General features: G+C 37.4%; 8 protein-coding genes across 18 annotated transcripts; 3 read left to right on the forward strand and 5 right to left on the reverse strand.

Moving 5' to 3' along the window:
- The first annotated feature begins 304 nt into the window (after positions 1–304).
- On the forward strand, positions 305–6903 carry LOC139964264 (N-glycosylase/DNA lyase-like). Its single transcript, XM_071965723.1, has 4 exons — positions 305–565; positions 3741–4425; positions 4936–5130; positions 6557–6903. The coding sequence occupies exons 1-4, from the start codon at positions 414–416 to the stop codon at positions 6674–6676; spliced, it is 1152 nt and encodes a 383-aa protein (XP_071821824.1). The 5' UTR covers positions 305–413; the 3' UTR covers positions 6677–6903.
- Positions 6904–6905: 2 nt separating this feature from the next.
- Positions 6906–32396, reverse strand: LOC139964262 (hamartin-like). The gene is made up of 19 exons (XM_071965721.1): positions 32296–32396; positions 29976–30150; positions 29051–29154; positions 28172–28321; positions 26624–26768; positions 25751–25899; positions 24873–24946; positions 23347–23540; positions 22045–22773; positions 20355–21168; positions 20003–20049; positions 19098–19231; positions 18053–18216; positions 17132–17228; positions 16075–16170; positions 15690–15831; positions 14097–14185; positions 12965–13033; positions 6906–12579 (listed from the first exon to the last, which is right to left on the reverse strand). The coding sequence occupies exons 2-19, from the start codon at positions 30085–30087 to the stop codon at positions 11809–11811; spliced, it is 4080 nt and encodes a 1359-aa protein (XP_071821822.1). The 5' UTR covers positions 30088–30150; positions 32296–32396; the 3' UTR covers positions 6906–11808.
- Positions 32397–33659: 1263 nt separating this feature from the next.
- LOC139963541 (uncharacterized) lies at positions 33660–73684 on the reverse strand. Its single transcript, XM_071964391.1, has 14 exons — positions 73462–73684; positions 55288–55390; positions 52887–54434; positions 51890–52016; positions 50953–51210; positions 50456–50610; positions 49002–49068; positions 47901–47962; positions 45310–45469; positions 44892–45079; positions 44025–44230; positions 41967–43653; positions 40719–40776; positions 33660–39924 (listed from the first exon to the last, which is right to left on the reverse strand). Exons 3-14 carry the CDS (start codon positions 54398–54400, stop codon positions 39775–39777), a joined length of 4632 nt encoding a protein of 1543 aa, XP_071820492.1. The 5' UTR covers positions 54401–54434; positions 55288–55390; positions 73462–73684; the 3' UTR covers positions 33660–39774.
- A 3895-nt stretch (positions 73685–77579) lies between these two features.
- On the reverse strand, positions 77580–88682 carry LOC139963460 (uncharacterized). Of its 2 annotated transcripts, none has more exons than XM_071964241.1 (3): positions 88560–88682; positions 84003–87514; positions 77580–83000 (listed from the first exon to the last, which is right to left on the reverse strand). In XM_071964241.1, exon 2 carries the CDS (start codon positions 87500–87502, stop codon positions 84017–84019), a length of 3486 nt encoding a protein of 1161 aa, XP_071820342.1. In that variant the 5' UTR covers positions 87503–87514; positions 88560–88682; the 3' UTR covers positions 77580–83000; positions 84003–84016. The 2 variants fall into 2 exon arrangements, with proteins under 2 accessions (XP_071820342.1, XP_071820341.1); XM_071964240.1 differs by having other exon boundaries at positions 88535–88676.
- A 2643-nt stretch (positions 88683–91325) lies between these two features.
- LOC139963464 (NF-kappa-B inhibitor-like protein 1) lies at positions 91326–97315 on the reverse strand. The gene is made up of 4 exons (XM_071964257.1): positions 96924–97315; positions 95322–95455; positions 94451–94547; positions 91326–93682 (listed from the first exon to the last, which is right to left on the reverse strand). Exons 1-4 carry the CDS (start codon positions 97207–97209, stop codon positions 93132–93134), a joined length of 1068 nt encoding a protein of 355 aa, XP_071820358.1. The 5' UTR covers positions 97210–97315; the 3' UTR covers positions 91326–93131.
- Positions 97316–100478: 3163 nt separating this feature from the next.
- Positions 100479–118160, forward strand: LOC139963465 (uncharacterized). Its single transcript, XM_071964258.1, has 9 exons — positions 100479–100673; positions 102535–102598; positions 103475–103576; positions 104548–104658; positions 105470–105511; positions 106801–106928; positions 107342–107442; positions 108075–108216; positions 109043–118160. Exons 1-9 carry the CDS (start codon positions 100578–100580, stop codon positions 109262–109264), a joined length of 1008 nt encoding a protein of 335 aa, XP_071820359.1. The 5' UTR covers positions 100479–100577; the 3' UTR covers positions 109265–118160.
- On the reverse strand, positions 113408–201881 carry LOC139963461 (formin-binding protein 1 homolog). 10 transcript variants are annotated; one of them, XM_071964243.1, is made up of 18 exons: positions 201708–201881; positions 170418–170533; positions 169183–169233; positions 165848–166061; positions 162094–162198; positions 161680–161808; positions 157040–157189; positions 156303–156530; positions 150656–150670; positions 144791–144817; positions 138807–138913; positions 137008–137140; positions 133285–133326; positions 129221–129262; positions 127959–128003; positions 121979–122142; positions 121291–121400; positions 113408–120035 (listed from the first exon to the last, which is right to left on the reverse strand). In XM_071964243.1, exons 1-18 carry the CDS (start codon positions 201735–201737, stop codon positions 119896–119898), a joined length of 1848 nt encoding a protein of 615 aa, XP_071820344.1. In that variant the 5' UTR covers positions 201738–201881; the 3' UTR covers positions 113408–119895. The 10 variants fall into 10 exon arrangements, with proteins under 10 accessions (XP_071820344.1, XP_071820345.1, XP_071820346.1 ...); XM_071964244.1 differs by lacking the exon at positions 201708–201881 and adding an exon at positions 176854–177101; XM_071964245.1 differs by lacking the exon at positions 144791–144817.
- Positions 201882–208772: 6891 nt separating this feature from the next.
- LOC139963463 (putative methyltransferase C9orf114) lies at positions 208773–242512 on the forward strand. The gene is made up of 13 exons (XM_071964256.1): positions 208773–208984; positions 209675–209705; positions 210245–210370; positions 211107–211195; positions 211646–211716; positions 212505–212597; positions 215873–215922; positions 216563–216693; positions 217719–217797; positions 220233–220434; positions 223740–223887; positions 224388–224483; positions 236168–242512. Exons 1-12 carry the CDS (start codon positions 208922–208924, stop codon positions 224460–224462), a joined length of 1158 nt encoding a protein of 385 aa, XP_071820357.1. The 5' UTR covers positions 208773–208921; the 3' UTR covers positions 224463–224483; positions 236168–242512.
- The last annotated feature ends 1743 nt before the right edge of the window (positions 242513–244255 follow it).

Consider the following 244255-nt stretch of genomic DNA (forward strand, 5'->3'; position numbering starts at 1 on the left):
TAGAGAGGTATTAGCATAAATACATTTCCTCAACTGGCTGTATCAATTAAACGATCATCGCGTCTTTCGTTAGTGCCTAATTCGTACGGGAAAACTCAGAAGAGACAAACATTAATTTCAGAGATTATCATCAGTATTTGCTCCAACTCCGATACATTGAACATCACTAAAACTTTTCAGAATTATTATCTTCCTCTGTCCTTACCTAAAGCGTCAGAGTACAGTAAAAGCAAAACAATATTTTCCTTTTAAATTCATAAACTGCATGTTGGTTCTGCGTCATTACTGTGATTTATTATATTCCCTTTTAGACACACGTTTAGAAACTTATGTACCGCTGAAATATTTTTCCAAACTGGATACTTGAAATACAATTGAGATTGCTTGTTTGCTAACCTCAAGTACAAGTAACTATGCTGCTAACTTCAAACTGTTGTTTATGCCTATCAACCTCAGTCAGAAAGTTAAGCCAGGCACAGATTATGATGGCCAAGTGGTCATCGGTTCCGTGTGCCAAAAGAGAACTTTCGTTAGCAGTGACCTTATCATGCGGACAAAGTTTCAGGTAATTTTGATAACATTAACTTACAGCCCTGCAGGGATCCCATTCGTGCATCGCTCATGCGAAACCATGCTACCTGCGAAGAATTTCGCAGAACTAGCCTGGGATTAGGTTTTTGTAAGCAAACGACTACAGTAGGCCGAATGGCTACTGAACATGTTCTAACTAACAGCACTGCAAATTGCCATACCTGATTTATTAGCTAAGCATACGTCAGTGACGATTATTACTCTATTGAAGCCTTTGTCAAGCAGTAAAAGTATATTAATTACACCACTATATCATGACTAAATGTAATTGTCAGTTGTAATGTTATGTAATCACATTCTTATCTTTTCTTTGTCCAAGTATTTTTTCTTCGTACAAGAGTTTCATTCTTTCATATATCAGTTTCCTTGCAAGAAAGAAGTGACTTCATTTGGTTTCATTAAAATTATGTTTCCAGTATGTTGTACTTGTTGACACAACATTAATTTTTCAATTTTCTCTGTCTTCTTAAGTCAACCATTGCCAACCCCCCAACCTATCTCTCATAGGGAACACATTAATGATGATCGGGTACCGTTATCCTCCGCACACAGTACTTACTGCTGACACAAAACAGTAATTTCCGCACACCAAATTTGTGAGCAGAAAACAACGGTTTTGTCAGCGGAAAATACCAGCTTCTTTTTGAAGCAGCAGAATGGCTTACTGAACTGATTAGGCACATTGAAATGATTGAGGATAGAGAAGATATAATTTGACTGTTGACTGTTGAATTTGAAAATCACCTCTAACAACCACAACATTCTCCTCACTTCAGATAGACTCCAACGAGCCGTCCCTGAAAAACCCATCATCGCCTACAGACGACCACGCAACCTACGAGACCTTCTTGTACGTGCTGCTGTTCCACCTCTTACTTCTAACCCCACACCCATTCAGCATGGTACCTTCAAATGTGATCGTACTTCGAGATGCATCGTCTGCAGCCACCACATTGTTGAATCCAATTCCATCACCAGCCACAGCATGCAACTCACACACAAGACTAAGGGTCACATCACTTGCACTACCACCAATGTCATCTATCTGATCTCTTGTAGAGTTTGCGGCATCCAGTATGTTGGCGAAACCAAAACCACCCTCAAGAAGCGTTTCTATGGTCACAGATCCACAGTCAACACCATGAAGACTGAGACCCCAGTTGGAGAACATTTTAACCTTCCCAACCATACCATTAACGACATGTCCCTACAGGGGATTGAATCCTTAGGTAGCCGTCCTGACCTAGTACGTATCAGCAGAGAGAGGCTCTGGATGCAACGCCTTCGTACCATTCAACCTCATGGGCTGAACATTCAGGAAGGACATGACTAACTTTCCTCTGTTCCCTACTCCTTCTCCCCTTTCTCCCTTCCCCCCCCCCCTTTCACTCTTCCTCTCACAGCTCTCTTCCCCTCCATTTTTCTTCACACCTTTCTGTCTTTGTCCCTCTCCAGTTTATTCCTCACCCTGTGCCTTTAATCCTCTCTTTGTCCCTCCACAGTTTATCTCCTTCCTCTCCTCTTCTCCTGTTGCTTTCTACTTATAATCCCCTCTCATCCATCTCATTGTGTTCACCGTGCTCATTAACCTGTCTGTATTCTGTGCGTGTTTTTGTCCCCTCTGTTACTGTAACTTGTCATTTAGCCTCTGAAGAAGATCCTGCTAGGATCGAAACGTCAGGCCAACTTACTTTTACACATTCTATTACACAGGCTCTCTAGTGGATAAGCAGTTTGCTAACAGTTTTATTTCATTTTATAATTTGACTGTAGCAGGATAGAATTTAGCTCCGAGACTAGATCATTATTAGGATAGGTTAGGTTCAGAAGAGGAATGATGATGTAGTACAAGTGGCAGTGATAATTAATTTTAAACATCACAACCTTATGTGGTTGTAGTTTTCGACATATGGCGTGAAGGTGAAAAAGGTGAGCTGCCGTAACAATTACTTTTCAAAATTTCATCCTTTAGGGAGTATCTTTTGTGATATTCTCTCATTAACCAAAAAGGTGAGCTGCCGTAACAATTACTTTTCAAAATTTCATCCTTTAGGGAGTATCTTTTGTGATATTTTCTCATTAACCTGTTGTATTCTAATTCTTTGATGATTTTTTTTTACCCCGACGGCGACCACCTTGTACTTCTTTACGTAATCCCTAATTACATACACCCATGCCTCCAGTAAATTATAAGCAGCTTAACATTCCTAACATGAACTCAGTCTAACCATCTTTATCGACTTTCTCATGTTATTTTCATCATCCTGAATTTGGTATCCTAAAACTGAAGAAAATTATAGTGTACATGTAAGTGTTTTTCATACAAGAAATTTTTTAACGGAAAGTAATCAGTGGAAAATACCATATTCAAAGAATAACTGAAACCATGATCTACATACAGCACTTTTTTCAAACCCAAACTAGTGGCATTGACATGAATAGCTGTAGAAAGCTGCTGAATCAACTTTGAATTTAACCATAAATAGATTACTTGTTTGTCAACGTCAGTTACAATGTATATCACAGATATTTAATTTGATTTGTAGCCTAAGATAGGTGAAGTCACAGTTCAATGATTAAGTATAGAGAAGTAGCTAATTCCATACTCATTGGTGTAAATCCTTGTCAAGTTAAAAAAAAAAATGCGGAATGATTTGTTTGAAGAATTTTTTAATCACCTAGTGTAATTGACTAACAAAATATGTGAAAAAATTTGCATAAAATTTGTCAAAAACACTAATTCAGTTACTCAAAAACTATTTAGTAAGAAAGGAAAGAAAGAAAGCAAAAGGAAATGAAAAGAAGGGGAAAATACTTACATGAATTTTTGGTATTCAATTTTCTCAAGAATCGTCCATAATCGGTCGGTACTGAGCATTCCGTATTAAGAATGAATCACATTTTGAACCAATAACAACCGAGTGTCAGGCTCAAGGCACTCCACAGGCTCCACCTGCTACATTACGCTTTATAACTGTGCGGGCGACACTGCATCAAACGCAAGCTACATGTTCATTACGAAATACATTACGACAATTTAAAAAACCAGTATAATTCAAAATAATATAAAGATTTTTTACAATTGGGCTTACTCCAGTTGCAAAATCTGTTTTACTCTATAATTTTCAAATGTTTTTTGTTTCTGGCAGATGGAAGGAAGTAGAGGCAGGTGTTTGGAGAAGTGTTCTATCTGGAAGAATCTGGACCTTGAAGCAGTCAGAGGAAGAACTACTTTATCAAGTTCATGATTTATCTGGAGAAAAACTTACAGGGGATGACACTAAATTGTCAAAATCTGACAAACTTAGGAGAAATCAACTTCCTGAAATGAGTGTAGCAAGTGATAAGTCAGAGAAATACAGCCCAGAAGCAGTGTTGAGGGATTATTTCCAGTTACACATCTCTTTAAGTCAATTGTATGATAAATGGCAATCTGTTGATAACAATTTTGCTGTAAGAGGAAGCAAATTTCCTGGTGTGAGAATCGTTAGACAAGACCCAGTAGAAAATTTGTTTTCATTCATATGTTCCTCAAACAACAACATTTCCAGGATTGCGGGAATGGTCGACAAACTCTGCGTCCGATATGGAAAACTTGTAGGTACGGTCGGTGGAGAGAAGTGGTACAGCTTTCCAGATCCATCTGCCCTCGCGAAGCAACACACAGAGTCTGAACTGAGAAAATTAGGATTTGGTTATAGGGCAAAGTTCATTCACGAGACCGCAAAGATCCTGACGAACGAACGTAAGAGTGATTGGCTGTTTAAATTAAGGGAAGTGTCGTACGATGAGGCTCATTCTCAGCTACGACAATTGTCTGGTGTCGGGGCTAAGGTAAAAGTACTATTCTAAATTTCTATGTTCTACTTCTTTGCACTGAATTCCTCTGGAAATAACTAGTACACTATCACGCTGGTACCATGTGGTATAGCCACAAGACCTTATTGGGGCAAAGGGAGCAAGTTGGGATTGGAATGAGTCATATTCATGCAATGATTAAGTGGCACACTAGCAGAAAAAGTAGTATCCTAGAGGGTCCTCAAACACTTAATCCCCACCCACCCCCCCCACCCTCCATTAATGTGAGAGCAATTTTTTGTCTCTACCATTTGGTATTATTGACCTGCTTGGCCAAATTTATTATTGACAATGACACATCTTGATGACAATACATAAGGTCAAAGGTCAAATTATATTCTGAAACTATATCAGTTCCAAATGTATTTCTTTTTGTTTCAACTGCATGCTCATCTTGCTGTCTGTAAAATTCTTATATTTGGTCCTGTATCAAAATCTATTTAAACGATGTTGATGGTTTGTTTAAGTATGTTTTCTGTCTGTTAGGTTGCAGATTGTGTCTGCTTATTCTCACTGGACAAAACTGGTGCCATACCTGTGGACACACATGTGTGGCAGATAGCAAGTCGTGACTACATGCCGGAGCTTAAGACCAAGAAGAGCCTCACTGACAAGATCTACAAAGAAATTGGCGATTACTTTCGCGAACTGTTTGGCGAATATGCTGGCTGGGCACATTCTGTAAGTTTTAAAGGGATTGTGCCAATTCATTCACTTTTAGTTTACATGAAAAGGACTTGATAATGGTTTAAACGGTGTGGATTATGAATGTTAACTTAAAACCGGTTGCCTTCTTACATGTAAGTTTGGCTGTTAAGAGTTAAGAGGAATGAAGGATTTTCCAGGCTTAATATTGCTAGTCAATGCAGTCATCATTCTTCAGAATGGAGCTTGAGACAGAATGAGGATGCGGTCAGTCCAGTTCGCAGCCTGGATGTATCACTCACAACCTGGGAGAGGGATCTGGGGGGGAAACTTTTGACTGCATTTAGTGTGCAAATGGTGGCATATATCAATTTTTCAAGAAGACCAAAAAGTAGCTTTTGCCAGGCATGAGACTCTTTCGCGGAAACACGGATTTCAGATTTTTTTTTTTTTTTCATTTTCGCGTTTTTTCTCGTAATTCGCGTTTTTTATTATTTTTTATTATTATTTTTTTTTATTTTTTTTATTTTTTATTTTTTTTGCCGAACATGCTGGACTGTGAAGGGAAGGAACACCGAATTTGACCAGTGGTGGAATCAAGTAGCACAAAGCAAGCAAAAAAGCCTTTTTTTGGTTCAAAAAAGCTAATGGATAAATTATACAAGCAGAAATTCCACACTTTTTTGGCGAGTTACGTGATGTGATAGATTCCATCTAGAGTCCACCATTTTGCATTTAAGCCCTCCTTACCTGACAAAAAAATTCTAAAGGGGAGGGGGACACCCCCTCCTCTAAAACCCCTCCCCCAGGACGGCGATCGATAAATTTCAGATTTTTTTCCCCCGGCTCAGTCTCATCCCTGTTTTGCAGTAGCATGATTCCCCATGTGCTGTACAACAGCTTTTTAAAAAGTTATATTGGGGGTCTTAAACAATGTTGGGACTGAATCACTGGCAAGTATTAAATTCCCCCCCCCCCCTTTTTAACATAATAGTTACTTATTGTGTTTGACAAATGGTCTGACCATCCACTGGATGGTTGGATATAGTTCTCTGGCTAAGTCTGACTTCAGAAGATGTAGACTAGTAACTCCAAATCACCTTGCCAGGTAGCAGCCTAACAAGTTGTACATTCCTGTACTTAATTTATTCAATATGTCTTTGGAAAACAATTGTGCAGTCCAAATAGCTATTTTCCAGTTTCATAAAGGACTTTATACTCACAAAGGAAATATATCTGAATAGCGGACATAAAGCTTGATCTGTCAAGATCAGAATTTAGGGTACTCATTTGTTGTAGTCTAAACTTATACTTCCATAGTCCAGTTCCTTCGGAGATACAACTTACTGTAACAAAACTGTGATTATTCAGAAATATATTTAAAAAAAAAACCCAACATTTGATGATCACTGTTTCCACTTAATGAAGTTCTCATCTCATTTGAATATTTTCATTCCTGAAGGTTCTTTTTTCTGCCGATCTGAAGAAATTTCAAAGTGCCCCAGAAGAAACAAAAGGTGCGTCCCAAGAAGGAGAAATCCCATCACAACCAAAGAAAAAAAAGCGTAAGGGTAAACGTTGACTTGTGAAAATTGAGAGATTGTTTCAACAAAATTATTGATTTTACCAAAAATCTGAAATGGTGTTCAGAGGATATTTAGCTAAACGATCAGCGAGTTCAGAACTTACGGGTTTTAATTGGCATTGAACCCTGTTTATACCATATGTTCACCGAAAGTATACATTTTGCTCAAAGCTGAAAGAAAGTACTAAGGTCAAATTAAAGTCAATCATCAGAGGGTTCAGAACTATAATTGGCATTATTTTAAAGTATTTTAAGTGCCATCCTTAGCATCACAAGGGTAATTTTGCAAAACGTTTTGAGAAACTTTTTTATTGTATCAGATCATATCAATGGATTCTCGGTGAGAAAGAAATTGGCATGTACGGAGAATCAGTAATTTTATAATTGTGCAGAATCAGGGATTTGATCTTACAAAATATTTAACTCGACTGACCGAAGATGTCTATTTTATTATGTAGTCTTTATTTGTATCTTGTATAAACTCCCTCTCGCATACTCCCTCCCCCCAACCCTCCGCCCATGTCCCCCAGTTTTAGCCTCTTGAAGTGAATATTACTGTTAATATTGAAGTTTACTATTATCACAGGGATTTTATAACATATTTGCAAAGGGATTTAATAAATATGCAAATACCCGTAAATTTTAACAATGAATGAAGTGCATTTGGCTGTTATTTCTCCACAGTCTGCATTAGCTTGCTCATTGTCAATTGTTTTAATATTTTTGATTGGGATACCAATATTTTATCAAAAGAGGCTACATCATTTAGCCTGAAACTGGCAATGAGGCCATCGCATTATTGGTCACACCCAACCCTGCAACGACATGCAAAGCACAGTACGGGGAGGGGGGGGGGAGGGTGCAGGAAACCATCATGCATATAGCTCTAGTCATGTATATACAATAAAATTAGAATATAATATTCGACATATTTGTTTTACTTTTTTATTTCGTGCTTTGATTATTTTTTATATAACAGTAGGCATGTTAGACATGGGTATATACGATAGGCAGAAATCAAGGTATAAGCTTTCATGCTTACAAAACATTGCACATTTTAAGTCACAATCATATCCATTTTATGTAAGTGACAGCGAATATATAATTTTTTGTGGATTATAACTTTACGACATTGCAATCCCATCACCGTAGTGCATACCCCCCCCCCCCCAGACATTGTAGTGAAAGAGGCACAATGTTATCATGAGAAAGTTCAAAGTCTAGCCTTACAGTAAGTTTAAGCCCACAAGGGTTTCCTGATCACTTCCTTTCACATTCCATAACTCTCTGTATTCGCTACATTTGTTGTATATATGTTGTGAAAAAAACCAAATCAAATAAACGAATACTGTAGTATGAATCTAACCGATAGATAGATCATGAACAAGGATCCCACGAGAAGTGTGTACAAGTAAACATCTACATTATAGCAATGGAAAACTTTCAAACTTTCCATGCACTGTTCACCCATACTCTATTAAGAGTGACTTGGGGGGGGGGGGGGGTACTGAGACAGTCTTACTATAACTATCTGGTGTTAAACTAATCAGTGACTTGTCACCATATCGAACTGTTTACCCAGAAGTAGATTGTACAATAGTATCCAAACATATTGGGCATGTTACATTTGTAGATATGGAAACCAGCAATTAACTTAAATATCTAAAAAAAAATAATCAATTCAAACACTATCAGGGAATAATTCAGCATTCAGATTTTGATAGCAGCTTTGAAGGCTATTAACGTTCCTTTACAAAATACTATTGGTACCTGTGTAAAAAGCGTGCTGTGTACAAAGATACATCTTTGAATTTATATAGCAATTCACCCATTTCGCATAGCATTTTGCAAAATTATGCCAGAAAAATTATTCAAGATTGATGATATACTCCATCCTAAGATGTAATTTTTTTTATGTTTGCAAAAGACAGTATTAATTGCTGCAGTAAAATATTCATTATGTACATGTGCCCTTAAACAGTAGGCAACATTGGACAAAATTTCAAGTTTATAATATAAGTTTTCAACAGTATTTTCCTAGAGGCTCTGATCATCCATTCTTATTAATTCCATAAATAGAGGGGTTTGGTTCAATTAGACATTTAAATGTCTCAATAATGCCAACAGCTTTGAGGGTTGACAATAATGTAGATGTTTGAATCTGAACATCATGATTATTATTTGATCAGCGACACAACGACTATTTGCTGTAAACGGACGGAGTTCATTGAGGTCGCATGCAAATGTATTACCCTGTGATTGGTTACAGTTGCTTAAACTGCAGTTTTAGTCGTGAGCCACTGCCAATGCCAGTTGGGGGAGGCTACGTGTTCAGTTTTCCCAACTGACGCCGACGTGACTTAAGACCATAGCCATCAAATTTTAAATTAACTATTCAAACATAAATTGGACAGTCAGTTGCATAATTTGTTTCAGGAGCTAAATAAAAAAAATCACCACAGTAAGGGAGATTGGGTATAATAGTTTGAATGGGGACTTCCTAGAAAAACATTTAACTTCAATCTACTTTAAAAAGCCATCCATACTGTGTCAATGATATTTCACTGCTAACTTTAACATCAACCTCATTATGAAGATGAAATGTGGCCCACTGAAGAATATTTGCAAGTAAAGTGCAAATTCTACCAATGATTCAAGTCATTCCAAAACTTGACCAGTGAAAACTTGCATTTCACTGCACATCCAGAAATAACATTAAATTTCATCCAATCGAAAGGAACAAAAAAAGATAGCAATTTTCCTAGTAAGCCTGTAATGCCACTCTACCATTCATGCAGCTTTTGCTCCTCTTTTTGATTATGTAAAAATTTAAATGCGGGTATTATCAATTTTCCACAAGTAGATTTACTCGATTAACTCTTACATGATTCCATCAGTACAGGCTGTACTACAGCATTAATGGAACAGACTATAGAGACCAGCCACTGTGAAACACTTAATATTCTCCTGAAAGTCCATCTATTTCATATGGTGCTGTCAAATGTTGCTGCAATTTTTTGTTTGAAAACACCAAGTGTACCAAATTGGCTATGGGCCACATTGCTTTTAGTACTGTTCTCTAGCAAGTTTTGACAGAATCTATAGATTTGTTTTTCTCAGGGTGACGGGAGTGGGGGGGGGGATGAGGGGAGTAGAACTGGTACTTTTAGTTAGAATAAACTTTAGACTTTGAATAGTATGAACACTTTTAACCATCAGTGGGATTGCTATCAAATTCTTTAAAATGCATGATCTCAATGGTGAGCAAGATTATATTAATGTAGGCACAAGACCAACCATCAGTATTGTTCTATGTGATAAAGATAACTAGCATGAATAAATTCCCTAAATAGCTAAGACAAATGTTATTCACTTTGGGAAATATCACAGATTTAATGTTTATTCACACAAGTGGCTGATGACTTGATCAAGTGTAAATATCACATCATTGAGCCAGCCACATGTGCTTCGATTTAGGGTTTTCTTAATTTATTACGTTTACTTTCTGTAATGGATTTTGCAAATGCTGAATCTAAAATAGTGAACCATTATTAACATGATGGCTTTGGTTTCAGGGTCAACAAGTGTTGTTAACATTCCAAGCTGAACATACGACAAGAAAGAGAAAGTAAAAGGTAACCTTGTTAGAGAGATGGCACTAACAGTTGAAAACAAAACCTGAAATAGAATATATAATATGCCCTATATACATCATAACATGTACATGCAAAAAAATAGCCTAATGTTTACCCCCAACAGTAACAGTTGAACTCATAAAAACTTCCTTGCCTAACATGATGCTTAGTATTTTGTTTCCGAAAATCAATTCATTGCTTTTATAACAGACTTGTTCCATTTTCTAAAGTTATCCTCTATGTTTAACGTAGGGTACGATAATCTCAGCAGCCTAACCTTTGTTATAATGTTAGGCTTACAAAAACAGTCAGTAGTAGGCTAGAAGTAGTAGCAGTAGTACCTCCACAAATAGAATAGTACTAGCCTAGGCGATATATTGTAGGCCTAGGTTATACCTGGCAGATTTCCTTTTCATATGACGTTTTCTTCACTCTTTTTTTTATATCGCCATTTCTGTTTATTCTGACAGTATAAAAGACTGAATTCTGCAACGCGATGTGTGCAAGATTCCATAATGTGTAATGTGCGTGCAGTACATACACAGAGTAATTGCCACGGAGGTTATAATATTTATTTCTTGCTAGTTGTGTACACGTACTGCCGGCCAAGATCAGTGGTTGCACGAAGCTTTGCAAGTTTGGCATTAGGTTTAATTCCAGCCGTTCTTTGAAGTGATCAATTGAGATCTACAAGACTGAACCATTGGATATTAGTCTTATTGCGTTAAAACGGCTGGTTAAAAGAGACTTATGTACTCTGTGATGAATGTGACTTAACTTTTCTTTATGCTGCTTTGCTTTGTATGCGAGAAAAGGTTACTGGAGTTCGTCATTAATTTCGGCGAAAATCGGGAAAGTGACATATCTGGCCAGCAGGGTTCCAGATCATAGTGACATTATGACATCACTGACTTATAAACAATGACAGCTCCTAGACACAACCTGAGACTAGGATATATCTATCAAACAGAGAGTTTTTTTTATAATCTGTTTGGGGTAGTTGTTGATTACAACGATCTGTGTCATATAAGCTAAAATAGATGGTTGGGATTGCGTCCCCTTTAAATGAAATGAAAGCTGTACTTCATTTAGCTGGGAATGGCATGGTCTCCTGCTGTGCTTTCAATTTGTCATATCTCCATCTTTTAGTTAATATCAGACGTGATGCATTCAGTAAGCTATACCCATCAAAATATCAACATAAATGTGCACTAATTTACATTACGTGGATACGTTTTGACTATTAATAACATCTCGGAAAACCAGCATGATTACTTGCTTCTAAACATCATAAGGTAGTTCATGTAACCACCTAAAAATATAATCCTCGTTCTTGCTTTGCAGACAAAACAATTTACACTTATTACCCTGGACAAAAACCAAAAAAGCCCCCCCCCCCCAAAAAAAAAAAGGTTTCAACAAATTTCCTCATGCAAATATATATACTACAGGACAAAATTGACTCCAAAAAATATCATCCGGTCGCAAAATAACTTAGCTCTCTTTTTCATGTCGAACTTCAAAGCTGGCATCCATCTCTAAAATTGATGCCAGGCTTTCATCGCCGACATGCGAAGTTTCGTCCTCTACTAGCGCCCTCTTTCCCTCGCTTATGTCAATCACCACCGGGGTGGACCCATCACAGTTTTGCTTTTGTTGAAGATGGGTGGGCTCGATCGAGTGCGGCCAAGATTTACTTCTGCCCACCTCTGAATTTGTGATCTGGTTTCGTGACGACTCGCTATACGATGACCGAACCCTCTGAAACGGTGACGACTGACTGAAGTTGATCTTACCCACGGGGGGTGGTATGTCCGATTGAAACCCGTCCGAATGATCGTGCGAACCACTCGCAGACTGACCTCTACCGTCACCAGGAAGTGACGTGGCACGCAGTCTCTCAACGGGACTCTTTGCAGAGCTCGTCTTCTGATGAGGTTCTGGAGACCTCGACTGGCACTCTTTCTTGTCCTCAACGGGACTAATGCTGCTCGGTGAGGGCATTCGACCCTTCACTGGGGTTGATTCCCTTGGTTGCCAGTCCTGGCAATGCCAGCTGGCTCTCCTATCGTGCGTGTGGTCTGAGTGACGAGCCTCGTTTCCTTTCAGACTCTCCGCAATCTGTTCAGAGTTGGTTCTTGAATATGGACGGTGTTTTACGCTGTCTTTAGCCCTAAGCTCCATCAGTTCCTTGGTCAATTTCAGGATGGTGGACTCTTGTTTCTGATTTATCTTTTTCTGCACATTGTATTTACTCTCTATGGCCTGTTAATAAATATTTCAAAAAGACATTAAAACAATAAATATATAAAAAAATGACAATCTTGAACAATATTTAAACTTAATAATTCATGTAATATAAGTAAGTATATTAGTATAATATAAGTGTCATATTTGGCTTTCATAAACCGATCTGAAACTTCCTCACAAACCCGAAGAAAAGCCTTATCATAACAGAAACATTCATGGTTTCTAAAGAACTAATATTTCAACTGTCATTCATAAAATACTTACAGTTACAGTGTTTACAAGCAAAAGCCACAAGCACACATACACGCAGGTACACATACATACATACATACATGAACATGCCACTGTTGCCTTCAGCATAGAATCGAAAACAGACCAAGAGTGCAACAATAACGCTTACCTCTATTTTACCGTTCGACAGACTCTTCACTGTCTCCAGAAATCTCTTTTGTTCTGTGATGGCAACATCCTAGAAAACAGAAACAGAAATGGTCAGTTTATACTCAAAACTACTTTACCTCTCACCCTCCCCTCTCCTCTCTCCCCCCCCCCTCCATTCCACCATCACTTCTGGCAACTAAACACTATGCTATATGCTGTATATTGAATATAATGTGTTATTTCCAGACTTCCTTTCTGTGAACAGTGCTTGTCCCAGAGAGACAGTTAAATGCTCAACAACAACAAAAATGTTATGCCCCAAGCCTGGCAGAAACATCAGATAACATTACTACTTTGTTGGTCTTGGCTAAGCTTGTAAAGCTGCTTGCCCTAACCACCTAGATAATTTGATACATCAATACAGTTATTTTGCCAGGAATCACCTCCACTGTCTGAGCTGTAATGCTATTCGTACGAGTGACTTCAGTTCACATTAAAGAATATGCTATAAGGAGACACTCTGCTGTCCAACCCACTCTAAACCACAATCCACTCTATAATCTTGCTTAACATTCACACTGTTTTCACACTCACTATCCCATTCACTTTCACTATCCCATTCACTATCCCATTCATATTCACTTCCCATTCACTTTCCTATTCACATTCACTATCCCATTCACTTTCCCATTGATATTCACTATCCCATTCACTTCCCTATTCACATTCACTATCCCATCCACTTTCCCATTCATATTCACTATCCCATTCACTTCCCTATTCACATTCACTATCCCATTCATATTCACTTCCCTATTCACATTCACTATCCCATTCACTTTCCCATTGATATTCACTATCCCATTCACCTCCCTATTCACATTCACTGTCCCATTCACTTTCCCATTCATATTCACTTCCCATTCACTTTCCTATTCACATTCACTTTCCCATTCATATTCACTTCCCATTCACTTTCCTATTCACATTCACTATCCCATTCACTTTCCCATTGACATTCACTATCCCATTCACTTCACTATTCACATTCACTATCCCATTCACTTTCCCATTCATATTCACTTTCCCATCCACTATCACATTCACTATCCCATTCGCATTCAATTTCCCATTCACTTTCAGTGACAAACCTTGTTGGTTAGACTAGCCTCCAACTCGGTGATTCTCGTCTTAGCTGCATTCAACTGCACCATCTTTTCAGATAACGTTTCCTTCATGGCTGCAGAATGACACAATGAGACTTCTATTAAATACACTGCGATCCTCGCCACTTAGAATCTGAGTGGCATAAAACATCCTCACATTCCAACCTCCGTATAAAACCACTTGCCTCGAGCAGTTTTTTTTTACTATCCACATAGGGTACACATCCTCTTTCATCTATCTTTAGGCGAGTGTGTCGGAGCTTCAAAAGTGTTAAAACAATGTACAGATTTGTGGTAGTTCCGACAAAGATGTAATATATACTGTGGGAAAACCTCTTTGACTGTCAGTTTGGCCACTTAGATAAGCCAACTTTGAGTGTACAACGGTAAATTGTTGGCAACAAACAGTCGTACATCTGTTGTGATCTAACAAGGCATAATACATTTTAATCTTCAAATCTGACACCATTTTCATGCTGGTACCCATCAAGATCATTTTTTTGCCCTCAAATGGGAAGTGGGACCCTTAAACCTAGACACATTCTCACAGTCTATGACAAATTGTCTTCCTTTCTTCAGATAAAAAATATGTCCAAATTTCATGCTTAAGCTGGCCATTTTAGTATACTTGGTACCATTATTAGGTGAAAATAGACTCAAAGTCAACATATTCTTTAACATTTATCAGCTTTGGGACACTACAGTAGCACATTATCCAGTACTCCACAGAATATCTTGATAGTCATGTATTGATACGTAGGCATCCCTAACTTCGCATAAACAGCAGTGGGTGTAATTCTAATTGTGTCAGAGATCTTGGTAGTTGATGAGGGGGAAAATGTGGTTCGGTGGGAATATGTGACCCTTTCCCTATAGACTTTAGCATTCAATCTACAGTACTAATACTAGTACTACCCTACTACTGACACTGTTGTTGTATGCCTAACATAAGGGCCTAATGTTATAATTTACAGTTAGGCTGCTGAGATTACCGTACATTACTTTTTGACATAGATGATAACGATACAGCAACGGAAGCAAGTCTGTCAATATGAAAGTAATGAATCACTTTTGGAATAAAGCCAAAGAAGCAGATGGGCCTACACTGCTACTATAAATGTAGCTTGTTAGGGAAAAGAGGATGTGTCTATGCATTTCAAGTGTTACTGTTAGGGGATAAGGTTAGGCTAATAAGTCTTGTGTGCATATGTATGTGTAAACTAGGCATATTCTATCTCTTCTTAAAGGCATTGAAGACTCGCCCCAAACCGCCTGCCACGCTCTGAAAAAGTTAACTTTCCGTTGCTTTCAAATGACATTTTCTTCTTGTCGCTACAAAATGCAGACAGTAATGAAACATGATACTTTGTTATCTTTTATCTAGACCTGAGATGTCCACGCTGCTATGTACACTGTGTTGTGGGCCTGAGACGCTTCTTTGTGCGCGAGTCTTCACACCCTTTAATAGATATTAAAGGTAATACCACCAAAAGCAAAAGACACGGACAGGATGGAAGATGCAGATCTCGTCTCTCTAACAAAAAGAACAATTTCTTGTTTTCTAGCGCATGAGCTTACCCACTAGCTCCTTCTTCAGTGTTAGTTCAGCTAGCAAATGCTCCTTCGATGACTGGACACCTAGCTGATGCTCAGATGTTTTCTCTCTCAATTTCTGGTTGACTTCACCCAATAGGAGGAGTTCTTTGTTTAACCAAGTGATCTAAGAAGTTTTTTTAAAAACAAAAAAAAACATCTTGTGAGATAAAAATGAGAAATTACAGAGTATTTGCAAATACCTGAAGTACCTCTGAGAAGATTGGCAAGCAAATAATGAAGAATATATTAAAGTCTTTTCTTCCAGTTCATCTTATTAAGTAATAAACTTGTCCAACATTTAATTTTCAAGTGTAGTTTTGGAATGATGAAGGAAAAAAGGCGATATAAAAGGATTCTATTCACATACCTCGTCTTTCAGCCTTTTGGTGGTACCAAGTTCCGCTTGTGCATTCTCCAACTCATTTTGAACACTGAAGAGCTCTGATGAAGTGGTCTGTAACTTCTGTTGGGAATAAAAGTCAAAACGATATGTTAGGATACTAACTACATAGAGAGCTACTGTACTGCTTTAAAAAAAGTGTGATAACCCAGAGACAGGTAAACTACTAGCCACCAGGGGAATAGGAGATGCGGGGGGACTGGGGGGACGTGCCACCGCCCCACTTTTTCCAAAATAGCAAATGTGCCCTACTGGCAAATAAAATGTGCCCCTTTGATGAAGAACTGTCTTTTGGATATCTTCAGCCGTTGTTAATTTTAAATAGAGTCACGTGCACCATAATAGTATTGATAGCACACTAACACATCATATATATTAAAGTGATATGGCCCGGTGTGTATCAGTTCAAAGCATAATGAGTGGTGGTTGTGGAATGAAAAAGTGCCCCTCTGATGTTGTGCCCCCCCCCCCCACTTTGTGGAAGCTTCCTATCCCCCTGCTAGCGATGATATCACTTGACTAGATATCAGAGGATTGATGATGGCCTACATATATGACTTGACAGATATGACAGGATTTATTATAATTATGAGGAAGGGAAGGGGGGGGGGTCAGAGGGGTAATAGGGTGGTCCCATTAGAACGTAGTATGCATCATTCACGCTGTTGGAACAAAGGTTAGTTTCTATATCGGCCTCTCACACTGCTGTATCACTGTGACATTCTTTAATTCAAGAGTAAATGATAAATTCTTGGTTGGCAATCTTCATTTAAAGTCTCTCGTTTTCACTGGCCTAAACTAGTTCATCATTTTTTCACAAGTTACCAAACGTTATTATTTACTTCTCTTTGCCTCACACTGATTATTCGATGACCGTGAAATAACATCATCGGCCTAGATTACAATATGCAAAACGGGTTTGACCTGGGTACATTATACCACAAGAGTGCTGCAGGTTGAGTCTGGCTTTAACTTTTAAAATAAAATTTGTCTGTGTCTGATCGATGCAAACGGTGAGATTTACCTGTCTGACCAGATCGACCTCTCTTTTGTGCTCCACCAACAGTTTCTGTAATTCCTGGTTACTTTCTTGGAGTTGCGTTTTCTCGTACTTCCATTTTCTACGAGAGAAATACAAAATTGACAAAGTTTTTAATCTGCACACATTACAGAATTTCCGCCCCCCCCCTCATCCCCCATTAGTATTGACTCCCTCTCAACATCTTTTCAATCAGAGTAAAAGATCCTTTTTTTTTTCAAACACCTAATACCTGCATTCAAAGTGGAGTATGGTACCCAACAGATTCTGCAACATCACACATGAACAAAAGTGCTCAAAATTCTTGCTGGATGAGCAAGAATGTCCTTGAAGTTGCACGATGATGGACAAGGAGTTCTGTTATGCAAAAAACCAATAAGTATTACCCCTCCATTTCACATTAATCATGTGACATGAAATGAAATTTATTATAAATGAAATTGAATAACATTAAAAAAAACAACTGCTGCTCAGACAACAAGAAAAGCTAGCCTAGGTCACGCGAGGGATAGCCAGCAAGCCTTCGAAAACATCAGCCCTGCAAAATGTGCCATTGTTTTTACAATTTGAGTGTTATAGTAGTAATGACAAATGATGAGGTGAGGTTAATGGTGATAAAACACTATGGTACGTTTTGGGATCCAAATTAGCATACAAAATTACTGAGCATATTTAAAAAATTGCCAGATGCCTAAGTTAAATAATAAAGAGAATGTTTCCTTCCTAACATTGTCATATTAGGTTCGATAAAATCAATGTTCCAATTTTACTGAAAAGCATTTTGTTTTTGTATTGAAATGAAAACCTGGAATGCAAAGTCCAAATTTCTTTGCAATAACATAGTGTCGACTTAAAGAGGCCCAGTTCCGTAAGCCATGTAACCTGAAAAATATAAGAATAACTTACTTGACAGTGTCATTATAATGTCGGTCTTTCTTGCCTAGTTCTTCCTGCAAGCGGCCCCTCTCGACAGCTGCCAGCTCGAACCTACTCTGAATTTCTTGTATCTTATGCTCCTGCAGTTTGACCTGGTCTTTCATGGCACTGTTCAGTTCCTGGCAAGCCTTGGCCTGAAATTGAAAATATCACTCATTTCTTACTTTTCTTGTTTTGTTTCTAAGTAATTACTTATATTGTAACTTAAATGAGAACAACTACTATTTGGATATTGGTTGGGAAGATGAAGTTAAAGAATATGGAACTTGATGACATGGTAGCTAACTTCCATAATAATAATAATAATAATAATAATAATAATAATAATAATAATAATAATAATAATAATAATAATAATAATAACAATAATTACAATTAAAACAAAAATCAGGATTCTATGGCAGGGGGCGGGGGAGAAAATTTTGGAAGGGCATCAACATGATTTAAATAGGCCAGGCTTCATCACACCATTTTCTCAAGAACAGAGTAAACCAATTGAATAGTTGGGATTGAAGTGCATTGAACAACCTAAGACTTAAGGTCTCTTTAGCTTAAAGGGTGTTAAGACTCGCGCAAAAAAAAAACCGTCTAATGCCGGTTATCTGACCTAGTTTTGAATGAGGTGTAACAGAAGTGTTAGACACCATCATCGATCCCAGAAAATACACACACAGCTTGCTACCATCGGTTATTAGACACTAGTGTACAGTCAGTACATACAGCTACGGTCAATACCCACAGCAAAGTGTACAAACGATACAGCGATGGACATCTCAGGTCCAGCTAAAGATAACAAGGTATCACGTTTCATAACTGTCTGCATTTTGTAGCGACAAGAACAAAAGTTCACTTGCAAGCAAAGGATAGTTAACTTTTTCACAGGGCGGCATGTGGTTTGGGGCAAGTCTGCAATGCCTTTAAGCCCCCCCCCCCCCCCCTGTTCTACTGCTTTAATAGTCATTAATGTGTAGGAATTCCCAATCTGTAACCCTCCTCTCATACTCAGAGTAAATACCTTGTGCGTCTTGCCAAGGAGTCTTCTGTTCCTCTCTGTGTGGACGTCTCTTTTGTGTCGTTCGTAGAGAACTTGATTGTGGAGGAAGATGACTTGATTCTTGAGGATATTCACTTCGTCTGCTGGAGCAGCGCCTGAATGTCAACAAAAATAAAGAAGAAAGAAATCAGAGCAATGAAACTCCACCCAATAATAAATCAATAAGTAAGAGAGAAAAACAGGTCATATATGTAACAATATTATATATTATTCTATACATAATATATCTCTATATATATATCTTTATATATATATCTTTATATATATATATCTTTATATATATATATCTTTATATATATATATATATATATATATATATACACACATATATATATATATACACACATACATATATATATATATATATACACACACATATATATATAAACACATTTATATATATACACACATATATATGTTAATTTATACATATTTGATGTACATTGGTATATACATTCTAAATATATGCAATTTATTACTTAATTAGTATTATTACAAATATGAGAAAAGAAATGATTTATTCCTAAAGTAAAATTCATCTGGTGGAAAATTTCTACGAGGATGTCTGAAAAATTAAAAATATTGATTGAATATTGCAAACTTTGTGAACATTTTGTAAATATCTTTCTTTTCCCATTTTATTTTGTATCTGATTGTGAAAGAACTTGTCTGGACAAGTAACATTTTCAGGACTATATAACAATCAAATGAAATTGCGTTCTTATTATTAAAAATATTATGTAGCATATGTGGGTCCAGCAATTTTCCCTGAATTTAATGGCCAAACTCGAAAAGCTGCTTAAGAGGCCATAACTAGTCTGATACTGTTTGTACCATAGTAAACACAGTAATATGAAATGACATACCCCCAAAATGAGTCCAGTTGATCGAAGTTTGACTTGTAAGAGGTAACCTGCAGGGTAAAAATTAAAATAAAAACGGGTTACCCAAAAACCGAGACAAAGAATTGAGTTGGAAAGTTGACTGAATAAAGTATGAATATTATTGCATGTTTGAAGTTTCTGACACTTAATATTCATGATAACATGTTAACCTGATTCCATTGAAGTGCATCTGGTCACCTATCAAGATCTAGACTTCCAGTCGCCACCAGAATCTGAATATGGGACGAATGCTAGGGGGTTAAAAGGGGGGAAGGGGAAGGTGAGAGGGTAATGGGAAGGTGAGAGGGGAAAAAGATCAGTTATGGTAACTCACATGCTGAGCTCCTTCGTGTGGACACTATCGCCTAGTTGAATATGACGATCCAGTAACTCATGGGGAGAGAAAGTGGCCATTAATGAACTCTGACCTCCCATGACAGAACTACCCCTACTGGTGGACTGAGTGTTCATGAATGACAGAGACAAGTCCAAACTACCCTCCAACCCGGCTCCGTCCTTCAGGAGAGGCCACGACTGCGTCGGCGCAAACGGGAAGAGATTGACGGCGGGTGCCTCGTCAGCTACCACGTGCGATCCACAAGCGGCGTGACCGGGATCGTGGGTCGACTCGTGGGTGGGCTTAAAGTGGTCCATCGGTTGATCCCTTATCGGCGTGAACCCGCCCTCCAGAGTGTTACTCAAGGGTGTATTGCCACCCGTGACCTGGGTCACCTCGATTGATTTCCCCGAACTGCTGCAGACTTCGCAGTGGGTCTTCGTCTGCGATTGAGGGACGGGTATCGGCGTGGACTTGTCGGTGCACTCGGAATCTGCAGTCTGCGTATCACGCAACAATTGTCTGCAGTAACTCCGTAGTTTTACGGTGATGTCATCCTCCAAACACTCGGAGCTCACCGTCTCTGATAACAGCTGGTCTTTCCTTCTCTGTAATTTTGCTTTCAATGTTTCACAAGGTATATCCGAAAGCATAAAGTCAACGTCAAACGGCAAGGGGGGTGAAGGTGGTGGGTCCTCTTCTGGGGTTCTCCTGTGACAGCTCAACTGACCTTTCTCTTGCCGCTCGAGATCTCGTAATTTCGTGGAGGTGTCGGTAATCGCAGACAACTCGTTGCTGACTTCCATGTCATCTGTGGCAAGTATAATATATAGAGAGAGTTGTGTGTTCAGATGGCATCATCTTACAAACTAACATGAACTCATTATTATTATCTGGTCTTTTGTTTTCATACCTGAGGATATAGGATCACAACATGGTTAAAATGTTGCAACCCTCTCTTAGTGACATAAAAAAAGCTACAAGAATGTAGTCAGAAGAAGCTGAAAATTATTATGCTACTTAAATTCATCGAGAAATGCTGTTAATCGGCAAGTGATTAATTATTCTATTTCGATGACAATAATCTGCAAGGATTTCTGTTCATGTCATTCGATATTATAAATTGTATGAAAGAGAAATTCTGGACTCTTTATCATGGAAAAAAATTACGAAAAAATTTAGTCCAACAGAGCATCCTAGATTAAATAATTGAATAACAAAAGGCTAAAAAATGGTCTTGTCCATCCATGTTTGACATCACACATTATTTTGCACAATGTACTTATCTGAATATATTAAATAAAATTCAACTTTTTTTTCATGTCTCAGCAAGGGAACGAGATATCAATATTGAAGTTAGACCCATGTGTTTCTTAACCCTTGCTCTGTGATACTTTCTTTTTTTATTTGTGGAAATATTGGATTTCATTATCCATTCACACATCACATTATCCACTTTTATGCACAATTTCCAATTTTGCAAATATGGCATTATATGGCACCTTAAAGTAAATAAAAAGTCAGAGGTCTGAGTTCAGATGTCAATGTAACAAATGCATCCAAATTTTCCCTTCAAATGATGTAGGCACACGATAAAAAAACAACGATGCAAATTACTAATATACGCATATGAATGGCAGTGACTAGTTTTATCGTCCATACATTTTTATATTTCATCGACATTTACCTTCTCTATTAGTGGTTAAAATATTTCCTGGCAACCCGTTGATGACGTGCAGCAGATCTTTCACGGACACCATGGAGCCCTCCCGGTTTTCTCTTCCAGCTGACCTCTGACCCTCGGAGCTGTCCCCGGACGGTTCCCGCGAACGTTGCGCGCTACCGGCAGGCGACCTGACACCTCTGCTGGTTTCGTCTTCAAAATTGAAGCATTTGGCCACGCCTGCGACGCTGTGCTTCCTGGTGGGTGAAGACGGGACGCTCCTCTTCTCGGCGTACCCCGGGGTGGACGGTGCCGACACGGTCCTGTGAGCGAGGGGCAAATTCCGCAAGTTGGATGGCACTTTCCCCTTCAGCCTCACGGCAGAGCTGCTCTTCCCTACCGGGACGAGAGAGGCACCATCCGTACCCCCGTAACCTGCGGCTTTGACGTCATCCGTCAGGTTTGCGAGTCTGGGGGAGTCTCGGGGTGTGTTGAGCGGGGTAGGGGTGGTGGTGGCGGACATCAGTTGAAGGGAAGAGTTGAAGCTTGAGTCGAGGATACTTCCAGGGGATCCCGGTCTGGAGCTGGCGGGAGTGCTGAGACCACAGAATACAGACGGACTCCATATCATGGCGGTTGAGTCCACCAGACCGACCAAGTTCTCCGAAGCGGCTCCTGCTGGTGGTGCTGCTCCTCGAGGATGTAGTCTCTGCTGGGATACCTGTTTCTGCCGCTGATCTGTCGAATTAGTGCCTGTCCAGGAAAGTAAAGACGAGTTAGGGGTTTCAATTCAGTCCAATTTTATATTCATTTTTCTACACCAGCTAACAAATAGTTGAGGTAGGAACACTGAACAGAAATGTTCTTGAAACCCTTTGAGGTTTGGCATGAAATAAAAAAAAATATATCCTTCCCCCACCACCCCCCCCCACCCCCCACCAAACCCTGACCAGGAACTAAATTTTGTGTAGCAGTTTTCAAGGTTCTGAACTTTGACTCTTATAAAATACTATGGTTGCTGTCTACAAAGCTACTATATATCTTACACTGGTATAGCGACTCGACAAATTTATATTTTTATTATTATTATTTATGATTTTATTATAAAAGACTTCTTTAGACAGGAATACAGCTACTTTTGGAGAGAAAAAAAAGTTAACAAATTTAATAAAGGTTTGTTTATCAAAGAGTCAACATGGACACAGGTTTGTCTCTAAACACCTGCGAGTCTGTTACAAGCTGGTGAGGGTGCAATTTTTAAGTGGGTGCAATTTTCGTTTGTTTATAAACAGATAGCGTAACAGGGCAATAACAACTAAAACTCACGGGATGAGTCCAGGGGAGAGGACGTTCTCCTAGCTTGGTTGACCACTGAAGACAAGCTGGAGCTAGCTCTACCAGACTCTGACCCCGCAGCGGATACATTGTAGAGTGACCACTCATCTCGGGCCGATTCGGCCGAGTCCAAGGAAATACGAGAACATTCCGTTAAGATGTCGTGTACCTCCATCTTCCGCCATCTGTAACCGAGGAAACAATAGACAAGAAACTTTCAGAGCGTTTCTCATAGAATTCAGGAATACGTAAGTATTCATTTAACCATTACTTAAGTAGTATATATTTTATATGTATTGATAGGTAAAAACATGCGTCTTTAGTTTTTGACTAAACCACATTGAAAACTTTGTCTATTAACGACTAGCCATATTACAGATTTGCGCCTTAAATCAACATGGTCATTAAAGTAGGTCCTCGATAGAGGGCGGAAACGTTCTCAGATTTGATCGTTGATTTAGGTACATAGAATACAAATAGATATAATAATGTGATATCATTAGTGTACATATGTTCGGTGAACATAACGATAAGACTACCATACTTAAAAGAATTTTCTGGAGGGTAAAGTTGATTGCTTAGCAAAAAATTGCTGGAACCTCTTGCCATTTTGTATTGCAAAGACATAAATTATTCAAATTTTGTGATATTTTTGTAATTTATGTATCTGGCAACAACAGGAGGAATGATGTCATCAGGGCACTTCACCTGAAATTGTCTTTGCTTCTCTATATGATTGATCAATCATTTATCTACTAAACTAAATATTTCTAAAATAACATGATGAAATTTTTAGTACAGAGAACTTTGAGAGCTAAGTAAATATTTCAAATGATCAGGTTTCAAGGAAAAATCAACCCAAACACATTCTAATAGCCAAAGGAACATTTTTTTGGGGAGATTTGCCAAGATGAAATCATAGAACCCCATCCCACCCCCACACTGTGATCCAACTTCCTGGAGTAGTTGAAGGTTCAGCCAGTCAAAATAGGTTACATTGAATATCAACCATAGTTTGAATAAATGGGCAAGATATCAATTCACATCGTTAATTTATCTCTTGACATATTTAGCAAAAACAATAGCATTCCTAAATACCTTACCATTGCAACTGACCATGCTAAGAAACTGGCTTACAACTGTTCATCTGTGAAAACTTAATCAATTTTAACTCAATCCTCAACAATCCTTCACATTTCAGGGATCAAACAATTTTCATTGCAGTATACATGACATGTAAGAGTAGGAACTGAAAACTATTAAACTGTGCATCTTGCAAACCGATCAAACTTGACCAAGTCAAGATATGGACAGTTAGTTGATGGGCAGTTTAAGGATCGGATAGCAACAAAAAGTTGACCAGAATCGATTCAAAATGTTTCTCTATGGCATTTGGCACCTTCACCACAATCACATGCACTTGTATGAGGCCTTCTGTCATTTCTCCAGGTGAAATCTAATCGCTGTTAGAACTATGTTTATTACATTTCAGAGAATCGAATCACAGTTTGACATACCTTGCTGCCTCTGTTTCAATCTTCCCTGACCCCAAGATCAACTGTGGATGCAGTCTCACACGTACCAACATTGGCTGTGAATGGCAAAGTAGAAAACTGGGTAAAGAATCATACTAGTTCTATGACTACATTTATACTGAATACATAATAATCAAAGTCTGCAAATGAATATTACAAGATTATGTATCATGAATATATTTGTGATATTTCAAGAAGAATTATTCTGACGCCAATTCCTGGATAACTTCAGAAGCAAAGGCAAAAGGAACAAAAATACATGAGAGACTTTATACTAAAACTCACACAACAGATTTATGGACCTTAACTCCCAATCCCCCCCATCCAAATTCCCCCTCCCCTGCCATTCTTCTCCTCTCGAGATTCAACAGGTCTATTTCTTTTACATTTTTGAAAGTTTAAGACACTTCATACATGGTTACGATATGAATCTGGAATGCATGGCTCATCACGTCTTGAACAGCATGAGGTAATGCTTCACAATGGCAAGTCATTAAGAGGAAATATTAAAACAATAGAGACACAATTAGATGTAATTTCTAAAGTAGTGGAGAGATAATCGCAGAGCACGGTTCATAAGTGAAAGATGACGACAAGTAACCATCAACAAAAGAACGATACAAAGAGGTAAAAGAAAAGCAACAAAACGACAATATCAGAGGAAACATTTCACACCATAGCTGAAACGAGAAATTGCCCACGCCAGTGTCTTACAATAGAGCGATGGTCGGAGGTTACATATAACAATGTAATAGGTGACATTAACAATTAAGTTCTGACATTAGAGGAACATAAACCCGTAACGCTGCGACCATTTCAAATTTTGGCGATGACAGGGTGTACTACAAAGATATACCAACCATGATTGTCTCGTTGACATCCTGTTGTCTCTTTGCGTAGTTGTCACGAAGGAATTGGAGAAAATTCCACGGAAACATTCCGTAGAGACGGTGAAAGAGGGTGTAGACGGCCGTCTGTATGTGGAGATGGTAGACTTCTGGAACGTTGCCTAGCAACCGAATGTAAAAGAAATGCACAATGAAAGGGAGTAGTAAGTATATCATTAGTCATTCATTATCAAACACAATGTCATATTCTTTCAACTAGTTTCAAACTGTCAGTAGGAGTTATATCCAAAACATGTTTTGAATTTCAGCTCATTCGGATGATTTTTACAATCTGTTTCAAACAGTTTTCTTGGGATCTTCTATTTATAATAACAGGGATCATTTCACTAGGAGGGACCCAAAGCTTAGCTTAGGAGGAGGAGCTTGGCTATATCTGCAAGCACACACTTTCTTGTACTCAATGTGGTACTTCTACACACTATATATAAAGTCTGCCCATGCTTACCATCTTAAAATATTGTGTTAACAAGATTTTCACAATTTGACCCCTGGTGACCCCAAATGACCTTTGACACACAAACACACACGCACACACATACGCCATCATGAGTGCAAAGGTAACGAACACCATCGAAACCAAAAAGTCACTAGATCACCCACAGCTTTTCTTGGTTCTAAAACTTTTACAACACTAGCAATCAGTCACAGGCAACAACCTGAAGTAGTCCAAAAATAGAATTTTTCAGGCTTCAACTTCAAGGGCAATAAAACAAATTCCACAAATCACAATTGAAATTGTATTTTTTCTATGGAACGGAAAAAAATGTCGTTGGTCGAAATTTACACCTTTTTTTTTTAATCCCTGTAGTCCTGTTTGACACTCACCAGGTCTTTGAATGTTCCAATCCACGAATCGAGAGAATATTTCAAAGATATCGTGCAGTGACGGTCCTATGAGGCTAGGAATCATGGGTAATAAGGTAGTGATGGTGAGCAGACCGCACATGATGACGGAACAATCGCAGGATGTCTGCAGCAGGAGGAGAACCACATGTAATATATGCAGTAATTTCAATGAATCTGAGGTGGAAGTTACTTGCTCTTGGCATCCATTTTGTTGCAGAGAAAGATGTACCGAGAGTCAAATTTAAACCCAGCATTTACAGATATAAAAAAAAACAAATAATCCCACTGGTTGTCAGCAATGTTATTTCAGTTGGGTTTAACAACATGATATATGTAATTATATATTTTATATGCACATTTGAACCAAATATAACCAGAATGCAAAAATGACATGTGGTTTTGATGATGTTACATGAGCATTTTTCTTCATGAATCTGACATAATGTATAGTGACGATGTACAACATACTTGATACTCATAATTTGACCCCTAGAGACCCCAAATGACCTTTTACCTCCACAATAAAACTAAAGGCTTCTAGTACTTAATGTTATACACCTTCATACCAAGTATGAGATCTTTCCCGAAACTTCCAATATTGAGATATCATGTTTACAAGGTATTAACATTGACCCCAAATGACTTTTGACTTTCTAAAAAAACAATAGGCTTCCTGTACTCAATGTGGTACTTCTACACACTAAATATCTGACCTTCCCTTATTCAGATATCGTGTTTACAAGCTGGGAGTCACAAACGTACACACAAACACACACACACATGTTCGCCATCATAAAAGCAAAGGTTACGATTATCATCGAAACCAAAAGCTATTCACCTTAATATTAAGTCAAACAGGCATATTAGGCTAGATGAAATCATAAAAAAAACACTTGTGCAACCTTGTGCACTGACCACCTTGTTATTAATAGGTCTGTTATTTGCTCTTTCACATTTAGCAAACTGCAAATTTCACAAGAAGTACCAATGGCAAAGTTCATGGCCATACAAAATGAGATATAAAAAAAATAAGAAATGGATATTTTCAAGACCTATCTCACAAACGGATCCTAAGACCTTTACACATACAGGCAGACAGAGAAGAACAAAAAGGGATATTAGATGCAACGGTCACTAGTCTCTTGCGCAATCAATGAATGTTGTCATGTCACAAGCTCTCGCTTGTTGACTTTTTAAGCTTAAATAACAGCTGTTCACCGATTTTGAAAATCTTTGATCTGCTTCATCGATTACTGAAGTCCCATGACGATGTGATTCGTGTGACTACTCAATTAATAAAGAAAATTGGACACTTTCGATTTTTGCTTTTGTGCATGTTGTGTTATAATAAAATGAAAGTATCTGAGTGACAAACTTTTAACTAGAATCTACAGAATCATTACTTTATACTTATAGTTAAAAGTACATTTGGCGACAAATTTGACTACATAACTTTGATTAAATTGGCAACCAAAACAAAACAGGGCGCTTTAATGCCCAAAAAAAAACAAAGAAACAAAGTTTTACCTTCAGGCATTGAATGAGCGAAGCATAGAGGTTGGTTTGAACGATCTTGTAAAGCCAGGAGGGCTGTCGTGTCACAATGTGGAGGAGAAGTGTTAGGCTCTGCAACTTAGCTCCAGCTTTCATCGTGTCATTAAGCTTATCAAGCAATGGCTGCAAAAAATATGGACAAAACCTTTCAAAAGTCTTCTCTTTTGGGGTGGGGTGAGGGGTGGAGTGGTGGGGGTGGGAGGGAGGGGGAGAATATCATTAAAGCAGCATGTGAGACTTAACATGTTTTCAATCAATGATAAAAGAAAGAAAAGAGTTTTAAGTTGATTAATAAGAAAGTACAGCAGTACTCAGCACTAAATACAGATACATTGAGTGCATTATTTATTGCTATTTGAAACCATCATGTTCATACATGACTGAAGAAATGTAGATTTGCTAGGATAAAACATCTACAATATTAGTAGCCTTGTAGAGAGGAGTTTTGACATTGAGTATCAGCAAATTATGCTTCTGCAAATTACAAGGCAACCTCTTCCAAAATCAGAAGAGGGCACTTCAACCTCACCCCTTCAGTCACACCAGATAACCCTGTCAACGTTGTGAGGTAACCCTGCTGACATCATGAGATAATCCTATCAACTTCACCCCACCCCAACCCACAGTGGATAACCTCACAAAACTCCTAAAAACTCCTAAGGTATGCCCAAATTCTCACTAGGTAACTCAAAACTTCACAATATACCCACACCCATCTTACAAAGTAACCCCTCCCTTCCTCCCCCATTCTCTCCCCCACCGGCAAAAAATCTCACAAACTGACATCCAACAATTCCTTTAACCTTTGCATTTCCATTTATTGGTGTCATTAAAAAAACCCATGGAACTAACCTTATCCCATGGCTCTCGAACCTTACAGAGTATATCCATTGCATGCTGGGAATTGGTCCTGATGTAAAAGTCCACCAAGCCATTCTGGAATGAGTAGTCACGAGCTGGAAAGTTAGAAAGAGGTTGGCAAAGTTTAACATTTTCTGCATCTTTAGGTCAAACCGGCTGTGCCATAGTACTTTGTATCGGATATGAATTTTTTGTTACAATTTGTGGTATTTTTGTGAAATGCATTGCAGGGGCGGGCAATTACAGGCAAGAAAAGGCATTACAAATGCACTCTTGAAGTTTAATGTGTGGGAACTTCACAGGCACACAGTAGGGTCTCACTGTGCAATGAGACTTTAAAGCAAAGCATTTCATTGGTTGAAAAGTGGGACACCTCATGGGAAGGGGTATAAGAAGAAACTTTTGGGTTTCAAAGAGGGCTACATACCAATGGGTGGCATATTTATACTTTAATATACAAGTTTAGTTATAGTACAGCATAAATCTTCCTAAAATATTTATTTTTACCAGAATTTTTCTAGGCAAAAGGAGATTAGTTTGTTTAGCAAAATCATTAGATTGATCTCACCCTGCTTCTATAGCCTGATGTTTTTTTTTTTTTTTTTGGTAGGGGGGTGCCTTTTGTTTAGCTTGGGTATCCCAAAAACAGTGATATTGTTGAACACCAAAATAACTTAAAAAATCAGGACAATTTAGTCAACTGGCATGACAATGCATTTTCATTGCTAAAGCAATGTTTGCGATGTATGATAAACCCTATGTAAAAGTAAGCCTACATAAGAATTTTGACGCATTTCTTTGAAGGTACTACAGTACAAGTTCAAAGTACTTTCTATGCTATCTTATCAAGGAGGTGAAGAAGTGTCCATTAAATGCATATATACACAAAATCTCAGGCATGTTGGGAAATGTTTACCTCCAGAGTAGAGATGATCTTGAATGAGAGCCTTGACCTCATGTACCACCTGGAGGTCTCTGTGCTCCAGATGAGGGAACAATTCCGTTGGTTCAGTTATATGGTGAGCCATTCTGGCTCAGAGCATTTGTACTGGTTATTTTAGTTTGCATTCATTAAATAATTTCATGACCATCTGTAAGTAATGTCGGTCACAAGGAAAGGAAAGAAAAGGAGAAAGACATTTCATGTTAAAGGGCAAAGTCTTTTCTTTAATGGTGTATCATAACATGGAAAGGAATGAACATATACATCGACTGGTTAATCATTGTAGTATTGACTGAATTTAAAACAACAGGAAGGATGGATATTGGTCACTTCCTACATAGAATTGTGAACGACCATGGGTGCAATGACAAAGAAATACGCTAACAATAACTATTTGACCTACAGTATGTACTGTACATGTACAGCGTTGTTCAACTTCTGATGTAACCTTAGTGCAGTGGAAGGCAATCAGCACTTAGCGGCTCAAGTGCGGGCAATTCACAAGAATTACAATCAGGGCATTTTCCATTCATAAACTGCACAATAGAAGTATACGAATCGATGACACCATTTATACATACTGGATGTATGAACTTTCTTGGCATCTTGCCTAGATTTTTCAACACAGATTGTTATTGATCCTGTTAACTTTTGGTAATGTCATTTGACTCAAATCTGCTGGAAAAATACTTGCCATTTCTAAATAGGCAAATGTCATTCTTAAATTTTTCCCAAACATATTTCTTTCTGGTTCATGACAGATCATATGAAATGCACAGTTACTAGAATGTTCAAACATTTAGAAATATTTTCTGTTCCCAAAGTATCAGGAGATCGGGGAACATTATGGAGAAGTGGGCAAAATCCAAATCATACAAGAAGAGCAATATAAAGAAGGGACATAAAAATGTTACATATTTGGAGTTTACACATCACCTCTTTCATAATACAGTTTACAGTACATAAAAGTGATTGTCACGCTAAAGTTAGCACTGCAGAACATGGCAAAAGTACAGAATTATTCAATCATTTCCCACAAAAGGAAATGGAGTTTGTATTGCCAGGAGGTGAGCATATAAGATCAGGAGAGCATGAGATTGCATGGCAAACTTGGAGACGCCTGGTAAAACCGAGCAATTTGACAGATCCATGTCAGTGTGAACATTACACTGTACAGTTTGAAGATTATCATGCCAGGTTTCCCTATTTCAAACACATGGTCAATGAACCTTGTAGTACTATACTCCAAATTATAACTGAAACTATGCCAGATGTATCATAAAATCATGAATCATGGATGCCTGGACTGAAAATAAGGAATGATATTTCATGAAGAAAGAACAATTCTGTTGATGTCTACAAAACCACGATCATAGACATTTGGTAGAAAATTGTAGAAAATCATTGACCTTTGTCTATGTTCTTCTACAAGAGTTAAAGGGTTAAAGAGTACCATAGTTGTGTTTTTTGTAAACACACAGTAATGCAAATGTAATGACATGCAAGTTCTGTGGAGATTTGGCGAGGGTTACAAGGTCAGACGACCAACTATAAAGTTGCTGAGGGCATAAAGGTATATTTGAAGGGCAGCTGTCATGTAGATATCTCTTATTTTGCTCTGTGATTTAGTTCTGTCTTTCATCTGCTTGAGTTGATGGATTGTTTGATCAAATTCAGTAAGAATGCAAATGAATTCTCCAACTTCAAATATGTGTTGAAATTCACTGTATAATTCAAGTCAATGGTTGAAATAGTTCATAAAAATACCTGAAAATACCTAATTTACCATTTCTTCTTTCAGTGTAGCAATTTTAAGCGTTTTTTTCAAGACACTGTGGAATAACGTTGCATTGGAAAAGTGTTTACAATTACAAACCGCAACTACGCTGCCTGTCTGTGCAGTAATTTATGGTATAGGACCACCCCATATATAGTGTCTATAAAATATCAATCTGCATGAGTGTTCACCCTCAGGAAAAGGGATAAAAAGCATCAGGAGAACATCTTTTTATTTGTTATCAAACAAAATCTGGTTTTTTGTTGCTTGGATGTTAGAGTACACAAATGGAAGTAAAGCTGTGTGGTTGCTGTGCACAATCACATTTCTAATGTTAATTGTTATATTCAACGTTAACGTAAGTTAGGCTAATAGTACTGTAGTAGAACGGTCCAAGAAATAAATTTTCACGATACTAACCCACAAATGATAATAATTACTGACATTAGAGCAAAATTTCGCGCCATTAAGCTTATTTACATTTAATTTATTCTACATTGAAAGGAATATACTTACCCTGCTTCACTTCTTTCACGTTCTTGAAATTTGGCAATAGTGGTCACTCCTGGATCTTTACAAGGAGGCTGCCATTTTTAGTCACGTGTTACCCTGTGCAGGGTTGCCAGTTTTTTATTGAGACAACCGGCCAAATTAGCGGCCAAACCGGGAGAGAATAACAACAAATACGAATGTCTGTCCAATTGGGAAGGGAGGATGAGGGGGGGGGGGTGGCTCTTTAAGATGAACGTTATGGAGTGAATCGTGGTAGAAAAATGTTTTCGACGAACCGTAGGTCCAGAGTCGGACTGAACAACATGACATGAATTCAATGTTCTTTTGGCGGAATTTAACCATTTTCAGCTACTATTTGACTAAAATGTCAACAAGAAAAACAAAAACAAAGTGCCCAAACCAGATCGTCATCTTTGGTTTACACATCAGAGATCTTTGTGAAGAACAACTAACCAAACGTTAAGAAAGTTTTGCTCAGTTTGCGAAATACCCTACTTTCAAGTTTTCGTGGAGCTGTCATTTTGTAAATCTGTGATTGTTCTAGTCCCACTAGAATCTGAAACCTATCTCTTTCGGTCAGTCGTTTTTCTGTTCAAATTTTCAAGGTAGAATAATAATAACCTTAACACTGAAACCAATGCCATCATTAGAACATGTTAAAAGGTTCAATATTTTTGAGTCAATATTTGCAAAACCCCACTTCATTAACAGAGAGAATAAAAATTGTAATAAATAATGAAGAAAAGCATTTATAACAAATTTAAGCACTTGCAGGGCTTTATGTTATACAAAGATTTGATCAAGTCTCCAGCCTTTGTGTGAATGAACATTAAAACAGTGATATCTCCCAAATGGAAGTAAAGAGTTTCCTTTAATAGTTGTCAAATTGATCAATAATTGAGGTTGGGGTTATGTCACCTTTTAAGTTTGTCAAATTATTTGTAAATTGTCCTCTTCCAATAAATTAGGCCCTGTTATCCATAAGTGTCAAGACAGGAAGATGGTTCAGAGGTTAGTTTCAACATGAATGGCCATTGTTTGACTTCCCCTCACAAGAAAGCTAACCCCCTTCTCTCACTCCCATCTCCCCAATCACAATGCTCCACCCCCTCCCCCCTCAATTAAAAAAGGGCAAGAAACCAACTCTGGATTTACTTGATACACATTTTGTAAATGTTGAGAATTTAGAGGTAAGAATCACCAAATTCTGTGAGAAGAGGACAGTGGAAACCCATCTGATAGAATGGAATTCTCATATTATTATTATTATTACTTTTGTTGTTGTTATTTTGTTATTATAATATAAGTTATTAGGTGATAAAATCAACAAATGCACCAGACAATGAAGAAAATAAAAAGTCAAAAAGTTTTATTTTCTACTTTTTCCATGTTTTTCTTCTCAAACTGCTTAAAAAAAAATTAAAAATCTCAAATAGGTATCATCCTAGCATTTCCAAAAGAATTTAAAAAATATCTACAAAACAGCAGCAGGCTCTTTAGATAATCTTGCAAAAATATAAACACTGTACAGTTATTAATTACAAATCCCTTTCAAACAATCATGGAAAACTATATGATATCATACAAGTAGACATATATTTACATGACATTTACATGCAAAAGTATATAGAAATACATGACAGTAATCACCACGGTGATCATTAACAAAATCACAGTGTTTAAAATATGCATGCTGACAAATTGAGTTTTACTCAGTACAAGTTAAAATCATGTTAATGGTTACTTTACTTTTATTGCTTCGGTGATAATATGTCTCATTTTGTTTACAATATATATGCAAAAATATACCGCAACTTTTGCCAGATATGTTTAAGATCACGAGTGACGATAAAAAATCAACAGAATTCTGACAGTTGTGCACTTGTAGTATTATTCTGGACACATCATGGAGAAAACAACCATTTTATATTTAATACGTGGGAAAAAATTATATGCATTGAAGCATTCAACTGTCTCAAAGTAACAAGATACTTTCATTCACCTGATCAAAATCAAAACTGGTCCCTAACTACCAAGTAGTTGTACGTAAGCCTTAAGCCTTTTCCCCTTCAAGGTAACCTGGAAACTTTGCAATTTTGACATTTATAACACAAATTCAGCTAGGCTATTTTGACTAGGACAACACAGCTTCATGCAATAGTCCAATTTGGAAAAGTCATGCACTTAAATTTACACATAATTCCTAATTTCCTGCCCATCCCCTCCCAACCTTTCTTCCTAGTTCCCCCACCCCATATCCTCCCCTACATACTAGCTTATCAAATTAAATACCATAGTGCTCAAAAGCAGCTCTTTATATGCATCAACAACTTTTGTTTAGTTTGATGGGGTTTGATACTTTTAATAAAAAGAGTTTTACATAGTGCAATTGTTGTGCTTAGACAGGTAAGATAAAATGGTACGTAAAAAAAACTTAAACATAAAACATCAACAAAAACCTAACAATGTTTCAACCAAGGTGAAATGTCTGCCTGTAATGAAAAAGAAAACTCAAATAAAAAATGGAAAAAGTAATAAGAAGAGGGATAACTTTGTGCATCAAAAATTCAAGAATAACTAAGGTGAAGATGGCCGCATACTAAAAAAATAATAAAAGTTAGCACTTCATTTACAAATTTCGGTTTAGATCTATTTCAATTCAATTTGATTTACAAGGTCATTCCAGTGACCCTTTGTAATGTTTACTGGGTGGTTGGTAATAATTTTAGGAGTCAATCAAGTACGATGATTTCACAAAGATATTCACATCAAGTTTTAAATGTTTTACAATTTGACTAACTTTTGCATAATATTTTTGTCTGGGTAAAATATTACGATTTTTTAAAAAGGTGAACACATCAAAAAAAAAAGTTGCCTATGACAATCGAACTGATACAAAAATTTATAACTGAATAACTCAAGATGGTGGAGCAACAATATAAAAGACTCAAATTCTAACTTTTATCACAAATATGAAAATGTTTAATGAAATATTAACACCAAGTGAAAAATGTATCACAACAATTCAAATAAATCAAAACTGAGAGCGAAAAGCGAGGACAAATCTACACATGGGTATAAATTTCTAGGTGAGAGGTATACCTCTTACCTAATGAGAGGTATACCTCTTGCTATAGGAAAGGTATAAATCTTGATAGGTGAGAGATATACCTTTAATGTGGTGAGAGACATACCTCTTACTAAATGAGAAGTATACCTCTTACTAAATGAGAGGTATGCCTCTCGCTAGGTGAGAAGTATACCTCTTACATAATAAGAGGTACTCCTCTGCTAAATGGGAGGTATGCCTCTTTCTAATGATAGGTATGCCTCTCTCTAGGTGAGAAGTATACCTCTTGCTAATGAGAGGTATGCCTCTTGCTAGGTGAGAGGTATGCCTCTTACTAATGAGCGGTATGCCTCTCGCTAGGTGAGAAGTATACCTCTTACATAATGAGAAGTATACCTCTTGCTAATGTGAGGTATGCCTCTCACTTAATGAGAGGTATACCTCATACGATATGAAAAACTACAACCAAACAAAGCTAAAGAATATGAAATGAATAGTACAAGGTTCTAATGAGAATACAAAATGACTATGAGAGCAAGAATACCAACAGCTATATATTTGGCTACAAGAAAATAAATCTTACAAAAGACTAAATAGAAATCAGATAAAGAATAAATGTGTCTGGCTTCCAATCCTTGACTACGGGTATAAGGGCATGGATGTATCAGCTCATGGAACTGCAAAACACACTGCCTTATTAAAACAAACGAACAAAAATCACCTGCTATGCCTATCATCAGATGCAATAGCTCCAGAAAAGGGAGAAAAAAAAAACACTTAGAAAACTGAAACCATATGAAAACATAATTGTGCTGTGTAAGGGGAAAAATAAAATATTGAAATAACAGAATGAAAAATTTCATGAATAGTCAAGGTCTCAAGGAAGTGACCTGAATACAGGAAATATGTAATTGCACCAATAACAAATTCTTTGAGAAATATAACAAAAATATTTCATTAAAATGCTAAAACAAAGGCGGAAAGCATAGTGAAAGCTTACCGTATTCTATACACGTTTTGAAGTCGGGTAATCGAAACAACGATAAATGTAACGTTGGAAGGGACTCTGCTTCATGTAATCATCCAACTGACCTAACTTTTGAAAATCAACATGTATGGCAAAATTTACTTTAATAAGTAAAAAATACATAAAAAAAACATCACAGAATGCTCTGAAAATATTTTTTTCTTTCTCTTACTGTCACTACTGTTTCTTACTGACACTACTTAAAGTAGTGAGTAGGTACTTGGATATGTTGCTAAAGAGTATATGACTGGCTCAATGAAATAAAGAGGCAATACTAACTAGGCCTGACAAGATGGGAGGAAAGGTCAAAGGCTATAGCCCCAGGGGTCAATTTAGGAGCTTTGGAATATATGACGTGAAAAATAGTGTATTTAATTATATAATAAAAAAGAGTGTAAACAAGGTACCTGGCAACAATTATGTTACCAGGGCCCAGCCTAGCTCTCAACATCTCTGATGTTACCTATAGTCCCATTGATTTATGATTATTATTTCCAAGATTTATCCTGCTATGTGAGATTGTAGACATTGAACATTTTTGACATGAATATATTTGTGTCAAAAAGTAAGGTTTCAAATGTAAACTTGAAAAAAACATAACTTTTTGAAGATGAGCTGATACAGAGGGTACACATTGGAAATAATTTTTCAAGAAGAAGAAACTTTTTGAATCAAACTTTATCTGTCTGTGATCAAGCTATGTGGAAGACTAACAAGAATAAACAAATCATTCGTGCAGGGAGGTGGAATAAGACTGGAAGACTAGAATTCTTTACTCTAATTAGAAGATGAAATGGTTTCACTGGCTTGATTTGGAAGAACCTCTTTAAGAAACAAATTCTAACTTATACCCAATTAAATGAAACATTTATTCCAAGAAACATGACTAATCACTCCTAAAATGTAAAGTTAATGAACAGAACTTACACCACACCTGACAACCTTTTAAAGGTCCTTTATAAAGTGGTGTGAAACAAACAGGTAAGTAAAACTTGTAATGAGAATCTATTTCCCCCATTGTCTCTTACCCCCCCCCCCCCCTCCCATAAAACGTAAGGCTTGAGCAAAGGTGATGAACAGAACTAACACCACATTTGGCAAACTTTTAAGGTTCTTCAAGTGGTGTGCAAAAAACACAGGTAAACTAAAACTTGTCATAAGAGTCTATTTCCCCATTGCCTGCCCCCCCCCCCACCACCCCTAAAAGTTAAGGCTTTAGCCAAGGTAATAAACAGAACTAACACCACATTTGGCAAACTTTTAAGGTTCTTTAAGTGGTTGTGAAAAAAACACAGGTAAAGTAAAACTTGTCATAAGAGACAAAAGAAAGTTTAAGAATCTAAATTAGTTCTTTTGACAAAATTTTGCGTCACGCACATCTGGACGTAAGATTTTACGCGCTCGGTCTGCAAATCTCTCCAATTTATGATTAAATTTCACTGTTTTTGGTAAGGTCCCACAGACTTATAGTAACGGATGATAATTTCAGGAATCTTCTCTTTCCTCTGCCATGTAAGCGAGGTAATATCCATTTTAATCCAACATAGCAAAGTTCAGCTTTACGCATCTGAGGTAATGGCTTAATCGCTCTATATGCAGATCTCTGAATCTATGTATGATTTCACGGTTTCTGGTGAGCTTTCTCTGGCTTAAAATAACAGATCATTTTATCTTTGGACAGTTGCATGTGGTACCACTTTGTTATGGAAAATGCAACAATGTTGCAATTTTTAAATGGTGGCTTAAGAATGTTCATTTTACTGATTAAAATATTGAAAAATATTCCCCGACACAATAAATAAGAAATATTTAAAGGATGTTAAAAACAAAAGTTCGGGCATTTGAGCGAAGAATTTTCAGGATCCACTTCAGGCCTTAAACGGCTCGGTGGGGATTTATCATGTATGAGGTAACTTAATCTGCTATAGATAAACTTTCATTTCATCTTACTGAAACGAAAAAAAAGTTGAGGTAATCTTACTACAGTGTTTAACTTCTAGGAAGATCAAGTGCAGAACTGTTTTAGTTAATCTACTTTGCATAAACTTTGGTGGAACAATACTAAGAAGTTAATAAAGATTGCAAAATTTGTAATTTGGTTAAAAGGTTTTATGTTAAAAGGTGTTGTAGGGGAGATCATGCATAACGTCACTAACCATTCAAATTTGATAACTAATCACACAAATGACTGAAAGATACTATCCTCCCCCCCCCCCTTCCTCCTCCTCCCCACACCCAATTTCTACCCCATAGTTTATGATAAAATGCAGGTACCAACATATGAAACACTTTAACCAGATTTTTCAAGTTTAAAGAAAGAATTGATCATTTTGATGAAAGATAGATTACCTTTTTCCTGGAAAAGCATTATGGAATGAATGAATTTCAGCAATAAAAAGTACTTAAAATATTCAACAATACTCTACACATCTTTCCACTATCTTTCAGAAACAAAATTAAAAAACTTGGAAAAATAAAGTTACTTTACCACTGCAAATTTTATGTACACATAAACCTCAAATGCCAGACGGCAATTTTAAATTATAAAACGAGTAGTTGGTTTCTTTCTTCCTCTGAAGAATTAAAGTTCCTCTGAAGAATAAAAGTTGATAAATTACATAGGAAAAAGCAATACCTTCGTAATACTGTTAGATTGATATTACCGCAGGAAAAGTTACAAAAAGATGAGCCCAAATATAAAAAATAATAGTTTTTAAGCTGGATGAAACTTCAAACCAGTATTCGCTATCCAACCATAAGTTGATAAAACGTTCTTTGTATAAAGTCAGGAAGCCGAATGTCAACTTTATTGTGCATAGGTTGTCCTAAAAAAAAACTTTCAAATTGTTTGAGCTAGAAAATGAAGCTCTATCTTCTTTTGCTTGTACATCTACACAGATCATTTTTGTTATAAAGAAACCTAAAGATTTAAGGCAAGAATTGGGATTTGTAAGGACGACGAGGTCCGTTAAAGAAATGCAATAATAAAGGACTGCATACCTCAAAGCAGCAATTATTAATCTGAACTTTCTAAGTCAGTCAGAAAAAAACCTGGAATGTTTATCTGTAGTTTTCAAAACAGGAGAAATCCACGCTTGTTTACCTAAAATGTATTTTACAAAAATTGTCATAACTTTGAGACTGGGAGATTCATATTTCTTATATTTTTCTTTCGTACTTTGCCTGACAAACAGCAATTTATATTGGTTAATTAATTATAGGAGGAAAAACAAAAGAAATTCCAAAATAGATTTCTAAAATAATTCAGACCACTTTATATAAAGCAGGTTGACATCTTTCTAAGCCTTTTGCCTTCCTCTACCTGATACCGGAACACCGATCAAGACCACAAAACTTTGCGCTAACGAGGTGGTCGCTGCTCTCCTTAATATTCCAACTGCCTCCTCAGCCCAGATTTCTGTAAGTTGCTCTGGACAGATTCGAGTACCTTCTCGCTGGATTGCTTTAACCTCTGTGCCAACTGACAGGCCGCAAAGAGACTGTCATCTAGCTCTCTTTCGTCCTCAACTTCGACCTGATTACAAAACGATAGAAAAGCAATAAAATTGATCAAAGATCCATTGCATCATTAAAAAACTATAATAATAATATTTGCTTTTTATATAGCGCTTTATACCAGCGATAGGTCTCAAAGCGCTTTACAGACGTTATATTACCCCTGGTCAATGATAACCTGTCCCAGAGACAATACCTCCAGTCGGCAGCGGTTATATACTGCGCCCAATGACAAGTTACCTCACAGGTACCCATTTAACCCCTGGGTGGAGAGAAAATGTCCTAAAATTCTTTCAACAAATGTCATAGTGCAATAATTGTGAGAAGACAGGTAAGTGTGAGAGCAAACATTAATTCCACTCTGGGCCTGCATCTGTGTCTTGCAAACTTTCCTCAGTGTGTAGGTCAGTTTTTTTCTGAGGCCAAGCAGGCAAATAAAGCCTTCGGGGAAAATAGGCTTAGAACTTTACACTTCACGTTGGCTGGCTATCCAATTTACAGGTTTAGCTTACTTTGGAAGTCTTTCAGTTTGGAAGACCATTTCATATGGGGAAACCATGGATTGCTTCTGGATGCAGTACCAACTTAACTTTGGCTGGTTCAAACTCCTAGCTATGGCAGATGATCATTTCTATTGCTTCTAACGCCGCATCTTTTATCCATTTGACCAGACAACAGGTCCTCCTGATATATATATATAACTATCATACTAAGAGTCAGAAAGGTTTTCATTCACTGAATAAACAAAGTCACTAGATGTTAAAAAATAAATAGAATATGAACGATAAGTTAGCATCTTTGTCAACCACATACCTGAGAATGAATTTCAACCTTTCTGGCCTTTCGACTTCCAGATCTTCTCACAGGTGTCCTACAATAACATACAAAATGGGAAAAGTTTTACTTTAGATATTGCAAGTATAGGGAAAATGTTTTGTACCATACCTACATGAACCGCAATGATGCTGCATCGACATATGTTTTATGACTGAGTTGATTACATAATTTCAGCAGGCTTGCTTTTATCCTGCATAACAGATGGATTGAGAACAGAGGTAAGCCAGAAAGCTAAAAGGCTAAGTGATTCCTAGCCATGTTTTACAGTGTATGATAGAGTTGTAATGTAAACTGTTTACAGGCAGTTTTTACACTGAATGGATCCACATCCCATGTGTGAAGCTCACCTAAGTATCAAGTTTTTAGTTAACATGTTAGCAAGGTAATCTGATATTGACCTTTGTTGACCTCATATGACCTTTGACCTCAGTATTTCACAATAGGATTCTCGTACTAGATAAATTGGATCCATATACCATGTATGAAGTTCATTCCAAGCTTTATTTTTAGAGTTACCGTGTTTGCATGGTTTCAGAATGTGACCTGTTGACCTCACATGACCTTTCACCTCTATGCAAAACAAAAGGGTTCTTGAACTCAATAAGGTGCATCCACATACCAAATATGAGGTTCACCAACTATATAGTTTGTGAGTTAAAAGGAGTCACACAAACTCTCACAATCAATTCCTACTACCTCCTGCAAGGCATTAAAAAACACATATTGAGGGAGCTATCCATAAATAGCTAAGTGGGTCATAACATTTTGAATGCAAACCATGAGCCAGTATGTTTCATCCCAAATCACAATTTCTTTGGACACTTAACAACTATCCTAACAATGAGGCATTACATTTTCTGCTTCTGTCAACTCTGGTAGTCGCATGAGATCATTGTTGTAAATTCTGAACATATTCTGTAAGGCAATCTTTGAAAAGTCAGAAGCAACTGTAATTTGAATATGACCCAGAGGTCACAACAAACACCACGTCAAGCTTTCATACCGGAAAAGCCAGGGAAATGTGACACAACACTGGCACAGGCAAATAACAAATAAAGTAGGAAGGCAACAAAATTTTATTTTAAAGTAACACATCTTTCTTAACAAGGGAAGTGTTTTTCCATATGTGGTCTTCATGCAGTCATTTTGTAATTTCTTCAAAACAAAATATATACAACCAAAGTGAGAACCAAGTAAGGGTAATAATTCAAAGTGATGACTCGCCTTCTATAAATGATTTCTTCGACATCTGATTCTTCCACCTCTGGTGGTTCATCTCTGATGTAGTAACGGCCTTTGGAAGAAGGTAAGAGGTAGACTGGTCGAGCACCATCGATGGTAGCACCATTAGAAGAGGAGAGAGTTTGCGGTGGTGACACGGTGACAGTCTGGGGGAGTGTATGCACCTGGGGACTGGAAGACAGGACTGTGACAGGTACTAAGGATGGATGGTGGCCGTAAGTGACATTTCCCTGGGGTGGTGGTGTCACGGTAGTAGTGTTACCGATGACGGTTCCCAGGGTAGCATGCTGATGAGGTAAGCTACCCCCTGCTGCAACTTGCGCTAAAACAGGTGCCTGCATTACATTAGGAGTACCTGGTGCATGTTGCATGACTGCTGGTGTGGAATGATAGATAGGAGAGCCAGCCGGTACGTAAACGGTCTGATTGGGTGACGTCTGAACATAAGCCATGGGGGCCTGTTGCAGAGGAGGTTGTTGTAGTTGGTGGGTAAAGTCAGGCCCTATTTGAGCATGGTGGTGCACCCCACTCCCATTGCAATGTCCACATGGCGTTGACGTTTCTCTTGGGGCCGTGCTTATTCTCTGAGGTCGTTGCTCCATGGATGAAAGCGGCCGGTAGTTCTCACGACTCTGTTCATACTCTACCTCTCCACCACCACCACCATGGGAGTAACGCTCCCTCAGATGCCTCTGGTCATCGTCCTTGCTCCTATAAGTAGTTCTTGTCCTCGGATTTCTTCTACCAACGGAATACTCTAACTGCGGCGAATTATCATCTTCATAATATTCTTCCGACGGTTCGACTTGAACACGAGAACTCGACGTAGGTATAAATTTCTTCCTTAAGGTTTCCCTTAGAGAGTCCCGAACACCGGACGATGCCTTTAATCGGTCTACTGGATCATCGCTCCGATACTTTTCCTTCTGCGGTAGATCTGTTCGGTATGTCCTACGTGGGTGAGGTGTAGATGTCGCCGACGGGGTAGACCTGACACCCGATCGGTTTGCAGCTTCCGAATCCCGGAGATCTTTCCTCAGTAGGGCGACCTCGGCCTTCAGCTCCGCTAATCTTTCGCTCTTTGCGCTCCTGTCGCTCTTTAGCGAGCTTCTTCTTTCGTACCCGACTGGAGTCGTGCCCCCCGTGTAGCCCTCGTCCGCAGACATGTATTCCCTCTCTCCGGCACTGGAGTAGTTACAACCTCCCTCTGACGCCGGAGATTTCCTCCTCGTCCTCTGTCGATTCTTTGGCGATGACAATTCCTGTCTCAGCATGGCTAGTTCCTCTTTGAGAGCCTGTAATTCCTCGCTCTTCACACTCTTACTCACGGAAGATGGGACGTCGCTGTTTCTCCGATTACGTAACCTCTCTAACCGTGGGTCGACCAATCCGGCACCAGACTTTTGCGATTTAGGCTCTGTCATTCTCTTGGAGATAATTTCCGATCGGATCTTGTCTCTCTCTGACGTCTTGGGAGTTACTCTGGATGAGATGCTCTCTGTTTTTCTGGATGATGGTGGCTTTTTGACTCTAGGCTGTTCAGATCGCCTTTGAAAGTCCTGCAACTTTGGTTTAGATGGGAGCGGAGACACAATGTGATGTTGCGACGATTGGTGACGAGATGGGGTGGCCGATCTCCGGGACATTCTTACTGGTCTCTCAAACGATCCTTGGGAGAAACGAAATATGATTGATTGATTGAATGATTGATTAATGGGTTGACGTAGAACAGCAGCAAAAGTTAGCAGAATTAAATTAATTACATCTAGTACATCTTTGGATTCTCCCTTGTACTGATTGTGTCCAAAATCTAAAGTTCCTTTGTTACCTTTGTCAACATAATGCTGTATTGAAAATATAACCACTACTTTTCAGTCCATGGAAAGAAAAATAAATTCATTTAAGAATCAATGAAAAAAAAAGAGATTTGCATCACTTTGAGATCAAAACCATTTTGGACATCTTAAACTATTCACCTAACATTTTACTAATGAACACTTACTAAAGCAATTAGATTTAGTAAATTTTTGCAAATCTCACCATTTTTGCCTTCTACTTCTTCCTCTTCAGAGGTGGCCACGGTGACGGGTTCCAACTTCCTTGAGGGCAGGCTTCTCCTCTTGCCCTCACTCTGTGATGATGAATGCTGCCCTCTTTCGGACAGTTCTTGTATCGGGGTGTGATGATGCTGTGCTCGCTTTAGTCTGGACTCTTCAATCCTGGTGACGCCTGATTCTGGCCGCAACCTTGAAACACATAATGAGACGGAACTTTACGCTTTACAAGGCAAAATAATAAATATAAACTCTGTATTTTGCTTCAACTTAGAATACTGGTTATGTATTTGAGCCTTACTTAACAATACATTTGAGACTTAAAATAGAAGGATAGATACTGTCAAAACTTTATACAAAACATATGCCAAAACCAAACTCTTTTTTCCAAACATCCCTCTCTCCCACCCATCACCACCCACCCCCTTCCCTTCCCTTCCCCACTCCTTCACAAAGAGAGCTGCTAACTCTAAAATGGCTCAAATATTTCCCTGTAACTAAAAAAAATGAAGAGCACCTTATGAGGAAATGTAATTCTCAACTATAATTTAATTACACTCTAATTTATATTCTGTACTCATCAACTAATTTCACACAACTGTGAACTGCAATGAACACATAACCTATTAATTGCAGTCATTGTTTATGTACATGTTACTGCTATTGTCTTACTTCACCTCAGTTGTATTGTTTTTACACATTTTATCTTTTGCTGAGTCTCTTCATGTACTTCTTCCTCTTCATTCAAATGTTTCTCTGTCAGTTTCCCCCCCCCCCCCCAGAGGACTTTCCAGAAGATTATCAACAACCCAATGTCCCCCACCCCCCTACTCCCCCATGGGGGATGACATACCTGTGGGATCCACCGGTCGTCTTACTTCTTGGAATGTTATTTTGTTTCGACTTCTGCGACTGTCTGCTGCCCTCAGATCCCACAAATCCACTGTCCACTTCGTGTTCTGGAGATCTAGGGTGGCTGCTACCACTGTCTATAGCCGTGTCTGACGCTTTCCTTGGGAATGCCGGTAAAGGTTTTACAATCTATATCAAAGAGAAAACAAAACTCATCACATTACTGGTTCTGCTTCCTATGAAACTTGTTTGTTTGCAATATTCTACACTGCCTGAGAGAGTGAATAGTTGTTAAAGATGAAATGTATATGTTTAAGAGAGGAGAAGAGGAAAGAGGGATGGGTGAAGAGGGAAATGAGCATCCATCTTAGCTTTGTACCCACATTCTCAGTACTACGTAAATATCCATCCAACCTTACCTTTCTTGGGTTTCTGGTCTGTTTCTCTTCGGTAATGGTTGCTTTCCTCTCCTCCAGAGAGTGAGCAGAGGATGGGGTATCTCTCCCACTGCTGTACCCCTTCTCTTTCCTCTGCTTCAATGACTGTCTTCTTTTGGATGGCGTGTCTGACCAATCGGATCTAAATTAGGCAGATAAGAGAACACTTCAAGTCCATATTAGAACCAGAATGCCCAACAGGCTTGGTGATTCCTTGCCACAATCTAGTGTAACACTACACACATTCTGGTATAACACTAAACACATCCTAGTATAACACACATTGCAGTATTGCACTGTAAAAATTCTAGTACAAGACTACACACATTTTAGTCTAACACTACACACATTCTAGTTTAAGACTACACACGTTTTAGTATAACACTACACACATTCTAGTGTAACACTGTACACATTCTAGTAGAACACTACACACATTTAGTAGAACACTACACACATTCTAGTATAACACACATTACAGTATAGCACTGTACACAGTCTAGTATAAGACTACACAAATTCTTGCATAACAGGACACACATGATAGTATAACACTGTACACATTCTGGTACACGACTACACACATTCTAATATAGCACTGCACACATTCTAATATAACACTGTACACAAGACTGCACCATTGTGGACACCAAGGTTCTTGCACTTATGTTGGCCGAGTATGTAGTTCATTCAAGGTTTACACTTGGAACTATTGCATTTCAAAGCTTTCACACTGTGACGTGTTTTGACCTCAAATGGAATTCAACATTAACAAAAAAACAAACGCTTCCTTCATTCACTAATGCAGACCCATATACAAAGTATGATGTTCAAACACCATGTACTTTTTTATTTATTCTGAATATAAGGCAAAGCATCACACACACCCACACATGCCTCATCATGAATACATACATTCCATTTGCCATTGACAAGGAACTAACAGCAAAATAAAATCAAACAATATTGTACACCTTTTCTGTTATATGTTCAAGTTAATCCAGGTGCTATGTATTACCTATATAAAACCAGGTGCTATATATTCCCTATAAAAACCAGGTGCTATGTGTTCCCTATTTAAAACCCAGGAGCTATGTATTCCTTATATACAGGGATGTAAGTGCAGCCACAAAAAAAAACCGGAAAACTATTCGGAGACCCCGGGTGAATGCCGTCCTTACACATCCTACTCCTAGCTCTGACTACTTACACACTATCGTTATGTTAGGCTAGCTCAGAAGTATTAGCGCTAACACATCTTACCCCTAGTTCTTACTACTTACACACTATCGTTATGTTAGGCTAGCTCAAAGTTACGAATACGTCGCAGCGAACTACGGAATAAAAAACAGTCTCACATTCGAATGCGATCACAAATATCGACTTTCATATGCGTATCCCGTAGATTTCCGCCGCTCACAAATATCACAAGCGTTAATTCCGAAAGTTATGTCGAGCACCAGCAGTTACGAAGATATTAATTAGCAGTCCAATCAACGTGAATTAGGCAAGGTTTTTCAACGACAGAAATGAGCTATGGCGATTTGAAGTTTGCACGTATGCAACGATATTCACATGGCACAATGTTGTACAGTGCAATGCGATGATGCGAAACAGGAATGGTATTTTGATTGATCGATGAGTGAAAGTTGAAGTTAGCTTGCTGCAACGGGCCAGGCATTTTTGCCGCGTTGTGTCTTTGATATTCGAACAATTTTGTGGAACTTTATTGGAATTAAAAAAAAACGGATTTCCGTAAAAATACGGAAGACTTACATCCCTGAAAAAAAAAACCGGATTTCCATAAAAATACGGAAGACTTACATCCCTGTATATAAAACCAGGTGCTATGTGTTCCCTACAGATAACCAGGTGCTATGTATTCCCTATATAAAACCAGGTGCTATGTATTCCCTATACAAAACCAGGTGCTATGTATTCCCTATATTAAACCAGGTGCTATATATTTCCTATAAAAACCAGGTGCTATGTGTTCCCTATTTAAAACCAGGTGCTATGTATTCCCTATATAATACCAATTGCTATATATTCCCTATAGATAACCAGGTGCTATGTATTCCCTATATAAAACCAGGTGCTATGTATTCCCTATATAAAACCAGGTGCTACGTATTCCCTATATAAAACCAGGTGCTTTGTTTTCCCTATCTATAACCAGGTGCTATATATTCCCTATAGATAACCAGGTGCTACGTATTCCCTATATAAAACCAGGTGCTATGTATTCCCTATATAATACCAATTGCTATATATTCCCTATAGATAACCAGGTGCTATGTATTCCCTATATAAAACCAGGTGCTATGTATTCCCTATATAAAACCAGGTGCTACGTATTCCCTATATAAAACCAGGTGCTTTGTTTTCCCTATCTATAACCAGGTGCTATATATTCCCTATCTATAACCAGGTGCTATGTATTCCCTATCCAAAATTCCCTTCAAAATGCAAACTCATGTGCAGTGGGAATTGGTTCTCTTAAACTGCACACACTTAAGATACATAGGGGGATGTTAATCTGCTAATTTTGAGAAGGGATGTCCAATAAATACCTTTCTGATATGTACCCATGTTCACCACCATCTTTGGAAGTCATTTCCAAGTTGTCTATTTCCTGAGAATATAAAAGAAATACGAAATGTTACATAAAGTAGGACAAAATAACAAGAGTGCAGAAGGTTTCAATTATTACAAACTATGTATATCGATGTTGTGATGGAGACTTTCATATACCTCTATACTAGGATCTATTTATTGTCACAAATGAAGTCTTTCCTGTCAAAAATGGTCTCTATGGTAACTTGAATAACAATACATCCAGGGCACATCAACGAAAGGGTTGCAGGGAAGTGGAAAGTCCACAATACATAGACTTTGTGTAATGTGATGCTTTCACAACAACAGGGTAGTTTAGAATGTTGCATACAAAAATAGGAAAATGTTCACCTGAGTTATACCAAAAGTTAGGAGGAAATACATATCAGCATATCTTAGGGAAGCATTCTATGAAAAACAGATGAAATAATTGTAACTGCAGTTTTCTAGTATAGCAATGACAAATTATAAAAGTTTATACACTTATGGATAAACCTCACTATACTAATGTGTTGCTTGTGAATTAAAACATCAACAAACACATTGTAAATTCTTGAAAAAAATAAAAAATGAAAGATGTTTTCTGTTATTTCATGACATGAGACTCTCCACTTCAGTTAAACTTGGAAAGAGCAATATTTTGTTATTTTCCCCGCTCTTTTTGAATTCATGACCTCCTCCCAAACCTACTGTTGACACATCCTTCTATCTACAGCTATTGTAGTGTTGCTTCAATTCTTTCCATTTCCTTATAAAAACAGCAAAGAACTGAAACAATACACACAATCATCCAGTGAAAATGAGAAGGGACTTTTTACGGAAACTTCCTTTGTTTCTTTAAGAATGTATAATTAATATATAATTATAATAATAATAGTATATAATAATTCAAATTTATTATGTTTAATCCAAATTGCAACAGACCCCTTTAAATACATGAACTGAATAAGGAAACATGGAAGAAGAACATTGAATATCTTTGCCAGCAAATTCCAATATCAAACACCACACACAATGAAACCTGCATAAAGACTAATTCAGTTTCCATTACTAGTCACCTTGACAAGCCTTTGTATTTCCTTGTCTCGCTTCGGTGTTCCTGGAAGCTGCTTAAGGGCTTCATACCTGTCAAGAAAAATGTTTGAACTTTACATCTTTTGTTACTTATTCTTTAGGGTGAAGAAAGGTAGAGGGGAGATGGTGGGGAGGGGGAGGGGAGGAAAATGGATTACTTGGAAGTTCACCAAAATTTCATGTTTCAAATTTCAATCAAGAGCATCATTTTTTGTTCAGACTGAAAGTCATGATTTTGACAAAACAAATGATCATTTTTGTTATTTAGATCTATTTTGCCACCAACAAAAAAAGTTAACAAATTGAAACTCAAGTGGATGGTGATCAATAAGAATCAATTTTTAAGAAAATTTGATAGCCATGTAAGTTTGTTTTAATATAATAGATAATATTACATTTGCTTTGTTCTTCTTGTTTGGTAAAAGGGGACTGCTTGTTATTCCACTATAACTTCCTCTGTACTCCAATATTACCCAGTCTGTAATATATATATACATACATACACACACCCATACATGCACACATTCATGCATACACACATATATTACTTCATACTGTATTAATGTTTACTTGGAAACATACTGAATATTCAATACCGATTAACTTTCTTTCACACATCAAAAAACAGTTTACATAATAGCACCAACAACAATTGACATCTCCATCATCAAATATGCATTGAGCTCCCTGACCACTACCTTCACTAGCATTGTTCATTCTGAGCATTGTTGAAAAGCAAAACCATATTTCTCAGAACCAGAAAGTGGATATCATATAATGGATAACACTTACATCTGGCAACTTTCCAATAACTTGATTCAATTATCTCCATATTCAAGTAGATGGTAACTTGGCCAATGTGAAAACACTTCACTCACACTACAACTACCTATCGTGGACTCCCAGTGTCTTTCTGTAAAACATCGCTCATACTCTGAAATCTCCTACAGTTTCGTTTTGAACGATAGCATCAATTACATAGAACTTCAATTGAAAGTTTTGTTAAAAGACATAGAATATAACATGATAAATATAAAATGAATATCTTTCACTTTTTATCAAGGACTGTTCATTAGTCTTTGCTTAAACTCGACTGTCGTCCTCAAAGACGACCAGATTTCACTTTCTGTTCAGAGGATAGACTAAACTAACTTTTATTCATCACAAACTGGCACATTAGCAATATCAACCCAGCCATGAAAGAGAACTTCAACGTCTAAAAGGTGAATTCAGATATGTATGTGAGTCCCTGGTGAGATGTAAAGCAAAAGTCCTTGACTTATAATTGGTTTTTCATGTTTGGTGTTAACTAAATTAATGAACTTAGTTTATGAGTCTGTTGTTTCAACACTGAACAGAAGATCTGTGTATAGTTAGTCTGCAGTATAGTGGCAATGAATGCATCCATGTTATTCTCGACAAGAGATATCAAACTCACTGTTGAAGCATCTGACTGTACTCCGGGTCGCCCTGAGGGCCACCCTGCGGGCCACCCTGTGCCTTCTTTGGAATGTCTTCATCGACACTCTTTTGTCGAATACTGGAATGTCTACTTCGTGTTGCCATTGTTGGCGGGTTGTTCCGAACATTTTCCTGGATGCAAAGAAATATGGCAGATGGGATCGAAAATCAGATTTTAAAAAGACAGTGATGACGGAATGATACCATCTGAATTGTAAGCTGTAAAGGTTTATCTACAAAATGGAGAATACTAATGGGATAAAAATTATGGGGGTGGGGGGGGGCAATACTTTTGAAACTTTTAAATAAAACCAGTGTGTAATAATATTGACTATAAGTACATGAAACGGTAAGGCGTTTCAGTCACACCACCAAGACTTGATCGAAGGCTTCTTTCGGTACGTCAAAGGCTATTTTCCGGAACATACATCTATCTGTCTAATAAACTTTCATCAACAGCTCAATGAAACCAACCTCCACTTTTTCCTGCAAATCTTCCAACTGTATCCCAACTTGAAAGATCTGTCCCTCTAAGGACCTTTCGGGGTCAAATTGATTATCTTCTGAATCGAGAAGGACCGAGTTCCATCTCTGCTGCTCTCTGGCCTCTTCCCGTCTCTGCATGTAGTCCTCCTCCAGCTCACCGTGCGCCTTCTTTAAATGGTCAAAGAGGGATTCTTGCTCCTCTACCGGTACTTGTTTGGTATCAATGGCCCTCTCTAGGAGGGGTACCTAGGTGGGGGAAGGTAGAATGTTGTAATATCTTATTTTCCATTAGTCCTGTATGGTAATGTATGTAACATAAGTCTCGGGCTTCAAAGAATACAAAGGAACGCAATATTACAAAAACAACACAAAAAAGACTGAAAAATTGAATAATAAATTTACAGGGCTCCACTGTACTGAACAGATTTGAGCTGCCATTCTGGCAAGTTTGTTATTATAAATTATTTGAAATGTTCTTTCAACTTGACATATTGTATAGACTACTGGCAGAGGAAACAGTTTCTTCAACGGCATAAACTGGTGATAAAATATGGATTTAATATTAAAGTTGGTCAACTACTTTGGGTCTCCCTATTGACTGTTCTGAAACCAGAAACCTTGAAACATTTATTTCAACTTCAGTTGCAATGCTGCAAGAGGATTTTTGAGATTCAAGAGCAATGACCATATTCTGGCATCTTCTGTGGACTTTAATATTTACATGAAACAAGAAACTTTCTTTTTCAAGCAACATATATATCTATATATATATATAATTGAAATATTGTAGTGAGTTGGAAAGTCCACAACAGTGAAAAAACTTCCAGCCTCCACCGGGATTCGAACCCGGGCCTCCCGCTTTATATGTTTACAAATGTAGTAAAACTGTGAATTTGTTATGACAACAATTTTATTCCAAAAGTACCTGTTGGGCAAGATGGGCTACAGAATATTTCATTTCCTGAATGACCGTCTGTGTGTGATGTTCTTGGATGGGTTGACGGTCGTTCCCTCCAAAGGTTGCATTCTGTGGTGAGGAATCTGACTGTTTCCTGCAAATCAAAGATATTCATTATACCTGTTAATTATTCATATCAAATCAACTTTGTTAATTAATATTTTACATCAAACATCCTCACTATGCATGTTAATGTAAATTCTTGAGGTTCACAGTCTTGTATTAAGGCAAGGGCTTCTCACGTGACTTTTAACTGTACAACATTTTACAACTGGTCATTGGTGACTTGTAACTTGTAGAAGAGAGAACATCGCCAATAACTACAGCATAAGAGAAATACTTGGTTTAAATGTTATTTCTATTTTGGGGTATCTTGTAACATCTTGGTCTCTTGGTGATCAATTTGAAAAAAAAAATTGAAGCTATAGATAACAATTTGCAGATATGCTGTCCTTTATTTACATAGTAATGATGTAACACCTAACTTGATGAACTAATAGTGCTCACTAAAGGTTTTTTTGGATTAGCTTTCATGAATGCCTTAATAATGCAATTGCAATATGAGAAGCCATATTCTCATTAACAGCACCAAAAAACTGTTTTACTGAAGAGTGTGTCTACGTTATGGGTACTTCTATGGGTACTGTCAGGGTACTGCGTATGTTATGGGTACTGTCTATGTTATGGGTACTGTCTATGGGTACTGCCAGGGTACTTCCTGTGGGTACTGTCTATGGCTACTATCAGGGTACTGTCTATGTTGAAATGATCAACGATGGACATTAATATCCTAACCGTGTTCAACTTGAGTGTGCTAAGAGTACTGAGATATCCTTGTTTGATAAATAATGAAAGCCTTCCAAACTAAGGCACCAGGTCTTGGTTGGTTACTTTTCACAAAACACTGACTTTGTTGTCTATAATGTGACCAGATTACATTAGCCCTCAATTGCTGGAATCTCACCTTGATGATTCTCCCATAGAATACCTTCCACGTTGAGGCACACCTATATCAAACGCCATGGGTCGTTTCGCCGGGGTCAACTGCCCTCTTGATATCTGACCGTTTGGTGGAGGATCAGACCGAATGTTGACCACTGCTCCAAGCCTCAGATGGTCGATTGTGTTCTCAGCTTCAGCATACTTGGCCAGTAACTCATCGTACTCTATCTGAAGCTGATGGTTCACATTGGTCGCTTGCCTCCTGGTCTTCCTCTCTTCCGTTAGCCTGGAGCTTAGCTCCTCCTTGGAGCGAGGAGTATCAGACTCCGCCTCCGTGTCAGTCATGTGCGCCAGATTTAAGGCCGGAATTCTGGAAGACGTTCTGGCTCGAAACGCTACGGCCTCGCCTTTGGTTTGTGCATCGTCGCCCTCGGAATTCATGGAAGTATCTCCGTAGGGAACGAAAGCTGATTCAACCGTTCTCTCTCCGGATGGAGAGGAAACTCTCCCTTTCATTGCGGTGTCTCTCGAGCTCCTCCTCGAGGGAGGTTTCTTGAACTTTCTGCCATTCACTGCGACAGGTTTGAACCGTCCGAGACTCACGCTGCTCTCGCTATGCCTTCTGTCGCCTGCGTCACTTCCAAATTCCTGTACATTGAGGGCAGCCTCTTGGATAGCTTCCTTCAGACCGGCGGGTATCACCGTCTCGCCGAATTCGCTCTGTTCGTCCGTGGCGTCGTCGTCGTCATCAAATGCTCGCTCTAGATGTGAGGGCGGTTGCTCCTGACTCAGAGACACCATATTTTCGGACTTTATGGAATCGTCCATGATGTCCTCGTAACGATCTCTCCTACCAGGGGAGTTCTTGATATTATTGTTAGAGTTTGTGTTACTTCCGACGGATCGGTCGGAGAGGCAAGATTTTTCGTGCATCCCTGACGAACCCGCCCTAGGAGTCTCCTCCATGTATTTCATCATGATGATTTCCGATGATGGATCTTGGTCCTCGTCTGGCGGGGCACCGTCCGACAGAGATATGCCCCTTACTTCCTCTGCATCCTCCTCCTCCCGTAAATCGTCCCCAGAAACGATCCCATTATGTCCTCGGTACTCGTACTCTGATCCACTCTGTTCTTCCATCGAACTACGAAACGAGTTATCACGTAAATTGTCTGACTCATTTCCGCTCCTATTTGACTTTCCTCTCCTGCCGGCAGAACCCCCGGAGGAGGATTCGGTCCTTCCCTGGCTGTCCACCGATCTGGTTCTGCAAATTTCCGATTTGTAACTCACGTCAGGGTCAAATTCGTCGTCGTCGGCAAATCCGTTTTGAGAGTGCAAGATTTTCTCCATCCGCTCAAACTCTTGTAACGATTTCCTCGGCCTTTGGAGATGCTTTCTACGTCGTCCATTTTCCAGCTTTGGCGTCTTCGAGGAGGAGCTTTCCGATCGGTCTAGGAAGTCGTTTTCTTCTTCATCCTCGTCGACGCCCTCGGTCATGAAGAACGATCCGTTCTGATCCATGTCACTGTGCATGATCTTGTGGAGTTTAATCGTTTATACGAGTAACCTGCAAGATACAAGAGAGCACAACTGTCCAAATTAAAGCAACTTTTTGTGATGAAGTTGATCACTTGGAGTTCCCCAAGCAGATAAAATATGTGAGTTGTGTTGTTCAATATTTAAAGATATGAGAAGCAAGCTGAAATATCCGAATATGATGGAAAACAATAAAGTTTTGCAATTTTCACAAATACTTGCTTCTTTTTTTCTTCTTTTTTTATACAATGCAGCATCAAGCTTCAGTTTGAAACTAGTTTGGGATTTATACTTGAAATTTGCCATGGGTAAAAAATATAAACACAGAATAAAAAATGTTGCATACAGTAAGATGAATACTTAACCACTTGAGCAAACATGACCACACTCAAGTAAGGGAAAAGTAGTTTTCAGAACTTTTCAGAAGTATGAATAACAATGAGACAACATTGTTATTATGGTGATAACCTATAAAAACATTCTTACTAAATACTGTACTACCACAATAGCTGCTACAAGAATTCAAAAGCTTTTTATTCATGATATATTATACCTAATATTAGAACATCTTCCATTGTGCTTGAATTGTATTTTTATTTTTTTTCATTGCTACAGCCTACATCTGTGCACTTAAAGACCTGAATTAAAGTCCAATAACTCTGATGAAAGGAATACAAAACACAACTCTGTGAATTAATGAACCTGTAGTTACTTTGGAAAAGTAGGTACAAGTACAAAACACTTTCTATTATACTTTGAGATTGCATATATAATACAACTGTTACATGTAGTTACGAACCACAGGTGTATATGAGGGGCAAAATTAAACCAAAAATTTGTTAGACTTTGCACGAAGAAATCACATTTTTCCTTTTCGGGCTTACCTGTTCCATGAAGAGATGAAGATGCTGTACTGCCGAGACAGATTCCTGAACAGTTTCATCGTTCACCTAACGATGAGTTTTGACATCACACGAATTTGTTCATCTGCAATATTAAGAAAAGCAAAAACCAACTCAAAACCTTCATCAAAGAAATCTTTATGTGTACAAGGGGATCAACAGATTTCAGTATTTTACTGGTGGAGGGAACGAATGGATAGAGGTACGGTGCTCCTAACTTAAACACATGTGCTTTCACATGGAAGAATATTCAAGACGATGGTACCTATCACACATCCAAAGACAAAAAGGTGATAAAATTCACAAAACTTAAACTGGTTTGGGAATTTTTTTTTTCCATGAGCAATAATACTCAGTACTTACCTGTCTCCCGTCTATTTATGCACTCTCCTCATTTACCTTCAACCAACTGACATATATATATACATGTCAGTTGGTTGAAGGTAAATGAGGAGAGTGCATATATATATATATATATATATATATATATATATATATATATATATATATATATATATATATATATATATATATATATATATATATATATATATATATATATATATATATATATATATATATATATTAGTGTTTGCACGGGTTATCCGGGTACCCGCCCGACGTGATACTACCCGGTTCCTAATTTATTACCCGAATCCTATACGCAAAGTGTGATTTAAAAAAAAAAAAAAAAAAAAAAATTGACAAACCGACGGTTAGGCAGATTTCCCACTGACTTAGTGTGGTGTTAGGCTAAAATGTGTTCGAAGATAACAGCAATTACGAAAATACCCGCCCGACGTGATACTACCCGGTTCCTAATTTATTACCCGAATCCTACGCAAAGTGTGATTTAAAAAAAAAAAAAAAAAAATTGCAAACCGATGGTTAGGCAGATTTCCCATTGACTTAGTGTGTTGTAAGGCTACCATGTGGTCGAAGATAACAGCAATAACGAAAATTTTCCATGGATATCTTATAACTGTGTCACAATTTCAGCTAATAAACAGATAGCTAGGCTAGATTACCCCCATTGACTTAGTGTGATGTTAGGCAACCATGTGGTCGAACGTAACAGCAATAACGAAAGTATTCCATGGATGTCTTATAACTGCGTCACAACTTCAGCAAATAAACAGATGGTTAGGCTAAGCTAGATTTCTCAATGACTTAGTGTGGTGTTAGGCTACCATGTGGAAGAAATAATTATTTACTCATTCGTTTATTTCATAGAAGGAAAGGCTGACAAGGAATTTTACGAGATTTTTATGGATTATAGACGGGATAACTAAAAAATAGAAATCGCAAGTGGCTTTTTACTAATCGTTCATTCCAAATGCGATCACTTTGCGCGAATCGCGCAATATCGCGGCAAATGCGAACCCTGGGCCTGCATAATAGATAGTATAGTAGTAGTAACAACTAAATTGGATATTTATATGGTTTGATCCAATAGACGTGCACGAGCAAGCATAATCAGCGGCGGCAGTGCGATGTTAGTAGTAATGCTAATTATAATTAAATAATTAATTTATTAACAAGTTAATGAAAGAAACAAAAGCAAATAAATATTATTGAGGAGGGTTTTATACCTTATCTTACACCTACGTATTTGAACATGAAAACATTGTCAGTAGAGAATATATTGCATTTATTACAGCATCCAATATGTAATTTCTTGAAAATCGTAATACACGAGGGTAAACAATTTTTTTCGGGTACCCGGATACCCGACGGGTAACGGCCCTCGGGTACCCGGTTCCCGATTTTTGGACCCGTGTAAACACTAATATATATATATATATATATATATATATATATATATATATATATATATATATACATTTAAGCACGCCCCCCCCAATGCCACATTCCGTAGGGGCATTGAGTGGGCAGAGTCTCAGATGCGGGATTGGAGACACGGTGCTAAAATTAACAGGTAAATAAGAAAACTGCATTTAATCCACTGGAAACAGGTAAGAGGGAGGGAAATAAAATTTTAACTTTGCATCATGCTAACCAACTAGTGTTATGATCCGATTTAATTGGCTACTGCTCTTTGTTTACATTTAATAATAATAATGAACTTTTGTAATGCGCCGTATCTGACAAAAAGACGCTCATGGCGGCATTTAAACAACAGTAGTAAATGGCAAAGCAAATGACAGACAAAGAATAAGATGACAAAAGGTAAAAGTCAATTAACAGTCATTGAGTAACTAGAAACAGATGAGTTTTCAGAGTAGATTTGAAGGGCACGAGAGAAGGAGAGAGTTAAGTTGGATTCCGGGAAGTTGCTCTAAAGATGTGGGGCAAAAGAAGAGTTTCCCCGAGATCTGTTAGAAGGTGAGAAGAGGTTTATTCCGAGGGCGCAATTCACAAGTGCACTTAGAGATCTAAACATTTCTGTTTCAACCCTAAGCAAGGTTTTGAGAGTTAAATTAAACACTGTGTTTACACATTTAAGTCGAATCCCGAGTGCAGGATCTATCCCCCGCTCAGGGCTTTACGAGCAGTCAAGAAAACTAAATACCGTAAGCAATTAGTCCGCTTGTTCTGGAAAACAGTCTAAGTTCCAAGCTAAAACACTGCATCGAGTTGAACCTGATTTTCCCGAGGTAATTTAATAGCGAGAACAAAATATGTGACTTCTTGGAACCGGTTCAAGTGCATCATCCTCTTCCTAAACCTTCAAAGATCCTTCATACTTTACAAAGCAGAATAATAGTTGACTCATCTAGATCTACCTGCAAACTGCTATCAAATATTAAAACCATATATGAGTTTGCTGGTATCTTCAAAATATTTCAACTGTTGTTCAAATAATATCAAACAAATATTCGCTAGTACCTGTATAAGCAAACAGGAAACTTCACAGTAATATTGAAAGCTCTTGTTTACTAAATCACAGTACAGAAACGGATTAGTACGTTCTGCATACAGTACTACTTTATTCATTTTTTTTTTAACTTTTTTTTTAAAATTTATATTTTAGGAACTTAAAACAACTGGTGCAATATTTGCAAATAACATAGATCCAAAACCTTTGCCAATGTTATGGATGGAATTCACAGAGATAAAGTCCCATCAAAAATAGTGTGAGAGTTAGTATTTGGTGAGGTATGCATGATTGATTTAAGTTGGGATACCGCTACCATATAACCGAAAAAAAATAATTGGGTGGTGCAATATTAGTCTGAATATGCAAATTAGGTGTTCGTTATGGACGGAATCAGAAAAATGATCAATTCCCACCAATCTTCATAGTGGGTCAAAACTCTGTGAAGTGTTCAGGATTTCAAAGTTTAAGGTACTTTACATCACAGGCCTGGTACCTAAGCTTTATCATACTCCCACTCATAATCTTCAATGTACCTCCATTAACCCACTACCCCAAACCAAAATTCTGTGTTATGGACGGAATGTACAACGTTATGGACGGAAGGTTTCGTCCTGATTTAGGATCAACTCTTGAATTGTGAAGTGTGTGTTATAAGTTAATACTTATGGCCAATATGTGTAATAATATCAAATAAAATTGAATTTATTACAAGAAGGGAAAGAGCTAGACCTGAAATAGGAATTGTTATGGACGGAAGGTTATGGATGGAAAGTATTGAATTAGCCTAAAATGAATTGCTATAGCACATGAAAAGTTTCACTCTTGCTGAAGGTACTCATCAGGTGGCTTTCAGCACTATAAGCAGAGGCTGTCAGTACTTTTCCCATTTGTTTTTTCCACTTTTGTGGCTTCACCTCCTTCAAACAATGCCAATGAAATCAAAAATTCACCAGTCTGCAAAACTTGTATGAAAGAAAACAACACATGCTAATATTTTTTATTTTTTAATTCAAAACACTTTCAGCTGTTACAAGATGAACCTTATTGTTCATAAAAAAAATTAAACCTTGGACCTGTACATGGACAGCAATAGCCCTCTTTAAAACATTTTATAAAGGTCATGAACGAGAACATCAGTAAACTTTCAACACTTTAACATTACCACAAAAACTGTGGACATGGGAGACCTGTGTGGTTGAACAGTCATGAAAATTTGAAATAGACTTTCAATCTTAACAAAATACATCGATTCATGTTTGTCAAAATTGTCACCATCACGGCTCACAATCTCTTTGAAACTTGTCCCTAATATATTCAACCACCTTTGTTGCAATTCCCACTTTGCTACTTGAAATTGGGAGGACAGGCTGTTCTAGTTTCCCCATGATCATTCCTAGTGGTATCCAAGATTTGTCTTCAGGTGATGGCCAGAAGAAAGTATTGGTAGGGCCCTTAGGGTGTAGGAAGGATACATAGACATCATTATTGTCAACTGATATTTGGTCCACCTTTTCCAACCACCAGTCTCCTTCATACACAAAAACCACATTGCATGAGGATGACAACTTGTATTAGGGTCATTCCGAGTCAAATCACGGATGGATGTTGCTGCACCCTCTCCAAAAATTCCCAAATGTTTTGTATGATTAGACCATCATGAAATAAGCATATTCTGAAAATTTCAGTTGCATTGCTTTACAATTGGCTGATTTATCATACTTTGAAATTCCGCAATTTGTCGCCACCATGGCATTTTGGCATTTTCTTGACTTTTGAGGTCTCATTTCTCAGCAATTAAACATTCTACTACCTTTCTATTACAGATGCCTATAGAGTCTATCCCATAGAATAGGAAAATAAAAAATTAGGCTACAAAAATATTGTCTTGTGGAGTTAGGTCAACTTAAAAGTGTCAAAATATTCGATTTTTGTACTTTTCACTAAAAAATGTGCTACTTTTAGTGATGAATTGCTCCTAAACCATTGCTTCAGGGTACTTGATTCTTTCAGAGGTTATTATGTCTGGTACAACCATTATAAAATAATGATTACAATGCTTTCCTATGATATGTTTGCAAGTTGTGCAACTCTAAAGTTGCTATTTCATGCTGCGATTCAGCATGATTCAGCATGAGGCATGAGTTTTGATGCCAAATTTTTACCAAAGCAACCATGTTAGAGCTGTCAGGGATTTATACTTAAATTTTAAGTATCAAGTTCTTACACCTAAACAAATTTCAGGGTTCTAGCTGTTCTCAATAATAATTTATGAAGTTGTTAAGCTGCTCCAATGTACAAAAGAGGTCATCTTTGACGGCCAATAACTCAAAACGCGTCATGGTGAAAAAATCTGTTAATTTTTTCTGGAAGAGATATAGTACCACCCTGTTTGTACAAAAAAAATTTCAGGAGGGTGTTTGCCTTATTTTGAAATGAAATATCCTCAAGGTTTTTGATTTTTACAATAATTTCTTCTATTCTTTTTTTTTTAATTTAGGGAAAACATCACCTGAAAGCCTAGAAAAATACTGTAATGTACATGTAAAAAAAGGTTTTCCATCCTAAATAACATTCATTCACATTTGATGTCTTTGATTTAACTTATTAAAAAACATTCCGCATAGTTTCTCCAAAGATAGTAATTTCCATCCATAACATTCACATTCCGTCCATAACGTTTTCCTAATTCCATCCATAACACAGATGTTTCACTGAACCCCAGTTTATCTATGTGCAAGAATCTGGTAATTTTTCACTTCATCCTTAATGGCATTGATAACCTTCAGAAGATTACATGCAAATTTTATCACTGAAGTAAACTTTAAAATTGCCAGGAGATTAATGAGATCAGGTAGCGTTATGGACGGAAATAATGATTTTCTTCTCGATTAGCATCTTAATTAGGGATGCCCTACTTAATTTTTCCAAACACTATTTTGGAGAGATCAGTACCATACACAATTATTCAGGTGCAGATTCCTGTGAATTCCATCATTCCTTGCAGTTCAGTGGCACAAATTGCTGTTTCCGTCCATAACGCTGGCTTAAGTGCATTGTCGATATAATTAAGCAGTACTCGTTAACAAAGAAACATACAAATTTAATTTTTTTGCCAAGCAAGCTTAAATTATTCTTCTTTTGGACAAAAGTATCAAAATTGATAACTATGATCATCTAAATTTTAGCCCTGAGGTTGACAGGTTTTGGATCTGACCCCACTATCACATTTCGTTAGTTGTTATTCAATGTTAACGGGGGTTCAGTGCACTTTTGAGTATGCTTGCTGAAACATAACAATTTTATTTTGAAATCTTTCAAACTTAAGTGTGCCATTATGTTTTACAGAACAATACAATTGGAAAAATACTGCTATTAAGAAATTTCCAGCCACGACTGTCTTCTTTAGCATACATGCCATTGCATGTACAGTAAGGCTTGTCAAACCTTGTAGTACTTAAAACCAGTCAACCCTTTCGTGACATGAAAACAACCAAAATGTGTATTCAATACAGTCCGCAGCACTGTTCCGTGTGTCTTAAACAAGCCTTCAACTACCAAACGAAAGCAAAAATACAGCTCCAGGAACTCCATAAATGTTGCAATGAGGTTGTCAGTCTCGCTACAACAACGATCCATCACATGTGTGTTAATGAGGGTTTACTACTGTACGTTAGGTATTGTATGCTGAGGTGCAGTCTATTACATTGGGGAGAAGAATAAAGCTCTCTATCTATCTAGGTTAGTAGGATGAACATTATTATGATACAGTCAAGGCACTACTGCCTTATGGGCTTCATGGTTGGTTAATAAAGGGAGATGAAATCCCTTGGTTAATAAAGGGAGATGAAATCCCTTGGTTAATGAAGGGAGGTAAAACCCAAAAAAAGCTACATGTAGGACTGTATGTACAGCATTAATAGTACGGACATCTGTTGTATGATATAATGTATAAATAATACAGTGGTTGTTTCAGTCAGTTTCAGAAAAGCAAGTTATTGTTTTTCGTCTGATATTTGCAATACTATGGTGACATACAGTAATGATATTGTCAACATTTACTGGGTAATTTGAAAAATAAGTAAATTCTTGGTTCGGTGAGATGTGTAGTTTTGGAAATTGTTATAACAGAGACACAGGTAAGAGAGGGAGGGGGGGGAGATGAAATTCTAAATTTCTAACACACAGAGAGGAAGCACAAAGGCATGCCGCACGGTTCCAACTTTCAAAACAATGCCCTTGAACATCTGATGACAACTAATTTGTTTGTGTATTTCATTGATAATTTTACATGCAACTTAGGGTCTTGCCTACTGCACAGTAGGCTCAGTTGATCTACTGTTAGGGTATTTTCGGCCGCTGAATAATCTCGTGTTGAGGTTGTCCTTGAAAAGACACATTTAAATATGGATAAAATAAACTGAATTTAGTGAGTTATTACACATGGACCACAAAACCCAAACAAACTAATGAGATCTTTTCTTGGTTGAAAAAATTGATTTTCAAGATTACTTAAAAATTAAAATACATTATTTAAAGTGCTAATGCACTGCAGAGAATCTGTAGTGTAGTGCAACACACACTACACACGTGTCCCCAATATTGCAACATGTACATCAAAACTAATTACACACAATCTGGGACCTCTAACACGTGGGTACAGACTAAGACTGTACAATAAGGCATATATCAATTTCCCACAAGCCAAAAAATTTCTACCTACAGTGGGACAAGCGAAGACACCTAGACGAATGCATCCGATCTCGCACACAATAATTATAGGTGACTCAATGCACATCTGGGTGCTATCATGCTCAAATGAACAAGTATAATGAATTTGCCCCAATGGGTAAATAATGCCTTTGACACCCTCCAAAAGTAAGATTTTTTTCTATAAGTGGTGACAAAACTTGTTGTAAAAATAGAGTGATCTTTTCATAAGTTTGGGATCATTGAGAATGCATGTACATTGAAAGTATATATTTATAAACTACATAGTTCTCCATCCATCCCCCTCCCCAAACCCACCCAAACCTCATTGGTTGTGTATGTCAGTCTTGCAAGATATTCTCTAGTGAATGCATTAGTTATTGCAACCATCAATTTTCCTGTCAAAGAGAAAAGGTTGCATTAAAACATGCTGGTAGGAGATTTCTATTCTATAGTTACTTTCATGTCAAGCCATTTCAGAAACTTTAGAAAGGATACATATCAATATTTTAATTTTCTCCAAAATGACTTCACTTTCAAAGTTCAAAGACAAATGAATGTGCATTGCAGAGATATATAAGTACTAGAAACTAGTTAAATAAATAGAATAAATTTAAAAAAAAAGATATAATATTTTTTTAAATATTTAAAAATAAATCAATAAAATAAATATTCTGTCAAAATAATCACCTAGGTGATTAACAATTAAAATCAATCAATTAAGTCATTTAGACAACAAAAAGTTAACAACTAGAGTATTAATCTCCAGTTTTCTACTTTCCTTCTTACCAGCTTTTTGGAAGGCATAATGTTTGTAAATATTTAAAGTACTCTTTACTGTATTTTCATCTTTGTCCAACCTTTGAGTAAGAAAGAGGCAAGTCACAATAGGAGGGAAACTCCATTTCACTTTCACTGTGTGTTTTAAGATACTTAGGCCACTTCCTGCATTACATCTACACTAAAATCAAATTACATACAACATACATATCTGTATAGAGTTACATTCTATTCTTCCTGGGATTGACAGATAGTTGACCTCCAGCCTCTGCTGCTTTGACCTTACAGATTACAAGGTCAGTGTTTGACCCTGATTTTGTTGAGGTTTTGTCTAGCTAGGGGAGGCAGTTGCATGACAGGACCCCGTACTAAATGTCTAGCTCACAATGAGATACTAACTTTCTGAACTGTCTGTACTCTGTTGTGAAGTCAAACTATAAAGCTTGAGTTACAGTACAACGCAGTAGTAAATAGTTACACTATGAAACATCAAACAAACACCAGTTACCAAGGCAACATAATCCTTCTAATAACCAATTCTTGGTGGGGGAGATGATGATGATGCCATAGTACAATGATAGCAATGCAGATTGTCTTACAGACCTGCCTGATAACATGCAGTTAATAGTTGCACATAAAACAGTTAACACAGAAAAATGTTTTCAAAACAGAAACTAATCCAGATACTTGACTGCATGTGGTATTCTGTTCTACCAACAGTATGGCTTACACTGCACACATTGTTACCTGAAGATCAATTTCTTTACTTGTTCCTTTGATTGCAATTAACTTGTTTTGTTTTGCGCCTACAGCAGCTACTCTCTTTTTATCTGATTTGGTGCTATATAAATCCACTGTATTATTATTAATAGTTTTATTATCGTTTTTGTTATCATTATCGTTATATCATTATTATTATGTGATCCTTTCCTCTTACAGTAATGTGCAATAAGCCTACCAGCATACAATGTGTACGGGTATACACATAATCGGCAGACTGAAAAAACATTCTTTATCGCTACATTAGAGTGACCTTTTGTTCAGAACCCTGCTAATACAATGCTATCACAATGTCTTACTTTTTGATCAATAACTGCAAACATGTGATTTTTGATCTTACACTATACAGTTTGGATAACATTCCTGCAAGTCAGCGATGCAATGCACAACACTTCATTTTAACGTTCTTGCATTGAAAGAAAACAATTTATCCAATGTTCCTCACTTTATAATGGTGCCTAGTAAACCCCACTGGAGAGAGCCCCACTGGAGAGAGTTTTTGTCCAACTGAGATCATGGAATTATATCCCTAGCATCTTTACGCAGCAGCGTCCGGCCGGTTGTACCGATCGAAAGAGAAACTTGTATGGAGACAGTTGCTATGTACAGCATACAGTACTGTCAAGCTACAGCATGCATCGGGTGATTATCTTGTGTTACCTTGACCAATACATGTAATATTTGCACATAATCTCATGCACCTCTCATTCAAAGAGATAGATCTATGTAGGGTTTGCCCGGTTTGGTCTCAATCATCCAGATGCTATGACATTTTTTTTTAAACTTTTAATCCAATATGGAAGATTATGCGTCACACATCATGTTGCTTCATTCGCAAACCTTTTACAATTTTCAATGAAATCATCCATGTCGTGATTTTTGGGAGACTAAAAATAGTAGATCGTTTTTTCCTTTTCCTTTTTTTTTTGTCAGATTAAGATTTGAATTCTTTCCTGTAAAGGGTCATTTATTTATAATATCACCTGACTAGCAAATTGAACATAAAAGGCAACCATCCGTTAACCACTGTACTCCACATCCTACTATGCTACACAGACGTTTCATGCAACATTAATACCCTTTTCGCAGCCTACCACAGTGATATGTAATAAAGGATTGACAGAAAAGATTTGGAAGACCAGAATATTGATCGCAATCCCCACCAGTCTGGTTCCCAGCTTTTATTAAAGGAGGCTATTGCATTGTTCTGATAAAAAGCTTTCATAAGAGGGGGGATCTATCAGGAATATTAACTGAGAGTAACTACTCTTATTGTGTTGAACAAACAATGAGTGTAAATACACACCTGCTGTGGGTACTAAATGACATTATAAGGCATAATACACTCACTACCAGTAAAAGCTGGACAGAGAATCCAGGTGAAACAAACACAGTTAAATGCTAATTGAACATCCTCAATTGAAAGAACCTAATTACTGAATACCATGACAACGGTATTTTCATGGTTTAGTGTGGATGTCAAGCATCCCATGTTTTGTATTTTGAATAAAAAAAATAAAATGGTGTACATTTTACAGTGTGTCATAACTAAATCTTGGTAATTCCTTCTTTCTGTTTTCTTTATATGTGGGTACATGGTGGGGGGGGGGGTGGGAATGGTTATGAATGACACTTACAGTAGAGCAGGGCATTAATACAAAGCTACTGTTATACCTAAGAAACATCAAGAACTGACAAAGAAGACATGTCTCAACACATTACCTACACATCTTTAAAAGATCTTTAAATCAAAGATAGAAAGATAAGCACTGATTTGAAGTGTAAGCTCTAGGTAGATATATGTCCTCCTGTCGTCTGACGACACCCTCGCCAAATTGGAAAATATATTAAACAAGTTGTCCTGTAGTAATAATAATAATAATAATAAATGAGACTTATATAGCGCCAATCAGTAAAGTCACTGCTCAAAGCGCTTTACAAAGAAAGCAGATTAATTTACAAGAGAACAAGTGAAAAGATGGGTCTTAAGTAGACTTTTGAATGTAGAAATTTTAGAGCAAGTTCGAATGTGATCTGATAACTTGTTCCAGAGATAAGAGCCAGAGTATTTGAAGCTTCTGTACAGTTGATATGGTATGAAAACCAGTTGGTGAGCAACAAACAAAGCCCTAATCGTTATATTTAAAATTGCAGATATGAAAAAATAACAAATCCACAAGGAAAAAAGGTGCTTAATAGACACTTTGAGCAGTAGAATGGAGATGCTGTCATTAATCGGTAGTGCCCAGTCATAGAGGGGAGTAGTCTTAAAAGGCTACCAGTTCACTCCAGGCACGTTACAGCGAGCGTGCTGAGGTTGTGAGGAGACAGGTAAGCCAGGAAGCAAAGTAAACTGCCGAGTTATCCGATTATTTTGTCAGATTTTCAGGCCAAACACACTTCACCGGAGTCTAAATGCCTTCCCAAGATCAAATTTGCAGATTGGGACTATGTTATATGAGCAAATTAATTTACTACTCTTGAGGGGGAAGAGCAATTCAAGGCCAAAATTAAAGACAGTATATTTAGTCGCTTTAAAACATCAACAAACAGAATCTAGATGGATATTTGATTATATCATAGAGCTCATAAACAGTAAACATTGATCACCTAAAAACATAAATCCTGTGGTAATAAATTCAATTTAAAAGTGACAGGAAATGGCCAACTTAATTACAACCCAAAAAGGAAGTTCCTTAATGCAGCAATGCCAGCCAAACGAGCTGTTTAAAGAAGCTTTCTGTGTTGAGTTAAAATGGTACTGTATATTTATATCCATTGGTCACTTAGTGATTGACACTTGGAATGCATTTACAACAATGTACTTCAGTAGCTAATGAATAAAGTTTCCATTTATATGAACCACCAAAAAAGCCAGAAATAGTTAATATTTACCAGTTTCAACATTTGCACAAGATCTTTATTGATCTACAGGAAGTTCAGGAACATATGAGAGTCAATATTTTCAAAATCAAATTTCAGCATTTAACACTTCCTTAATTATTGTTTATTCAGCAAAAAATTATCTATGGAACTGTTTTAGTTGGACTATTTACAAATTTCTATGGAAAAAAAACTTAGTCAAATTGTTATGTACAGTCAACCAAATTAATTCAATAAGCTGCTTTAAAAGCTAGATGTGTTTTTCAGCACATAATACAGTGATAACCTTTGTAAGCAATGAATCCAGGGTATCAAACAATGCATTCTTGTTTTTCTAACAGTAGGCAGGATGCAGAAGCTACAACATCTTAGGCAATGACTGATATGGCAGCACATTAGTTCTAGATTATCAATCACATGTATTCATTTATCAAACAACATTTTAAACATTCAAACCTAACCCTGTACTATCCCGACACATCAGGATCATACGTTGTCCAGAAATATTTGGAAAAATCTGGAAATAAGTTCCAGATAATAAATTTTCAATGCACATGTAGTATTTCTATTTCATACTGTACATGTATAGTATTTTACATTGAGAAGTACAGTGAAGTTAAGTTAAGGTCACACTGTAGCTTTTTGGCTGTTGGATACTAAACAATGGGTGCTTTGTTGATTTCTGATTACAAAACCATATTGATCTTTTCATGGAATTTTAAGTACCAGATTGCAATGGTAATACAATACATGCTGTTATATAGTTATGTGTAGTGCTTATACAATTCTGAATAGTTAAATTTCTGGCTCAGTTTTTTCCAGAATCCAGATACAACGGTCTGACATCAGGATAAATTTCCAGGTTTTACAGCACGGTACAATTTAATGAGGTGTGACACATTTCTTTACGATCAAAAGTTTTCTAAAATTGTATTGATTAAAATAATTGGGCAGTTGACAGCCCATCCTCACTACTCAACTGACATCGACAAACACTAGAGGAAAAACAATGTTTATAGTATAGTACATGTGAAGCTTTTTTTCAATTTGCTACACTTTTTCAATCAAAACGTTAGAAGATTCTGTGAAACCTGTGACAACTTCTATTTTACGGCATCGATACAAAGCTGGTTACCATAACAGAGAATCGTCGTTATCCACTTCATTTGCTCTCAAAATTTGCTCTCAAAAGTGTGTAGGACCCGGGGTGGGGCTGGGGGGCCAGCCCCCAGTGAAAAATATGGGGGGGGGCGGAAGTATCATTCCGCCCCCCCACTTCGCAAGTCAGAAAACCCCTTTTTCATTCTTAATAAATGATAACAACATTTTGGCAGAAAGGAGCACCAAATTGCATCTAAGGCCAGGTGAAAATGCAAAATTATTTACAAAATGGAGTGGGTGTTGAAGTGTGCTATATTGCACCAAACTGCATCTGAGGCCACCTGGAAATGCAAAAAATTCACAGAGGGGGACACCCCCTCCCCTTAGACCCCTCCCCCAGGCCAGCCATCAGTCTGAAGCCCCCCACTCAAAAGTACCTTCCTATGCCACTGACTAATTGAAAGAAAACGCAAAATTTTAAAAAATGTGAAATTTTTCCACTTCAACCAACTGGAGATTTGAAACAGTCTCTTATATTCTTGTAATTCATGGACCAATGTTAATGGAGTACACAGTAATTCTCATTTACCTCTACAGAATAGTCGATATTGACAAAATTTTACAATTCGTCCAGTCTCAATTTCATCGAAATTGAAAACTAACAAATGCCTCCACACACTTCCATATTTGCAAGTGCATCAGGAAAATACAAGCTTGTGTCTAGATAAAACTGAAGAGAAAGAGTAGGTAAAATCTACTGCAGAGTAGAATCCCGTTAAAGAAAAAAAGCTTACTGTTATGAACACCGAGAACTTACAAATTTCATGATTGACATTTCATGGTGGAACTCATTAAATTCAAAACTGTTCTTATATCATAGACAAAAGGACGTGAACCGAAATTAATGAAAAATATGTGTCTGCTCTAATTCCTGTACGTTTCATTTTACAAATTATGATACCCATGATCGCTATTATCCACGTGTTGTGGAAAATTCTCTTCCTGGGATCCCTATGTGAGGCAAATACTACTTCCTTGTTTTAATAGGGATCAGCATTTTGCTGCCAGTAAATTTTTCAATATGCATGTAGTACTGTATGTATGCATAGCGGTATCGGGAGGCATAGATGTAATTAAGTCTGCAGTGCGGCAATTTTTGTCATTGACCACTTTGCTAGTTTTGATTGGCTACAAGGTCTACCAGCCTCATGTGGGTCTGCTCTTGGTGAGGTCCTAGGAACATCGTCTCAAAGGGGACTAGAATGGCTACTTGTTAAACCATTCTTCATGGCTTTAAATGAAGCTATACGTTTTGTATATTATACGGCAACTGCCAACTATCCTCTTAAGCTAATTCTATACCTAATACTGTTAATTAAGTACTATATAAGTGACTGTTGGTATATACAGTACTAGCAACAATTTTAGTTAATTGATCATTTATTTGATGATATTTGAATTGGCAAAGCCCATAACAATGTAACTTGTGCAAACTACTAGTCACAATTTTTAAATTCAAATAATGAAGTACAGTACATACTACATAGTACATTCATATTTTTATTTCTTAAATTATTTTGTTTTTGAAATATGTCTGGTCAATTAAACATTGAGAATGAATCAAAAACATTATTTACTTGGATATGAAGATTCACATTAATGAAAAAGACAGAAGAGTGTTTTAGTACAATTGTTAAATTTGCAGTCTTATGTTGAATACAGTAATGCTCTGTAGGTTTGTTAAAATTGCAGCAAAAAAACAGAAAGTTGCTTTAGGTAAATTTAGTGTGTCTTAAATTGTCAGTTTTTAATTTATACTAAAAGGAACAAAGAAAGTTCTGTACAGTATATATTTGCTTTTGGACTTCCTTGCCCATCACTTTAAAACTTCCTCACAAAATCATAAAACCTGATTTAGACTTTGGGAGAAACATACAAGAATCAAAAGAATATGGTGCATTATCTACACATTTCTTTAGTTTCAAGGTTAGCAATGTTTAAATTCCATTTCATATTGGGAATGTCATTTTTCTCTGCTAACAACGATATTTAGAAAGTGAGAGACATTAAATGGTCATTTTTTCCTCAAGTACAACATAGGATATGAGATCTGGTTCAATTTTGTTTGTTCTTGTGTATCATGCATTCACACCAAGCATAGTTTATAGTGTCTATGCTTACTAAATGTTTACTTTAGATAGAGTAAATGTGGATCTGGACCTTTAAAGGGATACTGTATCTCTTTAACTATGCATTGTAGTCACAAGTTGTAATACAATACCAAATCTACCGGTAAAGATTTAGCAGTGCATTCTATACATACAGTATGACAAACAAAGTCTGTATACATGTGTTTGTACAGTCACAGTGGTGTACGCACTGTACGGTAACTTCACACACTGTAGCATATATATGTAACTGCACTGATGGACATTGTAGTTGCCGTGTTTGAAAATCAAATTGTCACCACTTTTTTTTAAATGCAATTTCAATCCATACAGTCTTCATGACACCAGCTCTGATCTTCATATGCCAGAAGGAAACATCAAGGTGGTAATCTGAGGCACTTTCTTAAATTATTTCATGAATGTACCAGAATGACACTGTAAAATACATGCACAAAGTAAGGGAACTTTTTTTCTTTGATTTTGACTGTCTTGATTCAACATATATCATTTTGGTAGAATCTGATCAAAGAAATGGTGAAATCACATAATTGTAGGCTGAAACTAAGCCACAGGGCAAATCAAAGACCACATCATTACCTTTGACCTTTCAAAGAACAATTGTAGCATTAGCATCACAAAGTTAACGTATACCATCTGGTCATACTCACAAATATATAGCTAGGACAGAAAGACACCTGAAGTGCTTCAAACATGCATGCACTTCATGTTCATTATATGTACAAAACATTTTAAGAGTACTTTAATGAGCATTTTAAAATTTCCCGTAGGTACAGCATACATCTAATAGGAATAGACTTTATGGGGCTCTCCTCTCTTGGAATGTGGAACAAGATATAATGTATTAAATATTGCATTAAATATACAGGTACTGTAGTATCTGTACCTGTACCTGTAAAAGATCTCAGCAGTTCTTTAATAATATGCAATACACTGCCTCTTCATATGCTAAATCAATGTCAAGAACAAAAATAAACAATAATGTTGTTTGCTAACATTTTTTAGATCAACAGGTGCTTGTTGAATCAGTATAATATTATAGCTTCTGATACCAGTCAAATATTTACATGTTGATCTAAAGACAGATTAGAACTGTCAAGCTATATTTTAATCAGGTACACGGATCAGTCGACTCTTAATAGAACTTGTGCTGAGAAGATTGCATAGAAAGAGCACATGTCGAAGAGTACAAGCGAAGAGGGATATTGCAAGAGCTTTTGGCAAAGAGCAAATCTGGGGTTAATAAAATTTGTATAGCAACAAATGTGCTTCTTCTGCTACTATTAGGCCTACGTTAATTAATTCACTCACTGAAGGATGTAAGATACCATGGAAGGCTACGTCTCAATCTCACCATCCTAAAAGCTAAAAGGGTTACGATGAGATTTAATTCAGGTTTACAAAATTTTCTATGGTTTTGGCAACATGTAATTTAGCCTTGTGACTTATTCAGTATTTCCAATGGTAGGAGTACTAGCCTAAACATGGTCATTGTTTCAAATTGCATAAAGTTTGATTAAGCATTCATAACTATACATAACAATGGGTTGTGAAGGAATGGAATTATTTACTTGAGTGGTATGTGTCAATAGACTTAGCAATGTAACTTTTAGGCAAGTATTTTGAGAACAGCAACTGGGCATCATGTTACTATGTTTCCTTCTCTTCATACAGCTATAGACTGCAAAGCCACCAGAGAGATGTAGCGTAGCATTTGGATGGGCTTATGCACAATCGACTATTATCTCCACTCCGCATCCGAGCATCCACGTTCTCACCTTAACGTCTTGGACTTAGCTTTCTGCACTCCTTATATGAGCATCCGTGCATCCACTTCAGAATATTAGACTTAGATTCTTTTAATATATGCATGAACAAGCAATTCCAACATCACAATACTGGGTCATTCTCGAATTAAAGTTTCCTGTATACTCAGATTTCCCACTCTGCATCCAAGCATCCACTCCAGCATCATAGTCTTGGACTTTGCCTAGATTCATATAATTTTGATAACTTGGAATGTGATGGCAACAGGGGTGTATACAGTGAGCACAATAATATTAACTGGGCATTCGCGCATCCGGATGTTAGCATAGGCCATGTGGCCCTGCATTCTATAGTTACTCCCCTTTTTCTGCCATTTTATTGATGGGGGCTGTTTGTCCCACTTGATTATTTTCTTCCCTACTAGTGTAATTATTAACCTCATCACAGGTGACAGAAATCTGACATGTCACATACATGAAATATATTCTTTTAGGGGCCAAAGTTGGGCTGTTACTGTTACTGTCAAAGACTGGCACTAGTATCAGTGATGGCCACACAGTAATATGCGAATATACATATTATTACTGTGTGGCCATCATCGAAATCGGGAGCGCCTTCGGTGTAAAAAAGCCTTGCCAAGGTTTTAAAATCTAACTGTTACTAATTTAGTCCTATTGTGTTTGACGTTACTCGTTACCTGGCCTAACTAGTATAACTGGAGACTGGCTCTAACCCAGTCAGTAGTATGCTAATATTACTTTTAAGTACTACTTATACTAGTGTAATATGTTTGTTAAGTGTTACTACTGTTAGTGTTACTGTGAGTTTGACTAGGACTGGGTACGAGAAAAGGTGTTCATATATTTTCGTGCACTTTGGAAGTACACACAAAATTAGCATAAGTAACCTTGCAATCGTAACCACTTCATTAATAAAACTTAAAGTTAGATGCGACCGCTTAAAGAAACTTGAAAAAGGTTTGATTGGCTACTGGACGTGATCGATATCTAATGACAATCTAAAGTAGGCCTAGGCCTCAAGTTACGTCTTCACCATAGCAGAAGGAATGGGAACTTGAAGTCGAAGACATCAATGTTGTAGAAGACTTACCGATTTACGAACAATCTTATATCAATGTAAATCCAAGCGCTTATATGGAATAGATACGATTTTCAAGGCAAAATATGTAAAGTAAATAGTCCAATCAGAATATCTGAGTGACTTCTTCAGTGCTTGCTGTACAATTCGTTACTCTTACTACTCTGATCACAATGTTTGTTTCACTGCACTGTACACTGTTTACCGTATATTGCAACATGCGCAAACACACCGTACACCAACACAGTAGAAACAACATGTAGATGCGAATGCAGTTATTGTGCTGGGGCACTTCAAAATTGTTGCTACGATGGAGCGCCATTGTAGACATGCGCCAACGTCATCGCATCTGCGTTGTTCGAAGTCGAATGCGTGGGAGATCTTGAGGAGTTTAAAGTGAATCACTGCTAGAGTTTATAAGATGTCATATCATCTCGAGCATTGGCGTAGGAAGATACTTTTGAGTGGGGGGGCTGAAGACTGAGGGCCGGCCTGGGGGAGGGGTCTAAGGGGAGGGGTGTCCCCCTCCCCTTTGGAATTTTTTTGCATTTCCAGGTGGCCTCAGATGCAATTTGGTGCAATATAGCACACTTCAACTCCCACTCCATTTTGTAAAGAATTTTGCATTTTCACCTGGCCTTAAATGCAATTTGGTGCTCCAAATGAGATTTTTTTCTCATTTGGAAATGAAAAAGGGGTTTTCTGACATGCGGAGCGGGGGGGCGGAATGATACTTCCGCCCCCCATATTTTTCACTGGGGGGGCTGGCGCCCCCCCCCAGCCCCCCGGTTCCTACGCCCTTGATCTCGAGTGTATAACCTAGGCATGGCGTGGAAGTAAACCGGCAGAATGACTCCGGGTGACACATCTTGCTCCAGTCCGGAACGTATAAACAAAGTTGGGTCAATGATGTACGCAAATGTGGAGGGCGCTAGGGTGGGGCATCATGGGCATGGCTCCGCCTCCCATCGTCATTCTGGGGGAAACGGTTCAGAAAGAGGGGTTGTTACTCTTCAGTCGGGAGAGAATTAGACCTCTGCTATAGAGGTGTACCAAACATAAATATCAAATGTATTGACTGACACAGCCATGGGCGCAGATCCTGGTGGGGACAGCGGGGCGCATCCCCACAAACTTTTTCAGTGGTGGGGACATGATATACTGTGTCCCCACTAATTTGTCTTGACCAAACGTTGCATTTCAAGTTCCCCTGTATTGAACTTTGGCGCAGTTTGACCCAGCATTGTGCAAATGACATGCAGCAGTTCTCATTTTATTATATTTATCACCGTTGTTAAATCTTGGACGGAAATCGCATTTGCAGCAGTCTATAATTATTTTCTGGGAGAGGACCCCAGACCCATCGTATACGAAAGTCTACTTGGATTATTTGTCCCCTGATTTTTTGCACGGCAGACGCCCATGTATAAACTAAATTTCTAAGCCATGAGATCTAAATTTAAGGAGGTTTGGGAGCATCATTGGGTCTGGGAAGTGTTATTTCCGGCGATCTGGGAGGTATATTTGCCAAAAAAATTATTGTACGCTACGCGCGAACCCATGGTAGCGCTCCACTTAGATAGTATCTGAGAACAGACACGTGTCCCCAACATTACCCAAGACTGATCAGTGCCCATGGACACAACCTTGCATTGGAGTTAATTATAGACCCAATCTATTCTCTACATGCCTCAGAATCCACCATTTGGCGTCTAAATTTTCTATTCTTTTACAGGGAAGACCCAGATTCCTTACATGAGAATAATTTCAAGGCAGGACCAACCCTCCTTTACAGCATCCTTCACTTGCATGTGACCTTTCCGTGTAGGGTCAGCCCCTACCCTAGTAAATCAGTCAGGCAATTTTAGAAACCCTGCCAGCATGAATCCTGCACATGCATGCCACTGAACCATAACACTCGAGGAGAGGAGAGGAGAGGAGAAGAGTGCTACACACTTGCATTATCGGATAATCACCGGGACTGGTCGGAGCTCTAGGTGGGTGAGGAAGGTACTCAAATATTTGGGGGAAATTTACGTGCATCTTTCTCATGAACGTAAGACATAAACATATTATAATAATAATAAGTAGAGGTTTGATATATCCTTTATCAGCGTGAAAGAAGACTTGAAGAAGCATAAAACTAACACAATGTACAAAGTCAGCTTTCATTGAGTGCTTGGAGTTACACTTTTGTATCTGTTCGTTGATTTATATTCATTGCGAAAGAGACGTTCTTTTCAAATGTCATTCGCTGAAATGTGAAAGTATTTAGCTAATAGCTTGCATATTATTGATCAAATAAACACTGCACTTTTGCTTTCAACGTGAAGGTACAAAAGGAACTCCAGCAAAGGAAAAATCAAACAAATTTAATGGCACTATGCAACCTCATGACAAATTTGTCGTACGACGTGGGCATTTCTCTATTTCATTTTTGTTAGTTTTGCTACATGAGCGATATCAGAATGACTTTTGGGACTATTTCTCTCCTACTCCCCACCCAGAGTCTATCCGTCCTGCTTTCAGATAAGAAGCTGGAAATAATGTTCACCAATGACATAGCTCCACCCCTCCACTTCTTAATTCGTATGAAATACGATGGGTTTTTAGAGTCCGTTAGACGTCTGTGTTCTGCATTTTTCAAAGCATTGGTTTTCTCGAAGTTTGATAGAATCATGCCATAGCCCACGGGTGCAACACTCTTTCCAGGAAAGCTCTTTCCTTGTCAATGAAATATCCATTCGTTCGTTTTCTTGGATGGGCTTACTAGTATTACAAGTGTATTTCCTTGATTTCGCAACAACAGTTTGCGGGCATGAAAGCACAGCGTACATACGAGTCTGGCGCAGAGCCACATAAAAGAGGGGGCTATATCAGATTATACGTATAAATAATGTGCACACGACGGTTCTTGTCGTAGTGTGTACGTCTTGACAGGTTTTTTTAAATGATCTTCACTTGATCATTTGGTGACTTTTCATGAACAGTTAATTAAATAAGTAATTAAATATGCCTTACGTATGTTTCTCTGAACGTTTAATAGGCTGTACGTTAATCGTTAGTGTTTGCTCTGAGGAGAAATAAAACCAAATTATTTTGCCTTTACTGTGACATTTAAATGTCTAATTCAGCCCTTGTCTATGTCGGGGGGGGGGGGGGGGAGGGGAGGAGGATCCAAGCTTCTTGGAAAGTAGGCTACTTTTGAAAACTTTTAGCAATTTTAGTGTGTTAAAATCTGGAGCCAAATAGGTTTAGCATTTTTCGTCTAAGCTGTTGTAAAGGATTTGAATGTTTGGAATATTTATAGGCATGCCATCCATAATTTTGTAGCAATCCTTGTCTTCACATATTTTCTTGAAGAAATATTACCGACCACAGCTGGTTTTCGAACTTTGCCCTGTTGACATTATGAACTATGTATTCTGTTAGTCGCCAGTGCGAACCCACGAACTAGTTATTGACGTCGATCAGAGCTTTACATAAAGTTTTCAGGTATTGAACTCTGGAGACCTTTAGCCTCCATGAAGGCCAAAAAAAGCCTTGCAGTAAGATGGAGTCACATACCAAGTATGAAATGAATCCAAAATGTATTTTTCATGTTTAATTTTTTCATGCCAAGACATGCACACAAACAGCCTAGTATACTTTCACAAAAACTGGCCTGATGAGAGGAAGGGGGGGGGGGGGGAGAATCGGGTTGAAGGGAAGCTATTGATTTGGAGCCTGGGGTCAATTAGTGGGGGGCACATGGGGAGCAAGGGATAAAGAAAGAATGAATTTGAATCTTCCTAATATATTTTAAGGTAGTCAGTATTGTCCCCCAATTATGATTAGAAATTCAGATAAAGGTCACTAATGCTCGGATTATTTCAACAGGCAATCAATTATCTCCATCATTGAGACATGTGTAATTGTCTAATTGAACCCTGCTCTGTGTCTGGATATTATTCAAAGCATCAGAGCTTCTAGGAACTGAGTACTTTTGAAAACTTAATTGTAGTGATTCTCAACATGCTAAACTTTCGGGGGCCAATACTGACAAGCTTTAAAGGAAATATGATGCCCCTTGACATAGATTCAAAAAATCAAAGATTATGACTTAAATAAAGGTGTACAAGACAGTTAGATAAATTTTCAACTCCCTTTATTGAAATGTTTTTCCTTACATACAACTCCTTTTACATGGGGAGTTTATATGTCAAGTAACTTGCAAACAAAGTCAATTTTTTAATACAAACAAGGAAAATTAAGTATGAGGTGTGTTTCTCTGTTTGGGGGGGGGAGGGGGAGGGGGGGAGGTGGGGGGAGTTTCTCCACCATCATTTTCTTCACTGTAATTTTTTCATTTTTTGGTAATAAGATTACTGCATACAATGAAGGCCTACTTAAACAAAACCCTTTTTCCCCCCTCTTTTTGCAATGAAAGTGCTACGTGATACTTTTTATTTCTTACAAATATTTTGACAGGTGCAAACAAATTTAAACAGATTCATTTTCAAATTCAATACCGCATACACTGTTATATAAAGATAAATAATGACACCAGCAGAATCTATCTGGATTTCTTCCTTGACGCAAAAAAGTACTTTTTTTTCGTTACAAAAAATGATTACAACTGAAGATAACATATGGCAAAACAAGACTTATAATGACATTCTTGTAAACCCAAACAGGAAACTTTAAATTAAACAGAAATAGAGTAGAAGATGATAAAAAATATATATATAAATACAAACAGAATAGCTAATGTAGTTATGAATTTCCAGATATTCAATATGATGGTTTTTTTACAAGAAACTATGTAAGTTAGCTTAAACCTCAACCTTTGTTGCAAAGTCCTCTCACCCCCTCCCAAGGCCACCCTTCCCACCCTAGGACCTCCTTTCTGTCCCCTAAATATGTTATATGATACAGAAGTGTAGGTCTATTAATATTCCCCCTCCCCACCCCTGCCCCTTCATCTCACTTAGCTCAGTATACAGCGATTTGCTACGGTTCGTATATCATACACCTCCCCAAATATAATGGTTCTATTTACACACAACTTATAACAACGACCAGATCATGTTTCTTAAACAAACAACTAATGTAAACAAATTTATAAAATAGACAGAAGATAAAGGAATATTATTTAAACCTTTCTTAATTTAATATCAAATAAAATTGAAAACTTTTGCATTTTCATTTCAAGTTATCGAACAAAACAAAAAAAACAAAAAAAAACTTCCTCAAAGTAAATGAATGGGAAAATAGAATCTAACGCTACACATATCGTGATAAAGAGACAACCGGGGCGCTCCAGCCACGCCCGAAAAATTAATAGAGGGCACCGTCACATCGGTCCTATCCTGGTTCCACCAAACATGACAAGCACAAATTCGTCAGGCTTGCAGCTTGTGAGCACCTTGACGTGATTTTTCGCGATGTAATTCTTATTCAGAGATCATTAAGCAGTACAGACATTAGGACCGATATTACAGCGCAGTCTTTTGACCTGCTGGAGCGTCTCGTTCTTTAACCAATATATCTGTACTGGTCAATATTCAAACTTTTACTGACTCAAGTCACGTGGTTGACTTGAGGCACTGTATGATTCTCTATGGAGCAAAACATAAGCCTCCATAAATCATGAACATGAGAGGAAACAAAAAGACTTGTGAACTTGTTTAAGTCATTTCACTTTTCCAACTTCTTGAATCACGTCTTGAATCGCTACAACGATGGTAATTTGCTGATAATGGACCCAATTTCTACATCAGCGTTTAATCTTGGTGGAAACCCACTGACAATTCTTAGGTCATCAGCACTGGTCTTAAAGGTGCTGACTCTCCACATCACCTTGACCTTCATGCAAGTTCAGATTAGAGAAAACAAATAAATATTGCCTCAGTGAGGAAAAAATGTCTCACTTCTCACCTTGGTATCTTTCCTTCAATAACCATTTTTAAGGCTTATAATTATACTAAATCGGTTTGACTTTCTTTACACACAAGGCACAGGTAGATTAGAAAATGCATTCTTAAAATAAATTTGAAATTATGTTGCTATTACAGGGAATTGGCAAATTTCAACATAGGTACAAGTTATTGACTCGATTGATAGACTGATCAACGGAATGATTGAATTCCACTTTAGTCTTTGATCTGTACACGAAGATGGACAACCATCAAAGGGCAGAAATTCTTTAGAAATCTGGCCGCATATTCACCCTTAAGTTATTAGCCTTCTACGAATGCTTTTGATAGTTAACTGTGCTTGGCTTTTATCATTCATTTCAATTTGGAATTCTGTACAAGAAGGAATACCTTAGTTTATGTAGAAAGGCAAAACCTGCATTAGCAGATTCTTATCCATAGAATATGGTCACTGACATTCTTTCCTCTTCTTAATATACCATTATTTACAATTTGTAGTTAACTGCTACTTAGGTAAGCTATATGATAGATACACTGTGATAATTTTTGCAAAATATTTTTTTTTAATCTATGCTAAATCAGTTCATGAAAAAAAAAACACATTTCTTACATTTCATCTACCAATTTTTGCTAATTTATTTAGCAAAACGATAACATAAATTACGATACAGAACAATTAACAGTTGCACAGTGAAATTACAACCATCCAAGGATGAATCAGGAGAGTGTGGACTAAAGATGGCTGCACAATGTACAATTGAACATGACCTGACTCAACTAGAACTTGGTATCGTGAAAAAAAAGATATTTGTGTTCAGGATTCCCACATTTAGCCAGTATAAAGTCATTAAAGGCTTCAGTGGTGAAATCTTGACAAGTAATGTTTTCCTAACTGGCAAGCAGCGACGGTCTTGTAGCTTGCGTCAGCTCATGACTGTAGCTGTCCAGTTTCATCGAACGTCACCGATCACTAAGACATTATTTTGCATATACCCTATCGGTACTTAATTGTGTGCTTTATCAGCCTTGCAGTGTACCTAGGTTCAGTTATACAACTATGGGTCTTGAACTCATTTTATGACTTTTGAAAACTCGTAAAAACAGTCGAGGTAAGTTTTTTTATCAGTTTTTGATTGGCCAATGTGCAGCTGGATCTGAGTGTTGTGAGAATGGGGTTTGTTTGACATATTTACCAACACATTAAAATTAATTAATGTAACAACTCCAGTTGTAATTATGCAAATTAGCAAGCCATAACATAAAACACAAATTAACTGGTGTGGTTACAACATCCATTGAGATGTAGCAGGGAAAGTGCTGATTTAAGATAGACTATAGTACTATGTGAGTGAAAGTTGTAAGCATATTACCAACACAAAGTAAATGTTATTAATAAATGCAATTCATTAAAAGAGCAATTATCTAATAACAACGCCATAACATAAATGATTGTCAATTAAAAAATGCATCAATTAACCGGTGTGATTACTCATATCCACCGATAAAGCAGTAAAGTGCTGTCTAACATAGATTGTGGCTGCTAAATGAATGAGGTGTTTCTTCGTATTTCCAACACATAGTTACATTACCTAAAGTATATAATTACAAATTGCAATGGTATGATGCAAGAACCTCTGCTAAAAAACATGAAATTCAATATTTCTCAAATTTTTGGCATTGAAATTCATCACGGTATGTAAAAATGTTAATGTCACTGTGAGGGCTTACATGGCCAATTCCTACTTGTACACTTGTGAAATCGTAAACTGGTGTTAGCTCCATATACAAATAAACATAGCAACTTACAAGCATTTTTTTTCCCCCAATCAATTTACATCTACAAAACATTTTATATTTGGAATGTCTGCTTTGGCCATACATCATAACAGCCTCCAGTTCCAGATGACAACAATCGTTCAAAAATATGTAGATTTGTAGAAACTTATTATAGACTTATTTTCCATAGTACTTGCTAATGATGAAACAGAGATTCTTAAATGCTGTGAGATGTGATCATTACATAGACTTGACTTTCCAGTTGTTCTTTTCATCTAAAAAGCCAAGTTTTTCATTAATGTTGTTGACAAAGCACATCACTTCAGAGCATTGTTTATGCAAAGTAATCGTACCTGATAAAGCGGCCTGTAAATCACATGACTTGGAAGATGAAAAGCATTTAACTGAATCTCAAGTATGTCATGGGAGGATATTACATCCGGAGAGAGAGAGGGCGATGTTTCTCAATCTCCATCTGTAACACCTCCATGCACCTGGTGGCGCAACCACCATTTTGGAGTGAGTGGCTTAAATGTTATGTCACCCATGGAGGTGTTTCTCATCACTCCTCTGAGAAATTTTGGTAAAACGGAGCAGGTTTAGATGCAAAATGGTACCATATTGTGCAACTTTTGAAAAGTATTTTAGGTTGCACCATACATGATACATGTTATAATATTTACATGCTTTACACTAGCAATTTTGTGCTTTAGTCTGTCATTCAGTGGATGAAATGAGAGGAGGGAGGGGAGGGGGGGGGGGAGAGAGGGGCAAGGGATCAACAATGGTTGAAATCCAATGCCACTTGTCCTTGACAAATTTGTAATACATGGTAACGAGACATGTAGTATGGGGCCATATATATTGAGCTTTTCATGTCTTCCGGGGGGCTGACCGAACGATCTTTTTGATAGTCAAGACACTGTGATTTGTAATCCCCTCATCTCACACTCCTCAAACCATGAATGAAGTATGAAATATAGAAACAAACCTGGCCTGCTAGAAGTGGCATTTTAATGGTTTACTGGATTATGATCATATGTTTGTGCAAGCTTACAGTCACACATTAAGTAGTATTATTGATGTGAATCGAAATGTTAGATTGGGAACTTTCTTTAAATTTAACAAGAGAGAGAGAGTAAATCAGTGTACGGGCATTGGAGGAATGAAATTTGAATAGTTTAAAATATTTCCAAAAAACCCAAATAGATTGATGAATTTAATTTAATCAATGTAATATTTCTCTTGCAAAATGATGGATAACTCATAAATGAACTATTTCAACAGGTATTAATATAAGATATTGTAACTTAGAGAGCCCTGCATTATCAATTCCTCTATTTATTTCAAATTATTAATAACTTGATGTAAAAAAAAAAATCATAATTTTTTTGAGAATTATTGATTTTCTGAAATTTTGATTAGTAATTCATTTTTGTAGATAATCCAGAAATTACTCTGATATTATAATATCAAAAAAAAAAACATGGCGTTGCAAATGGCGAATATATCTTCAGACAGATCTTGAAGTTGTACTGGTACGCGGTACATTACTGAGACCAATTCCATGACAGAAGTAACAATAATCTCTCCAACCGAATCAAAATAATCTTCATATTATTACTATTACCAGACTAATGCTATATTGATAATTGGAACATAATCAACAAATGCACCTGTTGACTTCTACTATCCTATCATCTTTGTACAAGATGTTCCAGCCCATACCAAACAGATATTCCATTCTTCCCGAAAATTCTCACTCACGATCCGCGATATAACTTCCATTCAGTCTTCACCTGTTGATGGAATGGCCATCTGTCTTCAATTTCTCTTGTTCCCAAAACCAATTTCTGCCTGTAAAAGCAAAAAAAAAAAAAAAACATATCTTCATTAGGAAACATGATCGTTGCATAAATTAAACGGATATTGTAACTCATTACACTGACTTGAAAAATTGCTTCTTATATTCCTTTAAACAAAGTTGACTTTCAATTGAAGCCCGGGTCTTGAAATACGAGAGGGGCACAGCAACACTTTGATGCTAAAACTTGTGTTGGTTTTTCGTTGAATACAAGGCATTTTTGAGAAAAAACCTATACAAATAATAGAAAACAGGAACCATCCATGAAAAACTTTGTAAATCCGTTTGTCTAGAATTTTATGTATCTGGCAGCTGCTTAATAGCTGTGCTCTGGCACAAATATCTCTGGATTTTCTTTTTTGGGGGGACTATTTCTGAGATGCTGATTCAGTAATTGTCAACGGTGCCGTCGGCAAATTCCGAAACCTGATTTAAGCTGTCGAACAAGGATGTTTACTGAATCACAGAAGACATGACTGAGTGCTTTTTGGTGAAAAGAGCAACACAAAGCCACCAAAACCACAGAGCAGCCCATAGAGACATGCCAGACTTATCACCACATAGATAAGAACATTCAAAACATTTAGCCACTTTTGGAAAGATACCCTGAATGAACAAAAATGTTTACTAAGTTGTGAAATTAAAGTCTTGATTCAAGGATGACTTACATGCCATCAATTCCATATAAAAGAGATTGTGTGATGCTACTGGTTTTGTAAAATTCTGAAAAGTAAAATTGTAATTTTTTTCAAGTTTTATAGCTAATAAGGGCATAACCAATCACCATTACAATGCAGTAATACTTCTATCACTCAAAGTTTGCTAAACAAATTGAAAAACCAATGTGAGTTACATCTGATTTCATCTGCCAAACTCCAATTTTAAACCACAACCATTGGGGCTACAGTACCTCCAGGTCCTCTTGTGACATGTTAGCTTTCATAAATTGTGTCGAATCTAAGAGAAGCAGTTAAGAATAAAAACAATTTACTCACCATAAATCACTGGCTTATGTTTCACTGGATGCATTTTGTGAAACATTGGACTCTGTTATGTTGGTTTCTTCCTCTGATGGAGCTAATATTTCTCCTATTTCGTCTTGACCCACTACTGTTTCCTGTGATACTTCCATGGTCATGGCTTCATCTGGCTTGGGTTGATTTTCTGCTTGGGTTACACTATCCCCTTCTTTAACAATGTCTGCAGGAGGGTCCTTGGGTTGATTTTCTGCTTGGGTTACACTATCCCCTTCTATAACAATGTCTGCAGGAGGGTCAGGGATGGAACCTGCAGTGCTCTCGTTAATCTCCTCCACTACGACGTCACCCTGCATGAGTGGAACGTTTCCGGGTCCATCGAATCCAGCGCTTTCACTGGATTCGGCGATGATGGTACCTTGTTTGGGGTCGTCAATAACGACAGCTCCTTCAATGACTTCCACCACTGTGGACTCACCCATTTCAATTGGCATTTGGTCTACCTCAGAAACAGAGATGGCTTCTGGTGTTGACAAGTCTTGGTTGGAGGCAACGTCAATTTCAGAACTTAGAGCCTGAGGTATCGTGGTTACCTGAATGTTCTCGGGACTTACATCCTTAGCCTGGCTTCCATCCTCAGAGGTGAGAGTTACTTTGTAAGTGAAGTGTTCCGGTTCATCCCCAGGGACTGTCGCCTCTGATGTGCTGTTGTTCGCCTCCTTTTCGCTTGCAGCTTCGGCGGGTGCATGTTCTTGCTGTTGACCGTCCTGGTGGCCCTGTGCTTGCTCCACGGTCCCTGTTGTTACAGTTACATCTTCTATCGGCGGCTTGTTGTCTCCCTGGCTTACCTCCGTGACTTGGATCTGTTGCATTACCTGCTCGGCTGAGATGTCGTGATAAACCGGACCGTCCACCTCCACCACATCGGTCACCTCCACTATTTCTTCCTTGGCGTCCTTGGCAGGTACGACGGAGACCTCACCTGTGTCAGAGATGTGAATCAGAGGCAATATCTCTTCCCTGCCATCGTTACTCGTGTGTTTCTCGGCGCCGGCCATGGTCAACTGCTCGAGCACCCCGGAGGCAGGTGTCGACTTGCTGAGAGAGACCGGGGTCTGATGTACTGCGATGTTAGACTGCGATACGTCCCGCTTCTCCCCCGGCGTGACACGTATCACGTTGACGACTGTGGGTTGCCTGGTGTTCTTCGATACTGGGACAACGTTCACTATCGTCGTCTTCTGGTTGAAACCCGGAGCAGAGGTCGACGTTACAGTAGTGTCAAAGGTCGAGGGGAAGCTGTTGCAGGCCACAGGATATTGCCGACTCTGGCCGACTTCTGAAGCAGAGACAATCTCCACCGTGGTCGCCACCTCTCCCCCGTCATGTACCTGAGCTGTCGTAAGCGTGTCCAGTCCTCCCGCAGTCGGGAGCTCAGACGACGTCACCACCACAGTGTTCTCTGTCCCTGTCACGGGGATGCTGGTGCCGACCGGATTCGCAGTCTCGGTCCTGTAAGTAGCGATGTCGGTAGCCATAGTGAGAGCCACGTTGATGACGTCTCTCGGGACTGACGAAAGGTCACCGGAGAAGACTACTTCCGAGGGATCAAACTCATCCTTGACCTCCACCGTCACCATCTCCCCGTCGTGGGTGACCTCTGTCTCGATGATCTCCGACTGGTCCACCACGTGCTCTACGTAGCTGACCGTCACCTCCTCCTCGGCCACGGGGACGTCCTGTACGGGAATGATCTTCCCATAAACCTCCTCGTACAGCTGCTTCCACTCTCGGAATTCGTCCGTCTCCTCCCCACTCTCTTTGGCCAAAAGCTGACGGTGAAACTGTTCCTTCCTGTCCTTCTCCAGTCGGCTCTCAAACAACTCCAGGCTGATGATCGACTGGGCGGGTCTGAGGGCAGCGATCCGGTTGGCTTCCTCCAGTTCCCTTTCCTTTCGGAGTTTGTCCAGTAGGAGGTCCTCGATCACGTCCTTGCTGACTGGGTAGATTCCGACCTTCCTGAAATTCCTGATGATGACCTCAGGCTGGTCGAGCTGCGGCCAGGCTTTACCCACGATCCGTGCGGCGTTCTTGGCGGAGACCGGGACCAACGGGTGCGATTTGTTCCACATTGCGGCCTCCCGGTCCCACGCTACTCTCAGCATGTCCTCGGGAATCGGACAGACAATGTCTGCAATCGACGGGAGTATTCTGAACATGTGCACGTCGTTCTGCTGGGCGGTTACGAAGACGTCGACGTCTATGTGCCCCTCCGGGCAATCCAGGAGAAGCGCCACCGGTCTCTCTGGACCGACGTTGGGTAGGAAATGATTCTCCAACCAATCGCTGTACATCGTCTTGGACGCACTGCCCATCTGAGTGAAGAGTTGGCCGGATGAGAGAGGTGAACCCACCAGAGGATCCCACGTCGACGGAACACAATGACCCCTGAACACAAAGAACGGCGGAATGACGTGGCCGGCCGCATTTCCACTCACAATACAGGTGCAAACTTTATCTCGGACCACAGAAGCGATGTCCACGGTGCCATTGGAGGACGCAGAGTGGCTGCTACTGGTGGACAGATCGATGGCCACAAAGTGCCAAATCTTTTCTGGTCTGTCGATGATGTCGAGACATCTGAGAAAAGTGTCTAACTCCCCATACCAGCCTTTGAGTACTGACTCGGTGTATTTTTGACTTCTCGTCATCATCATACTCGACACGGTCTTGACCTTGGGGTTTCTACGGACAAAGGCTTTATACCAACTCATCGAGGGCTTGTCGTCCGTGAAGGGATTGTCACGTTTATCCTGCTTCAAAAAGTTTTGCACCGTGTTTCGTAGACTTCCAGATGAAACTGGGAAGCCTCTCTCTGACATTGTATTTATCCATGTGGTAAGTTTATCTTCCTCTGCTCTGGACAGGACGGGTGGTGGACCGTTTCTGCCATCAATTCTGACGGTCCCCTTCAGCCTTCTGTACAGTTTGTCGGCGTGGATGCGCCACTTGAAGGCTGCCTTCTGAACTGAGGTAACTTCGCCCGACCTGACTTCCTCTATTGCAAATTTGATACGGTCGATCTCGTCGATTCCTCTGGTTGGCGAATCGGGTCTGCTCTCTCGGTCCATACCCTTCCTTTTGAAGGAAGCCGACGTACTTCGCAGATCTTCCTCAATACGCCTCGACTTTTTGGACGATTTCCTACTTTTGCCCTTTTTACCAGAGATACTGACATCACGACCCTTCCTCGCAAATACTATGGTCAGACCCTTGCCACTGGTTTCAGGAGGCTCCTGCTTGATCTTTTGACGTGTTCTCTTTCTCGGGGGGGACACGCTACGTTCGGGACTTGGATCAGGTGATGCCAAAGGGATGGTGCTTTTTCTTCTGGGACTTAACTGCCTTGTCGGCTTCCTTGGTTTCTTTTTCTTTCCAACTTTCTTTGGAATCTCAATGCCGACATAGTCTGTTTCAAAGAGCTTATTTGGCTTTTTGGTCGTCCTAGTTTTAACCATGATGAACAGATTCTGGAAAAAGAACAAAGATGGGATTAGTTTTAGTTATGTGTTCAATTTTCAAATTTCTTTAGCTAATGGGAAGTGGCAAAGAAATATAAAACAGAAAAAGTAAACATAATGTTAGTTGAAACTGTACTGTACAGCCCTTTGCATATATTGCAAAAGAACATTTGTCATAAAGTTGCTCATGAGCAAGTAGGTAAAACTTTAAAAATCAATCCTATTGTTGACTACAGTAGATACAGTCTTCTGCAGCTGAAAAAGCTTATGTTTCCATGTTGATGGGTTCTCTGGAATTTAGATGTATATGTTCTATGAAGAGTGGACTATATCAAAATGATTCTTGTCAGTCTTCACTGTCATACATTCACCGTTTATATCTTCTGCATGCAATGTCAATGTGTCATAGATAGCTATACAATTTCAGAGTTGGAAAAATAAGCCCACGTTATTCATTTATAATACCTACACATACAGACTTACCAAGATGCATGGAGCATGTGTCAGCTAAACATGTAAGTCATCAAACCAGCATCTCTATTGTCACGCCGAATTAGGGTAAGCATAATAATAACAATGTAACATATACGCTAAGACTGCATAGCTGTACACAATACTATGCTACACACAATGCAAGTAATAATACTATCAACTTAGGCCTGCTTTTAACTTGGTCAAGGATTGCTCAAATTACGACGTTAATACAGTGAAAGACTGTTAACATAATATTAATCATTTACAATAGAAACCCCTTAAGGAATTCGTTACCAAATTGTCTAGTTTTGTCTTGTGTATTGTAATAAGAAAGGACACTCTTGTGTTACAGAATGCTGGACTTCATACCGGAACTTTCGCATAACTCGGCCATATTGTATATACATGCGCTGTAAACAGTACGACACGACAGTGTTGTCAGATATCCCTGTAAAATAGGCCTTGGCCTAGGCCTGTTGCGTAGGGGGAGAATTACTAGTGTTTTTCTGTCCTTAATATCACATTTAAGGCATCAGACATTACGGTCAAACATACCTGAATTCACATTCATAGAGATTACCTCGGATCTCGAGATTTTACATCCAAGGATTTTGAAAGCGTAGCAGTTGAGCGAAATTCTTACTCCGGATCACGCAAGTCGTATAGTGCTGTTGCTGTTGATTGTATAGTGTTTGGCGTTTCATGGCGCGAATAAAATTGAGGGCGCTCTGCAAAATTATGCTTAAACCAAGCTTTCTTGGGGGCCCAGCAGAGGGAAATTGCTGAGGATTATTGCTGCATGGGTTGTAGTTTTAACTATAACAATAGATTTACAACCAAGTGAACAAAGCTAAACGTGCCCTTTACAATCTATTGAGTAAATCTTGTAACCCACAGCTACTTTTGGATGAACAAGTTCAGCTGTTTCATCAACTGGTTCTGCATGTTCTACTCTATTTGTTATATATTTGGGGCTTCGATAATTTTAGCCAAGTTGAAGTTTTTCATAAAATTCTGTCAACAAATTCTAAAACTTCATAAGTATCAGTGAGGCAAGAATAATTATATTTTCAGTATAAATTGTCGCATATGATGAGCAAGTGCCTTGGGGTTCTCCACGATCACACTATTTATTCCTTTCCTTGGTTAATTAAATTTAGTAAAGGTATTTTTTGAAAAAACCGATATGTCGTATGCTTGGAATCTGTCTAACAAAGATCATTACTCTTCTGACCTTATATTGTCCCAAACACGGTTAATTTAAGTAAAGCAATTAATTTAAGACTAAGTGATATTTATGAAACAGATTGTCTCGCCGATGTAAATAGTAATCCACATTGTAAAGTTTATATCATTTAAGAACAACCTGAATTCGAAAAGTATCTGCGGAATCCCTCGATTTACAGAACCGTAACTATATTTAAGCAAATATCGCTGCGGAAATACTAATATTGCGATCGTGTCGACACGATCACGTGGAAGATATCAGGATATTGTATTTCATGATCGAGTATGTAATTTATGTCAACTAGACGATCCAGCATCAGCGTTTTTTGGTCGGTTGAAGTCTTACCTTACTGGGAGAAGCGGTCAGACTCAAAGAGTCATTTAAATCAGCAATTCAGGATTATCTATGCTTCGAACCTTTGCTTATCCTTCAATGCTCACCTACCACAACACTAAATGACACGAAAGTGAAACGAGAAAATGTTTTTAACAGTGGCGTGCACAGGGTTTCAAATGTGTGTTGCCATGAATTTCCCCCTGTTGAAGGTAGGGGTATGAAAACTTATAGAAATGGTTGCGAAACTAGGAATTTATAAGGCAGAGGGTGTGTAAATGGGGTCGTAAAAGCTGACTCTCACGAAGGTCTGGGGTTCCTTAAGACTTTTTCCTTTTTAAAGAATATGCCTCAAATGGTGCATTCTGAAGCAAAGTTGGACTAATAAAGTCTATATATAGTCTACCTATATAGTCTATATCTAAGACAGGGGTGGGCAACCTTTTGATTGAATGGGCCAGATATAAGGGGTGAACAATTGACTGGGCCGCACCTAACCAACGACCTGCTGTTGATTTCAAACCTTTGATTCCGAGGACTTTGAAGCAATAGATGTGTGTACTAAATCTGTATTTTAAAAAACAATGTCAATGGGATAATAAGCCTGCCTGACAGCATCATTAGAGGCGATACATTCTTAGCAGTTAGCTCGTTTTTTGTGATGATGCAAAATAGACTAATTTTTTTCCTTTTTCTTGAGACATCTCACGGGCCGCAGAAAAAATCACTGGAGGGCCGCATGTGGCCCGCGGGTCATAGGTTGCCCACCCTTGCCCTATAGGCTCTAAACGCAAAGTTGTAGTAATAAAAATTTCGCGTCCATCCCTTAATTTATGGCAAGCCCTATACACATAGGCATAGGAGCCCAATTTCATTTGGGGGGGGGGGCTGTAACGACTTGCCCGAAAAATGGAACCAAAATTTTTCTTTCAGTAGGTGCCCGAAAATTCTCAGCATATCGCCCGAATTTTCACAAATAAATTTGGTTGGGGGGGGGATGGGGCTGCAGCCACACGCCTCCTATGCCTATACAGTTCATACTTTTCTAACGGTGTGTTGTGGGGAGGGGAATTTAGAATCAGTGACCAGAAGCATAGAGGTGTCTATTGACCCTGACCTTGTTATCCTATCCTTGTCACTGTAACATGTAAACAATGTATGAGGTGTACTTACATACTTCAGGACACTGATTTTAAATCTGAGCCTATTGCTTCTTTTATTTTATTAGAAACATGGCATTTCCTCTGTATATGTTCATGACTAGTTCACACAATGCACAAACCACAGACACTCTCAATTCCTTTTGTCTTGTTGCTGTTAAGATATTTATAACTGAACTTCACTAAACCTGAACAGTTGTATCTTTTTCACGGAACAGCTGCCTACGTCTGCCCCTGACGACCCACATTGATTGCTAAATTTCAGCTAAAATCAGCTTGTGCCATTGGAGAATAATAACGTATAATTTTCTTTGTCATTACACATTCATGAACTTTTTACATTTCATTGTATATAACATATATGAGAGGGGAAGACAGTGGGGAGGGGGGGGGTGGCAGGAGAAGACAAGATTGAAATATCAACAGCATACGGTTCAACATTGAAAATAAAGATTTGCTACAAACAACAGTTCCTACAATTAACAGATCAGTTCATTATTAAAATGAAATCAACATTGCAGTTTCTATCAATTAGCCAAATGAACATTTTTGTTCAACTTCAAAATAACCAAATTAGAAAGCAGTAGAAGAAAAATGAAAACAAGAAAAATAAGAAGAAAGAACATGAAGTTTAATCCAATTGTCTTTATTTTACTCTCTTGTTCTGTTAGCTGTTTTAATAATATATTCAGCTCACAGTAGTTAACTGCTAGTCCATACACAAGATGATATTAATGTCATCAATAATATACTAAAATTTCTTCCAAGATTTACATTCCTTTAAAATGTTCCATTAGTTTTGATAAACAACTTTAAAATCCTTGGCTTCACTGTAAAAGTTGATCTGTCTGGTGTACAAGGGTTGATAGGATAGTTTGCAGACTATCTGACCTATTAAACAAATTGTTCATATGTTGTCTCCTATGCAACCGACCTATACCTCCAAAGAAAACCGGTGGAACGTATTTTACCAGCAGCAGATTGACAGACTTGAGTAATACTGTTCTATGTAAATATTGCAGAGGTTAAACCATACTCGAAAGTTGTAAACATGCAACAATGAAGGGAAGACTTCTTCTCAAACTCACATTACATTTACATGTCCTCTTGTCTTAACGCAATAATATGCTACAAATTAAACTCTTGACTTCATCCGTGGGGAGCAGAGATGCCATCATAAGGAGAATCAACTATTACAGGGACTTCTCAGTTATTTTTAAGTTGAAGTAAACGGCCAGAGAGCACCAAAATCATACCTAGATTGAGGGATCTGCCAGGAAGGACCTGCAGGGTAGGCTGTATGAACCTAATAAATCCAAAATTTATAGGGTTCACTGTTTGTCCACGTAGTTTACCACAGGACATCCATTCTTAAAGATTTACTGCTACAGTATGTAAGTCTGTTATATCCAATGTCAATTAATTTGTTACATTATGTAAGTCTGATATATCCAATGTCTATTCACTGTTACAGTATGTAAGTCTGTTATATCCAATGTCTATTTACTGTTACAGTATGTAAGTCTGTTAAATTCAATACCTTTTTACTGTAACAGTATGCAAGTCTGTTATATCTAATGTCTATTCACTGTTACAGTATATAAGTCTGTTAAATTCAATACCTATTTACTGTTACAGTATGTAAGTCTGTTATATCCAATGTCTATTTACTGTTACATTATGTAAGTTTGTTATATCCAATGTCTTTTTACTGTTACAGTATGTAAGTCTGTTATATCCAATGTCTATTTACTGTAACAGTATGTAAGTCTGTAATATCCAATATCTATCAACTGTTACAGTTTGTAAGTCTGTTATATCCAATGTCTATTCACTGTAACAGTATGTAAGTCTGTAATATCCAATGTCTATTCACTGTTACAGTATGTAAGTCTGTTATATCCAATGTCTTTTTACTGATACAGTATGTAAGTCTGTTATATCCAATGTCTATTTATTTGTTACAGTATGTAAGTCTGTTATATCCAATGTCTATTTATTTGTTACAGTATGTAAGTCTGTTATAACTGATGTCTATTCATTGTTAACGTATGTACGTCTGTCATATCCAATGTCTATTTACGACCTTAAACTCCACCGTTTGCATAATCTAATCAGGCACAGGGATATCAAAATGAAAACCTGTCTTTTGAGAACTTAAAAGAGCATCAATATTGTCACCACATTCAGCATGCTAAAAACTGCTGGGAGTTTTCAATCTCCAAATAATTGCCAGTGATAGAGGATGGTTCTCGTGGACAAATTAAAAGTCTGACGCTCTGAGGCTGGCAGTAACAAATTTTCCTCTCTTTTCCACTCCTCCTCCTCCGCGTCATATCTTTGGATGATGCCGGAAGACCTACTTCCTGAATGGCTCCCCTCTGAATCCACCCTTCTTCATTTGGGCCAGTTTGCTCTAAAAATTCTTCACTCAGTAATCCCACTCGTCCTTCTTCTCGCCCTCCTCGCCGGCCTTGTTCAGTGCCTGAGAGAGTTCTTTGACCTTATCCAATATCCTCTCTCGATCGCTCTCCTTCAGTCTCTTACCGAACTTCTGCATGAACTTATCCGGATGCCAGGTCCGTTGGTGAGTCCTCAGGTATTTCTTTAAGTCCTCTGCACTCATTTTAGCTTTGTCGCTGACCAAGATGGTGACCATGTGATCGGTATTGTCCGTGCTGCCCGGCCAAGGGATGTCGTCGAATCCCACGTCTTCTCCATCCTCCGCCTCGAAGGCTGCCATCCTCTTTTCGTATCTCAATCTCATCAACAGTGTGTGGTTATGCCTATCGGGTCCTCGTTTCTGTTTCTTCTTTTGTTTGGCGTTCCGGCTATTCTCATTCTCAGTTTTCCTCTTCTTCTGCTCTCTGGATTCAGTCTCTTGCTCTGGGAGCCTGCCTCCCTTTCTCTTCGCTCTGTATTCTGATGTTAACCTGTCCGCCCAATCATCAAACGACTCCTGTGGCTTCTCGTCGCCAAAACCTGAAAAGACAGAGAGAAATGCATTTTATAACCCTGCTCAACATTACCGGGTCTCCACAGATTGGTAGCAAGTAGTGACAGGTAGAGGCTGGCACTTATTTTGTTTCAAACAGTTGGTAAACATGAACGTACGATTGTCAAAAAAAAGTAAATTCCCTTTTCCCAATCCTCGAAAATATTCTTATGACATGAAAACTTAAAACTAATAATATTCAATTGTAACAGGCTTCTATTCGACTCCCACTCACAACTACCTCCCCACCCCACCCCTTTTCTGTAGTTTTCCCTTACTGTTTTCACTCAGTCAAATTTGTCCTCTCTGAGTACACTACATTTCACATTCATCATTCTCTGACCAAATGAGTCATTCAACAAGTACTTAGTCCTCAAACTCATACAAAATTATGCTTTTTGTTTATCAATATCTTTCTACATTAACCCTTTATGCAGGATTCTGGTATAGTATACACCTAATACCCCAATGCTCCTTGCTTGAAGGTGCTCAGCGACTAGTACAAGATATGCTACAGTCAGAGGCTCCTGTTAAATCAGTTTTTTCAATATATTTTTAAAGTGAGTGCTTATATTTTAAACATAATCATCTTTGTAGTTTAAGGAATGTTTTGTTTTACCATTCAGTACTGAACATACTAAGGTTACAATGTAAAGCTGTTATACATCTTCTGCACTTTTGTAACACTTTTGTGGTTTGGCCTTTGGCTAAGAGACATCAGATAAACGATGACCTGTGACCTTCAAATGAATTACCTTCGTAATAACTGTTTTCTGGTAAGTTATCAGTCATATCGTCTTCCCATGCCCTGCTCAGTTTCTCCTTCCATTCATCCTCTTCAGTTCTCACTTTCTGCAATAATAAATGATAACAAAGACCTCCATCAATACATGAGATATATTAAAACAAAAATATGCAAAAAAACTGATTAACAATGTTCACTCAACCAGGGAATAATTTGTCCGGCATTGTATCGCATTATGCTATGCAAAATGGTCAAATTACTATACAAGTCCACAGTTGTATAGCTGGTTTTTTTAAGTCAGGAACAATACTTATTCTGAGACAAAATTTGGAGTCTTCAAAACTGCTACACAAACTTTGAATGGTAAATTATTTCCTGTAAACACCAGCTTTTTCTTTGGTTTTGTTTTCACATAAATTTGGCAAAGGACGGTTAAAATTTAACCCCTTTCTTTGCCACTGCTTTCTGATCTTCCTTTCTTGAACAATTTCCCTTTAGTATGAGATTTACGTGAATAAATATTCTACAGAACACTGTCTTCATATTCTCATACTAAACTATACAAGCCAATTTGCTTGCTCCCTTAGAAATTTAACACTATGGTTAGCATCCTTCAAGTTGTATAGCAAATTCACAATTTTCAAGGGTGTGGAACATTCAGGAACTTACTTTAAAGCCAGCAGTTTTTTTACTCATAATGGCTAGTACACATCCTTCATGCTAAGCTCATACAGAGTAAACTATATTGAAGGAGCCGCTTTTGTTTAGAAGAAACAGTTATTAAGAGATTATACATTACTTCTTAATTCATCATTCAAGTTTAAATCCATTAGAGCAATTCACATGTTTTGAGGATTTTAAATGTTCTCGTGTTTACTTACTTGTCCAATTGTCATGCCCTGATCTGTAACAAACTTCTTTAGAAGATGACGGGCTGTTTGTCCAGATTTATTCTCAATGTCCAAAATGTCTGGAGGACTGTACTTCAGAATTGTGAGAGCAATAGTTTTGAAATCTGAAAAGCAGAATACATGGTATATTAGCAATGAAATGAGTTTGGCATTTCTTTCTGTAGTACTATAATATTACTTATATGCTGTTACCAGACTTACAACAATACCCACTGCTCAAAAAACTTTTGTGTTTAATCTTTATTATCAGTATGCAGGTTACCTTGGGGAGTGCTCAACCTGCAACATATACAAGGTGGATCTTTTAGTTTGTATCATGTGGAATTATAAAAAAGTGTGGTATTTTTATGGTTACCTTAGAAGTGTACAGTGAAAGGTTGTTAAGCCTACTGTGCACTTCTAAAGGCTACGTCCCAGAATGGGTGCACCCATGGCAACATCGGTACTATTTGGGTGGAGGCAGTAGCTATCATGGAACATGCTAATTTGTGTGTGGATGCCAGTGTATGGATTGAAAAAAGTTCAGTGAATGGCTAGATGGTCTGGTGTATGAAATCCCAGCTATAGACAACATGTGCATGCCACTGGTTCTAATGGATTATAATGCATGGTCTCATGTGATGCTGTATAGCTGACCAGTAAAAGTGTGGTTGTGTCCCTGGTATACCTTGCAGACTGTGATGCAATGGTATCAACTCTATCAAACATCAAATTTTGCCTGCTGTTGTTTGGCACCCCCATGTTTAGTTGGTGGTGAGATGTCATTCATGTTCTTCATTCTTCTGAAGAATCTGTACATTTCATTTTTCGGCTAGATTGTGCTAACATCGATGCATGAATGGTGTGTATTTCACAAGCTGCAAAATGTATCACAAGGAAAAAGTGCTTGAGATGTTGAAAGGACCCATCGATAAAGATGTCGGTTTTTATGGACTTGACCTTGTATGTTAGGGAGGGGCAATAGCATATTTCATCAGCAACTGTAAATAAGTGATCATTCAAGTCTGCAATCTCCATTTGGTTGATTTGTTTACAACATTGACATTTTAGTTGCAGGGCTGACAGCATTTAAAAGTAGGCCTAGCCTAGGCATGCAGTGACCTTGGTCTAGAAGCAATGAAGCAAGTGGATGCATTACATTTATCTTGTTTTGGTCTGAAGTTAAGAAAGTGGATGCCTGCTACTGCTAGTATGCATTAAAGCGATACCCTTGAAAATAACTGCAATCATTAGTGGAATATCACATTCACAAAGACACTACCTAGTATTACTAGATAGGGCTGGCCTATAGACATTTCTGAATGAGTTTGTTCTACATGCCATGATACGTAATAGCAAGGACTAAGCATAAACTCAAAAAGACACTGCTGCTATGTAAACGTTTCTGACCGTGTCATTGAGAACACTATCAAGTTCGCCTAGGTCTAGTATTATGGTAACCACATAAAAGCGTGTGACTATAGCCTAATTATACAGACTGGCCTATCACTATCACTGTATCAGTTCTGCGACAGAAGAACGGATTTACAATAATTGTTACAGAAATGTAGAGTAAAGATTAACAAATCTAACCCGCATGGTGACCAGATAAAACTCTTCTCAAAGCAACGTGCAAGGCAGTGTCTCCTTTGGTATGGTCCAGCAAGGCTGGGTCTGCGCCCATTTGCAGCAATAAAACTACCATCCCACGATGACCACGTTCACATGCCATGTGTAGTAGAGGCTGGTATTTGTGTATAACAAGTCTTACGGAATTGATATCAATTCGTTTGTGTTCCTTTATAAAGCGTTGCACTTTTGACACTGAACCGTCCAGAACATATTCAGCTAACTTTTCTCGTCTTGATTTTCCCCCCATGTTGATTTCTATGGGCAAAGTTGGCGTGAAGATGTAAATTTGTCAATTATGACACAACGAAATTGTGTACAGCTGGTGCTTTCCTAGCTTAAAGTCACACTGCAATAATGTGGAACGCCAAATTTTAATTTTTTTGAGGATATATCATACCATTCACACACCACGGTATATTTGAACAAGAAACATACACATACACAACCACTTGTCCGGCAGACTTACCAACGACTGTGAAAATTGTTTTCACTTTTCTTCTGGCTGTTCACTGTCAGTCAGCGGACTTTTTTAGAACAGAGGATATGTTTATCAACCTTATGGCTATGAAGATCACTAGTCGATATTCTCAGACCGAATATGATTAGGCTGAGTAAGGACTAGCTGTACCACTCTTCTTTTACAACCACATTTATGTAATATATGAAGTCAGACTCGAATGTAATGGACTTACATATTACGCCTTTTTTTTTACGTCAGTTTGAAAACCTAAGCTCCCATTTCAGGGGTGGGGGGTTGCAGCCCAGTGACTTTTCATCTCAAAAGTTTAGCTTTGCTCCTAACTTACGTCGAAATTTTGGTATGAAATTTAAGTGTTATATTTCAAATTTCGACTATTTGATGTCGAAATGTTGACTTCCATATCAGAATGTCGACTATTTTATCTCAAATAAACTATTTTCCCTAAAATAATTTACGGCTTTGGCTAAGTTTAGACGTTTCATCTCATTTAAGTCTTCAGAGATGCCAAGGTCAGATGTTTTTTAGGCGGGTGAAAATTGTCTGGTGCTGTTGGTTACGTACACCATCTAAGCGGAGCGCCACCATGGGTTGGCGCGAAGCGTACAAGAAAATTTTGGGATCTTACGGCCCCTCAGATGGCCGGAAACATCACTTCCCGGGTCATCTAAGCTGAATCTATACTGTCTCCATATTTGTATTGTGTCTATTTTTTTTTTTCATTCCAGAGGAAAAATTATCTTGAAATAAAAAAAATCTCTGAAATTTTGCACTGTGTCCTCAGTACTTGAGATGGGGGCCAAAAGGTTAGAGGTGGAAAATGACGACGGAGCGCGACCACCGGTTTGGCGCGCGTAGCGTACAATCGGGGAAATCATTGTCGTATGACAGACCCGGCCCTGATCGCGGCAGGAAACAGCACTTCCTGTATTTTGGGGCAGTAGAACTGAGCTGAATTTGAATGTGATATTCCAAATTCCTAAGGAACTGAACTCCACCCGGCCGGAGTACTCCAGCATGGGGTACTACAGCTACCGGTAGTTTCTGCAGGCAGTAGCGCGCGTACTTCGTTCGGTTGCATTCAATGACTTCGCGAACGTTGTAGCGTTCACGTGTGTCGTAACGGTATTATTTTTCACGAATCGTATAGGTAACGTTGCTTTCAGCCGGGCATATTTAGCACGATCGGCTTTGAGTAATTTCCGATCCTGGCGGTTCTGAGATAATTCGCATTTTGGTGTGATGAAATGAATTTCACGCTAGCAATGATACACTTTCACAGGAAAAACTCTGTGGGCCTACAATGCGGGAGATTCTTCAAAAATGCGGGAGTTTTTTGAAAAATGCGGGAGATTCGGACAGGTGGGCGGGTGAGCGGGAGACGACCCGAAAATGCGGGAGACACCCGCCCAAAGCGGGTGACTTGGCAGCACTGAGTCTTTGGCTTTTCATGTCAAACTTAGAACTCCACCTCCCACCCACGACCACCAGTCCCGCTTCTCCCCCTAATCCCAGAACTTTAAGCAGGCTTATACAATCTCAGTAATTTACATTGCAACCAAATACCGTCTATCTTGTCCTTTATTATAACATACAGACAAAGCTAAGAATCATTTTGCCGTTCCGTGTGAACATCTACATGAACTGCGGAATAGGTCAACCTCGGGTTCAATTCAAACTAGCATGATCCAAAACCGAAAACGGTATATACGTACTGTACTAACGCGACGGTGGCTATTTAATTAAGGTGGGGCTTATTCGCAGGGCAGCCCTGCGAATAGCCATATACAAGTATCTTATTCACAGGGCAGCCCTGCGAACAGCCGGACACAGACACCTTATTTGCAGGGCTGCAAGGTGAATAGCCAGAAACATACACCTTATTCACAGGGCAGCCTTAGACTGGGTTAATGGGCTCAGTAACTTTTGGGGCTATTCGAGTTTGCTTTGGAGAGTCTTAATTGGGAGCTCCTATATTTTGGGGAATTCATTGGCCTTTGGGATTCCTATCTTAATGCTGTTAGGATTGGTTTTGGGAGCCTAGGGTCTTAAGATTGAACCAGTCTAGCATTAGTACCGCCAACAGAAAAAAATGTCATCCCTCATTTTCACCTTTGTTTTTGCAGAGTGACTGCTCATTTGCATGTAAAGGTGTGGGGGGGGGGGGGAGTGTCACACCCTTGACCATATTGGCTTTCAGGCAATGTCGGCTTTTGGGGGAATCCCAAGATAAGCTCCCTTAAAATTAGCTTTTAAAATTGAACTGCTGGGGTTCCAAAAAATTAGCTGAAGTGGCTAAGACTATTTGGCCCCAAAAGTTTGGCTTTTTCAAGGCCCCTAAACTGACTGGTATCAATAGCAAAACTGGCCTTCCAAGCCCCTCAAATAAGGATTAAGTAGCTACCTAAATTTGACGTTATGAGGCCATAAAGATTGGCATAATTGAGGACCCCAAAATTGACTTTTCAGAAGCCCTTTTTGCATCTCATAAATCTGGGAACTTGCAAAAGATTCAATCTCATGATTTGGGGCCAACTGTTCTATCCTTTCATATCCTTTATCACTGCCTACACCTAACGTTAGCAAGACTAGGCAGTGGCTGACCGTTGGTCAGTCCATTTAGCCTAGCCTATCAGTAACGCTTATGACATGTATTTTAGGCTATATATAGCCTACCTACGTTAGAACTTACGTACAGACTTAGGCCTGGGGCCTAGGCCCCTAGGGCTGAATCGTAATTTTAATGTGCAATGCAATTAAGTTCTTCTTATGTCAGTCGTTTCAAAAACCATATTTTTCTAATAATTCATGACATTTAAAATGTAGCATCTGTAACATGTAAAATGTAGAATCTGATTTTTGTAAGCCTGAAACTGAAAGACATGAAAGAACTTTGGGTTTGCGCGCCGAGGTCAAATGAATGACGTCACATCAAAAATGATGTCATCGAAAGCCAATAATATACCTATTTCCAAAATCGTCACAGCCCTGCGAATAAGGTGTCTGTGTACGTTATTCGCCGGGCTGCCCCACTGATCTGTAGATCAGTGGGCTGCCCTGCGAATAATCACTTCGTTTAATTAAACCAGACATGATAATGAGCTAGTTGCCAAGAAGTTGTTGGCAAGATATACAAGATGGGATTGAGAGAATCGAGGCCGAAAGAGCCAGTTATAGAGCTGGAGAGTGACATTTCCATATTCACGTTTGACGATGAGAATCCAGAAGTTAAGGTCGGTTTAGTGACTGGCAATTCCGATGCTTGGAATGCCGGCTTATGGAGTAACTGTTAGGCCTAACATTAACAAGTAACAGTTAGGCCTATTAATTAAGTTAGGCTAAAATATGTTATTTCTTTCGCGTAACCAGTCACTAAGCAAGCTATGTACGATGTGTAGTAAGGACTAATTAGTTATAACCCACGGTTGGCTAGCTGTGCTTCTGTTGGCAATTCTGTCACGTTAACGTTACACAAACATTAATATATGGATAAATAAACGATTCTAGGACTGAGAATAAGTATTGTTTTAGAAAATGAAACAAACTGAACATTACCAAAATATTTATGTTGCTTAATGACAATTGGAATCATTTCAGTGGCAAATCCAACATGGAATTGGCATAGCCTAAGGCTATACCTAACTTAGTTTCTGATTTTGTGTCAAATCTTTGATCATTACATTTGCTAAAGAACTTCTTAAGTGAAACTTCCACCAATAATATATGGATAAATAAACGATGCTAAGACTGAGAATAAGTATTCTTTTAGAAAATGAAACAAAATGAACATTACCAAAATATTTTTGTTGCTTAATGACAATTGGAATCATTTCAGTGGCAAATCCAAAATGGAATTGGCCTAGCCTATACCTAACTTAGTTTCTGATTTAGTGTCAAATCTTTGATCATTAAATTTGCTAAAGAACTTCTTAAATGAAACTTCCACCAATAGGTGTAGACAGTACTCACCAGTTGGCCTAAGGTTAAGCAGTTAATGGCCGAATATGCAATTTTTTAGTGGCAGGTTGATTACTGCCATTAGTTTGAAATTATTTTGTTTTACTTTTAGCACTTATCATTATTTGTCAAGGAATGTTGAATTAGGTTCTTTCCTAGTCATGAAAGTATTTCATTCTCTGGAATTGCAAATTCATCCATTACATTTAATCATAATATCAATGAGGTGTGTGTAATTGTGTGTGTAAATTACCAGTGAAAAATAAGTGACAGGACTCAGTACAATAGAATCCAGCAATAGAGAATAACAGAAGAGGTGAGATGTGGGAAAATTGCCACTATGCAGTTTCTAGGGGCAGTAGAATTACACTGAGTTAGCATTAACTGCAGCGGAAATATTTAGTGACATGGCCAATGGAACAATCAGTGCATAAAGTTATAACCAGTGAGATCTTCATTCACTTTATCCCCTATGATGTCTTCGGATTAATAAAAATAGTCAAGTGTTCTATATTGCAACAGGTGATCAGTGTTGGCCATAAACATACAGTAGCATTCTTTTACATGCTTGAAATTTTGTACATACCTTAATAGGAGTGCCAAAACAGACAATGGACAGACTGTATCAATGAGTTGAATGTCTGGTAGAATAAAATGTTGGTTGAAGTTTGGCCATTGTTGGTGGTGAGCATTATTGGACTATCTAGCATATTTGGGAGTGATAACAACGACCCTTTAAGGTGTCCTATTTCTTGTCACTTCTCAACCTAAGAAAATTGATCGTATGGTTGTATTAGCAAAGTTATTGCTGCGGTTAAAAACCACACTTTCTTATACATAAAATCACAGTAAGAATCTACTTAGGCCAATACCACAAAGGCCTTCCAGCAGACATAGAGCAATCCTTGGCCCAATCTTCACTGTAAATACTGAATATTCCATTAAAAAGTTGTACCTCAAGTGGAAGTTTGTTTGAAATCTGTTAAACAAAATCATGTATTTATGATATAAAAATCATGTCAAGCTCGTACTGTACTGTAAGAAAAGAAGTCCCTGTATCATCATTTCTGGTCTTGCCTTGGCAACAACAGTTGTCCAAACATTCAACAGTCACTGATGTGGATTTTTCTTTTTCAGATAACAGTCAGAGGAGAGGAAGTTGCTGTGGAGACAATTTTAAGGAAAGCTGCCTATGCATTGAGTAAGTTTTTGTCATCATTTAATCCTTAAATATAATTAGGAGTGACTTTAGGCAGATTATTTGGTGTAAATTTGTCATAGTTCAACAGAAAGCAAAATATAATGGAGATGGAGGTAATCTTACTGTAACTATTTCCAGTTTGGAAGACATTCCCATTTCAAATGTGATAAAATTCTAGGATGATCCATAAGGCTAAATCAATGATGACAATGGCTCTTTGGTCAATACATAATGATGATCTGTTTGTCTTTGAAAAACATGTAATACGTTGTTAACATGTTATTTGAGGCCAAACAATTCTTATGTCTTCCTCATGACTTTTGTAGAATTGCATCTGAAGAGCTGATCTAGTGGAGTGTTATACTAGAAAGGGTTGTCCAGTAACTTCCATTGGTCACCCTCTGAAAATTTAAGATCAAACAGAAAATATATCTTTTTCATATGTAGGCGAGAACCATGGAAAGAGATATTTCTAGCAAGACAATATTTATGAAACACAGCTGAACATCCCCCACACCCATCTCTCACCCCCCCCCCCCCCCTCCCAAAAAGTAGGAACAAAATACAAATATTATTAGCAATCCAAACATAAAAGTTGATTGCCATATTTGTGTCACTCCTCACTTCCCTGTCTCTCAACAAGAACTCCTCTCTTCCTCTACTGTGATCTGCTCTTTGCACAGTCTTCTCATAGACTAGGTGAGTTTTGGAATATTTGCTGAACTCCTCACTTCCCCCTGTCTCCCAGCCACTACACTCCCTTTCTACCATGTTTAGAACAGATGGAAGTAGAGCTAGAGTGCGATTGTTGCGATGAGACATGTAAGACGTCCAAACCAGATGAGTTTTGTAATTTTTCATTTGGTTTTCTTCTAGATATGCAGCAGAGGAGTCTGAAATACTTTGGCCTGTTCCAAGGCCTGCACACTCCAATCAGGAAATACCGTGCAGGAACAAAAGTGCCTATTGATACACCAGGTCGGTATTCCAATAAAGAGAAAAAGGCATTTTGCATTTATTATGAGATGAACCGTTGGGGAGATTTAAACAAAATTAAGTCCATTACATAAATTTAGCCGTTGGTAGCTTGTGATTAAAATCGGAAAAATTCAAATGGTTCTAACCACTGTAGACCCTGTAAGCTAGACCCAAAGGTAAATAGTTTCAATATTATATAGTTTCAATATTATTTTTAATAGTTTTAATATCAATATTAGTTTTAATAGTTTCAATATTATTTATCTCAGTATTGATAGAATGATGCAATATTCCTGTTCAAGGTAAAATACAACGTCGAAGTCAAACAACGACAAAAATTACGAATTGTTGTGTCGAAAAGTTTTGATATGGACTAAATGAAGAAATAGAGGGCAGTGCAGTACATTCCAGTGTATGTTGCAACTTGTTGAGAAATGATTATTACTTAGGTAGAAAGAAGAAAAATTGATTTTATGATATAAAATATTCCAAGCTCTGCTTTGGAATATGGAGTGTACCAGATAATTTTATACACTTTGCATGAATCCTGTAGAATTTGAACTTCTCTACTGTAAAGTACAAATGCTATTAATGCCAAAACTGATTTGCTTTTTATTATCAATAGAATGTTGAAGTGGAAAACATTTTTTTACAAACTTTCATTATTTCTAAAAATGCAATGAAGAAACTTTGCAGACACTTTCTTGGTTTGTGTGGTATTTATTCTCTGTGAATTACCCAATGAAAGATGCTATCATCCCTTAAAAATATGTACTATAAAAACCTATGGGATGCTGAATGCAACAATCACCTTGATTAATTACATAAACATAGGTATTTAACTTTAATTTAATGACATAAACATAGGTATTTAACTTTAATTTAATGACATAAACATAGGTATTAGGTGTTAGGAGAGATCCTCCCTGTCCTTGGCAGTTTGTTAAGTGCTATCAGTTTCTCATTCACAGGTCTATCATTACAGAAGTGGTCGTTTGACCCGAAAGAGGAAACCGATCTAGTAAAAGATGCAGTAGCTCTCTACCTTGCCTGTATGCAAGTCAGGACTGAGATTGAACAAGGTCTGTTTTATGACTTCAAGAAGAACCTGTATCCCCCTTTCCGTGTTACCACACCCCCTCCCACCCCTTTCAACACCATTCCAACATCTCACCAAACACCACCTTTCATCCCACTCCCCTCTCATGCTCCCCTAGCCCCCCCCCTCAAAGAATCATGACTAACGAATAGTTTATGGAGATGAGGTTTTTATTGTCAGCTTTGTGAATTGTTTGACAAATTCCAAAGAGCTTGATAGTTTGTGTTAAGTTGTTTCGTCATGTTGTGTAAGTTATCTTATTTATGTATGTTTATCATAAAAGTTGTAATAAACAAAGGGGAAAAAAAGAGGAAAATGTAACTGCTAAAATATATGCACCTGTCAGTTACTGAATTTTTCCATATATATGTTACATGCAGTAATGTATCTCGTTAACCATGCATAAATTACCAGTTGTTTCAGAAAGTAGTATTTGAATTTTTTCAACCAGTCTGTAACAAGTGTACCAATGTAATGTGTGATGTGTATAGTTCAGAGTAAGATTATAGACTTTGAATCCCCCCCCCCCCCACCACTCCCCTCCAAGAAAAAAGAATAATATTGATTTTCTTACTCACATTAAGCTAATAAAGGAATTACTAACAATTCCATTTTATTCTGATGAATTTGTCTGTCATCCAGAGATGCTGAAAATATTGCTACAAATGATGTAGCAAAATATTGTTGGGTTATTATTATGATTTATGTGAACATTTAAATTTATTGGTTAGAGATTAAGACTCAATACAAATTATGGCTTTAACAAGCTAGCATTTCCTTAAATTTCATTTCAGGGAAGCTAGTACTTTCAGAAGCACAGGAAGAAATCCTCAGAGGTACGTGTAAATTTTTTTCCGATCTGTTATGGAGTATTGACTAATGAAATGATACGGCACAGTATACCATGTGGCCATGTGGTATTTGGAAGTATTGAAAAGTTTATGTTACAATGTAACATGGATCTTAACTAATGGAAAAGTAATCATTATGACATGAGGAAACCTATGAAATGTAACTTAAAAGGGACAATTTTTTGGAAATAAAGTAAGGGACTAAAATTTACTAGACCTTTTGTTACACAGCAGTGACAAGGTCGACAGAGATCAAACTTTGCAGCACTGACAATTGCTACTATTTGACATTGTTTATTTTTTCTTTCCTTTTATACCAAGTTTGATATTCAGATTGTTTTTGGAGGTTATTGAAGTGTACCAGCAGATGTATTGCTTTCATGAAACATGACACCAGGGCCGTACGCCTGTCATATATAGGACATAAAAAAAGTTGTGAACTGAATTATGATTCCATGTAGCAGTTTAAAGGCAGTTAAGAAAAGATCATGGCTTTCATGGTATCGGTGTGTTTGTGTACACATGGAATTAGTTTGGGTGTAGCAGCATATGTGTTACAGGAAATAGGAGGAAAAGGGTATGGAGAAGGTGAGATGGGGGGGGGGGCAGGGGAGGGGGAGAAAGTGAATGAGAGAAAGGAGTAGTGGAAAGGTAGAGAGGGGGTATAGGTATTTGCTTTTTTGGTATTTGGTTATTTGGAGAGGGGTTTTATAGTTATTGCCCATTTGGCTGCTGCACTCATTTGTAATATTCAGTTCTAGCAAAATGTCCCTTCACAGCACCTTCCCCCTTCACAAAAAAACTTCTTTCCTTTGTCCATCCGTAAAAAATACATTGAAGCACTTTAGCAACCTAGGCCTGTTGCTAAGGAAAAGTCTTATTACAGTATTGGCCAAAAATCTCAGTTCCAGTTTTAATCAGAAAATTCAGTTTTGATAATTGGACCATATACCAGGATTGTATCAATTTACTGTTAGAACAATTAAAATTGGAAATTTGACAGATTTTCCTAATATTCAGAAGTCAGCTTCTGTTTTCATGTTACTGACGGTTTACTGTTGATATAAATCTTTTGATGTTGTTCGTATTCAAACCTGCCATTTTGTTTGTTTTTTGTGAAAAAGCGACATGTTTTCAGTCCTATGCACAAATAGCTGCTACGAAAACCAAAGTGTCCATTTAGTTAGTTCCAAATGATGCATCTTGTGTTGTGTTTATTAATATGATCTTTGATATGAAATCGTGATTACGTAATATTTATTTTTTTTGTTCAGAACACGACGACCCAGGTTTCCTAGTTTCCATGCCTTATTTGGAAGAATGTCAGAAGATGGCCAATTACTCTTCAGTATCGCTACAGCTGTGTGAACTCCATGAAGATTTCGCCATAGGTTCCTTGACAGTGAGTACTTACAGCTTAGGTTCGTTGACTACGGATATGGGTCGCACGATTAACATGTATCCTATTCCCCATTGGAGCTCTACATATAAATCTGGCTGGATATACTCAAAATCTGCCAGGAAGTTGGTGGTTACTTTAAATTCAAGTCAAATCTTTCGGGAAATTAATAAAACTGTCAAAGTGTTGAGGAAAAGATACAGAGTTTCTTAACACTAAATTAAGCAACTTTGTGAAAAGTTTTGAGCTACTGTTAATCCAACAGATACAGAAAAGAAGTTGAAAGGTTAACAATCTTGTATCAAGGCAAGGCCTTCTCACACAACTTTACAACAGTTAAACTCAGCTCTATTGGTAACTTGGCTCTTCTTTGAATTACTGGAAGTTTTATTTTTTATTTACTTTCTTTTCTCTAGATTCCTGCTGGCAGTGCTATAATCCTGACTGTTACTCAGAGAGGTATGCATATTACATTCCAAGGGAACAAATACTTCTGCTCTTGGAGGAAAATAAAGAGGTAGGGATGCTTTGTCTTCTTGTCAGCTTTGTCAAGGAAGGTAGTGAAGTAGATCAAATATTGATAGGGTTACCCTTATTCTTTTTCCCCCCTTGATCCAAGTTAGATTTGGTTTTTAAAAGTTGAAATAGGGGGATTGATAGTGTGACAAAATTAACCTTGTTAAGACATTGAGGGTTGAGGGGGGGGGGTGTGAGGGGTGGAGGGAGAGGGTAGGTACAGGATTGGGCAGTCTTTATGTATACCTATTTGTATCCTTTGTCTTTCATATATTTGTACATGTATGCTTCATTTAGGTCATTATAGTGTTTTTAAACAATTATGTTAATATTCTACTGTCCTACTTTACATATGATTTTTTTATACTGCACTTTTCTGAGAATTTTTTGTGTGTGTACAACTTGCATATGAAAATAAGAAATAAAATTTTGAACTTGGAATACAAGCTATTATGATACATTTAGATACATCATCATTGCAAACTATTAACCTGACCTCATGGCGCCTGTTCGATAGAACATTACCGTCTGCACACACTCAAGTGTCTGTTATCGAGCGGTCTCCATATCATAATTCGGGAGGACGTCCGATGGATTAAAAGCTCTATTTTTCGCTCCATTCTCATTTCTCAGCTGGACGAGGCCAGACAAAGACTTGTTCATCACGTTCGAGGTTTACTCGATTCCGACAGACTCCTACAGTTTCCTTCAACTGGAGACACCTCAAGCACCGTATCTCTTATCGGCAGTCATAGAAATGATCAAGATTCTACAGGTAATTAAAATGCCAACAGCTACTGCAAGCTTTCTTTGTTTATTTTTATGATTATTTTACTGATAATGCTTGTTGGGGAAGGGGAGGGGATGCTTTGGGGGGGGAAGGTTGGGGGAGGAGAGGATGATGAAGATAGGTTTCTATTTTTTTTTTTTGGCGAACTGACTGAAATAATCAAACTCCTTAAAACTGCCAATTGAGCAGCATCTATAAGGAGAAGAAGAAGCCATAAACAGTACTTGAAGAGGAGAGGGTGGAGTTGAAATGGGTTGGATGACGATTAGGGTCCAACCTTTTCTGTGCTTTGCATGGAAATAGTCAATCAATCTCCTAGAGGTAAATAGTGTAATAAATGTGCCAGCAACTACTGCAAGTTAGAAGCATCTTAGGCTAGATGAAACTGTTCTTGGTTGGGAGGGATGGAAGGGGGGGGGAGGGTGGATGACAGTAGGTCTCCATCCTTACTTCTGGTGCTCATTGCAATCATCATTGTAATTCCTGCCGGTAATACTGTAACTAAACTCTCGGGAATAGAAATAACAGACAGGGTCCTGGAGAAGGCAGAGTGGGGTTTGGGTAAGTGGGGAAGGTTGAGGGTATTATAGGCAAGGTTTTGAGACTGGTGACGAAAACAAATTCTATGTCCTCGAGAGTGATATAAACTGAACTCACCGATCCACTGAAGATATTGCTTGGGGTAAAGAAATGCTTTTTGCTTCTCAACAAAAGTGTCATTGGGAACAAACTGTAGTGTCATCTCTTAAATGCGTTCCTAATTTTTTTTGGGGGGGGATTTTTTTGATTTTTGATTTTTTCCCCCTCGCAGAAAGAGACCTCGACAGAATCATTTCAAACGTCTGACCTCACGCTGGATCACGATGGCACCGTCCTCTCCTGGAACAATGCCGTATTTTCCAAGTCTCACTTCACAGCAGAGAAAGAAATGGCTTCGAATTCCACAGATCTTTCAACGATACCCGTAGCACCCAACGAATCCGGTGATGCAGAGGTGGTGGTCACCGACCCCAATCAAAAGGTTCCGATTTGAGAAGAGATTTGATTGAGAGATTTTATGCTGAATCGGGTGAGATGATGATGATGATGAGTCACTTTCAAAATTGCCTTAAAAACTTTATCACAAACGACTTTTGGATTTACTAGTTCTCTTACGGAATCAGTCTTCGGGGGTCTTTTCGTCTCGTTGCCTTCCTTACACCTGTAAATATGCAATACTTGTGTCTTCTATACCGAGAAGTGATAAAGAACTTTTGAGAAGAAATTTAAGTCCTTATTGTAAATAGATAGATACCACAACAACTGTAATTTTTACAAGTTAAAAAACGATCTTATTTTTTCTGTCATGATTGTATTTCACAGTGAACAAAATTACAAATTCCTTCAAAAAATTTTTTCAAACCATCCTATAAAAGTCATGTTCTCATAGCCCATTGGTTCAAACGATTTTGTGGGTTTATAGCAATGAATATTCCGACAACGAAAAAAATGGCCTTTCTGCACAAAAAAACTCCATTCATCATTGCCGTCCAATGTGTTCTGTCTTATATTTTTATTTTGTGATTTGTTCTGTTTCTACTCAAAAGTATGATTCTTTAAACTTGTAGAAAGCTTACACTAATCTTCCAATGGCGTAAACTTTAAGAACGATTTCTCAACCTTTTGCAATTTTTATCTGCCTTAAGTAAAACTTTCATTTTTTTTTCACTTTATCGATTCAATATATTTTGCATAGGTCATTGAGGATTCATCTTATGAATGTTGTAAATAGTAAAATTTGAAGTTATTTTGTGGTATTGGAAGGAAAATGGAAGAATGTTGTGGGGCCTTTGGTACTAATAATCCACAAAACGAGGGAATCCCCATTTTGAAAAATGTTGTTCAAACTTGAAATTTTGTCTCTCTCAATATATTGCTTTAATTCGAGAGTTTGAAATAATTAGCTGGATGTATTGTTTTAGTTACGATAGGACATGCTCTTTATGCAGTTCTACAACTAGATAGTCTATTTTTATATCAGAATATAAGATGGCGATAAAATAGTAAATAATAATAATACACTTAGCAGGTTGCGACGTCATGGTTCATAGTCCCTAACTTTTGATATTTGTAAAGATTGGCAGTATTGCCCCCCCCCCCCCAAATATGCTATAAAGTCAGAAAATGGTCACCAGTGTTAAAAACTATAAGCATTTGTACTACCCATCTAATAGCAGTTATCTGCACCGAGACATTATTTGATGGTCTATTTCTTACAGTCTCAAATATCTAGATATAATTTGGAAACTCAGAACCTTCTGAGAAGTGTTTTGTAAACATCTAGCAACTTTTAAAATGTTCTAAACATTTTTGGGGGCCTAATACGGATGATCTTGTAAAGGGTTTAGGGATGACACCTCTTGCCAACAACAATGTCAGCACCATTATTGTTGTAATTATAAAATTAAGTTTCTGAAAGAGCCGGGGAGGGGTGGGTATGGGGCACAATTAAATTATGACATGTGTAGGTCTAGGTTTAGAGTGTGTCATATTTGAGGATATATGTGTGCCTGGGGTAAAACTATTTTACTTGGTAGAAAATGTTTTAAGAGAAATCCCCACCAAACCTCTCCAGTTTGCAGTGCATCTATCTCTTATGTTGATAATGCCTCTGAAGCAGGCTATGTATTTAATCTCGAGTTAAAGTCAAGGGAGCATATTCTTATTTACATTTATACATATATATATATATATATATACATAGATATACCTGGAGTGAAGGTCATATATATATATATATATAGTTGTATGTATATATATATATATATATAAATAATACAAATATATATTCATTTGCCTTTGTCGTTTACCTCCATTTCATTAACAAAGTCACAAAGTATTTCTTTCGAGATCCGGCTTTAGGAATCACAAATGATTTGGTGTTGGTTAGCATCATGTTTGATCTCTAGAGTAAGGCAAATATGTCACCAAAACAGAGCTAGTATTGTTCAATACAGGTGACAATCGCCTACAGTGGAATTATGACATTCCTTACCAGTTTCAAACCTCTGGACATACAATCAGCGTCCATAGCCTAGTGGTTAGGGTGTCCACATATAAAGCAGGAGGCCCGGGTTCGAATCCCGGTGGAGGCTGAAAGATTTTCACTGTTCTGGATTTTCCAAATCACTACGATTTCAATTATATATATATATATATATATATGTATATATATGTGTATATGTATATATATATTTATATGTATGTATACATATATATGTATGTGTATGTATGTATGTGTATGTATGTATATATATATACATATATAAACATAACCTTCACTGCCAGGTACAGCTTGTTTTGATGTTTAAAAAATGTTTTTAAAAGCCAAGAGATATCTTTCACATTTTTGTATCATCTTATTTGTTGTTTATCGTCGTTTATCATTGTTAAGTTTATTGATGCCTTCCGGGAAACGAATTTAAGCGACTAATGAAACACTCCGTTTTTACATGTAAGTGCAATTATTGTTAGTGTTTCGTCTTTTCATACTTTTTTTTTTTCTGTACAAAATTCTTGTAAATAGAGAGAGAGGTTGTCACATGTATTCTGTGCTTCACTTCTTCTATGATATATGCAGAGGTGGCAATTAGTAGACATGAAAACAATAGTTTATCTGACACATCAATAGGATTAAACAAAGACACAAACATACAGCTAGCAGAAACAAGTTAAAAAAAACTGCTTGAAAGACATAGGATTATTTCAGAATCGGTAGTGGAGAGGGGGGAGTAGGGGGGGGGACAAAGTGATGGTCATGGAGACCGTGAGAATCTCATTTCCACTGTGACCAAGTGACCTTTGTTTATGTCATAGGGTTTATCTTCTTAAGGGTATAACTGGCTATGCCTGTTTAGAAGGCTTCTCTTTGAGGGAAGCATTGCTCAACAATATTGTGTGAATGCTGTTGTGTTACTGTCAAACACCCTACCTGTTTCATATTGCTTAGGTGTCTTTGTTTTGTTTTGTAACTGACTTTACACAGAATTTACAAAGTTATGATGAAAATAATATTTTTTTTTTGTTCATGACAAATTAAAAATCAAGAAAGTATACTGCATAATATTACATGATTTAGTTCTTACACCACAGTGTAATTACAGGCACAGATTTGACAACTATTTCATGTGTTGTTAAGAAATGCCATGTAGATCAGCTTTGTCCTATTGGGAAACGTTGATTAAGCGCATACAGACGTCCCTGTGTCTGAATCTGTACATATGACATGATGCCTTTGTATATGTAAGAAGTGTATGTAAATATATATATTGCCAATGCAGGTTGTATATATGGTTTTCCCATCCTCATGGTAAAGATATCCATACTTTTAAAGACTTTCATACTCCATTGCAATGTATTTGGAAAAGTTATTATAGTAATACTATTATAGAACTGCATATATTCAGGCTTTTTTATCAGGCACAGAATCTATAGGTGGTGTGAGGGCCTGTTTAGTTTATGATGGATTTGTTACTGTTAACAAGTCCTGACATTTTGAAGCAAACATTTAACATTTAACATTCTTGTTGTTGCTGTTATACCTTTTATTATATTTATGAGTGACGTAAAAGGATATACTCTCGTTTGAGTTTACGCGTCTTTCTGATGAGGAGCATACTTTGGAATTGAAATAAAACTTACAAACATTTTACCACATTTTACTCAGTGTCTATCTGTCTGTTCGTTTTTGTTACTTTTGACTTCTGGAATGAAATGTGACTAATCAAGCTAACCACAAATACTGCTATTTTAATATCAACTATTAAGAAATTCTCAAAACTAACCAGCAATATCTGTTTGAATGTGCAAAAGCTTTCCAGGATAATTGTCAAATGTTCTAATGCTAAATACCACTGTATACTGTCTTTCCATATCATGCTTCAAAGCACTCCTACTGACAGTATAAACAGTTCCTAACCTTTATCCCCCATTCCGATTAGAAACGTGAGATATGCATACTGCACGTGTTGTCAGTACAAGTGCTGTAAAGCAGGGCGTGAATGTACAGTATAGAAGGGAAAACCAGCACTCTCTTACCGGAGGAATTACAAAATTTTTCCCCTCACTATGCTACAGATATGTTTATATTTTTACATATCAAAATACATGCAAATGAGAACAAAATGAGAACCAAAGATTTAATGTTTCATTTCTTACCCCCTGCAGGCAAATTAGCTGCTCCAAGGGATTCAATCTCTTGATACAAAAGAGGAGAAGAAATACATCACCGAGGAGAGAGGGTTATGAAAGGCTAATGTTCATTTTTAATAAAAGGTACAATACAATCAGGCAATATTTAATAATAATAATAATAATACAAAATAACAAGTGCCCAAATAAATGTGCCAGCTTAATTTGTAGTAAAAAGCTGCAATATAAAGTTAAAACATGATAGCAGCTAATTTATATAAAGGAAAACACATTTACAAATATACCCTCTTCCAATAAAATGCCCCATAAAGCCTAAGGTTCATTTTGGTACATACATACAAACATACAGAGAAATAGGCATACATACATACAGATATATTACTTTCCCTGTAAAATCCACATGCAGACCGATGTATTATTTACTGGATAAAATATTGTCCTTGTCTCTCCGTGGAAAAACAAAAAATCAGGTTGCCTCTTAAAAAGTGACAAGTCAGTGAAACTTGACAGGACTCGGACCATCCAAACACAAGTGAGATGCAATATATAGATATACATCTTTTTGTTTATAGCCCACTTCAATTACCAACTAACTACCTACAATTTCTCACTGAAATATTGAGTAATAACTTTACCATGTGGAAAAACTTCAAAGAGTTTGCTAATGTGGATTTATATCGCTCACAGCAGCACAACCTTAAATGGAGACTAGTCCCAATGTGGGAAGTTTAATGATTGTAACATCTATAAAAATAAAAAAAATCATGAGGGTAGAGGAGGGGGGGGGGGCGATAGCAGGGTTTGACTTAATACTTGACAGGGAAAACTGTACCATTACACCTTTGGTGAAAAAGGATCATCCAAAGATCCAATATGAATTTAGTATACACTGAAGAGATTCTGGTTATTATACTACTTTTAAGCTCACTGCAAGGAACTAGGGGAAGTTTTTGCAATGGGGTGGAGATGGGTGAATTCAACAGTAACTGGAACACAACTAGAATTTGAAGTCACTGATGTGATACCACTTGTGCTTTTTCTCTGGGGAAATACCTACATAACCGTATGTTACCGCGTATTTATCCAAATATGGAACTGTTGTGTAGACAAAAGCCTATTGTATCCGACGACTCCAACCCTGACAATATTGTCTGGTACCGTTTTTGTTATGAACAATCTGTTAACAGGAGCAATCACAACTCTTGGTGTGCGACTGGGCAAAAGTAACAGAGAAAGAAGGTAACCCCCACCCCCCCCCCCCGCCCAAGAAAAATGAAACTTTAAAACAAGTATGTCGATATCTCGGAAAAGATCAATCATTGATACTACATCCGTAAAATCTTATAGATACAGTATATAGGTTTCTTAATACACCATTGCAAATTAAACATAAATATTGCAGGGTAAAAATACTATCAAATAAAGACCAAAAAGAAAACATTTTCTCATATTTATCAAACATGACAAGATTCCTACTATAAACACTCAAAACATGATTTCTGAATATTTTTTTGGGCTAACCTATGATTGATAACACCGTATCTAGAAGTTTCATATACAACCTACTCAACCAGTCTAGGGAATTAAGGCAAGGGTGGGGGGTGGGGGAGGGGAGAAGGGAGGGTGGAAGTACTCTTATTTCACAGGCTAAGATATTCCAGCAGAAATATAGCCATGCAGTAAGTTTATCATAGCCTCATTGTTGACAGAACTTCGAATAAGAGATATTAACATTTGTAAACATCTCATGTACCTCCATGTTAGCTTATAAGGGAGTCTCACATATTTTCATTCACAATTTATTTTGTCTGGAAACATACTGAAATTGAAAGCAAAAATGCTGTGACTAAGGACTATTTTCTGTTAAGGACTGATAAAACTTATTCAAAATTATTATTTGCGATAGTAAGTGAAAAAGAAAGAATGAAGATTGCTGATGTAATTGTTTCTAAAAATTATTCCTATCTCAATAGAATCATCAAAATTTTTAATCTAGTTTTCACTTCACAAAGTTAATGACTTAAAAACAAGTCTATTATGAATTGCTGATTAACTGTTAATTGTTCCACTTCTGTAGCTGTCATTTAAGTTTGACATAATTTTTTGTTGTTGCAGATACTGCTGTTTTTATTATCAGAATTAAAATCTGCAATCAAATTAAAGTTGTAAAATCAATGTAGAAGTCGTGAAGAATGTAAAAACTGTTGTCTTAAATTGGTTAGGTCTTATAATGAGGATTTTCAAAGTCATGCAAATAAGTGACCCTTTTTGTCATATTTGTGATGTCGGTCTACTAACCAAGCAGTCAAAAGATGCCATCAGGTGGTCAAAAGATACGACCGAGTGGTCAACACTGCCTCCAGGTAGTTAAAAGTTCAAAACCTTGCACAATATCCGAGTGATCATGCTCTGGAGTTTTTTTTGGTCCTGTTCATATTTTTTCATGGTAAGAGTAAAGTAGCTGCTGCCCACAAAAACAACAATGCTACATTCCTTCATGTTAAAGAATTTCAATGTTTAACCAAATTTTGCAAGACACCACCCTTCTGGAATTCAAAATAGCCAAAAAGTAATGCCTCAAGGGAAACACTACAAAATCGCGAGTTCTAATTTGCTCTGCAATTTCTATCAAACAGAACAGTTCTTTTGTTTTCATTTCTATTTCTATAGCATGTTTCGAGAAACATTGATCAAAATCCACCGTTTTTACCTGACTGTTAACAATTTGCAATTGTAACCTTTTTCTTTTTTTCTTTTCAAGAAAGTGACAAGACTATAAACTTTCTCCTCCCATCTATGCTGCCGTAGAAAACAAAGAAATCCGAAAGAATTTTGCCGCATCCCACCCACTCACAAAACGTTACCCTAACTATCCATGACCAGCGATAAGAACTTTTGCTTTAATGATGATTGGTTTGAATAGTTTTTTTATCTAAAAAGATCACAAATTATTTCAGAATTTTACTGATAGCATTTAAAATACACTGCATCTACACCTTAACTGTATTTTCTCGTTTTTGCATCTACAAAGCAGCTACTACATGATTATTGTACCAAGCAATTTTAATTTTTTTTTTTTATTATTAATTTTTTTTTCCCCACCACCAATGAAATCCATCAAAGAGGATTGCGACTTTCCTTGAGCCACACGATTCGTTTTTTTACAGATCAAAACTATGCGTAATTTCTATTTTCAAAATTCATAATTTTTTGTTTAAAAAAATTTCCACAATTTTGTATTTATTATTTCTCTCAGAATCTTAAAAGGTGTACTAAAGGTAATTTTTGTCTTGTAATCAAAGTAGGAAAAGTGCGAGACTATTAAAAAGTTCTTTCAAAGACTGCCTGTTATTAAAGAAAAAAAAGTTTCTGTTGTCAAAGTTGCAATTGCGGGAGCGGGGTAGTGATTGACTACTTTAAATATCAAAGGGATAGATTTGGAAGGAAAAAGGGGTAAAATATTTTACGAAGACAATATTTAGCAGCACCACTTATCAGGTTTATTGAATATTAAAATGACTGAATAGAAGGTAAACTAGAAAGCATATTTATATATCAGAGTTGGACAGGGTTTGTCAATGAGCTAATGACTTCAATGACTAACTTTCCAAAGTTAAAGGAGGTGGATATGTTAGGTAGAGAGTGAAGTCACACTTTCTTGAAAATACCATTTTACTTCAACCATGACATCTTTCATCCAATATTCAATTTGGGTAAAATTTTGAGGAGGGGGGAAAAGGACTCAGGTAGAAACAGTTTAAAGAAACTCATTCCATATGCAATGGATTTTGACATTCTCACCCTATTCAAGGCCTGGAAAGTGATTTTTTTCTAATTTTCATGCCTTTTCCGAGAATGTTCTTGACTGTGTAACCCCTGTCTGAAGTAAAGAGCTCTCCCATTAAATGAATTAACACAAAATTTGATTTCAATAAAATGTACTGTTAATGACTGCACATGACCAGAAATTGGGCTGAAACTTTCAAATTCATAAGCTGACACTGTCAACACTGGGTTACCCAACTATTCCCCAAACACCCCATCCCCACTACCCCCCCCCCCCTCAAAATGTTACCAAACATTATTTTTGAATATTTAAAGTTTGATGTCCCATTCCTTTGAAGTCTAAGTACATAAGGAATCAACCAGGTGTGTGTCACCATGACAACAGATGAGCCTTGTGTCATTCTACAATTTCATCTTTTATACCTCTTCTTTCTCTCTCTCTACTTTTTTAAGGTTCAGATATATATCACTAACATGTATGTAGTATTGTTTAGATTACCACTATTGACATTGTTATTAAACGTGTGTGAACCTTTCAAGACTAACCACATATTTCGGATATGGGGTGAAGTGGTACCCCGACCAACCATGTTACACCATGTCGCTGTCCCGATATTAATCCTGAAAGTAAACATAGTAAAACCCTGAAATTTTTTCCACTGCATTTGTCCTGTTGTATTCTGAATGGCCATGGCTGCTCTGTATCTCTGTACGTAACACAGGGTTCTATTACTCACGACGGTCAATCCAACATTTGCTCGAACATGACCAATTAGATTCACAGGATTCACAAAACTTTATGATGGGTTCAAACTTGCACATCAACAATATACAATGTCTTTCTGTCAAACATATTAGAATCTACAATATTTGCGAACAAGAAGATTAAACAAAGATAACCAACACCACTGAATAAAATTCATGACATGACATTTGTAACAACTGAAAAATCTTGTATGGTGAATTGGGGGGGGGGTGTAAAAGGGGTTAGGTGGGATATTCTAGACGAGGGCAGCCTATTCTAAAACTGAGGTAAAAGTTTACACTGATCAGAAGAGTAATTGTGTGAGCTCAACGTTGTTATAAGGTTCAACTATTCACATAATACAAACTGCAAACTGTATCTGTTTAAACATGCACTCTCCAAAGGTTAGTGTCGACTCAACAGTGTTATGTGTACCTGCTAGCACATACACTCTGAAGAGTAATGGGGACTCAACTGTGTAGAAGAGTGTATCTATTCATACATAGACTCTCTGAAGAGCACTGTCAACTCAACTGTGTACAAGAGTGCATCTATTGATATATACATCATCTAACGAGTATACGTGGACCCAACAGTGTTTGCTCATACATACACTTTGAAGAGTGATGGGGACTCTACTGTGTAAAAGAGTGTATCTATTCATACATAGACTCTCTGAAGAGCACTGTCAACTCAACTGTGTACAAGAGTGCATCTATTGATACATACATCTATTGATACATCTATTGATACATCATTGATACATCTATTGATACATCATCTAACGAGTATATGTGGACCCAACAGTGTTATGTGTATCTGCTAGCACATACACTCTGAAGAGTAATGGGGACTCAACTGTGTAGAAGAGTGTATCTATTCATACATAGACTCTCTGAAGAGCACTGTCAACTCAACTGTGTACAAGAGTGCATCTATTGGTACATACACTATCTAACAAGTAATGTGGACCCAACAGTGTTATGTGTATCTGCTCATACATACACTTTGAAGAGTAATGGGGACTCAACGTTGTTATAAGGTTCAACTATTCACATAATACAAACTGCAAACTGTATCTGTTTAAACATGCACTCTCCAAAGGTTAGTGTCGACTCAACAGTGTTATGTGTATCTGCTAGCACATACACTCTGAAGAGTAACGGGGACTCAACTGTGTAGAAGAGTGTATCTATTCATACATAGACTCTCTGAAGAGCACTGTCAACTCAACTGTGTACAAGAGTGCATCTATTGGTACATACACTATCTAACAAGTAATGTGGACCCAACAGTGTTATGTGTATCTGCTCATACATACACTCTGATATGTAATGGTGACTCAACTGTGTAAAAGAGTATCTATTCATACATACACTCTCTGAAGAGCACTGTCAATGCAACTGTGTACAAGAGTGCATCTATTGCTATATACACCATCTAACAAGTAATGTGGACCCAACAGTGTTATGTGCATCTGCTCATACACTCTCTACGTTGCATATTTTCAAAGAAATTGGCACCCAACCAATGTTAGAACGAGGAGTAGCATGTAGCTGTCCTCGGTGCAAAAGACAAAATTAGTTTTGACCGCAGGGCATAAGACCTGCTAAGAATTATAATAAAAGTGAAGGTTTGTGTATGGGTACAAATACGAAATTAATATTCACAATTTGCAAAATAAATGCCTTAAAACATACCTACGCCTTCAAAAACAACCTACATGTGTAAAACATTCTCGAGTTTAAAAAAAGAAAAAAAAAAAATGAAAAAAAAAATTCGTGCATTTGGTAGACCGGCGAAGTCTTAGTGAGAGCGGTGAGTCTGCGTAATCCTTCCCACCGTTTCATTGGTTTAAGACTGCTTATTAACCCCATCCATAAAAAGTTTTAAAGCCTCTGGAACAAGACCAAATATCTATATAATATAATCTATGAGGTCTATCAAGACTTAATGTAAGAGGTCGGCACGTAGCCTTCCGTTTTGTCGCTCCTTCGTACTCTAGTCCAGCCGTCCCCGCTATCAGCTTCTATCACGTCCAGTACCTCGTTTTCCCTCATGTTCAGTAAATTAGGATCTTCGGCTGTCAGAGAGAGAAAAAAAAGAGAATCGGGTGAGTCAATTTCAAAATGCTACAAATTAGACGTACCACACCCCAGCCTTTTGAATTTCTGTAATATCTCAAATGTAAATCGGAGGTGGGAGATGGGAATGGGGGAAGGGGAGATGGAGGGGCTGGGATCATGGTCCTGCCACTTTCATGGTCGGCCGCCGGAGGTAACGTTCGGTCGAGGTCGTTTTGGTTCCGTTGTCGCAAAATTCAAAAGGCTCGAATAGCTATTGCGTTAGGAACTAATGCATAGACCAAAATTATTGTCTTGACATGATTCAGAATGCACCATTTGACATCTAAACTTAGAAATTTGCATCTAGGGTGACAAATCTCCGTTCTCAATAGGAGATTTAAAACGATGACATTTTCACGACAGACCTCTGGAGACTGACCTGGTTGACACATCATAATCACCAGATCGCAGACCGAAATTCGAATATGGACGAAAAACTGACATTATTAATCGACGGCTGAGGTCGACAGTCCGTTTTATCGTATTTTTGGAATCAAACGTAACCCTGTTTCTTTCAACAAGTTCTTCCTGTATTTCATAATGGTAGATCAAAGCTACCGTAGAGACCATGTCTGCACTGAAGCAGGGGGGGGGGGCAATTTCTCTGCACTTTTCTTCCGTTACTAAATGGCAAGATAATAATTAGACTTCCTCGTGTCCTCTGTGAACCGTTACTTTATCGCGGGTAAATCATTTGTCCACAATACTGACACTGTTCCCACTTCGCGTAAGCACATACACTCGAGAAGTAATATCTCTTTCCTAATTTTATTTTGTTGCTTTTTTGCTTTTTGTCTTCAACCATCTGCTGCGGAAACTCGGCGACTGTTTTGGTCTGAAGGCGGTAGTGATAAAATGGTTCTCTAGATGAAGACCTCGCTGGTAAGATCAACAGACCAGAAGTCGTGCCTCTTCCACATCTCATTCGACGAGAAATGAACGTCACAGAGAAAACAGATCTACCGGCGACCACAAACCACTGACACAATTTTCGCTCGCACATTCTGCCTGTGTGACTTTTTACTTACGAGGACGTCAAACAAGAGAACGGATATTTGATCAAACAGACTATCATGTAACAATTATTAGCAATGGGTATGGGAAGATTTTTAAAAAATTTTTTTTTAAAATCTCAAAAACAGATTTAAAGTAAGAAATTACAGAAGAATTGAACAGACTAATTTTTATGTAAAAGGAAGAATATGAGCTTACATTCAAATTCATAAACTGCTGTACATTTTCCAACCGAGGGTTCAGCATCGTTTTCGATATCGTCAAAGTCGTCGTCTTCGTCGAAGAAGCTATCCCCGTGTTCCAGCGGACTGCATAAAAAAAAACAATGGAGAAAACAATGTATGAAAGAGGATAACAATGCTTTTAAAATAACAATGCTCTTGCCATAAAGTAAATCATTCATGATGGGCAGCACTCTGTCTTATCTTAAAAAGCGGTATTACAGTCTACTGCCATATCAGCACAAAGCTAAATTGCACAAGTTTTGTTCCCTCGAATAGAACTACAATAAAAACAAATCATTTATAATGCTAAGGATTTTTGTTCTCTTAGAGACATCAATACACATTGGCAATTTATTGCTAATTGAATTGCCATAAATGGTAGAGTTGTTCTTACATATCTGTGAGAAATCATCAGTTTTGCAGAGTCTGTCCGAAAATGCAGATCGAAAAAGCGAGTCGATATTGTCGACCTCTTTTATTTTCCTTTTAACGTGAGAACACACACAGAGTACATTCTTCAATTAAACATGTTGCAAAAACTACTTCTTAAAGATCAAAAGTTGTTTTATCTGAACAGTTCTCTTTTTATCATATATGAAAATGAAAAGGGAAAAAGAAAAGAAAGCCCCAAAAGGGAAGAGAAATAAAACCAGATGAGAAACCTTAAGGGTGATGAAACTGGTCTGTCATTGGAAGGAGAGTTGCTTTCCACGCTGGTCACAATCGGGGCCCGACCAGAAGAGCTATGACTGGGTGATACCTTCTGCGGTGTGGTCTGGGGTGTTGTCTGGGGGGCGATCTTCCCGTCCGCTTTGTCCTTGTATTCCTATATAAGGGATCAAAACCAATATTAATAAAATGTATAACTCTGGGAAAAAAACGGACCAGTGTTTTTCGGATGTCATTTTCAAAACTTTTGTCACAAATGGAAAAAGGAAAAAAAAAAAAAAAATGAAGACATGGTGTGTGTGTGTGTGTGCTGTTAATATAATGAAAGATATTCACACAGTAATTTTTTACTAGTTTCAAATTATTACTTTGCATTTGTATTCGACAAAGATGTGTGTCCACAGGAGATTAATTCAGGAAGGAGTGCAACGTCAAAACAGCTGCATTTAAAAAAGCAAGGTAAACTACTTGTGTCCCGGGAATTTGTAAAGGTCAAAGAGAATGCAAAAGAAATACCAGTTTTGGGTAATTAACTAGGTAAAATGTTGCCATCAAATTATAGAGTGGTGCCAAATAAAGACAAGGTTCCAAGCAATAAAACCCCCTCAACTCCTTCCCTCCCTTCTCCCTCCCTCCACCCCCCCCCCATCATTCACCCAGAGTTACGAACTGTTCCTTGTCTCATATAAAGTAACATATATCCAAACACACCTCAAAACAGATGACAAATGGTTTATAATGAATGGTCAAGAAAGCTTTGAAAATTTTCTTTTATGTTTTTCTTTTCAAGAATTCTATTTTTATGGATATAGGACACAGGGACAATGTAACTTTTCTTGTAATTATTGAAGAAAAAAATCATTATTTATTTTGTCCCCCAAAGGAAGTGCATGTCCACATTACAGGGCACTTTGTGTGTGTGTGTATATACAATTAAAAGACATTTATGGTGATACTTTATTGAATATCGTTATAAGACAAAGCAGTGCTTGGCAAAATGATCGCAATAACATAAGTTTGGCAGATGAACACCGAAGGTAAGTAAGTCTGTGTGCTCAGTGATAACAAACTTGGGTTTTCCCCAGTTTTAATGCATAACCGGGGAGCCCCAAAATACAGGTGGGAAAAACGAAAGCAAAGAGGGGAGCCCAAAATAAACAAGTTACAAATTGTAAGTAACAAAGCCAACAAACGCCAAACAAACACAATTTACAAAATTTGCAGGTGATTTATAAATGTTGTTCAAAAAAAAAATAAAACAAACCCACTTATATTGGAAATCTATTTTTTGGTGTTTTCTACTTGTGAACTTGTGCAAATTTTTGTTTCTGATAGAAAAATTTCGCTTGGGCATCATCAAAACATTGACTCTGCTAGTACTGAAATGATCGAATACACCTCCGGGTAAGGAAAATATTTCATAATTTCTGTAAACTTGGCAGCAAATGATTGATGATTGGAGCCCAGGTAAAGATCTTTCTTTTTGCAATAGGTACAACACTTTCAATCGTGTCTTTTACAACAAGATTGTGAGATCAATCGAGGACGGTAAAAACAAGAAGATACATTGGAACTATATTCTACAGCACTGAGCAAATAACAGACTACTTGAAAGATGGTTATACTATGATAAGACTCAGACAGTCTTACAAATGTGCTGGTGGGGGGAGTCAATAAAATCCAGACAGACATTTAGCCCACAATCGAGAATCCACTGCCAAAAACTCACAAACTCTAAATATTCTAGTCGGAAGATGTTATTAGATCGTGTATGTAACTTACATGAGGTTCTGAACAGTTTATTAAAAAATTTCAAAACAAACTTGTGGGCATGTGATACTCTAGATAAAAGCCCCAAACTCACTGTGAAGTGCAATATGCAATTTTTGTTTTGCTTTTGTGTGTGTGCAGTTACCTCAATATATGTAAACAAACCGTTTATTCTCACAATTTGGTAATAAATACATAAATTTATACTAGCCAACCATGGACACATTAAAAATAATACACATAATATGGAAAAAGCCACCTTGCATATATATACATATTTATTTTAGAATATATGTATTAAACTGAGCAGGAGCAAAAGCATTCCACTGAAAATTCCATGCTTACAAGCTATAAGGCAAGCCAACTGGGACAATTTTGTATTAATGTTATTACCACTGTATGCCATATCTTTCGTGATGAGCTTCAACACACTTCATTTACAAGTGCTTTGGAGCAATTGTACTGAAAGTACGAACAGCTCCGATCCTTGATATCAGGATATTGGTACTGCTCAAACTGTCAGTTACAAGTGCTTCGGAGCAATTGTATGCTGACAGTACGAACAGCTCTGATCCTTGATATCAGAATATTGGTACTGCTCACACTGTCAGTTACAAGTGCTTTGGAGCAATCGTACTGACAGTATGAACAGCTCCATCCTTGATATCAGGATATTGGTACTGCTCACACTGTCAGTTACCGGTGCTTTGGAGCAATTGTATACTGACAGTACGAACAGCTCCGATCCTTGATATCAGAATACTGGTACTGCTCACACTGTCAGTTACAAGTGCATGGAGCAATTGTTCCGACAGTACGAACAGCTCCGATCCTTGATATCAGGATATTGGTACTGCTCACACTGTCAGTTACAAGTGCTTGGAGCAATTGTACTGACAGTACGAACAGCTCCGATCCTTGATATCAGGATATTGGTACTGTTCACACTGTCAGTTACAAGTGCTTTGGAGCCATTGTACTGACAATACAAACAGCTTCGATTCTTGGGTGCTTTGGAGTGTCTCATGAAAGTAACTGTACATTAAAAGTGGTCCCATATATCTGGGGGTATATAAAGAGGTGTCTGTGGATATCAAAAATGTGCTGTAAATCAGGAGTATTTGCTGCTTTTTTATACTTTTATCACAACATGTAGATACTTGCTAGAAAATCAACAAGTATCTACAGGTTATGGGTAAATTCAGCTAGAGTGGAAAGTACGAGCGGTTACACTTCCATTTCCCGGCAAATAAGTTTTTCTAAGCGGACCCTGATTTTATGGCCAAACTTTGCAATGGATTGGTTCCAACGACCTTCAGACTATATATATATATAACTACTTGACCACTGTTTCTATAACTGTGAAATATTTTGGATTTAACTTCATGGTTACTCATGATGTAGTTGGAAACTCTATGCAGACACATCTCACAATGAGCCTTTATCGATCTCAACATACCTTATAGATAGTACCTCAGTTGCTTTCACATATTGGTTACAATCCACCTTTATATCATTAATATTCATTTTCAGCTTTGGTTAAGGCAACAACAACAAAATATGTGTAGAAAATTGAAAGAGAAAGTTATTGCTAACTCTTCAAAGGTTAGAAGCTATTCAGGATTTTTCTATCTTTCCCAAACAAATTATTGCAAACTTGTGGAAAAACACATGGAATACTTTCAATCCTCTAAAATGCAACAAGATAACATGCGAGTGAACACAAAAGTCCAGTTGAGTACACGTGTCGCGATTTCTCCTGCTATATACGTTTCGGAGGATGTGCTGCTCGGTCTAAGCCTGCACGTGCATTGCTAAAAGTACTAATTCTACACATGCAGTGGATATGCGTTATTATTTAAAACAAACAAGAATTAAAATAATCAGCACAAAAAACAAGCAAGGCGAATGCAACAAGTAATAATATCACTATGCACGACATGCAACACATAGGATTCAGTGCTAAGCAATAGTCTGAAACTCGCTCAATATTCAACAGGTATTCTACAGATGATAAATATTCATCAAAATCATGAATATTCAAATACATTATGCAAATTTACATTACAAATGATATGAATAGAGATTTTTGCTGCAGCTACGATAAGAGTGCAGGGAATATAGGCCAAACCAAAAATGTTAAACTAATGGTGTTTACAGTAGATAACAGCACTTTTCTGCCAAAAGCCATCAAAAAGAAGGAACGCTTTCAAACGAAGTCATATCGTTTAGCTTTTCGACACAGTGCTATGAAGATAATTACGGCAATAAGTAAAGAAAGACCATGGAGAAGCGAGGCAGATCATTCTGTAGTTTATTATTTTGTATTAACAGTTAAAAAGAGCTTACTTTATAACATAATAATAACAACACATACACTCACATTATAACTAACCTGTAAGTATGATATTCACCCCCAAACGCACAAAATAAACAGATCTGGAGCAAGGGTATCCAAACCTCTCGATCATTACAACCCACATTTGGTAATTAAATTCGGAGTCTTGAAATGGTTCAAACTTTGACCACGGTGGTTCCAAAAATCCCCACGTTCGACAAACTCGTCTTGGTTGCATGCAGAGTTTTGTGTGCAAAGATACGTCAACTTTTTAGGTATGTAAATTTTAAGATATGTATATATATTTTCAACGAATAGCCTCATATGGTTTTTCATGCGACGGATAAATTTGGTTCCTCTGAAATTTGTATTAACTGGGTGCCGAGAAAACTTGTAGGCCTCCCTGAGTTGGAGTAAAAGTACAGAAAACTTCGAAATCCGATACCTATACCTGCATCCTTTTCACACACTAAAAATCTTCATTTTCCCAACACGGCGAATTGTTTTCATTCCCCAGTCACACAAGTGGGTTTATATCTCTAGGTGCCATCAGAGCTGACAGTCAGTTCCAAATATGCATCGCATAAATTAACTCACTTTCGACTCGACAATTCTTAGATCATCCGATATTAATCCAAATGCAGTCACCCTCAAAGTACCAGACAGAGGTATTATTAAGGACACTCTCTGGAACGGGGAAAATATCGGGACTACGGTAAACCGGGAGACGAGGAAAATCCTTAGGTCTCTTCTGGTCTCTTCCTTCCATGTTTTTTCGTTACGATGGGTGTTGCTCAGTTGGTCGTGTGTGAAGCTATGTATTAGTATATATCCCAATGGAGTTGGTGTTGTTACATGAAACCAAAGCAATGAAAATAAATGAAAAACCATGGGGATAACCATGACTTTGTTCACATTGAGAATGCAAGGGGCGGGGAGTGGGAGAGGGAGGAAGGGGGATTAGGACCCTGGTAAAACTGACCCCTAAAGCTTCCACATTTCAGAAAGGGTGGCAGATCAAGGTCGAACAAAAAGAGCAAAGTAAAAAGGCAAGTACCAAAACAATTGTTTGATAAAATTGGAGAGTTTTAGTACTACAAGTGTGCCCATCTCTGTGTTTATGCCGAAAGTGATGGGGTGGGGTGTGGGTGGGACAAACCCAACAGTATTTACACTACCATCTTGATCGACCCTTGTGTGGGGTCAGGATTGTCCCGAAAGGGAGATATTGATTATGGGGGTCTTTTCCTCAGGGTACACAACCCTTGCAGTATCCGGTCCCCTTACTTTTTCAGATGTGAACAAGGCCTAGAGGCTATGGGTCCTTAAAATTGGTCCTTTCATCAAAGGTACATATAGAGCTTGATATGCCATCCTCAACGTTATTTTTAGTCAGATGTATTAAAAACAACTGAAGAAATAGAGAATCGTCTGAAATTGGATCTGACCGGTCCTCCTCACAGCCTGTTTTGAAATGCCGGAGTGACGATCATCTTCATTAATATATTTGAAATGGTTCTTGTACTGTGACACAATTGTTTTGAAACAATCTATCACAAACAACTGACGATTAAGAACCTCTTTTGTTTCTTGCAGCACTAAAACAATGACAAACAATACGTCCTTCGAAAACGAAACACGATTATACGCAAAATAACCGCTCTAATTTTTTTTGAATGATTTATCATTTTTTTTATCTCAAGACTCTATATGCTCCTTTTTGAAGTGAGTGAGAAAAGAAAAAAAAATACAACAAAAAATTAATATCCAAATTTTATCGACTGGCAAGCAGGCTGTTAGGACTCTCTACATGCCTTTTATTTAAACGTAAACAAAATGCGGTGGGCAATTTGCATGGTACTTACAACCACTCTTCCGTTTCGTTTATAGGGCGAGTATCCCATGAATTTCTACAGACAAAATCAGGATGACCTTTGGTTTTTGAAATATTTTTTTTAAACCAAATCAACAGAAATAATGCGCGATAAAAGAAAACAGAATATCATACTACTATGCAAATATTATAAGTGGCTGAACAGATCAATCAACCAAGTTGCACCTTGTTTTATCCATCCCTCCTTGCCTCATCTTGATTATATGAGATTTTAAGAGTGAAAGCGACGGAGGATAAAAGTAAGGACAAAAACATCACGTCAAACTCAAAGGCCTTTTGACGACAAAAGTGATGATGCAAAGTTAATACAATGCTAAATTAAATATATTCACAACTGGAATCATGCATATTCAGTGGCTTTATTGTTATGAAAGAAATTCCAAAATGATGGAATTCACTTTTTTCACAAATCACGAGCACCGGAAATCAGAACTGCAAATGCTGTTACATCCGGCTTACGACCCACACACACGTTTGTACCTTCTTTTTATCCTCTCTAACAATTTACCCAGGAAAGGAGATAAAGATACAGCCAGATATCAAACCTATAAATATCTACAGGTCAAGGTTTGTGGTATAGATAACTAAAGAATTCACCCACACTGCCCTCAACACTTGCCTTTTCGTTTGCTGTAGATAAATCTCAAATCATATTCAAGTTTTGGTCATTGCCTTAACTTGACATAGTCTCCACTTAAGTCGACAGGCTGTGTATTGACCAACTTCAGGAAAAACTTTGACTTCCTGCCATTGAAAACTAATGTTTTTTTGTTTCCTTCACTCATCTTCATTGAGGTGTAAAGAGTAGGCCCCAATCAAACATGCAAGTATGTACCTCGTCACTGAGGTATGTACTGCTGCTGAGTGCACTGATAACATGAGGAAGCAGTTTGTACCTCTTTGAAAGAGGTTCACAAGCCAAATGGGAGTGGTATCATCAATGATGTCATGAGGGATGCAACTTGGTCTGAAAGAAAATATTCAGGATTTTGCAAAACCTGACATTTCCTATTTTCTACTTTTTGTTTGTTTGTGGTAAAGTGAGCTTATTGTACACCTTTGTTTGAACTTAAAACACAGTAAACTTTCAGCAAATTTTGTAAAAAAAAAAAAAAGCAAAAACATAATACAAAAAAAAGGGTAAAAAAAAAATCATAATAAATAAATAAATAAATAAATAAATAAAAAACAAAGTGATTTCTGTCTAGCTACAAAATATGATTGTTACAAGACCTTCTGATCAGGTGGTTTCTCAGGTACCTCGTAATCACGGGACTGGAAGAGAAGTTTAATAATAATTGCAAAGGTAATATGATGATGAATTTTGAACCTTAGCGCACCCAAAATATCTCTCAGAAAACCATCTCTGTTTCACTAAAAACCGGCCAAATGGTTTCTCTTGCCGGACCAGAAACTCAGTACTAGAAACTTTTCAATTTTTACGACGACGGTTATTTCGAGAAAGAAAAGAATAAGTGCTGCACGAAGCAAGCCAGGAAATAGGCTGAGGATTGCTTTAAGTTTTATGTAAATGTAACATTCACTATTCACAGCAAAAAAAAAAAAAAAAAAATCCTGGGACAATGAGAAGCCGAGCTAGCTACTGAACACATCAATCACATCGATTATATAAGTTTAGAATTAGTATTTACCTTCTGGTAAATATTTGACCAATGACAGTTTATCTGGGTTAATGAATGCAACGGGAAAAGACACATTTAACCAGCCACTATTGTCCGTGAAGAAAAATGTTATAATATATATAAATACATATATAAAAATATTCACATGTATTACAGAGGTGAGAATCTTCAGTGCAGGAAACAGTTATGACCTTCCAAAAAAATTAACGCCCGTAATTGTATTAGAACATTGACATGTTGGGGGGGGGGTGGAAGGATTTGTATGCATAAGTAAGAAAATCTGATGTAACATGTTGGTTTAACCAATAATAATGCTACTGAAGATAATACTGTAATAACAGTAAGAGCATAAAATTATGTGTCAGTTTCCCTTCACCATTCTTTTCCCTCTCTCTAACAGTGATCTTCCTGCCACCCCCCTCCCCACCCCCATGTGAAACTGCTAAATGATACTAAAGCAACTATTAGAACCATCTTTTTAAGTACAACCCTGGAAGAGTCAAAACTCTGGAGCAAGTGTTTTATGAGGAACATGATCTAATAATTACTAAACTCACTTTTTTCGTGCCCTATCCAGCTTATATAACTGCATATAGAATAAATACCCTGATGCATGAGAGTTGGGGGGGGGGGGTTGGGGGTGGGGTGAGCATTGTGACCAATATGTAGCAGGGAGTTCCATAACAACTCCCTGATGTAAGAGTTTGTGATTCCTTCACAGTGCGAATTACTTTAATAGATTACCAAAACAATCTGAAAATGGTTAAATTTTGTCCTTCCAAACCAGAGGTAGATTTATATATGTTGCAAATTTTTTTCAACATAAATCAGTTGCCAAAGGGGGGGGGGGGGAAGGGGCACTGGCGTGTACAGTCAGAATGGCCTAGATAGTATCCAGGGAATTTTGTCAGTTATTTGCAAACAAAACCAGGTTATCAATTTCTTGCTTTTTATCAAAATTATGAGATTAGTTTTGTATGCCGATGATGTTAAACAACACAAAATTTGTTATAAAAATATCAAAAAATTATTCTTTTTTGTGGTAGGAGTTATCAGCAGGAAAATTGAAAAAGGGTTGGCCAGCTAGCTATGACCAATTGAACTTAAGAAAAAAAAACTTTTTAGCCAATGGGAAAGGAGAAAGAGTTGTGGGATTCAAAACTTGAGCTGAAGGTTGAAAGGATGTGAAAATATTGGCATCAGTGGGGTGGGACAGGATGAGGAGTGAATAGGAGGGGGGAGTGGGGGGGTGGGGGGTCGGGTGTTGGTCACATGCGATTAATAACGTTCAAGATGCAAGCGTCAATGGCAGTAAAATTAGCAACATGCATCCATTAGAAAACATGCTCTAACTTTAGGTGTTTTTTTGGGTGAGCAGCTCAAACGTGAATGGGCAACAGGTTGGGAAGGAAAAAAGGTGTGTCCAGGTCTTTATGTCTAACCGTCGTAAATTCTGCGATAATTGGAAACCTGATCTCATCGATGAACCTCACTTTTAATAAAAAATGTAAGAAGAATTGTTCACCTTTAAGAGACCACCACACCATGGATGATGAGAATGTTCTAATTTGTCAAAGACTACAGTGCTTATCTTAGGTTTTTAACCATTTGACTGTTTTAATGAAGTAATATTATTCTTAGGATTGCTAAAAACACATAACAAGACATTTAAAAAAAAAAAAAAAATTTAAATAAAAAATTGGAAAAGTCAAGGAAATAGTCAAAACAGTGTTACATGTAAATGCTCATCTTGCCTTAACAAAGCTTGTGTTTTTTTTTACTTCTTCTTTTTGTTTATGCATACATGAATAAAACAAGTACCATTTGCATATATTGCAATTTATCTCAACCTTGTAGAAATACCAATTCAAGATGTGTCGTCAACAATACTTTAATACCCTGCGATGCATTCACGGCACATCTAACACGAAATTAGCCTAATTTGCATATAAGAATCAGGGCACACACTGCAAAGTACAAAGTGCTATCTAGAAGTAAATTTTCGTTTTGCTGTTTACCATATAGGGTTTATGTCCCAAACAAAAAATTGAAATTCCCTTTAAAAAAAAAAAACTTTCCTTCCAAAATCATAATCCAAATTTTTGATGGGAAATTTCTCAACACTTTCAAGTAAATCCAATAAGAAATTTGGTAACTTTGAATCAAGATCATTTTTGTTGGGTCAAACCTGTACTGTGCTGTGGGTGGGGTGAAGGGTCACATTTATCAGAAAATTTGATAAAGTATAATTATTACTTTCATTATTAGCTAATCATTCTTGTGAAACATTTCTAGGCTGGCATGGAAATAAATTGTGCACGTTGCTTTGAGGATTCATCCCTTGTATTTGCAGTTTCGAGCAATTGTGGCAAAATGCTATTTTTGTTTAGAACCTACGATATGCAAACTGTGGGGCATGACCCAATAGTGGGTGGTGGTGATTTTTTATCGCGGGTCACAGAATTTTTCATGACATCGGAAATTTCTAGTTATCTTTGTTTTTCTCTCAACTTTTGACAGTCCATAGGCCATGTAAGTCTTCATGCGTGCTGAGCACAGATTCTGAGGGGGGGGGGGAGAATGGGGTGGGGGACTGGTAGGTCTTGGCTCAGTCCTCATGGAAGATTCATGGCTTGTGGGGTCCTAAACATAAAAAAAACCTTGAGGACCGCTGGCTACGACATAACTTGCACCTCCAAAATCTTGCCATCTTTCTTCTCCTCTTTTCCACCCTTAAGACTTCCCTCTCATGAAAGGTCTAAAACTCTCCAAAACTAACATGCATTTGCCTAGTTGAACTTGATTCAACTCGGTCTTGTGCAGTGAAGCAATGAGCAGGCAAAAGAGAGCTGTTACATCATCGTCAACACTCTCTTTACAGTATCAATTATACTTGACCATTCTTCAATCTTACCTCCCTGCTACATCTCTACACAATATCGATACTTGTAGAGAATGACAGCTGTCAAGCAATCAAAAGTCTAAATAAGACCCCATAAAAAACTACTATCTTCAAGAAAAAGATATTAAAACTACATGTGAAGCATGCCACTTTAAAATACAACCCCCCCCCCCCAAACCCATCCTCTCCTATTGGCCTACAGGGTTAAAACCAAATCATACATTCTGTGGGTATGATGTCACTTTAACCCAAACCTATCAAGTAGACAGTTAGAGTAAAGTGCAAACAATACCATAATCTCACAAATCATATCACAAATAAAACTTATTCAGATGCACTAACAACCCTACTTCCCATACCCCCACTCCGTCCCCACCCGCCCCAACCCCAAAGAAGAAATAATGGAAATTAAGCAAAACAAGTCAAAAGATGAAATCTTCTTCCCCAACAAACAGCTGCAAGAGAATGTAAAATACTATAAAAAAAAAGCATGTGTATAAAGACCCAAAAACATCCAGCTTGGTTTCAGCAGTAGAAACAATATGACTATTGTTCCTGATATCGTCCATGCATTTCTCTTGCAGGTTATAATTTCCCATTTCATTTCCATTGTTTCACCAATTTTTTTCCCTTTTCTTTCTTAGTTTATTTAATATTTTTCTTTTGTTGCAAGTGAGAATTCCTTCAACTGAAAAAGGTGCAAAGTTGTGGATAAAATGCAGTTGTAAAATTTGAACAGAGAGAGAAACAACCTTTTGTCGGGAGAGTTTCTCCACCTTATCCATATCACCAGACTGTAAGAAAATATTTTCAGGCATAAAAGATTCTTAATTAAAACAAATTTATGCAAATGACAAACGAATATCCCGAAAAAAAATTGTTTGCAAATATTTGTATCGGACGTTACGACACAACCCGTCTGCATTCCGCAGACAGAGATGGATATGAAGCCGTCTTTTCATAATTCATAATTCTCAGCTGTAATAATTATCCCAAATATCACTTCACCATGAACTATATTCACACGAGGGCTTTATTATGATACAACACTAGAGATGTCTGTGCAAGTCTAGTGCAAAATTTGTCTAGTCCAAAAAAATTTAATGCAGTCAGGCTTGACTGGTTTTCCAACAAATGGCTTCCTGATCACTCGTAATTACACTTTTAGAGGTAACCTAAAGCAATTTAATTGCAAGCTTTTTAAATAATTTCTAATTTCAATTTCAGTATAAAGTGAAAACATGCTCAAACTTCACTCTTTACTTAGCAAGTTTCTTTAGCTTGGAGATCTGTCTCATAACAGAGATGCCAAAAAAAAGAAAAAAAGTATGGGAACTTTTTTTTTTTCATTTTTGTCTCTTTTTACCCAAATATATCTTGAATTAATGAAGTTAAAATCTGTAAGATATTACCTAATCACAACTTTTGCCTAGTAGCAGTTCTCTGACTCTTTTCATCTCCCAACAACAAGTCGTTAAAGTGACGAGTCGTAAAAAAAAAAAAGGATTATCGGCTTCATTTTACTTACTTTTCTTCATAAAGACTGACCCTGTAAATTGGCAACGACTTTCGCTTTGTATTCTATTCTTTGATATTTTTTACGGCCCTTCTCAATGACGAGGTTTAAAAAATTATTAACCAATGGAGACTACTCTAAACAAAAGTTGGCACGGGTATCAGATACTTCACAGATATTTTTAGACAGACAGTTTTTCACTTTCTTTTTCCAAAGTGTTCCATGAAGGTCTCGACAGCCGCACTTTCCCGGCATGGTTTGGGCTGACCTCTGCTTTCAAGTGGTTGGTACAATTTGTAGCATGATAGCACACAGTGCTATTGATATTGAAGCTGTTGCACGGTGGATAAGATATTCGCACATCACATCAAATGGTCTGCTGCTAAAACTGTGTACGTATCTGTGCGTACGTGTGACTTGCTTGTAGGACAAATAACACGTACGTGTGACTTGCTTGTAGGACAAATAACAACCTCTCGATGTTAAAATAAGTTCCATTCAACTTTGAAGGAACATTTATAGATTTTCATATATTTTGAACCAGTTTGACAACAATGACACTCAATAATTTTGTGTTTCTGTTGAGAATCTTCAGTTTTAAGGTTTCAAAATTGTTTGTCTCATAAAAGTTAACCGGCAATTGTTATTTACCAGAAAGTGGACAATAGTCTAGAAAATAGTAACTCTCCATGCAGGAAGGGGGGAGTAAATATTTATATGCAAATATGATGAACTGAAGGAGTGTCATGGTCAAGGCAGTGGACTTGTGATCTAAGGTTTGCAGTTCAAGTCCTGGACAGATCATGACATATTATCCTAGTGGCAACGCACTTTATCTCAATTGCCTCTCTTCACTCAGGTCTATAAATGTATATGAATGTATAAATTGTCAGTTGGGCGCTGTCTAGCTGCCCTTCATGTGAAGGGATTGTCTCTATGTTCTACAGGCTATCGTTGACCAGCGTAATACTGTAATGCGCCTTGAGCACCGTTATCGGTGGATATTTCTGCGCTTTATAAGTCCTTAATATTTGTCTATCCTCAATGTTATCTGAATGCTTTCATGCTGGCTGTTACCTCCACCCTCTACTACTGTAGGGAATGGAATTCACTTAGTAACTGAACTTTGTTCTTGAAAATGATTTTGAAAATATGTCTCATTAAATTGATGTTTCCTTCACATGAGATGACTTAAGTCTGGCCGGTCAAATAAAAACGATTCCTGAGACAATACAAAATCTTGACCTCTTTTTAATGTACTTTGAACAACACTTTTTTTTTTCACTTGGGTTTTGAGTCTGAGGTTAGAAAAGGCTATTCAATTGTAAGAAACTACCACATGCAAATTTATGAATTGTCCTTGTATGACATCACAAACAATAAAGCATTATTATTGTTCCAAAACAATGTTACAATGGCAGGGAGAAAACAAATTCTTCTGCAGTCAACAAACTTTTTTTCATTTTTATAGGGTGAAACTGTGAATGAGGGCCATGTGTGTCATGTCATACTACAATGTCTTTAATAATTATTGATTTTTATAGAAAATATCATTTTCATTTAATTCTAGACAAGGCTGAAGGCAAGTTAAATCATGCTGTTAAATAGATAATGATTGTTGTTTTGTAATTGTTTTAATATTTTAAATTCACTCTTGCCATATTTATATATATTTTGTCTTATATCTCTTCAATCATCTAGGACTTGAAATCAGTACCAGTAGTTGTGGCCTGTAAGCATATGACAAACAAACAAATGGAAAAAGCCAGATAGCATGTACATACTTTTTGACATATTGGACATAGTCAAAGCCAGCTGTTAGAATGAATTAATGGTTTCTGTTTCGGGTAAGGATGAAACACATTTTAAGAGCTGAGGTAGTGTAAAGCTTTCCATATTTTCATGCTATACATGTATATATATCTATATATATATATATACACACACATGCATACACATTCACATATAAATGATTTCGAGTTGGTTAGCATCATGATTGATCTCTAGAGTGAGGCAAATATGTTAGCATTGTTCGATACAGGTGGCAAAAGTCGTACAGTGGAATGACAACCTTCCTTGCTGGTTTCGAACCTCCGGACAGACAATCAGTGTCCATGGCCTAGTTGGTTAGGGTTATGTCCATATATAAAGCGGGAGGCCCGGGTTTGAATCCCAGTGGAGGCTGGAATATTTTTTCACTGTTCTGGATATTCCAACTCAATATATACATACATATATACGTAGATATATATATATAGAAAAGTAACAGTGCATAATTTCAGCACTAAGCATGATGTCTTGGCTGCATCAATATAAAGCCTATCATCGTCTCAACTGCCATATTTGCTTTGATCATTTACAGGCAGATGAGTTTGTAGGGTGCACATCGATAGCATCGCAGGTTACAATAAAATGATGGACTCCTGGCCCAAAGCTGGTTATGCAAATGAGGAGGAGGAGGAGGCATGGCACTAACATAACAAGCTAATAGAGGGCTACTGACATGTCAGGGAATGAAATGTGTAGTAGCAAATACTTTAAAACCTAACTTGTATACTTAATAAAAATTTCCCCCCCTCTCCCTAACCTCACAATCAAATCACACCATGAGGGGAAACAGTGACATCGACCAACGAAAAGCTCACATTCTGTTTGAAATTGACAAAGATTTCTAGATAAAGACCTTGATAATAAGTCATAGATAAGATTTAGCAAGGCCAAAAAGATAATCATTCTCATTCTCAGATGTGACATTACAACATTTCAACATTTTTGAATTTACTTGAGTTCATTGAAAAAAAGTGCCTTATGGACTCCTACACTGGGTTTAAAATTGGGTTTATCTTACATCGGCGATGGCCCCTTATAAGATTTCAGTCATCTAGTTTTGTTACATGGAGAGGATTAAAATATTGTTCGTTATCTCATCCACCAGAACAACGACTTTTGATTCACTGACCTGATATGTATTTAGTTCCAGCCTTAGGACGTCGATCTTTCTACCAATTTCTTCCAACCGTTTGTTGACAGAATTCGGGTCACCTAAGGAACTATTGGCGGTGTAGACATCTCTCATCTTGAGTAGGGCTTCTCTGTGGCAATGAGATACGGACAATGTTAAAACACTTTCAGTGCTTCCGTAACGAAGGTATGTTTCAAAGCAGCCAGTTCCGTTTCATAACGTTATTCAAATTTTCCACCAGATCCATCTCTTTGGTTTGCTTTGTTTCTAAAATACAATGTCCAGGCACTACCTCTCAACCCCTTTGTTTCCTCCCCACCTCCACCTCAAACCCCTCCCTTTCTCCCCTCTTCCTTTGAAAGGTATGCAGGTATATACTGCTTGTAGAAAATGTCTGCACGTAACTTTTTGTTATTTATCTCCCTGAGCTATCAGGATGTTTTTTCTCTACTTTTGTATTTTCTACTCTTCCTGAGCTATCAGGATGTGTCCTCCTTTAACTTTGTATTTGCTACTCTCTCTTGAGTTATCAGGATGTGTCCTGATAAAACTAATTTTGTAACTAAATAACTTTGTAACTAAATAAAACTACTTTTGTATTTTCTACTCTCCCTGAGCTATCAGGATGTGTCTTTCTCTACTTTTGTATTTTCTAATCTCCCTCAGCTATCAGGAAGTGTCGTTCTCTACTTTTGTATTTTCTAATCTCCCTCAGCTATCAGGATGTGTCCTTCTCTACTTTTGTATTTTCTAATCTCCCTCAGCTATCAGGAAGTGTCCTTCTCTACTTTTGTATTTTCTACTCTCCCTGAGCTATCAGGATGTGTCGTTCTCTACCTTTGTATTTTCTATTCTCCCTGAGCTATCAGGATGTGTCTTTCTCTACTTTTGTATTTTCAACTCTCCCTGAGCTATCAGGATGTTTCTTTCTCTACTTTTGTATTTTCTATTCTCCCTGAGCTATCAGGATGTGTCTTTCTCTACTTTTGTATTTTCAACTCTCCCTGAGCTATCAGGATGTTTCTTTCTCTACTTTTGTATTTTCTATTCTCCCTGAGCTATCAGGATGTGTCTTTCTCTACTTTTGTATTTTCTACTCTCCCTGAGCTATCAGGATGTGTCTTTCTCTACTTTTTGTATTTTCTACTCTCTCTGAGCTATCAGGAAGTGTCCTTCTTTACTTTTGTATTTTCTACTCTCTCTGAGCTATCAGGAAGTACCCTTCTCTACTTTTATATTTTCTACTCTCCCTGAGCTATCAGGATGTGTCCTGAACTACTTTTGTATTTTCTACTCTCCCTGAGCTATCAGGATGTGTCTTTCTCTACTTTTGTATTTTCTATCTCCCTGAGCTATCAGGAAGTGTCCTTCTTTACTTTTGTATTTTCTAATCTCCCTGAGCTATCAGGAAGTGTCTTTCTCTACTTTTGTAATCATCTCAGAGCTGAATAAGTTTCACATCTACTTTGTCGCCGTGGCGATTGTCTTGTTCATGCCGATCATATTCACCTTAAGCTTCTCTTCATGCTATGATATCATGGCATGCTGATGTCACTACAGCATTCTTTGTGCACATTTCAACTCGGTAATAGGTCGCAACTGTGTGCCGGAAATGCCTTGCAGATCCCTTTTCATTTATACCTTCCTTATCTGAAGTACTTTCTGTTCATTCAAGGGATGTTTAGTTTCATTATTGCGGAAAATATTCCTTTCTGTTATGATCGAATTAATAATTAGAAGAAACCATATCGAACAAATGTTATCTCAAGAAGTTCTGTGAGTCCCCCCCGTCTTACTTTTCCTTGACTTCAACGTCAATCTTGCCCTGGATTTCATCGATCTTCTTCTGGAGTTTTTGCTTTTGCTGGTTGGGTGGAAGATGACTAAAATCTTTGGTCTCCTCCTAGAAAAGTTAAAGAGAATAGGGAGAGAATATTAATGACATCCATTAGCAACTTTTATATATAGATATTTTTGGGGGTATTCTATACCTCACCCCTTTAAAATGAAGATGAAGAAAAGAGGCAAACTCTCAATTTTACTCCATATCAGAGATTTCTTCCGTAACGAAAGGCGACGAAAGGCATCACAAGTCGCGATTGTTGTTTCAAAATGCCTAAACACTGGACGAAATCCAAAAATCAGAATTATTGTCTTTAATCCTCTCTAGGTTAATTTCATGCTCAGTTCCATTAACCAAGACATTTGAATATTTTCCAGTTATCTATTGGTCTAGTAGGTCGAACCTTGACGATCCATTCGACAACTTCTGCATTAAAAATTTTACAGTCATTTACACATCATAGTTTAAATCAAGAACTGGTAGCAGCTAATCGCTCATTAACATATCCCGATACCAAATTGCTGAAGCAATGGATTAATAGTGAACCTCTAATGAACTCATGAACTAATTAATGAACTAATATATGTGTTTTGTAGAAAAATAAGGGGGCTGCTTTATTCCTCAAGACCCTTTTCAAACATGTCGTGAATATTCATCACAAGCACTTTCCACCAGCCAATGACATTCCGCCCCTTAACCCAAATGGCTAATTATTTAAATGATACAGCGATCTAATACATGATATTAAATGGATCAAAATACAAAACATTACATTTCACATCTGTTTCCCTCCCCATCACAGCAAAAGAGAAAATTATTAAGCCATTCAAAAACAAAAAAATTGCACTCTTCTCGGAATTTGCAAGTAACATGATGAAGTTTGTCTAATTTTTGGTGACGTGTCTATCAGCAGCAACATGATGGCATTCACAGTCAACATGCTGATTTCAGGTTTACTTGCAACGTAGTAAAATCAACTGTCTTCATATCTGTTAGCAACATAATGCAAAAAGCAAGACACAATGAAACCTATCAAATTTATATTCTCCATGTTGGAAAGTAACACGACCACATATGCCAGGAATGATGCATATGTCGGAACACAACATGATGAGATTCATCAATATTCGTTTGCAAGCCACATGTTAACACCTGTCAAGATTCTGGTTTTCATTACAAGCATGTTTGTCATCATATCCATGCAAGACTTTAGAAGGAAAAAACAAAAATCAACAATGCATGAGTGGTGGTGATCACAACAAGAGGAAAGCAATGATCCAGAACTCTTGCCCACATCAAAATTAAACCGATAACAGCTTCAACCTTTGACCTCTTCCCCATGTATACACAACCCCATGCATCCTTATACCGATAAACCACAACGCATCACCCTGTTTATGAAATCTACAACGTAATATAGATGTGAACACAGCAGTAACGGTGCAAACATGAAGAAAAAAATATCAACACATCAACATGATATTTTCAATTTAAGAAAAAAAGAAGTCTATTGCTAACATACAACTAGGTGCAATAGTGCAATCTACAACACTATCGCAACATATTAACATGGACAAAAAAAAATAACAGAAATGAGAACCAAAATTATTTTATTCATTCTGTCCCTATTTTAAGTTCATTTTACAAGAGGAAAGTCATAGTGACTCGAGTTGTTTGCTTCCGATGACCCACACCCTTAGCAAGCAAAAAAAACCCCTGCTTTTTAACCAATGGACAAATGTGGGGAAGATACACTTATGCAAGCAAGACCGGTATCATTAGTGTGTTTCTTTCGTCATATACAGCGAGCGTTAAATGGTTAGTTTTAAGTACTACAGTTTATGGAGGCAAGTTATGAAGCGGCAAAAATACGATTTCTTTTCTTGCGTGATAAAGTTATCTCGACTCTGGACGGATAAGAATCTGTAAGACTTGTAAGAAATGGCGAACGATTTTGCCAACTTCTGTCGGAGGTAAACGTTGGCAGTAGAAATGTATGTTTCTATCTCCGAGTGGAAACTTCATCTTGATATTTGAAAAAAAACATCATCCTGGTAAGAAAGTAACCCTCTCATTCAGCAAACAACGGCAATCATGAAATATGAAAAGTATTCATGATGACACTCTCCTTCAAATTGAAATCAAAAGCAAAATCATACTTGTAGATGAACTGACCTTTCAAACTTGTGAAATAAAACTTAAGAGTTCCCCCTATTAAAACAACTAGTTTATCCACACGGTAAACTGCCTGTTATTTAACATCTGAGTCTGGTAATCTTTCCTGCCCCCTCCTCCCCCCAAACAAAACCCACTCAAATCTTTCCCCCACCACCCACAGTATTCCTTCTAGGTCAGTTTCTCTCTTACACCAGTTTCACTGTGTGTCTAGATGGTGCTAATATAACTATTACTGTTATCTGTCGGTCGGGAGAATATGATGCGAGGGAGTGGGGCGAGGGCAACAAAGTTTCCTCTCAGCTGGAGATGAATTTATAACCTCCCAAGGGTCAAGAAAAACTATTTCTGCCGGGTGAAACAAGCAATTTAACTGATTTTATTATTTACATTTTTTTTTTGGGGGGGGATGGCATCCCCTGGGACTTTGGCATTCCCTGGGACGGGAAATTGTGACAGTGGCAACGAAAATCTTCTCCATCACATGACTTGAACATGCCACACGGATAAGCCTTAATGAATGCTCAAGTACGTCATGAGGTGTGTTTCTTAGTGGAGTTATTAATTTTCCATCTGTAGCACATCCCAGTTCTAACATGAAACTTCACAATTGGGAGGAAGTGGAGCTAACGGTTTATATTACAACTTACAAATTGCCTGGTCCGCCTATCCAAAAAAAAAAAAAAAACTTTTGAGTCGATTCCTTCCAAATGATGGCTAGGCAATTACTTGATAGGTACACCCCAAGCAATATGGTTGTAAGACTTTTGCAGAGAGGAGACTTCAAATCCTTGTGCTCTTACATTCAGCTTCCTTGGTATTACATTCATGGTTCGAGTACAGCTCGGCATTCAATGATTCACCTCCCCCCCCCCCAAAAAAAATCTTGGATGTTCTACTAGTTAAGGGTTAACAAAGGTCTTGCGTTATAAGGTGGCCACTTTGTTAAAAGTTTACATGTAAAAAATTAGAAGTGTTCTTACAAGGAACGAAGACCAATGTAGAAGACTATGCTGAAGAAACTGATGGGAGGATTATGGGTTGTAATGAAGATGCTGAGCTAACAGTTAGTTGATCATTTAATATTAGAGAGAAGAAATATGTCTTTGGACACAGATTCATGGCAATTGGAAGAGTAAAGGGGGGAGGCAAGTTGGAGAAGGGGGGCAGGGGATTCTACGCAAAGTATAGGCGCATCTTGCGCAAAGTACATCAGAGGTTGCACTCAATACAAAACGAGAGGACGATTAGTCTGCCCTTGAAATAAATAACACTGGCTGGAAAACACCCGTCGTGTTTATTTTCCGACAAACTTTGTAACACAAATTGAGAGCGATGGTGCCTGCGATGCCCGGTGTCTGTTCAATCTCGTGAAGGATGAACACTCATGTCAATTATATCCTACTAATTTCATTTTTGGAGTCCTCAGAAAAAAAGCAGAACTATATATCTCACTTTTGTTTTCTTTTCTTTCCTTCTTTTTTCAGAAACTGATCTGATTTACTCTGATTTCATTGCACCTTCGCAGCTATTTGTACAGAAATATTAACCGTACCACCGCCCTCCTCCTTATCCTCACTCATCTACTGCTAAATTCTTAACGAGACTAGATTTCGGTCGACGAGTAGTTTGGCTATGATCTGTTGCAGTTAGATCTATGTAGAGATTTAACAAATGACTTCCTTTACAATAGAAACTCATTAATTCTATCACCTTGTTTTCAAGGAAGCTCAACCACTTTGTGAAGAACGGTCACTGTTAACGAGGACACAATTATACCACAGCCTATATCACTGACAAATACATAACTAACAGAAAACCGACAAGAGCCAATAACCTAGTACAACATCTAGCGAGGAAAGAAAAAAAAGGCAAAAAACTTGTGTATGTGGCAATCTTTCTTTCATAAATATGATGGCGTATTTTTTTTATTTTTTTTTTAACCCCTTGCTTGATGGGGTTAACGATGTCTATTGCTGCATATCAAATTAAGTTAATACTGGAAAGCTAAATGAAAATAACCTAAATTTGAGGTTCAAAACGGCCTGTTGATTCAATTATCACATTTCACAAATAGGACTATATGAGATACTGCACTTGCTACTGCAGAGCAAAATCTAGAAAAGTTTGAAAAAAAAAAAATTATATTTTTTTTTAAGAAAACTAAAGTCTACATAGGGTCTGCAAAGGTTTTTTTTTTTTTGACGAAATATGTAATGAACACTCAAAAACAAAAACAAAAAATGTTTGCACATTATCAGAGACAAAGTATTTTTTTTCCACATGGAATTTTCTGTTGCTGATAGGGATTGACTGTGTATGTGCTAAACTTTGCAAACCAGCCACTTTGACTAATGATTATTCTCAAAAGAATAAATACAGCACTGAAGATGAACCTGAAATGATAGCAGTTTTAAAACATTAATGTAAGTCATTTCTTTCAAGCTCTCTGACATCAAATGTTTTTTGTTTTTTTGGTTCTTATTTTTGCGGAATTCATCTTGGTTTCTTTTGAGAAGCATTAAAGCCACAGAGAAGAATTCTTACTTAATATGTAACAAGTGCACCATGTGTAATGGCAAAGAGTAAAGTTTTTATGGCATCACAGCACTATGTCTCCTATTGGGACATGGTACAAAACACCCAATTATAGTTATGCCCAATAATAAGCTAATTTGCTGGAAAAGGTCATCCTTTTCTGCTATAAAAACACTTAAAATAGTGATTAAAAGTCAATGCAGTTTTCACGAGTTTGGAATAATTTGACAGAATAGTCAGATAATGACTAGATCAATCATCATTCGTCTATGAGGAGGTACACTTAAAATTCCATAAAATGTCTGATTTTTCCTGTTAAAACTTCCCCCACCACATGATGACTTAACCAGCTGTAATATTTATAAGTCAGGAAATTGGGCAATAAAACTATTCCAATGTAATTATTCTTCAACTTCCAGCATCATCCTGTTCTTTTGAGCTATCTGTATTAACTGTACTAACTTGTTTTGTATAGAACTTATGTTCCCTCTTTTGAATGAATCATATTATTACAATTTTTATTGAAAGCAATTTTGCAATCTTTTTGCACATATGGGTCATTTCTTTGTTTACTTTGCTAAATTTTTGTTTTGTTTTCAAAACGACACCTAAAGTTTTGCTGTTTTGGACAACGTAATGGTTAAGACCTGGTTGTCCATAGGGACAACCATGAAATAAACCACTAAAAAATGATGATGGAAAGTGAGACAAGCGTTTATTCGAAACATTCTGACCTCTGGATACTACTCGAGTGCGACACAATACTGACACGACATGATCTTTCGACTTCCCAGGCTAGTGGTATTAAGTGTTGCACAGAAAAGCACAATGCTTGCTAGCTCTGGACAGAAGTGGTTGGGAAGAGGGATGACGCAAGAGGCGATGTGGAAAAGGTGTCAAAAAGATAAATGATTTTGAAATGATCGTAGATGACGGTAAGAGAAAACCGCGATACATAAAAAATAAATAAATAAATAAGTACGACGAATGGTCATCACAACAATGCAGACACCACATAGATCCTACTATACAGAAGCAGAAGAAAAAAAAAAAGAGAGTTTTGGCAACTCTAGTGAATAGACTTTGGCAAGTCTAGTTAAAGGGCTAGGCCAGAAAACATACACTTGAAGATGCAGAGAGTTAACTGCCGTAGAGAGGATGACTCGTGATCGATAAATACAAAAGAGAGGAGGAGAGGAGAGTTTTCAGGATGGAACCACTTACCCATATACCACTCAATCGTCCCCTGTCCTAGCGTTTACAAATCAAACAGAGAAAATTAATCAAAGGAGAACGGCCGATGGATGATGATAACAAAAAACAAAATAAGAGAAAGAAAAAATAACAGAATAAAGAAACATGCAAAACAAATCGAAAGAGTGTTCCACTTTAATATCCATGAAGACGGTGCTCACACACCAGGCACAGATGGATATGGCACAGAACTCATATCACAGTGCGTGCACGGACAGAAGCATGCAAACAAGAAACACAGGTAGCCATTTTGTTTGAAATTGACATAGCCAGAGAGCCATGATATAAATCAAAGGTTAACTGAAATGAGTTGTTTGACAATATTTCACAGTAGGTGAGATTATTTTTTGGCCAAATTTTTTATTTTTTTTTCAAAACTCTATAATGCAAGAATCAGCCCAAGAAGAGAGCTTAGGATCCTTAGCAACAGATTTGCAAATTCGAGGAAGAGCCAAATAGCAGGTTGGGAACGAGCGATGAGAAAGTAATTATTCCTTACGTTTTTTATGTATCCATAAATGGATGTCTGTAGCAAACAATTTTACCACATATTCAAAGATTTTCAAGAACACAATATCTATCGATTGATATTTCAAATCAATACACCCTTTAGGTGACCCAACCCTTAACACAATATTGATGTGTATAAATCATTTCAAGGAATAAAGTGAGAGATATGATGAGGGAGTATGTTGATGGGGGAGGGGGAGTTGGAGGGGGAGGGGGTATAAAGTTAGTAGAAGATATTTTTCATACAAGTTTCCAATGCAACATAATGAAACTGCTGTGAGATGCAAATGGGAACAATATTGTGAACAATTGGGATTTTCGGTATTTAACAAAAAGGGAAAGATTTGGGAAGGGAAGAGGCAGTTGAAGATTGCTAAAACCAGAACAAAAAAAGGTAAAGAAGAAGCCGACTCCTACTTTTATTTATCAAATGTTCATTATGACTGAGACTGCCAGGCATATTTGGAGGGAAACTGGGAAGACCTGAGCTCATAATACTGGAATATACAGTGAGTCAAATAGAGTTACCATGGCTACCAATTTAATTGTTACAAGTCAGTTTTTTTTTGGCAGGGCTTCCAGCACCACCAATGTGTGAAATCCCTGCAAAATTTTTTTAACATGGATATTAAAGCGAACACTGGTTTTTTTTATTCCCCTTCATAATAAATGGGATTTTAAACTAAAAGAAACCTTACAATTAACAGATAAAGCATTGAGAATGAGAGAGAGTGAAATACGTTAGGAAAGACTAAAGCTTCTTTCGAATGATGCTATGCATTTTAGGGAGCATGAGCAGAAGATATTGTGGTAGCATACTTGAATCCTTCACACTTATAGAAGGGAAATCAAATGTAGCCGTCCATGAGCCACACCTCGAGTTGTGATGAGCTGATTTAATTAGTGCATAATCAGTAAAATCCAAAGTGAGTTACTGATATAATTTACATTTTGAATAATGTTTTAAATTACATCTAGTTTACCACATTTCAAAAAATGTTTCAAAGAATGGATGGTTGATCTTTTAGTACCCTTACGCAAATCAACAGGTGTCGAATGGTAATGCGATCAAATTCAATTGCATCATTCTAAAATATATAAAAGAAGAAAGTCTGAAAAATACTTCTCAAAGGTTTTCCTTTAATATCCGTCAAATTATTCCCAGACATTTGACTAAAATTTCAAAAGGTCAAAATTAAATCATTTTGTATCTCAGTGAACAGGGAGAACAGAAAAATTTAGACCAAAATAACTAAGACAAGGTTTTAAAACCTTAAAGCATATTTTATGGCAAATATTGAATCAATTTTTTGGCTTGTTCACTAACAAATGTGTTAAGAAAACCAGGGCTCTAAACCCATGTTGAATAATTCCATTGTAGCTCATTTCATCCCTAACGAAAAGGATGATGCATCGGTGACTAGTGGACCATTACTTCTGAGAATCAGTAAATCAAATTATCAAGTATCAGTCATCATCCCCCACCCCCCCCCGCCCCAACTTCTCTCTTCCCCTTCACGAGGCACTCATCAGCTCATCACTTTACTCTGGTGTCCTTAGCCTAAATCATACTACTGCAAGTGATGTAATGCTTAAAATGAAGCTAGGCTTTATTAGAGAAGAACTTTATGCAAGATTGGAAAGTCAAGTTACCCTGTGCTGATATGTGTGTCTTCTGATTGGTAAGATGGAAGGGTGTGAGTACCGGGGGTTGGGGGTGGGGTGGGGAAAGAATGTTCATTTGACACATCAAATCAAGGTGGTCTTAAACTTGTAATAGGTGACTACAAGATTTCTAACTATCAGATCTAGATAAGTCGTTTTTCAAAATCCCAAAAGCCAGAGACGTTTTAACAAAAAGTGAAAGATCAAATTTGTCAACCGGACATGCAACATCTGATCGACATGCTGAAAGTGAATGCAATCTAATTTAAGAAAGCCAGCAAGTTTTAGTATCTGTATTTGATATTTTTCAGAATTTTTTTCATATTCCTTTCTCTTTACCTGACCCTAATGGATGAACTAGAAAAACAAACCATTTCTATAGAGTGATCGAAACAAGTTTTTTATTAATATCAGCCATCAGGTAAAATGCAAAGAAGTGCTTCAAAATTGTCTTTACTGCAGAAAATTGACAGCAATTCTCATTGTCAAGGGGTACACGACACATTACATGATTTCTATCACCATACGTGTACTACATTTTTAACACAATCATTTCCCATGACGTATCTCCTGCTTTGTTTTTCACTTTAGGCTTTACATTAATAGCAACTTCATGTCTGCAATTCTGCTTTCAATTTTCTTTTTTAATTTGTTGTAAATTGTTTCTTAATTTAAATTTTGAAGACATGAATTTGTGTTTTGTTTTTTGATTGCTAAAGCCTACCATTTTAATTCACAAATGTTAGGTTGATATGACTCAAATTCTTCCAGTCTTTCATTGGATATCAATTTTTTTTTTTTTTAATGATGATGCATTTTATTGGAACACTTTTGATTTACTCTAGTGTATGCAATGAGTAACAATTTTGCCATGTAAAACCAATTTGTTAAGAGTTCTCTATTCCTTGTCAAGAATTTTCATTAAAATTCTTCACATGAAATGCAAAAGATTTGATTTGACTATTTAGTATTATATTTAATTGAAAAAGCACACAATTAGAACTAATTGGTTTGAATTTTCTTCAAAGTTTTAGAGTGGGTTTGATTGAAATCCGTTGATGAAATGCAAAGCACTTCACTAAAACTTTTATTATGTTAAAAGCGTGATATGTCACTGGATAGCTTGAATTCTGTCAAGTCAACAGATTGGTTAGAATTCTCTTCAAGGTATAAAAGCATCCCGACTGGAAGTTGGAAATTGAGACCGAAATTGGCCAACAGTTACTGGATCAAAATTCTTCAAAACTTGTACTTATTAATTTTGTTTAACTTTTTTGTTTTTTATGGATCTGAACCACTCAGGCTGTCTGGAGAGGAGAGCCTTCTCTTTTTACCACCCTGTTACCCCTTCAGGACTGGAAATTAAGATATACAAGCACAGTGTACACCTTTCCCACGGACTACAGTTTACAATGATATTGCAGTAATTAAAGCCAATCTGAGGCTTGGCATCATGAAAGACACAATTCAGCATAGATGTCACAGAGCAACTTAACTTCCACTTGCATTAGGTACTTCTACAAATTCAACAACCTCATGTAATAACTTACAAAATCATTTTAATTCACAAGCTGTTTATAAATGCTGTTTAATGACACTTGACAACCTACAACGTTTTTTCTTTCGGATGGAAATGAACTATGTTGTTACATAGTCTTTGCATTATTGCAATGCTAAAGGGAAAATGTTTATGCAATATTTATATATATATATATATATATATATATATATATATATATATATATATATAGATATATATATAGATATAGATATATATATATATATGTATATATATATATATATATATCTGTACATTACCTGAGAGGCAGATTAAGTCATAGATTTGTCCAGTTACTGAAGGGACAAATTTACAAACATGCATTCAATAGTTTATCAACCATGCTCAAACATGCACAATGCAAGAAGAGTCTGCCAAGAGTTTGATTAAACATGCAAGAAGAAGAACAAGCAAGAGGTGAGAAACTTAGTGGAGGTGGGAGGAACAGGGAAAGACACTTTTAACCGATGAGAACAGTTTGGCTTCAAGGTTAGAGAGGACAAAGAATGAATCCTCCCCCCCCCCCCTCCCCCCGTAAAGAAGATAGCCTTGAACAAAGTTGACACGAAAGTCAACAAACAGAGATTTGTGTTTACAGAAACTGTACCAAGTAGCGATAACAGTCACCCAGCAGCTAGTGAGAACAAATTTTTTAACTGTCACCCACACTGACTCTTGCATAGCTTGAAGAAATTTCAATCCATGTGAAAAAGAGAAATGATGACTTTGATAACAAGCTAACATGTTCTCCAATTTCAATGGGAGGGTTAGATAGATTTGAAGAAATTTATGGCAATTTAGAGATGGTCAACTTTAGAGACAAAGTTTTCAAAGTAGTTCTTTGTGAGAGATCTATGCAATCGTAAGACATGACAGACATGCGACTCGAATGTGCACCGAGTGTTCCATGCAGCTACCTTTCCGCGATCTACCTTTCGCTTGATGGAATGAGCTTGCGACAGCTTGAGAGAGGACAAGCCGCCCAACTCATCCTGAGGATGAGAAAAATGGTTTCGGGCAGAGTGAAGATGACCGGTGGTAGAATGATACATGAATGGTGGCGGGTGAGACAGGAGGACGAGAAAAATGGCGTGAGAGGTGAAGACAGTGAGAGGAAAACCCAGGGAGGACACACTGATTGATTTCAATCACATTTTTTCACTAAGAGTAGCAGAAGAAACATTTCACAAAAAAGCAGTCACAGAAGAATAATCCTCTGGGGACGATACTGATCAGATTTAAGGGTATAGAGCGCGGTCATAGAAAGAAATATATAGACATTTTAAAAGTTGGGTCTCTCGGGTCATGAAATGCCAAAGAGTGGGAGGGGGATGGGGGTGGGAGAGAAAGCAAGAAGGGAGGGGGTGCTATTCACTATTAATTATAAAACTTATTCTAAACATTCTATGCTTTTAGTTTTTTTTTTATTCCACTTGAATAGTTTCAAGATGAGCATAAAGCTGTTACCTATTTTGATTATCGGTTTTCTATGAGAATTTTATATGGCTTTTCGGTTTCTTTACATACAGAGCATTGCTTTTCCAAAGGCCAATGCAATGGGTTTTGGAGCTTACCAAAGGGTTTGGCCATCAGTCATTCACACCTACTAGGTTTTATGTATCCCATCCCCCCCCCTATTGACCCCTAGTACCATTTCCCATAAAAAAAAATTAATAAAAATTGTCCTACGGTGGCTGAACTGGTTGGAAGGCTTGGCTTCTTGGAATATGATGAGAGCTTTTCTGAGAAAAATTATTGCAGTTTAAATACTTACAAAGGACAAGACTAATAATGGAACACCTACACAACACTGCAATGAAGCTGCATGCATTTTTTTCTTTCAAAACATCTAGATACTTTTTGAAATACTTATTGTCATAGAAAATGTTTCATAACAAGCTTTCAAAAATGCTAATAAGGTTGGTAATTAAATATATATATATAAATAGAGAAAGAAGTTTTCCTTTGCCTAGAAATTTTGATAGTAGGAAGGGATGATGGGAAGAAGCACAAAAAGAGGTTAGTTTACCAAAACACTCAATAAATAGGGAGAGGAAAAAAAGAAGAGTACAATAGGCTTGCTAGATGACCAAAGTACATACCCATCTCTTGCCCCCCTGAAATAATCGGAAGATTCCATGGAACAGAAAAAGAGAGAATTTTCATTGTTCGATCTCCGTCTGTCGTGAAATGACAAACTACTTAAAATAATGCAGTCGTACTTACTTAATCATATATCCTCTAACAGACTGCTACAATATGTCTCTGTTTGCGGCCGGTATCTTCTCATATTCAACATTCCATTGTGTACAAAGACAAAACCGTCCTATATATATACATATATATATATTTATATATATATATATATCTCTATATATAGATATATCTATATATATATATATATATATTCCATCAATGCAACTTACACTTATCTAGCGTCATACTTTCATTGTGTTACATTTTGTACTTTTCATTCGACTGCCAAGTATTGCTGACGAAAGTCCCAGGGGGACCGAAAATTCCAATATATTTTCTAAAACATTACTCCTTATTTGTCAATTATGAGTCATATAGTATTTCTCTGGTTTCCTTAAATATATATATATATATATATATATATATATATATATATATATATATATATATATTTATATCAATTCATGTCCCTGTGTGATAAAATCCTTTCCCGACAAGGTAACATTTAGCCGACACCTCAAATTGTTGCTCGAAAATATTGGTTCTTTTTATGGCTCGGCACTTGCAACAAAAGCCTTTTCTGTACTCAACTATTTACACCTATTTCTTTCACAAGCAGCAGAAGATATCAAAAACATTTTAAGTTCAAAACCCTCCAATTTAGCAGAAAAGTTTTGGATCACACAAAAAAAAGAAAAGAAGGAAACCCTTAAGTCTCTAGAAAAGACAAACACTAAACTGACGGTTTGTAAGAAAATTTCTTTAATACATTTGAGTTATTAAGTAGTATGTATACTCCTCAAAAATCTATCCTACAAAACATGTTTATCCAAAGTAGCCACCAAAAAAAAAAACATGAAACGGAATTAAAAGGAGAGGAAATGAAATTAAGAACAGAAAGTGAAAAAAAAAAAAAAAAAATAGGAGTAAAAAATAAAATAGGGGGAAGTTTGCAGCTGAAAGGAGAACAGAATGAGCATAACTACAATGAGAGTAAACTATATGTCAATTCACCAGACATTTAGAAAGAGGAAATTATCTTCACACAAGACACTTCAGCAGGATCATTCTCCCTTTTTTCCCCCTCTACTTTAAGCAGGAAAGCGTAAGTAAGAGATTACAGTACTTTGTCACTTTACTTCCATGCAAAACAAGTTTTTTTTAAGTTCACATCGTGAAATCGTGACAAAAGAGAGCAGTCGTTAAGTTGAACTTATGCACCACTGCAGAACTGGCACGTTACTGAATATTCTACAATCTTACTAAATCTATTTTCATTTCTTGATTGATTTACTGAACTTAATCAATATCAATATTGGAAAAGTTCAATAAATGTTTGAACAAATTATAAAAGCGTCAACTGTACTGATTCAAGAGATGATTGGAGCAACTTCAGAATGTCTGAGTCAAGTAGATTTCAGAAAACCAAGTATCACAACATCATATAAGTAAACTCAAATCACATAGCTTATGAACAGAAAAAAAAAATGAAATTAATGAGGGAAAACAAAGACTACGGATGTCACAAAAAAATAACCAATAAACTTTGCATTTTTCATGCATTTTATGTTTGTAAAACAAAATGAGAAAGCTTCCAGTAATGACTTAAATATTTTTTGGGCTTTTTAATTTAATTTTTTTCTTTTTTTAGTGCTGCTCTTGAAACATGCCAGGCGATAACTTAAAGAGGAGGCAGGTACGTAATTTTGACAGATCTTCTAATCAAATAAAAAATAAAAAAACATTTCGGTCCTCTTTTAAAAGTGAAAAGATATTATATGAATACTATCAATGGAAAAAATGATGAGATGTCCTTCTATAGTTTGATGGTGAATTAAACATCAAACTGGAAATTGATTACCAAAGAAGTAGGAACACCTGGCTGTATCTATTTAGAAAAGTTCCCTCTCCCTCCCCCCCCCCCCCACATGCTCTCAATAAATTTGGCAAAAAGCTCAGACACAATCTTGATAGCAACATTACAGTATGCAACTCTATGTCTACATTTTGCAGAAAACCTATAAACTATACTGGTATATCTGGTATATGGAAGGTCTTCAGTGTCACTCCAAAATATGCTAGAAAGTCAGATAATGGTCACTAGAGCTCAGATTTCAATAAGGCCTTTTATTAGCTACCATCACAGTGTTTTGCCTTACTGAGACATTAAAATATGTAATTGAGGCATCCTCCATATCTGGGAATAATATGGAGTAGCAAAGCCTCTAGGAAAGTGCTTTTGAAAACTTTTTGAATTTTATTGGGCATGCTAAGTTTTTAGGCAAATATTGACCAATGACCTTTAAGGCATAGTTGGTTGGACCACTAACCCTTTCAGTAAATTGTTTACTATAATTCATTAAGATCACCATCATATTGTCCTCTTTTAAAACATGGCACATGGGAATGAGGGGTGTGTGTAAGGGGGGGGGAGGGGCATGCATGTGAAGCATTTGATTCTACTGATTTTGGTCTCCTCTCTGGTAATACTTTTGAAACTATTGTTACTGCATTACTTGAGCCAATTAAAAAAAAAATTTTTTTTTAAAAAAATCGAAATTAACAACCAGGTACACTAAGAAAATGAAACGGGAAATTCCATAGACCTTTTAAGCATACCTGCTAGATTTAGAGATCATGCAGAATTCTTTCCTCACAACAATGTGACATATCTCGCTGGCAGATATGAGAATTGACACTATGACAGCAAAGGTCTTAGAGTACATGTTATATATGTTATATAGAGCTATATGTTATACAGAGCTACAACATAGTATATGTTATATAGAGCTACAACTCACAATTCAGCACATTTGTCAAAACAAGTTAGACTACCGGTTAAGAAAGAAAAGAAAAGACCCACAAAAAGATGAAACCAGAGCCCAGAACCTGGCAAACAGACCAACCCTATAAAAGAATGCCCAAAATGACCGCTCGCAAAATCATTGCTGTTTTTTTTTTTTTTACTAATTGTAAACAAGCCCCGACAAGCCCTTGAGGTTTTATTTTGTACACTTCCTTTCACAAGTTTTGTTTCTTATCTCCTTCTATGTTATATGTCATACTTATGTTGTGATAGAACAAAAATAAATAAATGAAATGACAAAATGTTTCAAAAAAATTGATCAAGCTTGAGCTAGTTTCAATCCACAATAGAGCAAGTTCAAGCAAGTAATTGGAGGGGAAACTGCCCCCAAATGTGGGAGAAGGGTTCCTGTTTTCAGGAAGCTCACATATCAAGGCATTTTCTCTCTCACGAAACTTTTTAAAACGGCCAGCAAATCAACCGAGACAACCTATCGTTCCAATAGTCGTTGTTCACCATACCACATGACTGACCTTGACCAATCAGAATGACTCTTTGTGTTACATTAACAAGAGGAAATTATAAATCTGCACTGTTATTGGTAGCACTTTTGAATCTTGGTTGTCTAAAACTATCACTTTTCTCTATTTAAAAAAAAAAACTTATTTCTTGCTCTTTTTTTTTAATTTAGAAAGAATGGAAATTTTTATTTTTTGGTTTTTTTTTCCTGAGTTACTTTTGAATCTGATGAAAAGATTATCTAAAGAATGTAAACAAAATTCTTGCGGGTCTCTTCATTGGTAGTGGCAACTGAATGACTAACGACTTAAATAAAACAACTTAAACGTCAGGCTCTCTTAATACTTTCACACATTCTCTTACACAGGCTCTTTAGTGGATAAGCAGTTTGCTAACAGTTTTGTTTCATTTAGATTTAACTTAAATAAACCTAATCTTCATGATTACACTTCAAAATGCTAATCCAATCACATGGTTAAACACATCCTGAACACACACAAAAAACCCCCCAAAAAAACCAGAAAGGTTAACCACCATGATGCTGATGATTTTAGATCTCAACCTAAACCTATTTACCTCTCCACATAAACTTTCTCTCTAATCTATCACAGTGTATTCCTTGTACTAGTCCTTACTAAGCACACAGTCCTGCTTGACACGTCGCTTCATCCTTGCTTCTTGAAACAATGAGAGGTTAATTAAGCATAGCATGTTAATTGACTCAATTTAATTAACCCCAGAGAACGATATTTCACAGCTGATGGTCTAAGCTAATTACAAAATTAAGGTCTTGTATCCATTAACTGTTAATACAAGCAACTATAAACAAATGTCTCTAGTTGTGACCCTATTAGCACCATGAACTCCTTCTATGCAGCTGCACTGCATACGAGCCTATGTTGACTACTTCACAATCTATGACTGTTGTAGTTTATTGTATCCAAGAATATTTCTCATCGGGGGTTCAATATCTATCCCATTCTACTTATGCATCATCCATAGACCTTTGTCTGTCTAGAGCTTTTTTCATTAAACAACTTACCCACCCAGCCACCCACCCAGCCACCCACCCAGCCATTCTATTTATGCATCAACGAGACTTCTACCAATCTAGCTACATATTCTACCTATTCAGCTATACAGTTTATTGCAATGTTAGCTTCCTATCGATCGTGGGCAATTAATTTTAATGGTCATCGGGATCACCAAATTTCTGTTGCGATGACCAGAAGCAGATTTGGAGGTCTCTGGGGTACGACTACTTTTAAACATCAAATTCTGAACGAGTAAAAGATAAATTGGTATCACCTTCCAATAATATGGAGGTAATGAAATTAAGCCCCCCAAAATAGTGGTAGGACCTATGATCCATCCAAAATGGGAGTATTTCTGGCCCAAAGCTGGTGTTCACTATTCACAAAAGCTAAACATATCACCTAAAGTGTACATATCGGTCAATCTTTGGGTATTTCGCTACGTTTAATTGGACGACAAAATTGGCTGTTCCGGCAACCGGAACGTAAGACCCGGTCGTCCGAGGAACTAAGAAATAAATCCTAAAAAAAAACAACGCAGGTTTTCATTGGGTGGGTGGACATCTACACCCTCAAACAGAAAGTGAAAAAAAATATTTCTGTCATCATATCACAGACTTTCGCTGCTACTGTCTAAAAACAACATATCCTCTCTTTCCAAGCAGCTTTCTTATATACAATTAGGTAAATATTTCTTTTACATGGATTTTGGTAACATTAACAGTATTACTCAAATAACTAACATCCCACCCATGACAATGTATTTTCATAACGAAAAGTAGTTCTGAAAATTTTCAGATTTGCTTTGTTTTTGGATTTTCTTTTGATACTGACGTATGTATGAAGTAACAGCCCAAACCCTAAGTCACATAGAAACCATTCCAAATCTTTGCCTAAGATCACCCGACATCCTTGAAGAGGGTAGTGGTGATCTGAGATCTTGAACCAAAGTTACTGGATAAAGCTGGTATACTTGATGTCTAATTTTTTTTTTTTTTTTTGGAATTATTAATATATTTTTTAAAAATCCCTTTACAGGAACAAACATGTACTCCAATACTCCACCAGCTGGCCAAACTATCGTAGCCTGCAAAGTCAAAAGCACACCCTCCCCGCAAACAAGGGAGAAAAGCATGTTATTCGACCGGTGGCATGGGTGGGGGGGTGGGGGGATCTTTGCATGCATCCACATACCTTTTTGGTAAACATAGTTCCAAATATACCAGTTCGTTTCTTGGGGGGTTTCCCTCTTCCTGGTAATGAATTTGCACCACCGTTTTGACTGCCAATGCTGATGTTGTCGCCACTCTTGTCTGGTGTGGAGTGGCTCAGGCTGCTTCCAGGCTCGTCCAGATCTACCATGACTATATCCGGTGGTGGTCTGATGCCCGTTTCGAACTTGGCTACGACCGCTTGCGAGTCCTATGGGTTCGATTATCGAAAAAAATGTGTCGTCATTCGAGACGCATTTGAACCTTAAGGTTCTCTGAATGGACGGAATCTCTCGAGTGAGATAAGGGGGGGGGGTGGGGGACTCATAGGTTAGAACGGCAGGGGTACAATCACCATTGTGTACTTGAGGGTGGGGGTAGGGGCTTAAAATGTTATGTCATACAGGGGGGAGGAGGGGTCCCTTGAGAAACTTTGGTAAAATGGAGGTGACGTACTTACAAAATGTCGCTATATTTTGCAAATGTTAAAAACAATGTTGAAGAATATTTGACTTGACTTGGCCATTAATAAACTTCACAATCTACCCACAAGCTACTTTCCCAACTTTTGAACAAATGATTAGGAGAAACACACACATACACACACAATAAAAAAAAAATAATAAAAAACTTTGTGGAACTTTTGGAATTGTCCATGATTGGAATATTTGTTCATTTTCTTTTCCAAATCCAGTTTTCCATTTATTATTTGTGGGTTACCTCGGCTGGTTTAACTGACTGCCCATGTTTGGTCTGGATGTCATCTAGACACTGAGTTATGACGGGCAAGACTTTTTTGTGGCATTCTGCATAGGTTTCGTAGTACTTTCCGAGACAAGTGATCCGCCTCTCCTCCATGGTTTGCAATTTCTGCCGAGGAAACAATTCGACAAAAGGAGGCTCAAAAATGGTCAACATCTGGCCAAAAATATGACATCTTAGTAGTACACAGTATACATTCATAACATCACACAACTGAAACCGAAAGATTAGTTCAGCGTGTGAATGATAACACAGTTACTCTCTGAGAACGATGCAATTTTTTCCGTTCGGTGCTGGGGAAGGGATGAACTGGCAACTCGCTCTCTGCCGATTCACGAGGTGATACTCAAACTCAAAGAATGGAATAGAAAGGGGAATTAAACCAGTACAGTTTTAGTTTTGTGTTTGGGATTCGTGGAATTTTCCATTGGAAAAACCTGGATCCCTTAACCTATACATATGTATGTATGTATGTATGTATGCATGTATGTATGTATGCGTGTTATACATGTACGTGTGCATATAACTTTCTACTGTGCTTAATAGTGTAGCTATTAATTGAAACTACACTACTTTGAATCACAAGCAAGAAAGAAAGTGTGTTTGCATGCATACATGTCTCTATGCTTGTATGTTATCTTCTATTGTGTTTAAAATGTTCATTCATAGCAAAACCATTTAATTACAACATACATATATATGTGTGGGTATGTATATATATATATATATATATATATATATATATACATTAAAATTCAATTAAATAGATAGATAGATATATATATATATAATTTGGACATCACTTTATCCTCTGCTCAATTGACTTGGGAGACCTTGTATCAATCAATATCCTTGTGAGAGGGACATCCCCTACACTGAGAGGGACATCCCCTACACTGAAATACATTTCAATCCTGATATATCCAAACATTGCTATATATTTACCAGTTTCGTCTCCCTTTCCTTAAAATCCTTCCTGAAAACAAACGCTTATATATCAATAAATTAATAACATACACTTGGAAACACCTACAGATACAGCCGATGTTTCATAGCTCAACGCTGCTTCCGCCTGTGTACCGAAAATGACAGCCACTCTACGATGAAACGCAGACATTGCTTTTATAGGGAATGTTTCATTTTTTCTTTTCAAAATTAAATATTCCCGAGACAGTATTCATTGATGATGATTGGGTAATGCGAGTAAATGAACAGCTAGAAATACTGACTGGGAATCTATAAACGATGGGAAGGAGCAAAGATATCTATGGCGAGAATCGGATTCGAATCGGTTACCTCTGGGTTACAAGTCCAGTGCTCTAGCAACTGAGCTAACCAACCCTTGGTTGGGTGGAGAGAGATCCCTTAATAAACTCATCTCTTTGCTGGAGGAGGAGGGGGGGGGTACCAGTCAGAAGCCACCGTACCAGAGTATATATCTGAACGTGTCTGACAGTAGAGAGGTAGAATCGATCCTTCAAGCATATCAGTCTAATAATGATTCAGTATCTCCTTTCTTCTATACTGGAACTAAGTACCACTCTGTTACAATACAATGTTACTGATGCTGCTGTATATACAAGTACTCTTTCCTATTCTCTACTGAAATACACACTTCCTGAACTAATCTCATTTATGTCTCGATGCGTCTGACGAGGTCGTAGAGATCGAGGCGAGGAATATATCCTGTAGATCACATTGGGAGGATTTTATGCAATGAATTTATTCGTCTGCAGGCAGGTAATGAATCGTTAAGATCGTGGTGGGACGCACCTCTCGCGGTGTGACGACTCTTGTAAGTATACCAATGTTTAAACTTCCTGCAGTCGGCATCATTTTTCAGTAATCAGGAAACTAACCAGAGTCAATACTAGAGTCAAATTTTACCACAAAATATGCCACCGTTTCCAAGTCTACAGATTCGATTACCGGATGCGTTTAAACCTTCGGAAGTGAGTTTCATAATGTTACACCACAATGATGACGTCAATTTTGAATGTTAACAAACTTTAACGTCTCCCAAAGTCTGGAATTGGACTTAAGCATATATACAGAGGAAAGACCTCGTTCTACGAAAAATATATTCCAACTCCTACCTTTTCAAAGAAAATTGCTAAGCGAAGGAAGGTGTTAAATGGTTATGACTGCAGACGCAGGAAGCAAATTTCAAAATTCAGACCATCGAGCACCTGAGACCTACACATTGTTTGGTTGTCACGATGGTGACAAAATTTCTTGGAACCTTGATGATGGGAAGTGAGACATGATATCATGTCACCAATTTGGAAAGGAAAAATTTGTAGCTAATCCTATCATGCATTTATGTAGGTACACTGCTCAGTATGGACATGGGTATTCCGTGTTCAAAGGTATGATTTGACCTACTAAACACACACATGTGCCTTTCATGCGATTACAACTTCACCTGACCAGAAGTTGTCACAGACAAATATATAGTTGGAACTGTAGACTGCTTAAACTGTTTACTTCTATTGTTTATGAAATCTACCTTTCTCAGTCAATAATCAGTTAATCATTCAGTTTACAAAACACTTCCACTTCTTGCTAAAATGATCTGTTCATTGCAAGCTAAAAAGGCACACTCTTGGTTCAGGAACTGGAAAACCTTGATATGACTGCAGACTTTGTAATTAATATGAAACCACACGGATGAACAGTGTTTATAATAAAACCAATAATGTGATAGTTTTTATTATAAACTGATACACTGCTATTACACAAACACTATTTGACTCCGTACACCTGGAAGCTGCAATAATGTATGCTAGCTTTGACATTGCCCTTGTAGTGCACTGTAGATAGTCCATCTATACCTCTACAGGTTATCATACCCTAGCATACTAACTTACGTTAAGGAGCAGACAATTTCCCTTTAGTGAAGTTGAAGTGGGTTTTAATACCACTAAACTGCACAAATGATGACTTCCTGACCACTACGCCCACAAAAAGGAATCCAGCCATATTTAAGAATTGAGAAGGAAAAAAAAGGGGCTAGTTCTTGTATTGTGCTATCTGTAATCCCTTTCAATGGGGCACTTCCTCATTTCAACAGTCATATATATTCTACATTAAACAATCATGCTGTTCACACAAGTCTGCTCACAATCAAACTTCCTTGCCAGTTTGCAACAGACAGACTTGGTACAAGCTTATGACATCCTGTCGTTAGTCCGGGCTATTAAAATGGAATTATTACTGTAAAGTGAATATGAGAGTGTTATAATACTAATGCATGCATGGAGGGTTGAAAAATCCATTGTCAACAGTTTGTCATTCCAAGCAAGTACAGATTGAGCAAAGCCTACTGTCTTTTACTGATATGTGATTTTAATTATTCTGGACGTTTTTTTTTTTTTTTTAATTTAGGCCTACCACCTATTGTCATGAATTTTTTTGGAGGGGAATTTTTTTTTAACAACCAAGCTTCCATCCACTTTGCAGAAGATGGACAAGATGACCCTACGACCCTTCCCCGAGCACATTCTGAACTAAACAGTATAAACAATTTATACTGATCTACAACTTTGACCATGGCTTGTCAATTCTTGTTTTTGTTTTTTTCAACACGATCTATCTTTCGGAGCAGTGGTCGCACTCTGTGTTGGTCCTTCCTTATCCTTTGTTTTGAGGAACTTCCTCAATTCACATCCAATTCTAAAACAAGGATCCTACAAAAAAGTTCCAGTCACCATCCACTTTTTCTTTCTTCAACAGAAAGTAGACCCGAGGTGACAACCTATGCCGGTTCATCATTCCTAGCACATATTGGACTAAGCTCGATTCCATTCACTGATCACAGACGTTGAATATTGCTAGAAATATTTTCAGAATTAATTCCCCATGGTCATTGTCAATATTGTTCCTCCTTGCGTTCCGTTCAACCGAAAGACTTCCTCAAAACTTCAACAGAGTTTGTACATACACTATTTCATGGAACCACCTTAAAGCCACACTTATAAATAAGTTCCTTCGAATAATTTGCAGCACCTATTCGAACCGAGCACTGTACGTAAGTGTTTCACAGAGTATCGGTATGCGCTACGGGTATAGGACATTATCGACCTAATATCGCTATATTTTGTGTCAAACTTCTGATATTTGTCGATTGATATCGCTTCGCAAAACATTGACTTTTTTTGCAAAGCTAACTGCATGCAATGCTGTGAGCAGGTTTTCGAGCCCCCCCCCCACCCCCAAATAATGGTTTTCTGCCAATGTTAGGACCCAAGTTATGGGATATCGTTAATAGCTGATATTTACCAATATCTGTGCAATATTACTGTTCATTGTTGGTCTGACAGCACAGCCAGGGGTGTGTCATGATCCAGGTCGGGTCACGGGACAATTCTGTCACCTGGGTCCCTTTTTGGAAGTTTTCATTCATAAATTAATGGCACATTCATGGGGTGTATCACAAATTTCTATGCTGGAAGGAAGTCCTAACCTGATCCATCCCTACACATACCCTGCAAAACACCCTAAGTGACCCATAAATCTCCAAGCTGTGGTCCCCCTCCCTCCCCCTCCCAACCCACCCCCTTGCAGGGCCAATCAATCACATTCACTGGTTTACTTACATTGAATATTGTTGGCACTTTTTTGTAGTAGTGTTCCTCTTGATCTTTGTTTGTATTTTGCAGTTGAAGGATGTAGTCATTCTTCTGATCTTCCCTCATCTTATTTTTATTGTCCATTGTACTTCTCGCCTGAAAGAGAAAGAGGGGGGTTGTGGAGGGGGGGTGGGGAATGTTTGTCAATCACCAGAATACAAGAGTTCTTTAATACTTTCCCAAGTCACACACTATAACTCAAAACTTGTAACCTTTGATTATCACTAATAACTTGTCAAACAAAAAAAATCTTACTGTTGTTACCTCAAATTTTCTTTTCTTCTGGAAGAGTCTTCTAGAAAGCTCTCGAAAACCGTCACACCTTCCAAAATACGAAACCAAAGTTATCAACGACAAAAAAAAAAATTAGATATATCTCACCCTCTCCACCTCGGCTTTCGTCCTGTTATCGTCAGAATCTGCTTTTTCAAATAAAATCTTTGCTTGCATCCATTGTTCATGAGCAGCTCTGTATGCACTTTTACACTACGGAAGAGATAACATAATGTCAAATGTCTTAAATAGGACAGGGAATTGTTCTAAATACTTCAAGAAAGATCCCAGAATAAAATAAGTACCTAACCTAAATTAGTCAAAAGTTCAGCTCTTGTTGTTTGGGTATCATACTCAAACCCTGATTCATTACATTTATCTTCTCTCTCTGTTCTGTACTTTTTCATTGATTTCATTTTGGTGTGGGGGGGGGTTGGGGTGGGGGTGGGGTAGGGGGAGGCTTCCTCTTCCTGTTTTCCAAGTTGCATCGATTAGTTTTGTTTTGTTAAGTTTTGTTGTGTATCTGTCTGCATCAGAAATGCTTTTTACTTTAATTTTCACACTTCATTGAGAAAGTTGTGAATCCTTTTTATGAAGTAGAATAAGATGAAAAATTAAAACAGCTTCAATCCCACTTTCTGCAAACTGTAAAAAAAAAAAAATTCTTTGAGTAAGATTTCTGCCCTTCTTGTTACGAAGAAAGAACGGTTAATTTGAAGGAGGCTGCCGTATGGGGCCTGGAGGCCACACTTTGCCCAAATGTGCTCTATGAAGTTTAATTTCTTCTGCTGTTCTGAGAAAATTGATATGAAACAAATGCACAATTTGGGACTTAATGCCACATGAATATAAAAAGACATTACATTTCTTGCAAAACTGAGCAGTGAAAATAGAATTTCTCAAATGCAGTTTCAAAATTTCGGTTAGCCAATCAGCAGCACCCTCTGATTGTTGTTTATGCCTAGTTCACAAACACTGAATTCTGTTGAGCTAAACTGGCAGAAGATTTGAAAATGTGTATGTACAGAGAGGAAAAGACACGGTACTTAAATTATTCCTGCAATTAAGTGCTTTGGGGGGTCAAAGAAGGTTTGAAGTATTGCTAGAAAACAAAACATTACATCCCGTGGGAGGGACCTTTTTTTCCTTCTTATTCACTCTGAAGGTGAAAAAATTAAATGATATTACAGAACATTGCAATTTCTGCATATCTAATCATTGAACAAGGAAGGACATGGACATCAAATTAAGAAATGGAAATAACCACAGCCAAAGGAAGTTTACAATTCACTCAACACACACATATAACCTAAATAAATAAGGTAAAGAAAGTGAAGTAAAAGTATCATACATTTGATGATTACTTTCAATATGCTATATATACAATGCTGTAGATAATATGACCATGTACAGTAATTTCAAGAGGCTTTGGGATAGAAACATCACACAAGTCTCTAAACAGGTCAGTACGTGGAATTCCCACCTGGCAATTGGTCAACAAAGGACATGTCTAAAATTGGCAGAAGAACAGGTGTCCGGTACTAAAAAACAGGGCTTTGAATAAAAAGTTATGATACCAATTTCTTTGCTATCCTATCAGCAAAACTCATCTTTTCCAAACTCTAACCAAAATTGGCTCCATGCAATCAATGAGGTCAGTCTTTTCATAAAGTTTTAGGGTTTTTTCTCACAGATAGAAGTCAAATTTGACACAAAAGTTTAAAAAAAGCACAATGACCATTCAGGCTTTGTAGTTTAAATTACTACACAAATGGTTGTGATTTGAATTATTAGCATTTCGCAGACAAACACTAAGGCAAATATTGTTGTGGAATTTCTAAAGCTGCTTATTCTCAATTTTCAAATTTTTTGTCATCAGATTTAGGCTGTAGAAGTTTAAACAGGCAAAAAGGTGATTCGTTAGGCTTACAATTCAAGTCTTTCAAGGTTTCGGCCCAAGATAAGGCAAAAATCCAACATACAAATGACAGGGAACACCATAAGGAGCAACAAGGAGCACCATAAGGAGCAACCATAAGGAGCAACATAAGGAGCAACCATAATGAGCAACATGAGGAGCAACTTCTACGCTATGTTCTCTTTACAATATGACAACTGCAAAGAGAAGCTTGGAAAACCTGGTTCTTAATCTAAGAATGTTGTAAAAAATTTTAGCTTTCTCCTACTGTTTGATAATTTCTTGCAAGAGCACCAAAAATGATTCATGTACTCTGGGTGACTTGATTGTAAAATCTAAGGGATTCATTGATTACTCTCTAATTAATGTTTATCTGGTGAACAAAATAAAAAATAGGAAAGGTGTCCTAGTCTGATCAAAATTTAACCTTATTTTGAGTACAACACTTCGTGGGTTTGATGGAGTAAAAAAAATACCAACTATATGTAGTAATGGGAAAGTGACGATGCTATTTTCAATGTGATCGCCTTAATTTAAATACCATGAAACAAACAACCTCGCTGGCAAGGATCGTTCCAGTCAGAGACAATACTTTCTCCGTGTTTGCAGTAGTTTTAAACCTTACACCGTAAGGGTTTGACCCTAATTGGTTGCTAATCACTAAAGGATGTAGACGGAATGGGAAACCTCAACGAGGAGCATTCCACTGGATTTCCTGGCATCGTGGGATGCCAGGCAACAACCCATCTTGGTGACAGAGGTGTCTTAAAGTGAGATTTGGTGCTGCTCAAGATGACTAGTACACACGTATGCTAGTCAGCATGCACATATGACCATATCAGTTCAATATTTTGGCAACGCTAACAATAGACACCATTTGTCCAATTTTTTTTTTTTTTTTTTTTTTTTTTTTAATTGGAAATTTTTTTCCCCTTCACAAATCTGTCGTCCTATGCTACGCAACTAGGATTCGTATCTGCAAGTCTTTCTTAAGACGATGAAGTCCTCTTACGATTTCAGGCACGTTTTGAAAAATTTCCAGGATGCAAGCAGGAAATTTACCATTGAAGCTGCTCCACACTTATTCACACACAAATATACACACACCTGTAGAACAGTAAAATACTTGACCTCAACCAAGGACAACCATAATAATACTGGTGAAGTTATTCCTTCTGAATAAACACGAGAACCCTACTATCATTGGACAGACAGGAAGTAATGTGAAATCCTTAAAGTTAGAAAACAAATCACAAAGCAAAAACGAAAGAGTTAAAAAAAAAAGGAAATACTGGGTTAACATAAAAAAAACCAGGTCAGCATGAACTTCTTGTAGACCTGTATCATTATTACTATTTTTTTTTTTATCATAATTTTATATTTTAATTTATAGCACTAAAGTTGGTACAATTGTTCTTGGAATAAAACAGATTGGATGGGGGGCTTGTTACAAGTCCAACTGATCGAAAATCAATGATACTATCACCATTTCACTATTGATATGACATTAATTTCTGAAAATAATACACATTTTACATTCAAACATTTATTGAATCCAGGGAAGGAAAAGAAGGACCATCAGGGGGGGGGGGGGGAGATGTTACCTGTCCATACTAGACTGGGCAGAGCGGGAGTGCCAATATTTGATGAGGAGACAGGTAAGCGAGGAAGCATACATACATGTACATCTACTATATAGGTATATGTACATTAACACTATGAGACACTTTGGAGGTAGAAAAATGAAGGAGGTCACTAGGGTCAGTGAGGGTGTACAGTGTTAAAAGATTAGCAGGGCATACTAGACACGGTAGAATGCGGTGCTTAGGTTGTGGGGAGACAGGTAAGTGGGGAACGAAGTAAATATGTACATCTACTATATAGGTATATGTACATTTACTTTTAGTATGAACTCCTGTTTAATTCTGTAGCCCACACCCTTACCGAATCTAATTTCTTTTTCGATTTATCCATGACGTTTTCTTCATGTTTTGCTTCTTGTAAATGTTCCTTCCTCTCCTTTTTAAGTTCTGCTATGAGCCTCACGACCTCCATCAATACATCTTTCCCCAAGTAATCGGAGATGAGCTCGTGTTGATTCGCTATACTGCCAACCTCCTGTAGGACACCTTTGAACGTCCTCAGAGACGAGTAATTCCTATTTCATTTGGAGAGACAAGAGGGAAGTATTTGTGAGTAAAAAACCCAGGGTTGGCATTTTCCCGGGAAAAACCTGTTTTTCCCACTAAGCGGTAAAAACCAGGTAAAAACCGGGAAAAACTGGTAAATACCGGTAAAAACCGCCTCCGTCTCGAAAACTATTATTACTTGTCCGTAATATGCAGGGTCATCAGTAGGCACGATGTTTCATGACAGGCATATGTTATTGAATATGGGAGTTTCTTAGCTTCATTTTGAGCTATTTTATCACAACCTAATTCTACTTTTTGTGGAAAAAGAGTATTTTTCATATTGCACATGTATAGTTATTCTGTCACGATCTCTTTAGCAGTATGCATTGCCTATTGCCCACACCATTATAGGTCTACACTGGGACACTCACCCCTCCTAAATTCTTCAGGCCTATTATACATGCTCAGACAGTTAATTCAATTAATACAGTAGGCAACAGTCTATTGAGGTGAACTTCAATCCAGGGGGCTCAATAGAAACTGCTTTGAAACTATGTAAGGCACATGGGCCCAATTAAAGTATTAAACGCACAATGGCCCTATCGAGCCATTCACACAACCCAACTGTTTACCTTGATGCAAACATGGTCCAATTATTATACAACTTCATGCATGAGTGATTAAACACTTTGAGGTGGACAGGTGAGGTGATACTGGGCACTTCCTGTGTATAGGCTAACTGAACAGGTAAGAGTATCAGTGGAAGCAGGACACTTCGCCCAACAACCATTTCGCCCAACTGCCATTTCGCCCAACCTTACCATTTCGCCCAACCAGCCTGGTCATTTCGCCCAACCAGCCTGGTCATTTCGCCCAACCAGCCTGGTCATTTCGCCCAACCAGTCTGGTCATTTCACCCAACCTTGATTAAATATGATATTTCAAAAGGAAACGTTCGGGAATTGTTAACGTTACAGGATACGAACCGAATATTAAGGAAACTTGAGGATTGATCAGTGTGTTAGGGGTTAGGTTTGATAGTAAACGTTCGAATATTAAGGAATTTTAAGGAAACTTGAAGTCCTTTACTTTGTATAACTTTAGTAAGGAAACGTTCAGGAATTTTTAACGTTACAGGATACGAACCGAATATTAAGGAATCTTGAGGATGGATCAGTGTTTTAGGGGTTAGGTTTGATATAGTAAACGTTCGGGAATTGTTAACGTTACGGGATACGAACCGAGTATTAAGGAAACTTGAAGTCGTGGTTAAATTGATTACATATGTGATTACTGTGGTTACATTGATAAAGTGGTTACATTGATTAAATATAGTAATTCAATTTTATATATATATTTTTAATTTAATAAGGAAACGTTCGGGAATTGTTAGTCAGTAGGATGGATCAGTGTTTTAGGGGTAAGGTTTGATAGGTTTTCATGAAGACCGATTCCCCTGTGTTTGTATAATAATATAACTTCCATTGTATGCGTAAACGCCTAAAGTAGTGTAATCCTCCCATTATACCCAAAATAACTGCTCAGACTCCGATCGATATCGAGCGGACCTTACTTTTTTATTTACCTATTACGAAGTAACCTAACCCAAAATAAATCAAATTGAACTAGTGGAATAGAAAAAGTAATATTATGCTGACTGAATATTAGTAAAAATAAGGTTGGGCGAAATGACCAACACGGTTGGGCGAAATGACCATGCTGGTTGGGCGAAATGACTATGATGGTTGGGCGAAATGACCATGCTGGTTGGGCGAAATGACCAGGCTGGTTGGGCGAAATGACCAGGCTGGTTGGGCGAAATGGCAGTTGGGCGAAATGGTTGTTGGGCGAAGTGACTAGAAAGCGTATCAGTATAGTCTAATCAGTAAACTCACAAAGTTATAGATAATGGGTCATGGCTGTTCTTTGGATGTAATCCAACCCCTACCATAAGATGCCATTTTCTTGTAGTTTCTATGCTCCTCCACAAGTTCCACATGAATTTTTAGGAATTCTATATAATTTGAGGTTTTTCCCAGTTTTTCCCACTTATAGGTGGGAAAAACCTCCCGGTAAAAACCTGGTTTTTACCGGGCGGTAAAAATCGCCCGGTAAAAACCGGCCAACCCTGAAAAAACCCCAAAGAAACTTATCGGTGAGGAAGTTATACCTTATAACTAATGTACTAAGCTTTCGCGCAAACCGGTACACATGCAATGAACAATCCTGAAAGGAAAAATACATGCATTCGAAAACAGAGAAAATTCAAGGATTCTTATGCAGTGACTCGCAAAACTTCTCTCTGAATTCAAGAGACCCCACCCAGCAAGAATGGAAAACCAAGCGTGAAACCAAGGTCGAAAATCCTGCTAGAAAAAATGCCTGAATAGGCCAGGTCTGTAGGCTAGGGTAGATTGGGAATGCATTTGTACAGGAGACAGGTATTAGTGAGGAGGTGATGTGAATGAACTCCATCCTCCAGCATAACACTGTACGGTACATGTATAAAGCAAAGGTAACATATGATATAAAGGCTGTTATATTATACAGAAGGGTTCATTTCTCATGATAATACATTGCTGTTACTTTATTGCAAACACACATCATTTCCTTCCTTGTTCTAAGGCTGAGTAAATTTGAATGCATACCTTTCGGATACAGGTCAGAGAGGAATGAAGTAAATCAAAAAAATTAAATTCTCAACAACAGTCAAACATTTCAAACCTTAAGTATTTCAATATTCCAAATTCCTCAGTCACTTAGTATCACAGAGACACAAAACTGAGAACTTCTTATGGACAGAAAAATATGGCGACTTCATATCATGAACCCAATTATTTTGTCATCACTTTCATTTTCCTTTATATTTTTGGCCAAACTTGAATATCTCCCACATGTCAACTTGCTCTTTAGTACTGGGTTGGGGGACTATTGGATGGGTGGGTGGGGGGGGAGGGAAGAAGACTTCCCAGCAAACTAACACCTGGACCATAACATTTCAACTTCTCTTCTTTAATACAAAATATATATGTACGTTTGTACAATTGGGTCAATTTTCCAAATAGCCCATTTTGCTTCTTGTGAGCACGTTGGTTTGTAGTCAGTGCTATATGACTCATAACAAATATCGAAGCTGAATGGTCTTACTGATAATCTTCTTCTTCTTTCTTCTTCGGGGAGTAACCTCTGACGAGTTTCCTGTGGATGAAAACAAAAATGAAAGACTCCCAAACTCAAATCTAAACTAGAACTCCACGCTCAACAGGAAAGGCCATATAAATTGCCACAATCTTCAATTGTGATTCTACAGTCTTTCCCTCACTGTGAGCAGATCGACATAGTGTAACAAATTTCAACCCTGGTGCAAACACACAACACTTATAAAACGGTATGTTGCTGCCTACCGATTATAGTATGTTGATGGTAGTATGGTAGGTATGGTATGGTATGTTATTGTAATGGTATGGTATGGTATGGTATAGTATGGTATGGTATGGTACTGTATGGTATGATATGGTATGAAAATGATATGGTATGGTATTGGTATGGTAATGGTAATGGTTTGGTATGGTATGGTATTGGTATGGTACGGTATGGTAAGGTATGTTGTGGTACCTTATGGTAATGGTATAGTATGGTATGGTAATGGTATGGTAATGGTATGGTGTTGTATGGTATATGGTAATGGTATGGTATGATAATGGTATGGTAGGTATGGTATTGGTATGGTATGGTAATGGTATGGTAATGGTATGGTATATGGTATATGGTAATGGTATGGTAATGGCATGGTATGGGATGATAATGGTATGGTAGGTATGGTATTGGTAAGGTAATGGTAATGGTATGGTAATGGTATGGTAAAGGTATGGTAGGTATGGTATGGTATGTTATGGCAATGGTATGGTATGACAATGGTATGGTATGGTACGGTACGGTACAGTGCGGTAAGGTATGACAATGGTATGGTACATGGTATTGGTAAGGTATGGTAATGGTATTGTATGGTAATGGTATGGTACGATATGGTAAGGTTTGTTAAGGTATGGCATGGTATGGTAATGGTATAGTATGGTATTGGTAATGGTATGGTAGGTATGGTAATGTTATGGTATGGTGACTATGGTAACGGTATTGTTATTCAGTGTTGTAATGAACTTCTGCTAACTATACATTGTGATGTCAACATTACATAGTGTTAAGTATCATATGCCTACACCGTTGTGCAATGAACCAAGCTTATAATGTCTGAATAGTACCCTAGCCATGGTCCTCACTTTATGTTAAGTATAATATGCCCACACCATTGTACAATGAAGCCAGCTTTCAATGTCTAACTAGTGGCCTAGCCAAGGTCCCTACTTTATGAGTACAGTACTTACTTTAGCTGAGATGCATAATCCATTTCAATTTTCTGCCGTTCTTTCACAAAAGTGCTGTATTTATCCAAAAATTCTATTCCTTTCTCTGTGTGTTTCTCCAATGCTGAGAGCTGGTCCTGTATATGAAGAGAAAGAGCATTATAGACTTAGTTAATATTGTGCATCTAGGTACACAGCTGTCTGTGATGTGCAAAAAAAGATGCTTCGACTCGGACTTGGCGAGTCGCTCAACTTTACGTCAGAGTCGTCCATCCAGGAGGGTCCGACGGTACTCCGTACTCAAAATATTAGGACTCTACAAAGCCTAAAGCTCCTACAGTACCAATGCAGATTGTCATGCTAATATATATATGTTATAGGGTTCCATAGAGAGCAAACAACCTGGGATGGACAGTGATAACCGCTGCACAGAAGAATTAGATAATCCTTGACCCCAATGTCATCTTGGGACTGGCCAGCTTCAAAAATTGTCTGGTTTGAATATTTACTTTGTGGCTCTCTACTACCTGTCTCCCCAAAAATATGCACTCCAATCTACCTTAGCCTTCCCAAATTGATAACATTTCTTGCACTGTACCCCCCCCTGTGGATCTACGTCTGGGCCTCCTGCCCGCCCCCCCGGCCCCCGCCCGCCCGTGCCCACTTTCTCTTCCTTCTAAATCTGCCATTCTGAATTCCAACACACCTGCTTTATTTCGTTCAAAAAGTTACCCAATTTGGGTAGGCTAAGGGATGATTAGAGTGCATTTAGTCATACGGAGACAGGTTTTAGAGATGAATCCAGTAAATTCTAAGAGCTGTCCAATAGATCAAATAAGACAATTATAACAACAAAATGTGATGCCTCTACATGCAGCAATAAAAGGCATTCACGACCAGACTGACTTTACTTTTAACACATGTATGATGATTATTGTCAGATAATAACATATTCACACTGCTCCCTGCCTGATTACGGTGTATGTTTTAGTCACTATACCTGTTGCTATGACCAACCCACGCTAATATGAATCACGTAGCAACTCATCAGATCATACCCTTTACTGTATGCATGGGGGAACACATCTGCTCAACTTTTTATTTCCTTTTTACACTATTGTAAAAAAAAAAAACCTGTATTAAAGTGTCTTAAGTCATGCAAGCAATCTCAAAATAACATTAAAGCAGGTTGCTATGGACATTACATACATGTTCTGACTAGCACCAGAAACATTGCGAATGCTACAGTATGTCATGACCCACATACAAAAACCTGAGATGAACTGCTAAGAAATACAAACTGCATTGTTGCATATGTCAGAAAGATCATTTCTGTATGTTACTGAAATTAAGATGATTTGACTTTTGTAGTATTTTTCAATCGTCACTGATATTCATATTTTGTAGTATTTTTCAATCGTCACTGATATTCATACTGAAGGATACCGAAGGAAGAAACCTAGTTCCGATAGCCAGCAGATAAAGCGACACACGTCCTGCTGCTTAGTTTCAGATATCGGGAGGATATCATATAACCAAAACCTAAGATCATACAGAGCTTGCCAAGAACTTCCACTCATTCATTATTTGTAGGCAGTACAAAGCTTGAGTCGCAGCAAAGTTACCCAAAAATTCCCTCATTCACATATAAAGTACTGAAAGTGAATGCACACCATACAACACTTCACAATAACAGGCAAATTGTCATTGTTCCCAAGTTGATGACGGACGATGACAAAAATACTCAAATGTGTGATAACCGTGACACCAAAATATGTCACTAGAATGAAAAATTCATTCACAGTAAAGAATTTCCCCCCCCCCCCCCCCCCCCCCGTTTTTTTGGCATTTAGTTTTGATGTGTGGTAGATTTGGGAATGTGAGTGGTTAAAGTTTAAAGGCAGAAAACTTACTGGATTGAAGGGTGCAGTGCTTAAAATGTAAATTAGAGGGGTAGGTAGATGAGGAAGGCGGCACCTTTAAGTAGACTGGAGACAGGTAAGAGAGGAGCGACTTAAATATTAATTTTTCATTATCTTGTTGAAACTTGCCATGGTCTTTTGGTAACATAAATTTTTGTGGGAGAGAAAATTTCTGTAAGCAGATTACACAATTAAATAGTTTGCTCTTAAGTAGCAGAATCAACTACATTTAAGCACAGAGATATACTGTACATATCCAATTCAATTTGCAAAATCCAAAGTTGGAAAATGTTCTTCTTTGTCATCTTACTTGCCAACAATGTGTGTTTTTCAAATTTATTAATTTTCTCAGAAGTATACAGTGTATACAGTACTATAGAAGGTGACCTCTAACCCTGTGGTGAAAGAGTAGGTTTTCAATGTGCCCACATTCCGTTTCTGTGGTGTTTGTGGGAGTATTGCCTCTTTGACATACAATTAATATCCAAAGATAGAAGAAAAAAAAATCATGAGGTTCCAGCCTGTCAATCATGTCATAGTGATGTTAACTTGGTTAAATTTATCAGTTGAAATGTTATTTAGTCACACAAGTAAAATCATATTAATGGTATTTTGGTGTAAGGTCATAGGTCGTATTTACAACAGTGGTGACAGAAGATGTACAGTAAATCTACACACTCAGCCACACTGTTTGTCAATTCTAGACATATCTAGAAAGTATGCAAATTAATCATCACATATTTTGAACAGGACTCATGGATTGCTAAAAGAAAGTGTCTTTCTCATAGGATTTCAAATGTTTTTTTTTTTTTTTACCTTTCAAACAAATATATGCCTGGAATGGAGAAAGGCAAGTTTCAGTGTTTGGAATGATACATTTATGAAAGGTAGAGGGGTACTGACTGAAAATAACCTGACCAAGTTTATGATGGGGGGGGAGGGGGAGTGGCGAGATGGGGCAAGATAGGGGCGAAACAGGTACCAGATGACGAGTAAATTACCTTGTTCCATCTTGAACATGTTTTACAGTACACATCCCTCTTTTTTGTATTTCCTCCTGCTACATTCCAAACCCTAAATCCCTACTTTAAATCCCTTCTCTAAATCCCTTCTCTAAATCCCTTCTCTAGACATTCCTACAGTTAGTCTTCCTTCTTTCCTTGATCCTTCCACATTGTATATATGTCTTTGTAAAATATTGTGTCATCAATAAATTCACCTCTGATTACAAACCAGGGCTCTTTCAAAGTTCTATCAATAAACATGCCCAAGAACATAAGACACAGAAAGCAAAAGGGCTTATTGTTAACAATTTGAAAATTAACTTTATTAAAACACTGTGTACTTCAGAGCTTAACTTTAATAAATAACGTTGCAGTAGAAACAATGCTGGGTAAACATGAAAATTTAGTTTGGTTTCATGGAGAGCATCGCAATCCCAGATTGATATACGGTCTACGTTATATTCCTGTAGACATGCAAAAAGACATATTTCCACAAACCTTGCAACAAAAAAGACAACAAAAAAAGCAAGAAAACAAAAACATAAACCCACCCACTCACACACACACACAACAAAATAAAAGAGAGCAAAGAAACTGAACTCAAAATGGAAAAGAGGTTTATATTTTGTGTCTATTTCTTCTTCCATGTTCACCTTTTTTATCACCATAGCTAACCTTTTTAAGTCTTGAACTCATCAAATTTAAGATAACATTATGCTTTGGGTGCAGAGGAAGGAAAGTCAGGGATAGGGGAGGATGGGAAGGGGGGGGGAGAGGAGAGGGATGTTCATATAATTCTGTTTCCTTCCAATCCAAAAAGTGGTCATGTCTCTGTGTATCTTCTAGCAGAATCTCCCAAAATGCACTGGTTTTGGGTATTTTACCAGAGACAATACTTAGGCCTATCTCTCCAATCTACATGTGCGTTTTTCCTATCGACCTAATCTACATGGCTTGAATTTTTAAAGCACTGCTTCCCCAAATCATCCCCTACCCCCCTCTCCCTTCCCCTGCCCTCCCCATCCCATTTCAGGGATAATGCTCACTTTCTCCACATTCCAGATCTAGTCTTATTTAATGCCGATGTTAATCTTACAAAACACTACAGTAGTTACAGGAATATGTTTGCTTACTACAGCAATTGCGCCCAAATGAGAACAGAAACTATATAATGCCACACAGTTTTATTGTCATTTGGCCACTTGAGATGTTTTGAGGACTTAATTGGCTACATTCTGCCAGGTGTAACCTTTGACCATTTAATATGCCAATTTATCAAGTGAGCTATTAAACTGAGAGATTGTGATATTTATCACCATCAGGGATTCCTAGAGAAATCAAGGTGTTGATTCTTAAAGCTTGTTATTTTAAGTAGCTTGGAACACAACTCAAACAACGTACACTATATCACTTAATGAAACAGATCAAAATCATTTTTCACTTAAATAAAAATTGTTCTGATAAAATTATGAAGAAATTTTAGTATTAAAATAACTCTCTTTTATAACAATACATCATACCTTGAAGAGATTTATATTGAGTAAACTGTTTTGTGTCAATATCAACAACAAAGCTGCTCCCAAACACTTAACAGTATAATAGAAATAGTCTATGCTAGTCTATGCTATTTCCAAGATCTGCTCATTTCAAGTTTGCATCCTTTTGTACCATACGTAAACATGAAGCTAAGAAGTGTTTAGTTCTTGTCTTTAAAGTTCCACTACAAATTGTTACCTTAAAGGGGATGTACACTATGTTCACTAGTGTTGTATAACCCTTACAGACCTCTATATAAGTGAAAGTTGCAAACATTTCGAATCAAATGTCATTCTACGCACGGTAGAAAGAAGTGTTAACGCTTTGGGGAGACAGGTAAGCGAGGAAATAATTTTTAAAAAAATTTTTTTAATTTTTAAATTTTTTTTTAAGGTGCATATCTCTGAAATTGTTTGGTAAAAATGTGACAGCTTCAACCAGCCACATGTGGTAAATGGGATGCAGGAACATGTGACCAAGATAATCAGATTAAGTTCCTCTTTTACAAGCCAAAATCATGTTGACATCTCAACTAGATTATTTCGATGGAAGTTCCAAGCTTTATCTGTTTTCCTGTATAGGTCTTCAATTAAAAGGTGAGGTTGTGAGGAGACAGGTAAGTCAGGAAGAAGTCAATTAGAGACTATCAAAGTCAACAGCAGCTGAGGGTATAACCAATCATGTTTCTTTCATCGTGATCTCTTTAAACACAAGAGGATGTCTTAACGAAAGTCTCTATGCAAAGTGTTGGAACATTTAAAGGGAGTAGTCGGCTGGTTGTCACTCTGAAATGTTGGGATTTTCCTTTGCAGCAATTTAACTGCACAGCAAAAATATGACTTTTTCAACGACATTAATGTATTAATGGCAGGTATTACTGATCGATGTCACATTTAATGGATAGCTCTGCAGTCCCTAGGGCGACTAGCAGGGTAGAACTTCTCTCAGACCATCAAACAATCTTTTACAAGTTTCAGTCCCTGATTTTAAAAATATTTGGAATTTCTGCTGAGATCAGACAGTACTGTAAATTAACAGTCAGGAAGTTTCAATATTCATTTCAGTCGCTAGTACTGCAATGTATATCAGCCATATTTCAGCCTTAGACGACAAGCTATGTATTCCTGACATGCAAGATACAATGTTACGTTAATATGTGCAGATATTGGCCCTAAGGTGGACAATACCATAAGGGAGACCAAACCTTAGGATGTTCGCATGAAGAATAAAAATAAAGAAAAACTTGCAGGCTTTTCATTTCACAACAGAGGGGAAGTATTGTAGGTAACTGTAGTTGACCATTGATTGCAACCTCTAGCTACCCAACTAACAAGTCATTTCTCTGTTTAAAAGCACAACAAAAATTTGAGTAATCATTAACCAAGTAGATGTAACTAATCACCTGGAGTTATCTCTTAAATCCAGGAATCAAATGCCAAAGGTCTCCATTAAATAGTCAGTACATTTACATTGAAACTCTGTACAGATAGAGCATCGCTTTTATCATCTACTGAGTCACGAAAACTGACCACTTCAAGAGTCGCCACAAGGAAGCCTTAGAGTAAGATGCCCAACACTCTAGGAATAAGCGGTACCCCTTAATGTGTCACATTGTTTAATAGCTAACTGGATAGTTGATAAGTTTTAATAACACAGCAAGCTGTTCCATCGCCGCCCATAAATAAAAGAACATTCGTCAATGACCGAATCCAACCCATTACAGGATTCCCAGCTCAGGAATCAGTTCTTTTACGATAAAAACCTTCAGCTTTGACAGAATATACTGTATGTTGGTCAGTTCCATAAATATTAATCAATTAATACATCAAAATTCAAGAGGAAATGAAGGAATTGAGATGCCCTGAAGGAATTATTTCTGAACCCATTTTAAATTAAGCTATCATTACACTACAGAAATATACTTTTCTTTCTGTTTACTCTCAGTAAAAGTTAGCAGAAATAAAATTCAGAGCAAAGCAGAATAGATACACTAACCTGGACATCCTGTAAGGAGCTCATTTTGAACCAAGAAACCACTCCCCAAAAAAAGGGAACAATTTGGCTCGTCGGTTTGTATAGCTTCCCAACTGTTAGAACGAGTGTGATGATTTGATTGGCACGGTGAATGGAGTATTTGATAAACGATTGAAAGAGTAATACTAATAACTAACGGATCAACGGTTCAGTTTCCATACGAACTCAGTCAGTTACATTTCAAAGCGACATGACAGTCTATTTCCCTTTTCCTGGTCTCTGTTCAAGTAGCTATGTCAGTAAGCTTATCATCACTGGGAACTGAGCAGAGGAACTTGGCGCAGAGAAAGGGAAGGAAAGACATTTCCAAGGGTGATGAAGGATCTTACACTCGGTACGGCAGATAACCGCCTAACCGGATTACCCACAGAGATAATAAACAAGAGACAAAGGAAAAACATATATGTGGAAAATGATGTAATGTCGGATCATCTTTTACGGTACGGCAAATAACCGGACGGTTATTAAATAACCGGACGGTACGGCAGATAACCGGATTACTCACAGAGATAATAAACAAGAGAGAAAGGAAAAATGTACGTGGAAAAATGATGTAATGTCGGAACATCATTGCAAATGTAATGTCTCTCTGTATGTTTTTACTCAAAGGTGTATACCGTACACTTCCAGAATTCAAACAGTAATTCGCATACATATCATCAGATATTTAAGTCTGGATCAAAAGTTGCTTTAAATATAGAAAAGCAAGCTATTCCTATTACACTTCAACTCAAAAACACTACGGATGAATGAGCAGAGGAGGAGCTTTAACTTTCTAGCACACTGTTTGTAGGAGATGCTTGTGATTTCTTTGAGTGTAAACTACTTTCCATGATCATCCAGGAAACGCAGTTTTGCCAGACGTGTCATTGGATAGGGAGAGAGTATTCCTAGTAGTCTGGCGTACATTGAACATTAGTGTCAACCTCGTAACTCCAGGGGTTACTAATTTACTATGCGGAAGTGAAACAGTGATGTCACACATCTTCACCTGACATCTGAACCTATCAAAACTATCACAAAAATTGCCAAAATTCTAAATTTCATCTATACTCATCTATAGTATTTCATCTATACTGTACATTTGATCTATGCTTACAACAAATTTACATCTCTCTTTCGTTCTGTTATTTTTGTTTTGTCGTCCGTGCAAGAGATGTTCTTTGTAATCTGCGACTCACTTTTATTTTATTACACATACACAAATGGCAACTCTTATCGCAATTTCAGTGAGCACCTCAATAAACATGAGATATGATAAAGATGATGATGATGGTTGGGGTTCATTTCTCCTTTAATCAGAGAACAATGTTCAGTGAGATTCATCCAGGGTGGTTTATTGACTCAGCCTACAGTACAACTATAATTCTGTGACAGAGAGAGAGAGTTAGAAGGCTTTTCCTTAATAATAAATGTTTTTTATGGTCCATACTTTACAATACAAACTTCTGTCTCCTACTTGTACATTACTACAGTATAAGACTGTGATCGGATGATCTAAGCACACGGTTACATCTGGACGGAAAGGGAAAGCAATTCAATTAACTGTTTAGTCTCGGTAGTATATGAGGAACATCCTTCTCGATGAGCAATAGAGAGCGGATCATCAAAAGTGAGAGAAGGTCGACAAAGGAGGGACGAGGGGGGGAAATTCCCCACGGAAACTTTAACAAAAGGGTACAATGGTTTAAGGTAGGATAGCGGTTAAGGAGAAAACTTCCCGCTCGATGTTATTGATTAATTAATCAATGGAAATAAGACCACAAAGGAGAGACAATGTTTTCCGATATCGAGGTCAAAGCTATTGATGATATGATACTGAATCTATTAAAGTTTAAAAGTTCATTTTCCATTTTTTCATTCATAATGTTGGTAATATAGTAATATATTGTTACCAATCCATAAGGGTTATCATTTTTTTTAAAGATCTAGATGGCAAAGGTGCATGAAAGACTGGACAGTGGACACAGATCAAGTAAATTCAAGTGGTTAAGGCAGTGGACTTGTGATCTAAGGATTACAGGTTCGAGCCCTGGCCAGTTCGTTACTTTGTGTCCTTGGGCAAGGCACTTTATCTCCATTGCCTCTCTTCACCCAGGTGTATAAGTGGGGACTTGCGAGGTAACTTGTAAATATAGTTGTTTGCGCCGGTTTGTGGCTGCACCCTATGGGAAGTCCCCCGGGGGACATGTGGTTGTGGTGCACTGTGGTGCCCCAGGAGAGATTGATTGAATTGTGCACACTTTGGTGTGTAGGTGTGACAAGTTACCAATGACCAGGGTTAAGTTGTAAAGTCGTGTGAGACGGCCTTGGCCCTGAACAAGACTGTAAACCTAAAATTAAAATTAAAAAAAATTATTTAATAAGAAAAACAAAGTGAAAGACCTGTTTACAGTCTTATATTGAGGCAACATTGGCTAAGACTGTACAAGACTTTACAACAAATTATTCTAAACCTAATGCAGTCACTAAGCCTTGCCAATTCACTCAGGCACTACCTAATGTCTTCCCCATCCACCCCCCCCCCTCCCCTCTCTCCCACCTCCCCACTCACAGCATTAACCAGTTGGTTCAATGACATCCAATATAGGTTTTGGCAAAAACAGCTCAGCGTTTCAGACCAACCAAAACAAACTAACATCACCAAAGGGAATTTTCTGAGTCATCGCAAAATGGATTAAACTTGATGAGAACTGTTCAAACAAGTCGTTAGCTGTCAATGGTTTTTACATTTCAATGGATCTGCTAAGCCAGAACCACTTGTAGCCAACCAACCTGACTAATAAGAGCCTGAATGGAGCTATTTTAAATTGATTTAGGCTTACACTATTCTTAGGAAATTAATAGCAAATGGAGGGTTAAGGCCATGCATGGGCTGTTGTATAAGTTCACTGTAGTGATTTATAACAGTCTGTAGTATACAATTTGGTTTGTATTTAAAGTACTTGCACACCATAATAAGGTGAGCGTAATGACAGCAGTGATGAAAAGTTGAAGAGGGCAAAGGACTGTGTCACAGCAGGCTAGCAGCAAACTTCCACTAACACCACACTGATGACCTTGGTAGAAAATTTCGGACGTAAAATCTAGCTTTATTTGTGTCTGTTCGGCAACTGATCAAAATGAGATTTCAAAAGACTTTCTCTCCACATTAAGATTTAATGACAAAGAAACTAGCGGGCTTTTCGTCCGGACATTCCAAACCCTTGAATATCATCTTCTAATCACGTTTGTCTTCCAGAGCTTGTAAGTTCCATCCAAATTAAGTTTTTTTGAGCTTTTTCAATTCACAGCTACACCCACAAAACAGAAAGACACAGGCCTAGACATACAGTAGCAGTACTATACATCAATAGTGCTATAAACAACCACAGTACACTGTATACTACTATAAAGGTTACAGTATCCCACAAACTAGTTATTACAAAGAATTTGTTTTATTTTTTTATCCTAAACCACAACAAGCACTGCCCACAGACCAGATGAGCCATCATAAAACCAGGGAGTTGTTATTAAAGGAACAACTCCCTATAACAGACAGTGCCAATAACCTTCCTGTTGAAAAATTCTGACAGAACCTTCTAGACGAGATTTGTATTAGGATGTTGTATTAGGTTAAATCCTGCTTCTCTCTGCACACTGCGTGGAAACAAAGAGACTTGTTATAACCAAGATTTAATTTACTGTCCTTATCATGACCATCATGCCAGTTGAGTACATAGTGGGTATTGTGAGTCACCCTGAAGAGCATTAGTATGCATACTCACACTGCTGTACATACAGTATATATGGAAAGCATACAGTACATATGGAAAGCATACAGGGGAACAATTCTGATGTTGCCTAATGTTGCATTGTGTGTTTTTTTTTTACTAATATGTTCTTGTTGTTGTCACTCCAAAACTCCCTGGTTTGGGTATTTACAAGCGATGATAGTTGCCTGTCTTGACTCTACTATTGCACCTTCCTATCTACCTTACAAAAATATTAATAATAATAACAATGCTGATTTATAATGTGCGCATACTGTATCCACCCAGTAGGATACACAGCCTAACAACTGGTAATATTTTAGCACTACGCTCCCTTGATCGACCTCCTCTGGGCCATTGCCCATCATGTTCTCCTTCCGAATCTACCATTCTCCAGGTTCAAAGGCCTATCGTGTTGAAAATCATGTTGTTTGGACATTTCTTGATCATGGTTTGGTTTTCATTACCTGTATCTGAAAGAGAACTCTCTCAACACATTTTCTGAGTGCTGTACACATATGGCATAAATATATTTAGAGAGGTGGTTATTGAAGAAATCTTTTCTGTCAGTAAACAATCAGTGCAAGATGGCCCCCACAGGTTTGAATAAATCAATGTTGTTGTTGATGTGATAGTTGCATTTTGAATTTGGCACATTTTGGTTATATGTAAATACTCAACCATTAATTTGGAAAGGAGGACAACCAAAGCTAATATTTTGGTTGTCCGATCGGCTATGTGGTCGTCTCCGATGACCAGACTGCCATTAAAGATTTGCCTTGCTTTCAGTGGTTAAGGTTACACAGAATATAGTGGCTCCCCTTACTCATAACATTTCGGAGAAAGTCATTAACTAAGTAACTAAATAAATCAAACTAATACCTTATAATGGATATTACCTGAAATATGTGTCCTTTGTGTACATGTGTATGTGTATGAGGTGAATGCGCTATAGTACAAAATATGCAATTCTATTCCACTGACTTTTTTTTCATAACAATTCCTCCACAACTATACAGAAGATCCGAATTTTTATAACGTTGCCATTCTCAAACACTAAAGAAAAATGAATCTACAACAGTATGACCAATGACAAGGACAAGGACAGACAATCTCCAACAGCCATCAGTTAGACGACTCACATCGATTACGATTCGAGTAAATTACCCAGCTTCGTCTGCACTATAGAAACCAAGCTGAAGTCATCTCTCACCACCTTGACTATCAAGCTCCAACCAAATGAACTAGCTGGCTGCACAGGAAAATACCATTCCGCGGTAACGGTCTGAGAGAAATGCACATAATTACTATTAGATTGCACCGGTACCGAGCTTTGCTATGAACCTTTTCCACATGCACGATGCATGCTAGCGATCAATTCAGTAAACAAGCCAGTGCCACACGAGGCTCTGGCGTTCTCTCAAAATGTGATGAGACTCGTCACACCGTGAATGCTGCTACTTGAAGTGAGAGATGGCAGCAGCCCAACTGTATACACTTTCCAAAATAAAGAGTACACAAAAAACCAAAGTTTAAAATTGATCATTCCAGAATATTGGATCTGGCATTTTTGGAAAGGGGAAAACAATATGTATGAACACCTGAGCAGAAACTCAAAGTAAAGTACACACAGGGTGTGGAATACATCATTATTCGAATTGGATGAGTCATCGTACACACACTCACACACACATACACAAAACAAAAAGAACACAGGTGACAGCTAATAGTGCGGGCAATAATTTAGTGTTCACATTTTATTCACCACATTTATGAAGTCTCTGAATTTTGTCTCTAAGAAAATAGTATGGTTCCTGTGTTAAGACAAAACAAACTGCTATAGTATATACACATCTTTGCACTTGGTATAGCAATTTGGCCATTTTGCATAGCAATTTAAGATGTGATGCTGGATCAATGATTCCCTGGTCTGTGGTGTACGGTACTGCATTAGCACTCTCAAAGAGCTCTTGTCTAGAATCAATATTCCAATAGTTATGATGACCATCATAGGCTTGCTGAGGATGGAGTTGTAGCACTGCGAATAGTTTAATGGGTACACTAGTTACAGATGATAAATTTACCATTTCAAAGAACTTGCTAATGGACTGAATCCCCAGAAACTTTACTGGTTTAAGAATTTGTGATCAACGATACTAACCTCTCTCCATTTTACTTAAATATACCTACCTCTTTTCCACAGTGTTTTTATCACAGAGAACATGACTTACATGTTTTCTTTGATCCCCAAAAAATATCCTTGGGTTCAAAACCCGAGCAGGCTTATAAAGTTGGTACACACATACTGTCTCTCTATAAGTGGCAGCATTTCTCTATGTGATCGATTGCTATGGAAACATCGATCAAAAATTCAAAATGCACACCTACATTCTCTACATGTGTTTTCGTTCAACAACAAAATCATGGTGGATGAAATCAAGGAGAAGACTGTTATATACTTCGTTCCTCCAACAAACTGTATTTAACTGTTCCTAAACCACGCTTGAAGACATATGGTTACAGAAGCTTCGAATACTCTGGCTCTTATCTCTGGAACAAGTTACCAGATCACATTCGAACATGCTGTAAACTTTCTACATTCAAAAGTCTACTTGAGACCCATTTTTCACTTGTTCTTTTGTAAATTAATTTACTTTCTTTGTAAAACGCCTTGAGCAGTAACTTTTGTCTACTGATTTGGCGCTATATAAGTCTCACTTATTATTATTATTATAATATACACTGACGAGTCTAAATTGCAGACTATTACATCAACTACTCAGAAAGCTGCTTTAAGGGCATTAGAATAATAATCAACTAAAACAATCAAGTTTCCATTTCACACAAAAACAAGAGAGAAAGTAAAACCAAATTGTTTAATCTCCATTGTAACTGTTAATTGTTAATTGCTTTGCACTATTATAGTGCTTATCTTGAGCTAATTCCGGTTTCCTAGTTCTTGTACACGATAACTACAGCATTAATATATACAAGAGAAAAGAGTGTGAGACAGATCATTGAAAGACTGCTACACAGAATTTGAACACATATATTATTTCCTGTTATACACATCAGCTGTATGTAAAATGGACACTAGAATGTTTCAGACATTCTAGATACTATTTTCTGACTTTTGGAACAATATTCTGCGACGGCACAATTGAGCTTGGTTATCTCTCTCTCTAATGGTGATCTGCCTTAAGGCAGGTCCCTCACCAAACACAAAATCATAATAACCGCTCTTCTGCATTCCTCTTCATAGTGAAATAATTTCTGCCATCTCTGATATCATCCATCAACATTATTCTCTTTCTCCCTCTTGGTCGCTTCCTGTTCATTCTACCTTCAAGCACATCTTTCAGTAGTCCGTCATATCTCAAGATGTGCCCAATCCATCTTTTCTTTCTCAGCTTAATAGTTACTCCCAGCCTGCGGACCTCACCAACCCTCTGTAGAACTTCCTCATTTGTGACCCTGTCTGACCACTTTATGTTCTCAGACTTTCTCCATAGCCACATCTCCAATGCGTCTATTCTTTTTCTGTCCTCTTTCCTTAGTGTCCAGGTTTCTGAGCCATACAGGAATACACTCCACACAAAACATTTCATTAGTCTCTTCTTTTATTGTAACTCAAGACTAGCAGTAAAAAGAGAGTTGTGTAGTTTGAAAGTTTCCTTGGCCATTGCCACTCTTGCTCTGATTTCGGTTTCACAATATCCATCTTCCGCCAGTAGGCTACCAAGATATTTGAAGTGTCTGACCTGTTCAAGTTCCTTCCCCTCTATCTCTATGTGAACTCTCCTTTGTTCCCTTCCAATCTTCATGACTTTCGTTTTCTTGATGTTAATCCTCATCCCATACTGGTTGACAACTCTGTTGGTATTCTCCATCATTCGTTGAAGTCCATCCTCCGACCTCCGTGCTTGCTAACATTGCCTGGTCATCTGCAAAACGTACCGACTTTATCCATTGTCCTCCAACTTGTATTCCTTCTTGAATTTCATCAAGTGCGTCAATTATCATGGCTTCTGCGTAGATGTTAAAAAGGACTGGAGACATAAGACATCCTTGTCTCACTCCTCTCCCTATTGTGGCTGATTTTGTTTTGCCCATGGTAGTTCTTACTACCGCTGTCTGTTTCATGTACAACTCGGTGATGAGCTTGGTTATATTACAGTATATTCATTCTGATTCATGTAACAGCCATTGTACATCATATAAGGGGATCGATACAGTGCTTTCTCACAAATGACGTTTCCAAGCAAGTCTAGTTCGAGAAGTTAGTGACAATTCTAACATCCCCCCCCCCTCTCCACTATCTTGGTACTGGAGATAAATTGACTGCTATTTGAAAAAAAAAACTAATTAAACATTGCAAACATTCCTACAGTATTCTTTCTTGTTTGCACTCCAGTACAATTACTTTATATCCATTTGGCACCTCTTTTTCTCTTCTTTCATGACATTGTAATAACAGGAAGTTCCGCAATGTTTAACACAAAAGGAAGTTTTTTTTTATGGGATCTGCCATGTTCATTGAAATATATTGAACAATGGGGCAATTCCTGGTAAGGTTGCTCAAACAGCACAGTTTTTTGTTCAACGATTATAATGTGTACATATTACAGCATGACTTCATGGATAGGTTTGGTTGTCCAATAAGCTGTACCTGACAACCATGTACAAATCAACCAATGATTTGTGAAGTAAATACTGCTTTCATGAAACAAAATATTTACCCTTCTAATGTCCACCCAGGTTACAGTATAGTATGACACCTTAAGAACAGGGTTAAAGTTTGACAAACTCTCCGTTCAGACTTATACGAAACCAGCTTCAAAATTCATTAAATTCATATTTGCATTAATAAGAATAATACTCCCAACTTGGTATCACTCCTCTATCACTGTCGAGAATGGAGATTTAACTGAAATAAAAAATAAAACTTTTTTGGTATGTCTACTGTATGATCTATCTGAAGTGGCGATTTACTCACCTAAAGCTGGTGTTCTATTAACCAAACCTACACATCTCTCAAACAGTGTTGTTCTTTATTTGGAGGGGGGGGGGGTTATTTGCTCAAAAAAATTGCTTATTAGGACAACGATAGCAGAGATTGTTCCTATCACAAGTGTGTATGTCAATGAAACATTAAAGTTAATTAACAAAGTCTAAACTAATGAAGTAATTATCATTCTATTCACATCACCCAGACATCAAAAGATCACAATTTAGGCAGAACTCCATTCCATGAAAATCATTTTTTTCTTTTTTGACCTTGTTAGCTTTACCAGAAACTAGCCTGACTAAAGAATGACAAAATGGACAGGGATCTATATCTGTCAGTAATAATTTCCATGTGTTTGTACTTAATGTCTATAACAATTTATGTTTGATGTAGTATAAATGTCATAATGTCCCCTGCCAGTCAATGGCTATAATGACACACAAACCATTATGTCTATAATAATTATGTTTGATGTAGCATAAATGTCATACTGTCCCCTGCCAGTTTTTGCTACATACTTTACAATCAATGGCTATAAGGACACACAAACCATTGTATAGTCCCATAAAATTGATGTATAATGCACAAGTTGAGAATTTAAAGGGATATTCATATTCCTACTGCTGAAATTGATTGCTGAACTAAGAAAATCAAAAATGCTGGAAATTTTCTGCATCCGTAGGTCAAAACCCACATCTTGATAGCATTTCATATGGCTAAGAATGTTTTTCCACATTTAATGAATTTTTCAAAATTGGTGGTATATTTGTGCATCTGTCTGTCAAAAGACGAGTGAATGATGTCTTCAGGTAGCAATCAGCTGAAAAAATGTTACTTTTCCTTTACAGTATTTTTAACTCTGTTATTACAAACAGGGAAAATTAAAAATGTTGTCTCTTTGTTTAGATTGTCATCACTGTGCAACTCGTTTTAAAGTGTCAGTTGCCTCGGTGGGATTGTAGACAATTTGTACATCATTAAGAAAAACCATCTCTAACTCTACTGTTGCCAGATGCATTCATCATATGTCGAAAAAAGTTGAAAACATTGTTATCTCCACGGTACAAGATCATAATTATCCTAGATAATAGACTGCGGCATTGACCTAGAAGATTTACCAGATTTCCTGTTTGATAGTTATGTATGTGTCTAAGCATGAAAGAACAGTCTAACTTTGACTCCAATTATGAATGAATTATTTGTAACAAAGTCAACTCTTCATATTACACATGTATACTAACACACCCACACCCACACACTCTGTAATACACAACAATGATGTGTAGGACTAATACCTACTGTACAAGTACAGTGTGTTAGTCTTTACATAGATGCTTTGTTAAACTTTCCTTTTCATTTTTGCTTTAATTTGCCTGTAGTAATATACACTATATAATTCAATAGCAATATAATCATAATTGAATCAAAAGAAAGGAAACTTCCCTTTTTTGTTTTTCCCCCTTTCTTGTTCTTTTATGTAACTGTTGTAAGATTAAAGGAAACCATCAATCGAAATTCTCAAAACGGACAGAGTTTCAAGAATAGCAATGTTGTCGAAATAGCTGTTCCAACCAACACTATTAAAGAGAAGTTCCTCAGTTAGGTGATAATTTGGCACCTCAACTACAGTACATCTCCAAACATCCCATTGGATTCGCTTACTCGTCAAATAAAACATTTTCTTTGGGAAACATTAAATAAAACTGTAAACATCCTTTTGATGAATCAGACAATTTAAACATAACAAAGTTCGTGTTAAAACGCATATATGTGCAACATAAAGTTGAGTATGCTTGTTCAGTATTTTCTTGTTGGCTTATCAAAAAAGTATATCAAACAAATTTATCAATGTATTTCCTTAAATTTATACAACTGTTAGTACTGTAGGAAGAATGTGTACACTGACTTTGTATTCACTCAACTTCATATTGATTTCGTTGCAGTTGACTAATATATATTTACGATCTACTCCACTATAGCATATCAAATACTCTGTAAAAACATTTACAACTTAGGCCAATGACAAGTGGTACTGTAGGTTCCGATTCTGAGCTCAGAATGGCATACTGGGATTAAAACTCCCTGTCCTTACATACTGTACAACTCTGGATGTCACACAAGCCTAATGTTAGCTACACATTTGTAATATATTAGCATCTAGTATATATTCAAAATAAAATAAAACTGTTAGCAAACTGCTATGCTCATTAACCTGTCTGAATTAAGTGAGTGTTTTTGTCCCTTCTGTTATTGTTACTTGTCATTTAGCCTTTGAAGAAGATCCTGTTAGGATCGAAACGTCAGGCCAACTTACTTTTACACATCTGTATAATATGTTAGTATATATGTTAGCAGTGCTATCTCTAATATGTTAACATATAGCCGTGCTATTTCTAATATTAACTTAGCACGGCTTTCCCTGTTGCTTTCTTCTCACCATCCCTTGTCTACTTATAATCCCCTTTCATCTATCTCATTGTGTTCACCGTGCTCATTAACCTGTCTGTATTCTGTGCGTGTTTTTGTCCCTTCTGTTACTGTACTTGTCATTTAGCCTCTGAAGAAGATCCTGCTAGGATCGAAACATAAGGCCAACTTACTTTTGCACATTTTATTTCATAGGCTCTCTAGTGGATTAGCAGTTTGCTGACAGTTTTATTTTATTTCTATTTCTAATATGTTAGCATCTGTTAGAAATGCTACTGTATCTCCCAGCTGTAGAGCTGTACTAAGGAATAAGCAAGGTCGCGTGACCACAACCGAATTCCCAGAGAGCTAACAGTTGAAACTGGTCAGATTCACTGACCAGATACACAGAACAATTAACTGAATGACCATGTCAATATACAGGAATAATAAAGCAGGCTAGAAAATATAAATAATAAAGCAATGACAATTGAGCAAAGCCTCCAATTATTACAATATTAAGAACAAGTGTTATTTCAATCCCACTGACTAAAAGACATCTAAACAGATGAATTCAGGAATGAATTTGACTAATATGGTCTGCACAATTGAAAGAGTGCTCAGAATGTTCTAAATGGCTTAGAAAACATATAAGGATCGAATACTCTTTCTTCATTATGGAAATCTAATTACTGTAGAATGGATACACTGTTTATTTTTGTTTGTATTAACATTTGACACTTACATGATTTTCCTCATTAATTATGTTAAGAGCCACTTTTACTTACCACTGCCTAAAAGACACCTATACAGACTAACTAAGGAATGGACTTGACATTTCAAATTTGTGAAGAAGTTCAAAAGTTAGAATGTTCTTCAGAAATGCACTGTTTTATACAGTGACGAAATTAACAAAAGGAGTGACACTCTCTACTGCCTGCGTTCGAAACACTCGCTTTCTAAGCTACCCAACCTCTCTCACTGATCTACTGTGGGCAACTGCCCAACTTCTCTGTCTCCGCCATCTACCGTTGAGGTAAGAAGCAAAAAAAGGAAAATAAAAATAATTATTAAATTACATAAAAAAAAATATATATATATATAAGAAAAACTCCTTCTCTTTCATGTATTCTGAGCGTGCAGAAGGGCGATGACATCAAACTCCCAAGACAAAAGTGTAAAAGCAATGAGTCACTGAAATAAGCCAGTTATGTGTAAATTATCCAGTCGATATGTGCATACAATGTATTTAGACTTTTCCTGTAAAGACTAAAGAGCCTACGGTGCACACTGCGTACGTTTCGGTGATTCATGAAAACAACCTTTCTTATTGCATTATTCGCAGCGAAATATTACTGGATATTTTGTGCAAATTCAGGGCTTCTATTGTCCGGCTAGTAAGTAACTGTGCATGACGTTAGCTTTAACGGACAAATGGTTTTTTCTCAGATTGTTATTGATTAGTGCAACATCGCGTTTTGGTCATAATTTAATTATCTCACAGTAACCTTGCCACCAATCCCAAGCCCACCATTTATCCACAAAGATCCCTTCCCCCCCCCCCCCCCCTTCTGCCCTGAGTTAAACCCACGACCAAATGATGACATATCTCTGGGTGACACAGTTTTATGGTTACAGTGTGCTCCAGTAAATGTTAAACCTAATAACCATGGAAGAGAATTGTTTGCTAATTCCTTGTCAAATATTAAAAGACTTGAGCACTTACTGTACATATAACATTCAGTTATCACAACTGATTACACCATGGTTCTTAAACAGCTAATTAAAAATTATCCTTTATTGTTATCTACATTTTTTTTTTTTAGGGTTTCTTAATCATAGCACATCATGAACAACTAGTATACATGTGATACAGCTTTAAACAAATACTGTCAGCAACGAAAATAATTATTAGCTCATAAAATGTGAAATGCAGCTGAAGCAAACCAATCATTAATAAATTTAAATATTACAACATGTGGTACCTTTCACATGAATATGCCATATTCCATTTAATCTCAACTCAATGGTGAATGTATGCAACAGTGTTCTGAGTTATATATAATAGCGTTTTCAGATGGACACCGGTAATGAAATATTTCTCTGTGATGCCGAGAGGGGAGGTGTTACAAATTATGCGTCCTCGACCATACTTAGGGCTGGTGCACGACTGGTGCAAAAACTCAAAAGTTTCAAAAAATTTGTAATATTTTATATTTATATGCAGTTTCATGGTTGATGAGAATTGCAAATTGCAGGTACAGTCGTAAGTCACATATCTGTTTGGCTGGCTGGAAAACCTTGACGATATTGTACTAGTTTATTTGACTTTGGTTAGTTGAGGTGAACATTGCAGAACAATGAATCTGAGCATAATTCTTTAATCAGCCATCAGAATTGACATCATTACACACATATCCAATTCTCTCATTTGCTGGTGACTATGGAAATTAAGAAGGCAAATATCCATTCATGAAAACTTTCCACACAAACTGCACCGTCATCAAAGTCCCCATCAAGAGTGGAAATTTGCATTTCATATGTTGCAAATCTTGCTTTATAACCTTTTCCCTTTTTAAAAAGGTAAGAAAGGTTAAAAGATTTTAGCAAAAAACATTGCATCAAATAATCCCAAGAATTAAAATCCCAGTAGACAAACATGTGTCAATATGACAACACCACTAACATACATCCAGCATTTCCAATGACAAAGGCTTTTTTCAAGATCAGAGTTTATTTTACCTTCTTTCTTTCTCCTCTTTCATACTTTCTTATTTGGCTTAGCTTTTCTCCACTAATGCAAAGCATTCCCTGTAGGCAAAATTTGCAAGTCAATCACACTTTACACATGTACCCCTATTCATGTCATCATGAACAAAGACCCCTCCATGTACAATGCAATGTTCTGATCTCCCTCCATATATATTCAATATTTTCTGACTACTGTTACTCAGTGATTGTCACATCCAAGGAAGAGATTGAGCTGCTAATCAGGTACGCCAGGCAGGCAGGCAGACACCGGCAGAGACGGACAGAATGGTTAGAGGCTGCGGCTACCATTATCATATCAGCCTCCAAGGACTAAACTATGAGTCACTGACATTAAAATAACTCAGAAAAACACAAGACTGAATGCTTGGATGTTAAAAGAAGAAAATCAGAAAGAGGACGGAAGACAACAGATATTAATGGATGAGACGGCAGCAGTCCCGACCTTATATGGCGATGAAAATATGACATCGTGCATAGATTGAACATGGAGCTTTATCCAAAAAATGTTCACTTTTCAAGATATTTGGAGTCTGTTTTAAATTTTCAGACGAGAGGGGATTTATAAAAGAAAAAAACAAATCAACATAAATAAATAAATAAATAAATTATTAAAGATAGTGGAATGATGTGGACAAAAAATATTAAAAATATATCATAAAGAGGCATAATGGGGAAAAGGGGAAAGGGGGGGGGTGGGAGGAGGGTGGAATAAGGACACAGATTGCCACAGTGTTATTAATATGACAGAAGTTACAAAATGTGGAATGAAACTTATCCATGGGGAAGTACAATGAAGTTGCACTATTATTTTTAGGTCCAAATGAGAATCCCAAAATCTATTGTTTATTTTGGTATTAATAAGCAAAGGATATTCTTACCTTCAATAGAAGACAATAAGATTAAAACGAAGATAAATCAAGAAAATTAAGAACAGACAGATGCAATTTACATATCCACATGAAAAAAGGGGGATTCGTGTACAGGGCAATGTTAAAGTCGTATTAATGCATTCTATAGTAAATGCATACCAACCCGTGCGTTGTTTTAATTTGGTCATTCTTTACCAAAATAATGTCCGTCTTAGGGAAACCTGTCAAAATCTAACACACTAAGGCTGTCATGAAGGGCATACCTTTGTGGGTCTTTGTAATGGAGAGCATTAACGCTGCTTTAGGACATTATATATAAAAGTCAGTGTGATGGGTTGGGTAAGCTCTTGTAAGTAGTGAAAGATAAACTGTATAAAGATATGAGGTATGCACTGTAGGTGTACAGATGGGAGGTGGGAGGAGAGGGACACTGGAGAAATGGGTTGGCAGGGATATAGAAGGGGATATGGCATTGGACAGGGCAGGGCGGGGTTCGGTAGGAAATTAAGGGAAATCAGAGAGGGAAGGGGTGAAAAAAAGAATCGAGACAGGTCGGAGAGTAGTGCAGTAAAATGTAAACAGTTTAATTTTCCTCAAATTGATACATGAATCAGAGAAGCTCTGAACATTCACTGGAATGTTCCAGCACAAAGAGCATAAAACATTTAATTCACTTTCGTTTTCGTCACTGATTGCACCGTGATTATCATCATCTATACTGTACGTCGTACTGTCATTAGAATCAATAGCTTCAATCCCAGACTATTTCCTTTATCTCACACAAGGCTCGTACAAGTACCGCTTTCATTAAATATGAACGTGTTTGAAACACATTTCCTTGTTTATTTCAAAAGTTAAACTTGGTTTGGAAATAGACCAGCGACCTAAGTCTCTCATCACACACACATGCATTTATTTATACATGATTGTGCCAAGGTCTGGAGAGTTCCTCTTCATCCTGCACTCACTGACCTTCCTGTACAGTATCTCTCAAAGTCACCGAGCACCCTCTATTCAACTCTCTACTATTAAATCTACTTGTATGTAATACTGTTTTAGTTACTTTCTTTTCTCTTAATTACAATTTGCATTTGCATAACAATGAAAGTGAACTGAAAGCTTCTCCTAAGACTTGGAGGAGTGGTAAGGTCCATCATCCCCTCCCTTTTCCCTTCCCTTCCCCTCCCTTCCCTACCCTTCTCCTCCCTCCAATCATTCCCCCCTAACCTTTCGCATAATTTCCACTATGACATCATCCCAATAACATCTTCTCAGTCTTGATCGAAGATGATCACTGTGAAGTTAACACACAATGGCTGACACACTGTGTATACTGAGCAAGGATTCGATTATGGTGTGCCACATGCACAGACTGCACACTTCTGATATACAGTAGTAGTGTTAACACGGGTCCAAAAATTGAGAACCGGGTACTCGAGAGCCGTAACCCATTGGGTATCCGGGTACCCAAAAAAAAAATTGTTTGCCCTCACGATTTTCAAGAAATTACATATTGGATGCTGTAATAAATGAATCATTTCTCTACTGACAATGTTTTCATGTTCAAATACGTACATGTCAGATAAGGTATGTAACCTTCCTCAATAATATCTATTTGCTTTTGTTTCTTTCGGGTCGGGCGGGTACCTTCACTATTGCTGTTATCTTCGACCACATGGCCGTCGGTTTGCAAAAAAAACAAAAATCACCCTTTGCGTAGGATTTGGGTAATAAATTAGGAACCAAGTAGTATAGCGTCGGGCGGGTACCCGGATAACCTGTGCAAAACCTAATATATAGGTCTGTACGCAAATGCTCACTTGTTTCATCAGAAAAGTTGTAAACTTACAAACTCTGCTGGCACTGTACTATTCTAGACAGGGTGATATGGAAAATTACCAGCGTAGTACTCAGTCACTATTGTCCCATAGATAACTTGTATTTCGTTGAAGTTGAACAAACTTAGAGGCTTTAACGATGGGTTGATTAATCAGAACAATGAAAGCAGAAAGCAAAAGTTCATTGTCAGCAATGCTTGTGACTCTACAAGTACTCTCGACCGTTTCAAACGAGTAAGACAAATACTTCCACGTTTGGCCAAGAAGTGATACAACCTGTTCAATAATTTGCCAGACATCAACAATGACTTCAATACAAGGAGAAACTTGCTGGTTTTGCATTAATACAGTTAAACGTGCACACAAAACATGCTGTTCTTTTCCCACAAATTGACATATAATATCACAATAAGAAAGTCAAAAACGTGCTAATACTTGAGAACTAATGTGCTCCAGAAACACTGTTTTTCGTGCTGGTGACAAAGCCCGCCTCTTCGAACTTCTTCTTTCATAAGTTACCTAAGATTTACCTCTTGGTCAACATTCCTCCATCTCATGCTGTCCTCTACAAAGTGTCTACATTACTGTAGGTATTCATGAGATTTCAAAGACTCTTATGTATTTAAGCCATTTGATTACCATCAATTTTTTATCTTGTGCAGCATCTGAGAACCACTCCTCAGTTTCCTACTCTCCCCTCCCCCACCCCTTTCCTCTTCCCAATAAAGCATCATCTTCATTTCTCAGCCATATGCTTTCTCTTTTTTGTGCCTATAGTTTTGTGTAGGTACCAGTTGCACAAGTTGTTCATAGGTTAATACTGTATCTATGTAATGTAATAATACATGTCAAGCAGCTTTAAAGCATTAAAAAGCTGGTGTCATAGCCCCACCACCCCCTCCCCCCACTCCCATCATGTCCATAATCTTCACTTCATATGTGTTTTATGTCATGCAGTTTTACCAATGAATTATATTTGTAGTCATCAGAACACAACCTGTATAGAGACTTGGCCTGCCATATATATATTTAAATACCTTTTTGTTACTAAAAGGAGAATAATTTAGTGTTCAAATTTTGTGTAGCAGTTTTGAAAGTCTTTGAATTTTGTGTCTCTTGTATGGTTTCTGTGTACAGAACTGCTATATAGCTCTGCATATATTTGTATAACAACTGTCCCCATTTTGTGTGGTATTTTGCGATTCGATACAGGATAAACTGTTCCCAGACTAACCAACCCTCTTACAAACAAGGTCACTCTTGTACATCACTACTCCACAGCAAAGTTACACTTAACTTGATAATGTTATACCAACTACAGTACCTTCTATGGAATGATCTTATTGACCCAAGACTGACCCACATAACTTCTTTCTGCTTCAAGTTTTTTTTTTTTTTTTTTTTACTGTTTTTTGGGCATTGGTGTATATGCTTGGCTACACCACAATAGACACAAGACTGAATTCAAGCCTTCAGGAAACTATATAGTTTCTCAATGTAACACCTACTACAGTGCATGGAAGGAAGGAAGCTAAAATCACTACAATTCAATACCAGTCTTTGGTCAGTGCGTAACTGTATTTGGGGTTCTGTCAACAGGATCTGTACAAGTCTGCAGTACCTACACCGTGCATTAAAACCATACATACAATACTGCAAAGTTGGCACTTCTTTGGAACACCACACGGAAACATATTGATATTCAGGGATGTACTGTAATATACAACTATGCAGTAACTTTACTGGCATGTTGCAACAAAGTTGGCATGGGGACTTGCTTTGTGTGAGGAATAAACCTATGAAAGATGGGCATCGATACTTCTTTTCAGAGAAATAAATCTACACAAAGCTTTGGAATTGAGGGGAATAAACAGCTCTCAGAATTCATGTTTTAAGCTATCTGACAGTCAAAATTCCCCCAAATTCAAAAATTTTGCAATTTTCCAGGTTGCTACTTCACACATGACCAATACTAATATAGAATAGTGGCAAAGGGAAGCAACATTGCAAATTATGGAAACATTTAGCTATTTCGCTAATTAGCCTTCATTTGGTGCTTGCCCCCAAGCCCCCTTCCCCCACCAATAAACTGTAACAGGTTGTCTTAGTTTGATCCATTGCAATCTTTACTTTGAGAAATCCATTTAAGTTTGGTTAAAACTGCGAATAAAATGCAAATTCATATCTGCTTTAAAAGTCATAGATAAAGTGCTCATAAATTTGCTATAGAACGACTGAATCTTGATCAAGGTATGAATATATTCATTTTCCATTTGTAATTTCTTGCTACCATCCTTGCAAAGCTTTCCTCATCAATGACACATAATAATATATCATATCATTCACACTTCAGAACAGCTTGGAAACTTGTAGCGTTTTAAGGCCTTGTGGGTAGTTGTCATTTTAAAACATGCCACAATTTGGAGGAATGAAAATATTTAAGGTGTTGAGTAATATCAACAAAATATTATGATCTATCAAATATTTAAACAGACCTGCATTTGGAAGTTATTGCAAAAGTTTCTACAGTTGCAAGAAACAATGAAACCTTTGTTATTTCTTGTCAAGGTTATGGTATGCTTGAGTGACTATCAAACATAAAATTATGACTTTGATATATTACTCCCTTTAACTTTTATTGAACCAATTCTCCCTGTTTAACTGGTAACTGGACTATGAGTCAATCACTAAGTCGATACCCTTTGTAGTCATAGATCAAATACAATGATTATTATGAATCAGTGAATCACTGCCAAGAGCTTGATTTATCGCCTTCCATTTTCTTTGCCAGAAACTGAAATACAATTGTGAAAACCCCTCTAGAGTTTTATAACTGAAACAGTTTTATATGAACTCCAGGCAATCCTTTATTATCTTCAAAAAAAAAACTTTTGTTTTGTTTGAGACATCGGTAATTTCGTGTTTTGCTTCATAGAATTTTTTACATGGCTGTGACAACTGTTCGAAAGTTTGTTGAGTACAAAATAGCAAATTATGACAATGTAGCATTCATCAAGCAATAGTCATTTCTGTAGTTTCCATAGAGATTTGGGTATGTTGGTGTGAAGTAAATACACAGCTATAGTGTTTCTTACAACTCTTCATAATGTAAACTTGTGCAGTGATGTTAAGTGTATTGTAGCCAACACCCACATGGATTCATTCATTAATATATTAAAATATTCATTAATATATTATGTACGCTCGGATCATTACTCCTCTGAAAATGTTTGATGTTTCATTGCAATAGAAGAGCATTAAAGTACCTAGCAAAACACTAAGCAAACCATGCAACATAAACTAAAAATTGTTTGTTTGTTTTTTGTATTTATTTCTTTATTACAGCCTCCAAAATACACAATATTACCTCTACCACCAAAGTTCTACAAACTCCCATGAAAAATATGACATTTGCAGAAAAACAAGTCTCATAAGTTGACAGACTATGTCAAGGGGAAACCAAAGACTACTGTTATTACTAGAGTTCTCCAACAGCATTAAATTAGTTAATTGAATCTATTTGGGAGTTTAGGGACTAGAAAAGTATATTCCCAGAAATTATATGTACATATATTCTGTAAACACCTGTATTTATTATTCATCAAAACTTTTTCTCTGTCTTGTACAGATGTCATTCTCATTACTGACTTGAAGGAATACTTCCTGCGAATACAACCCATTTCAAAATAACATTAATAACTACAACCGGGCAAGGTGTCACAAGAAAACATCCTTAAAGGCCAGCTTTGCAAAGATACAATATTTACAGATTACTTTACTTAGTGAACTACAACGTTTATTGAGAAGGAGGAAGTAAATCAGTGACTTAACTAGTACTGTACAATATTTATCAACCCATTGAAAAAGAGTCTCGCATAAAGCCAGGGAGCTTGTTTCGATCGTTAAATTCCATTACCTCTTGTTTTGGTCATAAAATGTTTCATGCTGTTAACTGTGGCAAATCTGTGACACTGATGGACCCAGCTGATTGGTCTACTCTCTGAATTTTTACTGTATATATATATACATACATACTGCACTTACTGTATATCATACGGTAGTGATTTGCAGTCATCGTTCTTATTGTTGTACTGCAACTTATATCACACTTGCTCATTACAGCAGGTCCTACAGGGATTAATTGCCCACAGTTGATTGTAACAGCAAGAAGAGATGTTGTGGGGGAGGGGGGGGGGGGGAGTGGCAAGACTTCAGATCATAAGATCCACATGCTTCTGTGAAGCTTAGATAATTCATAAAACACAAGCCAAGGGATAACTCACAACCAAATGATAGAGAGAATATATCCCCTGGTTATATTGTTACCTTGCCACCCGATAGTGTGAAAACAACCTTAGAAGCCTTGGCATGTACACCAGCAATGTATAGAAAATATTGATTGTTGTACATGTATGCAATGATCAAATAAAAGTAAATACAATATAATTGTAGTTTGAAACAAGTGACCTACATGGCTCACAAACCCATCACCATGGTAAATTTCATCCATGAAGACATTTTGCTACAACACATTCCCATCCCCTACATCCCCCCCCCCTCCCCTGACAACACATATATGGCCTCTCTTCCCAATCTCCTCAAAAACAAGAGTTAAACAACAAATACATGAGTCTTGTTTGAAATAGCACAATTCAGGAGTCATACTTTCACACCCCGTATATATATATATATGCAGGTTTTACTATTGTCGCAACATGTAAAAGTTACAGAGAAAAACAGTATGAGTGGCAGTACACTAAGAGTCAGAGACTAGTCATCATGCACTAAACTACCAGCAACATCTTAACTGATAATAAGGATCCTGTCCTACACTGAAGAAGTGTGCAAAACAGATGTTCCTGGTACAATATAGACATTCAATTTAATTCAACATCAAAGAGTATACGGCTTGCAACATCTAAACATAGTTATAAAATGCTACAGTACATTGATGTGAACTGGTGATTTTTCTTCATTTTGTGTATACTTATTGCTGTTATTTTTGGTAACAGATACACTTCTAGGGCTTGAGCTGTCCATCCTCTACTTTTGCAAATGAGGTATTAACTGTTCCCAACTTCCTCAATGAATCATTTAGGTATATCTGAGAAAATATGTAATAACAGTCGTTTTGGAAGATACAGAGTGACGAAAATAAGATGAGAACTACTGTATTAAATTAAAAATTACAACGAATGTTCTTCAGCAGGTACAAATCTAAACTTCCTTAAATCTGCCAGAGGTTGTTGCATTCTGGCAGAGGCTGATGCATTCAGTCAAAGGCCAATGCATTAAGTCAATACTTGTTGTACAATGAATATGATCAATAGTGGTGGAAGTGGTTTTATTATGATAATGTCAACCCATTGGCCCAGTATAGATCAATATGAAATATATCACAGCAACTCAACTGGCACTCATTACTCCCGTTAGTATGACAATAACAACTACACAAGATGAAACTGGGATGGTTACACATCACCAATCACAACTATTCAGAGTGTTTCATAAATAGCTAGAAAAGGACATGAACAAAAACATGTACAGTATATATTTTTTTTGGACCTGTTATGGCTAGATCTCTTACAGAGCAACGACTTTCCTTTTCAAAAGTTTATGCTGACTTCTATTGGGAACTCAGGTCTCTCCGGATAATTGGAACCGCCACACGTTATACGACTTTCACACAAGGGCAACCCTGTTAATTTTCTACGATTACAAGGTGATTAACAACCGAGGGAAAATCAATTCCTTTTAACATATGGAAAGTTTATTCTGCAACTCAATCAATGTAAGCACAACTGCATTTGCCAGCATGTACCCACTTCCTCATTTCGTTTTCACAAGTGAGGAAATGCTCTCTTCACATACAGTCTACATGAATAATATATCCATGTCCATTAACAAAAAAAACATGATGGCATGACAAGGAAGTCTTGCTACTGACAAAGTTAAAGAGTAACAAACATAGAAATCAGTTCTGCTACATTCATTCCATTTATTTATTTTTCTTTTTCCTCACAATATATACACTTGCTAATCTTGCTTATTGATTGAAAGATCTTGCTTTCTGGTTTTACTGCTGAAGAGCAAAAATAAGTTAAATTAAAAATATTGACAAGCTTTCCCTAACAACATCTTCAACACCAATATAAATAATCCTTGGGACTTCAGAGGTTCAGATAATATGACTTTCCAATTAGACAGTTCATCTATTCAGTGGTTAAAAACAAAAGATGGAGGGATTTAAGTCATTTGCATGAGATTATGATGTTATGAAAGCTAGTTATATTTTGACATTTCTACTGACTGTAAACCAGACTGTGAAAGTATATAAGATAAATAATGGTGATGGGACCATAGTTACCTGGAACCTGGGTGCCTGACCATAAATAACTACAGGGTCCATGACATTGCCAACTAGTCCAGACGTCGTAATGAAATATATAGTTTAATAACATCATTCTCCATTTTCAGTTATATTTTATCCAGAGTAATAAAGTAGAAAAAAAACAATATATATGTGTGTGCATTTTTTTTTTTGTAGATTTAACCTCCTTTCTTCATGTATTTGCAATGCAATGTTTACCACGGTACAATATATGTTATGCAATCCCTACACATTACATGCATTCATGCTAAGTAGGTTAAAGGATTGGTTTAGTTGTCATACATGTTTATGTTATATGAAAGGGGACAATAAAAGAAACACAATGGTGAAAAAACTGTTCAAATATCTTTTTCGGTTAAAGAGATATTCAAGTGTAAAGTTTCATCAGATTGTGTAGAAACTGCTGAAATCTGACAAGCTGTGATGTCACATCCTCACATTCCTGAAAATTCTTTGTTTTTTTCCCTTAATATTTTGTGAGATTTCATGATTTTCAACCAAAAGATATGTCAGGAGATCTCATATTTGTCAAAGAAAGTATTTGAGATTAAACATCTGAAGAATTTTTGATTATGTTATTTTCAAATGTGATAAAAAATGTAAATAATGAAAAAAATATATATATTCATACATGTTAAGGAAGTGAGGATGAGACATCACACCCTCACAGTTAGTCTTTCTACACCAGTCATTTTCAAAGAAATTTTGATATCTTCAAAGTGTCATATCTCCTTAACAGAGCTGCTATCATGGTAGTTTCTTCACTGTTCTTTTTGTCTTTTTGTGCTCTTTCATACAAAATAGACAGGTCAAACACCTGAACCAATCCTTTAACCTGCAATAGAACTTCAGCTTAGTGCTTTTGGCAGACAACAAGCTGAAACATATAATGTCCCCTGAATAAATTTCTTGGCTAGTCCCATAAAGAGATACACAGAACTTTCAACATTTTAAAGAATCAAGTGATATATAATTGGTCCAACAGTTAACAACATAATCACCATTTAATGTAAACAAACATGTGATGATTGACAGTTTTTATGTTCCAACTACAAATAACCATGACCTCCAGGAGTGCTAACATTAAAGCTGCTCAGCCCTGAATGAACAGATTTGATAGGAATGTACCTAGATAGGCCCAGTACATTAGGGTGAAAAAACACAATAGCATAGCCTAAGTTAGGTTGATATGGTTGTTTTTAAAAGCCAACTGTATGAGGGCATTGCATTATGAATCAGTAAACAGACAGAATGAACAGCTGTTCAGTCTTACTATGTACACGTAACTTCACACAAGCCTTGGCCTACAGAGAAACATTTGACTTTCATATGCAAATAATGCAGTCGGGTTTCTTCAATGTGAAATAATGAACTAACCAGGTAGAACCAACTGAAAGTGGCCTAGCAAAGTACCTGGTAATGGTATTGGTGCATGTATGTAATTTTTTACCCTTTTCATCACTACATGTTAGTTACTTCATAACGTCGGTGAAACCTTTGAACATAACACAAAATTATGCGGACTTTGCTGTGTTTCCAATGGGATATAGGTCTTATAGCCAAGAAGTAGAACAAGCCTGACCATTATTCTTAATTTGACGTAGGCCTAGCCCTGTTTACATGCTACTACTACTAGTAGTACTAGTATGCTAGTACTGCTACTTATCACCAACTGGTGCCTATTTACGTGATACATGATACAGTATTGATGTGACTGTGAGTCAAGGTAGTGACTTCGACCAACCCCTATTGCAAAGTAGCAGAGGGTCCTGTACTTACCCATAGTTCTTTTCCCCAGCTCTTTGACATTTTCCATTCACCTTGACTAAATACTACTTTCAGAAAGAAATAAAGTTAGTTAAGATTGCTCCTACACAAAATATAATCCTCTTTTCAGCCAGATATGGGTAGCGCTTCTCTTGTTTTATGCACTATGTCACTGCTAATGAAGGGGGGTGTCGAGCTGCATGCCGGGAAATTAGTGAGGGCGACCGTTGAGATTAGCCATCAAAAGCCGTATAAACGGCTTCGTACGGAAGCGTAGAAGAGACATTGCATTGACGAGTTACCAACTTGACAAAACGACAATTTTCTGCAAATTGACGAGTTGTCGAGATGGTAACGTGACAAAATTCAGAAAATTGACGTTTTGACGAGATAACGGATCTCGCCAATGCATCAATTTTCTTCAAAATTCAGAAAATTGATGCATTTACGAGATCCGTTATCTCGTCAAAACGTCAATTTTCTGAATTTTTTCATCTTGTCGAGATGGTAGTAAGTGTGCAACTCGTCCATTTGCAGAAAATTGCTGCATTGACGAGATCTGTTATCTCGTCAAAACGACAATTTTCTGAATTTTGTCACGTTACCATCTCGTCAACTCGTCAATTGGCAGATAATTGTCGTTTTGTCAAGTTGGTAACGCGTCAATGCAATGTCTTTTCTACGCTTCCGTAGCTCCGTTAGTCATACCCTTACGTTCATACATAAAGAAGTTTGGAGGGCAGAAAGTTTTGCCCGAATTTTCGAGACTTTCTACACGAGCCGCATGAGCATGCTGATGCCGGTTGCGAATATAATTTTTATTCAAATTATCATTTGTAGGCAGCGGCGTAGAACAGTAGAAGTTAGCACCCTGGGTGGAACTTTCCTTTGTCACCCCGTGACAAGATGCCGTCGTGGGTTCTATGGGGAGGATGTGTTCTCCCTTTTGAGAAAAGTTCTATTTATGTAAGGTGGCTCAGATGCAAATGATGCTATCTTTGGCAAAGTTTTCAACATATTATGTTCAGGAATTCTCATTTTCATTTCTGTTATTTTTGAGGGATGGGGCGAAGGGTCGCTTAAAACGTTACTGTTTGTAAGGGCGTTCCACATTCGAAATGATAATTACGAAATATATATTTGTTTCTAATTAGTAATAGGCCCATCTCTTCGTGGCTTGCTGTCATTAATGTTAATGGAGATTATTTTTTTCCTCCAAGGAAACTGGCTAAGTATACTATACATGGTAAGTGCTGTTTAGGAAATAATGTAGTTGAAAAGCAAGGGCGTAGGAACCGGGTGGCTGGGGGCGCCAGCCCCCTTGTGAAAAATATGCGGGGCGGAAGTATCATTCCTCCCCCCGCTTCGCAAGTCAGAAAACCCCTTTTTCATTTCCAAATGAGAAAAAAAATCTGATTTGGAGCACCAAATTGCATCTAAGGCCAGGTGCAAATGCAAAATTATTTACAAAATGGAGTGGGTGTTGAAGTGTGCTATATTGCACCAAATTGCATCTAAGGCCACCTGGAAATGCAAAACAATTCCAAAGGGGAGGGGGACACCCCTCTCCTTGGACCCCTCCCCAGGCCGGTCATCAGTCTTCAGCCCCCCCCCCCCCTCACTCAAAAGTACCTTCCTACGCCACTGTTGAAAAGTAAGCCTCTAGCGGCTTCCAGAATGTTTCAACAACTTTTGCCGAGTTTTGAGTCCCCTTAAAATTTTGGATATAAAAAATGCTGGCAGTCTTTTGTATCTCGCGACATTTTCATTAATGTGTCGAAATATTCAGGCAAGAGTCTTCCACGAATTCGGTCAAGAATCGGAAAAGATTTTGGTGAAAAATCGGGAACGCAACATGTTTTTTTTTTAAATTTCAAATTGAATTTCATATTTTGTCCCGCAGCTGCCCGAACTTTTCAAAAACTTTTGCCCCAATTTTTCGGGAGCCTGCCTGTACAAGGTGGAGGTGGGGGGGGTGGAGGGCTCCGCCTCGTACCCTTATGGTCATGCACCACATAATCAAGTCATTACGGTTATGTATTCAAGGACGTTTGCAGATTGAACCGCACCGGAGGGGGCACGGCTTTACTCTTCAAAAGTGCATTTACCCTCGTTGAAAAAAACGGCGATCAAGTCACGTCGCGATCTAGTCACGTCATTTGAGTTTTCTGAATGGCAACTCTCTTTTAAAAACCTCAGACTAAGGGTGATCGTCGTTTACAGACCCCCCTACTCCGCTTCTCACCCAGTATCATTTTCTACATTTTTGTCGGAATTCAGCGACCTGTTGGAAAATTTGGTATCAAGCCCTGATCAGCTTATTATATTAGGTGATTTTAATATTCATTTAGACATTGATGATGACTTTCATGCAAAGCACTTTCTGGAACTACTAGATGCTTTTGATCTGGAAAATAAAGTGTGCTTCCCAACACATATTTCGGGCCATACACTTGACCTGATGATAACCAGATGTCATGGCAGCTTTGATGTGGCCACAGTCCATGCTGACCATTTCATCTCTGACCATTGCTTCATACACGCGAATGTCAAACTAATTCCTGTTGATTTTGAACGCAAATTGATCAAGTTTAGGTGCATAAACAGTGTTAACATGGATAAATTCAAAGAGGACCTGGTTAACTCTGCTTTACACAATGACAATCAAAATAATTTACAGTCACTTATTGATTGTTACAACGGTACGCTAATCTCACTTCTGGATAAACACGCACCTGTTAGAACAAAACTCATCACAGTTAAGCCCTCAAGACCCTGGTTTATATCATCTCTAAACGTTCTTAAGAGACATCGTCGCCAACTTGAGAAAAGGTGGCTAAATTCCCGTTCTCATGATGATTACATTTCTTTCAAAAAAGCGAGAAACCAAATCACCAATGCATGTGAGAGTGTGAAGAAGGAATATTACACCAGTAAAATACAGGATTGTGGTGGTGACCAAAGAAAGCTATTTTGCCTCATCAACAAATTAATTGCTAAAAATGATTCCAGTCTGTTTCCTCCAAGCATTGACAACAAGAGTCTGGCTAATGGTTTCGGCGATTACTTCCAGCAAAAAGTTGACCGAATTACTTCAGATATTCGCGACACTTGTACAAAGGAAAATCTGTTGCCGTCTGATTTAGTCAGAGTTGATTCACGTGAAGTAATCCCAGATTTTTCACACTTTACCAAGTTATCATCTGAGGAGGTTCTTAAGCTGATCAATAAGTCTGCAAATAAACATTGCATACTTGATCCTGTTCCATCTAAAATTGTTAAAGAATGTATTGATATTTTACTACCTGTGATAACAAAAATCATCAATTTGTCTATGGAAAACGGAGTTTTCCCCGAGTGTTGGAGGTGTGCTGTTGTCATTCCCAATATAAAGTAACAAGGACTTTCACTTGAACTTAAGAATTATCGACCCGTGAGTAATTTGGCTTACCTGTCCAAACTGGTGGAAAGCGCTGTTATGGATCAATTTGAGTGTCATTTATTAAAAAATAAACTCCTGCCAGTAAACAACTCTGCCTATCGGAAGCATCACAGTACTGAGACCACTTTGCTTAGGGTACATTCCGATATTATGAAAAACATGGACGCTGGAATGGTAACTCTTCTCATTATGCTTGATTTGTCAGCAGCCTTTGATTCCGTTCATTATGATACTCTTTTCAGTACTCTGGATAATCGTTATAAATATCAAAGGCCTGGTGTTTCAGTGCTTTCAAAGTTATTTATGTAATAGGTGTCAAAAAGTTCTTGTAAATGGTACATTTTCTAAAGACTTCTTTTTGAAGCACGGTGTCCCCCAAGCAGGGGCGTAGCGAGCGGGGGGGGGTGTTGGGGGGTGTCACACCCCCCAATAATTTGGTCGCTGTCGGCAAATTTTGGGTCTGTCGGCAAAAGGAGAAAAGGTGAAGAGAGCGGAAGGGGAAGAAAGAAGGAAAGCTGAATAGAGAAAAGGAGAACGGGAGCTTCTTCCGTGCCAAATTTGACTTAAAATATGCACCAGATTGCATCTAAGGACGTTTCAAAACTAAAAATTTTCCAAAGACCCCTCCCCCATATCAGTCACCACTTCCAGATCCGTCGGCAAATCAAATTTGACTTAAAATGTGCACCAGATTGCATGTAAGGACGTTTCAAAACTAAAAATCTAAGGGGAGGGGGAAACTCCCTCCCCTTAGACCCCACCCCCATTTCAGTCACCACTTCCAGATCCGTCGGCAAATCAAATTCTCCACACACCCAACAAAAACCCCTTCGCTACGCCCCTGCCCCCAAGGAAGCCGTACTCGCCCCATACTTTTTATTACATACTTATCCCAATTCTGGCATGTTTTGCTTAAGCACCTTCCTAATTGTGAGGGTTATGCTGATGACAATCAATTTTATCTTGCTTTCAATGCTGGCAATGACACTGCCAGAGGTGAGGCAATTTCTGCAATGGAAAATTGTGTGGCTGAAGCACGTCGCTGGTTTTTAAAGAATAATCTTAAACTAAATGATACAAAAACTGAATTGATTGTCATAGGTTCAAAGCAACAATTGGCTAAACTTCCTGATTTTTCTTTTCAAGTGTATGGGGGCGGCAACAATTCATACAGTTGATAAGGTTCGTAATTTGGTTATTATTTTTGAAAAAAGTCTTTCACTTGACTTACATGTTGCAAATGTGTGTAGAAAAGCAAATTTTAGTATTCATAAGCTTTGGCATATTCGTAGTTACTTGGATGATACCTCATGTAAATCACTTGTTCGTGCATTTGTTACGTCACACATAGATTACTGCAATTCATTATACTGTAACTTACCTTCACATCTCATAGATAAACTTCAGAAAATCCAAAATGCTGCTGCCAGACTTGTAACGGGTACTTCCAAATATGATCATATAAAACCCGTCCTACACATAGGCGTAGGAGGCGGGGGGGGGGGGCTGGGGGGGGGGGCTGCAGCCCCCCAACCAATTTGTATTCGTGAAAATTCGGGCAATATGCTGAGAATTTTTCGGGCACCTACTGAAAGAATAATAATTTGCAGTGTGTTTTTCAATTTTTTTGGTGAAAATGGGCAATATGCTGAGAATTTTTCGGGCACCTACCAGTAGCGGAGCGTCCATACAGTCAGAGGGGCGGATGCCCCCCTGGCGGACTCAAATGGACTGCTGGCGCCCTTTTCAGCTTTTTACCACTTTCTACTTATTCGCGATTATTGACTTTTTTATTGCGCTCTGAAATACCTATTGACATTTGTCACATTTGTTGGTGCAATTTTCTGACAAATGGCGATGACACCTATTTATTCTTCGTTTATCTGCAAATTAGCAAGGCCTGGAAAGGGTCATTTCCGGCGATCTAGGAGTATCTTTACTCAAAAAATGTCTATACACTCCGCGCCAACCTGTGGTGGCGCTCCGCTTAGATAGTGTCGAAATCGCCCCTACAGACCATTCTCTCGCCCCTGACCAATACCCCTAGCTCCGCCACTGGCATCTACTGAAAGAATAATAATTTGCAATGTGTTTTTCAATGGTTTAAACGTATATTATTATCAATATTGTTGTAAGGACTTCCCCAATAATTACAACCAATATGGAAGGGTAATAACACGGAAAATGATTTTATGTTATTGGCATGTGATGTAATAACTGATGAATGCCTATATGATATACACAGTAACATGTAAATTTGGTTATATTTTTCGGGCAAGTCGTTACAGCCCCCCAACTCAAATGAGGCTCCTACCCCTATGGTCCTACATAACTTGCATTGGCTTCCAGTTAGAGAAAGAATATCTTATAAGATTTTATTACTCACTTTTAAATGTATTTACAATATTGCACCGCAGTACCTTTGTGATTTAATTTCTCTTTACACTCCCTCTAGATCGTTGCGTTCCTCGTCCCGTCTGCTTTTAACTGTTCCTAACATAAGAACTGCAAAATTTGGACCGAGATCTTTTAGCTATGCTTCGCCAGTTTTATGGAATTCACTCCCTGAGGTTTTAAGAAAAATTGAAAGTTTTACCCTTTTTAAATCCAAACTTAAGACTCATTTATACTGCAAAGCTTATAATATCTGAATTCATTTTATGTATTATTATTTCGTAAATTGTTTTCTTGTTATATATTTGTTTTACTGTTTCTCATGTAATTATTATATTCTTTTATCCACTATTTTTATTAACTTAATTGAACTTGATTTGTTTTGTTTTTTAATCCTACTTATTATTGTTTTATTCTTCATCATGTAAAGCCCATATGAATATATATTTGTTATAGTATTTGCGCTATATAAGGAACTATAATAATATTACCAGCTATTTAGTCCAGCCACTATTTTTTCTCCACAACTAAAAAATGCAAAAATATGCTGAAGTAAATTCAATCTGAAACAGGCCCGCAGAGCTACGTCAGGCATGGTCCTTGCCCATATAGCTTGTCGAATAGTGACACCATGATTTGCAAATGTACAAATTTCGTCCTTAATTTTTTTCCTCCTCCTTGCGGCTTACACATAGGCGTACGAGGCCGTGGGGGACTGCCCCTACCCAAAACAGGGACTACAAATTCGGCAAAAGTTGTTGAACAATTCGGTCCTTCCGAGGGCGCCGTGCTAAAGCTCCCCCAAAAATAAGAGAAATAAAAAGATAAATATATAAGAAATAAGTATGAAAATTCCTGTACATGTAATCAGTTCAAAGCTTTGCCATTTCGCATCTAAGCCACCTAACGTAAACACAAATTTGGGGAAACCATCTCCTACACGCGGTGACAAAGGAAGGATCTGCCCGCTAGCCAACTATTCTAGATAAGCCACTGCTTACAAATGACAATTTCAATAAAATCATACTTGCAACCGGCATCAGCATTAACATGTTTCATGCGGCTCGTGTAGAAAGTTTCGAAAATTCGGGCAATGACTAAAAATTCGGGAAAGAACTTTCTGTGCCCAAATGGGACTGTACCGTATATATACGCCTATGTGCACGACTCGATATTACAACTCTGAGCAATGAAATGCTAAACTGAGGAATGGCAGGGTTAACCCTAACTACCTTCAATCATGTCCCTGTGTTGCGCAACGCCATAACTGCATATTGCACACCTGACCACTGGTAAATCTATACCTTGAACCTGTCGTGTCGACTTGCTTGCAGACGTAAATACAGATCAGAAATACTAAGCAACAGTTCCGTCATTACACTTAATCACAATGTCGTCTGAAGAAACACATGATGGCGAGAAGTATCCAAAGAGACCACTCGATAACGCTGAGGTTATTCATTTTTACTTACTAGGTCAGCGTGGTATCATATAATTCATAATAGGAATCAGTTTTGCGAAATCGTGATGAATGTCCCTCATTAATGTCCCTCATTTCACGTTGTACCAACTTGTATTTTGCAGTTTGGTAAGAGCAAACGTAACATCTGTACGCCTCATGTGCCTGTGAAATTAGGTGTTCGTTGAATGGATAGTTTTCTTGCTAACTCCTGCATTTTCTGGGTCAACCCATTTGAATCATGGGGAGGGACCTTGTTAATGAGGGTACAAATTAGGGAGGAAGGTTTTAAGCCAATGCTATGCAATTTAAGATCGTAAATTACACCTGTATCAGTATAGAACACCATACCCTTGAATCATCGGTACATATGCTGCAAATTCAAATCAACCTACAGTCATTTGCAGTTTCTTGGGATATGTAAGTCACTAAAGTCTAGAGGTTGTTGTGGTTGTTGTCGTATTTAGTATTGATAAGCTCAGCATTCATGTTGAGGATTGCTACAATAGTCCTAAAAGTATGTTTCTTTCCCAAGCAACTAAAATGCCTGCGATTATAGTAAATTACACTAATAATCTCTAAAGATATTCTTGTGATGGAAAAATAATAGAATTTGGAAGGTGTAAGATGATTAAATATATAATAAAATATTCATTCTTTTCTGTTTCTATTGTATTAATGAAGGACTGGGAATGGATGAAGTACAAAGATCAAAGTAAGTTGACAATGGCAAGTGTTAATACACAATATAACCCGTCTAGGTGTTAGAAAAGATTTCAAGTATTCAAAGTTTGTACCTGGTAAAGTTTCTCTCATTTCATGTAAATTTCACCAAACATACTTTTGCTATGTACAGTGATATTAACTAACACACTTTTGACAGAGGATATCATTTTGCAAACACAACCTGCTAGATATCTCAGCTTTTTTGTCAAGTATAATTTTAACCTTCAGCAAGGATCCAGGTAGACCTTGGAACCTAGAAAGAATGATCAAGATTTAGAGGATATCAGGACAGTCTTAAATGCATCTAAAGCCTTCTTGTATTCTTGTTATGATTGTTGTTTTTTCCCTCTTTCAAATCAGTGTTGAAGCTATCTAAAAGTTGCTTGATGAAAACTTTACTAATATGGAGGTCATGATACTAGATTTGTTTGCTTCTGTGATAAGGATTGTCATCAAAAAGTCATTTGTGTTTGTTTGAACAATTTCTGGAATAATTTATAGATGAATTGACCGATCTTTTCTTTGTAGTGAGAGTCGTTTGGAAGGAGAGACAGGAGAAGAAATTGAAACGTCAAGAAGAAAAGAAAGCTAAAAGAAGGAGGGTAGAAGCTGAAGAAAATGCAGCTCTCAAAGCACAACAAAAAACATGGAGAGGTGAGAAAATATAGAAGATGTTAGCAGTCATTTATGACATTTGGTGGTATTGTTCTACTCAATTTGTTTCTTGTTCTCAATTTTTTCACACCTCTTCTTCCCTTTGAAAATGAAACCAATTTTTCTCTTGTGTATTCGTAATAAAAACCAGAGTGGCAATTTGTGAAGAGAAATATTTTTGATGCAGGAAATGATAAGTTTAGTAAATTCACTCCTCTGTTTCTGAGCTCAAGAAATTCTATAAATAAATTTAATAAACAATGACATAGGGAACAAAAGAAACAAATTAATATAAATAGTGTTAATTACTTGTAATAGATACCTATATACCTTCATTTGCATGCTAATTTTTGTTATGGTATTTTTGTTAAGCAAGAAAGTCTCATGGCTTTTGAAGTTTATCAAGGTAATTTTGTCTTAACCTTTGTTGATCGAAGAACCCTTTTTTCTTCATCCAAAGTATGCATCCAACGATAAGTAGTGGAATTAAGACTGTATGATTCCATTGTTATAGTGAAGATAGTACCAACAAAATTATTCCAAGAAATGCAAGATTTAGAGCTTAAATTTTGTTTTTCTAAAACACTTATATTTGAAAGCAAAGCAATAGCTGCAGTTGTTGAATAGAGGCTTGAAAAAGATGCTTTGTTGGAAGGGCAGCCAGTGAAGATCTCTAAGCATCGATGTCTGGATTGATGTCTTAACACTTTCTTTTTTTCTTGTTTGTTCGTTTTAGGTCGAAAGTATACAGTCAGTGTAGCTTTACCTGGATCCATCATGGACAATGCTCAATCACCAGAACTGAGAACTTACCTTGCTGGACAGGTACCAGTCTTTGTTATTTGAACTTATTTTTAGTCCTTTCAGTGATTTGGTTGACATGTGTGTGAAGAAAGCAGTTAGAAAGAGAAATGGGAGTTGACAGGGAGTTGCTAGAGAAGGGTGAAAATGAATGAAGTTTAGTCCTTTGAATGAGGTGTGTTTCTGACATTAATGGTTTGCCATGTTTTCAATTAAGTTGGATCAGCAACAGGTGCATGTAGCATTATACACATAATATCCAATTACCCTAATGCTGTTGCCAGACGTCATGAAATTGCTACATTTATTACACTTATGGATGCAATTCAACATGATTAAATTTCATACAAATTTGTATATTGGTAAACGCAATGCTCGTCGTTGGCAGTCGTCTCAAAATTGTTACATTTCTCGAGCTTAAATTCATTTTCCTACGAATGAGTAATTCTATTTACAATAACTTGTCCTTTGTAGATTGCGAGAGCCCTTGTGGTCTTCAGTGTGGATGAAGTGGTCATATTTGACGAGACAGGTTCTACTAAAGGGTAAGAGTTTTAGTCTCTTTACAAAGTTCATATACTTATGTTAACTTTTTTTTAAAGCACCAGCTTTGAATTTATTAATGACAAATTGAATAATTTCTCAACTGGATTCTGGGGAGTGTAAGGTGATGAATTTGACTTGGAAGGCTGATATGAAGCACCCTGTCTGTGGTGTTTACAGAATAATATCACAGTCTTTATCAAGCCTGTATTCTGAAGAAATGCAAGTGGACGAAAAGTTGCATTTTGTATCCAATTTCTTATAAACTTGAGGTAACATGTTTCCACCCATTAAAGGCGAGATTACTCATTAAGAAGAAATATGGGCATAAAGTTTGATAAAACATTTCATCATATTAGACAAGCTGGGGTCTCTGACTGCAGACCATAACGCTGCTGTTGGTTGATCACTAGTAGTATATACAATTTCAGTTGTTATTTTTCTCAAGTCAAACTAATTGTTTAAAGCATCTTAACTAGAGCAAATTTTTTTTGGATTTGCCAAACTGCACGAGTGGAACCTTGAACTAGTTAATCAACCAGCTCGGCTGTATGTAAATTCATCCATCGTGTTTCCATGCCCATGATAACTCTCACACGTCTGTGTCAACTTCATTCAGAGGTCATGTAAAGAGCATTGATCACAGGGGCATGAGAACCGACATGACAAAGCCTATCTGTACAGAAATGCCGGAGAGCCCCATCGAAACCGACATTTATCTTTTATCCCCTTTAAAAGTGCTTAAAATGAACTATAAACCAATAAATGAGATTCTCTTCTTCATACACAGTGATAGCACTGAAGGGTCATTTGCTGGTGTTGGGAAGAAGGGTCAAGCCAATGTCCAGCTGGCTAGAATCCTACAGTATCTGGAATGCCCACAGTAAGTAAAAATAATTGAAGTAGGTTCCGTGGTAAAGATTATGATATGATTAATCCTATATCAACGGCAGGCAGGAAACCAATAACAATACATGAAACTGAAGTAAAATTTCTGTTTTGGTGATGAATGATTTGAAAGTGAAAATGTCAGTGGTGACAGTTTGTTGATGAAGAAAAGTGAAACTCATCACCATGATTAGTAGTGTAGAATTTTTGCCTATGTGGGGGGGTGGGGAGGTTATTGGGATATTGTGAAGGGAGGGGTGTAAGGATGGGGGAGTGACATCTGACAAAGTTTAGACATTGCAAGTAAAACATTAATCTTGTAGACAATTAGGTTTCCTGTTTAGTCAAAATGCTTTCTTTGAAGCAGCAGTTTGCGTTGAGTCGCCATTTTTCCTCAATTTTTCCGTGTCTATCAAGTTTTTATCATAATACAATCACAAAAGACAAAACTAAGACTTTCTCATACTTTTTTCCACTCAGCGAACGTTAATTAGCAATAAATTAAGGCTTTTATATGATTCTGAGATAAGTGTCTCCCTGACACAAGCAAATCATTTAGTATTAATCACATGCAGCTCTACAAACCGCCTATTCAAATTCAACCACTCAGTGAAGAGATGTTTATGTATGCATTGGTGCTAAAAATAGACTCATTCATCCGCATGGTAATCCCTCAGCCTCGGTACGCGGTATTACATCTAGCCAATATGCCTTATTGCATTCCCTTATGAGAAACGTTACTTTCCTCTCCTGAAAAACGTTATTTTCTCCCATGTTGTTAGAGGAGGAAACTAAGGTTTTTCAAGAGAGGAAACTAACAGGTCTGGAAACTAACGGCCCCCATTGCGCTACACTCATAGCTACATTGCTTTTAGTGCACAATTCACAGCGTGTACATAACGTTATTCAGGCCTAACCAAAGTAAGTCACACACTAATAGGTCTGATTGTACTACAGTAACTAGCCTAGGGCCTATGTAATACCGAGTAGAGTGATACAATATCGTTCTCGCGAATGTTACGTACCGATCGAGTTCTTCCTGGTTCCATGACTTTCTCTCTTATGTATCCTTGCTGGTTTATTTTCGCGGAGTGACGAATTTTCTTGGGTTTTTAGGGCATCGTTTGTAATGAGATATGGCCTAACTGTCCCTTTGCGCAGTACGTACATCTCCTCAGCTGATTTTTGTTACTATTTAGTACCTTGTACCTAAGTACCTTGTCCGTTATACATATTCACAAAGTTCCTATAAGTGGGAGGAGTCTATCGAAGTCAAAGATTCAAAATAAGAAAATCAGAAAATGTCATATTTTTTGCACTTTTCGGGAATAGTTTGAGTTGAAACTTTACACTTAGCTTAGTTTACGTCATTGGTAAAGTATTCTAGTATTGGAAAATCTCGAGAACCAATGCAAATTGCTGCTTTAAGAAAAAAAAGAAGAAAAATAATTTTGACTTTTAATATCAACTCTGGGTTTTGGTCAAATATGGTTCCTGTTTCAGTTCCCCGTTGCTGATTTTCTGTCGGGTCTCGTTTGTCACAGATGGAAGTCTGACTTGAGGTTTCAATTCCTCTATGTCTCATCTACAAGTTCCTACAAATCCATGTATTCTGTAGGCCTCTTTCAAGTTACGACATACTGTGGTCGTAGAATATTTAGTTTACGCTCTGCTCAAGTTGGTAATCTACTTTTGCATAAATTGAGTATGATGTAAATATATTATTACTAAGACTGACACTTGCAGGTTTATCTTCAGGTAACCTGCACCCTTTATGTTAGGTTATGCAAACAACAAGGTTCGCGGTCTAAACAGCGTCACTGTGTATAGGACGGCTGATATATGAGAACACCTGCTGATAGTCTATTGGATGACCTTTCACTTTAATGTGAGGTTGTCCAAACAGTAAGGTTGGTTGTCCAACAGTATTAATGTATAATGGAAGGTATGATGAAAACATCTGCCTGTAAATTGAATGGTTGCTTTGGAAGTGTAAGTGCAGCCCTTTTAGAGTGTTCCATCCACAACCATTAGGTTTCTTGGTTCAATTCCCCAGTAGGAACCAGATTCTCTTGACCTATTTCAAATTTGCTGATGAGCGGCGTCTTCTGTGGAATTGGTATTTCTGGTTACAAAAATTGGGAATATTGGTAAGCCTATTCAAGCTACATATGGCAACAAGAGTTACACACTTAGGCATAAACTATTTAGTTCTTGTCTAATCAAATATATATTCTACAATAGCATAGACAGCTATTATGTTAATATATTTATACTGGGACTGACTCTTGCAGGTTTGTGTTATTGAATTGACTGATTGTTTCAATGGTGAAGCTGTAGCCCTTTAGAGTGTTTGCCGTACAATCGTTAGGTTCCCAGTTCAAATCCTCAGCGGGAACCAAAATATTCTTGACCCACTGCAAATTGAAACTTTGCAGTGTCGTAGAGCGGAGTCTTCTGTGGAACTGGTATTTCTTGCATCTGAATTTGGTAACATGGGATTGGTCTGTTCTTTCAATAGTTTTCAAAAATTTGAATGCATGGGGTGCCTTCACCTCCCTCGGTATGTGAGAAATGGGTCAAATGCCGGAGGGATACCCTCAGCTGTCCGATGGAAATGTTAAGTGACTGTCCAGGCAGCAGTTATGGGTGCGACAATTACAGCGCCTGCCCTGTGGCTCTTTGAACACTCATCGAAAACAGGATGCTTAATATAAGTCGGTGTTTATCCACGATCATCACCTGGATAGGGGTTCAATGTACGTCTGTTGGCGTCCTAACCCTTGGGAAATACTAAACTAAATTAAACTGTCCTTGGAGTGCAAAGGGTTGCGACAATTACACTACTGCATTATGACTCTCTGAACCCTCATTTTAATGAGAAGGCTCGGTATAAGCCAGTGTTTATACGCAATCATCCCATGGATAGGCTGTCAGTGAGCTTCTGTAAGCATGCTAACCCTTGAGAATTACTAGATTAAATTAAACTAAACTTTGAGGATCGTTTTGGTTGTCTGATTAGAAATGAAGTCGTCTCAACCATAACTAGACCCGGTAAGAGCAGGATAAGTCACATTCCACTATGTTGTGAACCAAAGCTCTTTCTTGAAGTCATGAATATTCATCGTATAGGTTTCGACTGATATTATGATTGCAGCTGTTTATATTCAAATGGACATCGGCTCTATACCACAATCAGTGCATTTCATTAAAGGTTTTTTGTAAATTAAGTAGGCTTTTAACTTCTTTTTATTTCTGTATTTCTTCTAGATATCTTCGGAAAAACTTCTTTCCGATGCACCAAGATCTGAAATATGCTGGTAAGTTTTAAAGAAACCTAAATAGTTGAAACTAGAAAGCCTGGTTTAGGTTCTAGTTTTAGTTTTGTCTTTGCTTTAGCTCAGTGGCATAAATAAGTGTGCATATTTGTGTCCCTTTTTTTTTCATTCGCATGCAGAGTACTTTTAGTAGCTTCTTTTGTAATTTGGGGTAGATTTGCAAAAATACTGCAAACGAAAGGTTTGGTAATTTGTGATGAATACTGGGAAATATTTTGGAGTTCTTTTTCCAAATAATGTTGAAGATTTTTTCTTTGGAGGGTCCAGAAAATAACGTATGAATAAATTTTAGTATGTAATGCTATTAAAATATTACAGGCCAAGCTCACAGGCAGCTTGATCTGATTTATTCTCAATGAAGAGACGGAGACATTAGAAACATTGAGACATTTTGACTTCTTGAGTGGTGAGTACTTCAAATGATAATCTCAGCAGTCTGTTGCACGGAAAGGTTCCAAGTTTGAAGTTTAGACCAGCAAAATCCAAGTGAAGCTTGATATGGTCCTCTTAAAGTTTCTGAAGAATCTTCTCGCTACAAAAACGTTCTGCTTCTTCCAACTGAAGGAGAAGATACTTTAACTCGATCCCTTCCGTCTAATTGTTAAGCCTTGACCTCTCCCAGGTTTGCTGAATCCTCTGGACTGTCCGCATCACCTCCGAGCCGACCAGAAGTCACCGTTCAGGGAAGGAGTGGTCAGTAACTACACACCAAGCAAGAAAAAGGGATCATGTGTCTACATCGGCCTAAAAAAGGTGACGATACGATTATCAGAAGTGAAAAAAAAAAAGGGGGGTTATTTACGATTCAGAAGAGGTAGCTCTGTTTTCATCTAGTTGACTCAGTAGTAATCTGTAGTAGGAACTTTAGTCCTAGCTTTAGTTTAGTGCAACCAGTTGCTTTGAAGAACCCATTTAATTCAATCAAAATTTTACAAGAGATCCTTCTACAGAGGATAAAATCGATGTTTGACGATTATCTCTTTGATAAAAGCCGTAGAAGCCACATGAAAGGTAATGAAATTTGACACGGGAATATTAACTTGACTGTATACGTAAATGAATAATGGAAAACTGACTGGGCAAAGTGATATAGTTGTATAAATACTTAAAAAGTACCTTTCATTCACTGATCAAATTATATGTAAAAGGACAAAAAGCGAGCAACTATTCATTTCCTGATATAGTTGTATGTGAAATGCCGAATTTCTCTTGGAATCCCTCCCCACTGCTTTCTGGGTTGTATCGAATGAAACTTGGGCGTATCCCTGGTTACACCGTATGCAAAGTACTTTTGCCCTCTGAATGGCACCCCCAGTCAGGGATCGCCGCATTAAAGGGCTGTTGGTATAGCCCTGGCATTGTAACCCAGAGGTCACTGGTTGATTTCTTATTCTAGCCATAGTTTTATTTTCTATTTTTATTATTTTGACTGGTGGTTAATGTTTGTCACCGGTGGGCATTACGGATAAAACCGTTGATGGACGCATCTATTCCAAAACAGCAAAAACTCCCGACTGGAAAGATCTGTAGTGCTCACATATCAGAAAGAATTGTAAAGTTACGGTCATTGTTCAGAATTTCTTCAAAAGATATATTATAATATTTTTTCTTCAAATTTTCATTTTACTATGCTGTCAATTTGATGTTTCCTTCATAATAGTTACTACCTACCATCAATGGTTGAGAATTAATTTTTATATGTGTTAAATACACTAATGAGGGTTACTAACCATTCTCTTGTAACATTTTATCTGATTTTTCTTTGGGTTCTGTTATAGGAGGCCAGAGTTGACAAACAGATCCAAGCTGGTCTTAGGGTGACTGTGCAAATAGACGAAGATGAAAATGTGGAACATGGTAAGAAAAATATAAGCCTTTTTAATGGCCTTGTACTGGCTATTAAAAGTTAGGGCGCCCTCAATAACCAGTAAGCGCCAACCGTGAAAATATTAAAATAAACAGCCAAAGGTCGGTGCTCTGGTTTTCCATTTATTCTTTATTCCACGGTGAACTGTTGAAACATAAACAAATGACAAATCATAAACATTTTATTGAAATGTAAGACAAAACAGATGTGCTAAAGGGGCCTGGCAATCAGGACATTAGGGGCGAGTAAAATGTAAAAATAGAAGTGTATGGTCATAAAATCCTGAAAAGTTATAAAGAGAATGCCGTCACTCTTTTCAGCTGACTAGTCCAGTGGGCAACTGCCAGTTACTTTGAACTTAAATGCATAGAAATCATGTGTTAGCTATTACTAATTGAGGTAAAAGAGTAACATCACAATGAAGGACCAAACCACTATGCACGGTTACGGTAACCATAGCAACATAACCAAAAACGGGCGATGCTACAGAAAGGGGTAGATAGTGAAGGACATGAACTTGAATGTAAAAACAGTCAAAAACCCCAACTATAGTAACTTAATACAAAATCATAACAAAGATAAATGATCAAAATTGATATAAGGATCACAATAATACAGATGAATACTTGGTTACATTCTATAGGCCTAGTACTACAAGAAGGAGCCAGTTTTTTTAACGCACCCAAATTTTAAAGATTCCGGAAGAACATTTAAACCCGCCACCCTGACAAAGGTAAATGGCAACAAAGACAATGGAGATAAACTAAGAAAACCTCTAAACGAGGCCAGACAAACAAAGAAATCCCCAAAGATAAAGGAACTGCGAGACAGGCATTGCGTTCTCAGAAGTGGTACAGCAGCTATAGTTATGCATAACTTTAATAAGACACAGAACTGGCTTCTTCAGTTAATCATAAAATTGAACCTAACTCAAAAACACATGACTGTAGCTTCTCATACATGACCAAAGAGGGATCTTAAGTAGTTTACTAAGAATCTTGATACTTTACTGCAGTTATCTGCTTCGAAATGAACTATTGATCTAAAGAACATGTGGATCTGATCGTCTCAAAATGGCGAATAACCAGCTGAAGGTAGCATATGCCCATTAAAAGCCCCATTGTCTTACACACTAAATCACAAAAGTAATGTGATCTCTAAGTCTAGATAGAAGTTTGCACTAGCTAAACGCTACCCACCCCCGGATAGCTGACAAGTTGGCCTTTAATGGCACCATCAATTTTCCGTATCATGACCATGTAGATTTCTTGCTATCCGAGCCGGAAGTTTTCGTCACTTGTAAACAAACCTCTTCACTCAGTAGTTAACACTGGGAGGCCTAAAGGGGTCTAAAATTGCCTCAGTTGACCCAATTTTTTCACCACATGTACTTCCATTCATGCTCTTCATCATGGAAGCCACATAAAAAATAGAGCATGATTGATAACAGGTAACAACAAAATGTTCTCCGGCAGCTCTTAAATTGGCTGATGGATATGGACTCTAACAGGATATGCCACCTCAAGCATCCTTCCCTAAAATCTTGAATAGCCCCCTCAACAAGGTAAAACTGCCTCTAACTGACGGCTGGGAGGCAGAGTTAATACCACTACAGGTCTCAAATAATTTTTACAATGTGTTACAAATTTCTCATGGACAATTGGTGTCAAAGGTCATCCAAAGGATGCTGTGTTGTTTATATTTTGTTAAAAGAACCATGTTTTGCTTGATGTATTTAGTTCTTGCATAAAACAATGGATTAACATAATGGCCTGTACTGAAGAGCTGATGTCCTCATTAATGTAGCCTTAAAGGAGCATTTCAGAGATTAAAGCATATTTTAAAGGTTAATATCTTAAAAACTGGAAAAATTAAAAAATTATTACTAAACTTCTAAAATTTTTCTAAGACTATAACATTTCAGGACTAAAATGCTGCTTAAAGTCATCTTTTTAATACAGGGGTGGGCCACCTTTTGGAATGAATGGGCCAGATATAAGGGGTAAAAAATTGACTGGGCCGCACCTTACCAATGACCTGCTGTTGAAACCTTTGATTCCGAGGACTTTCAAGCAGTAGGTGTGTGTACTTAATCTGTATTCACAAAAACATAATGTCAATACAGTACAGTTGATAATTAATGGGGATAATAGGCCTACTTGACAGCATCATTAGTGCCGATAAATTCTAAGCAGCTAGCTCGTTTTTGTGATGATGTAAAATAGATTGATTTTTTTTCTTTTTCTTGAGACTTCTCACAGGCTGCCAAAAAATCACTGGCGGACCGCATGTGGCCCGCGGGCCCTAGGTTGCACACCCCTGTTTTTAATAGAACCATTTTAATGTGTTTCCCTACAGAGTTGACACCCGTCAAACATAAAGCTTTTCTTATAATGCCATATATTTCTTTGTGATTTTCCTACAGAGGGTAAGGCAATCCAAGGTACAGTTGTAGCCCCATCTTTACCGAGAGAACAGCAGGGTATATACTGGGGGTACAGCGTGAGGTTAGCTTCTAGTCTGGGGGCGGTATTCTCTGAGAGTCCACATCCCGACGGCTACGACCTCACCATCGGCACGTCCGAAAAGGGAGAGAATGCCGACGATGCGCAACTTTCTTCCTTCAAGTGAGTGTTTTTATTTTGCGTTGACTTGTTTTCTCTTTTTTCTTCTCTCTATTTTTCTCTTTTTTTCAACCATGATAATTGTGAATATGAAAATAGCTATTGTTGTCACGAATTGATCAAAAGTTCTGGAACCCTTCTAAATTTGTTGTTCCTTCTGATAAACGAACAAACAAAAGTAACATGAAAGACAGAACAAAAAGGGGGTTGGGGTGGGGGGTGCGGGGGTGCGAGGGTGCGGGGTGCGGGGGGAGGATATGAACGAGCAGGGAAAGCTTGCTTCTTACAGACAGTGACAATATTGAGAATGTTGTTTCAGTCTCCTCTGCTTATGAAAAAAAAACAATCGAGTAGAATACAACCTGGAAGAAAGTTCTATCGAAAAAGCTTGAAAAACTGGCAAATCTTTATGAGTACATGGCATTTTGGACATGTTTTAACATGGACAAAGGTGGAAAGTTTGTTATGCCAGCTTCAAACACTCTTCTATGTGTGACCACTCTCATTATTAAGTAAAAATTAAAGTTTAATTTGGGCCTAGGACAGTAAGAGTCCACATAGTCAATTTAGTGCAAGACTGTGGGCCGATTATTTTGAAGGCCGAAGTGAATTTCCAAAATTTCAATCATTTTGGTAAGATGGAGATCTGGGTACAAGCAGGGCCAAGTCCATGGCAATGAACTCTTGCATAAACATTTTTAAAAGAAATAAGTTGAAACTTTCTGAAAGCTTAGAAGATTTTATAACTGGATCATAGTATGGATTTGCGTTAGAGACAAAAGTATCATGTTACTTGAAAAGAAGTCAATGTTTGGTTTACAGGATATGAGCAGTAACTCGAAGCTTAAAGTTCTGCTGAAATTAGAAATTGAATACTTTTATTACCAACTTCCGATTCATTCAAGGGTTATTATTACTGCAGTATTTTACGGTATGTTTTGTGGGTACAGATGTGATGCTATTGATGAACCTCAAATGAAATATCCATTGAAACTTGTACCTTTAAGAAAACTCTCTTTCTGAGAAATTGGACACTGATCACGTAAACAACCAGATGAGAAAATAGCATCAGAGTGTGCCAACGTTTCCAATGATATTATAGCATGTGGATAATCATCCCTTTGAAATCAATTCATCGTGGACCAGTTGACAACTTTCTCATTTTATTGCAGCAGTATTATTTGTGCGTGTTTGGAAACGATCAGTTTCTCTCTCGTATTTGAAATTCTCTGTTTCCGTCTCACGTTTGGAATCGTTTGCTGCCATTGACCCCTTTATTCCCCCAAAGAGAAAGAAGTATCACAGACTGATTATACAATGCAAAACTCCTGTCTTGGTAAAAAGAATGTGTAAAAGAACATCTGAAGAAGACTTTGGTTAGGATCGAAATGGCAGGCCCCCTTACTTTTTACGTATTTCAAGGGGTTTTCATTGGTTTATCTTTGTTACCTCTTGATAAATGATGGTTTTCATTTTTTCCCTTCTTTATCTCAATATATTACATGTATAGAGATATTGTAACAGTAAGTGGGACTCTCTATTCTCTTAAAAAATTTTCAGCATCTTCATACAAAGTTCTTTTTCTCTGGAATTTCCAGAGCAAGCATATATCATATAGGCCAACAAAAGTTACTAATTTTTATTCCAGAATTGTAACTCATTCTATGACTTTTTCAACGATTTATGTCCAAATTGGGCCAAATCGGGCTGAAACACAGTTGTAGTAAGCCTTTTTTGCACACGCTCCAAAACTTGTTTGTAGGGAACTTTTACCCATGTTTCCCTGTTTTTGATGATTAAGCCCTGCCTCCAAGTCTGGGTTGTAGCAGATTGGCTATGACTCATGGCAGCTACATGTTAGATATACGAAAATGGCTACCCTTGCGACCAATTTTCTCTACTGTTGTTAGGTACGCGGCTGGTATTAGGCCTTCGTCTGTTTATAGCTCCATGGTTTTAGTAATATCCATTTAAGGATTGTACTGGTGTTCAGGTAGCTTTTCAGAGCAAGGGTCATGATAATTTTGTTTGATTGCCCTTGTTTGCCCATCAGGTATTTTTGTATAATTACGTATAGGCCTACACATTGTTGTACTGCTGAAGGCTACTTAGGCCTAGTGCATCCTATATTAGGCCTTCATTTAGTAATAGCCACATTAGCATTGTACTGGTGTTCAGGCAGCTTTTGGGCTCGGGTAAGTTTGTTTGATTGCCTTACAGTGTGTTTTAATTAAGTTTAGTTTCCAACTTATATATTAACTGTGACTCCATAATTTTAACATAATGTTAATGGGATAATACAACAACTATTCATTTGGAATAGAGTGTATATTGTACATTTCTAGAATGAAGCATCATTATGAATTAACAGCTTTTTTGGTATATTTCAATACCCCCCCCAAAAAAAGAATTAAAAACAAAAATAATAATCTATCACATTTTATTTTCACTGGAGTATGTATAAAAGAGAAGCCGGCCATAGTATCAAAACTTAAGACTATAAAAATTGTATAAGGTTATGTTTTATTTATAAGGATATAATTTGTATAACTATAAGGTTATAAGAAGTATGTTTAGCTTTCTTTTGAACCTGTGATGTTTGACATCAAATATACAAAGAATTAAAAGAAAATTATACTAAAATGGAGAGGAACTGGGGTGGCTATTAGGGGAGGAGGAGGCCACCCATCACTTTCAATTAAAACTTGTAATCTACTTGTACTGTACATTATTTTTTCCAAGTCATAAATCCATGAAATCTTCATGTCAGAAAAACTGAGATGGAAAAACATGGGTTGTTTTGACACTTGGAAGTAGACACAGTTTTTATGGTAGTTACCACTACAGTCTACAGTAACATACAGTAGGTCGATAGGCCTAGCTTTCTCAAGGCGGGCATCAAGAATATGGTCGAGTTGTTTGCCTCTTCTTTGGCCGTTGTCATTGACGTCCAACAGAGACTGAGCCAAGATGAAGGATACCACATAAAAAACAAGTTCTTAAATATTCTATGACATTACTCTATCTTGCAACGCCGTTCTCTCGACAAACAGGCAATGAGCGCTAAAGGCAACACTTGCAGGATGAAGTGTAACCTGCAGAGACTATTCTTGGCAAAGTAGCGTAAATGCAAGTTCTATATTTGTTGTACCATGAATCCATGATTGATATTGATAATTGTAGAGACAGAGCAAAGAAATGAAATTAGGAATCAAAATTAGAACTTCCAGTATTGAGATACTGCGTCATTGATGCTCTTGTTTTTAATAAGTTGTTATCTCATTTATTTTTAAATTTTCCTCTCACAGACACCTGCTGGTAGTATTTGGCGGGTTGAAGGGATTGGAATACAGCCTGGACGGGGATGAAACCTTGAAAATTGATGACCCGGGCCTTCTCTTCGATCACTACTTGAATACTTGTCCTGGGCAGGGGAGCAGAACCATCAGAACAGAGGTAAAAAGATGAAAATATTCAGTGCAGAGGGGTGAAAAGGGGTGTTTAGGGGTCCAGTGTCAGTCAATAGCTTCATTAGCGTAACTGACACCGTTTTCATAAAAAAAAATAACAACACCGAGATTAGCGACTTCAAGACAAAGATAAAATACTGACACCAACAAAGAATAAAACTACAAATTTCTTGAACAGACACAAAGCTGTAAAGTCCAGAGTTAAACAAAATCTGTTTATTTCCTTTTCACTCTGCTTGCTGAATAAAGACTTTGTGGCGCTTTTTTAAATGTCGACACATTGCACAGACAAAATTATATATATTTTTATATATATTTTTTTTACCATTGACAAATAACGCATCCTTCCTCTCCATAAGCTTTGAGATCGTTTACTTTGTACCTTTGTCAATGGAATTCCTTGTTGACAAGGAAAAGAAGGGAAGAAAGAGATGAAAAAAAAAACATAAGGATGTGACATCACATGATTCCGTTTGCACTCTGCAGGAAGCCCTGCTTATCACCATGTCCCTCCTACGACCAAAGATTGCGCAAGCCGGCTTCTCCGATAGAGACTCGTGACACATCCCCCGGAGAGAGTGGGTGAGTCTTTTGAAATTTATTATCTTTAAGAAGAAGAGAGATGAAAATTGTGCATTATCGGAATTAAAGGTCGAGAGAACTGAATGTCAGCACTCTTCTATTTTTGGTTTCTCCACTTCATGATCTTTTACACCTCCAGTGTGGGTGTAATCAGTTCCATTTTAGGTGAAGAGAAAACAGCTGTCGGGTTGGGTTCACTGAAAGTTTGAGGTTTTCTTGAGTTACATATATGCATGTATTAATGTATGTGTTTTAGATCCTCCTGCAAGTAGATTCATATTTAAAGTCCATGATTATGAATTGTCGATCGTCAACAACTCTGTAACTGGACGACATACATTAATCTTGGTGTGACTCGAACTCAGGACCTTATGATTGAAAGACACTGGCATTTACCACTAAGCTAACACTCCTATATAAATAACTTTGAAAGGTTTAGGGTAGTCGTGGCAAGTATGCAGGGTAAACCAGTGCATATCACATCATCGGAAACAGCTGACAGTTTTTAACTGAAAAGAGTAAACATGTAAATATGAAAAAAAGGAAGAAAACAAAAAAGGAAGAGTCCTTTCAGTAATCATCGAATGAAAAACAAGAGAGAGAGATTGGGTCGTATGGAGCAGAAAAATCTCTCTGTTTTTTGCTCATTTTATTCGTAGTTGTACTTACAGAATTTGGGTAAGATGTCGATATGAAGAGATCACCTTAAAATCCCGCAAATTATGCAGTTTCACATGAACTTCACTTGTCAGTTTTCTTTTCCTTTAAATGACATCATATTGTGAAAAATATCAGTTCCATGTAATTAATACCAAATGTGCAAAAGTGTCTGAGTATTAATGTAACTGATAGTTTGAAGCCTTCTTCGCCCAATCCGTTGTATTCTTGTGTCGAATTAATACTTCATATAAATTGTCGGTTATATCGGTGAAGTGTAAAAAAGGTACTTTTAAATTGTTTTGGATGGTTTTGATTACCCAATTAACCAAACGTACCTTCTCCTCTCCTACGCATCGATAAGGCACAGATAATGTGAGACCAGACATCACTTATTGTAATCAACATTCATTAGTTTTATCTGTCTCGGATGGTCTGTGGGTGGACACACTTTTCTAGTGACACATATTTTGCATAAATTATCACACAAAGAAGCATTTGTACAAATATTGAAGTAGCTTTGTCTGCTAACATTTAAATACTCATCTGTGACATAATTCAACACTGAAAAATGATACTTTAAGGAAGCTACATTTTGGCTAGCATTTTGTTATTGTTTTAGATGTGTGTTTATTTATTTATTGATGTTGTGGTGGAACATTCCATTGTCCTAGCCGGGTAATATGAAATGATTTGATGGTAAAAGGTAAAAAGCAGGTGCAGTGTAAAAATGATCTGTTGCAGCATAACAACCAGATTCAGGGTTTAGTCCTGTCTTCATAACTTGCTTCGTTGATGGAATTTAAAAAAACAAACAAAAAACCCCAAAACCTAGAGAAAAGAACAGTGCCCAATAACTTGTGAGGCCACAGATAAATTATAGATTAAACCCCTTTTATATTTCATCGTTCTTGGTTTTTGTTTGGTTTTATGTAACGGTTGCAACCTGGAAACCTTCACGATTTTGATCAATACTTCATCAAGTTTACTCAATCGCTCCTAAAGCAACATATACACGACATCCCTGAATAAACGATGTAATATTTTTCCAAGGTTACATAAATCACTTCAGTTACCAATAAAAAAGGAGAAGTAAAAACAGTAGATTTTGGTGTAGTTTATTGTTTGACATCACATATTTTTGCAGTGCACTGTTCCATTAAATGTTATTTAACTTTACTCACAATTTTGTTTGATTGCTCTTATTCGATACATCAGCAACGGAAGAAGCTACAAAGCTGTTGGAATCTTGTTTTTAATAACTCTCTGTATTTTATCAAGTTTTCCTAACATCGGTAATATTTTTTTAATCTTAATTACGTCAGAGTTACACCACGACGGTGTAATTTGAGAACCCTCCTTCAGTTTTGTTCGTACCACGTCCTCAAGTGTAATTAGTTTTGAAGCGGGACAGAGAATATCAGTTAATTACAGTTCAAACTACCAGGTTAAGTTTCCATTTAAATCTAAATCTATCAGGTTTACTTTGAAAATCTTCTTACAAGAGCAGAACCGCTCTCTTTTCATTACACGTACAAGCATGAGTTTGGAAACTTTCTTCACTACGTTACACAACTTTTTCAGTATGTTACACAACTTCTTCAGTACATTACACAACTTCTTCAGTATGTTACACAACTTTTTCAGTATGTTACGCAACTTTTTCAGTACCTTACACAACTTTTTCAGTTACACAACTTTTTCAGTTAGTTACACAACTTTTTCAGTACGACAACTTCTTCAGTACAATACACAACTTTGTCAGTACGTTACGCAATTTTTTCTGTACATTACGCAACTCCTTTAGTATGTTACGCAACTTTTTCAGAACGTTACACAACTTTTTCAGTACGTTACGCAACTTCTTCAGTAGGTTACGCAACTTTTTCAGTACATTACACAACTTTTTCAGTACGTTACACAACTTCTTCAGTACACTATGCAACTTTTTCAGTACGTTTCACAACTTCTTCAGTACGTAACACAACTTCTTCAGTACGTGACCGACTATTTCAGTACTTTACACAACTTCTTCAGTACGTTACACAACTTCTTCAGTACGTTACTCAACTTTTTCAGTGCGTTACGCAACTTCTTCAGTATGTTACGCAACTTCTTCAGTACGTTACACAGGCATTTTCAGGAATTACCCGTTCCTTACTTCATAGACAATACTAATCACACTTTGTGAAAGTTTCCTGCTGTCATGTTTACAGAAGGAACGCTTTGTTTAACTGCGTAAACAATGTATGAAGAAGTACGTTACACACACACACACACACACAAATTGCAGTCACATGCTATGCTTGAACTGTTGACTTTCGACACAATAATGGACATAACTCTGTGATTAATACTTGAAAAGGATTTTCTACTACCACAATTGTAAACAAATATAATCTTCCTGCCATTACCAAATTTAGAACAAATTGGATGTCATTGACTTTTTGTGGGTTAATGAGCGAAATGGCAACCAAATAAACTGTTCACCAGAACCTGAATAGGAGATTTAGTTCTGTGCAGTTTTGCGGAAATATTTAAACAACCTGGTGACACCACAAGGAAGTAGTGAAAATAGTTAATCATACTTGGGTTTCATCATCACTGTGAGAAAATGTATTAGGCAAGACAGTGAAATTTGTCTACTAGCAGCGTAGAGAGGGATATTCCGACGGCATCGATTTTACTCTTACATGGAAAATTATTAGTGGAAAACCCCCTCTAACTATCTTGATCCTATCTGTAAATAAAAAAAATTTCGAAAGTAAAACCAATTTTTTTGTTTGTTTTTTTTGTTGGCCGTACGAAGCCACCCTTAAACCAGAAAGTGGATCCCAGTGGGTGGAAGTTGATGTCATCATGTTAGATATTTCTCAGAAATCTCTACTTGCATATATATTATAATATTACCATTTTGATATCCTTCATTCTCTGCTGAAATTTTTGTTGCCCAATAAATTTTGGCCACCAGAATACCCCTTTAAATTTATGGTAAGCCATTACCTACACCTGTTAAAAAAAACAAAAAACAAACAAACAAAAACAAATAAAAAAAGGAGTTTCAAACCAGGTGCACTGTTTAGAAAACAAGTCTGATTCTTGGAAAGATAACAGGCCAACATTTACCCAGTGGAAATAGTGAGCTGTATGTACCTTGCATTTTGGCAATGGTTATATTCTTGTCACATATGGAGCCAGTGACTATTTATCTCTGTCTGCTATTCAGCCCAACATTCAAGTAGAAGATTATTCAACTTGTGTAGCTTGACATATTATCAGTTTTAATATCAAGTTCTCTGTTTGTTGATATGGTATGGTATGTTTGTATGGTATTTTGTATCTGTATATTACCATATTGTCATTCCTCCCACTGTGCCCCATCCTCCCCCCTCCCCACTCCCTGTTTCCTGTCCTGTCGACATGGAATGGTCAAAGTTGACAAATTTTCTTCGGTATGTTAATGGTCCAACCAGTCATTAGTTAATACAGTTGATATGTATACGTATAAATTTATTAATCCCCTCCCCTGAGCCCTCCCCTGAGTCCCTCCCCTTCCCTCTCCCTGGCCCACCCCTTCGCCCTCCCCTTCCCTTTGAAAAATATTACCCAATTAATATCATTCATCTGTACTTATGAATTCTATATCAATGTTTGAAACTACAACAAACAATCAGGCACGACCAGTGTTATACGTAAAGAAGAGGAAACGAAGTAAACAAAACACACACGATATTAGTTCCTTTCAGGGGTGTAGCAAGCGGGGCGGGGGGGTGTGGGGGGGTGTCACACCCCCCCAATAATTTGGTCGCTGTCGGCAAATTTTGGGTCTGTCGGCAAAAGGAGAAAAGGTGAAGAGAGCGGAAGGGGAAGAAAGAAGGAAAGCTGAATAGAGAAAAGGAGAATGGGAGCTTCTTCTGTGCCAAATTTGACTTAAAATATGCACCAGATTGCATCTAAGGAGTTTCAAAACTAAGAATTTTCCAAAGGGGAGGGGGACACCCCCTCCCCTTAGACCACTCCCCCATTTCAATCACCACTTCCAAATCCGTCGGCAAATCAAATTTGACTTAAAATATACAGCAGATTGCATCTAAGGACATTTCAAAAATAAAAATTTTCAAAAGGGGAGGGGACACCCCCTCCCCTTAGACCCCTCCCCCATTTCAGTCACCACTTCCAGATCCGTCTGCAAATTCTCCACACCCCCCCAACAAAAACCCCTTCGCTACGCCCCTGGTTCCTTTCAGTATCAAAGTTGTATTTCATAACCTTTTCTCAACTCATGGTGATGGTATGTGTATATATGTGGTTTTTATTAGTCATGTGATATCAACGGTCAACTATACATGTGTATGATAGTGTCTTTGTTTTTAACGCCTCATTAGTCAATATGGGAGGAACAAAGTTATTTTTAGAAGTAGGAGGTAATCTTAAACAAAGAACGCTGTTTGTTTGTTGTTGTTCTTTCCAATTCTGTTTCCGATAAAGAAGTCCTTAATCTTGTTCTTAGTGTTATCATTTACCCTTTGTCTTCGTAAAAGTTACATGAATTTTGCTTTTAGATATATATATATAGATATATATATATATATATATATATACCGCTAAATTCGACGGTAGGGCGAATTCCCCATTGATTCGCACACTAGAATAAATAACCCTAACCCTGACCCTAAAACTTTTAGACAGTGGAGAACAAGATAAGACTATTTGCGACGGTAAAATTTTGCCTAGAAATGGTAGTAAAAACGTTAAGGCGAAACAACTTTTTTCGCCTTAGCGTCAAATTTCCACTCTCCTATTGTTCAATTTCGTTCAATTTATATATTGATATATTAGAGATATATCTATATATATTGGGGGACAGAAAATTCCAAAAATTAAAAGTGTTAAAAGGAAACTATACTAGAAGTCATAGTCGAGTCCTATATTTTAACATTAAATACCGAGTGAAGGTTTGATCGTCTTTACCCAGTTTTCTTTTAAACTAGCCTGTTAGTACAGCAAGGTTGTTCTTTTGTTGTCGTTTCCACAATTGAAAAGCTGTATCGTTTCCACCGTACTAGCCGCTAGGTAACACCCACATAGATGCCGTTACGTCACATTTGCGTATGGTCTTTAATGAGCTTTTTATGTGGGGCTTCTTGATTTAGTTTTTACACTGTTAAACAGTCAGGGGTTGAAGATGGTCAAAATCATTATTGTTTATAAGAGAAGTAATCAGAGTTCAAGGGTCACGGTTAACGATGAAGATGAAATCTTCTTTGCTCAGTGATGTGGAGTTATTCGTATTGGTGACGTGTGCTTAGTACGTAGTAACGTAGTACGTAGTGCATATTACGTCATGTCCATCCTATCAGTCGATCGTGGCTGATGAACACACGTAATTGTCACTAATGATATGAATGGCATATAAAAAAATGACAGTTTGAAAAGTTCGCCGAGAGTACAAAAGCAGCAAGACCTACAATATTTTGGGCGGGTCTGAAATGGATATTTTGGTGTATTTTCCCAACATTTCTGTTTAGTAAACTATAAGAGGTTTTCACTGCAGGTGGTCTGTGGGTTATATCAAGACAGAGTTTCAAGAACGTTTGAAGTAGCTCTTTCTGAATTCGTATTCCACATAATTTCAAATCCCAGTAGCTCAAGTTATGTTCAAATTCCAGGAGAGAATTATAAGTTGTTACTTTATAAATTTCTCAGTATTTTTGCTTTGTCATGTTTCTTAATCTGTATTCATCGTTTGCCTCAGAAGTTCAACCTTTGTGTTTAGTTGAATAAAATGATTCCCCATAAGTCTGCAGTTCACCACTGGGTCCATTTTTGTTGTCGTCTTATTGGCAAACATGCTCCTGGGCTTGAAGCCATCCCGCCTCCCCCCCCACCCCAGCCTTACCTGACGAACCCTGTCGTCAGGCCTAGACACAGCAATTTGTGAGGAAAAAATATCGGTGACACATTTTATGATGTTAATACTTGTAAATGTACAGAATAAATGAGTGTAATTTAAAGTAACAGTGAACAGTAATATATGATGCTGTTATGAGATTGTCTTTGTTTTGCACAGTGGTATTAAAGTAAATGCATATGCATATGCATATATTACATTCATCTATGGTTATAGGAAGTGGTATGCATTCAAGTACTGTAGGGTCTTGAGATGTGTAGCAGTAGGAGCCTGTACATATAGGACGTAAAATTGTTCAGTTTTGCTTCGAATCCTTTCATCATAAATGACGCAGAATATATTGCATGTGGTGAGAGGTCATATCTGATGGAGGTCAAGTTTCCTAGATTTTGCATACAAAATTTCAACACTTGTGTAAGTCAAATAGTCACTAATGTATCCCATAGTCTGACCGAAGGAGAGGAAAGAAAGACAAGTATCTTACGCTCGGTTACTTATTGCACGTACATGGTTACTTATTGCACGTACATGCTTACCTATTGCACGTACATGATTACTTATTGCACGTACATCTTAGCCTCCTGTCTGAGAACATGTGACAAGGCTTTTACATGTGTAAACCAAAAAGTAAGGCACACCAAAGCTGAAAGAGAATTATGCTCTGTGTTTGTGTTAATTATTCATCGGTCTTTGTGTGGTGAATCCATGTGCTTCACAGGAGGAAGGGATAATTTATCTAGCTCAGAGAGGTAGTATAGCCTCCCAGCAATTCAGATCTATAAAAGCTTGAAATCAAAATGTCAAAAAATGTCAAAATTTATCTGATTACCAAGAATCCTTTGGTGCAATTTTTTTTCTTCCTTCCTTCCCCGCCTGGTTGGTCACTTCCTCTTCTTCTTTCTCCACCACGGTGGGTCGGAAAAATTAGGAAAGAGAAAGAGAACTTGAAGATGGATAAATCATAATAATATCTATAAAAGAAATAGTCAATAAAATATCTCATAAATTTGATGTTGCATTTGGTTATTGATCTCAAGCTGTGACAGCGCTGCAAGAGATAAGGCAGCGGTTATAAATATTCATGAATTTGCTCGTAGGCGTTTGACTGTCTCTGCAACGTGGAAATCATAAAACCAAGGCGGAGAGAAATGGGGGAAAAAAATGGAAAACAAGACCGGGATAATGCTGCAAAGTGAAATGTCAGGTTTTTGCCAGAAGACATGTTAGATTGGGTTTAATTTTTGTCAATATTTCACCTGAAAGTGTTTTTAAAATTTTTTTTTTAGAAAAACTTGTTGGAGTATTTTCCTTGTGATTGCCAATTTATCTCCACAGCAATAAACCATCCAAAATTTGTGATCATTCAAAAGTTCAATGCTCAGCCTATTTTTTTGTACTCTCCTTGTTCCCTCTGTAATGTAAATTATTGACCCACAGGCTCAGGGCCTGTAGCCAACCCGCCCCCCCCCCCAAACCGCTCTTGTCAGGTCTCAGGTCTGGACACACCAACGTTTTGAGAGATCCCATCGGTGACACATATCGTGATGTAAATACTTGTAAATGGACAGAATAAATTAGTGTAATTTGAATTAACAGTAAAGTATGATGCTATGATTAGATTGTATTTGTTTTGCACAGTGTTAATTAAATGCTTATACATACATTACATTCATATGTGGATACAGGAAGTATTATTCATTCAAGTACTGTAGGGTCTTGAAATGTGCAGCGGTAGGAGTCTGAAATATGGGACATTAATATTTGTTTGGGGTTTTGATTCGAATCCTTTCATCATAAATGACCCCCAGAGTACTTGCATCTGGTGAGAGGTCATATCTGATGGAGGTCAGTGCACTGGACAGCCGGGCTGTCTGGCCTAATGACAAATGTCTGACCAGCCTCTTCATGTTGCAAGCTGAAAACCCCTCAAAACCTAACCCTTGAAACCATCATCACATCAATGGGTGTGCCTGTGAAACCTGTGATGGGTTGCTTAACTCTCCATCCCAACTTAATTTCAACCACTGTGTCTTCAACGGAGTCAGAGGAGGAGAGCTTTGTCTATATTTTCAACAAGTCCCTGATCTATGATTATTCATTAGTTTAGCTATCGACTCATCGATGACATCACACTACTCACCTTAACTATGACATCATTCCAGAATATTTGATGTGTGAGTAGTAGCATGGCCATTGTTTTCTGACTTCTCCATATATGTGAAATCTTCTCAAAGTTGCTGACTAAATATAAAACCACAATTGGTACCATCCCACTTTATTAATTCCCTTGTGATGAGTTGCTAAGACCCTCTTTGCAACTAATTGATACCTTCTCCTTCAGACTTTGCAAATACTCTCTCAAAGTTGCAGGGAGTTGCCCTATTTGACAAATGTTTATTCATTAGTTTGATTTAGTTCAAGCTATTGACTCACCGATGACATCATGGCAATCCACTCAGTTAATATGACATCACTCCCGAATATTTGCTCTTTGTGACCATGTCCATTGTTCTGCCTTCTCCAGATGTGGCAACTGCTGACTATTAAATGTTTACCACAACTGAGTCTTGTTGGAAGGGCAAAGTCTTGCAGTGGTTTTTTTCAATTAGTGTATGAATGCCTTTGACTCACTGATGACATCACAAAGCCAATTAGCAATTAGCAGTGACATCATTATGTGGGATGAAGAGTTCTATTGTTTGAATGCCAACATTTATAATTAAATTTGGTCCACCTTGTTTATTCCTTCTTTCTGTGTCCCTTTCAATTCAACAGAATGAATTTTAGGAGGGAAAAATTACAGCATTGTAATAAAGTTTTCTTCTAGTGTATTTGAAAAAGACTAGATTGGAAATTGACGGGATGTTTCTGTGAGATCATTTTTTTTTTCAACTTAATTACAAAGATGGATTAAATTTAAACTTTGTTATCATTTTTAATCCATTGTAGAGCCTTGTAAAAATGCAGATTACCGAATTTCATAGATTTTTGTCCAATTTCAAAAACAAAAGATTCAAAAATAAAAGATTAAAATTCAAGAATAAAAGATTATAAATCTATTTTCTCTTGATTCAGTCAAAAGACAAACATAAAAACATGACTTAACTTATAACAGGAAGATAATAGTGAACACCCACCTGCACAATGTCCAATCATGAATCAACATTGACAAAAGAAAAGCTATGAAACTAACCAGGAGATAATATCAAAAAAAAAGAAAAATATTATCTCAAAGATGATATAATACCAAAAACAAAAAGAATTCCATGGAAGGAAATGCTCCCAGAAGGCTTTGAATAATAGAGTTAATAATATATCATAAACAGCTGAATGAATATTAACTGGGAAAGATTAAATTTCTTTCAAAGAAATAAGTAAAAAAAAAAAAAAATAAGTAGAAATAAGGAGACAGTTAAACGAAATAAGGAAACAGAACAACTGTCCTACTTGGCAACTTCTTGTTGTCTTCTTCTTCTTTGTTTATTCATTTATTTTAATTTTTAATTTTTTGTTTGTGACTAAGAATGAAAGCAAGGTACACAGTAAATATTAAAACATTTTTATGATAAATTCACATACTTCCTGGTGGTCTCCTGTAGATTTCTCCCTCCTTTTGTTTTACTCGGCTAAACTCTCCAACTACCCCATAGTAGAGTCAGTTCTTGGAATTCGTACTGCTCAGAGGGGCAATATTATTGAAAGTTCACACAGAACGAAATCATGAATTCGAAAGTTGAACTCAAAAGAGATCATAATACATTGTCACAGTGGCCCGCTGTGGGCAAAAGGCAGTTCTGTTTGTTTACAGGGTTGTATAGTGTCTCACTGGAACAAACTTCCATGTATTTGTCATTGTGAATCATCACAGATTCTTGGTCAGAGTACACACCGTAGCCTACCACCGGCAGCTGCTCACCGGTGCTTGTTATTGTCTCATGTTCTAATTTCTGAGTGATGGAAAGGAAGATGAAATTTGGTGGAAAGCTTCTACAGTAATATTGAATAGAAGCAGGAGGAAGACTCAATGCAGTGTTAGAGTATTTGGGGGGGGGAGGGTTGGTGGGGGGGCTGGTGGGGGGAGTAGAATGGAAGCGGTGCAAATGGAGGGAAGGGGGAGAGGATGGGAGGGATCTGGTGGGTGGGGGATGAGCGATAACATCCAAAATATAAAGAGGGGTGTTGGTGGGAGCTAGGGTTGGTGGGGGGGTTTGTTGGAGGGGGGTTGGTGGGGAGTAGAATGGAAGTGGTGCAAATGGGGGGAGGGGGAGGATGGGAGGGGGATCTGGTGGGTGGGGGATGAGCGATAACATCCAAAATATAAAGAGGAATTGAGAGGGGTTCATCTGAGAAATCTTTCAAGACATTTTTATTGGAAAAGGAAATTTGGTAGAAAAAATGATTCATCATTGTGGACCATCATGTTTCTCGGTCCGAGGATGCCATAGTGTACCACAATTTTGTCATGTCACTATTTTGCCATGATGCTCTTAACTTCTGGGTGATCGAAAGCAGGGAATTAAGACTGGTAATTCTAAGACTTCTTCAGTTCTCCAAGGCAGAAAATCAACACTGAGGGTAGGGTACAGCCTTGGTGCAGTGTGCGAATATTGAGGGAGGGAAGGGGTGTGGGGGGGGGTGGAATGAATGAGAGAGAACAGCCAAAAGAGACTTAATGGGATTAAGATGCCCTCTACTTTTAACATGCATGTTCATGTTTATTTAGTATGTACAGCACACCACACTATGAATATCATTAGGCATCATTAGGAACCACTGAATGTCTTTGTTTTCCAGGTTATTAGAAGGTGGGGAAGGTCAGACTGTGGGGGGGGTGGGGAGGGGGGTAGTCTCCAATGTCAGGCTGATGCTCAGGACGAGAAGCAGTGCATTGCTGTAAATATTGGAGACCAGAACACACACTCTCTCTCTCTCACCTTGTTCATATCTTCCCGTTAGCTCACGACCTCCCTCGTACCCCAATCATCCAACTAGATACAGAGAATCGAGTACAGTGTTACACTGTTGATGATATATTGACTACCAGCTCTTTGGAAATAGATAATAATAAAAAGTCAGTTCTTTATCCTTCCTTTTCCTTGTTTTCACCTTCTTTCAGAATAACTGCTCACTTGCTTCTGCAATCTCATAAAAGATGAAAAACACAACCTCCTCTGGAAAACAAAATTGTCTCTGACGTTGATGCGGAGAGAGAACTCCAGATAACCCGTGTATGATCTAACGGTTACAGTCTAGATGCTAGTTAAACCAGAGGGTGTAACTTCTGGAGCGAGATGGAAACTAAGCCGCGGAGAAAAAAAGGAGAGTTTCACCGGATGAAACTTTGCAAAATAAAGGAAGAAAAAAAGTAACGGAAAGATGAAGAAAAGATTCACGGAGGGAAATTTTTAAAGGAGGGGCAATTGATCCCCAGACATCAACTTAATAAGCAGCCACATGCAAATAGTTTGAAGAACTGGAAACATGAAAATCACCGGAATTTACTGTGTGAATGCATCAAACGCTCGGCTAACACCCAAGCTGTGACTTAGGGATTAGTCTCGGCGGATTACAGAGATGGTCTCCTGCATCAGGTGTTTGTTTTAGCTTGATGATGCGTGGACTGTCTGAGATGACTCATAAATCTTGTCTGTTGGGAGAGAGAGAGAGAGGAAGCCGTCTTGCTTCTGCAGAAGTAATGTTGAAGGGGGGTGGGGATAGAGGAGAGAGAGGGTGGTAGGGATAGGGGAGAGAGAGGGTGGTAGGGATAGGGGAGAGGGAGGGGGTGTGTTTGTATTTGGACAGTTGATTATAGCTGTAACTGACTATAAAGCTGAAAACATTAAACAGGAACAAATAAGTGCAACTGTTCAAGGTCAGATGGAAGGAGCATTCATTGTGTGAGCAATTAATGATTAATTCTCAAATAAGAGGATGTTTGCTTGATAGCATACTCATTGTGAGTCCATGTTTGTACTCGTAATGTTGCATAGTTACATGTACTCCTAATGTTGCATAGGTATATGTACCCCTAATGTTGCATAGGTATATGTAACTCCTAATGTTGCATAGGTATATGTAACTCCTAATGTTGCATAGGTATATGTGCTCGTAATGGTTCATAGGTATATGTACTCATAATGTTGCATAGGTATGTGTACTAGTAATGTTGCATAGGTATGTGTAACTCCTAATGTTTCATAGGTATATGTACTCATAATGTTGAATAGGTATATGTACTCATAATGTTTCATAGGTATATGTACTCGTAATGTTGCATAGGTATATGTACTTGTAATGTTGCATAGTTATATTTTCTCTTAATGTAGCGTAGGTATATGTACTCATAATGTTGCATAGGTATGTGTACTAGTAATGTTGCATAGGTATGTGTAACTCCTAATGTTGCATAGGTATATGTACTCGTAATGTTTCATAGGTATATGTACTTGTAATGTTGCATGTAGGTATATGTACTCCTAATGTTGCATAGGTATATATACTTGTTATGTTGCGTAGTTATATGTACTCGTAATCAGTTGTAGTTTAGAAAGTAATGCAAATTCCATACTTATACTTGTGCTTTTGGAGCCTTGTACTTATACTCATAGCAAAGGGAATTCTAATTGTACCCATACTCATGCTGTTGTACTCATACTCATGCTGTTGTAACTCATACTAATAGCAAGAGGGGGGATTATACTTGTTCTCAAACTCATTCTGTTGTACGAGCTCCTACCAAAATTTTGCTTGATAGCATACTTGTTTTGTAAACAGCTTGTAGATTTTGAGTATTGTATTGATTTTTATCAAAACAGGTTAAGTTTGATATAATCTGAAAATGGGAGTTCACTATGGTAATCCTTGTACATTTACTTAGTTTCATCTGACATCATTTAAAAGCATTGTTTATCGTATCAAATCTGATCGGTATTTTTTGCATCATTTTGGTCAAAGAAAACCCACTAGGCCTGTTTTCAACATGATAACAACAAGTCTTGATTTCCATTGTTACAAGATTTAGTCTTTTTGGTGCTAATTGGTGACATGTGGGAGAAATTGATTTTTGAGTGTTGCTTATAACCTTTACAATATGTGGGTAGATATAAACTCTAACAGAATATTTCATCAAGAAAATGAAATATTTATAAGAGCAACTCTTCCTCATTTCGTCTTCGCCTAAATAGGTGGCACAGAATTTACCAGCGAACGCACGATATAATTAATGTCACATGACTTGACCATGATGTACTGACAGAAATATTAGAAGTTGGAATAAGAAACCTCTTTTACTGTGATTTAACACTGCAGATCAGACTCTGTGCTTGTTGTTCAGTATTTTTTATTGATTTTGAACCCACATGCATTAGCATTAGACCACATGCATGGTATCAGACACCCCCACTCCACTTTTAATAAGAAAGTGTCCCACAGTCTCATCAACTTTGGTTATTACCCAATTATTTCAAATCCGAAAAAAAAATAAGCATTATTTTTTGCATAATTATAACATTTCTATTGTTGTTTGTTTGTTTTTTCTTTTTTTTTATCATAATTAAACATAATGTTCAATGCAATGCTACCTGGTTGTGTTTCCATGGTAACATTTTCTGCACAGTTTTTAAACTTCAACACAGACAGCCATTTTTTTTTGCAGTGATGTTGCAATACATGCTTAGAAACCTCAGGAAAAGTCTTTCTTTGTATTAATGCTATTTACCTAGACCTAAAATAGTTTCTTAACAGATTTCAGAATTCGAGCATCGATTCCCTCGCTACTCTTACTGCTTCTGTTTAATTTCCTCGACGAAACAGCTTTCGTGGCAACTTTGCTCGCATGGTTGCTGATCCAAGAAAGTCAAACGTACGAACAAAATATACCGACTACTTTTGAAGACTCGTTGGTCGGGAGCGAAAAAATAATCATCCCGTCGTGGGTGTCCGTGTGAGTTCAGTGGTATGCGATGCTTGGAAGTCGAATATCGTCGAGAGTACTTAAGAGCCTGTTGGGATGAAAACGACACACCAGCCGTGAAAGAGAGTAGTCACGTTTCACGAAAGGGCAGAAAAAGTTAATCGGAGCAGTTTCTTTCTTCTCTAATACCTCTTGGTTTTGTAGCTAATCGCCCTCCCCGTTGAAAGGTAAACAAATCTATATTTGGACGTTCTACCATATTGCAGTCTGAATCAGTCAAGCATTGTTGTGTTTGCTGCTTTGCTCTGTTTTCCCTGAAAGTTCATCAGTGCTTTTGTTTACTGAATTGAAAAAAAAAAAAGGACACTAAAGCGCTCTCTCTCCACCTCTCTATCTCCTGAGATTTGAAAGAATTTTTGAATAACTTTGTGCTTATGGGAGTGAAAGTTCGGTCGTCTGAAGGGGAACAAAGTTTGGTGAATTTACTTCTGATTAACACTACATATCTAGCAAAATATGCTAGAAAAGCTGATAGAATGGTCATGTGAATGTTTCTCTACATTCTCTTTCATTACTTGTAGGGTCAAGTCAACTTTTGATATTTAATTCATATATATTGAAAGGATATTGCATCAGTAACCAAAACAATGGCAACATTTTTTTTATATCCTTGTGGTTAGTCTCTTGCACTATGTGTATAAAAAGGAAGGAAGCAAGCAAGACCATGGTTTTCCTTCTAAACATGAACAAGTTAATTAATTACTAACGAGAAATTTCTACCTATTCAATACCTAATATTAGGTAATCCTGGTTTTAGTGATATCCTGGTTTGCCAAATAGGGAAAGGTTACCATAGTAACAGCCATGGCTATCCAATAAATATTCCCCCCCCCCCCGTCTCCCACTGTGGACCATTTATGCTAATGATCCCTTCTTTTCTTCTCTCTCTCCGCCTCTCTCTCCACCTCTGTCTCCACTCTTCTTCTTTTTCTTTTTATGTTTACATTAGATATCATTGAGACTGTTGTGTGCATGTATTATAGAGATGATGAAACTTATGGAAATGCACATCAACTGTGAAGTTCAATTTTTTCATTATCACGGGGAACTATATTAGGACATACCTATTTACAATTCACACATCATGTGACCAGCACATGTGTCCAAATATAGTGTTCCAGGATCCTAGAACTAATGAACCGAAAAGTCAGCAGGGTTAGTTAAATCGATTACATTTATTCTAGTTAGATCATGCTCAAAGTAAAAGTTACTTCACTCTCAGATTCTACAAATTTATTCAAAATAAAGTGAAAGCAAAGAAGGTCTTTAGCATGAGTGTCGACCACATTAGCAATGTCAGTGATTCTGTCTAGTACAGGGAATCCTGTTTATTTAATCAAGAGTTATGAGGAAAATTGTTTTGGGAATTCCCCTCAATTCAAATTGCTATGGAAGTGCAACTTCCCGTTTTTTTTTTCCTTGCCGGAGGCAGAAGGCATCTATGCAATGGTGATGGCGTATGTATGGGTGTTTGTGTGCGTGTGACACTTGTTTGTAAATGCTCTAACTTTAGAAGGATAACTGGGGAACATTTCATATTTAGTATGTAGGTTCCCATTAGGTAGAGCTGGTTTGGGGTTGTTTTTGTCATTGGCCAAAAGTCATTTGAGGTCAGTCAAAGTTGCAGGAACTTTAAGCTTGTTGTGTTGCTTGCCGTTGGTAAAAAGAGAATCCGTAGTGTTTATCATGAATGTCAGAGATCATCTGAGGTCAACAGCGAAAGAAAGTATGAACTTTTTGTAAACATGCTATCTCAAGGAAGGTAGCCCATTGAGTAGTTATATTTGGCATGCGGATTTCCTGAATTTAGTTCCGCAAACTCTATTCTTTGTGGTGGAGGTCAAATGCTTTTCTCTGGTTTTCTTTGAGAATAATGTTGCACCGGTTGAATTACAATAGGTTATTGTGTTATTAGGAATGGTATTACGTTAGTTAAGCTGTCAACTTGCGGATATAGAAATGGTTTGTACTATGTACATTTTAACTATTGTTCTGTTTGGGGAAGTTGGAACATTTCTTTGTCCTGCTGAAATTTCCATGCATGTAGATGTAAGAATATATGCTCACCAGGAATTATGATAACTTGTTGAAATTTTAATTAATTGACAATACTATAGAGATTCCAGCTGTCTCTCATGATACTATATACAAAGGCTAGTAGTTCCACTTTGTGTCCAATAATAAATCAGTGTATCAAATCAATCAATCAATAAATATATAAGCTATAACACTATAAATATTCAGTGATCATTAACAGTCTTATGATTGGAGTATAATAATACGACTTAAATAAATGGTTAGAGAAGTAATTCCTGCCACGTGCAAGATACGTCCGTCTTTCCTCACTTGCTAAACCTTCTCTTCCAACAATTTACAATATTGGTCAATTGATCTAATTCCCATTAGATCATTTGTCATATGATCCAGAATATTTCAATAGATTTTGAAATCATTTTAACCATGGAGTGCTTCCCTAAGTCCTAGAAAGTGTTGTATCAATTTCACAATTTCCCACTGAAAGCAATATCGTCCGTGATCTGTTTCTGTTGCCTTCTGACTATTTCATGTTTGTACTTGTGAGTCATAGTGTGGCTAGTGACAGAGGCTGGTGTAGTGATGACTCACTAACAGTGTAGGTCTAGATATTACCATGGTGATAACAAACTGTACATGTGTAGTTATGAATTATAGTTGCCCTGCAGCAGCTAGCTGGACAGTTAGTCGGAGAATTTTTGCAAACTGTTTAATTTGCAAATATGTAACAAATAGTGCAAGAAATTTATAACATTCAGTTCTCAAGGTTTGGAATCTAAGAAAGTGCCATTAATCAAGTATAAAAGTAAAACAGTATTGGAGGCATAGTATTTGGGTCTCTTCTATTAGGGTAGAGTGCTTGCGTTTTTTGTATCATCAATTTGAAATTCTAGGCAGACCAGTGGGTGAAGCTCTTTGCCCCTGATGGCATAATGGAAAAAAATTGAAAATTTGCTAGCTGACTTTGTGCCTAGACTGTTTGAATCATATATCCGCATTGAATATTCATAGCTAAATCACCCTACATTAAATACAATTATTGAAATGGATACACATTGAGAAACCATGATGACTGGAAACATTGCCGTAACTCTCATAAAACAATTCATACATTTGCATTCATTGCTTCAAATTTCATTTGTCTAAGCCCCATTCACACTTTCCCGGATCATGTGACGGTTTAGAGCGATCTGTAGCGCGCGGGGATCCGGCAGCTTCTGTGACATGATGCGTGAAACTACATATCTAGAACGGGTTGATATTGGTTACTACGACGATCCTGCACAACCCAGCATATGCGATCCGGGAAGTGTGAAAGGGGCTGATTATAATGACAGTATGGGTGCACACACTTAATAGCAAACACTTTACTTCCTAGTACCATGGCCCAAACAGTCACAAGACCAACAAAAAATAAATGTGGGAAGTAAATACCATCTTTCTTCCATTTTGTTATCCTTTTTTTTTCTTTTTCTTTTTTAAAAATCTTTTTTGTTCTCAGTTGCCCACTTGCTAAAACTCCTTGAATAGGAAATGTACATCTAGTAAATGAGGGAAACTCCAATGGAATTCAATAATGATTAGTTTATTACCTAATTCAGCTGGTTCCTATGTGATGACATCATCATCATACGTGCTGTGTAAAAGTGCAAGATATGGAATAAGTCGTAACTTTGCTTTCCATTTCAAGATATTTACTAATCGACTCATCCCGTTTCAATGAATTATAGATAATTCATTGAAATTTGAATATAGTTTTACTTTCATAAATCAATTTTTCGTGTGGGTTTGAACATTCTTACTACATTGATAAGCAAAAAATCCCTGTGTCATCTGATTGCAGCTAAACCGGAAAACGTAAAACTTTATATGAAATTTGTTTAGCTGGAATGTACGATGTTGCCAATTGGCTTGCCATAGATTTTTGATATTTGCAGTTCTAAGCAGTGTTTCCATAGGCTTTGAAATAGACATCTAGTAAATGAGGGAAACTCCGTTGGAATTCAATAATGATTTATTAGTTTATTACCTAATTCAGCTGGTCGCTACGTGATGACATCATCATCATACGTGCTGTGTAAAAGTGCAAGATATGGAATAAGTCGTAACTTTGCTTTCCATTTCAAGATATTTACTCATCGACTCATCCCGTTTCAATGAATTATAGAAAATTTTGGAAATTTTGATATAGTTTTACTTTCATAAATCTATTTTTCGTGTGGGTTTGAACATTCTTTAGTACATTGATAAGCAAAAAAATCTCTGTCTCATCTGTTTGCAGCTAAACCGGAAAATGTAAATCTTTTTATGAAATTTTGTTTAGCTGGTGTCTACGATGTTGCCAATTGGCTTGCCATAGATTTTGTATTTGCAGTTATAGCAGTGTTTCCATGGGCTTTAAAATAGACAGATTAACATCCTCAACCCTTCCCCCCCCCCCACACCTTTACTTTTAAAAGTAGTCAAGGAGTTAGTCTGTGCCCTCACTTCTCTTTTTGTTTCCCATTTTCTCTTCCCCTCCACCCCCCCCCCCCCCCCCCCGCCGACAGTGTTTGGAAGCATCTTTCATTGTTGGTAGTTACCAAACAAATATGTCGCAATCAGGATACGCCATATTTGACTGATGAAGGAAAGACAAAATTACCTGAAAACATGAATCTGAGCCATAAATCCTGTTCTAACTTGGCATTGCAAGATTGATAAATTGTGTGAAATGTATTCCTTTGTTTTTATATATATTTATTGCCAACATTTTCTCTCTAAATCAACAACTAACACTTTTTTTTTATCTGTAAATGTTATTAAAAGAAAGATTACCTTTAATTAAGAATATGTCTGACTTTAAATTCATTTTCATTTTCATGTTAGGTATCTGAAACTCTCAGCTATTGTAGTATATATATACACTGTCATTTTACGTACCACCCTCCATGTGACCTAGTAATGACTAATAATAAATACTGCATCAATAAAAAAAAACAGACAGAATAATCAATACTCATTCAGATACTCTCATGGCATTTATCATAATGACTAATAGACTTGAAGATGGTAGAAATGACCACACCCAGGCTAGCACTGGTAATCAATGATATTCTATTAATAGCCATTACTGTAAGGTGACCTTTTCTACTCAATATGAATATGGGACAAAATGTTAAAGGTGGTATGTGCGGCCTGGGGGTGGGGGGTCTCTCC

Source organism: Apostichopus japonicus, chromosome 22, assembly GCF_037975245.1.
Source record: "Apostichopus japonicus isolate 1M-3 chromosome 22, ASM3797524v1, whole genome shotgun sequence".
NCBI classification, from domain to species: domain Eukaryota; kingdom Metazoa; phylum Echinodermata; class Holothuroidea; order Aspidochirotida; family Stichopodidae; genus Apostichopus; species Apostichopus japonicus.

Bases quoted from the DNA above. Each gene is read 5' to 3' on its own strand.
- LOC139963464 (XM_071964257.1), bottom strand. From the start codon at position 97,209: ATGGGGGGAAAATCAAGACGAGAAAAGTTAGCTGAATATGTTCTGGAC. The intron at 95,456-96,923 runs GTTAGATTTGTT...TCTGCTTTTCAG, and splicing joins TTTATCTGGTCACCATGCGG to ATTTCAAAACTATTGCTCTC. The intron at 93,683-94,450 runs GTAATTCATTTG...CTGTCTTTTCAG, and splicing joins AGAAAACAGTTATTACGAAG to GTTTTGGCGACGAGAAGCCA.
- LOC139963461 (XM_071964243.1), bottom strand. From the start codon at position 201,737: ATGTCAAAGAGCTGGGGAAAAGAACTATGG. The intron at 170,534-201,707 runs GTAAGTACAGGA...CTTCATATACAG, and splicing joins GCTGGGGAAAAGAACTATGG to GACCAGCTCTCAGCATTGGA. The intron at 157,190-161,679 runs GTAAGTAAACCA...TTTCCTCGGCAG, and splicing joins AAGTGCCAACAATATTCAAT to AAATTGCAAACCATGGAGGA.
- LOC139963463 (XM_071964256.1), top strand. From the start codon at position 208,922: ATGTCGTCTGAAGAAACACATGATGGCGAGAAGTATCCAAAGAGACCA. The intron at 215,923-216,562 runs GTAAGTTTTAAA...GACCTCTCCCAG, and splicing joins CCAAGATCTGAAATATGCTG to GTTTGCTGAATCCTCTGGAC. The intron at 220,435-223,739 runs GTGAGTGTTTTT...TTCCTCTCACAG, and splicing joins GCGCAACTTTCTTCCTTCAA to ACACCTGCTGGTAGTATTTG.
- LOC139964264 (XM_071965723.1), top strand. From the start codon at position 414: ATGCTGCTAACTTCAAACTGTTGTTTATGCCTATCAACCTCAGTCAGA. The intron at 566-3,740 runs GTAATTTTGATA...TGTTTCTGGCAG, and splicing joins TCATGCGGACAAAGTTTCAG to ATGGAAGGAAGTAGAGGCAG. The intron at 5,131-6,556 runs GTAAGTTTTAAA...TCATTCCTGAAG, and splicing joins ATGCTGGCTGGGCACATTCT to GTTCTTTTTTCTGCCGATCT.
- LOC139963465 (XM_071964258.1), top strand. From the start codon at position 100,578: ATGGGATTGAGAGAATCGAGGCCGAAAGAGCCAGTTATAGAGCTGGAG. The intron at 100,674-102,534 runs GTCGGTTTAGTG...TTTCTTTTTCAG, and splicing joins ATGAGAATCCAGAAGTTAAG to ATAACAGTCAGAGGAGAGGA. The intron at 104,659-105,469 runs GTCTGTTTTATG...ATTTCATTTCAG, and splicing joins CAGGACTGAGATTGAACAAG to GGAAGCTAGTACTTTCAGAA.
- LOC139964262 (XM_071965721.1), bottom strand. From the start codon at position 30,087: ATGGCTCACCATATAACTGAACCAACGGAATTGTTCCCTCATCTGGAG. The intron at 20,050-20,354 runs GTGAGTTACCAT...TTTACCCTGCAG, and splicing joins CACACGAAGGAGCTCAGCAT to GTTACCTCTTACAAGTCAAA. The intron at 16,171-17,131 runs GTAAATCTCACC...TATTCCCAACAG, and splicing joins AGGTCGATCTGGTCAGACAG to AAGTTACAGACCACTTCATC.
- LOC139963541 (XM_071964391.1), bottom strand. From the start codon at position 54,400: ATGCACAGTGACATGGATCAGAACGGATCGTTCTTCATGACCGAGGGC. The intron at 45,470-47,900 runs GTATTTATTGGA...TGCCTAATTTAG, and splicing joins CATGGGTACATATCAGAAAG to ATCCGATTGGTCAGACACGC. The intron at 44,231-44,891 runs GTATGTCATCCC...ATGTGTTTCAAG, and splicing joins ACGACCGGTGGATCCCACAG to GTTGCGGCCAGAATCAGGCG.
- LOC139963460 (XM_071964241.1), bottom strand. From the start codon at position 87,502: ATGGTTAAAACTAGGACGACCAAAAAGCCAAATAAGCTCTTTGAAACA.